This window comes from Monodelphis domestica, chromosome 3 (genome assembly GCF_027887165.1).
Source record: "Monodelphis domestica isolate mMonDom1 chromosome 3, mMonDom1.pri, whole genome shotgun sequence".
NCBI lineage: Eukaryota > Metazoa > Chordata > Mammalia > Didelphimorphia > Didelphidae > Monodelphis > Monodelphis domestica.
Genome location: NC_077229.1, coordinates 442148772 through 442382140, shown reverse-complemented (window position 1 = coordinate 442382140; position 233369 = coordinate 442148772). Strand labels below are relative to the sequence as shown.

General features: G+C 37.9%; 4 protein-coding genes across 10 annotated transcripts; 2 read left to right on the top strand and 2 right to left on the bottom strand.

Moving 5' to 3' along the window:
• Positions 1 to 9074: 9074 nt before the first annotated feature.
• SKP2 (S-phase kinase associated protein 2) lies at positions 9075 to 43330 on the bottom strand. 4 transcript variants are annotated; one of them, XR_008917857.1, is made up of 11 exons: positions 42957 to 43330; positions 42202 to 42461; positions 31569 to 31680; positions 29402 to 29545; positions 26570 to 26704; positions 24716 to 24814; positions 16310 to 16440; positions 15025 to 15076; positions 14785 to 14892; positions 9978 to 10994; positions 9077 to 9847 (listed from the first exon to the last, which is right to left on the bottom strand). XR_008917857.1 is itself a non-coding variant. In XM_001372891.4 (10 exons), exons 1-10 carry the CDS (start codon positions 42962 to 42964, stop codon positions 10775 to 10777), a joined length of 1269 nt encoding a protein of 422 aa, XP_001372928.1. In that variant the 5' UTR covers positions 42965 to 43330; the 3' UTR covers positions 9077 to 10774. The 4 variants fall into 4 exon arrangements, 3 of the variants coding, with proteins under 3 accessions (XP_056680527.1, XP_001372928.1, XP_007487516.1); XM_001372891.4 differs by having other exon boundaries at positions 9077 to 10994; XM_007487454.2 differs by lacking the exon at positions 42957 to 43330 and adding an exon at positions 38178 to 38279 and having other exon boundaries at positions 9077 to 10994; positions 42202 to 42341.
• A 100-nt stretch (positions 43331 to 43430) lies between these two features.
• LMBRD2 (LMBR1 domain containing 2) lies at positions 43431 to 102460 on the top strand. Of its 4 annotated transcripts, none has more exons than XM_056824547.1 (18): positions 43431 to 43568; positions 59599 to 59828; positions 60050 to 60144; positions 60982 to 61077; positions 62024 to 62191; positions 65267 to 65477; positions 73676 to 73750; positions 76571 to 76684; positions 76974 to 77157; positions 78622 to 78803; positions 80506 to 80639; positions 81804 to 81909; positions 82768 to 82865; positions 87737 to 87840; positions 89566 to 89612; positions 91608 to 91713; positions 93676 to 93802; positions 96537 to 102460. In XM_056824547.1, the coding sequence occupies exons 2-18, from the start codon at positions 59655 to 59657 to the stop codon at positions 96595 to 96597; spliced, it is 2082 nt and encodes a 693-aa protein (XP_056680525.1). In that variant the 5' UTR covers positions 43431 to 43568; positions 59599 to 59654; the 3' UTR covers positions 96598 to 102460. The 4 variants fall into 4 exon arrangements, with proteins under 4 accessions (XP_056680525.1, XP_001365261.1, XP_007487515.1 ...); XM_001365224.4 differs by having other exon boundaries at positions 93673 to 93802; XM_007487453.3 differs by having other exon boundaries at positions 43529 to 43667.
• A 9350-nt stretch (positions 102461 to 111810) lies between these two features.
• Positions 111811 to 157301, top strand: CAPSL (calcyphosine like). The gene is made up of 6 exons (XM_007487455.2): positions 111811 to 111989; positions 137449 to 137677; positions 145011 to 145188; positions 145460 to 145669; positions 149241 to 149344; positions 156902 to 157301. Exons 2-5 carry the CDS (start codon positions 137541 to 137543, stop codon positions 149340 to 149342), a joined length of 627 nt encoding a protein of 208 aa, XP_007487517.1. The 5' UTR covers positions 111811 to 111989; positions 137449 to 137540; the 3' UTR covers positions 149343 to 149344; positions 156902 to 157301.
• An 11698-nt stretch (positions 157302 to 168999) lies between these two features.
• On the bottom strand, positions 169000 to 202312 carry IL7R (interleukin 7 receptor). The gene is made up of 8 exons (XM_001372983.4): positions 202055 to 202312; positions 195365 to 195503; positions 188507 to 188667; positions 184491 to 184651; positions 181261 to 181429; positions 176253 to 176346; positions 174203 to 174278; positions 169000 to 173424 (listed from the first exon to the last, which is right to left on the bottom strand). Exons 1-8 carry the CDS (start codon positions 202134 to 202136, stop codon positions 172936 to 172938), a joined length of 1371 nt encoding a protein of 456 aa, XP_001373020.1. The 5' UTR covers positions 202137 to 202312; the 3' UTR covers positions 169000 to 172935.
• Positions 202313 to 233369: the final 31057 nt, after the last annotated feature.

The following is a 233369-nucleotide window of genomic DNA, read 5'->3' as shown; positions in this document are numbered from 1 at the left end:
AAATGTCAACTCCCACTCACTAAATCAAGGAAATATGAGCTGCTGAAAAATAGTTAAAAATGGTATTTATTAAAAATTGGTGAGATTATAGTCATTATTTTTTGTGGGGCATCAGGGAGTATCTTCTTAGGAATATTGTTCTCCTATCAATGCAGGACCTGGTGATTTTTGTTCAGAGTACTATATGTTAATATTGGGTTCCTTTTACTGATTTTACAAAAATTAACCAATAACTGAAAGAACAAAAAAAACAAGACATATATGTATATGTACACATATATATGTATATACACAGACACATATATTAAACCTAGAGTTCTATAAAGCGGGAAAACTTTTTTAAGGAAGGTAAGGCAAAACAGTTTTAAAAATCTTTACAAACTAGCTAAAAGATCGTATGGACATTTCTGACACTAATAAAAGGGAGAAAAATGAACATTTTCCTTAAAGATAAAGATATCTTGGAAATTTTATCATGGCTTAGCAAATGCTTAGTTCTAACTCCATACTTGAAAAATGAAACTTAGAAAATAAATCTTCTGACATATTTCTCTTATATATTGATATTTAGTGTAATAGATGATATTGGAGGGTATATTTGATGGATACTAGGTAGCTAATGGATCAGGTAGTTATCTTCCTTTGCTCCTCTATACCCTCCTCCCTCTATATCTACCCTCCTTCCCTCTTCCGATCTCCCTTCCCTCCCCTCCTTTTTCAGCCTCCTTCTAAGTCACTCAGGGTGAGCTATGATGTTTCAGAGGAAATACTCTTTCCTCTTCTTTATCTCAAGTAGAAGTTTATTGGGGAAAACAGGAAAGATGGAGGATAAGGTAAGAGGGGTGGGATTTCCCTCTTATCTACAATGAATGTTAGGTTGGAGGATATGGAGAGAAATGGCAATTCCGTCACTGGCATGAAACAGCCAGTCAGAGAGAGATATGGACTATTGTCCTTCTGCCCTCAAATCAGCTAGGCCACCTCCAACTTAAATTATCCCAAGTCCCAGAGATAAACCCAGCTTCTTCCTTGAGGGTCACTACCATCAGCCCCAAAGACCTCAAAAACAGTCCCCTTTGGCTTGGGTCCAAACTGCTTTTCCGGTAACATTCCAAATGGAATTTTCCTTTGATTGTCAGCTGACCCATCTCCAGCTTCTGTCCTTTGCATGCATTTTCTTGTAATTTCTCTCTTCTCCACATTAGAAAAGTAATGCCATTATTGAGGCCACTTTTTGATACCATTAGAATGTAAGCTCCTTAAAGGCAGGAAAATTATGTCCTTTTTTAATTCAACACGGGGAATCATCACATATTGCCACACATTTGCCAATGCAGAAACTCATTCTGGGCAATACAGTTTTCATGAATTGAAACTTGACATTCTTTGCTTTTATGGAAAAAAAAAGAGAAAAAAAACTGGTGTATTGGTAAGTAAGTATGTATTAAATACAAAATGATATAGTATTTAGCTAAGTATTATCATAATTTTTACATTTCAAATAGATTTCCCATCACTTTTTTAACATTTGATAGCTGCATTTGGATAAAAATAACAAGCATTTTCATTCTTGTTAGCCTTGTTATTTCATAAAATCTTTTACCCAACCCAGAGCATTTTGTTTGAAAAATAAATTCTTTATTTAAATTACTTTGATTTTCCTGATATTTAAGTAGTCCAACTTTCAAAATATGTATTAAACTCATCGGCACAAAGATTATCTACCATATCTCATTCTTTATTCATCTTGAATGGTGTGTGACCAAGGAATGAAAATTGTCATGAGAAACATACTGTAAGTTTTAATAATATTGGATCTATACCCTTTTTTCATGATAATTGACCATTTCCACTTGACTTTATTGACCAACTGTGATAGTTGATTTGCAAAATATAAAAGCAGTCAGTGATGTGCCTAAAGTGTAACTTTCATCTGGGGAAGATTATTTTCTTGTTTTTTAGTCAGAACTCACTGTAGGAATTTAGAATTAGGGCAACAAATTATATGTACAAGTGAATATAGTATAAGGTAGTAAGTGCTATAGGCATTCATAGTTGGGAGAGATAATTTCCAGCTGGAGTGATCAGGAAATTAGTCCGGCATTTATTAATTTCCTATGTGAGAGCACCTGGGGAGACATACATATCATATGAAAATTCTCATGCTCATGGAGCTGACATTCTAACAAGGAAAGGAAGAATAAATGAATAGGGAAAGCATATATTAAACAATATGTCCTTTAAAGCAGTGTGCTAATTCCTGAGGGTAAGGAGAAAACAGTTGTAGTCATCGTTCAAGGAGCTCACATTCTAATGGGGTGTAGACCACAAGAAATTTCATCTGCAGGTCTGATGGAAAATTCCCACTGTTAGAGGTGTGCTAAAGAGATGGCAACATATCATCAATGTTGTTTCTACTGATAAAGATCATATTGTTTCTGATTTGAACCATTTAACAGTGCCAAAGACTTTGGTGTCAACATTTTCTGGGTTTCCCCTAGATATTTATGTGTTAGTATACATATGAATGTACACAGAATTTAGAGATGTTAAATATGAAGGCAATCTGGGAGGAAGAACAGAAGGTGGTGCTAGAACTGCCTTAAAGGAAAAGAGTTTATGAGATGAAGTGAAGAGTACATTCCAGGTATGAGGAACAGCTAGTACAAAAAAAGAACAGGGACTAGGATATTGTCTGTGAGGCATGGGAAGTGCCCCAGGATGGCCAATTGTCCTGGAAAGGAAGGAAGGAAGGGACCAATTTGTGTGAGGGGCTTGAAAATTTCAAAGGAGTTTTTATTTTACCTGAGAATGAATAAAGAGCCACTGAAATGTATGAAATAAGGCAGTGACATAGCCACTTTGGCAGCTCTGTGGAGAATAGATTGGAGTGAAGAAAGTTGAAGCGGGGAAGAGAAATTTAGGAAATTATCAAAATTTAGGTGAGAAATGTGGAGGTCCTGAAGACCATGGCTGTATGTGACTAAAGGAGATATTTCAGAGATAGAGAATAACCATGAGGTTAAGAATTTGGTAGACTAGAAGAACGATGGTGCTTTTGGCAGAAATAGTCATGGAAGATTAGTGGGTTTTGGGGGAAAGATGAATGAGTTCCAGTATGGACGTATTGAATTTGAGATGTCTCTGAGACATCAAATAGGTATTTGGGACTAGATAGGCATGTAGGAACAAATAAGACAAAATTTTGGAGGACTTGGATTGGTTATATATATTTGAGTAATATAGATTAACCCATAGTAGCTGAAGAAGTCACTAAGAGGATCCAGGAGTCAGGAAATATTCATAAAAGGCATAATGGATGATAAATGAACACGGGAGACCTAGAAACGCTTAAGAGAAGAACCTGTTTCATGAATCTCAAAAACCTAGAAAAGAGCAAATATCTAGGAGAGTGGCAAACTGTTGAATGCAGCAGATACATTGGCTTGGGATAAGGATCATTAGGAAAGACAAAGAATTTAAAATGACCTTTGAAGTTAGGCATGATATACAAAGAATGAGCTGTCTTTTGCAGGTCCTGGGTTGCCCCCTCTGGAAGTTTTAAAGTAGATAAGAATGAGACCTCATTAACATCAGACAGGAATAAATTGGTCCCTGCTTCTGACTGGAATAGACGGTTTGCTGAAGGGGTATTTGAGACATGTAGGTCATGTCTTTTTTTTTTTTAAACCCTTACCTTCCGTCTTGGAGTCAATACTGTGTATTGGCTCCAAGGCAGAAGAGTGGTAAGGGCTAGGCAATGGGGGTCAAGTGACTTGCCCAGGGTCACACAGCTAGGAAGTGGCTGAGGCCGGATTTGAACCTAGGACCTCCCGTCTCTAGGCCTGACTCTCAATCCACTGAGCTACCTAGCTGCCCCCTTAGGTCATGTCTTAAATGCCTGAAAGAGGTGTTTGTAAAAGTCTTGGGAAATAGTGCAACCAACAAAGACTCTGAAGACATCTATATTGCTTACCTTATGAAAGCTGTATTTTAAGCTGTCTGGGAGCTATGGAGAGGCTGGGACTGACAGAGGCAGTGAGTCCAGTTGGAGTCATATGACAATATCCAAGTATTTCTTTGGGGAGGAACCTCAGTTTAATACAAAACAGGCCAAATAATGGTGAAAGACCCAACATCTTGAAACATATCTAATACAGACTTGGTAGTACAGAGGAGACTCCTTTATGGCAAGCTTTTACATTGTTTTTGCATTCTTGGGACTTAGTGCAACAGTTCTTGTACCTAGAAGGTTCTAACCAAATTGTTGGATTGAATTAAATTGGAAAAAGATTGCAGAAGAGAGAGAATATTTGATTTTGAGTAGCCAAGGAGGCCACACTTTTGTATGATCCACTACCACTACTCTTGTAATCCAGAAGTATTTCAGTAAGAATAGCCCCAAAATTCAGAGTAGAACCTTTGGTAGGAAATGTAACAAGGAAATCTAACAAGACAAGACTGAAATTAGAGGGGAGAGAAAGCAGAGGCGTCAGGCCCAGATGTTCATATTGTAGGGACCATGAAGTAAAAAAAATACAACTTCAGTATAATTTGTTTCCTTTCTATTTTGTTCTAGATACTTAAACATTTTAGAGATGCTCTGGCCACTGACACAAAAAAAGGTTAAGAACTCTTAAATCGTATTATACTTTGCCCATCACTCTAGCCTGAGGGGTTAAAAAAACCGCTTATCTCCTATCTTAACATGCATATGCATCCTGTGGTCCTGGAGTACTATATGTGGTGGCACCACAAAGTGTGGCGTTGCTCACGTACAGTACTAATTCTGGTGACATAAAACTTTGCGTGGTGCCTTCTTCTGAGAGTAACTGAACGAGAATGAGGCACTGCACAAAGGATGACATCAGCATGGTGTGCGGTGATCTGGCCTGCAACATCAGCGGTGGGCCTCTACTGTGAGCTCACCCTTGCCACTGGATGCTTTATAAGATATCCCCTGTTTTTTTGGGTCAAATTAATAAAGTGTCTTATTTTCGGGGAAATACAGCAATACAATGCCCCCCCCCATACTGCCCCAGATGCCCCTAAAATAGGGGCCATTATGTTGTGCATCTGGGGGAGTATGAGGGCCATTGTACTGTGTAGTAATGTGGGGAGAGACTTTTGGGCAAAGGGAGATTATAGGGGCCATTATGTTGTGCATCTGGAGGAGTATGGTTATCATTGTACTATGTGGGGGGGGGGGAAGTAAGGCATGTGTTTTTGGTATTACAATCTATAATTTCAGATCCGTAAATATGGACCACAAGAGGACACACACTAGTGTCGTGTCTTCTTTTTTCCTGCTATGGAATCTGATTGCATGGATCTTACCCATGCGATCAAATTACTGTGTGAATTCACAGATCACAGATCGCACAAGGTAGTGTGAACTGGAAAGGTGGTGGAGGAACCGGATTTTCGTGTTGGTTCTTGCACCGCACCAGTGTGAGCCTGAGGTAAAAGTGGAGTTCCACCAATATGGTCACTGGTCAAGCTGAAATGATGTGGACTGGGAAGGCTGCATTGATGGGCAGTGCAGTCTGTATGCCTCTGTGTGGGCAAAATTATTGTTGGTATATCGTTTTTGTAGGGATATATATACACATATATATACATAGATGATATAGATATTTTACTAATAGCAATTTGGAATCCCTAGGAAAGAATGACATCAAGAAAGAGAAAAATTGACTTGGAGTGTAGGATATTCAAAGAACAGTGGACTTATGATTAGTTTTTCATGCAGTACAAGGAAAGAGCTGTGTGTTTGATATGCCAGAATATAGTGTCTGTGTTCAAAAAATACAATTTGCGTCAACATTATCAAACTCAACATAAAGATAAGTGATTGTGAGAAAAGATAAAATATTAAAACTGAAAAATACATTGACAACTCAGCAAAATACTTTTGTGAAGCAGGAGCAGCTAAATATTTCATCATTGCGAGCAAGTTTTCAAGTTGCCAAGCTAATAGTGTGCACTGGCAGACCATTCGTGGAGGAAGAATTTGTTAAGAAGTGCCTTCTTTCTGTTGCCAGAGATGTGTCCAGAAAAGGCATACTTATTTAGTACAGTTAGTCTTTCAGGATCTATAATTACACAAAGGATTGAAGAAATGGGAGACAATTTGCATCAGCATTTGCAAAACTCCGCAAGAAAACTTTCCTATTTTTCCTTGGCACTCGATGAGAGCAATAATACAATTTTGAAGTCACAGAAGAGCTTACTGCACTGCAAAGCATCAAAGAACAACTACAGGAGGGGATATCTATGAAAAGGTTTCCCAGACTGTGAAGGATTTGGAGCTGGACTGGGCTAAACTAGCCAGTGTGACAACTGATGGTGCTCCCAGCATGGTGGAGTCTAAGAAAGGAGTAATTGCTTGCATTAACCAAGAGATGGACAAATGTAACCATTCTCATCCAATAGCCATACACTGCCTCATCCACCAACAAGCGCTGCTATGTAATAAATCACTGAAGTGGGACTCTGTTATGAAAATTGTGGTATCTTGTGTTAACTTCATTAGAGCTAATGCCCTAAACCACAATTTCAGGAATTTCTGAGCTAAATGTTGCCTATGAAGATGTTCTGTACCACACAGAAGTTTGTTGGCTGAGTTGAGGTAGAGTTTTGAGACATTTCTATGACTTACTTCCACAGATTACAGCTTTTATGCTTTCAAAAAACAAAGAAGTACCAGAGCTCAATGATGCAGAATGGAAATGGCACCTTGCCTTTCTGACAGCATTAACAGAGCTACTCAACAAGTTTCAATGTGCAACTTGAAGGAAAAGGGAAGTTCATCTGTGATATGCAATCACATGTGAAAGCATTTGAAGTAAAATTAGGCTTCCTTATGTAAAGATAATTTTAGGGTTGTGACTTAAATCTAAATTAATTGGTCACCAAGGAAAAAAACCCAAATAAAATACCCAAGTCAGTCTGTAAATTTATGATAATTTTAATTAATATAGAGGGAAGGATTTAAGGAGAAAGAGGGAAGAGGGTATAGGATTTCTCCCACCTGGCCTGTGCCAGGGGGAGTTCAAGATTTCTGCGGCTATGTCTCTGAAGGAGATTAGAGGCTTTTAAGAGGATAAGTTTGGAAAGTAAAGGAGAAAAAACTCAGCCAGAAACTCATCACTGAATCAGACAATAGCTTGTAGCCACGTCAAGATGCCGAAAGGCCTAGCATGCTGCCACCAGCCAAATCTCTGCTGCCAAAAGTTCTCGGAGAGACGAAGTGAGCCAAATATATATATATACACACACACACACCTTTTACTTGTGTCCCCTCCTCTAAATGCCCGTTCTTTAGTTCTCATCTTCTTTGATTAGTTACTTAACACTTCTTTGTTAAGTTCACCTTTTGTTAGTTACTTGACCTTTTCGTGATTAATTTACCCTTCATAGTTACTTAACACCTTTTTGTATTAAGATCTAAAATTAGGCTCAACTTAAAGTTCTAGCTTTACTATAAAGTAAGAACTAAGTACCTTCATTGTTCAATCAGGAGATTATAATTCTATCTCCACCATAATGTAAGATCTAAGTAGGGTGGAGTAATTTAAAGTTCACACTTATCAAACAAGTGAAGGAGGAAAATTTCTGCCAATCTTCCCTTAACTCAAAATCTGTTAATGGAAAAACTCATGATTGCCTTCTCAAAAGAAACATGTGGACTCACTGGAAAAGTTGCAGAGTTCCAATTCAGATTTAGAACTTCATCTTCACGAACAGGACATACAGCTTTTCCATAACCCATTTTCTGTTGACATTGAAAATGTGGATACAATTTTCCAAATGGAACTGGCTGAACTGCAGAATCATGACTCTCTGAAAGACGCATTCAAGCCAAGCAGCTTGTCTAATTTCTATGCATCTCCCCTCTGAGATATATCCTAACCTCAGGAACCATGCACTCAAAATGGCAACTATCTTTGGCAGCACTCATGTCTGTGAACAGACTTTCCAGAATGAAACATCTGAAATCTCCAACCAGATCTAGACTAACTGGTGCACATTTGCATCACTTGTTACGGCTAGCAGTGACAAATATGGAACTGGACATTGACCATCTCATCAGCCAAAAGCAGGTCCATAGGTCCCATTGAAATACCGGTCAGTTTGTTGATTTAAATTTACTTGTTCTTTATTTTAAATATTGTATTTGTTCCCAGTTTTGTTTCTTTACTTTATACAGAGTATTTTGGTTCCAAGATAGAAGAAAGGTAAGGATTAGGTGGTGGGGGTTAAGTGACTTGCCCAGGGTCACATATCCAGGAAGGATCCCCTTCTCTAGGCCTGGCTCTCAAACCACTGAACCACCTAGCTGCCCCTTAGCCCCAGGGTTTAAATTTAGCACTCTGGTGAAACGTATGGACTCCTCAGAATGTTTTTAAATGTATAAAATATATATAGGATTTAAAAATAAACTGATCATATGTAAGTAAAGATATTAGCCCATTTCCACCAGTTTCCAATCTATGAGGCAGCTAAGGTGGCACAAGGGATAGAGCTCTAGGTTCTAAGTCAGGAAGATCTGAGTTCAAATGTAGCCCCAGGAACTTCCTAGCTGTGTGACCCTGGATAAGTAAAAAACTGTCTGCCTCAGTTTCCCCAACTATAAGTGATCATACATTTACCTCACACACAGGATTGTTGTGAGGATCGGAAAATGCTCAGCAAAGTGCCCGGCATGTAGTACTGCTTAATAAATAAATATTCCATTCTTCCTTCTAGGCTCAAGGAAGATTGTTTTCCCCTAATGTTTGGTCTAGTTCCTAAATACCTGAGGGAAGGAACTACATCCTGTGTGCCAGTGCTATTCTCCAAATTAAATCTGTTGATTCAAAAGTGGGGATTCTAGACAGACTTTTGTGTAGTTAATAGCTAAAGTTTTGGGCAAGATGGTTAAGATGGAGTCCAACTACAAGAGCTGTATAAGTTCACTATGTTAATCTATTAGTATCATTTAAAAATGATAATACATTATTATTACTCACATGCTCTCCTTGTTGCTGTAGGCCACTTGTTGCTTTAAAAATGCATAAAGGATGACTCATTTGTGTAAAATATTTTTTATTTTTATTTTTTACAAAAAGAGTCAAAATAGACATTGTGAAGATAGAGATCATTAAAAACGTTGGCAAGATAGCTTATATCTGGACTTGAGTGTCAAAGGATGTGTGCCCAGAGGTCCAAGTCCAACCAGACTTACCCTTGGGTCTCTCTTACAGTTATTTTGTAAACAACATTTCAAGCAGAGCTACAGTTAAATCTCTGTATAACATCAGACCAAAGTGTTCTCCCCTGCAGGAAATGCAGGGCAAGCATAACATTGGTCCCAGATTGATTTCTTAAAAGTCAGTCACGGAAACAAAATGAAATTAGCCTTCTTTGATCAATGGGAAGAAATTCAAATGATTTTATTAACCAAGCTTTTAAAGGTAAAAATAATTGCTGGGGTTTTTTCCTGGGTGCTCCTCAGTTATAAAAAGTCAAAGCTGCTCCTTATCAGGTACAATCAATGCTTTTAAACTGAGGTTCCTGCGTCCCAAGTGCTCTGAGTAATATGTTGTTTCTCTTTCCCAAGACTGTAGGACTTTTATGGTGCTCCCTGGTTACTAAAACTGCAACTGGAAGGAGACCTCAGACCTTTTTCAAATGGGGCATTCCGAACAATAGGTCAGGAGATTTAAAAAAATTTCTTCTTGGTATTCAGTACTTGATTCTAGGGGGAAAAAATCAAACCAGCCCCTTTTAGACCTTCGTGACAAGGAAGAACCAGGAAAAAAAGAGGAATTGCTTTCTTGGAAAACCATCAGAAGAAAAGTACCTTCAATAAAAAGGAACGAACAAGACAAGGCTATTGCAAAGTGAAGATACTCAGTCATGATGTGAATTTTATAAAAACAAAAACCATAATCACATCCCCACAGCTTGTTTCAGAACCTCAGAAAAATTACCTTTGGAGTGATTGGAAGGAAGCCTTGAATAACTGTTCCAAGGAGACTGATCAGACAAAGGGATTGGCTGTCGTCGGCTGACTCTGCCTCCTGAGGCTCCCATGCACTTTTGGTATAAATTCTTTGCCAAGATGAAATGTTCTTTACTCTTTGCCCCAACCACACCACTTTTTTTCCAGGCTCTTAAAAGGCGTGTGTGAGGTTTTCCATTCCCATGATCCTTATTACCTTAAGGTTCAGTGATCAGCACCCAAATATAGGAGTTGGGATTTTTTCCTGCCAAGCAAAGGCAGCAAGTAACTGATGCTCCATTTGTGCTCATTTCAAAAACAGAATGACTTGGGGTTCATCCCTTCTGTTATATGTAAGGCAAGGCTGAAATGAAGTGGGAAAAGTATGTACATGTCTGCAACGGTCTCTAGAAAATGATTCACTTAATGAGCACCGGCTGCATTCTGAAGATTTTCAAAAAAACAACATCTAGGAGAGGCGGTTTGAATTCCCACCTCGAGTCACTATTAAGCACGCGTTTATTCCCTTAAACCATAAATACTTGAAGTGTCCCAGTTCTCCAGGCAGGCTTTCGAAGGGTGCTGACAAAAGTCGTGTACCCAGTGCAAAACACTTATTCCTAAATTGTTGAGTTAGTGACACGAAACGGCGAGCTTCAAGCCCAAACAGTTCTAAGGCAAAAGGTGTAACTCAACCCCAGAAAAATAGTCGCGGGGCGTCTAGCCACAAGGCCTCCTAGTCTGCTCCGTTGTTTCGTGAAGAGAAGTCGCTCTATAACGAGGACGTTAATGGTTGTTGGGACCCGGCATCATCAGGCGGCATCGGATGCCCCAGATCTCGGGGTTCTTCTTGTTGCCCGGTTCTTTTGTTGGCCTGGCGATGGTGGTGAAGTGAGAACAGTTGATTTTCAGATGTGGAAGCGCTTCCTTGAGCACGGGCAGGGAATTTTCGGTTACAATTCCAAAAACTTGCAATGTCTTCAGGGAGGGGATATCGCCAAGTTCACTGGAAAAGAAGATGCATGCAACGTTTGGACCAGCTCATGTGCAAGGCAGTTTCCTCACCAGATAATAGAATGAATTCCTACAGGATGCGTACCACCCCCCCCCCCCCCCAGGCTCCCAAGTTACACCTTGCCAACCCAAGAAATTAAAAAGAAAAGGAAGGAAGGAAGAAGACACTTCCCAGCTGTGTGACCCTGGAAAAGTCACTTCACCCTTACTGCTCTTCTGCCTTGAAACCAATATGTAATATTGACTCTTAAGACAGGAGGTAAGAGTTTCTAAAAAGCTATACGAGTCTCAGCTTAAAGCACTTCAAGTGTCTGTCTGGAGTCGTCCTTGGCAGCAGCAGATCACTAGTTTAGAAAAGAGGAATCTGATGTTCTATGTGTAATTAGAATTTGCTTCCCTGGATTCCAATTCCCAGCACCCTGCTTTCCTTCTCCTATTAGGTGCCGATGTAGGGAGGATATAAGTTTTGTGCAGTCCCCTTTCTCTCTCTCTCGTCCCCTAATCATGGCTGCTGAAGCCGGCTTTGTGGAGAGGCAGGAAAACTTACTCATGTGGGTTTACTTTTTGTTAGATAATTAGGTTTGAATTTCTATTTCTTTTAGTTTATTTTCTTTCTGTTTCAGGTTGATTATTAATTTTATAAAATAAGGCTTGGAGTTATTGATACTAATTTAAGTCTTACATGTATAATGCTACAGTGTATAATTATTCAGAATCTGGGCTTATTCAGTTCCCCTCACTTATCCACCTCTGTTGGGTAGTTGAAGAAAAGGGGCAATGCTTACTATTTGATAGCAAAAATATAGGGATTTTTTTTTTTTGCCACAGGTGGGAACTGGGAAACAACTGTAGCTTTACTGTCATAGGCAGGTAGGTGGTTCAACGGATGAGAGAGCCAGTCATGGAACAGGAAAGTCTTGGGTTCAAATATGAGCTCAGATACTTAATAGCTGTGTCAGTCATCCTAGGCAAGTCACTTAACCCGAATTGTCTAGCCCTCATTACCCTTTTGCCTTAGAATGGATACATAGAATTTATTCTAAGATGGAAGGTAAGAATTACAAAAACTAATAAATAAAATTGCATGACTCATACCAAGCATGTCTTGTGTTGGAGAACTTTGTGAACTGGGCTTCTATTTTCAAGAGGAAGTGGCACCTCAAAGAAAATCCAATTCAGTCAAACTGACAAAATAGCCTACCTTAAAACTGAATTCATCCCACAGTTAAAACACTGCATTGTAGTTAGGAATGAAGAGTGAACAAAAGGGTTTTTTTTTGATACTTACCAAATGCAGAAAAAGCCTTTGACAAAATACAACAGCCATTCCTATTTAAAACACTAGAAAGTATAGGAATAGATGGGCCTTTCCTAAAAACAATAAACAGTATCTATCTAAAACCATCAGCCAACATCATCTGCAATGGGGATAAACCCGAAGCCTTCCCAATAATATCAGGAGTGAAACAAGGATGCCCATTATCACCTCTATTATTTAACATTGTACTAGAAACACTAGCAGTAGCAATTAGAGAAGAAAAAGAAATTGAAGGTATTAAAATAGGCAAGGAGGAGACCAAGCTGTCACTCTTTGTGGATGATATGATGGCTTACTTAAGGGAATCCTAGAGAATCAACCAAAAAGTTAGTCGAAACAATCAACAACTTTAAGCAAAGTGGCAGGATATAAAATAAACCCGCATAAGTCATCAGCATTTCTACATATCTCCAACCCATTTCAGCAGCAAGAGTTAGAAAGAAACTCCATTCAAAATCACCCTAGACAATATAAAATACTTGGGAATCTCTCTGGTGAGACAAACACAGGAACCATATGAATAGAACGACAAAACACTCTCCACACAATTAAAACCAGATCTAAATATTTGGAAAAACATTAACTGCTCATGGGTGGGACAAGCTAACATAATAAAAATCACCATCCTACCCAAACTTGTTTACTCATTTAGTGCCATACCCATTGAACTACCGAGAAACTTTTTCACTGAATTAGAAAAAAAAACATAACAAAGTTCATTTGGAAGAACAAAAGATCAAGGATATCCAGGGAAATCACGAAAAAAAAATGCAAAGGAAGGAGGACTTGCAGTCCCGGATCTCAAACTATACTATAAAGCAGTGGTCATCAAAACAATTTGGTACTGGCTAAGAGACAGAAAGGAGGATCAGTGGAATAGATTTGGGGTAAGTGACCTCAGCAAGACAGTATATGACAAACCCAAAGGTCCCAGCTTATGAGACCAAGATCCACTATTTGATAAAAACTGCTGGGAAAACTGGAGGACAGTATGGAAGAGATTAGGCTTAGATCAATATCTTACACCCTACACCAAGATAAACTCAGAATGGGTGAATGACTTGAATATAAAGAAGGAAGTTATAAGTAAATTAGGTGAACACAGAATAGTATACTTGTCAGATCTTTGGTAAAGGAAAGATTTTAAAGACCAAGCAAGAGTTAGAAAAAATTTACAAAATGTAAAATAAATAATTTTGATTACATTAAATTCAAAAGGTTTTGTACAAACAAAATCAATGCAACCAAAATAAGGGAAGCAACAAATTGGGAAAGAATTCTCCATAACAAAAATCTCTGACAAAGGCTTTAATTATTCAAATTTATAAGGAGCTAAATCAGTTGTACAAAAAATGGGGGAGGTGAGGGAAAGAACATGATTCTTGTAACCAGTGAAAAATATTCTAAGTTGACTAATTAAATAAAATAAATTTAAAAAAAAAAGCTGCATTAGAGAAAGCATTCCCCACTCCCCCTTCCTTCCCCTAACTTATTCTCTCCATGGGGCAATCAACCCATCTCTTACTCCATTTAGATGACCTAAGGAAGGGCAAACAATGAACTTGATTTCAGTGAAATCCTGCCTCATAGAAAAGGGTGATTGCCAAATGTCAACAGTATTTCTGGAAAACATGGGCCTTCTCAACTTGGATCAATATGCCTACGAATTCATTACCTCCACTAGCTATTTATTTAGGCTTAAAACAAAGGGACAAGCACTGTCCAAGGTCTCAGAAAAGAAAACATTTGTTTTGGAATTTCAACAAGCCACCCCACTACTGATGAGTAACCAACAAAACTAAAAAGGCCAAGACAGTAAGTTCTCTTTAGTTTTTGGCTTTGACACAATTAAAAAAAAAAAGAAACCAAGTTATTGCAGGAAATATTGTTTCTAGGTCACTAGCCTAATTAGCATTCTTCCATCTCTAGGTTCTCTCCTCACAAACTATCAGATAAATGAATCATATGAGTTAACCTAATAAAGCAGAGATCTGACCTTATTACTCTGCTCAAAAAAAACCTTCCATGCCTCTACCATTTACCCCAAAATTCCAAGCTTCTTCAATAGCACTTAAAACCTTCTGTCTTGTGGCCCCCGATCTACTTTCTGACTCCAGTGTTCCATCTTATATTCTTTCTAGTCTTCCTATGAGTTAGGTATCTGCCACTCCAAATGGGGGGAAAAAACCATTGAGGTACAGCTATTTTATACCTTAATCCATTTAACTTGTTAATAATGTACTTCTGGTTTTTCTGGAGAAATTTTCAAAGTTCAACAGATAATCTCTATTCGGTCCTAAACTTTACCTGACTTTGGTCTGTCAGCTCTGGGTCACTTGTTCAGGTTTTATACCTGTTATTTATGACAATATCTTATGACATTAATTAATTATTATTTTAATTTAAAATCAAACAATGATTTATTAATCAAGTGATAAAAAAAGCTTCATAAGAAAGAACTTACAGTAAGGCTGCTGGAATCATTTCATAGCATCGGCTGAGCGCTAGGTGTTGGAGGTAGATGAGCTGGTGTAATTCCTGGAAACAGTCAGTTTTCAGCAGGACACTGTCACTGAAAAATGGAGAGACGGCATCCAAAAGAATCCTCTTCATCCCCAAGGAAAAACTTCTGATAGCCACCCTTCTCCTTTATCCCAAGGTAACTACAACTTTCTATAAGTCCATCCCTTCCACAAGTTCATACCTTAAGTCTAAGTGGACCAGATTGGGGCACCTTCTCACTAACGTCGCCACATCTAAGAAGAAAAAAATATAGATAGGCAATTTTATGGGAAATTTGGGAAATTGGTTAAAGATAAATCCGTAACAGCTGCCTTTGGATTCACAGGGAACTTTCTCAGAAAACAACAAACAAATGAACAAAAACTACAGAATGCTCAAAACAAGTTTTATTCAAAATGTGTTAAAAAAGGGTCATGCCTTGTGTTTTGAGATAAGGCGGCCCGGGCCCTTTTTGTACCCCCCCCCCCCATAAAATTACTCTCTTTTAAAGGGTTAGCTATTAAGAACAGAGGAACCCTGTTATATATTGTATTCTACCCAAACTCTCTTTGGTGCCTGTTTAGTAGCCATTCTGCAAGAAGTATAAAATGGAAAGTTAGTGCTTGGAAATCAGCTAATTCAGATGTCAGACTAGCAGACAGCATTAGCCTACAAAACTCCATAATGCTCTTGAACCTGATTAAAATCCAATTGGAAAACATTTAACAAAATAAATAAAAAATATTATACAACAAAATAATGTTAACTTTTGGTTTTCTAAATGCTGTTTCTCTGTAAGCCCCTCCCCAACTTAGACCCTACTGGCCTGTCTGGGGCTCACTCTCTTCTCTTCCTTGGCTGTCAGGACATCTGGGACCACTATCCCCAGCTACTCCTGCTGAAATGCACTATGTCTATGCATGTATCAGGTCAACATTTAAGACGTGGCTGGGAGAACTTTATCTGCCCAGTGTTTCTGAAACAATCCAGGGAGTTACTAACACAACCTTTAAATATTTTGCCCAAAATCATTTTTGGGGTCAGCTAATTTCCAAAAAGCTCTTTCCTAAAGCGAATGGGAGGGCTTGATAAGGGGCATTTTGTCTCCCTCTTTTATAAGGTGATAACGTGATGTGGGGACACCGATGGGATAAAGGTGGAACAGATGGGATGGGAATAATAAAACAGAGTTGGATAACTTTGGGAAAGGGGGGAAAAATCAAGAAATGACTTTTTCCTCTAAGCAGAAGAAACAAATTTTCATATATACTGATGAGGCACCTGAAAATAAATGTCAATAATCTCAGGATATGACTGGAGTTGATTCTGATTTGTGTTTGAGGGAAAGATGACCAACGGCTGTGGTGAGATATGGGGACCTCAGGGGAAGGTCTTCCCCAGTTACATTTGGCAATTTCACTTTGCCCCCTTATACACGGGGTGGTAGTGGTAGTGGTGGTGACGTGGTGGCGGCCCTTCCCAGTTACCTGATCTCTGCAGATTCTGCCTGTAGCCACTGAGATTCAGTTGTGTCACGTTTTCTGTTACAGAGCTGACAGCAATTTGTATGTGTTCTGCCGTGAAATCAGAGCACCAGGAAAGGTTCAGCTCATCTAATCTGTTAAAAAAAAAAATTCTTTACATATTTTTTTAATCATCTCTTGATAAAGATGTGATCCATTATTGCATTTTATTTGTGAAAGTCTTATCGATTACATATTTATACATAGGTTAGTGCTGTCTTTTGATTGGTATATAGATTACTCTCATAACAATCTTATATAAACAGAGGAGTAAATTCACAGTTGATCATAGTAAAAAAAAAATCAGTTGGGTCTGAGACAGTGACAGAGAACAGGTTCTACAGGAAAGTACTTGTTTGAATGGTGAGCCAGCCCTGAGATCAGGCCAAGTCACCTGACTCTAACTGAACAGAAGGGAGAGGTCCGTATTGCTCAAGGATTTACTTGAAATACTGAGAGGAAAAAACAAAACAAAACAAAACAAAATTTAAATCCAGGGAACTCACCTATATAGAAATCAATTGCTTTTACATAGTGGGAGAAGATTTTGTTATCCCTGCTCTCCACATTTGGTGTTTGAAAAGTGATGGAGGATTTTTGTCAAAGCCCCACTGAAAAATTCCTCCTTCCTTCTCTGATTCAGAAATGCGATTGAACAGGAAATAGGTAATTTGAGTAAGGAAGTAATATTTTCTCATAACCATTCTGCTCTGAGGGAAAAGACCTATTAATGGCAAATTATTAAAAAAGACCAGACTTCCGGTCAAGATGGCAGCTTAGAGAAAGCTAAAGTTCAGATCTCCAGAAACCCTTCCTTACTGATCTCAAACTGTATGCTCCTAGGGCACCGAAATTCAAAACGAACAACAGGATAGATCCCGGGAACCCTCCTCCTGGACCTGGACCAAAAGGTACGGCCCCCCAAAAGCCAGAACCCAAGATCACTCGGATCTAAGGGGTAGGCAGAAGGAAGGTCCCAGGACCCATCCCCCCAACCAGAGAGCTGAGTCTGAGGCAGCAGCTGGAACCTCAGAGCCAGCAAAAGGACCTCAGGGCCTGCTATTCTGAAGGCCGCATCCTAAAAACAACTTAAGCCAGACTTCGGGGGCACCCAACACAGACAGCAGGGAAAGAGAGAGAGATGGGGGGGGGGAGAGGGTAGAGCCTGTAGCCCCCTGGCTAGATCCTTCCATCTGAGTCTCACAAAAGATCCCTGCATCAGGACATACTCATTCCAACCCAGGTGAAATTAATCCTATCAGGAGCCCTCGGAGCTCCGGAAAGCCATGGACCCTCCCCCCTCAAAGTGCAGGCTCTTCTGGCCTGCAAAGGCACTAAGATACCTTGCGGACAGTGCCAAGCCAGGCTCAGAGCGTGGAAGTAAGGCAACGAAGAAGCATTGGGAGGGAAATGAGAGCAGTAACACCCCAAACCCCAGGCTTCCCCGGGAAGACAGAACAACAGCTGCATAGAAGGGACAATTTGCCTAGGGCTAAAGCCTTTGAACACTAGACAGAGATAAGAAAAGCTAGTCCTCCCCACTCAGATAGAGATGGCAAACAGCACAGAAAAGCCTCAAAACGCCAAGAAAAACAAGAAGAAGGGGGCGACTTTGGACACAATTTATGGAGCAAAAATACAAAATACAGAGGAGATTGGAAACTCTCCACAAATTCATAAAGAATTTGAATCAGAAATGATCAAAAAAGATGGAAGCCTTCTGGGAGGAAAAGTGGGAAATAATGCAAAAGAAATTAATGCATCTACAAAACTGGTTTGACCAAACTGAAAAGGAAAACCAGGCTATAAAGGTCAGAATCAGGCAACTGGAAGACAACGAGCAAGTAAAAGAGCAAGAATTAATAAAGCAAAGCCAAAAGACGAAGAAATTAGAAGAGAACATAAAATATCTCACTGACAAGGTCATAGACTTGGAAAATAGAGGGAGAAGAGAAAATTTAAGAATAATTGGACTACCAGAAAAGCCAGAAATAAATGGCAAACTCGACATCTTAATACAAGATATAATCAAAGAAAATTGCCCAGAGATCCTAGAACAAGAGGGCAATACAGGCACTTAAAGAGTTCACAGAACACCCTCTACACTAAATCCCCAAAAGACAACTCCCAGGAATGTAATTGCCAAATTCCAAAGATTTCAAGCAAAAGAAAAAAATCTTACAAGAAGCCAGAAAAAGACAATTTAGATATAAAGGAATGCCAATCAGGGTCACAAAAGACCTTTCAAGTGCCACTCTGAATGACCATAAGGCATGGAACATGATTTTCAGAAAGGCAAGAGAGCTGGGTCTTCAACCAAGAACCAGCTATCCAGCAAAACTGACTATATACTTCCAAGGGAAAGTATGGGCAGTCAACAAAATAGAAGATTTCCAACTTTTTGCAAAGAAAAGACCAGAGCTCTGTGGAAAGTTCGATATCAGAAAACAAAGAGCATGGAATACCTGTAAAGGTAAATATGAAGGAAAGGGAAAAGGAGAAAAATGTTATCTTTTTCTTTTATTCAAACTCTCTTCTATAAGGACTATATTTATATCAATCTATGTATATTAATATGTGGGGAAAATGTAATGTGTAAACAGGGGGAAAAGAAAAACCAAATGGAATAATCTTTCTCACACAAAGATTTACACGGGAAGGGGAGAGGAAGAAAACTCCTATAAGAAGGAGAGGAAGAGAGTTTTTACTTAAACCTTACTCTCAGGGAAATCAACTCTGAGAGGGAAGAACATCCAGATCCAGTGGGATCTTGAATTCTATCTTACCCAACAAGGGTAGGGAGAAGGGAAAACCAAGGGCGGTAGGGGGGAGGGAACACAAAAAAGGGAGGGAAGAAGAGGGGGAAGGTGGAGGGAACACAAAGAGAGGGGCTAGAAAGGGAAACATATCAAGGGAGGGGACAAGGGGGACTGATTTAAAGTAAATCACTGGATTAAAAGGTAGAGCTGAAGAAGAAAGGTTAGAATTAGGGAAGGATATCAAAATGCCAGGGAGTCCAGAAGTGATAATCATAACTTTGAATGTGAATGAGATGAACTCACCCATGAAACGAAGACGAATAGCAGAATGGATTAGAATCCAAAACCCTATCATATGTTGTCTTCAAGAAACACACATGAGGCGGGTAAACACCCACAAAGTCCGAATTAAAGGATAGAGTAAGACCTTCTGGGCCTCAACTGACAGAAAGAAGGCAGGAGTGGTAATCATGATATCTGATAAAGCCAAAGCAAAAATAGACCTGATCAAATGGGATAGGGAAGGTAATTATATTTTGTTAAAAGGGACTTTAGATAATGAGGAAATATCACTAATCAATATGTATGCACCAAATAATATAGCACCCAGATTTCTAATGGAGAAAACTAGGAGAATTGAAGGAAAAAATAGACAGTAAAACCATATTAGTGGGAGACTTGAACCAATCATTAGCAAATTTAGATAAATCAAATCAAAAAATAAATAAGAAAGAGGTAAAAGAAGTGAATGAAATCTTAGAAATATTAGAATTAATAGACATATGGAGAAAAATAAATAGGGACAAGGAATACACTTTCTTCTCAGCACTACATGGCACATTTACAAAGATTGACCATACACTAGGTCACAAAAACATAGCATACAAATACAGAAAAGCAGAAATAATAAATGCAGCCTTTTCAGATCACAAGGCAATAAAAATAACGATCAGTAATGGTATGTGGAAAACCAAATCAAAAATTTATTGGAAATTAAACAATATGATACTCCAAAATTGTTTAGTTAAAGAAGAAATCATAGAAACAATTAATAATTTCATCGAGGAAAATGACAATGGCGAGACATCCTTTCAAACCTTTTGGGATGCAGCCAAAGCGGTAATCAGAGGTAAATTCATATCCCTGAGTGCATATATTAACAAAGTAGGGAGAGCAGAGATCAATGAATTGGAAATGCAAATCAAAAAACTCAAAAGCAATGAAATTAAACCCCCCCAGAAGAAAACCAAACTAGAAATCCTAAAAATTAAGGGAGAAATTAATAAAATTGAAAGTGATAGAACTATTGATTTAATAAATAAGACAAGAAGCTGGTACTTTGAAAAAACAAACAAAATAGACAAAGTACTGGTTAATCTAATTAAAATAAGGAAAGAAGAAAAACAAATTAATAGCATCAAAGATGAAAAGGGGGACATCACCTCCAATGAAGAGGAAATTAAGGCAATCATTAAAAATTACTTTGCCCAATTATATGGCAATAAATACACCAATCTAGGTGATATGGATGAATACATACAAAAATACAAACTGCCGAGACTAACAGAAGAAGAAATAGAATTCTTAAATAATCTCATATCAGAAAATGAAATCCAACAAGCCATCAAAGAACTCCCTAAGAAAAAATCCCCAGGGCCTGATGGATTCAGCAGTGAATTCTATCAAACATTCAGAGAACAATTAACCCCAATACTATATAAACTATTTGATGTAATAAGCAAAGAGGGAGTTCTACCAAACTCCTTTTATGACACAAACATGGTACTGATTCCAAAACCAGGCAGGCCAAAAACAGAGAAAGAAAATTATAGACCAATCTCCTTAATGAATATAGATGCAAAAAATCTTAAATAGGATACCAGCAAAAAGACTCCAGCAAGTGATCAGAAGGGTCATCCACCATGATCAAGTAGGATTTATACCAGGGATGCAGGGCTGGTTCAATATTAGGAAAACCATCCACATAATTGACCACATCAACAAGCAAACCAACAAAAATCACATGATTATCTCAAAAGACACAGAAAAAGCCTTTGATAAAATACAACACCCATTCCTATTAAAAACACTAGAAAGCATAGGAATAGAAGGGTCGTTCCTAAAAATAATAAATAGCATATATCTAAAACCATCAGCTAATATTATTTGCAATGGGGATAAACTAGATGCATTCCCAATAAGATCAGAAGTGAAACAAGGATGCCCATTATCACCTCTACTATTTGACATTGTACTAGAAACACTAGCAGTAGTAATTAGAGAAGAAAAAGAAATTGAAGGCATCAAAATAGGCAAGGAGGAGACCAAGTTATCACTCTTTGCAGATGACATGATGGTCTACTTAAAGAATCCTAGAGATTCAGCCAAAAAGCTAATCAAAATAATCAACAACTTTAGCAAAGTTGCAGGATACAAAATAAACCTGCATAAGTCATCAGCATTTCTATATATCTCCAACACAGCTCAGCAGCAAAAACTAGAAAGAGAAATCCCATTCAAAATCGCCTTAGACAAAATAAAATACTTGGAATCTATCTCCCGAGACAAACACAGGAACTATATGAACACAACTACAAAACACTCTCCACACAACTAAAACTAGATTTGAGCAATTGGAAAAACATTAACTGCTCATGGATAGGAAGAGCCAATATAAGAAAAATGAACATCCTACCCACACTTATTTATCTATTTAGTGCCATACCCATTGAACTGCCAAAAAATTTCTTTACTGATTTAGAAATAACCATAACAAAGGATTAAGGATATCCAGGGGAAAAAAAACCACAAATGATGGGGGCCTTGCAGTCCCAGACCTTAAACAATATTACAAAGCAGCAGTCATCAAAACAATTTGGTACTGGCTAAGAGGCAGAAAGGAGGATCAGTGGAATAGACTTGGGGCAAGCGACCTCAGCAAGACAGTATACGATAAACCCAAAGATCCCAGCTTTTGGGACAAAAATCCACTATTTGATAAAAACTGCTGGGAAAATTGGAAGACAGTGTGGGAGAGATTAGGACTGGATCAACACCTCACACAGTACACCAAGGTAAATTCAAAATGGGTGAATGACTTGAACATAAAGAAGGAAACCATAAGTAAATTGGGTAAACACAGAATAGTATACATGTCAGACCTTTGGGAAGGGAAAGACTTTAAAACCAAGCAAGACATAGAAAGAGTCACAAAATGTAAAATAAATAATTTCGACTACATCAAATTAAAAAGCTTTTGTACAAACAAAACCAATATAACTAAAATCAGAAGGGAAGCAACAAATTGGGAAAAAATCTTCATAAAAACCTGACAAAGGTTTAATTACGCAAATTTATAAAGAGCTAAATCAATTATACAAAAAATCAAGCCATTCTCCAATTGATAAATCGGCAAGGGACATGAATAGGAAGTTTTCACAGAAAGAAATCAAAAGTATTAATAAGCACATGAAAAAGTGTTTTAAATAAAAGATTATCTCTGATAATCAGAGAGATGCAAATCAAAACAACCCTGAGGTATCACCTCACACGTAGCAGATTGGCTAACATGACAGCTATGCAAAGTAATGAATGCTGGAGGGGATGTGGCAAAGTCAGGACATTAATTCATTGCTGGTGGAGTTGTGAATTGATCCAACCATTCTGGAGGGCAATTTGGAACTATGCCCAAAGGGCGATAAAAGACTGTCTGCCCTTTGATCCAGCCATAGCACTGCTGGGTTTGTACCCCAAAGAGATAATGGACAAAAAGACTTGTACAAAAATATTCATAGCTGTGCTCTTTGTGGTGGCCAAAAATTGGAAAACGAGGGGATGCCCATCAATTGGGGAATGGCTGAACAAATTGTGGTATCTGTTGGTGATGGAATATTATTGTGCAAAAAGGAACAATAAAGTGGAGGAATTCCATGGAGACTGGAACAACTTCAGGAAGTGATGCAGAGCGAGAGGAGCAGATCCAGGAGAACATTGTACACAGAGACTAATACACTGTGGTATAATCGAACATAATGGACTTCTCCATTAGTGTCAATGCAATGTTCCTGAACAATCTGCAGGGATCTAGGAGAAAAACACTATCCACAAGCGGAGGAGAAACTGTGGGAGTGGAAACACCGAGGAAAAGCAACTGCTTGACTACAGGGGTTGAGGGGACATGACAGAGGACTCTAAACGAACACTCTGATGCAAATACTAACAACATGGCAATGGGTTCAAATCAAGAACACATGTGACACCCAGTGGAATCACGCATCGGCTATGGGGGTTGGGGGGAAGGAAAAGAAAATGATCTTTGTCTTTAATGAATAATGCTTGGAAATGATCAAATAAAATATTATCAAAAAACAAAAAACAAAAAAAATGGACCTAGAAAAAAAAAATAAGACCAAAAAAGTACATTCTGAAATAATCTAAATAAAAGTGACATGGACAGGAAACTAAACTTAATCATTTTAAGACCAGTTAGCCCCAGAATGACCAGGATGATTAAGAATGCCTCCCTCCCTTCAGTAGACAGGGTAGGAACAGCAGATGCACACTGCTGCACTCACTGTTAAGATGGATGAAGTCACAGTTTCAGTTTTATGAACAGATACAAGTGTGTGTGTAATCACAAAGGACGGTTCAATTATGGAGTGGTAGAACAGAATGAGAAAGGAAATAAAAAGAGAAGGCAGCAATAAAACTTTTTTTAATACATAAGAAATTATGTACATCTGTAGCATTAAAAGATAAAATATGCTGATATCATACAATACTATACATATATTTTATGCATTGCCAAGTTTCTAACCTTTTTCTGTGTTGTCCGCAGCTTCCACAAAACTACCCCCCAATCCCATTTAATTTCTTATGCCAACCTGCGATATACTGAAACCAAGATGGGGAAAGTTGTAATGTGGAAGGGATACCTGTAGTTTCTTATGTAAAGAAATGGTGATGAGGCAAAGGCTTAAAAAAAAATGCATGTTATAAATAATGTTGGAAAAAAATGTTTAGAAACAAATCTACCCTGGTCTAAGTTTCCCATTCCGGGAAAAGAAAGCCAGCAAAGGCAGGCTATTTGGTGTCACCAAGAAACAAAGGATTTTCTGGCGCTGTTTCTTAAATCCAGCACCTGAGGTCTAGGATGTTCTTCACGTGATGAATTACCTCACTCCCAAATAATCCATTTTGAATAGGCTTAGCCAGTTGCATTTTCTATCCTGAAGTCCCAGAAAACACTCACTGAGAGGCACATTAGAAATATACTATACCTGTGATTATGTAAGCTAGAGCCCCTCCTTCATTTCCATCCCTTTTCTCTGTAACATCTACCAAAATGCCACTGAGATCTGGTAAAGATTGGGAAAATAGACTTAAATGAAGGTTACTTTTGATACTCTTCTTTTGGGTGGTATTTCCCATGGCAAAGGCAATCAATTTCAGAGGAAAATTGTGGGAAAAGACTTAAATGTGAAATGTTGAGTTCTATGTTTCAAATCATGCTTTTTTCAACCACATAGGCTTGAAATGTCCGAACAAGTTTTCCTTCTTTAAAATAGGGATATGACCATTATAAGTTTAACCCAATGAAAGTAATTCCTACCGAGTACAGCTGCTCAGCAGTGTCCCCAGTGCAGAAGCTGAGAATCCCGTGCACCCACAGAGGTTTAATCGCACCAAGTCTGAATTCTGGGCCAGATTTCTGAAAGAAAAGGGAGAACAAATAGGAATATTCAGCATTTACTAAGTGTCTGTAGCCATTTGTCTGCTCTGTTTCTGTGTGTATACATGTACTTATGTGTGTATGTTATGGTTAAGAAGGCCAGTAAAGAAACTAAAAATTTTAAGATGATATAGTCCTAGAAAGGAAAAATGATCTAGTGGGTAAATAAAATCTGTACTGCCTAAAAAAAGAATTCTAAGGTAACTTAAGCATAAAGCAATATGATACAGACCCTATGCTTAAAGGATGAAGAAACTCAAAGAAAGGGGATTAGTTTGGATAAGAGTTTGTGAAAAAAGCCAGCATTAACCTGGGCCCCCAAAGTAGTAAAGAATTCAGATTAATGGGAAAAAAGAAGGGAGAAAGAGTATTAAAGGAGGAAAAAGGTCTAAAAAGTTTGAATTTCAAAACTACTCCACCCTATTCAGACCATTCTTTAGAAGATGGGATTTAGCTATTTCCTGATTAATAACAATAGAGATACTTGGAATAATAGAATCAGGTCTTGGAAACTTCAATCTCCACCCTACTCAGGGTAACAAGATTAGGAAGGACTGAAGCAAACTTGAGATTTAAGTATTTGAGAATATGGCCTTCAACAGACATGTGCAAAAAGGACAGACCTCTGGGTGGTCCTAGGTCAAGCTATAGCCACCATAGGCACATGTGAGACGCAGGAAGTGAGGTAGAGAACAGCCTCGGGAGTTCTTGGGACTTCCGGGGAGGAGGGGGGTCAGTTGGAGGCTGGTGCTTGGAGTTGGAGGATCCTGCAGACTGTTTTCCTCCAGTTTGGTCACGTGAGTGATAAGGACTGATCTCTTTCCTTGCCTTGGCTATCCAGGGCCTTAAGCCCGCTTTGGCTCAGCCTGAGCAGAGTGGGTATTTAAACCCTCTTTCCTTCTCTCTCTCTCTCTCTCTACCTCTAATACTTTCTTGCTCCTGTTTGTAATTAAAACACCATAAAAAAGTTGGCAGCTGATTTGAGTGTTTCATTTAGGAATTACATAGCTGAATTCCTTGGTGACCTTAAATTAATATATATCAGTTTTTAAAAGTGATTTCAATATCAAAAAAGGCAGAGCAGAAACATATCGGGATGTCTTAGGATCAGATGGCAGAGAAGCTCATGGTTCCAAAAAAAAAATCAACAACCAGAAATCCACAGAAAATCTAGGTGGTAGGGGGCAGTTAAGTGGCTCAATGGATTGAGAGCCAGGCCCAGAGATGGGAGGTCTTGGGTTCAAATTTGGTCTCAAGACACTTCTAAGCTGTGTGACCCTGGGCAAGTCACTTAACCTCCATTGTCTAGCCCTTACTGCTCTTCTGCTTTGGAACCAATACACAGTATTGATTCTAAGACAGAAGGTAAGGGTTTCAGAAAAAAACAAAAACAAAAACAAAACAAACAAACAAAAAAAGAAAGTAGTGTATAAGGCATGTCTACATGCAATGAATTGTTTTTTAAAGCTTTTATTTGCTGGAGGTAGCAACACAGGGATACACCAAAAGGGTACAAAAGGGCAGGTGAGAAATCCCATGGACCCTGGAGAAAGATTATCATCAGTGCCGGAGGTCCTTGGCTCTGGAAGCAATCTGTTTTCATTCATAACTGCCCAAGAAGAGAGGGATTTAAAACAAGTCCACTGAATGCCTTATTCTTGGCCCTGGGGTCACCCCTTTGCCATATCATCTAACAGACGTGTCCCTCAATCAGAGGCAATGACCGTGACTCACCGGACGATGACATCTGAAAGCATCAGTCCTTCCAGACTCAGGTTCTGCAGTTTGCAGCAGCGAGAAAGGATGTCCTGTAGTGCAGCCTCATCTATTATGCAGTTAGACAGGTCCATGTGCTGTACCCGAAGCGGTCTGTGGATAAACAAGGGGAGTCTTTGCTTACTCAATAACGGGGGCCCGGATGATCACACTTTGGGGTCACCCAGGGTTTTGACAGACATGATCTTACTTGATCCTCTGAAGAGCACCAGGAGGGAGGAAATAGAAGTATTACCATGTCATCATTTTACAGAGGAGGGAACTGAGGCTGGGAAAGGTTCCCCCCAGGGTCTGAGCAGTGATCTAGCCAGGTCTTGGGATTCCAAGTCCCTAAGTCCTCTGCTCTTTACATAATGACATCAGCTTGAAATGACTTCTTTAAACTTTAAAAAAATGGTTTCTTGAAACCAAGGCATTTCTGCTTAGATACCATTTTGGAGTGAACATACTGAGCTTCTGTGGATTTAATTTAGTAATAAAAATCGGTAAGGGCTCAAGAAATCTCATTATCCTGCAAGATGAAATCAGCCTTGGGCCCTTATCTGGACCCTTGACCCTGGGGAACTAGAGAATGGAGGAGGGAGAGCACTTGAGGAAGAACCCCCCCTCCCCCGCACCCAGAGTTGATCTATTTCAGAATTCTTCAGTATCTCCCCCCCTCCCCCAGTTTCTCCTTAGATTCCTTTGGTGTATTATCTTCCCCTACCAAGCCCTAAGCTCCCTTTCTTCTAAGTGTTTACTTTATCACAGTGGGGGGATATCTTAACTTGGGCAGGAACTGGATTTCAGAGAGGTAGTGAGTCATCAGCCTCATCACTAATTCTTCTAGCATCCTCTGAAGTCCAGTGGCAGGACAAGAGTCAGGGGAATGGGGAACGGCCTGGATGCCGTGGGCTGACCGTGGCCTCCTGACCAAGCTCAGGGCCCTCCACTGGGGCTGTTCCAGGTGCCTCTAAAGCCACTGGAAGAAACTCTTCTTATCCACTCCTTGCACCCAAGGGGAGTTAGGGCAGACACCAGCCGATCTCATCTGGCTAGTTACCCTCACCTCAACCTGGGCCAGGCCATCTGCTGAGATGCTTTTACTAGTGTGACCCTTGCACATGCTGCAGCTTCTGGGGGCCACAGGGAGGGGAGAGTTGGGTGAGAGGTGGGCACCAAAGGTGGGTGCGCAGCCCTGAAAAGGGCTCCTTTAAGAGAGAATGTTAACTAGAGAGGAAATGAACTCTGATAGCAAATGTAGGATTCCTGAAAAGGAAATACTAGTTCCTATTAGGGCCCAAGTCAATGTTTGGGCTCCTGTCTAAATGCCTGAGGGCCTCTAAAATGCTGTCCGTTAAGGCAATTCCATTTGATTTCTAGTAGAGCCACAGGTGAGAGTTAGGTGACAGGCAGCAGAGATGCTAGTCCTACACACACACACACACACACACAGTTTATAGTCTGAAAGACTAGTTGTGTTACCTTTAATACATATATACTTATCACTAAATCTTCCACTGTCTGGAGCAACTCTTCACTAAGACTAGAAATCACGGATGAATTGCCACTGGAAGACATTTCTATCCCAAGAGTTTCTGAAGATCCATAGATTTAGGGAAAATAAAAGGATACTCATTTGGGGTTTAATTTGCTTTTTCCTGCATACATGGAATTAGATAAGGAGCTAGGAGGGCAGAAAGGAGATCTTGATAATGCAAAGCAGGTGAAATGCGGTTTCCCGAAGTTCCTGAGATGTTAATCGGGTACTACTGTCCCTGGAAAGCATTCAACCTTTTCTGAAGTGGATTTTTGCTGAATATAAGAAACAGGCCTGTCCCAAAGCCCTCCTATGATGCCTAGTCTCATCCTGAAGTAAAGTGCCAGATTCTCCCGGGCTATGCCTGTGGAACAAAACCTAGGCTTAGTTCCCTGAGATGGAGCAAGCAGCTAGTGACCTGAGTACATACAATTTTGGATTATCCCTAGTGAAAAGATTTACCCAACAACATAGGAGATGCAAAAGATGTTAGCATCCAGGGGGAAGCTGTGCCACCCAAATAGATCACTTAATTTCTCCAGGAGGTTGGGACAAAACCTCCGACAGTTCATCACCCTGGAGCAAAGAATCCTTTTTAGTATGGGTGCAGTAAGGGTTATGTGTCTGTCATCTGAGGCACAGTCTAAGTCAAGACAGGCTCACTTTCAGGTTGATGACAAAGGATTGGGTATTTTTGCTACAACATCTCATGAACCAAATAGTGTACTAAAGGAGGCTTTGATCTGCCTCAGTGGAGGGAAAACCTACAACCAATAAAATCATCTAGAAAATTAACATTTTCCCCAATTGTTCAGAAGTGCAGAGGACAGCCACAAGAAGTATTGAGTGAGCTCTGTGCTACTTGCTGTACAATGACCACTTTCAGGTGATGGGTGTGTGTGTATAATTCATGTTTCAGGTGAGAGTCAGATTAGATGGTAGCCCAGGTCCTTTCCATCTCTAAGATCCTATCATTTACTTTTTTGGTCATATAACTCTTTTTTGTTATTCACTTTTTGTGACTCCATTGAGGGTTTTCTTGGTAAAGATACTAGAGTGCTTTGCCATTTTCTTCCCCAGATTATTTTACAGATGAGGAAACCAAGGCAAACAGGGTTAAGTGACTTGCCTAGGGTCACCTGGCTAAATAAATGGTCTGAGGCTGGCTATGAATTCAGGTCCTCCTGACTCCAAGCCCCACCTCTATCCACTGCACCACCTAGCTGCCCCACAAAATTAGTTTTTGCTTTCCTCTCCAGGGACAATCTTACCTTATATTTTTAAACAGTGGAGCATCAACATGTGATCTTGAGCAACGAAATGCCACCACACCTACAGAGAGCACCTGCCCAATTACCCCTGGTAGTAAATGTTTCCCTGTCAGGTCTAAGGTCTGCCACAGTGATTCATCAAACCTAGAAGAGAGGTGGAGTGTTTCAGAAAGATACACATTAGGAAATTTCAACTTTCAGCCAAAAAAATGATGATGGAGATCTGGAGATAGCCTGGGTGTTTTTCTGTCTGATTTGCATTAGTCTGTCAAGTATGATAGTTCCCCCAAAACCAAAAATAACAACCACTCAAATGTTTGCTGAGATTGATGATAATGACGAAGTACATGTTGAAACTTTTTACAGCATGAGATGGCTCTTGGGGAAGGGAAGGGATATTGTGGGATAAACATGGTGAAGTAAGAAACAGAAAATATCAATAAAAATGTGTTTTAAAAAATCACAAAAGGTTTCTTTAATATCAAATTCCAAGGGTCCATTACAATTTAGTAAATATTTTAAAAACACATCTTCTATAGAGAATATCAATAAAAATTTATTTAAAAAATAATCTCTTTTAACAGCAAATTCCAAGGGTCCATTCCAATTCATACTTAAAAAAAACTTACCTTCAGTCTTAGAATTGATACTAAGTATTGGTTCCACAGCATGAGAGTGGAAAGGGCTGGACGATTAGGGTTAAATGACTTATCCAGGGTCACACAGAGCTAAGAAGTGTCTGAGACCACACTTGAACCCAGGACATCACCTCCACTATCTCAGTATACTAAACTAGACATATTTTTCAAAATATGTAGTTTAGCAAATTATAGTGTTGGCAGATTTCTAATATTTGAAATACCTGGGCTAATTCATAAGGTGATAAAATCCTTTTGCTACATATTATATTTTTTCTATCTAATAAGATCTGAAAACTGTTGGGCTGGTCATAAAGGAATCTTAGATGCCAGAAGTGATCCTCTCCCTTTTCTTGTCTCAGAATCTGGGTGTTTGTGTTGAGAAGATGCAAGAGTTCTGGGGATCCATAATATCTCCTCTTGGCTTGTCCCAAGGAAATGAATTCGCTTTTTTAAAATTGTTTTCTGGTTTCCTTCTAAAAGGACCACATTTTGGGTCAGTATTCCAAATGAGGAAATAAAATTTCACAATGTAGTGACTAGTATTTGTTCCTCTTCCTACTTTTCTGATTTTAACCATCTTTCCACCAAATCATAAAATCAAAACAACAACAAAAAAACTCCACCTTTTTACCATTAGGTGGCAGGCAGAATTTAGGTACAACTCTAACTGGTGTATTCATGTCAACTGATTATGTCTTATTCACTAAGCCTGTGGAGAGAAAAAAAAATTCCAGCTGGCAAGTGACAGTGGAACTGAGTGGAAGGACACTTCGCTCCCAGATCTACAGGAAAACATGGAGTGCTGGCTAGAGACAAATGGACTGGGGGTAGGAGCACAACACCTCAGGAGCAAGAATACTACTTCTGGAAAATTGAGATAAAGAACATTCTAACGTTCCCAGTCCCACCCTTAGTTTTTATATGGATAAAGTAGCTACCATAGTCTTGAAAGGGTGCTTCTTTTAGAAGGAGCTTCTTTAGGAAAGAAGAGAGAACAAGAAGTGAAAATGCTAACTGAAATTTTTAGATGACCTTTAAAAGCTCTCCTGCAAAGCTGCAGTCCTGTGATCTGTGATTTTTGGAAACTATCTTGCTAATGAACTAAAGCAAGCTGGAGAACTCCCAAATCAAACCTAGGCTATCTCTAGAATCTCTGTCATCATTTTTTGGCTAAAAAACAAAAATAGCAGATGGCTACTTGAAGGCTCAGGGTATAAGGCAAGAAGAGCTCCATGAACATTTAAGACCTGTCAACAAAAAAGAAAGCTTACATGTGTCCTGGGAGTTACACTTTCTCTCTCTCTCTCAAAATAAATATGGAAGCCAAGTCCCATTCCCCACCTCAAGATATATCTCTTTCTCTCCCTCTCTCCCTCTTTCATGCAGAAGGCATCTATTATTTATAACTATTATTCATCAGGTTAAAAGGTCTGATAAACTGTCCTGTCCATTTTTTAAAACCAAGCAGCATTTCTTCTAAGAATACCCACCTAAAGTCAGGAAGCAAAAGACAATAAAATACTCACGAGAGGCGATGCCACCTCTTACAAATCCCAGAGGCTCTTACAAGGTCAGGCAGAGATAAATATGAGAAGATGCTGAGGAGCAATTCGTCCGGAAGCATATCCCAGGAAATTCCTTTAATAAAACAAAACCAGACCTGGTTTGTTTCCCCCAAATCCCTTTATTTGAGCACATAGGTAGTACAAACTATTACATTCTTTTTGTGTACTTTAAAAAATGGCCATAGGGATGTAGTTATCCAAACTTTCCTGGTGGGTCTGGGCTGTGCCTCAGAGATGATGGTATTTATCTTAGGTAAGCTGGTGGATAAGATGTGCCTTAGGCATGTATATAGAAACACACAAACATCTTCAGCACCGAAAATGATCTGTGACTTTTATCCACGTGGGTCTGGGAAGTTTTATGGGCTGTTGTCCTCTCTACAACAACAAAAATTCACCATTTACTGGATGAAAGCCTTAAGGTTTGGTGAGGCTGGTCTTTGGGTCAGTCTCTTTACTAGATATCTCATTATGAAGTTTCTCCAGCCTGATATGACATGCCAAGGACTTCGTGGATCAAAAGCTGCCTGAGGGTAGGGACCATCTCTTGCCTTTCTTTACTAGGAGCTTAATTAATGCTTGCTGACTGCTTGTTGACATTCCACTGGCACAGATTTCAAGAACCCAATAATAACACAACATGACAAAGTGGCTCAGTAGGGCTTCCCAGTGGAGGAACTGGAAGCTAACCTATAGAAACATTTTGTCTAGAAATTCCTCCAAATAATTCTAAGGCAAAGTACTCCCTCCACTGAGGCAGATCAAAACCTTCCTTCTACACATATTCTGTCCACAACCCCTTCAAGAATGTTTCTCTTGGGTGAATACTTTGATGGTGCCATGGTAGTCATTTTATGCCTCGTCACAGGAATAAAAAAATATTTGGAGGTAGGCTGGGGTTTGGGAGAGGGTAGCAAATGATACCTCCTTCTGGTTAAAGATCACACAATCTTGCTGGGGAGATTAGAAAGCAGACTGGGTAGGTAGGTGGTGAAGTGGATAGAGCACTGGGCCTAGAGTCAGGAAGACTCATCTTCCCGAGTTCAAATCTGGCCTCAGACATTTACTAGTTGGGTGACTCTGGGCAAGTTACTTAACCTTGTTTGCTTTGGTTTCCTCATCTGTAAAATGAGCTGGAAATGGCACACTATTGCAATATCTTTGCAAAGAAAACTCCATATGGAGTCATGAAGAGACAATAACTGAAATAACTAAACAAGAACATTCGGAGACTAGAGAATCTTTAAAATGAAAAATGACCAAACAAAAAAACCTTCTACAATACAATTTCAACGGCATTCAACTTTTTTTTTTTCAAAGATAAGTTCTTGTTTGTTGTGGAACTCTGATGAGAAATAAACTTGATTTTGTTAATACAACATAATCTATTTGGGGGTAGATTAAGTAGTTGTTTTTTTTTTTTGCAGTGATTTACACTGCAGACACAAACAACTGAAATATTCAGAGATAATACAGAGATTTATATAACATTTTATGGTTAAATGGGCATAACCTATGTATTTCTGTCTTGTACTCCCATTCTTTTCTCCCATGCTGCCTACCTCATGGGTTTAAACATACTGGTGCTGATCAGCAATGGTGATTCATGAGATACTTGGGTGTTGTGTATATGTGTATAAAATACATAAGATAAGCACTTTATAAGTCTTATAATTTACATAAATTGTTAGGTAAAAACTCTTTATGTGTGGGTGTTGGATGTTGATCTGACTGGCAAAGTAACTCCATGACATCAGTAATCAAAATACTCTTATTTCCATTTTATAGAGGAAATTAATGCTTTAGGAAGCCAAGGATCACATAGCCAGTGAGTGACCAGGCTGGAATTCATGCTCAGCCCGAGATTCAAATTCCAGTGTTCCTTCTTCTCCCCTATGCTGACTTCCAGTTATAGGGAGTAGATTTTAAGATGTTAAAATCTTAAACTTCCAAGGCTCCTCTGGAATGATGATATTAGGATGTTTCACAAAAATATGCTCCTTATAAGCAAATAGAAACATAAGACATTTTTCTGCTTTTATTGGTTCTTGCTCCCCAAAGTATCTGATAAACAGCTTCATTCTTGGGTATGTGATAAGGGATGGAAAGTTTTGCAAATTGCAAACTGTACTTCCTTTATCACAGGTAGAAGTTGCAAATTTCACTGTTACAGTCTTACTGGAATTTGTGTTTGCTGCTTAGAATATATGCATAGCGACAACCTCCAGTTTCAAATCTGCTGCAAAACTTTTTTGACCAGGCTCTCAAGAATTTTGATCTGGTGGCAAATTCTCTATTAAGTCAGAATACCTCTAGAATAACCGAGTTTTAAGAGTTGAAAAGGAATTCAGAATTTATCTAAGCCCTCCTATACCTAACTACAAATTCCAACCCTTTCCCCCCAAAACATCTCTGGAAAGTGGTCACTAGACCCAGTTTAAAGAGGGCAAAGGACAAAGAAGTCACTATCTCTAGAAGGAAGTCTGTTCCATTTGATTACACAGAAAGTTTCAACCTCCATGCTATATTTCCCTTTATCCTTCTACAAAGATAAGAAAGAATTGTTCTGGGTACATCATACTCCACCTGTGTCTGCACTGGCTGTTCTTTGGGCCTGGAAAGCTTTCTCCTCTCCACCTGCTAAAATACCTAGCTTCCTTCAAGAATCAGCTCAAACTCTAGCTTCTACAGGATGCATTTCTTGGTCCCTCCAACTACCAGAACCTTCTGCTCTAAGCTTGCCTTCCATCTTATTTTGTAGGCATTTTGTATGTGTCTTAATTATTCCCTTGCATTTAGGGCAAGGACTATTTATTCTTTGTCACCAGTCCTTACTTAGCACAGTATAAATACTTAATACCTGTTGACTGATTTATAGGAGGGAAAGAAGCATGTCTTAGAATGATGAAAAATTGCCTATGCTGATTAATATAAAAGGAAACTTAAATACTCATATTTACTTAAGAGGCAAAACTTAATTTCAAGTTTATGACCATCAACCCCTAGGCTTATAGATTACTTGTTGAGAAAAGGGCCATCAGCTATTTTTCTGTTCTACCTGAACCAGGTTTTTAAAGAGCATTCAGAAGTCTAGTTAATTTCCCAAGCATAAAGATTGACCCAGATTCAAATAAAAAAGGCACAAGACTATCAAGTGATGTGAGCATGGGGGAGGTCACCTTCTCTTCTCTGGGGCATCTTTAAAATGTTTGGTCTAAACAACCTTGCAAAACCTCTCCTGGCTTTCATTGTCTAGAAAGGAATAAAATGTTAAGGCCAATCAGAGATTTATGCTTTGGGGTTTTCTTCCTCAGGCAAAGCCAATTCTCTTTGCAGGTTAAGCAAAATAGTGTCTTTTCTTGATCTTATATCCCAGGGATATGAATCCTTAGGGTCTAGCAGTGGTAAGTGGGCACTGGTCCACATACCCCCATGTTTCTATTAAAAGATCCCTTGAAATGACCCAAGTCTGACATTAAGAATTGTGGGAGTAGAAACACAGAAGAAAAACATTTGCCTGATCACATGGTTTGATAGGGATATGATTGGGGATGTAGATTCTAAATGATCACTCTATTGCAAATATTAGTAATATGGATATCAATGACACATGTAAAATCCAGTGGAATTGCTTGTTGGCTACAGGAGGGGAAGTGGGAGGAAGGGAGGGAAAGAACATGAATCATGTGACCATGGAAAAATATTCTAAATTAATTAAATTTAAAAAAAGAAAGAAATGAAATGACCCAAGGCTGGATTCAGCATCAGCACTGCTTGGGTTGAAGTCCCAACTCTTACACTTGGCAAATCACTTCATTGCTTGAGATCTGTTTTCTCATCCGTAAAACGAGGGAATTAGATTGGTCCAAAATGTTTACTGGCTCCCTACCACACTCCTAGATGGGAATTTAATGCCCTCCACAATCTGGCTCCTCTCCACCTTTCCCACTTTCCCTCCCTTTCTGGTCAAACTGAACTGGAGGGAAGGGAACAGTCTGGAGAGAGCTCCATTCTACCAAAGGCCCAAATCCTGGGAAGTCTGAATAACCACAGCTCATGGGTCGGCCAACCTTACAGACAATTGGTGTCTATTACCTTGTGCTCATCCCTGTTTAAAAGAGCTGGGTGTATAATTAGGATTATGAACATCTGTAGATGAAATAAGCTCTTTCTCAAACATATATGACTCTACTTCTCTCCCTCACCCAAAGGGAACATCCCACACAACTCACTGAAGATCAGTGAGAGCTTGTCTTGGTAGGGGGCTTATCTTTTTCTGAACGTGTAGTTTTTTGCTTTTTGTTAAACCCATATAGGGCTGATACTAAGTATAGGTTCCAAGGCAGAAGAGCCATAAGGGCTAGGCAATTGGGGTTAAGTGTCTTGTCCAGGGTAGTGTCTATGAACCTTCCATGTCCAGGTCTGACTCTATCCACTGAGCCACCTTGCTGCCCTATAAAAGGAGTTTTTATTTCACTAAAATAGAGATGAGAAGCACGTTGGCTCAGGAGTGCTAGGATTTGGGTTCAAATGCCTCTTCTAATGCTGACAACTAGTGTGACATTGGGCAAGTCCCTTCATCTCTCTTGAGTCTTGGTTTCCTTAACTAATAAAATGGGGGAGTTAAACTAGATAATGCCTGAGGTTCCTTCTAGCACTAGGTTTTAAATCATTTCACATGGGACATCTGTGGAATTCCAAGTGACTTGGCTTCTTTAAACAAGGTAATGACTTGGCCCTGGGCTATTTTCAACAGGTAAAGAAACATATGGAGCAATTGGTAACACCTCCCTCTGCAGGGCCAACCTGTATGAGCTTCCTCATCATTAATGAGGAATAGAATGGAATGGAATGGAATGTGTTTCCTCTTATTCATCTATGAACTCATCCACAGAAAAACTACCTGTTATGATGACCCAGTAGTGCCTTTTTAAAAGGTTCCTTATGATGGAATACTACTGTGCAATAAGGAACAATAAACTGCTTGATTTCCATACGAGCTGGAAAGACCTCCATAAACTGATGCAGAGCAAAATGAGCAGAACCAGGAGAACATTCTACACAGAAACAGAAACATTGTGGGACAATCATATGTAATAGACTTTGCTACTGAGAGCAATGCAATGATCCAGTACAATTCTGAGGGACTCATGATAAAAAACGCTATCCACATCGAGACAAAGAACTGTGGGAGTAGAAACACAGAAGAAAACATTTGATTTTTTACTTTTTTATGTGGTTATGTATTGGATGTGGGGTTTTAAAAGATCATTACAAAAATGATTATTATGGAAATAGATATTGAGTGATATCACATGTAAAACCCAGTGGAACTGCTTGTTGGCTCTGGGAAGCGGGAGGGAAAGAATATGAATCATGAAACCATGGAAAAATACTTAGATAAAAATAAAATAATAAAAGATTTTTTAAAAATAGTGTTCCTTGGTAGTTCTTCTCAGGAGCCACTGAGTTCAGGAAAGGAAGGGAAGAAAGGAAAAGAAGAATGGAGGGAGGGAGGAAGCATTTTTTAAGTAGCTGTTATGTGCCAGGTGAGTTAGTTAGGTCATACACTGGATAGAGGGCTGGAGTCAGGAAGACCTGAGTAAGTATCTGGCCTCAGACACTTCCTAGCTGTGTGAACCTGGATAAATTGGTTTAAACTTGTTTGACTCGATTTTATCTGTAAAATGAGCTGAAAAAGGAACTTGCAAACAAGAAAACTCCAAATGGGGTCACAAAGAGTCGGTCAGGAGTGAACAACAAAGTAATGTCTTCGAGTATTTGAAAGATGGTCACATGGAAGAACTACTGTTTAATTCCAGTGTCTTCCCCCTCTTAATTTTTTCCACTTTATCCTGTATTTAGCTTGTTTGTACATTATTTGTTTGCTTATTATCTGCTCCATTCAATTGGGAGGTCCTTGAGGCAAGGGAATATCTTTTGTCTCTTGCATCCCTAGTCCTCCAGCACAGTGCCTGGCACGCAATAAGTGCTGAATGACTGTATCTTAAATGACAGTTTTATCTGGCTAGAGGCTAGTATTAGGGCAATGGATGAAAGATTTGGGCTTTGTAGATGAAGAAACTTCCTAAGGATTAGATTACTCAAAAGCAGATTGGGTTGCCTTCTTGGGTAAGGAGCTCTCCATCTCTTGAGCCCACAGGATAATATATTTAATGATATAAACAGTTTCTATTCAAACCTCCTCCTTTTACAGATGAGGAAACTGAGACACAAGAGAGCTGAGGGGATTCACTCCAAGTATTAAGTGGCAGAGCCTGAATTCTAAACCAGGTTGTCTTGACTCCAAATGCAGGTCTCTTTCAATGAACAATGTGCTATGGTAGCACAAGGCTAAAAGGTTAAATGTTGAGGATCCTCTTGAAAGAGGACCCATTTGAGCCCTTGGATCTCTTCCAATGAAAGAGATTCTAATTCTAAGATTTTTGTGACTCTTGGTTCTTGGAATGCTATGCTATCATCCCTATCACTCCCTCTTCCCTCATTCCACCATTTCTGTTCTCCTAAGGAAGTACCCACAGTGATGCCAGAGATCCTTGAAGTGCTTACAAAATGCTTCCCCATCCATCATGCATCATCCCTGCTCCTCATCTTTCCATATTAATTCTCTCATACATCATCTCTTTTGGTCCTTTTCCTCTTCCACCACCTCTGGAAAACAACCAAGGAAGAAGACAAAATGAGAAATTGTCACTTTTCAACTTTCCTGTTCTAATATTTTCACTTACCAGGACGTTCCTTCTTTGGGAAGCAGCTTAGCAAGGGAGTGCTAGACCTGGGTTTCCATTCCATCCCCAACACTACTACCTATCTGACCATTTATAAAACACTCAAAACACGCTGAGCCTCAGGTTCGTCATTTGCAAAATAAGGATAATAGTACCTATACAGTATCTCCCTCTTAAGGTTATTGAGAAATTCTTAGTGAAGTGTCTGATATTACTTATTATATGTAATCATTTTTTTTGGAAGGAAAATCATTAAAAATAATTTAATTAATACTCTAAATATAGGATTATTATTGTAGGCTTTCTCCTGAAGGAAAAAAAAAACAGACAAAACAATTCTCCAGACTTCCATTTTTGTTTAGAGGCTAGAGAGCAGATCACTAACAAACAAAAAGAGGTTCATAATCCAACTGGCCCGTAACACATGCCTTTGTAATACTGGCTGAGCTCTGACCTCAATTCTTCTCTGATATCCATCACCTATGAACGAACACAGAGCTCAAGGAGATTGCTCTGAACTAGAATCCTAGGCCTCTTGGGGTCTGCACCACTCATTCAGCACTTGTATTTTCACATATCTTGTTGCCCCCCAATTAGATTTGATACTTGAAGAGTATTCCATTCAACAATCTTCATTAAAGGCCTTACTTACCTTGATAAGCCCTGGGGGAACAAGGTTAAGAAAAGGGGATCAGGGAGTGGGAGTAGGAAAGATCAGCGAAGACCTCCAGGAAAAGGTAGCATTTGAGTTGCAAGGTAATAAAAACCAAAAAGTTGTGAGGAACAGATAAAAGGAGGATGTGAGAGCATACCAGTCTCAGGGAACATGGGCTATGTGTGTGGTGTATGTGCACACAAGGGGGAAATTTGACTGGAGCAAAGTGCAAGTTCCATTCTTGGAATAGGAGAGTGGGGTCTTCAATGCACGAGGAAGGAGTTTGTACTTTGATTCCTCATCTAGGGAAGATTCATTTGGAAATAATATGAAAGATAAGAGGATAAACTTTTCGGAAGCTACTTCGACAAACCACTGGGGGGGACAATTTCTTCTTTGATGTCTATGGGAACTGAGGGAAGGGATTAGATGACAGGGATAATTTGGGGACAGTACCTTGGAAACATACAACGATTTAATTGTCTAATTATTTTAGTCATGTTCGACTGTGACCCTATCTGGGGTTTTCTTGGCAAAGATACTGGAGTGTTTCCCATTTCCTTCTCCAGTTCATTTTATAGATCCCTGAGGCTCAGGGATAATATTAAGGGACTTGCACAGGGGTGAAATCTGAACCTAGCCCAAGACTCTTTACTGTACCATGTTGCCTCCTGTCCTCCTCGTTCCTGTTTTAATTATGCTGCTTTCCTTTCTTTAAATCTCAGCCCCCAAATAAAGGTGTGTATAAGACATTCCCATTTCTTAATTCTAGCAATCCATATAACCCTAATCCTTGCCTGGCTTCTGCTTCCTGCGCCTGATCTTACTTTCATTACTAGGATGAATACTAGCTAGTTAAAAAGCTCATACTTGTTGACTTATTAGCTATGTGGGCTAAGGAAGAGTAAAAAAAAAATGCAGACATTTTGAATGTGGGAGACAAAACAGAAATTGGCACCTTTGACAGAAATAACAAAGCCAGAGGTTTCAAAGTGAAAGGTTAAATTGAAAAGGTAGAGGAGGGAAAGCAGAACAGTTCCATGCAGGAACACAGCAGATGGGGGAACAGAATGGCTGGAGCAAGGGACAAATTGGATTTCCGGTGCTGGTAGAAGATCCAAGTAGAGATGTTCTCCAAAAAGCTGACATTCAAAAGGGAGGCCAGGGCTGGAGATTGTGATCTGGATGGGAGTCCTACAAGAAGTTCTAAGGGGAATAGATCACTAAGGGAGAGTATAGACGGGGCAGCTAGGCCCAGAATCCTGATTAATATCAACCAGAGGGGTTGAGGAAGCGCTTCCAGGAGTGAATTTGGGAAAAGTTAAAGTCATTGTTTTTGGTAATTAGGAGGTCAATGGGAACCTCTGAAAGTAGTTTCAAAAGAAAAGAGGAGAGACAGCAAGGAGAGGCCTGGTAAGAAATAGAATCCTTTGAGTGAGGATTACTTTTGGCAAGGGAAAGAAATGGAGCAAGAGGTTAAGGGAAAGCTTTTTTAGGGTTTTGTTTGGTTGTTGTTTAGTCATGTGAGCTTCTCCCTGAACCTGACCATGGTATTTGGACCAATATCAGTTGGGAGTTTACCTCAGTTTGCCTACCAATTATAGCTGGTTTAGAGTTAGAGAACACAATACCACCCAGTCCAACCAACTAGAAAAATTAAGTGGTTGCTTAGGTAGCACAGTTTGACCATGCATTTCAGACAGTGGTGGCTGAACAGCGTGCACCCCAAAACACTGGTAGAAATGAATAGAAAGGCAGACACCAAGAGAAGAATGCCCCAGAAAAGGTTATCTACAAGCCACCCCCCCCCCCACTTCCCTCTATTTCTGCTAGAATACATACTTAGCTTCTTGCACCAGGGGAGTAAATAAATAGGGGTCCTAGTTTATCTAGCACAAAGTAGTTCAGTAGTCCTTTTGTCTGACTCTTCAGTGACTCAATTTAGGGTTTTCTTGACCAAGAAAGATACTAGAGTGGATTGCCATTTCTTTCCCCAGCTCTTTTTACAGATGAGGAGCTGAGGCAAATAGAATTAAGTGACTTGCCCAGGGTCACAAAGCCAGGAAGTATGAGGGCTGTATTTGAACAGAAGAAAAGTGTCTGAGACATTAGGTGAGGCATTCAATAAACTGTCCCATTAAGAATTATAAAGCCTCATGTCCTAGGGGAGTAAGTATGTGGGATCCTAAATGGGCCATTTAGCTTGTAGCAATTCAGTCCTTTGGCCCCACACTTCAAGGAACTCACTTGGTGTTTTCTTGGCAAAGATTCTGGAGTGCTTTGTCACTTCCTTCTACAGCTCATTTTACAGATGAAGAAATGGAGGTCAAGAGGGTTAAAGTGACTCTAGGCTAGGCACTCATATCACCAGAGGAGAGGAGTAAATCCAGCTTCCATAATGGCCCAATCTAGCACACAGTGCCAATCTAATAATCAATAATTGTCTAATGACAAATGCCAACTATGAGAAAAGGTCTAGGTGTAGGTACAGGGCAGTAATATATATTATAAACCAAAGCATGAAACTCATCTTACAAGCCCTTTTCCATCATAATTTATGCATTCATTTCTGCCTGTCCAAAGTCCATAGTTTGATCTAGTGAAAAGGCAGGAATGTGAAATTACCAAATATATCCTCAAATAAATCATGACCAGAATACATATTTCATATGTTCCTGGACAAGACTATATGACACTAGTTAAAGCAATTTTTATTTTGTTTGGATTGTCAGTTTAGGAAACTAATAGTGAGGAACAACCTTCAACCAATAGAAGTTTTAAAGTACTGTGACTAGCCAGAGGTTATAAAGTATATGTTATAATGGAACCCAAACTCCTGGCTCTCTAACTCAGTTTCCACTATAACAAATAATTAAATGATTCTCAATATTAGGATCTGAAAATATATCTGGAAAGTGAGCTGAATTTAGAATCTGAAGACCTGGGTTCAAGCCCTGATTCTATTGCGTTGAGGCCTCATCTTGAATAAGGCTTCAGTTTCCTCATTTGTGAAAAGAAGCAGGGGAAGGGGGGGGCGGGGCGGAATGGACTTGATGTACTACTTCCATCTCTATGACTTGCTGCTTAGTAAGCAGCCCTAAAGTCTTTCCATTACCTCTTGGAACAATTTTGCAGTAAAAAGGGGACCTTTCAGTTATTTATGGACTTTTATCTCTGCCCCAGAACATACCTGAACCGTTCTCTCTGGACTGCCTCGGCCGCCGAGCAATGACAAAGTCCTTTTCCTTCGCTTTCACCTTCTGTTTTTTTGGAGCAGGGCCTTGGGTTAAGAGCAGCTCCTGGGGGATGTTTTCACTGTCCACTTTTTCCTTCTCCAGAACTGCAACCCCCATTCCCGAAAGCAAATCTGAAGTCTTGTTAAGATCCCATCCCCATGTGAAGGTGATATTAACATTGCGGCTCAAATCGGGAATTTCCTGGAGGTGTTTCCTGCAGGAAATAGACAAATTGCATCCTCACAGCCTTCATTAGCATCTCCCAATACGAAAGCATCCAAGCCAATCCATCCAAGCCAACCCCCCCCAAACAAACCTAAGGACTCTAAAGCCACTATTGTATGTAGATAATTCTGGTTATTTGGATCGAACAGGTGATTAGCTCTCCTAAGGGCGGGCGGGTGGGGGTGGGGCAATGGAGGGGGAAGGAGGCGAAAGCTGGCTACAAATGCATTTATCAAAAACGACTTTCCTCATTGCAGAAAAAGGGAACGGGTCATTCAGCTATTTCAAAACATTAATACCCATGCCCAGCCAGAGAGGCCAAATAAAATCTTCCAGCACCACGAGGCGATATATTCCTATCAACACACAATGACCCAAAGCAATTGAGAGGAGGTAGCTAAAAAGTAAAGATAATGAAATGCACGGCATTTACATTCTCCTCCTCCGTACATCCACCGTTCACATCGCTAAGGGTTTTGTTTACCTGGGCATGGTGAACTAGTCGGAGCAGAGTAAGGGTTAGTTTAAGTCCTTGCATTAATTGCTCAGCTTGCGATCTCCAGAATTCCCGCGTCCACGACTAGCAGCAGCAGCAGCAGCACCACCCCGCCCCGCAGTCCTATCCAGACCTAAGAGGGTAACGTTCCATTCAACCCGCGCGCGGAACCTTTTCTCTCTCCTGGTAGGCAGCCTCAGGGAAGGCGCGCTGCCTTCTGGGATTTGTAGTAACAGAACTACCAATCCCCTAGTCCTTTCTTCAGTAGAACCATCGGTCCGCATATGTCCCTTCTCTCCAGTTTTGCTATTTCTCGCGCGCTCCTACTTATCAATTCTCCTGCCCCCACCCCGCCTACAATAACCCAGAAGCCCTTGCGGGGCGGGACGCCGGCAGGGCTAGGGGAGAGCGGTGACGTATGCATGAGGAAGCGGAAGGGTAGGAAAGGGCCGGCCGAGAAATGTCACCGGCTTGAAGGCAGCCGGTGTTCCTCTGCTTCCTCGGCGCTACTGCTCCGTGTTCATCCCGAGACGGCGGGAGGCTCCGGCGCGTTCTCGTGGTCCTTCTGCCCGTTAGCCCGCGGAGCCCCAGGCGGGGACGGTGAGGCTGGGGCTCCGGGAAGGCGGAGAGGGCGACGACCGAGGCTGGGATGGCGAGCTCGGGGGCCCGCCGTGCCTGCTGAGGGGAACAGTCTCTCCGGTGAGTCGGAGGCAGCGGCTGACGGGGGCGCCTTGGCCCCGGGAGCTTCGCTGCCTCCCCCGGGGCGCTGGCCCGGACGTGGCCGCTGCGCGCCCCCGGGGGGGAATCTGGCTCGCGGGGAGGGGGCGGCTGTGGCTAAAGGTTCCCTCAGCATCGGGTGGGGGCGGGACCCAATTCCGGAGCGTGCCCCAAATAGCATCACGCCGCCGCCACCACCACGCTAGCTCCGGGGTTGGGGAGGCACCGGGCCCCAGAGCTCGCGGTCCAAGGGAGGGGATGGGAGAGAGGGGCATCAACCTTCTCTGCCAATTGCACTTGCCATCAAATTTGTCCCGGCCTCATCCGGCGGCCGCGACCCACAGAGCTGCGGGCTCCCGGGCCTAAGGCCGAGTCCTGGAGGGTGGTGAGGGGCCCGAAGCCGGCCTGCATTCCGCCGGGATGACTGTGCGCCGTCCTAGCCCTGGACAGTCCAAGTACCTGCGGCTTTGGGCGGATGCGCCCTGGAAATGGGTCGGGGAGGACGCTTTTTCAGCTCCCGTGTTAATGGAAAAGGTCTATAAAGGCGCTCCTTTCCCTCCCCCTACCTCTATGGGCGGACCTCTTTCTTGTAGTATTTACTGCCTGAGCTGTGGGTCTGTCTTCTGGTCCTTCGGAAAAATGGAAAGCTGAAAGAAATATCTGTTCGTAGAATTAAACTTCCTCGTTCCCAGATATTTGTTTGTTATTTATTTTATGTTTAGCCCTGCTCTTTATGGATGCATGGACTGATTGATGGATAACTAGATGGATGAATTTATGGATGGATGGTGGGGTGGGACTTACCTGATCCTTAAGGTTATAATGCTTGTTAACTGTGAAAATTGTTGTTGTTGTGGTAGGGAAACAGAAGGAGCTTGAACGATTTGTCAATCATAAGCAACAATATATATTTGTTGAATTTTGGCTTTTTTATTTTAAACTAGATAAAGAACACCAGATTCAGTCTACATCTGTATAGTTCACTAAATTATTACATTAAGCACATATTATATATGACTTAAGTGCATGTTAAGTAGAATACCTTTATTCTCTCTAGCAATTAACTTTGTTATGGAGAAACATTTTCTTCTGCTCCTTTTTTTAATGTGGTTTTGGGGAGCCAACAAAAGATTGACTTCTCTTTCTACACCCCATTCAGGAAAAACCATTTCAGGGAACAATTAAACATTAAAAATTCTTCAGGAAAAGTAAACTGGGGTCCAAGAAAACATATAGCCATATAAATGCAAATCGTTTTTTCTTTCTCCATTTCCTTTTCATTTTACAAATCATTGATTATTAAATAATTTATGTGTTCAGAAAATATGAAGATAAGGGAAGCTATCTGTAAAGGTTCGTTGCTGATCTATGTTATTATCCATCTTGATCCTGGTTTTCTTTTTACTACATGTAAACTAGTATTTTTTAAATCGAATTTATGTTTAGTGTAAGGTATAAAATTCTAAATTTATAAACTAGAAACAACTTTTACTCATCCAGTCCCATGTTTAGATTGTGAAACTTCTTTCGTTTAAGAGATATGCAGATATTCTGATTAGTAGATTATTCCCATTAGAAAACTTTTGGTTTAAAGATTTTGAATGACAGCCCTAAAGAACAGTCTGGAAATAGCAGAACAGGTGTTTTGCAATCAGCATTATTAGCATTTATTACACTGATATACCAGAATGCCTAATCTTGCTTAATGTGGGGTAATTTATTATTCATTATAATTAGTCCTGAACCATTTAAAAAATTTTTTTTCAATTTAAATTGTTGAAAGTGTTAAGGGGGCAGTTAGGTGACTCAGTGGATTGGTAGCCAGGTCTAGAGACAGGAGGTCCTAGGCTCAAATATGGCCGCAGACTCTTCCTATCTGTGTGACCCTGGGTAAGTCACTTACCCCTCATTGCCTAGCTCTTAATACTCTTTTGCCTTGCAACCAACATTGCCTTGGAACCAACAATTTTTTTTCTAAAATAGGAAGTAAGAATTTTAAGAAAAAGAAAGTGTTACTCAAAACCTTAATAACTTTTATCCATTCTAAACTTGGAGCCACCAGCCCATCTTCTGGTCTCCTCAAGTTTTAATTACTACTAACTTAGACTTAGCATTTTCTGAGTAATAAAGTTCCTTGATAAATTTTAGGGTTTAAAAAAAAATTCTCACTTCCATAAAACCTAATTTTTCATTTAGGCAGAGATATGAATCTTATTTCTATGACCAGGATTATTTAAAGATATTAATCATCTGGATGAGTAAGTTAATCATATGTTTTTTATATTTGATGCCATTTGAGCAGGGGTTTGCTGACCTCTTGGAAGCTTGAAATAGAATTCAATGTGATGGTAAATGAAACAAATATCTCAGTTGGACTTCATCCTACTGGAATATGTATAGTATAGGGTATTTTAGGGACAAAAATAAATAGTTACAGGGATACAATTGGCAGAGCACAGACATGATAGACTAAGAACTAGGGATAACCACAAATGAAATGAGTTATGGGAATATAGGTATTATAATAGTACAAAGAAAATCAAGTCTGATGAGAATTTATTTTAATAGAATTTAACACTGCTGCCAAGCCAAGATTGTGAAGTTAGTGGATAGAGAGAGCTGACCTTAGTCAGGCAAACCTGAGTTGGAATCCAACTGTCCAAATGCTGACAAATACTGATTGACCCTGGACAAGTCAACTTTACCTTTGAGTGCCCTAGGCATTTTCGTTTTTAGTGAAAGTTCTCTATAACAGTGAAATCACAGGTCCCAACCACTTCCCCTTCCCCCTATAAGCCAAGAACAAGGATACCATTCTATTATATTCTTTATAGTTTCTTACACTGAGGTAAAGTTAATTGATGTTCTTTGATTAGCATGTAGATAAATGCTAAGGTCAGTGACATATAGCCAGAAATTTTGGGTGCTTTAGCAAAAGTATGTATTCCAGAAAGAATTAATGGGTAGGACCTCCTTGGTTGATATTTATAACTAACTGAAGATTAATGTGCCTTATAGAGAACATGTTTAATTAAAATTGGCTTGCCTTGCCACTCTACTTTACCTACACATGGTGTCCATTTTATAATAGCCACATAAGCAGTTAATCCTCAATCAACTCAGGAACTTTTAATATTTCCTGAAAGTTTAGTAGTGTTCTTAGGCAATCTAAATTCTACTAATCTGTAGAACATTCTAGCTTCTATATAACTACTTTATCTTTTTTTGTAATCATTTTGGTTTGGCCTCTTGAGATGTCTTTAGCTTTTAGGCCCCAGCTAATGTGCTTTTTAAATGAGTTTTTTTTTTCATTCATTTTTAAAATGAGTTGCTCAGTTGATAGATTAAACAAAAGTGGATTATTTAATGTTTATCTTGAAGTATATGAAGAGTTTTCAGGCAAAGGTTACTGATCAATTTGTTTTAGTTTTTTATCCTAGAAGATTGAACAAGAGAAATGGATTTAAATGGAAAAATTCTTTAGATCATTTTTGTTATAAAATGCTGTAGTTTTTTTCTTTATTAATCTTTCTCATTTCCCTTCTCTATTCCCATTGATCAAATTAAGGAAAGAAAAACCTAATAAAATAAAGCCTTCATTACAACAGCTGGAGTCCTTTAAAACAAATTCTTACTTTGTCTGAAACTGTATGTCTTTAATATTTTATTTATTCTGTCAGGAAGTAATGTTTAATTTTTTTTTTTGGACTTGCTTATCATTGTACCCATCAGATTTCTAAAAGCTTTCCAAAGTTGTTTTATTCTATTATTTTTATGTTGGGGAAAATTGTTTTCCTAATTCTTTTCTCTTTGTTCTGCATCATTTCATAGAGGTCTTAACAGTTTCTTCTAGAACTGTCCCATTTTAAAATTTCATCAAAATAATATTCTGTTACTTTCATATTCCACAATTTATTAAGCCATTGCAGAATGGTAGGACAGTTTTCAGTTTTTGGCTCCCAGAAATAGAGCTGCTATCAATATTTCTGTTCATTGACGTCCTTTTCCTCTTGCATTCCTTTGGAGCATAGGCTTAGTAATGATGTAGCTAGGTCAATAGGAATGCACATTTTCATAATTCGGGAACATAGTTTAAAATTACTTTACATAATGGCTGGACCAATTCACAGTTTCACTGACAGTGAACTAGTATACCTGATTTCCCATATCCCTTCCAGTGTTTTATTATTTTCCTCTTTTGTCATCTGCCAGGCTGATGGGCCAGCTTGAAACTTGTAGTTACATTAATTTGCATTTCTCTATTATTGATATAGAGCTTTTCCAAACCCCATGTAATCAGTGATAGGTTGGATTTCTTCTTTTGAAAACTACCTATTTGTATCCTTTGACTATTTACCTATTGAAGAATAGCTCTTAGTCTTATAAATTTGAATTCTAAATTATTATTATTATAGTTATTTATTTGGGACTTTAATATTAATGAGATAAGTAATATCATCTACCAATACAGAGCAACGGCTGTTCTGCTATTTGTAACAGTAGTTTCTTTGGAAAAAGAGATTTGCTCACAGTTGTATAGTCACTGTGTCAGAAGATAGACTTAAACCTTAGTCTTCCTAACTCTAAGGCCACATGCTTCTCCACATAGGAAATTTTTGAATCTCTGTGTATGTAGAGATCAATAATCTGTACTTAGTTTTAAAATATGTTATCTGTTTTATTATATTTTTATTTATTTTGTCAAACATCTTAGTTACATTTTAATCTGATTTAGTAGGAGTATTACTGGTGATTGGGTAGGTTTAATCTAATCTAAATGACCTGTTAAGTGACTTCAAACTTATAAAGTAATTTATTTCCCTTAGTCTCTAATTTCCCTCACAAATCATCATATGATTGTAGATATTCATTTGAACTGACCTGTCTCCCAAGAATGACTTCTTTCTCCGTGATTTCATTAGTTCTCTTTGAAAAATGGAGGAATAGCCATTTAAACATGTTGCTTAGGATGCTTTCCCTCTTCCCTCTGCCTTTGAATCATGCACAAGTGTCTTTGTGCACACTCATCTATCATAGATGAAAGCGCACAAAGACAATCGTCATCCTCGGTTACCAAGAGACTACTACTACACCTCAGCTCAAGAGTAACCTCTATATTGAAGCCTTTACCAAACCCAGGATACCAATATACATATTTTAAAAAATCTGTTATTTACTATAGTATGAACATGTTAACATCCTCCAGGAGCTTTTCTTACTTTTATATTTGTGTACCAACACCTAACACATGGCAACTGATGGTGCAGTGGAGAAAGCGTTGGGCCTAGAGTTAGGAAGACCTGAGTTTAAATGTGACTCCAAATACTAGCCCCGTGACCTTGGGGAGGTTACAGTTTTTTCATTTATAAAATAGGGATAATTATATAATTTGTCTCCCGTGGCTGTGTGAGGATTAAATGGGGCAATGCACATTGTGAAGCACTTAGCACTGTGTCTGGCATAAGGCTTTCTGGTTATGGAAACATATCTGCCAAATTATTATATATTTTGATTGAGAGTTAAAGTCACTTTACAGGGCTCTCTGCTTACTGTGGCTTTCCAAGTATGGTACATAATTTCATGGGGCAAATGATTGATTTTTTTTAAAAATTTTTAAATTATCTTTTGGTTTACTAAATTGCTTTTTAAGTAAAATATCAGAATTAATGATTGAAAAATGGGAAATATTCATTTGGGTTTACATGATATCTCGAAGACTCAAAAGATAGCTACCACTTTGGATGATAGAATCATGATATCAAAAGATTCAACATGCTGTGATTTATAAAATGAAGCTTAACATGGACAAATGTCAGTTTTTAATTGCTCCAAAGAAGTTTTGAGAAGATCATCCTATCCATCTCATTTGCAGAGGTGGAAGGAACATAACTGGGGTGTACTATATACATATATACATATATACATATAATATACACATATATATGAAGTCCAGTGACTCTTCATCTCCAGAAGCCTTTCCCAGTATATCTCACCCTCTTTCTGAGGATCAAACTTCAATTTAGGAGCTTAGGAGACTGATGAACTGCCTTTAGCACCAAAGGAGTCACTGGATTTGGGCTTAGCTCCCACCTGAAGTGGACTGTCATTTCCCTGAGGGTCTCCCACTCAGTCTGAAACTGCTAGCCTGGGATTCCCTTCAGCGTAGATTCCCATGGGAACAGGGAACAAGTACAAACTTTGGGGTCTCCAACCTATAAGCTAGTCCTGAAACTTGGGGTTCATTAGATCCCACTAGTCCACAAGTTTGCGATTCCTAGATTCCATGTTGACAATACTTTCACAATTTCTTAAGTGTATTCAAAAGAATTTTTTTGTTTGTTTTTTTTTCCCCTTAAAAAGTATTATTTGTTGTGGGGATGGCTCCCTAGGAAAGGAATACTGAAAGAAATTATGGCCATGTGAAACAAATCAATATTTTAATTAAGAATATAAGAACTTACAGTTATGATTTTCTTTTTCTTTTTTTTTAAGCCCTTATCGTCTGTTTTAGCATTGATACTAAATTTTGTTTCCATGGCAGAAGAGCAATAGGAGCTAGGGAATTGGGGTTAAGTGACTTGCACAGTCACATAGCTAGGTAATATCTGAGGCCAAATATGAACTCAAGATCTCATGTCTCTAGGCCTGGCTATCCATCAACTGAGCCACCTATCTGTCCAAGGGCTTACATTTAGATTAAAAAATAAAAATAAACTTGACAAGTGCTGAGACTATCCTTACAGATTTTCCTAATCAAATGACAAATATTTGAAATACAAGAAAATGGAAATAATGTAATAATCCAGATTATTTCCAATAGTATTATTTTGGCATATTAGACAAACTTTTCCAGAATTCCTTAGCTTCAATTTAATGGAAAAAATTAAGATTAAATTTAGATATAATTGAAATTGTATTTCTGTATAAACAAATTTATATATACATGTCTTTTGTCTCAGTGTCACCTTTTACACAAGACCATAGGGCATTGAATTCAAATTGGCCTAAGATTTGCAAAGGTAGAAGAAGCATAAGTGGGGTCTACTGCATATACTTTCAGACTTTCATAATATTATTGAATAATTTTTCAAATATAAAATGAGAATAATTGTGACTACTTTTTGCCAGGCAGTATGCTAGGTACTGTCAGTATAGTTAAAATATCTAATACGTATATGATCCTTTAAGGTTTGTAAAACACTTTACATATTATCCTCTTTGGTTCTCACAATACCTTTTTTGGTAGGTGCTATTATTACTTCCATTTTTTCCAGGTGAAGAGGCTGAACAGATTTTAAGGACTTGTTCTGGCCTCTGCCCTATAAAACATGTCTAAAGGACATTCAAGCAGAGTCTAGATGACCATGTTTTGGGATTGTTGCAGAAGTATATGGGGCCAGACTAAATGAACCTTAAGGCCCTTTTCACCCCCTAAGATGTTAGTAATATTTGTGTTGAGGCCAGCTTGAATTGCTTTTAAGACATTTGGAAGAGGGGTTACCACAGTGAGGAAGCTCCTTTCACCAGTGCAGATTGGCTCTTACCCTGCAGTTTATTTAGAGAACTGCTCTGAGCCCTTGAGAAGTAAAGCTGCTTCCTGATTTTAACTGAGCCTGGAAGAGACCTAGACAGGTCTGTGTGGGCCAGTCTTTCTAATCTTAATATCAAAGCTACCTCTCTTCTAATGTATATCTACTTAATTAGCATTCATAAAGCGCTTTAGATATTTTAAGCTCTTTGTTGGGGACTGATCATACAAAATAAAAATGACCCTCTCTGACTTTATGGAGTTGATTTACTTTCTGTTGAGCTCTGGGGAGTGGGAACCACTTAAAAACAAATAAATAAATACTGTTCTAAGTAATTTCTGGGATGAGGTTAGGTACTTATAAACTTGAGAAATCTGGTAAGACCTTCTCTTGCAGGTAGTCCTGGAGTTGAGCTCTTGAAGGGAGCTTTGGGTTCTGAGGTAGAAATGAATAGGGACTTTATTCTGGGGATGAGTGGGAGCAATCTGGGCAACAGCATGGAGTTAGGAGATAGGCCAGATAGGCCAAAATGAAGAATGTCCTTAGCTTCGAAAGATAGGATGGAACTGGATTAAGAAAGACTTTAAATTTTAAATCTGGGAGTTTGTATTTTAGCTTAAAGTCAAAAAGAGAAGCCATTGAAGATCCTGTAGCCCAGCAGTAGCACGATTCAGAACTGTGCTTTAGGAATCTCACTTTAGCAGTGAGTGTGAAGAAATATTTCAGATGTTGAAGAAAGGTATATTGATTAAGATTTTGTCATCTTCCACCAAATATTGTTATAATCAATCTGTTTAATATTTCAAGAGAAAGGTAATGCATCTTGCAGTGCAATAATCCACTGCCTCTTTTAAGATTTGAGCCAAATATTCTGGCATAAAATTAAGACTTCTATTCAATAAACCCATCTGGCTAATAAAATCTCTGTGTACCTGTGAAATGTACCAAATATTCTTATCTTTCATTTTATTATATTTGTCATGCCTAAAGGACTAACTTGGGCTAATGTATCTGAAAAGAAAATTGCTATTGACATTAAGATCTAATTTGGATCAAACATCAAGGTTTAGTTTGTAATTTAAAAACACATATAAAAAACCTTTTAATTGATTAGCCACTAATTAAGTTTTCAGTTTTTTATGATTATGTTTGAAATGCTTGGGGTAGTGGAAAGAGACCTTGCTTTTGGGAGATGGGAACATTTGGATTCAATTCTCCTTTCCTCTTTCCTCCTTCCATCCTCCCCCCCCCCCCCCCCCACTGGCTCTGTGACTCTCTAGGCCAGTGATGGCAAATCTTTTAGAGACCTCATGCCCTGCCCTGCCTCCCCCTTTACCCCACATGGGAGGGAGAAAGCTCTGGGCTTTCTGAATGGAGGGGTGGGTAAAGTGAGGAATGTCCTCAGTGTAGGTGAAGAGGGAAAGAGGAGTGGCCTGAGCACTCTGCTCCCCTCCAGCTCTGCCATTGGGCTGCTGGGCAGAGGGGCAGGTGATGTGAAAAAATGTCTTCAGGCATGGAAAGGGGGGAAAGGGAACAGTTGTGCCTGAGTCCCTCTGCCTTTCTAGTAATGACCACTGGTGGTGGGAAGAGGTGGCACATGCCAACAGAGAGCACTCTGTGACATTTTGGGCATGCATGCCATAGGTTCACCATCAAGGCCCTAGGCATACCACTTAACCTCTCTCAGTTCCTTGCAGAGCAGTTCCATCCTCCCTTCCTCCCTTCTTTCCTTCCTCCCTTCCTCCCTTCTTTCCTTCCTCCCTCCCTCCCTTCCTTCCTTCCTCCCTTCCTTCCTTCCTTCCTTCCTTCCTTCCTTCCTTCCTTCCTTCCTTCCTTCCTTCCTTCCTTCCTTCCTTCCTTCCTTCCTTCCTTCCTTCCTTCCTTCCTTCCTTCCTTCCTTCCTTCCTTCCTTCCTCCCTTCCTCCCTTCCTTCCTTCCTCCCTTCCTTCCTCCCTCCCTTCCTCCCTCCCTCCCTCCCTCCCTCCCTCCCTCCCTCCCTCCCTCCCTCCCTCCCTCCCTCCCTTCCTTCCTTCCTTCCTTCCTTCCTTCCTTCCTTCCTTCCTTCCTTCCTTCCTTCCTTCCTTCCTTCCTTCCTTCCTTCCTTCCTTCCTTCCTTCCTTCCTTCCTTCCTTCCTTCCTTCCTTCCTCCCTCCCTCCCTCCCTCCCTCCCTTCCCTCCCTTCCCTCCCTTCCCTCCTTCCCTCCCTCTCAGTTGATTTAAATTTCGATGAACTGCTTTTTGGTTTTTGTTCCTTTTTATTATTTGCTACAAAATATGACCTTCTGGGTAGGGGACGGAGTATGGATATAGTTGGAAAGTAAGGTAACATAAAAGAAGATATCAATAAAAAATTTTTTAAAGCAGTACTTTTGCATTTGACTTATTAAGGAGCCTAGGGTAATTATCATTGAAAAAATTCAGTGACTCAAAGGTAGGCACTAGATATGATATGTTAGAACTGTCATCTTTACATTAAAGAGACAAGAAGAAAACCTGTTTCCCTCTTCTATTTTCCCCTAAAAGATGACAGGCCTTTGATTTTTGGGACCTGGGTAAAATAACCAAAAACTGGCTTTTATCAGTGGGGAAAATATAGGAACTAGGAATACCAAGAACTTTTAGACTTGGGACAGGTGACCCTTTTACTTGATATTTTAATGCAATAAAGGCAAACTCAAAGAGAAACAGATCCCTGTGGGCCCCATATTGACCTAGAAAACCACAAATTCACTTCTATTTTGTATTATGTATATTTTTGCTAAACATTTCTCAATTTCCTTTTATTCTGGTTAGGATTCATCTTGAGAGTTGCTTGCTGTGAGTTTGATGCCTCTGCTTTAGTACTTTATGGTAAAAAAGGATAACCAATCATGTGGACATACTTTTTCTTTAGCCTTTTCTTCATTTTCTGGGCTAAAACTCATGAAATGTTTCTTATTTAATACTGAAAACCAAAAATTTAATAATTTAGTCACTACAATTTTTAATTCCAAATTAACTGTCATCCTCTTAGTTTAGATTGAATATCAGAAAGAAAATATTGTACTCTAGGTCAGCATAATTGATACTGAGAGAAAATTTTAAAAAAGGGAACTTATGCTAATTATAGACAAGAAGTCATTCTACATTTTTTACTTTTCAAGTGATTTTTTTTCCTTTATCTTAGAATTTGATACAGTTTGGGGTAATAGTCTTAGTAGTAGTCTCTTGGTAACCGAGGATGACAATTGTCTTTGTGCACTTTCATCTATGATGTAGATGAGTGTGCACAAAAACACTTGTGCGTGAAAGAGATTTAAGTGGAAAAGTCAATGCACAGAGACAGCCCCACATTCTTGGCGTTGGAAGCCTGAGTCCAGTGGTACGAAAAGTCTTTACACCTGGAGACTTCCTCAGCTGCATTGGATGGCCTTGTTGTTTTTTGTGCTCCAACACGCCCTGAGCACTCCACAATGCTTTGCTGCGTCACCCTCCACCCTTTCAGTCGTTGAACCTTCTTATTGGTTTCTTCCGTCTGTTCCGCCGAAGCAGTCTTCACATGCTGGGTGAGCAAAGCCCTGGTTCACCAGGGGTCTACGACCCGATGGCTACCCTCACAACGTTTAGCCGGCCTGTCAAAGCCGTTGCCCGGGTAATGGTCTTAAAAGATCATAATCTTCTAAGGAAAACTTATTTATAAAGAATGATATTTCCTTTTATGTGGCAAACAGCTAGGTCCTGAGAATGTATCAAAAATAGTTATTACATGATTAGCAGTGTTTAAGACCATAAAAGGATTGTATGGCCTTATCATGCACATGTCCATTTAAGTAGTTTAGACCTGAAAGAGGTTTTAGGGGATATTAATTGTATGCATCATGGTCTTAACCTCTAATTAACTATTTTCCTATAAATTTTGGCCCGCTCAGCATTCCATGTCTGAATAAAGTTTACATACACAAATTAAAGATTTTGGAAGGCTTGAATTTTAAGACAAATTAGGAAGACCCTTTCATATGATTTTCCTTCAAAACAAAAATATAATTAGGGGATATGAACTATCCTTCATCATAAAACACATTTTTCTGGATGGTATCCCCTTTCTGGGCGTATTTCCTTTCTCTATCCATAGGTTTGTAGAATGCTAAAAGAGGAAGGAATCTTAAGGATCACAGTCAAACAATTTTCTCTTCTTATCCTCTTGAGTGTTGTGAGTTACCCCCAGATTCTGGTGGTAGCACTTACCTAATCAAGTTTCTTTCCCTCAGTTATTATTTTTCCTTTACCATTTTAGGAGTATTTATTGTAACATTCCTGTTCTTGGAGATAATTAATTTGTCAGAGAGGGAAAAAGATACAGGGTCCTTCTTTTCTACTTTTTTCATTGTTCAGATTGCAATGATGAAAGTTTACCAAATCTTGGAGAAATTGCCGGATTTTGTCAGGAATATGGGTTTGTATAGAAAACTCATGGAATTAGTTTGCCCAAAGGAGAAATTCACATTCTCTGGTGTTTTGGGCTCTACAAAATACAGAATACTCTCTTTAAAATGACTGCCATTTCCACTATCTGAGGATTCTGTCCATGTCCAGGAGGAAAGTGGAGAGATGGAAGGGAATGGATTGTCCTGAGGAAATGGTATCTGTAACCCTAAGAGGAACCAAGCCCTTGGAAAAAATTTCAAAGAAGCATAAGGTCACAGCTCCTTAGGAGAGAGGGCAGCACACCTGCCCCACCTACAATCTTTCACCAGGGTGATGGAGAGAGATGGAATAGTGAAGTTGTGGGCCAGCTGGAATCAGAGACTTCTTCACTTAGATTTCCTAAATATCTTTGCCAGCTATTCAACTATGGAAGGAACACCTACTCAACTTTCCCATGAGATGGAAACTGACTAGTACCTTCCTTTTCCTCCTTCCCAAATAATGCAGGAGAGAAGGGCCCCAAGTTACTGAGGAGAGAAGAATGACCCTCATCTTTGCAGCTACTGCTGCTGCCGCCTTAGCTGTCAAGGACAGCTGTGGTGTGGGACAGAGTAAAGAGACTGGCTCTCTCACAGAATTAGGGGCCTCTTTCACACCATGCACGCTGACAGCTGTTACTGTGACAAGGAAATCATTTTAAAAGACTGATATATATTAATTTAAGGTCGCCAAGGAATTCAGCTATGTAATTCCTTAATGAAAACTTAAGTCAGCAGTCAACCTTTATGGAGTTTAATTACAAACAGGAGGAAGAAAAGTATGAGAGAGAGAGAGAGAGAGGGAGAGGGAGAGGGAGAGGGAGAGGGAGAGGGAGAGGGAGAGGGAGAGGGAGAGGGGGAGGGGGAGGGAGAGGGAGAGGGGGAGGGGGAGGGGGAGGGGGAGGGGGAGGGGGAGGGGGAGAAGGGAATAGGGCTAAATACCCCCTCTGTTTAGGCTGGGCCAAAAGGCCCAAGCCCTTAGATAGCTGAGGCAAGGAAAGAGATCAGTCCCTATCACTCACGTGACCAAAATGGAGAAACAGTCTCAGGGGCCTCCAACTCCAGCTTCCTTCAGAGCAAGCTTCTCAGAGCACAACCTCTCAGAGCAAAAACTCTCCAACCACCCCCCAGTCCTCAGACCCTGCTATCTTTAAGGAAACCATCTAAGTTCCCTCCCCTCAGTTCTCACTCTCACATCTACCAATCACTGTCCATGTCTTCCCTGTGCCAATGGTGGCTCTACCTTAACCCAGGACCGCCCAGAGGTCTGTGGCTTTGCACATGTCTGTTGAAGGTCATATTCTTAAATAATTAAATCTTGATCCTTTGCTGCAGCCCTTCCTAAATCCTGTTACCCTGAGTAGGGTGGAGATTGGAATAATTAAATGTTTATCTATGCTGCAGCCCTTTCCATTGTTCAGCAAAAGGTTTCTGTCCTAAAGTAATCTTAAGAAGGGAGGAGGAGGAACCTCCCTTGCCAATGGGGTTCACATTCCAATAGAGTTCCCACTATCAGTAGGAAATTCCCTACAAGCATGAAACCTTCCAATAGTGAAATTTCCAACATTCACAAGTCTAAGAAATTTTAAGGTTTACATTACCAGTGATCCTCACAACTTCCTGCTAGGCCCTTACATGGATTATGACTGAGAGGGATAGACAAGTAATTATTGCCATCTTTTTAGTACTTGACCCTCCCAGCTACCAACCTATCAGTCAAATACTCTGATCCATTTACTCTGATCTATGAATAGCTCACATTTCTATTTCTGGGTCCCAGTCCATCTAATTCAGATTGTTGGCAGTAGAGTTCTTTGACCTACTACTTTTCATCCTTGTCTACTTTGTTCTCCTTTTCTACTTTCCCTTTAGAATCTCAGAATTTGACCCTGGGCAAGTCACTTGACCCCCATTGCCTAGCCTTTACCACTCTTCTGCCTTGGAGCCAATACACAGTATTGACTCCAAGACGGAAGGTAAGGGTTTAAAAAAAAAAAAAGAATCTCAGAATTTATTCCCCTTTATCAATTCCCCATCATCCTAGATCTCTTTATCTCTCACTTTCCATTTTTTGTTATTCACAGAAAACTGGTATTAGGAAGATATTATCCTTTGCCACCCTCTCCGGTGCCACCCACTCCCCAGCACAATGAGCCAACAACAATCATCATTATTCTTGTTCTCTATGGGTACTTTTAAGACACTGTTTGGCTAATAATCAACATCTCATTCTTATATCCCTCTTATCTATTACCTTATTCCATAACCTACTTGATGTTGTATACCACCCTCTGGGCCATAAGTCATTTGTTTTTACTCTAGGAATTTAGTACCTGGATGATCTTCAACCCAGACATGAAGTCACAGATACATTTTGCCAGGTGGTAAAATTAAAGAGGAGAGATTAACTTTGTATGTTTTTAACAGTAATAGAACCAAAGGAAAATATTAACTTTTAAGTTAAGAAAACCTGAAGCTTGCATCATTCAGTAGAAAGTGCTTATGTTACCCATTTTGAAAAATATTTTCTTTCCTCATGTCAAAATCAGATGTTATTTATAAACTGAGTTTTTAATGCATATTTAAGGTTTTTAAATTCAAATTTTAGTCATGCCTTTTGTCTTTACTTTAGTCACTTCTAAGTTCAATTGCTGGTGCCCCACCCCAGGGTCCCTAGACCTCAAATGTCTCCTCTTAGGAGGTGCATTTCCTCATCCATTTTTCTAGTCTTGATTAATCATTATGGTTAAGCAGCCTTATGTAAGTGCTGCTATAAAACATTTCTATGAATATGGAATGTTTTTTCATTGAATTTTTAGGGTATATTTTCAGCAGTGGGATCTTTGGGTTAAATGGACATTCTAGCCACTTTCTTAGCATCTTTCTAATTTGGTTTTCAGAATGACTGAATCAATGCACAGCTCCTCCAAAAGTATATTAGTCATCCTGTCTTTCTGTAACTCTTCTCCTAAGTTATTCCCATCCTTTATCATCTTTGCTCATTTGCTAAGTATGAACTGAAATTTCAGATTTTTTGGGTGGAGGGTGATCCAGAACAACCTTTCATATGATTGTTAATAATTTGCAGTTCTTTTGGAAAGTGATACTGCCCTTTACCCATGTAAAGGTAGAAGCTCTTGATTTTATATTGTTGTGTCATTTTTAATATCTGATTTTACATAGTATTTTATGATGCTTTACATGCTTTTTCTCATGTTTCTCATTTTCTCACAACAACCCTATAATGATATACTACTGATGTTATTAGTAAAACCCTATTTTACTGGTGAGAAAACTGAAGTTCAGAGCTTAAGGGATTTGCCTAAGGTCATATGATAAGTTATTGAAACAGGATTCAAACCCAGGGTTCTCTTGACCTCCTAAATCCCAGCATTCTTTCCACTGTACCATGCTGCCTCCAAAAAAGTAAGATTAGTTACTCCCTACCAGTCCAAGACTTCCTGTGAGTATCAAATGAGATCATGGCTGAGATCCATAAGATCAAGTACAAGCTCATTGTACTTTACCAGATCTTTAATGCAGGTATTATTTTTAGTATTTTTTAAATAATCCAACAAAATTATACAGAGAAAAAGCTAAATAATTAAGGATTCTGATGAGAATGTAATAGGTGAGAGTAAAAAATAATAATCATATATTGAGTATAATTGCATAAGACACTTTGCATTTTATTTAAGATTTTTAATTCATCATTGGATGGAGTTTAGATAGAATTGGTTTATTGAAATGATCTTTATGATACTCCCCTGAATTTTCATGAGCAAGCAAACATTGAAGCTAATTTTAAGTCTTAAAATGGTAAAGGTCTTCAATCAGGAGGGGTGCTGAGCTCAGTTTTGGATCAAAATTTTTAAATTTGATAACTTTTTTTGAGTAATGTTTTACATGCTGATATTGCTCTCTTTTCTCTCTTTTTTACAGTTATGGTGATTATCTTCAGATGAATAGCCTTTGCTGGCTGGAGTGAGCCTACAATAATGAGTGGTGCAGCTTTGGGACTTGAAATTGTTTTTGTCTTTTTTCTGGCTTTGTTAATACTTCATCGATATGGAGACTTTAAGAAGCAGCATAGACTTGTTATTGTAGCAACACTACTTGCTTGGTATCTCTGCTTTCTCATAGTCTTCATCCTGCCATTGGATGTTAGTACGGTAAGAGTTCACATTTTCCTTCGTGTCAGAGGAATGGTGCAATTTCACAATCTATTCAAGATATACCTATCAAAAATCAGCGAACTTATGTAATATTTATATAAACTTAAAATTTTAATGAGATATTCTGAATTTAATTACTTTCAAAAGTATAACTTTTTTCATCTACTTTATAACACTTTTTGTCTTCAATTTTTACAAATATATTTTCGACATTTTAGACAATATACAACCGATGCAAACAAGCTGCCAACTCTAGCCCTTCAGAAAACAACAGCATAACTGGATCTTACTCTGCAGTTGTCCCTGACAGAGGGTAATACTTTTGATTTTTAAATCTAAAATTGGCGTACCATTTTTTAACTCATAGATTTCATTCATGCATTTTTTTGTCTTAAGAGTTATTTTCCTCCTGAGAGATAGGTATGTACTCTTTAGTTATCTTTGTCTTTTATTTTTAAGCATATGGCTAATATAAGCAAAAAATTTTTGAGTGTGCAAGACACTTTTATATAGGCAGGCATTAAACCAGGAATTTGTGAAAGCAAGATTAATAGATTCAGAAGCAGTGGAATGAAAACAAAATTTTGGAGTGAACTATAAAATTATACTGTAATTTTAGCAAATTAATTGTATTTCTAGAAAACTTCCAAATGAAAACTAATGTACATTGATTTTTACTTCAGTAATTTAAAGATGTATCTGGACATGTATGTTTATTTTTTGTGTAATTTTATTTATTAAAAAGTGCCTGATACTTGATATTTTAAAGCTATGGTGCTATTTCCCTTGGTTTTCTGATTCCATGAAGCTCTTTTTAAAAGTTTGTAGGTAATTTCAAAAGTATCACTCCAAAAGTTAATATTAAACTAAAATATGCACTTTGAGTTGAAACTATTCTTTGTTAGAACAAAGTGCTTTGTTGATGTGTTATTTTTAGTCAGTATGCAGCCACTATCATTTCGAATTAAGTTTTAAGTAAAATTGATGTTTTATAATAATGGCTTAAAACAAGACAATTATTACTGCAACATGATCTACACATAGTAGAAAATTCAAATTTTTATTAACATAAAATAAATTGTTAAGTTGCAAACAGTTTTTAACTTTTTTGTTTGGGTGGGGTGGGGGTATGGTGGTGCTATTAAAACAGAAAACACCCGTGTTTCAAGCCATGGAGCTATATCCCTGATGGAATCATGCCAATTTTCTGGCGTGTTGTATATTGGACATCACAGTTTTTAACATGGTAGGTGAAAAAATATTTCTGTTTTGTCTTCTTCCTTCCCCAATATTCAATAAGATTTTACTTTTTAGGATTTAATCAAGTATTAATGTAGTTATTTTCTTTAATTTGTGGCTAGTTTATTATTTTTATTTGATTATAATGATAATAACTGTATTAAAGAAGTGTTATCTTCTTTAGGATCTCAGTGTGTCTAGATCTATGACTTGCCTGGTATGGGGAACTCCCACTGTGTAAACTACTTCTGCTAATGCAGTTATGCAATTAGTTCTCTACTTTTAGAATTTTAGAGGAGTTTGAGGGTATTGGAAGTGGAGTCACTTGCCTATGGGCACAAAACCAGAACTGGAATCTAGGCATCCCATCTCCAATGTTGGCCCATTAGGCCCTATTGTTTAATTGCCTCTTACCTCTGATGTAGGGAGTTTATTATTAAAAAGCCCTCTGTGAGAGAGATTATACTACTTCTGAGACACTAAATGGATTGAATAAAAGGATTAGTATACAAGCATAAGGAAAATTATGTATCTGCTATTAAAAATACTCATAAAAATGAGATTTTGAATATATTTAGCTATGTTTTTCCCCAAAACAATATCCCATTAGTCAGTAGTCCCAATATTTTTGCTCTCGTTCATATTTGAGTACCTTACATTTTCATGATACTTTGTCGTTATCAGTCTGTCACATTATTTAATCTTATTTAGTCCTCAAATTTGAGCTTTGAGATAGGTAGACAGGACAGTTAGTTTACATTTAAAAAAGAGGAATCCAGATGACTGTTTTGTCCAAGGTCATGGAGCTAAAATCCGGGGAGGCAAGGGTACAAACCTATCCAGATGCGCTCTTAAATTCCATGATGCTTATTAGAGTAACTAGTAAACAGAAATATTAAGTAGATGAAATTAAGCAATTTTATGCTCTTTGCTTTTCTCTCCTCTTACATTAGGATCCTATTACCTTTTATGCAGTCATATGCAAGATCTGGAGGATTTTCCATCACTGGAAAGATCAAAACAGCACTAATTGAGAATGCAATCTATTATGGCACCTATTTGCTGATTTTTGGAGCATTTTTAATTTATGTGGCAGTAAATCCAAATTTGCACTTAGAATGGTAAGAAAATCACTATTAAGAAAAGAAACAAATTTTATTCTTTAGTTTGAGTTACTTTTTTCAAAACTTCTTTGTGTTTTGTGAATTGTCTAAAATAGAAATGTCCATTCTTTTAATTTAACAATAAGTATTAAATGTTCTTTAAGCACTAAAAGTTGAGTTGAATATATTTTAAATTCACTTATCTATTATGTTACTAGTAAAATCATTCAATACAGAAATTATCTCTAAATATTTATGTAAATGCCACTTAGGGATGGGTACAGAAATGCATCCTTCCCAAGTATATATTGAACATTACTGATAAGGATAGAAATTGATTCAGGTTGGCTGAAGTAATTAATGTAGCAATACTACTAATGAATTACCTTTTGTGAAACAGATAAACAACTGTAATTAAGTTAAAATGAACATGTTTTGTAAAATTAAATGAGTACCATAATCAGTTATCTTTTTTCAAATCCTTACCTCCTGTTCTAGAATCAATACTGTGTATTGGTTTTAAGGCAGAAACATGGTAAGGGCTAGGCAGTGGGGGGTTAAGTCATTTGCCCAGAGTCACACAGCTAGGAAGCATCTGAGACCAGATTTAAAACTAGGACCTCCTTTCTCTCGGCCTGGCTCTCAATTCACTGAGTCACCTAGCTGGTCCCCCATAACTAGTTTTTAAAGAAGAGAATCTTTTATTTTTGAAATAGTATTTCTATTGAGAGTGTGATGTATTTTCTATATTGTTTTTGTACTTTGGAGTGCCTGGACACTGATACTTTGAAATATAAATCTTTACAGCTCATAAGATCATTTATTCCCATCAAATAAGTGGATGAATGAGTTAGTCAAATCAAAAAGGCATTTCTTAAGCTCTAGATAATGTAAGATAACGTAAGAACTAACAAAGGTAAAAAATAGTACCTGTTGTCAAGGAGCTCACATTCTAATGAGAGGCAACACGTAAGTAATTAGGGACATATAAGATAGATACCAAGTTGATAAGTAATCTTGAATGGAAGGCACTTGCAGCTAGAGTAGTGAACCAGGCCTGCTGCAAAAGACAGGAAACTTTATCTGAATCTTGAAAAGAGCTGTGGGAATAGAAGAGGCATGGAGGCAAGTGAATGAGTATCGTGTATGAGTAATAGCAATTAGATCATTATGGCTAGAATGTAGAGTGTGTACAGGTAAGTAACTTAAGAAGATTGGAAAGATAGGAAGGGGCTCAGTTATGAAGAACTTTGAATGCTAACTATAGGGGCTTCTGTTTGATTCTGGATGTAATAGCCACTGGGGCTTACTAAGGGGATGGCAAAGGCAGATAGAAGATTTAAGAAAATCAGTTTGGCAGCTGATTGGAAGGTGGTTTGGAAGGAAGAGACCCTTGAGAGAGAACAGCCAACTATGAAAAACAAAACAAAACAAAACTCATAATAGGCAGGGGCAGAGAGTGTCTATGGACTTAACTAGGATTGTAGCCGTGTGAACAGAGGGACAAAGATAGACATTAGAAATGCCATTAAAAACAATAGTAAGATTTGGTAATAGGCAATTTAGTGCGGAAGCCTGGAGATATAGATCTACTAATCATTTTCAGAGAGATGATAATTGAACCCATGAATATGAGAACACTAACTGAGAAAGTTTGGAGGGAAAACAGGAGAGAGTTTAGAACAGATTTTTGAGTGATGTCCACTGTTATGGGGCAACACAAATGAAGATTAAGCAGAGGAGATTAAGTAGGGAAAAAACCAAGGGAGAAGGGTATTGTGAAAACACAGAGGGGAAAGCATATTCAGGAGGAGATAGTCAACTGAGGCAAATGCTGCAGAGAAGTAAACAAATCTGAGGGTTTAGAAAAGGCCATCAGATTCAGCAATTAAGACTTTACTCATAACTTCAGAGGGAGCAGTTTCATTTGATGTTGATGTTGGGAACCACAGTGCAAAAGATTTAGCAGAGATTGAGAGCAAGGGAAGTAGAGCCACCTAAAAATAGATGACTTTCTCAAGGAATTCAATTAACCAAGAAGGGGGGAGGAGAGAGATGGAGTAATAACTTGAGATGGCAAGATTAAGTGAGTGTTTTTTTGAGGATGGATGAGACATCATTGTATTTATAGGCAGCAGTAAAGGAGCCAAGAGACAAGGAGAGATTGAAGATAAGAGAAAGAGTGGGGAACATAATAGAGACCTGCTTCAAAAGAAGTGAGGAAGTTTGATTAGGGATGCATGTAGAGCTCTTGGTTTTAAGAAATATAAGGATATCTTCTATCTGAGAGTGAAGAAAAGACCACAGTGGGGGAAAATTTCTGAGCAATGGATGATGAGAAGGGGAGAAGTGAATGCTCATGGAAAATCTTTTTTTTTCCCCCAGTGAAGCATGAGGAGAGATCCTCAGTAGACAGAAATAAACAGTAATAAATAAATAATAAAAGTAGTAAAAAAAAGTAATAAATAAATAAATAAATAAATAGAGGCATAACTGTTAAGGAGGTCTCAATTAGTGACAGGATTTGAAAAACAGCAGTATAGAAAATGGAATAATGAATGGATTATGGAGGAGTAGAATGATTACTTCCTACACTAAGGGCCCAGCTGAGATTGGATGACAGAAATTTATTAGTTTGGAATTGCCTTTTTTTTCTTAAAAAAATTAACATTCAACTTTAAATTTTGAGTTCAAAATTAATTGCTTTCCTTCAGCACCTCCCTTTCCATTGAGATATGATATGAGTAATTTGATGTCCATCATACAAGGTGAAGCTATATAAAACATAGCCTTGTTGCTGCTCCCCCTCTCCCCAATAAAAAAAGACAAGAAAAATAAAATTAAAAAAATGTTGTGTTTAACCTCAGAGGTAGATCTAGGACAAATGGTGTATATAAGTTAGAGCCATAGACATTTGCTTCAGTGTTTAAAATTATTTTTAATAATTAGAGCAGTCTGAAAAGAGAAAGACCTTCCTTGAAGGGAGCTAGTTTTGTCATGAGTGGTATTCAAATGTAGATTCATTCCTTCATCTGTCAGAGTTGAGTAGTGAATTTTATAAATAATCCTTTTATCATGATTTCTTCTCCTTAGGAACCAGCTTCAGACAATTGGGATAGCTGCTGCCAACACATGGGGCTTGTTCCTCCTTGTTTTATTGTTGGGGTATGGCTTGGTGGAAATTCCTCGATCCCATTGGAATGGAGCTAAGAGGGGTTACCTACTCATGAAGACATATTTCAAGGCTGCCAAACTGATGACAGAGAAAGCAGATGCAGAAGAGAATTTAGAGGATATAATGGAAGTAAGTAGATATTCTCAAATTATAATATTTTTATCTGTGAAAACATTGAGAAGAGTGCATACAGTATATCCATTTTTTAACTAAAATGCTGGTGGGCCTGGAATTCTGAAAATTAGTCACTGGGAAATCCTTCAAGATACTTTATCCCTAAACCTCTAGCTTTGTGTTCCTATTGTTCACTAAATTAGATATCACCCAATAAATTCTCTCTATTGGAAACTTCATCTTTATAGTTAAAGAAAGCTCAGAGGTTAAGGAAAAGAAGTTCATCTCAAAAATATTTTAAAGATGATTTGCCTAGTGCTATATTAGTAGGTATGAAAATAGTAACATTTATGTAGTACTTTAAAGTTTACAAAGCACTTTCCATATTTGCTCCTTACAGAACTCCAAAAAACATTAAATAACTTAAGTTGTTGACAGTGTTTGAGCCCAGATGTTTCGTGAACTTTTTTTATCTTTTATCTTAGCTAGCATTTATTTGTATCCTTCCCACCTTCCCCTCCCAATGATGGGAGAGGGGGAAGAGTACAGGCATACATAGTTTAGCAAAACAAATTCCTACATTTATCATGTCCCAAATTATATATATCTCATTTTACTTCTTGAGTCCACCTTGTTCTCAAGAGAGCATGTTTCCTCATTAGTTCTTTGGTCAGAGTTCTAAAGTCTTTCTGCAGTGTTAATATAAAACTATTTTGGTTCTGATCACTTTACTCCATCAATTTTTATAATCTCAGATTTTTTTGAAACAATTTCACTCATTTGCCACTCCCCAAATGCTACTCCTTCCTTAATTTCCTGTCCTTTGCTACTCCTGAAGGAGTCATTATTAATATTTCTATATGTATAGAGTCTTTTTCTCTTTCTCTGATTTTCCCCTTTCTCTGAAGTACAGGCATAGTAATATTACTCTTTGGGCCAAACAGTGTGCACAGTTTAGTGGCTTTGGAGGCAGAATTCCATATTGATTTCAAGAATGACTTGAAATTTACAGTTTACACTTTAAATTTAAAATTTACAGTTCCAACAACAGTACATTGACATGCCTATTTTTCCTAAAGCCCCACCAACATTTTCCCTTTTGGTTATGTTTGCCAAGAATTGCTTTCATTTCTCTGATTACTAGTAATCTGGAGCATTTTTCCTTTGAAAACTGCTTATTTTTATCTTGGACCTTTTGTCAATTGACAAATGGATTTGGTTCTTATAATTTAAATCAATTTCTCATATATATCTTGGAAGTTAGAACTTTTTTTCAGCAATGTAGTATAGAATTTTTACCCTAGGTAACTAACTCCCTTAGAATCAATACTGTATATTGGCTCTGGGCAGAATTGGGGTAAGGGCTATGCCGTGGGAGTTAAGTGACTTGCCCAGGGTCACATAGCTAGGGAGTATCTGAGGTTGGATTTGAACCCAGGATCTCTTATCTCCAGGCTTGATTGGCTCTATCCACTGAACTACCTAGCTGTTGCCACTCATTACCCTTTAATTTTAACTATGTTTGTTTTGTATGTGCAAAATGATGCTATAATTCATATTTTGTCCAAGTCATAGATAGTAATATGCTGAAGCTTATTTGTATCCAGTATGCATTTTGGGGGGAATTTTTTCACCTGCAATTTTGAATGTTTTGAAATAGGGATATCACATGGTTTGCAATCATATAAAATCACTGGAAGAATATTGGTGTTAAGCAATAATTCACGTTTCCATAGTAACAAAAGGACTTATGAAGCCCTTTCTTTGCATTACGCACTTCACAAAGCTATGATATATCAAAAGATATGGGCTCTTTGGCTTTGAACCACTTGGGATAGGGTGTTTTAGTGGACTTTATACTCAAGGGGTTAGCAATATAATCTATGACTGAGGATAGTTTCATTGAGTTCAAAGATTCACAGAACATCAGTTGAAAGGAAAGTCACAGGCCTTTGACCAACCCACATATGAAACATACCCAAGAAGTTCAGTCATCCAGCTTTTGTTTGATGAGGCCATAGTCTCATATAGTCAGTAAGATAATCAGTAAGAACTCATTGCCTCCCAACTCAGCCCATTTCATTTTTAGACAATCTGATTATTGGGGAGTTTTTCCTTATGGGAAGCCTAAATTTACTTTATTTTCAACCTTTGTTTTTAATTCTGTGTTTCGGGATCAAGCAGAAACAAATCTATTTTCTCATCCCTAAAAATAGCTTTTCAAGTAGTTGAAGACAGCCATGATGTCTTCCCTGGTAACCTCACTTTTTTTGTGGGGCTTACCATATCCTCATATGGCTTATTTTATGGCCTTCACATTTCTATAGTGTAAAGGATTAGTATTCTTGGATGCTCTGCTGCTTAGCAACATCATTCTCAAAATGTGGCTACTAGAGGCAAACATAGTACTTCAAATATCTTCTTAACATGTCTTTATTTAAAGATCTTTTTTATTTTTTTAATTTTATAATATTTTATTTGATCACTTCCAAGCATTATTCATTAAAGACAAAGATCATTTTCTTTTCTTCCCCCCATTCCCCATAGCCAACGCGTGATTCCACTGGGTATCACATGTGTTCTTGATTCGAAACCATTGCCATGTTGTTAGTATTTGCATTAGAGTGTTCCTTTAGTCTCTCCTCTGTCATGTCCCCTCAACCGCTGTGGTCAGGCAGTTGCTTTTCCTCATTGTTTCTACTCCCACAGTTTGTCCTCTGTTTATGTATAGTGTTTTTTCTCCTAGATCCCTGCAGATTGTTCAGGGACATTACACCGCTACTAATGGAGAAGTCCATTACGTTCGATTACACCACAGTGTATTAGTCTCTGTGTACAATGTTCTCCTGGTTCTGCTCCTTTCACTCTGAATCACTTCCTGAAGGTCGTTCCAGTCTCCATGGAATTCCTCCACTTTATCATTCCTTTTTGCACAATAGTATTCCATCACCAACATATACCACAATTTGTTCAGCCATTCCCCAATTGATGGGCATCCCCTCATTTTCCAATTTTTTGCCACAAAGAGCGCAGCTATGAATATTCTTGTACATGTCTTTTTCTCCATTATCTCTTTGGGGTACAGACTCAGCAGTGCTATGGCTGGATCAAAGGGTAGACATTCTTTTATAGTCCTTTGGGCATAGTTCCAAATTGCCCTCCAGAATGGTTGGATCAGTTCACAACTCCACCAGCAATGAATTAATGTCCCTACTTTGCCACATCCCCTCCAGCATTCATTACTTTCCTTTGCTATCATGTTAGCCAATCTGCTAGGTGTGAGGTGTGCATCTCTCTGATTATAAGAGATTTAGAACACTTTTTCATGTGCTTATTAATAGTTTTGATTTCTTTATCTGAAAACTGCCTATCCATGTCCCTTGTCCATTTATCAATTGGAGAATGGCTTGGATTTTTGTACAATTGATTTAGCTCTTTATAAATTTGAGTAATTAAACCTTTGTCAGAGGTTTCTATGAAGATTTTTTCCCAATTTGTTTTTTCCCTTCTGATTTTAGTTGCATTGGTTTTGTTTGTACAAAACCTTTTTAATTTGATGTAGTTGAAATTATTTATTTTACATTTTGTGACTCTTTCTATGTCTTGCTTGGTTTTAAAGCCTTTCCCCTCCCAAAGGTCTGGCATGTATACTATTCTGTGTTTACCCAATTTACTTATGGTTTCCTTCTTTATGTTTAAGTCATTCACCCATTTTGAATTTATCTTGGTATAGGGTGTGAGGTGTTGATCCAGTCCTAATTCTATATCAAGTCCATATTCTATCTGTTTGTATGAGTTTCTGCAGGGGAACCCACTACACTACTTCTAATCACTCTACTGTCTTGGTTCTTCCTCCTTCATGGTCTTAGAGTTCATTGACAGTAAGTCATCAGTATTATCTACCTATTCTTTCAGTACCTTGGAATGTAGTTCATTTAGTCCTTGTGACTTAATTTATTAAAGACAGCTTTGGTGTGGGCTTTTATCTTGAGTATCAACTCTTTACTTGTTTGTTTTTCCTTTCTAGTCCAAAGGTCTCCTTGACAGAGCTAAAGCAAAATAAGAACTCATAGCAATGTTTTTTCTCTAATCATTTACTTGTGTACTTTGATCCTCTGTTTTTCCCTAATTTGACTTAACAAATGCTTTTTTGTTGTCTTTAACTTAACAACCTTGACTTTTTAGAAACTAAGGCACTCTTGACATTCTTGCTACAGAACTTTGGTACACTTGGGTAACCATCTTCCCTTCATGACTTTTCTCTGTTTTCATCTTCTGTACATGTCTTTTCAAAATTCAAGTTGTTCAGATCCTAATGCAACAAAATTTTAATGATGTGGAGAAGAGATATGTGTTGGTTAGTTTTGCTGAGCCATTTTTATACCTTTTTTATTGATTGTTATAAGCAATAGCTCTAATAGAAATTAAAAGGAGACAGAAACATTGCAAAATATAGGTGATGGCTTAGCAAGGTAAAACATCTATAATTCCAGCTACTGGGGAATCTTGAGACCAGTGGAGTTCTGAAAGAGCTGAGTAGGAAATATATTTCAGGCTTTGGGATAGATTGAGCTTATGTATTTAGGATGGTAATTGAATCTCAAATGTAGGAAAAAGCAAGTATGCCAGTTTCTCTAGAACATAGTATATGTGGAGGGTACTAATATTGAAAGAATTGGGACTAGAAAACTCATTTTATAGATGATGAAACCAAGGTAAATTATCTCAAGATTATATATGAAGCATAACTTAGGGTTGGATTCAGTACTCTTTCTCTGTCTCCACTTCAAAAAAGCTTACTGAGAACTTAAACTCCTTTTGATTTGCTATTAAAATTTTCTTCTCTATTATTTATGCAGTTGAATTTTTTGACCCTAAGAACAAAATAAAAGATTTTTGATTGGTCCTTTTAAAAAAATTCATGAGAAAACATCAATAGGAATGTGGAATTGTCCAGCTATAATAGTGATAATATAAATAAAAAGTTCTGAGTAAAGTTAAAGAGTCCAGTATTTTCTTTTAAGATATATCTTGTTTAAGATCTGACCCATTCAAATTGAGGTCAGTAGAGAATTTGAGGTTAAGATAAGTAGATTTTAGAATCATCAGAAGAGATGATAATTAAATCTATGGGAGCTGATGAGAGATCACCAAGTAAAGTAGTATAGAGGGAGAAGAAATGAGGGTCCAAGATACATATACAGAAACAAAGACTTTTCAAAAGATAAAAGTGGGGTAAGGAGATTATTTCCAATGGAAAGTATTGAAAATTTTACAAAATTATATAGCACAAAAATTTTTGATTTTTAAAAATTTGAATTACCGCTTTTTCAGGACTTCCTCAAAAAAAAATAAAGACCAAGCCCATTGTTTCAAATGATTAAGATTCTTTTGGAATCTAATTCTTTCATCCAATGTATTCACTGCCTCTTCCATCTTCAGCACGTGGGCCTGAGTTATGGTGGCTGTAGAATCAACAGGACTTGTTAATTGGTCAGATGTGTGAAGCAAAGGTAAAAGAAGGACCAGAAATAACTTTGAGGTAATGTCAGGTGTGGTGAGAACACCAGCAGAAGTATAAAAGTTCATGTGGAAGAGTGGGTTTGCAAGATGAATTCAGTTAGGACAAGATGGGTTTTGAGGTTCCAACAGGATTCCAAAGTAAAACTATCCAGCATACAATTGAAAATGTAAATTTGGTGCTCTGGAAAAAGGTTGGGATAGAGATACAGATTTGAGTAAGCTCAGCTTAGAAGTAATACTTAAAGCATGAGAGTCAATAGATAGCTGAGGAAGAGGAAGAAATGAAAGATAAGGACAGAACTTTTGTAGATAATAACACTTGAAATAATGGAGAAAAGATGAAGAGTCAGCAAAAGAGGAAAAAAGGAATAGTGAGGGCTAAAAGAAGAGAACCAGAAGGTAAATTGACAAGGAAATTAAGGGAGAGAATGATATTAAGAAGAGAAAGGTTAGTGCTTGGTGCTATTTGTAGTGAGCCCAAGGAAAATAAACACACAAAAAAAGGCCATTGGGTTTAATGATAAGGGGGTCATTAGGGATGTTGGACATTACTATTTCTGCTGGGATTTAATGCCTAGATAATAAAGGTTTTGAGGTAGAATAAGTTGCCAGTGTAGACTGTTCTTCCTTTAAATTTTAGTTTTTAAAATTATCAAACTATTCTCTCCTGCTATTCCACCCCCCAAAAAACCCCAAACCCCACAAACAAAAACCTTTTAACAAATTAAGAGTAAAGCAAAGCAAATTCTCACATGGCCATGTCCCTAAATGTGTCCTATTCTGCATATTTTAGCCTAATATTTCTATCAGGAGGTGGGTAATATAAAATATATTAATACAAATATATTAATGTAAATAATATAAAAATAGACTATTTTTTATAAAATCAAGGAGAGAGATTAAGAGGATGGGTGGATTAGGGGAATACTTTTTTTTTTTTTTAAGAGAGACCTATTTATAATTTGGAACAAAACCAATAAAGAAGATAAGATGATGGGGAAGAGGGATGATTAATCAAGGTTATGGATAAGACAGGTAACGGAAACAAGAGTTTTCATTTGGAGATAATTGTTGCATGGTAAGAATGAATTGCGAGAGTTCAGGTTTGATACTTTCCATATTCTTAGTAAAATAGGAGGTGAGCTCTACTGCTGAGAGTGAAAAGATATGGGGTGAAATTGATAGGCATGAGCGAAAATTTATCCGGAATAACTGGTTTAGGGAGTTTGATAGTATCATTACAGGTAATTAAGAGTGTTGTCATGCATTAGTAAGGGTCTGCTTGTGAAGTTAGATAACATACATTTTTCATGGTCCAAGTTAGCTTAGTTTGATGATATCTTCTAGGAGAGTGGGTGCTATAAATTATATTAGCTTGAGAATTGGAAGGAATGTTGTGAGAGTAAGTAGGCAAGAGATTAACGAGTAAAAGTTAGGACTTTTTTGAAGTTGATGATTGTAGAATCAAGGCACTATAGGAAGAAAGTGAGGGGCAGAACAGAGTTGTATACAGATGTGTATAAAAGTGAACAAACTGGTGACTGAAGTCACCCTAAAGAGAAAGAAGAATTTTCAGAGGAGAAGTAGATGGACCAGAAATTGAAGTTCCCCTAATAGTGCAGGCTTTTCGAGCTAGTGAAATTTCAAATGATATCATGATACAGGATGGTAGGTGAATGAATTAGAATGGATGGTAGAGCTTATTGAAGTTGAGGGTGTTAGGAAGTTATGCCTTCTGAAATATACCACTTAATTGCTTTTACTCATCTTCCATTTCTGAAAACAGACTTTAAAGCATAAATGATGTTTAGGAGACAGTTGAATATTTGTCTTGTGGCTTGTGAGATTAAACCTTATGTAGGTCTGTGGGCGAGAAACATAGTTATGGGGCACTAGATGGGATCACAAATTTTTTTTAGATTGTTTAGTAGAAGTAGTTCATACTATTTATCAAGCAATATAACCAATTATCCATTAATATGCTAAAACACAACAATATTTGGTTTCCTATGAACAAAACTTGGATCTTTCAAAACTTCTAGATTAGTTTTCTCTTATTAGTTAGATGTATGCAATTTAGGAAATGGACTTTGATATGTGTTTTTATTGCTCAGATTTAAAAAAAATCACTTGAAATATTCTTAGATGGTCTGGATATTTGAAGTTATTTAATAATTGATCATGTAGGTAATTGGGATGATTTTACCGCATTAGGAAACATAGTTCCACATTGTGAATAGAGGCTATTCAAAGGTTCCTTGAAAATATTGTGCAATGTAACTTCTTTATTGTATTTTTATCTTTTTGTGTTAGTTCTGGCAAATGCAAGCTTTTCTGAGCTCATGTTTGATCATATGAAAGGCAATGAATTTAAAATATAAAGGTGCAATAAGAGACTTGCATATTAAAATTCTTAATGGGTTTTCATTTTTGGTCTATGTTTTTCAAGCAGTAATGACACTCAGCAAAAATAATTTTTTCTTTTGTATTATAAAAAGCTGATGGAAACTAAGGTTTCAAAGCATAGAGTCTGAAACAAGTATGGTAATAGAAAAAATAATAAATTGACATGAGAAATAAATGCATGTATATCATCCACCAGTTTGCATAAATATCCCTCTGTACTCTGCCTTTAGTTTAACCTAGTATTCTAAAGAAATGGAAACATTTGTATTTTTCTTATTTTACAGGAAGTTCGAAAAGTGAATGAAAGCATAAAGTATAACCACCCTTTGAGAAAATGTGTTGATACAATATTAAAAAAGGTAATTAGACAGTTATATCTTTGATACTATCTGTTTTATGTACTTTCTTCATATGTATTTTAAGATTTTTCATAACTAACTTTTCTAAAAATTTTTTCAAAAACTTGTTTTTATTGCCCTGATTGTGATTTTAGATAGCCAACCTTAACCACAGGTACTAGAGAACAAAAGAAGTATATCCTTTTCCTCTTCTTTTAATAAATTCTGAAAGAATGCAGCTTAGTTGAATTTCTTTTTAGTTGTTTCCACATGAAAATTTTCCTTTTGTTATAATATGCTTTACAAAAAATATTTTCTCATTACTGTAAGCTAAGTAGTAGAATTGTGCCACAAAGAGATAGTGAGTATGCCCCTTATAATGCCCTTATACTTGCTTACTAAAAATATATCTCTCTTTTTAAAAAATCATCTCTTTGATTTAATTCTAAAAGTGTTTGATTACTCAGTTACTCCTCTGTTAGCTCCCAGTGCACATAAAATATATAGCATGGAATGAATGAAAGAGTGAAAGGGTAGCAAGAAATACTTTGCTTCAGTATTGAGCAAGTGTATTTGGATAGTTCTAAAAATTTACCAAATATATCTTCAATATACCTATTTAGTGGCATGCTCTTTTCTCTCTCCCATATCCTAAGCTCACTGTCTTATAACTTGTACAGTTATGTTGGCTTTGGTAAAGATGAAAGATGGTCACATGACTTAACTAGCTATTTCTTTTCTTATAAATATCCTAAGTCTCCATTGTTTCTATCTGTTGAACACATCTCCATGGTCACTTAACTTGATGAATTAGTTGATTTATTAAGTACCTTCTAAATTACTCTTATTATTGTTGGAAACGAACCATTCAGAGGTAATATACCTGGATACTCATGATTAAATAATCAATATGTTTGATTCTCCACATACTTACATTTTCAAGTTTTTGACCTTGCTAGCTAGCTTTGTAATTAATCTTTAAATCTCCAAACTTAGAAACATACATATGAAGATCATGATTAATCTTTCTTTTGTGTCACTTTCTGTACCTTCCCCTAATTTTATGTCTGCCAATCACAGTTGAAGCTTTGCTTTAGGACTGCCCAGGGGACAGTCAGTTTGATTCTGATTTGTCACCCACTATCTCACTCATGGGTCACAGACCTCTCCATTTGACTGTGAATGTAGTGTTTAAACCTTTGGTGATTAAATTTAAAAATGGGCAGATCTCCCCACTTAACTTTAAGTGTAGGGTGTTTACACTTTTGGTGATTAAATCTAAAAATGGACAGAAGAGTTAATTTCATTTTCATAATCAGTGGAGAATTAATGAATTTCATTTTCACAGTCAGGGGAGAGTTAAATTTAATCTTCACACCAATTATCTTCTGCTTTGTTTCTGCCATAGAAGGAAAGTTGACCTTTGTCCCAGTCAAGATTAATACCTCTCTTTGAACTCTGGAATCTAAGCTCTTTTTTTCCTTCAGGCACTTGCCCATCATTTCCCCTCATTCCTTTCCATCTTCATTCACTACTTACTTCTTTGTTACTTCTCTAATGCCTATTGCTTATTTCTGTGGTCCCTTAAATAGTCCTCCATAATCCACTCTTTTTCCATGTCTTCATTATTAATATTGAATTTATAATAATTACTTCAATATTTTTTATATTGGAATCATAGAAGCTGGGTTTGAATCTGCTTAGCCTTTGTGCCTTTGGACTTATTTTTTTAACCCCTTTGGGCCTCTACTTTCCTTAATTGTAAAATGAGAGCAATTGGCCTGGATGACCTCAGTGGTCCCTCCTAACCATAAATCTATGATCCTATGATCCTAGACAAGAGTCCTTCATTTTGTCATTGCTTCCACTTTCATACTTATTCACTCTAATGTTCTGACTTATGGGACTCTTTTCAGAGGTCAGAAATAATAGCTTCTTGATTACTAAATTGGATGGCCTTTTCTTAGTCCTCATCTGCCTTGATTTTTTTGGTTTTCTGTAGAATTTGAATAACCATTTCTTCTTATCTAACTTCTCCCTTGACTTCATTGTCTCTTGGTTGTTCTACTTAACACATTACTACTATTCTTGGATCTTCTTTTCTAGTTCATTGTCCTTTTCCAAGATCATGTCTATTCCCATGAATTGTTATTTACTTCTATACAGATAATTCTCATAACTGTATCTGTCCTAATTTGTCTCCTGAATTCCAGCCTTGCGTTTCTAACTGCCTATTGCTCATCTCTTCCTTGGTGACCTGCTGACACTTTGAATTCAACATTCCCCTAAAGTATCAGTCATTTTAGATCAGTGATGGTGAACTTTTTAGAGATAAAGTGCCCAAACTACAACCCTCATGCTGCATATGAGTGGAGGGAAGCCTGCCTGGAAAGGGGGGCAGAGCAGTCCCCCTCCAGCATACATGCCATACTTTTGCCAACATAGTCTTAGACCCTCCCTGATACTCCCCTGTCCCTCAGCAGCTAAAAGTATTATTCATCTTTCAAAATTTTCTTTGACTTGAATATTTCTCCATCCTCATTCTCTCAGTCTTGCCTTCATTTAGTTACCTACCTATCAAATTCTTCAACGTTACAATGAATGAGAAACTTGAGAACAGAAGCTGATACTTTTCCCCATATACCCTCCATGCTTAGTTTTGCATAATAAAAGTTTATTGAATTGAATGGAATCCAAAATAGAAATCAGGAAGCAAAAGTTTTGAGAAAGTTAGCTATGATGAAAAATTGGAGATTTTTTCATTAAATTGAAAAACTTGTATTCTGTATATGCAAAAGTGCTCATTATTTTAAAATATATATGCATATATATTCCTAATAGTGTCCTACAGAATACCAGGAAAAAATGGGTAGGAACATGGATGACTATGAAGACTTTGATGAAAAACATAATACTTACCCAAGTGAGAAAAGTTTGGTTAAATTGCATAAACAGGTAAAATTTTTTTTAACTATTTCTTTTATTAAAGATTTTAGCTATTGCCCACAAATGGATTTTTAGTTAAGTGTGATTCATAAGTTTGATTTTATTTTGCCCTTGTCTTTTGTCCATGTCACTGGTTAAACATTTATGTGTTCTACAAGATTTGCTTAAATGCCATCTCCACTCTTATCTTCACATACCATTTTAAAAAATAATCTTCCCAACAATTTTTGAGTTAGACATTCCTTATAATTATTAAAGTTCATTAAGTTTAACTGTTACTCCATATTTTCTCATCTAGGTCATTTATTCAGTTCAGAGACACCGTCGTACACAAGTACAGTGGCGAATTCTTTTGGAACAAGCATTTTATCTTGAAGATGTGGCAAAAAATGAAACCAGTGCTACTCGTCAGTTTGTTCATACTTTTCAACCACAAGAGCCAGAAAACAGATTTATCCAGTATTTTTATAGTCCAACAGTTGGTATGGGTTAAATTGTAAATTTCAAAGTTAATTTTAACTTCCTTTTTTTTGTGCTCTTAATGCATATATTTTTCTCAATGATGTATGTAGTTTAATTACTCCTATTTGACAATTATTTCCATTCATATTATGCTATAAGTCATCATCAGTGCTAAACCCAATACCCTCACAACTGACACATTATTCTTCATTTATTCATCCTAATCTGCATTACATTTCTAGCTCTGTGTATGGAAATATTCCCAAATATTCCAAACGTCTTCTTTGTAACATATTAGCTATAATGCCAATAATTAAGATTTGATGCAGGGGCAGCTAGTTGGCTCAATGCATAAAGAGCCTTGCCTAGATTTGGGAGGTGCTGGGGTCGGATCCTTGGCCTCAGGCTTTCTAGCCATATGACTATGGGCAAATCACTTAACCCTAATTGCCTAGCCCTTGCCACTCTCCTCCCTGGAACAGATACTTAGTATTAAATTCTAAGATAGAAGGTAAGTGTTTATTTAAAAAAAAAGATACTTGATGCAATTGATTCAATTGTTTGGGATTTTTTTTTCTTCTCCTAGCCTATAAAGTAGAGTGATATAATTTTAGGACCTGCAGTGATACAGCTTGCCTATTTATCATTTTTTACCACATGCTCCAATTCTTGCCACTGTACACAGTGCTACTCCCCTCTAATGCCCACACTCCCTCTGCAACCCTACTCTCACTCCCACATGTAAATAAATATTATCATTTCTGGTCGAGAAATGAACTTTTGCATTAACTGATTAAAAACAAATTTTTTAGAGTGTTCTCAGTTTGGAGAATGGAAATCTATGTTGTTTGACCAGAAAATAATTTTTTCTTGACTGTAGTTTCTTCTTTAGCTATTTAGCTAAATGGTGTAAACTTATATGGATTTTTCTTTGTCATGCACATCATAAGATTTACAGAATTAACATCCAAAACAAACTCAGATCTTTCTGTCTTTGTTTTTTATAATGGCATTCTAGGCAGTCATCTGTCTATTGAATATTTGAATAATATTTTCAATTAATGTGCTATATTATTTCCTTTGTATAAACTGTCACGTCAAAACTTTATAAATCCTTAAGACCACATGAACACAGAATTGTTAAAATCTAGGCCATCTCACTTTTGAATTTGGGGGAGGGAAAGAGAAGATTTCCTCAAAAATTGAGTTGCTACTCATCCTTTTTTTTTCTACCACAGTTAATCCCTCACCAGGGAAGTGTTCTTGGAATCTTTAGTTATCATCCTCAATGCTAAGTTGAGGTGTGTCTGTTTCTCCATAGCCTCTTTGGCAAGTGAGAGGGTTGTGCCTTCTTGTTCTTTCTTTCTATGATCTTTGTGACCTATGTGGTACACTTTGTTCGAGCTCAGAAAACTAAGTGAAATTATGGCATTTTTTTCTTTTTATAGGCTCTTCTAACTGTTTAATTTTCTTTTGTCTTTCAGAGTGGTACTGGGAATGTCTCTTGAGGCCCTGGTTTTACAGGATACTTGCTGTTGTTTTGGCCATCTTCTCTGTGATTGTCGTGTGGTCAGAATGTACATTCTTTAGCACTAAACCTGTCTTATCCCTATTTGCAGTCTTCATACAACTGGCAGAAAAAACATACAATTATATATATATCGAGGTCAGTTTGTCATCTATCATATACCAGTGTATATCAGTATATAATAGTAACTCACTTATATAGCACTTTTAAGGTTTGCAAAGCACTTTCTTCACAATAACTGTGCTATCCCTTAAATAACATTTGTTTTCTCTTTCATCAAATAATAGTGAAATGGAAGAAGGCTGCTAATATGTTATTTGAGAATAAGTTATGAGTAATTCACAGTGTTCCTAGATAGTATGCAGAGCATCAAAAACATTTAAGCTAAAATTTACTTAATAGTTTTTCCACACTTTGACCTTCTAGTATTTCTATGAGGAGTCACCAAAGAAATAAGAACCTCTATTTATTTTGATAGCTAAATACAAAGCTTTATTATTATGAATAGATTTTTTCCTGATTGAATTAACTTTAATTTCTTAGTTAAAGATGTATACTGGTTTAAAAATCTATAATAATGCTACTTTGATTGTTGAAAACTGTAAATGCCAAAACTGTAAAGGTTTTGGCCAAACTGTAAAGATAATTTTAGTGTTTTGACTTAAAATGTAAATAAGTGGTCACCATGGGAAATTCCAAAATATGAAAAATACCCAAGTCAGCTGGGGATTTATGGTGATTTTAATTAATATAAATAAAGGAATTAAGGGAAGGAGAGAGAGAGAGAGAGAGAGAGAGAGAGAGAGAGAGAGAGAGAGAGAGAGAGAGAGAGAGAGTGAGTCAGTCCTCACTTCAACTAACTTCAAACTAAAATCAGTTCCCCAACTGACTTCTCCTCTTAAAGAAATTTTCTCTTAGGTCACCTCCCCTAAATTTTCACATCTACCAATCACAGTACAGACTTTTCCCCAGGACTGCCCATTCTTAGTTCTTATCTTCTTTTGTTCTCACCTTCTTTTGTTAAATAAAATCCTGTTAGTACTTCACACATCTTTTGTTAAGCTTGCCTTTTGTAAGTTGCTTGACCTTTTAGTGATTAATTTAACCTTTATAGGTACTTAGCACCTTTTTTTGTATTAGATCTAAAAATAAACCTAGCTTAAGGTTCTAGCTTTACTATAAGTATGAGTTAGGGACTTTTCATTGTTCAATAAGGAGTTTGCAACTTTATCTTCCCCTAAGGCACTGTCTGAGTAGTGTGGAGTAATTTTAAAAGTTTCTACTACATAGAAGACTTTTTATCTAATTTGTGGGTGATATGTGTGTGTGTGTGTGTGTGTGTGTGTGTGTGTGTGTGTGTTTTGTATATGATATATATATATTTATATACACACACATATATATATAAACACACACATAACCTTACATATAAAATGGAAGTTAGGGGGCAATTGAGTGATTTAGATTTAGATTTAGTGATTAAGAATCAGGCTTAGAGATAGGAGTTCTTGGTTCAAATCTGTCCTCAGACACTTCTTAGCTATGAGACCCTGGGCAAGTCACTTAACCCCCATTGTCTAGCCTTTACCACTCTTCTACCTTAGAACCTATAATATTGATTCTAAGATAGAAGGTAAGGGTTTAAAAAATTTTTTTTAAGTTAAATTCATGTTTTGTTTTGTTTTGTTTTTTTTTATTGGTACAGTTTGAGTTTTCCCAGCTAAAATTATTGTGAAACCTCTTACAGAGTACATTTCCTGAAGGCAATTAAGCAAAACTTAATATTGTGATTATGTAATTTAAATCAATTTTATAAATTCAATTTTTCCTTTGCTTTCAGATTGCATGTTTTCTTTCCATCTTCTTCTTAAGTATCTGTGTTTATTCTACTGTCTTCAGGATCCGTGTATTTAACTATTATTATTTAGCATCACATCACCAGACTGATGCTTACAGTCTTCTCTTTAGTGGCATGTAAGTACCTGGTGATTAAAATTTTCCACAAAAATCCCTCCCTTTTATACATACCTTCCTTATTTATTATTGTCTGCAAATAACTGAGTTAGTCTGAGGAAGGATCATTTGGTAGGGAAAACTCCTATTGAGGAATTTGTGATGGTAACTGCTCTAGAAGATGGAGATAAGTTTGAACATTCATTACAAAAATATCATATCTCTGCCGGAGGTATAATTTGGTCTGAATTGAGGTTCTATTTAGAATGACTTGGTTTCTCAGGAAACCGAAAATCAGTTTTGGTAGTGCTTTATAATTGTTTACTGTATTAAGTTGAGGATTGAAAGGTTCTTACCTTAAACTATGCCTACAAATAGAACCAAGACAATAATCTCCAAATGGAATGATCTGCTTTGGGACTTGGAAAATTTCTTCTCACTTAACAGTGTTCAAGGAAAGACCAGGTGATAACTTGTCAGCTATGACAAACTTCCTTCATAGGCTAGGAAATCAAACTCGATGAACTTTAAGATCTTTGCTGCCATTACCTTTATATTAGCTTAGATTTCTTTGATACATGAAGAAGGGGATTAGGAAAGATTTAGAAAAAAAGACTACTCAGATCTGAGAATCTGATAAAGTGCAACTTAATCTGCACATAACTGGATGTTGGAGCAACTCTTTTTACCTATAATTGCCAACCTTCTATACCTTGTTCCTTGATTTAAACTACCATAACTACCAAGGTCATTTTTGTGCAGCACTCAACAAGAAGTAGCCTGTAAGTAATATTTCCTCTGGTGCTTTGCTGTTAAGAAGTGTAGACAGGACAATCAGATATTACAAGTTTACATTCCTGAAGCTTCTCTTCCTTCTCTGCACCTCCCCCCATCTTAGCAGGCCTTGGATTACAATAGAACTGATAGCAAAAGCAGTTAGCTTTTAGAAGTTTTGACTACCAACTTTTTTGAAGATGATTCCCAGATAAATAAGGGTGGCTTATGTTCAAAATCCAAAATACATAGAATCTAAAAAGAACGTTAAAGTGACATCTTAGTAATAGAAAATTTTGTCAGTAAAGTGTTTTCAAGTTATTAAAATTTTGTATGTTTGCCTAATATTGTAGTTTTATTTTAAAGAATTTATTATTTATATAGTTTGCTTAATGCCTCTCTCATTTGCAGGCTATTCTGTCGTTTAACTCCCCCTTTGTGTCTAAATTTTTTGGGCTTGACACACATGGATTCAACAATTTCTCACCAGAATACTCAGCCAACTGCTTATACATCAGTAAGTAAATGGAATATATGCTGCTACAGATTTAATAAAATATTTAGAAGGGTATACTTGGCTGATAGCTTACATGAGAAGATACACTAAAATATATTTCTTTTGCCATTAGTGATATAGAAGCTTATCTTTGGTTTCTTGGTTCTGATGTTTTCATATTGGCTGCGACACTTTTAAAAATAGTTTATGGAATTGCTAATTCTGAGCAAGTGATTAATATTTTAAATTCTAAAATAGTTATTACAAAATTTAATTTAATTTTTAATTTAATTGCTTGACGTCCAAAGCAAGTGGTGAAGCATTATTTTTGTAGTTTTAATTGTTTTTGTTACTTCCAGAGTTCACTCCATTGAGGATGAAAAGGAGTCTTAGCATACTTTCTCAGACTAGGAAACCTTTCACTGCATTTGAATTGCAACCTCATAATAGGCCTATAAATCTGATATAAATAAGATACTAGGGCTAATAGGAAGCTTAGTCACAGTATGTAAGACAAGCCATATTTGATAAGGCATTGTAAGTCTATACATTCAAACTAATAAATAAGATTGAAACTTAATGTAGTGAAAAGAATCTGGATTTGGAAACAAAGTACTTGAATTCAAATCCTAGTTCTACCACTTAAGTAGCTATGTAGTGATGGGTAAGTCACCTATCTTCTTGGTATTTCATAGAAGTTGTATTTAGATTACCTCCAACTTCCTTCCTATTCTAAATCTGTGATCCTAATGATTTGTTTCTTCTTATTTAAAAGGCATATTTATGGATATATTTTGGTTGATGATCAACATAGACTTTTTAATATGAACAAGGGGAAAAGTCTTATAAATTTAAATTTATTATTTTCTTCTGTTTCAGATTATGGGTTCCATGAAAGTACTATCTTTTATTGCCGATGGATTCTATATTTATTATCCTATGCTGGTTGTTATTCTCTGTATTGCTACTTATTTTAGGTAAGAAAAGTAGAACATGAACATTATTTTTCTTCCTTGTATCCTTTACTCTAATTTGGATGCCTCACTTTTCTTGGTAAGTAAGATATTCACTAGTTTTTCTGTTGAAAAGAATCTGACTGACCCAACAAGGAGAGCCCTCTTTCTATGTGGTTGTAGTCTTACTAGCAACAGGTCTATTTTTTAAAAATTAAGTTTTTCTCAACTCTTTCTTGCCTCCTACCCCTACTTCTTCACTAGTGGTATGCAGATTATGAGAGCCTTAATCAATTAAGGATTAATTAAAGAGAGTTGTATTCTAACTCTTTGCATTACATTCTACTGAGGGTGGTTTCTTTATGTAGGAAGTGAAACTCCCTTGTGTTAAATTTTTTTGATATGTTATGCAAATGCTAATCTTGAAACCAGATTTCTAAAATAGTCCTTGATTTCTGTTTTTGGTAATACAAATCACAGTGTTAAAGTGATATAGAGAAAGGTGACAGAGTTTCTCAAGTGAGTTCAAACATATCTTAGGGGTATCTAGCAAGATTTGTTACTCTGCCGTTTTGGAACTGGAGTTTGGGGTAAGTAGTATTTTTCTTTTAATTTTTTTCATCACTTGTATATAAAAATTATTTTGGTGTTCATTTTTTAAGTTTTTGAGTTTTAAATTTTCTCCCTCCTCCCCGTTCCTTGAGAAGCAAATGATTCTTTAGAGATTATGCATGTGCAGGATTGAAAGCATGTCCATTTTAGCCAGATTGTAAAACAAACAAGCAAACAAAGTATGCTTTAATCTGCATTCAAACTCTCATTTCTTTCTCTGGAGGTGGATAGCATTTTTTATCATAAGTCCTTTGTTTTTGTCTTGGATCTTTGTGCTACTGAGAATAATAAAGTCATTTCAGTTGATCATTATATAGTACTGTTAATACTATGTAGTATATTACTATATACTATTGTGAGATTTAAAATGGTTGAGGTCTTAAACTGTAGTGATTAAAATAGTGGAAGATATAAATTGTGATAGATATAAGAGAGGGTGAGCAAATTTGACAGCAGAAATATGTTTCACTACAGTGTCTTGGGTTTTAAATCAAATATAAGGTGGTCACCAGGGAAATATTCCAAATTATTCAAATACCCAAGTCAATTGGGTTTTATAGAGATTTTTAATTAACAATACAATGAGTAATCAAAGAAGGAGAGAGAGAGTAAGAAAGGAATAAGTATGATGGGCCTCAAGCCAATATGGCTTAGACCTGAGTCTTAAAAGAGAAATCAGTCAGTTTTTTAACACTCACCACAAGATCTGTCTAAGTAAGGATTTCTACTGACACCAGGCCAGCATCATCTCAGCTGCTTTCACCAGCTCCCTCCTCCATCTGAATGTTTCAGAATCAGTCTCCTCAGAATGAGTCTCTCCAATCTGAATGTTTCAGAATGACTTCCCAACTCTTCCCTGAGCTCTTATTTTTAAGGGCAAAATCTTCTCTGTCACCTCCCCTAAGTCCTTACATCTACCAATCACTATAGATGTTTCTAAAGGACCGCCCATTGTGGATTTTTGAGTAATTCACACCAGGAAAGCTCTGAGTATGTTTTCCAGTTCTAACTTTGTTCCTTGTAAATTCACAAATTGCTTGACCTTTATAGGTACTTAGCTTAAGAAAAGTATGGGTTTAAGTACTTTTCATTGTTCAGAAAAGAGTTTACAACTTTATCTTCCCTTAGGGCAGACCCAAGTAGGTAAAGTAGAATTCTCACATTCCTACTTAAGTAGAGTTCACTGCCCAAATGGGGAATGGTCTTAATCCAATCTTATAAAGTAGGGTCTGGGAAATTTTAAGGTTTACACTATACAGTACTAGTACAGTGTTCTCCTTGTTCTTTTCACTTCACTTTACAACAGTTCATGGAAATATTTCTAGATTTTTCTGAAAGCATCATCCTTGTCATTTCTTATAGAATAGTAATGTTCCTTCCCATTTGTGCTATAACTTATTCAGCCATTTCCCAGTTGATGGGCTTTCCCTCAATTTCCAGTTCTTTGCTACCACAAAAAGAGCTGATTTATATATATATATATGGTACATATAGGTCCTTTTCCTTTTTTTTTTTAATCTCTTTGAGATAAAGACCTTGTAGTGGTCTTTGCTGGGCTGAAGGATATATGCATAATTTTATAGTCCTTTAGGCTCCTAATCTCTAATGATCTATTTTCCTTCTAACCTTTTTTTATTGTGGGATCATTAATATTAAGGTTGCTTATACTTTTTTTCACCAGGCAGATTACTAAAGGAATACTTCACAGAACTTTATAAAATAATAATAAAATCCATACTTAAAAAATAGAAAATTACTACTAAGAGAAATTCAAATCAAAGCGGTGCTCAGGTTTTAACTCATGCCCTGCATATTGGTAAACAAATTGGAAAAACAAAAAATATCAAATATCAAAAAAATTTTTTTTTTAATTTTTAGAAAGGGTTGTGTGGGGATAGAACTCCATATTTAAACTATATTATAAAGCAGCAGTCCTCAAAACTACCTGATATTTGTTAAAGAGTAGAGAGAGATCAATGCAACAAACTAGATGAGATTCAGAAACAATAGAATTCAATAATCCAACATTTGATAAAGTGCAAAATGTAAATTGCCTTCTTTCTTAAAAATTGAAAACTTCTGGGAAATCTGGAATATGGTCTGGTACAAATTAGGCTTGGATCATCATCTTACATCATATTCCACAATAAATTCTAAATGTACACATAATCTTAATATTAATGATTTTACTATAACAAGAATTAAATTAGAAACATCATTAGAAGTTAGAAATTAGAAGTCATAAAAACAGACATTAAAAGAAAACTTTTCAGTTATAGATAGAAGTTGTATTCTTTACCCAAGAAAAGATAAAGGTAGTTATAAAAGATAAAACAGATAGTTTAGATTATTTGAACCTGAAAAGCTTCAGCACAGATAACATTAATTCATCTACAATAAAAGAAGTGGTCAGATAAGTAATAATTCTTGTATCCATTTTACTCTGATGAAGGTTTGGTATCTAAGGTATAGCAACAATATATAGAAATATATGTGTGTGTGTGTGTGTGTCTGTGTATAAACAGAATCTCCATTCCATGATAGATTGTAGCCAAAGGATATAAGCAAATGGTTCTCAAAAGAAATGCAAAGTATTCACAATCATGCGAAAAAATGTTCCAAATCACTAACAAGAAGAGAAATGCAAATCAAAATAATGCTTAGGTTTTACTTCACAACTTGAAAATTGGCAAAAATGACCCCAAAATGGTAAGAGTCGATGTTGTAGGCATTGTGGATATCACAAGTGTATGGAAGATATAGAAATGTTGTCTTCAGCTCTTAAAAGGATTAGATAAACTGTATAAATATTTACATACTTAAAATATTTTTGTTTTCTGGGCTAGTATATTCTCTGAATGAATTATTGATTTTATGTTTAGGTTTTTTAGAATTAAACAAATTGCATGTATTTAGTGAATGATGGCTCTTACTCCTTTTGGAACCATTGACTTAACATATTTAGAGTTGGAAGGGACCCTAGTTACCAATTTTACATCTCAAAAAAGTGACTCAGTATTCACAGGTAGTAAGTGACAGAATCTGTATTTGAACACAGGTAATTTGACTCCAGAGTTAGTACTTTTTATGTCTGTATATAGGGTATATAGAACCTCAAGAGAGGGCTTATTGAGGGCAGCTGGGTGGTGCAGTGTATTGAAAGCCAGATCTAGAGACAGGAGGTCATAGGTTCAAATGTGACCTCAGACACTTCCTAGTTGTGTGACCCTGGACAAGTCTCTTAACCCCCATTACCCAGCCTGTACTGTTTTTCTGCCTTAGAACTAATACACAGGATTGACAAGGTGAGGGCTTAAAAAGGGGGGGGGGGCATTATTGAAAGATTTAGGTAAGAATCACATAGGATGAAAAGGTGTAGAAGGTTGTGGTTGTTGTCAGAAGAAACTTTTATGAGTAGGACTACTCCTATTGACATCAAAGACAAGAAAAGAAGCTCAAGTATTTTATCCTGTCATAAAACTTTGCTAAAAAAAATAGTAAAACTACTTTATATGGTCACTCTAGAGTGACCAAATTTTGAATTCAAATTAATCTGCATAAATAATTTTTAGTGGAGTTGCATTATCTGCAGATGTATAGCAATTTAGTTGTAGGAGTTCAGTAAAAAAAGAAGTAAATGGGGATGCTACCCAGTGCTATTCTTTGAGCTCAGTGTGGTAGGATGGGAGATGGGAAACTGGAATCTGCTCTCCTTTATTCCCTGTGGTTTTAATTTTCCTTGCCTCTCAGTAGGAATATCATTCATAATCAGTGATTCTAGGATTTTATTCTCATTATACCTACATTAATTCTGTTTATTCTGGTTTGGCCAAAGAAGAGGGATGCCTTCCAGCATTTTTACCTCAGAAGACCTTTGCTGTATTCCCTTTGACTTCCTTGTTTCTGTTCTTGCCTCATGGTGAAACATGAAGAATAAATACTATAATCACATTTATGTATGAAGCTCTTCCAGGAGCTTAACTGAATATAATAACATTTGCATTCAGTTATTTAAATATAAATCTTACCTCATCTAGCCATTTCAGATCCTTCTGCTTTCTGAGACAGATTGTCTCCTTAGTCCCTTTACAACTCCAAACTTTTAGGGACTGTATTTTATGGATGATTTAAAATTTTTGCAAGGGTAATTTTGATCGTATGAGAGTTTCCATTTTGCTCTTCTTGATGACTAAAGCCTACCTTTATGATATGATTATACTATAGTAAAAATTTAATCTGTGTTTTATTTCCTTCCTCTTAACCCCCCCCTTTTTTTTTTTCAGTTTAGGAACACGTTGTCTAAATCTGCTAGGTTTTCAACAATTCATGGGAGATAATGATATGACATCTGATTTAGTTGATGAAGGAAAAGAGTTAATTAGGCGAGGTAAGATTTATACTTAAAATAAGCTAAAGAAAAAAATACTGTGACAAGTCAAAAATTAAAATTTCACACATATAAGTGGATGAGAAACTTTTAGAATCTTATTCAAGGTTTCATATTACATATGAAATTATTTGTTGTCTTTACTAAAAGCTGCATGTAAACTTTACATATAGAGAATATAACATATCCCAAGCATTGAATTCTACACATTAAAAAAAAACATATAATAATGCTATTTTATAGATTTACCTTTAAGCAGTACTATAGCACAAGTTATCATGAACATTCATTTGTTTGGAGTTAGATATATTTTTCTTAAAATAAGATTCACTTTTCAGAGATGTGAGATTAATCAGACCCTAACATTTAGGGGGTAATCTTTTCATTTTAATTTATTTAATAAATCTTCTTTTGATAGAATGTTTTGTTTCAATATCTTATCATCTTTAACAGATATTTACTAATTACATTACAAACATTAATTAAAGTAATGATAATTCGCTTAAAAAAACCAAACCTTACCTTGTCTTAGTATCAATTCCAAGACAAAAGAATGGCAAGGACTAGGCATAGGAATTAAATGATTTGACCAGCTAGGAAGTATCTGAAGTCAACTTTGAAACCAGATTCTCCTGACTCTAGACCTGAAATGATAATTCACATTAATATAGGACATTATTGTTTATATAGTTCTTTAATGTATGCAGATCACACCATGGCATGCAGCTCAAAATTTTACTTAGACTTTCAGGACATCTCATATATACACATACATGCACATGTACACATGCATGTACGCATATATGCATAGTCACATTCAGGGATAAAAATTAAGTGCTTACTATGTAGAAAGCACTGTCCTAAGTGTTAATATAATATCAAGTAGAAATGCAAAACAGCCCTTGTTTTTAAGGAGCTCAAATTCTAATACGTGGCTACAACATCAAAGTTTAGGCTACAAATCAGACAGAAAGGTCCTGTCCTAGTTGTGGTTCAACGTTTGTGGAAATGAATCATGGAGAACCTAATGATTCAGATAATTAATACCTTTAATTAACAATATATACTAATGCTTATGCTCAAGTAAAAGTGTTCTGCAAGGAGATTAAAAATCTATTCTCCTAACTAAAGGCTGCAAGCAAGGAAAAGAAATCAGGAAATTCCCTAGGGTCTTGGGGACATTCTACCAAAATCCATTTCTTGCTTTTTGTGTTCCCTGTGGGAATGCTACTAGAGAATAGCAGAAAAACCTCCCATCTGTGTCAGTACAAGGCAACTTCCTTCACCTGATCTCCCGGCCAGAGTATGGGATCCTCTGGTGTAAAGAGGAACAACTTTTCCTTTGACGTCAAGCCTTCCATCTCCTGTTTTTCCTGTGCCTTAAGGGAAGAGTAAAGTCACTGGGGACTAGGACTTCCATTTCTGCTGTTTGGATTAAGCATTTAGGTCCCCTGAGTATTTTCTAACCTAATCTTCAACCTTCAGAAGGAAGAGTAGTGAAATAGCATCTAGCATCTGCCCCTTCATTTGTCTCTAGGCTGATCTCTGTCCTTTGCAAAGAGGAGTGGCACCTTCCACTCAGTAATGAATATTCTCATTCTGGTAATACCTGTGATTCTGAACCCCTGTAGGTCATCTGTCAAACATCATTCCCCATCTGCTCATTTGATTGATTAGTCCTAACTGAACTGTATTATTCTAACATTGGTACTTTTCTTTCTCTAGAGAAGAGAAAAAGGCAAAGGCAAGAAGAAGGTGAAAATCGAAGAAGAGTAAGTATAATATTTCAAACTGTTATAGTTTTCATTTTTTAAATGAAAAGCAGAATAAGAGGCCAAATGGGAAGGATAATACAAATAAATAAAAATGATTTGTTTTAAATATGTGTGTGTGTGTGTGTGTGTGTGTGTGTATTAAATGTATTTTTTAAAATTACATTCCCACTATACGTGACTATCACAGGTAACAAAAATTTTCATGTAGTGGTCCTTTTGAACCTCCATTAAAATACTTAAAATAAACTTAATTATGTATATATTCATAGATCCAGGAGTAGCTTAGCCCATTCTAAAAAACTGATGCTTTCTTACACACTAAATATATTGGAAATTTTTTTACAATATCTATTTACTTTACTAAGCTTTTTTATCTTAAAATAAAAAAGTCATCAGTATTCCCTAATCACAATTACTGCTTCTTGGAAGTATCACATTTAGTCTAGAGAAGACTTAGAGAAGAATGATACTTGTCTCTATATGCTGAAAGCATTGTTTAGGGACAACTAAGACATACTAGTACAAAATAGAAGCAAATTTCAGTTCTCTGTGTGACACAAGTCTGTCCAGCAATGACATGAGCTATCTCCATAGATAATAAAGCTTCTTGTCAGACAACCAAAGACTTATTGACAAATTCTCTAGAAATCCATGGAAATGATCTTTGAACTGATTTGCAAGTTGATTTAGATGACCTCCAAGCCTCCTTTCACTTAAATTCTATGTTTCTTAATTAGAAACATTTAATTTAATTTAAACATTTAATTAGAATGTACTCTAGTAAATTTATTATGTATTTATTATTGTTCTCATTAATGCCGTGTGTTTGTTTCTAGAGCACTTCTGTTTTTCTAGGGAAGATAGTTTTAATATGTTTGATATTTACATAATGGCTATTATTTTGCTTTCATTACCTTATCAGTCTAAGTTATATCTCAACATATATAATAAGTAGTATATGTAGTATTTTCTCAATGGGGGTGGTGTTGAGAGGAACCTAAAAGAGTTAATATGATTTTATAATGACTAGCTAGAAAATAAAAACTACCTTATTTTGTAAATATATACTATGTTAATTTACTGAAACAAATTCAAATGATTTTTAGAGTAACTGTTGTGCTCACACTGTCTTGGTTTAGAGGGGTGGACCAGGGAGGAGCAGTGTGATTTCATGGTTTAGAGAATTCCTGGTAGCTCTCCTGCTTAATATTCTCTTCTTTCTAGCTTTTCATGGTACTGTTTGCTCCTGATTCTCTTCCTCTTTTGCTGGATTTTCCATTGGTGTGCAAGCTCTGGTTATAGTGGGTGTCCCCAAGGGTTCTATCCTGGGTCCACTTCCCTTCTCTTTCTATACTGTTTAAGTTGGTAATTTTATCAGTGGCCATGAGTTCCATTTTCATCTATCTCTGCTGATGACTTCCTTCCCTATGAATGCTGAATGTAATTTACAAGCTCATTGCCATTCTTGACTCTTTCTCATTTTTGATATCCAGTCAGTTATAAAGTTTTGTTGTTTCTGCCTTCCTAGCCTCTCATATCATTCCTCTCTCTCTACTCACAAAGCCACCACCTTAGTTCAAGTGTTAATATTTTCACCATTTATTGTTCAATCATTTTCAGTTGTGTCTGACTCATGTCCACTTTGGTGATTTTCTTGGCAGAGGTAAAGAATGGTTTGCTGTTTCTTTCTCTAGCTCATTTTACAAATGAGAAAATGGGAGCAAACAGGGTTAAGTGACTTGTTCAGGGTCATACAGCTATCTTCTCTGTATGCATCTTGTATTTATTTGTTGTTTCTCCCTTCAGAATGTAAGTTGCTTGAGGGCAAACACTGTTTTTGCCTTTGTATCCCCAGTGCTTGACACATAGTAAGTATTTAATAAAGTTCAGTGTACTGACTCAATGTATTTCCTACTAGGATTGTATATTTTTATTATACTTCTAATGAAACATTGAGAGTTTTTTTGCGATAGTTTTATATTTCTTTTCAAGGAATGGAAGGAGCGTTATGGAAACAATCGAGAAGATTCCACCAGGAATAGAAATATTCATACTGACCCAAAAGAGTCAAATTATGGAGAAACCAATACCAATAGACGTAAGTGGTCATTGCATTTGGTTTAGGGAAGTAAATTATATTACTTGCCAAACTTCAGCATAAGAATCCACATTGGACAGATTCTTGGAAGTAGCATGTTAGAACTCTTATACAGACCAATTCAAGGTGCTTGGCTAAATTTATGGACTAAGGGTAGGCAAAGGATTGGGAGGAGTGGTCAGAAACCAGAGAATATCAGTGTACTGGCTTGTCTGGACCTAAGAAACCAGAGAATATCAGTGTACTGGCTTGTCTGGACCTAAAGTTCGCACCTGTTCTAAGCTTTCAGATGACTTTATTTTCATGATTAATCTGTTAGAATTTTGATTCATTTTATTCTATCCAGATAATTTTAAAAATACTAATTGATACTGTTTTTTCAGGAAAAATAATCTTGACTAGCTAATTCTGATTCACATTACTGACTTAACTGTTAGAAAATTTTTTCCCTTTGCTTAGATGACCTGTTAATCATCCGAAATTATTTTCTTTGTGTTGTATTTTTTTTTCACTTAAATCTTACTCTATTGTCTTATCATGGTTTCTTTAAGGCCAAGTCAAAAAAAGCCCAAGCTTAGGCAGATTGTACCTTATTAGCCCAAATATAGTGTGACTTTTTTCCTCAATATGTACCTTTGAAAGCAGATGGGAACTGCTGACCAAACACCTGTTTGTTTTGATATTCCATCAAATGTCACTGTTAATACTAAAGGTGCCAAATCATTGTTGATTAAAACTACCTGAAATGAGAAAATTAGAATGACCATGATGCAGTCACAGCTGATGGGCAAAAAAACTGACTCCTTATGTAATTTTAAGATGTTAAACATTATCTGAGGAAAAGTTACCATCAGGAGTGATCTTTTGTGTGCAGGAAAAGGGATGGATGAGTGAAGAACTTGTGTGGTCTGGGATAGTTGTCAAGGTGCATTAATGTATCTGAGAGGAATGCTCTTACTCCACACATTCAAGGGTCACCTGACTGAAAATGTGAAGAAGAGAGTTACTGAAACTCTCACAGACCTAGTTGTTATTCTGGGAGGAATGACATCGCAATTTAGATAGATGTAGTAGATGTAGTAATAATAATAAGCCATTCAAAGATCATTTGAGGAAAGAATATTATGAGTGGATGTTGACCATATATCATGAATTTAATCCATCAGGGAAAATAAAGAAACCATTAGTCACTGTATTAGGGAACTGGATCAAAACTGTTTGGGACAAAATCTCCACGGAGACCATTGTGCTTGGATTTAAAAAAATGTTTTATTTCAAACAGTATGGGTGGTAGTGAAGATAAGTGTTTTGTGGGAAGAAGAGTGTGATGGCAATGACTCAAATGATGTTTCCACTTTGGGAGATGAGGAAATAGAAAAGGAAGGAGAATGTGATTAAATATTGGAAGGTAGTTTCTCAGGAGTATCTATAAAAGTAATGCACATTTAATAAAAGTGTTGGCATTAAAACTTCTTTAGCCTGTTTCAGGACCTTGAAAAAACTTTGAATATAAAGTGCCTGCATTATTCATGAGATAAGAGAAACTTGTAATTTAAAAGGACAAAATAAAAAGGATGTTTCCTCTTTCTGACTTACCCTTCAAAATACTTGAGATCTCACTATATTCTGGGTCTTAATTATATTCAGGCTAATATGGTACCAAGGTGGAAAGTTGACTGAGTAGGAGCCAGGTGGCAGAATATCTTTGGCAAATGAACTTACTAAGTCTTGGGCCCTAAAATTATTGAATTATGTTATTTATAGACTTATTCTGGTTTTAAGGTGCTATGCTGTTGTACTTTTTTTTCCCCCTGTTACTCTTTTAGCTTTGGATTCAAAATTTAAGCCCATTACAACTTTGTCTTCACCCTGTCATCATGCTAAGGAGACTTTTGTCCACAAATGAAAAGTCATTGCTGTAAAAGAAATAATAATATGAATCTTTTCCCCCCTTCACAGCAGTATCTAAGTATACAAGATCTAATAATCGAACTGAAAGAGATAGAATTGAATTACTCCAAGATGCAGAGCCTCTGGATTTTAATGCAGAAACATTCACTGATGATCCTCTTGAATGTGAATCAGGAAGGTGAGTTTGCTCCTGTTCTTTGAGTATTTTAGTCGTCCAATTCAAAGGATTTTACTGACCTTCTGACTTAGTTGGATTTTCTACAACATTCTAAAAATAGTTATATTTTGAGAATGATCAAGGAACCATAGAGTATCAATACTTAATAACTATTACGTTTAATATTCCTTAATATTTAATGTTTTTGAAATGCTACCTATGAATTTAACAGAAATGAATAGGTTTTGTATTCAGATAAACTTAAGTTGCTTTATAAATGTGACCCAAGTTTTACTGTTTTATAAATAAAAATATTTTGAAGTTTTTGTATCTATATTTTACCCTTGCCAGGAAAGTTTGTTTTGTGTAGATTTAATAGTTAAAATAAAAATGAATTTGTTTCCTTTTTAAAATGAAATATTTGGTAATGGAATTAGGTAAAAAGGGTAAGGGAGTCTTTTTTTTTTCTACTTTAGCTAGTAACTTTTTTTTTAATCTAATAATCTATAAAATGGAAAAGGCACTAACTGAGAGTCACTATTGAAATCTAGATTCATTCCACCTTTTATTCATTCAAGAAACATACTCTGAACTTTTCTTTCTGAAATGTATTATGTATATGGATACCTTGTAGCTGTCATTTCAGGGATTCAGCATTCTCACAATGAAGTAAGTCATGTACACCTCAGTATAAAATTAGGCAGAAAAATTGAGTGAATTTTAGATGAGTTAATGTAGGCTGAAGTAGCATTTTCCTTACCTATCAGAAAATGGGCACCTTCACTGCATCTTGCTTCTGATTTGTCAGCACCATTAAGCTGATGTCTTCTAGGATAAAAGTATAAGAGCAGCTTGTGTTTGTGAGCCCCTGCCATACTTTCTTCCACTCCTGTTATCTCTTTCTCTCTCTCTTTTTTAATACTCTTAACCTTCTGTCTTATCAGTACTATATTCTGAAATATTAGGATGTGTCTGAGGCCAGATTTAAACCCAGGGCCTTCCATTTGTACACCTGATTCTCAATCCACTGAGCCACCTAGCTCCCCTCTCCTGTTACCTTGAAGTGTGATATCTACCTGCCCCTTGAGGTATACACAAGTAGCCCGTGCTATCCAGGAATAAATGAGGTAGTAGAATATAAATGCTTGGGAGTCTGTTGTATTAGAGCTTAATTTTAAGCCCATATCTTAATTTTATTCTAAATGGTACCTTTTGGATAAACTTTCCTTTTTAGTGAGCCTGTGATATCATTAATGTGGGGAGTGTCCAGTGTGGAAACTCCTTCAGCCAATGTAGATCTGACTTTCTCTTCAATTTATATAGTCTTAGAACATTTCCTATATATATGATATGGATTATCCAGGGGGATAGATATGTCATGAGTTAAACTTGAACACGTGTTCTTGAGTTCAGTGTACCGACTTATCTCATATATGATCTGTTTTCATAAACATATTTAAATTCCCTCGTTAAGAATCTTAATGTGTAATTATTTTTCCATTTCACTGGAGATCTTTCATCAGGGACTAGATGATAACACATCAGTGATGTTATAGAGCAGTGGTATCAAACCCTAAAAAGAGGCCACTAACCCATATGTAAAGATCTCTGTGAGTTGTATGTTAACATTTTCTCTGTTATATTGCTGTGATATATATCCTTTTGTTACATATTTCCCAATTACCTTTTTACATGGTTAAGGCTGAACTTAGGAGAGTTATGGGCTGCCTTAGAGCACATTTTTGATGCCTTTGTTTTAGAGGAAACTACTGCCTAGGTTGAGGTTGTCTTAGATCAGCTTCAGAGGGTAATGTAGTTACCTCAACTTTAAAGATGAGCCAACTAAGTTTTGAGAAGTGAAAGGGCTTGCCCAACATTGCATAGTCAGTGGGGTAGTCAGAATCTGCCCCTTGGTCTCTTTACTCTTGGGCTTATGTCCATTCCACTGTTCATTTCCACCTCACTGCTTTCCGTTCCTCACATTGCATTTCCATTTTCTGACTGATCACGTATTCCCTCATAGAATTTCTTGTGAAATTGTCTTTTATTGTTATTTAGCTTTTCTGTGTCTGTTGCCTGACCTTTCAAGTAGATTGTAAACTCTTTGAAGGCAGAGACTGTATTTTATACTCCTTTATATCTATCGTGGTGCCTTAGAGTGAGTGCTAACTAAATATTTGTTAACTGATGGATCATTTTATCAGGTAGGCCCTATGTCAGTCCTATGGAGGTATGTCAGTCAATCAGCTTACATTTATAAAGGGCTTACTATGTATCAGGTACTGGGTTAAGGACAAAGGAAGGAAGGAAGGCAAAATACAGTCTAATAGTGAAAGCAACATGTAAACAAGCCTCTACAAAAAGGCTCTATATAGGATACATTGGAGGTAACCTTAAGGGGAAGGCACTCAGGCCAAGGAAGATTTGGAAAGGCTTAGTGCCTTTCCAAAAGCCATAAGACTTTATGTGAGACTTAAAGGGAAGACAGGAGAGCTAGGAGGCAGAAATCAAGAGGGAACACATCCCAGGCTTAGAGAAGAAGCCAGTGAAAATGCATACTCTGGAGACATTGTCATCTGTGAGGAACAATGAAGACAGTTTCACCAATTTCCAGAAGCAAATTATTTGCTTAATATAATGGGATATTAAATTATACCACTGCTTCCTACTTATATCTTCTTGATTTGTTTTTTTTCAAACTTGACTTCATGAAACCTTTCAGAAATGAACTGTTTTTTGTTCTTTTTTTTTTTAGGTATCAATCTGGTGGAAGGTATCTGTCAATGTCTCGAAGCCAAATATTTGATGATGTCTAAAGTTTGAAAATATTTAGGGGACAATTAACTCTTTGAAGCCTGCAAATCCAAGTCATTTCTCATGTTGTACATTATTGTAACATCAGTGTACCCTCAGAAGTTGCTTTCTATTTGGAAGAAGAAAAGTCAAGTTAGGGTAAAAAAATGACACTGAGAATTTACAACTTGTATAATAATTTATTTCTCATCAAGTAGTAGAGAACCATATGCTTGTGGGATTTATTGCATATGATGCAGCTTTTTGTGTGTTCTCTCAGTGGATAATGGGAATGTCAGTTTAATTCATATTAAAAAGTAGTCCATGCAAAAACATTTGTGTGTTTCAGATTGGTTGAAATGAATCTTTTCTTCTGAAAATTAGTTTAAAAATAGTAAATTATCTGTAACCTCTATCATACACTACAGTATTCTGTCATTTGTGGATATATTTTGTTCTTTTAAAAAGAAGATATTTTGTCAGCATTTTTCAAGGATATGTAATTGAATGGAGAAATCAAATGATCATATTCACAGAACTCATATCTTAGAACATAAGACTTATACATGATTCACAGAATACAGTAATCCTTCTGCTTCAACTTTATATACAAATAATTAAATGTGTTTTGCATGTGTAACTAAGATATTTCAATTGGCAACACTAGCATTTTTTTTTAGCATGTGTATAATTAAGTGGTTTTTCCTTTTAAGGCTTTAATAGAAGCTAAAAATCTTTGTAGTTCCTTGTATCGTTTTAAATTGATGGAGATGAGTTTAAAATTTCCCAATTCATTGCTTTTTTGTATTCTTAATTAACTCCTGATCTTTCTGTTGAAGGGAAAATATATGCATTATTACAAATATTTTTGATATCCAAAGAACATGAAAAAAGAGATCTGAGATTTTTCAAGGTGCCTGTATATGATGGTAAAGCTTTTACAAAAGACATATACTTATTCCATTCAAAACAAAAGAATACTAATTCAGAGGATGTTATAGATTAGTACTTACATTGTGGTTTATGGAACGTGTCAAACAAAAGTAGATTGTATATAATTATTATTGGATAAATATGCTTACTTAAAATTTTTTTGGTTTGGTTTCATGTTTAAGCCAAAGTTTAAAAACAGCGTCTTTATTTTGCAGAGTGAACACGAACAAGTGAAATCCTTGAAATATTTTCCACTTCTTACACAATTTAATAGGTTCTATATTTCTAGAAAAATGGTGTTTCCCTGAGTTTTGAAAAAGCTTAATTTTTTAAAATTAGTATTATGTAATTTTATAAACAATATAATGCAAATACTCAAAGGATTATGGTTAACCCTATTACCTAGAATTTTTTAGTCAGTTTCTATAAACAATGAAACAAAATACATTCAAACTAAATATCAATGGGAAGGTTTGCCACACTACATTGAAAGTTTTAGGGGGGTATTCTTATTTGAATCACATTCTTGTCTTGTAAAGTGTGGCTGGTCATAGAACAAGCAGTAAGCAGGAAATGATGCTTTGGCACTGAAAGTGGCATGCACCACCATGGATTTCCTTTGGCAAGTTATAACCTCACAGTGCCTATTTTTCTTCATTTGCATAATGAAGATAATCCTATCTACCTCCCTCACAGGGATATTGTGAGGGTATTAGATTAACGTTCACAATACTTCAAAGAACTGTAGCTGTCATTTTATCATCAACTTCATCTTCATTACAAATGATACTTAAAAGTATTGGATGGAAAAAATATTCTTCACAAAATGGACTCTGGACCTCTAGATAATAACTTTTTCCCTCTAATTTAGGAATATAACTTGGTTGTTACTGCTACTGTTTTATTTCATATGACTTTACTTCGGAAATTTTCCAAAAAGTGTATTGTTTTTTTTTCCCCAGGCTTTATCATAAACTCCAAATGGCAGCATAGACAGAGAGGAAAGAAATAGAGAAGGCTTCCCAATTAATTAGGCTATAATCAGACTATATCATCCCTTGAAATGAGCTTAGAAATATGTGGAGGGGTGGAAGGAAGTATGCCCTTCACTACATTGCAGATGTAGGAGGAAAGTATAGAGAAACTTCTGTATACATATACATAAATACCAGGGAAAAGATGACCTATGAGCCTGAGGTTATTTTTAGGCATTTGGGTTATCTCTAAACTAATTATATTAATCAGTGTTGTTGCTTTTAAAACAGTTTGTCTTAATGAGTTTTCGTTAAGTACTGTATAGGAAACTTACCTTGTTGGCTAAGTATCCTGCTGGTTGACCCTTGAACTTGAGGTAACATTACAAAGTGGGTAGAGCACTGGATTTCAGGTGTGGAAGATGAGGATTTAATATAGCCTCTGACTCTAGCAGTGTGACTATAGTTAAATCACTTAACTTGTATGAACTTTTTTCCTCAAGTGTAAAATTGCTATGAGGTTTAAGCAAGATTATATATATATAATGCTGTGAAAACTTTAAAGTACTATATGTGTTGATTATTATTGTCTTCCTATAGTAGAGTCTGCTGGTGATATTTTGGTCACTTCCCAAAGATTCCTAGTTTAGAGATCAGGGGTTAGTTACTCAATGAACCAAGTTCAGATCATGGTACTGGATAATTTGAAGATTTACAAATGAAGTAAACTCTGTCTTGAGGAGTTTATGGTCTAATGGTATGTTCTTCAGAACATTATTCTTATAGTTATGCTTTTTATATGCAGGGCAAAGATTTCAAAGCATGACTTACTCATAGTGATACCCCCTATGTAAAATGGATTAGATATGACACTCTCCCAAAATAACCATTGGGTGGTGATACCATATGAATAATTTATAACACCCTTACTTTTATTGTTTTCAAAAATAGCATGTAAGTTACTAGATGCCACTTTGCTAAAAAAAAAAAAAATTTGTTTTCTCCCCCCCACCCCAACCCCCACATTGCATTTTCTTATATCTTATGATCAATGGGGCATCACTGTGAAAACCTTAAAATAGGTAATAAACTAGGGAGACAGTGAGGTGTAGCTAAAAGAACACTGGGCAGGCTGCTAGGTACCAGACTTAGTTTCAGTTCTCCTGCTTAACTAGCTGTATTGACACTGAGCAAGTCATTTGTTTACTGACTTAACATTCCCATATATTTGTTTCATTATTTTTATCTTTAAAACAGAATGGTGGGACTAGATGATCTTTATTTCCAATTCTTGTTCTAACATACTATGAAAATGTCTTCACTATTACATGGAATTCCATACCACATAAATACCTCCTCTTAGATTACTTAATCATACAAAAAGACACTTAAACAAAAGTGATCAGAGTGAAATTAAACTTTTTAAGGACTGCCTTTGACAAAGAATTTCCCATTTATTTAGGAAAAATAGAAAAATACAGAGCATTGAACTAAATACTAATTAATAAATAATTGGATTATATGTAATTTACTATATTTGGTCAAATTGTTGGTACCAAAATCTGAGTTGTATATGCTAATTAAATTGATTAAAAGTGGTTCAATTATTTTATCTTCCTCAATTTATTGTACTGTTTTTGAAAATTTTATATATTGACAAAAATTTTTAAACACTCTTCTATAATGTAATTCTAACTTAAATTTAAATAGTTTATAAAATTTTTATTTGTTTATGCTAAGATTCAGAAAGTACTCATAATCTCAATAATTGGCAAAAACTCTTCTTAAACTTACCTTTCAGAGTATAAGAGATCTTCATGAACTTGAATCCCATAGTTCTAGTTAAATGATAATCATAGTAATGGATTATTTTTTATTAAACTTCAAATGTTAAGAGATCGGTTTTCTAAGGCTTTCCTTGCAACATCAGTTTAAAAAACTGTACTGCCAATATTTTTTTAAAATACTCATATTATCTTTATCTCGCTTACTTATGAATAATCATTTAGAAATTATGTTCAGAACATTGAAGATTGTAGAAAGAACTGGTATCTGACTTCCAATTCCACTATTGAGAGACATTGTGTTAGATGACTAAACTGAATGTTATTTAGGCACTTTAATATGCATTTCTTCAGGTCATAGGTTAGTACCATAAAATCTTATTGTTGAACTTCATTATTTGAACAAAAATTCTTGGCTTCTGAATAAAGAAATAACTGGTAATATTTGAATATTTTTAAGCCTTTTAATTATAGTAATAATGAATAACTTCATTACCAAAAGTAAAAACATCAGTGATTTAAAAGAATGTATTTCATGGCTCAGATTCCTTGTTCACAACAGGTCACTCTTGCCAGAATAAGGAGTAATTCTGCCTCTGTTAAAATTGTCTCTTGCCAAGTGATAGACCATAATATAGCAAAGGTAGGGAGGCTCCACCATGCTCCCTTGATTAGGCATTGTGAGTCCTGGAACCTGACCCTCTTCAGAAAAGGTCTACTTTGGGCACTAGGCTGTCCTTGAGTATTTGGCACCTGAGATTATTCTGGTGCCCCTCTAGAGCCAGTGCTGAGGAGATTTGAACTTCCCTCCTAAATCATTCCAAGCTTGCAAGGCTTTACTTTCAGAGAATGTTAATTTAAATATCACTATGATTTTTATTTTCAAGACAGGGCTAGTTTATTGATAAAAAGGAAATGACAAGCACTCGGTATCTGATCTATAAGAATACACTTTATTTTCCATAAAAATTTTAGGTTATATTGCTAATATAATCTTTGAAAAACTCACTTTTTTACAATGACCTGATAACCATAACCCATTCTGTTATAATTTGATCGTCCTTTTTACATGTGGTTAGAAGTGTCTTACTTTCACAGGACTGACATGTGCAATGGAAAACAGCACTTGTAGAAGTTGCACAGCATGAGTTAATTGTGGTATTGTTCTTGTCACTGTGACCACCTAAAGTGCTATATATTTATCAACATGATACTAGCCAATATCTTTGCTCTTTAGCGGATTAGGTTTTAGGTTTTTATGGTGATTGTTTCTTGGTAAAATTTGCTTCTGACTACATTGAAAAGTGTAGTGGAATTTTCTAGTTTGAAAATTACAGACAAAATGCTGCCCATTTGAAGGCAGGGGATACGTAGAGTTGCCTTTTCATTTCCTGCAGTCAAATCTACAAAAGTGCTGTCACGTTGATGCTCTTATTCCTGGCATTTTTTCTCTTCCATCTTTGTAAATAAGTTTTTTTGTTGCTTTCAAATGAAATGTTGATGTTATTGAACTTCTTCCCTATAGCAGTGTTCTGCCATTGTTAGTTGTACCTCTAGCTTCTTAATTGTCTGAAATTGAAACACTCCCCTGTTTCTTTAGCCCCTTTTAGGCTTACCAAAATATGCTGGGAATCTAATGTGTTGAATGAACTACATTGGTGTTACTGTTTCCATTTTAAAGTGATCATATGAAAATCAAGTAAAGTATTAGTTTATTCATCCTAATGTGTAAATCAGCTAGTGTGCGTCTGAGCACATAATTTGTCAGTGGGTTAGCTATGATTTGTGTGCACAATGCCAATGTTTTCTCCAGTCAGCCAATAATTACTACATGAAATTCAGTGACAGACTTTCTCCCACCTGAAACTCCTTCTGTTTGACTAGTTTGATCTGATCTAAAATTTTGTTGTTTGGAAGTTTTAATTATTGTGCAATTTTTGTGCTGTAAAATTTTAGTGTATTTTCAATTGTGTATTTTAAAAGACTGTAGAAGTGCTGTTTATTAGCAAACTAGTAATCTTTTGCCTTATCTCTGCATAATAGCCTTCCATTTTGGTTATGGCATACAATAAAAAATTTTTTCTGTACTATGTTAAATTATTGATGATGTAAATTTTTCAAAGAATGTATATTTGATCAGCTGTTTAAATATAGGTGATTGTAGATTTGCACGAAATAAAATCTTTCTAAAATTAGTAAGTGCTTGTGCAACTTGGATCTCTCAACAAATTTTGCTGAATATTAAATGTGTTTTTGAATTTGTGCTATCTTTTAAGGTCAGTGCCTTATGCATACACGAGTTGTACTTTTATCCCAGCAAAGAGTAGATTTTTTTAAAAGACGGCACCTAATTTTCTACATTTCTCTTATGATTTTTTTTTGTGGAATATACAAATATTCCCCCTCCCCCCAAATTACAAGAAGACTAAAATCCAAATCAGGTGTTTAGGCAGGGGAAACCACTAACTTGCACATCTATCCTGTTTTCTGGGCTTTCAGAGAACAAAATATATTAGAAATTAGAGCTGCTAAAGAGACCCCACAGTTTTTCAGAGAGAAATAATATTTAAAGCAGATGTCTTTTCAGACTGGTTTTGAAGCCTCAAGTCCCTATGAATACAAGTGAATCTGGTAGCTATATTTTTATGTACTTCCACCAATCTTTTGAAGTAACAGTTCTTGGGGAAGTATTTCAAGTATAGATGAAAATTCTTTTCAACTCAACAACCATTAGGAAGCGGATATGTTCAGAGGAGAGATTTCAGCACATATAAAGCTTAATTGTTGAAGCATGACTTTGGGAACCAAAGTATGAAAGAGCAACATGGTATCTGATAGAAGTAACTTGGTCTCAGGAGGTCTTATTTCCAAATCCAGCTTTACCACTTAATAGCTCTTGAGTTTCTAGGCAAACTTTTTAGTTTCCTCATTCTGAAATGGAAGCATTGTATAAGATGACCTCTAAAGTTCCTTCCTGGTCTAACAGTGACATTCTGCCTCTTTCTAGAGAACAGTATTTCTTGGAACAAAATGGAAAGGAGTTCCTAAAGAAATCTTGAGGTGGCTACATCCTGCCAATAAAGCTCTCATTTAAAGAGCCATGCAGTGAAAATGCCAAAAGCAATTACTTTTTTTTTTCCTGTCCCTACATGTTTGAAAACTGCCATAGCACTGTATTTTTCTCAGGGAAAGAGTAGGAAAAATGTTGTCCCATGGTGTGCCCCTACTAAGTTCGTAATATATTGAACTATAGGCTCCAAGCATTTAGAATGCTGCAAGGACCACATATAGTATAGAAGGGAAGTTCTTGGTATTTAGGGGATAGAGTGACAAACTTCGAGACTGAAAATTGTATTTGAATCCTGCATCACACACTTTCTAGCTTTATGACCCTGAGTAAGTCATTTCATCTTAGCCTCTATTTTTTCATCTATAAAACAGGGAAATAATAGCATCTTGCAGTTATGAGGATCAAATGAGAAAATACAGAAAGCGCTTTGCAAATTTAAAAGTACCATGTAAGTGTTAGCTATAATTATTGTTAGTAAGACACTCCTCAGTGTGGTTCATTTCAGGTTCACTAAACTTCAGTGAAAGCTGAACTGGCTGGAAATATGAAGTGGCAGTCCAAGGACCACTACACCATCTCTAACGCTGATTGGTATACATTATATGTTTCTTCTTTCACTCAGAAGGAGAAAAAAGGAATAACAACTTGTATTTTCAACATTAAAAAAAGAATTACATACCTGGAATGTAGTTTCTCCATACATTTCTGTATAATCTTGACCCATTCTTTTAGTAAGTGTTCAGGAGGAAACCAAAGTGATCTTTTGATAAGGTTTCCCTATCCCTAAAATCTAAACAAAGTCAACACCTCCCCCAATTAAATAAGTTCTTTGAATATGCTACACATTTAAATTACTGGGAATAATATTACCCTACAAGTATTTTCCACGTCTTTTAAAAAAGATTCTCCAAAGTCAATAAATTGTGATGTTAAGGAAGGAAAGAATACTGAACTTGGAGTCAGAGGTCCTGACTGAATTAATTGTAGCTCTGCCACTTTATGTCTGTGATTTTGAGAGTTGTCATCTTGCTGAGTCTTTGTTTCCTCAGTTGTGCTTACTAAATTATGCTTTCTAAGGCAGAAAAATGAACCAAAATGTGTTGCAATGATTTTCTTAGAGTTGAAACCAAAAGAGTTTTCTAGTTAACCTTCAATCAGCTACAAAAGTGAATTTATTTGAAGTCCCTTGGTCCCTGAGCATTTTGTTAATTAGGATTTTTTTTCTAGGTTACATTTGTCTTTTTTTAGTTTGGGGGCTTTCAATTCAATATCTCTTTTCTGCCTGGCAGCTGTGTGTGTTGGCAAATTGACTGTATTTCCATTTGGATTTCAGTTCTCAATAACAATAACTGATTATCTTTTGAGTTCTTTAAGACTTTGAGACCCCAAAGAATTAGGTTCATAGAACCTAAAAAGTTAAATCAATTTAGTTTCTTCAAGTCATCTTGAATGAAATGTTTCCTTTTTTTTTTTTAATCATGGTTTCTTGCTTTTCAAACTTAAAGGCACCAATAGACGATTTTTTTTTCCGGTGAATGTATGAAGACAAAATTAAATGTTTCTGTCCGATTCACAAACCACTGTCTTTTCAGCAAATCCTGTTAATTAATAAATGGTAAATAAAAGCATAGAGTGAAAAATACTACCAAATGTTTAAGAGTTGATTTAGGTTTTTAATGATTTAATTTATTTTGATAATTAATCATAATTAATTTATTAACTCCTTAACAGGGCTGAGCAGGGTATCAATACCAGTGAGCTAATTATAGATCTTTTGACAAAGGTTTAAAATGATTAAATTCCTCTCAGGGTGTCTTTAAAAATCATAGAATTTCAGAATTGAGAGAGCTTGTGACTTAAAATGGGAAAGATTCATTGCTGAACAAGGATTTCCTTTACCTAACTTTTCCTTTCTGTACATTCTGCCTGTTGTTCTTGGTCTGCTCTCTGGTGCCAAGTACAAGTCTTTACTCTTCCACATGACAGTGTTTCAGATACCCAAAGGCAGCTATCAGGTCTTCCTAAAGTGTTCCTCCTCCATCAAAACATTATTTCCTTCAACCAGTCCTCATACAGTATGATCATGGGGTGTATGGAGTAGTCAGAATACTAGCATTTCTAGTGTACTGGTTTGCTAATCCCTGCCCAGAGATGATCATCTACCTTTGGCCTTCACCTTTCATCCAACTCTCACCTGAGGCTCCAAAAAACTACACTGTGGGAAAACCATGTTGGCCAACAGTCTAAACCAAATTAAGGGTAACCACCACAGAGCTCAAACTCATCAGGTGAGTTAGGGTATGTCTACCCTAAGCAGGTGACCTCCCCTGGTGGAATAGGCAGATGAGAACAATTAGTTCCAATGGCCAGCAAGGCAGCAAAAGTAGGCTCTGTGAAGTTGCTCAGAGCTTGGTCAAACATTGAAGAAAGCAAGGTCATCCACTGTAACCTGGGCCACGGCCAGTTGTCTTGACTTTTGTCCTGCCACTGGACTTCAGTGACTGTGGAAGAGAGAGTGAAACTGCTAACTCAACTCTGCCTCATTTCAATCCAATTTATACTCAAGTTAAAACATCACCCAGAAGGGGCAGCTGGGTGGCTCAGTGGATGGAGAGCCAGGCTTAGAGATGGGAGGTCCTGGATTCAAATCTGTACTCAGGCACTTCCTAGCTGTGTGGCCCTTCCAGTGCCTACCCTTTACTGCTCTTCTGCGTTAGAACCAATACACTGTATTCTAAGATGGAAGGTAAGGATCAAAAAAATAAAAAATCACCCTGAGATGTCATTGTTTTTCCTTGAAATGAAGGACAAACAAAAACAATGATAACCAGCCTCTTTTTGATTTTTTCTAGTGATTAAATGCCCTTCCCAATATATGATACCCAGAATAGAATATAGTAGGTATTTCAGATATTTGCCCCTTCTATTGCCACTTTTCTCTTGCCAAACCTCAAGCAGGGATTACACCTACCCGTCACCTCCACTCCTTTTCATAAGCCATTGAACTGGAGGATGTCTCACAACTTTGCCATTTGAATATATTATAAAATTGTTATCTATCCAACCATAACTAGACTCATTACAGCAATGCAGTCCTTTGATTCCTCCCTAGCTGATTCTCTATGTTACTTTTCACAGAAGCTATTCCAGACTTTTTCTTTGAACATCCATCCCTCATCTTCTCCCCAATCTTTCTAGACTAAGACTTTTGCCTCTTATTTTACTGAGGAAATTGAGTCCATTTGGCATCAGCTCCTCTCAATTCTCTTCATCTCAAAACTCCTTGTCAGCATTTCCTACTCTCTCCTCTTTCTGCTTAGACTCTGAAAAGCAGTGGTCTTTCTTTGTGCCTCTACGTACTAAGACAGAAGGTTAGAGTTTTTGGTTTTGTTTTGTTTTGTTATTAAACTTGTACTTTAATGTCATTAAAACATTGTAGGGATGTCATGTGGAATGCTAAATAAACTCCTGGTTTCTTTCAGAAACCCAGTACAGCCAACATGCTGAGGTGAGAACTGCTACAGAGTGGGTTATTGGGTTTGTTCACTCCTCGTTATAGTAATTTTGGATTGGGAATATGCATTTTACTTACATGTACATTTGATCCAATTTGAGCAGATTACTTCTTAAATAATCTTTTTTCCTTCTCTCTCTCTCTCTCTCTCTCCCTCCCTTCCTCCCCCTCTCTCTCTCCCCCCCCCACCTCCCCCACTTGAATCTTCAACCTCACTCTATCAACTGGCTATCAATTGGTTACCTTCCCTGTTGCCTTCAAAATGCCCAAATCTCCCTTCTTAAAAAATCTTGACTGGACTGTTATTTCTTCATACGATTGCTCTATATTTATACTCCCTTTATCAAACTCTGAAAAGTTGTCTACACTTGTTAAATTTACTTCCTTTCCTCATACTCACTCCTCACCCCTTGTAATCTGTCCTCTTACCTCATGACTCAACTCAAATCTTAAAAAACAACAATCCAAGCTCTTACCTTCTGTCTTAAAATTAATGCTATGTATTGGTTCTAAAGAAGAAGAGCAATAAGGGCTGGGCAGTAGGGGTGAAGTGACTTGCTCAGGGTCACACAGCTAGGAGATGTCTGAGGCCATATTTAAACCTAGGTCCTCCTGACTCCAAACTTGGCTTCTCTATCCTCTGAGTCATCTAGCTGCTCTGAAATGATCTCTCTTAATCACTAAATCCTATGATCTTTTCAGCCCTTCCTTGGTCCTATTTGACAGTTGACCATTCTCCTCTCCTGAATGCTCTCTCTTCTCAGGATTTTCATGACACTTCCCTCTTCTGATTCTCCTGTTTTTCTGACCAGCAAACCCCTTGGATACAGATGAAGATAAAAGGAGGGGATGGGACTTTATTATAATGCATCCACCCAAAGAAGACCTCTCTCTATCCCCTAAAGTTGTCCTGTGAACTTCATGCTACAACTAGGAGGATAGATAAAAGTCACATCAGAGATCACAACTGATTAAGGAGGGTCAGGCAAACAGCCTGAACCCTCAGGATTTGGGGGAGGGGGTCAGTTGTTAGTCTTAGGGATCTTCCACTTCCTGCTTCCTTTAACCCTATTTTCCCTGTCTTGTGTGTCCCTTTAGAATAAAAGAATTATTCCCTTTACATTAAGTTTCCTGCCTCATAATATCCAGGAAGAGATCTGAAGCTTGGGGAAGAAAGCTATACTTTTCCCTCAAGGAGGGAGAGTCAACTTTGGTCATTGATTTTATATTTAACTCAGTCTCTGAAGGGACATATTCTGTCCCTCCAAAAGACAACTTAAGCTGACTTCACTAAGGGAAGAGAGGGAAGGATCAATCTATTCCCCCTCTCCATCTTCTGGCTCCATCCTACCTCTCTCACTCTTTGGTCTCAAAGTAAACGTAGTGGATGACTCCATTTTCTCATCCATTACACCTACAAACTTCTTCCAAACTTCCCTTTTTCTGTCAAAGAAAAAATCATTCTTCATATTTCCCAAGTTCATAATCTTGTCATTGCTTTTGATTATTTGTTCTTCTAATCCCACATATCCAGTCAATTGTTTAATCTTGTCATTTCTTCTACCTTTATAACAGCTCTCCCATATTACTCCTCTCCCTTACACAGATACCCCCTTAGTTTAAGCCCTCATCACTTCTCACTTAAAATTATTCCAAGATGATACTTATTTGGCTCCTTGTCTCGTTTCCCCCATTCCATTTCATCTTTCCCATAAATTGCCAGGGACATTTTCCTTAAGTGAATATCTGACCATGTAACTCTTCTACTCAAACAATTCAGGTGACTTCCTACTCTCTCTAGGATAAAAGCTACTATCCCTGGTAGCTAGGTGGTACAATAGATAAGTGCTGGGCTTGAAGTCAGGAAGACTGAGTTCAAATTTGACCTCAGACACTTACTAGCTTTGTGACTCTAGATAAGTCACTTAATGCTGTTGGCCTCTGTAAAATGAGTTGGCCATTCCAGTATCTTTACCAAGAAAACCCCAAATGGGCCACAAAGGGTCAGCAATTACTGGTTAACTAGATAGAGTCAGAAAGTCCCAAGTTCAAATTTTACTTCAGACCTTAATAGCAATGTGACCTTGCACAAATCACTTAACTTCTGTCTGCTGCAGTTTCCTCAGTTGTAAAATGTAGATAATAGCAATTACTTCACAGGGCTCTTTTGAGGATCAGATCAGATAATATCAATAAGGAGCTCAGCACACAATGCTTAGCACATAGGAGGTACTTAAACATTTGATTGAAATAAAGTCTGATCAAGTCAGAGTACAGTGGAACTATGACTTTTGTACTTGAATCCTAACATTGCATTTACTTTTTACCCTCTGTCTTATCAGTTCTAAGAGTGAAGAACTGCAAGGACTAGGCAATCAGTTAAGTGACTTGCCCAGGGTCATAAGCTAGGAAGTATCTGAGGCCAGCTCCCAACTCTAGGCACACTTTGGTGCTGGCAGACCACTAAAACCCCTTAGCCTTATCCAGAGGACACATAATATCGCCAGGGAGGAAAAGGACAAATGTATGTTCCACAAGATCAATAAAAGTTCTGATGCCAATAATTACTATTATTAGAACATCTTGTACTGTTATTGTGCTTTATAGTTTGCAAACCAGTATAGTTTACTCTTTTGTCCTTCTGTTGTTTTGTTAAATATTTCCCAATTATACTTTAATCTGATTCTGTAGCACTTGTGAATGTTATGGGCTCCCTATGTTCTAGATTTCTAAGAGAGACATTTTTTGGAATAAGTGGTCCCATCTGAGTAGTGATTGCTTTCTCTTCTTAATTGAAGAGGACCAAAATGATGTCGAGTCAATGTACAGTGTCCAACTTTTGCTGGTGAAACAGTGCATAAATAACATGTATAAACATTTGGGATAGAGATCATTTGAAATTTGTCCATCTCATGTTTCTTTTGAGCTACTGCAATTCTGCTTTGCTCATAGGAGCACCATGTTTTCTTTGATGTAGACATGCCGTGTTGGATGGTCCTGGTCCAGTGTGTCCCATGTCTCACAAGTGATACTGAAGTTCTTCAGAGAGACCTTGAGAGTGTTGTGAGAGTTTTCCTTAAAATAGTCTTTTAGGCAAACATACATTGACATTTGAACAATGTGGCCATCCCATTGGAGCTGTACTCTGTAGCAGAGTCTGAAGCTTGGCAGTTCCATTTGATAAAGTATCTCAGCGTCTAGTACCTTATCTTGCTGGATGAACTTCAGAATCTTCGGATATGGGTAACTATTGATTCCAAACTAAGTCAAAGAGCAGCTCTAATTGGAAACAAAAAGAAAGTGGGTTGTTGAAAAGGAAGAAACATGATCTGAGCATTTTTCTCTCATTAGGGACACCAGACAGTTTTCCCAGGAGTGATTACATTTTCAGAGGGTAATTCATGTTTCAAATTATTTTATAGAAGCCTTCTCTGCTGTCTATCATTATATAACATATTACCTATGAACAACAAGACTGTATATGTAACATACTGTTGCTGTACCTTTAACAGCCAACATTAAATGTTGAGACAAATAATTTGTGCTGGCAATTTCAAAGTGACAATTGAAAAATGGATCATTAAAGAGAACGCTTTATGGAATGAGGGACAAGGTGTGTGATTTATCTGTGGGTAGTTTTAAAGAATATGGAGAAAACAGGTGGAGAAGTTGACAAAACTTTTTTCCTTGCAAGAATTGTCATAAATAATATAAATAAAACTTGCAATTAAAAAAAACATTATAAGGAGCTGGTAAGCAATGGATACTTGGAAAGACCGCTTTGTGATTGCTGAAAAAGAAACGAAAGAACTAATCAAACTGTTTCCCTTCCTTCCTTCCTTCCTTCCTTCCTTCCTTCCTTCCTTCCTTCCTTCCTTCCTTCCTTCCTTCCTTCCTTCCTTCCTTCCTTCCTTCTTCCCTCCTTTCTTTCTTTCTTTCTTTCTTTCTTTCTTTCTTTCTTTCTTTCTTTCTTTCTTTCTTTCTTTCTTTCTTTCTTTCTTTCTTTCTTTCTTTCTTTCTTTCTTTCTTTCTTTCTTTCTTTCTTTCTTTCTTTCTTTCTTTCTTTCTTTCTTTCTTTCTTTCTTTCTTTCTTTCTTTCTTTCTTTCTGAAAAGAGATGTTAGGTGACTTGACCAAGGTCACATAGGTAGTAAATGTTGTCTGAGGCAAGATTTGAGCAGAGGTCTATCTGTACAGTTTATGGTGACTGCTTGTGAACTTCCACATAATCAAAAAGTAAATATTTGTTCCTGATTTCTTGTTGACTTTGTTAACAAATTATACATATTCACTAATTCTCATATTTATATAATTATAGGGAAATAAGAGTGGTGACTATTGGGAAAGAAAGTTTCTCTAATGGGAGCTTGAGTTAATCAATTGTGGAGGAGATTGCAGTAAGGGATTGAGTAAGGGAATCTCCAGACATACCCCTGCATCACCTGAGTCTGCCCCACCTAGATACTACAGGGCAAACCTGTTGCTTTTTTACTTTGTACAAGCTGAACAAGTGGGGCCAATTATCCAGTCAGGTGACTCCATAGTATGCGTCAGGGGGAAGGGGAAATCGAAAATGCATCGCCTGTAACGTTGCCAGGCTGCTCAGTGGTGGTGTCACACACCGTAACCGTTAAATCACGCACAGTAATAAGAAACAAGAAGTCAGAAGGCGAGAAAGAGGTGCTTGGAAGGAAAGAACCCATCTGGAGACCTGCCGTTACTGGCCTATAAAAATCGTGTCGGCAAGAGAGCAGTGGATATAGTACCGCCCTTCTCAAAGCCACATTTCAGAGGGTTCAGACAGAAGAGTTTCTAGCTAGCCTCTCTAATAAGGCACAGGGAAGAGGATTGCCTAGACAACAGGTTTGTAAACTTCACGCTTCAGGAGTGGGGGTGGAGACAGGGATTGCCTGACGGGGCATGCTTCCAATCAGTCTTCAGTATTACCTGTGGGCCTGAACCAGGGAGCACCAGCCATCCAATTGAAACTGAGAGTGCCGAGGGGTAGGTGGGGCAGAAGGAAATTGGGCAGGTATGTCAGGCGCAAAGGGGATGGGAAAGAGATGGGTTTTCCCACTTGAAAGAGACAGCGTCCATAGTTTCAGTTTGAAGCAACTGCTTGCAACAAATTAATATTTAAGGTAAATTAATTGCCTGATGTGTTATGCTATTGTGATCCAGTTTTTTTTTCTTCCATTTTAAAAAAAGTGATAGATGTTACAGCTCCTTCTAAAGGGGATGTTTTAAACGGTGAAAGTACCCATGTATGTTATTGTTGCCACAAGGATGTCATCCTTAAAGGTAAACAGATGGGTTCTGGGGGCGGCTCTTGCGAGATTTGCAGAATGTGCTAATGGCAAGAAGGCACCACAGATGTAAGGATTTTGCATTAAAGAGTTAAATTGCAAAATTAAATCACATTCAATTGAGACAACATACTTAACAAGACAGCAGGATACACTAGAAAGAGTGCTGATCAGTAGTCACAGGACTTAGTGCAAAACCCTAACTCTTTTGATTACTTTCAGTGTGACTTTTGACAACTTCGTTGGACCTCTGTTTCCTCAACTGTAAAAGAGCTTTTGACTTTTGTCCCTTCTGAATTTATGATCTTATTAGGAATTCATTTTGCTAAAGGAAGTGATGGCTAACTATTTGATAAATTCATAGTAAAGGGAATTCCTGCTTTTAGATTCAGGTAGGAATAGGTAGTTCATGAGTTCTAGAATTTTTATGTCATCATTTTTGATTCAACCAAAGAATCACAGAAATGAATGGAACTCTGAGAGGTCTTCTAATCTGTCAATTGTCTGTCTGTCAGGGGCACTGACATCTATTTTTAAACATCTTCCTTTCTCGTTTTCAACTTTATTGTTGTCAATTGTGGTTACTGTGCCTCCATATCTGACATTTTGTATCAGATGTAACATGTGTATAATTGTTGAGGAAATAGAGTAGGCTACATAATATGTAAACACCAACTGTGTAGTAGAGAAAGAGAGAAAAGGAGAGTGGGAGAGAGAGAACTAGTGGCCAGTATGAATGGGCCATTCATTTGACTCTGGCGCAGGTTGTTTTTTCTAAAGTTTTAGAATCTTTGAGCATGTTTCTGCATAAGACCATACTTTATAGCAACAATCTTTCTTTTTTTGTTTTGGAAATTTTTATTTAATTGGTTAATTTAGAATATTTTCCCATGGTTACAAGAATCATGTTCTTTCCCTCCCTTGCCCCCCACCCCCTGTAGCTGACATGCAATTCCACTGGGTTTTACATGTGTCATTGATAAAGACCCATTTCCCTATTATTGATATTTGCACTCGGGTGATCATTTAGAGTCTACATCCCCAACCATATCCCCATTAACCCATGTGATCAAGCAGTTGTTTTTCTTCTGTGTTTCTACTCCCACAGTTCTTTCTCTAGATGTGCATAATGTTCTTTCTCACAAGTCCCTCAGAATTGTTCTGGATTATTGCATTGCTGCTAGTAGAGAAGTCCATTACATCCGATTGTACCACAGTATATCAGTCTCTGTGTACAATGTTCTCCTGGTTCTGCTCCTCTCGCTCTGCATCACTTCCTGGAGGTTGTTCCAGTCTCCATGGAATTCCTCCACTTTATTATTCCTTTGAGCACAATAGTATCCCATCACCAGCAGATACCACAATGTGTTCAGCCCCTCATTTTCCAATTTTTTGCCACCACAAAGAGCATGGCTGCAATAACCTTTCTCTGAAAAACAATGCTACTTACTCTAGACAGAGTTTGTAATGGAAAATAACTGCTTAGGCTAGAATATAATAATAGCATCAACAATAATAGTTACTTACATTTATATAGCACTCATTATGTGCCAGGCTCTGTGCTAAGCACTTTACAAATATTATATATGATAACACTGTTTGTGAAGAGGGTTCTGATCCTATTTGCAAAGTTGCACAAGAGGGCCACATTTGAGTCAAGAAAGTTATTAACACCTACTATACACCAGGCCCTGTGTTAATCACTGGGGATACAAAGGCCAAAAACTAAGTGTAACTTGTCTTCCAAGAGGTTACATTCTACTGGGGGAAATAACTTGTATAAATACAAATGAGTCAAGCCAAAAAAATAAACAAAATTATTAAAGGATTAAGAAGAGTATAAACAATAGAAGAAATCACTTCCTATAGGAGGTGGCACTTAAAGGAAGACTTGAAGGGACATAGGGATTCCAAGAGGTAAAGTGAGGAGGCAGAATACGCTTTGACTGGGTTTTGCTCTTTTTTTGCAGTTCTTTCCTTGTTTATAACCCTCATATAGACATATTTGCAAAAAGGATTTCCATGGCAGCCTGAATGGAAAATTTTCCCAGACCTATTTCAGGTCAATATCAAGTCTTTTAGCTACTCCCTAGCTTTCCTTGCTTTCCAGATTGGGAATGTTCTTATACAGATATTCCTAATTTCCAATATAAAGCTTCTAGGGCACAAAGAGAACTTTCTCAAGTGTCACCAGCTGAAAGGTGTATTTGGGGAAGACAAAATGATTGATTCTGTACTGATTAGGAATGTAAAGGTCTAAAAATAAGTTGTCTTGCTGCCTTTTATTTTACCATCACAACCATTTTTTTTAATACAGATCCATTTCCTTAGTACTGAGCTCTTTCTTAACCGTTAACAAATAAAAACAACTAACACAATGACTGCATCTGACTGACACACATATGTGTGTTTATGTATATATCTAGATCTATACATATATATGTATAATTCTGTTCTCTGCTGAGAGTAGGAAAATATGTTTTATTATCTATTCTCAAGGATCAATACTGGTTACTATAATTACTCCAAGTTGTTTTTTTTATAACATTTTAAGAAATTATCATTGTCATTGTGTATATTGTTTTCTTGATCCGGCCTTCTTTGCTCATAAGTTCATAGACTCCCCCTGATGTTTTTCTGAATTTCCCATATTTCTCCTTTCTTTGCAATACTCTTCCATTGTATCACAGACCATGGCTTATCCAGCTATTATATATACTAATCTGATTTTAAACATCCACTTTAGTGACATCCCCCTCAGTTGAGGTCCCTCTAACTTTTAAGGAAGCTCCACTCACATAAAAGATATATGGACACCCTAAATCATCTCTTTTAAGCACCAGAGCTATGTTTGCACTGGGGACATTCTTTTTTTTTTTATGAAAGGAGCTTTATTTTACGGTTTGCCATCACAGGATAACAATAACAGGCATTAATATGGCATTTGAAATGGACAGAACACAGATTTGATTCATTACATCACAGAAAATCTCATTAGGTGTGTATTTTTGCTGTTATCCTTATTTCACAGAAAATAACACTAGGACACAGAAAGGTTCTGATGTTATGATGATCACACAGCTCTTAAGGTCAGAGAAATGATTTGAACTCAGGTCTTCCTGAATCCAAGACCAGCATCCTTTACCTACAATTTTTTTTTGGTATTGTGATTAAATGTCTCTCTTTCTTGGTGAAGCCTTCTAGAACTGAAATTCCTTCCCCCCCCCCCATTGTAAGTTATTTATTTAGTCAATTTAGAACATTATTCCTTGGTTACAAGAATCATATTCTTTTCCTCTCCTCCCCCCTCCCCTTCCAGTAGCCCACACACAATTCCACTGGGTATTACATGTGTCCTTGATCAGAACCTATTTACATGTTGATGTTTGCACTAGGATGTTCATTTAGAGTCTATATCCCCAATCATATCCCCTTGAGCCATGTATTCAAGCAGTTGTTTTTCTTCTGTGTTTCTACTCCCACAGTTTTTCTTCTGAATGTGGATAGTGTTCTTTCTCATAAATCCCTCTGAGTTGTTTGGATCACTGAATTGCCACTAATGGAGAAGTCCATTACATTCAATTGTACCACAGTGTATCAGTCTCTGTGTATAATGTTTTCCTCATTCTGCTCCTCTCACTCTGCATCAATTCCTGGAGGTTGTTCTAGTCCCCCTGGAATTCCTCCACTTTTTTATTCCTTTGAGCACAATAGTATTCCATCACCAACATATACCACAGTTTGTTCAGCCATTCCCCAATTGAAGGGCATCCCCTCATTTTCCAATTTTTTTTTTGCCACCACAAAGAGCGCAGCTATGAATATTCTCGAACATGTCTTTTTCCTTATGATCTCTTTGTGGTACAAACCCAGCAGTGCTATGGCTGGATCAAAGGACAGACATTCTTTTATCGCCCTTTGGGCATAGTTCCAAATTGCCCTCCAGAATGGTTGGATCAATTCACAACTCCACCAGCAATGAATTAGTGTCCCTACTTAGCCACATCCCCTCCAGCATTCATTACTTTCCATAGCTGTCATGTTAGCCAATCTGCTAGGTGTGAGGTGGTACCTCAGAGTTGTTTTGATTTGCATCTCTCTGATTTGCACTGGGGTCATTATTGACAACATTGGTGGCACCTTTTATATGTGGAGAGCTACAAAGTCACCCCAGTGATGCCTCCTTTTATGTAATAAATTTCTGAAAAGTTGTCACTTTACCTAGACTCCTAGAGATTTCAAACAGGAAGACTTTAGAGATAATCTCTGGCAATATTTTAATATTAAAGATAATGAAATAGAGGCTTAAAGAAGATGAAACTTTGTTTCCAGGCCCCATGAGATCTTGTCAGTGCTACAAGTTTTTCTTTTTGTTGTTGGAAACTATGACTTCATTCAGTTTCATTCAGCAAATTAGCAGCATAGCTGGGTCTTAAAACTCCAGTTTTTGACTTTTAGGTCAGAATTCTTTCTATCAAGCTGGATATAAATGGAGTTAGATTTTTTTTTAAACACTTACCTTCTGTCTTGGAATCAATACTGTATATTGGTTCCAAGGCAGAAGAGTGGTAAGGGCTAGGCAATGGGGGTTGAGTGACTTGCCCAGGGTCACACAGCCCAGAAGTGTCAGAGGCTAGATTTGAACCTAGGACCTCCCATCTCTAAACTTGGCTGTTAATCCACTGAGCTACCCAGCTGCCCTCTGGAATCAGATTTTTAAGGCAGTTTGAGATCTATGACTGCCAGTTTCTGATATCCATGTATGATATCATGGGTACGTTTGGCTAATATGCAGGGATAAGTTAGTAAGGGTGGTTGTAGGTAGTGGTGATCTAATCTACTTTAGAATCGATCTGTAGCAAATGTTAGACCAGTGGAGGATAGGGAGAAGGTTCTGCTTACTCACATTTATAACCTTACTGCTAGCATTATCACTGGCATTAAATATTGGGTTTGTGATATTGACTTTTGTCGGTTAACTGTTATGGCTTCCTTGGGAAGTGTCACTTGTGGCATTTTAGGGTCACAGGTTACAGGTGGAATATCTAAGTGAGTATAAGGTAAAGTTTAACAGAATGACTGATTACATTGATTATTAGCTGTAAAATAGCAACCATTTGTGCAGATGTACTGCTTTACCAGACCTGATGTCAGGAGATCAAAGGAAGGAATTTCAGCTTGAGTGGGACTAACATAGCCCATGGAATGGGTTTGAAAATTTGGGGCTGCAGCTACCCCTAGGAATGTCAGTTGATTTGTTTCAATGACCATTTATTAAACATATATAATATGTCAGGCGCTTTGCTGGGTCCAGAGTTCCAAGGAGAAAAATGCGAAGGTCCTTGCTTTTTCAGGAAGTTATGTTCTATAGAAGACTTAACAGTCATGATAGTGAGTATGTGAGGCGGTACTTTCTGTCCTCAAAGCAGTGTTGTCACTCACACAGGTTAATTCAGGAAAAATGGATTCCCCCCCTTCCCCCAACTTGTTTACACTAATATATACCTGCCAAATTTTTTGCTTTCCTTTGTGTGGTGGAGCTATCTCTTTAGTTTGCTAACTTACTATCTCTTTAGGATCAAGATCTGGCAGATTGCCCTGGTTGGGAACAAACTGTGTTTTCCTGGCAAATGCCTTTGGGACCCAGGCCAGAAGAGAAGAGGAACACAGGGCTTAGGGAGAGCTATAGCTGCTTGAAATAGGTTGAACCTGCTGTGATCCCCAAAAGACGCCTAATCTAATGAGAACTCTTTATCCCACAAGACTAAGCATTTTTAAACCTAGGAATATTTTGTTATAGCTTCTCTACTTCAGACAACAAACTCCTAGGACACATGTCCAATAAAATAGCTTTCTAAAGCATTATACACTAAAACTTTTAATGTGAGGGATCAGAATGGTCCTGAATAGATTTGGCCTTAGTGTTATAAAGGGAATATTAATCTTATTTGAATTTTTACCTCATCCTACCACCTTCTACTGAAATCTAAGCAGATTCTGAAACACAGGTCAGTGAGTTTGAAATCACTTCCAAGTCCCGGGAGGAATTTGATACAGCTTACTTTCTCACATGTGAAAGGGAAGAGCTAATGTCAGTGCTGGATGAAGAGCCTGAGCATTTCTCTTGGTTTTGGTCAGAAACTATGATTTCATTTGTTAGTCAATAGAACAGGGATCCCCAAACTATGGCCCACAGGCCACATGTGGCCCCCTGAGGCCATTTATCCAGTCCCCACCGCACTTCCGGAAGGGGCACCTCTTTCATTGGTGGTCAGTGAGAGGAGCACTGCATGTGGTGGCATCACTCACATACAGCACTCCTTCTGGTGATGTAATCCTTTGCATGGAGCCTTGTTCTGAGAGTAACTGAATGAGAACGAGGCGCTGCTCAAATGATTATGGGGCTGCACAATGGAAGCATGGTGAGTGGTGATCTGGGGGAGGGGATTCCGCACTATGTATACTGCTGCTGGGTATAGTGGTGGCGGTGATGGACTTGTGCAAGGTGTGACAGGCCCATCACAGCCAGTGCTTCAGCCTCTGCTATACCAGACAGTGGTATACAGATTTGTTCATAGGTTTTTTTGTTATTGTTTTTTTTTAGTCTGGCCCTCCAATGGTCTGAGGGACAGTGAACTGGCCCCCTGTGTAAAAAGTTTGGGGACCCCTGCAATAGACATTATTTATAAGTGCTGGGGATCCAATGAAAGGCAAAATATAGCTTTTGCTTGCAAGAAGTACAGTTTAGTGAGAGAGAGAACAGATTAACAAGTCTATACAAATAAGCTATCCAGGGAAATATTAAATAGAGAGAAGGCACTAGAAATAAGGGGAATTAGGAAAATCTTGTAGAAGGTAAGATTTTGGCTGGAACTTGAAGGAAGCCAGAAGATGGGGATGAGAAAGAAATATCCAGGAATGAGGGATAGCCAGAAAAAATGCCTGGAGCTAAGAGATGGGATGTCTTATTTGAGGAATAGCAAAAGAGTCCAGTGCCGCCGAGTCCCTAAGTATGTGGAAGCTAAGAAGACTAGAAATTGGGGAAGCAGATTTTGAAGATCTTTTAAAGCTCAACAGAGGATTTAAAGTTTGATCTGAGGTAATAGGGAACAACTCGAGTTTATTGAATGAGGAGGGATAATATGGTCAGATCTCTGCCTTAGGAAGATCACTTTCACAGCTACATGAAGAATGTGTTCGAGTGTGGGGGAGACTTGTGGCAGGGAGACCAATCAGCAGGCCATTGCTGTAGTCCAGGTGTGGGATTATGAGAGTCTGCCACAGGATGGTGGCAGTGTCAGAGGAGAGAAGGTGGGATATGTGTGAGAGATGCTACAAAGGATTTATCAATAGATTAGATGTGGGGTGACAGGCAGAGTGAGAAATTAAGCATGACATGTAAGTTATGAGTCCAGGGGATTGAAAAGATAGATAGTGATGCCCTTGACAATATGGAGGTTTGGACAGGAAAAGAGTTAAGAAAATATAATTAGAGGGACTTCTAGGTGGCTCAGTGGATAGAAAGCCAGACCTGGAGATGGGAGGTCCTGGGTTTAAATGTGGCCTTAGATACTTCCTAACTGGGTGACCCTGGACAAGTCACTTAGCCTTCATTGCCTAGCTCTTGCCACTTTTCTGCCTTGGAATGGATTCTTAGTGTTGATTCTAAAATAGAAGGTAAGAGTTTAAAAAATGCAATAAAATTAGTCCAATTTTGGACATATTGAGTTTATGAAGTCTCTGGGACAGCCAGTTAAGATGTCTAGCAGGTTGTTGCAGATATGAGACTGGTCTTCAATGGCGAGGTTAGAGCTGGATATATAGATTTGAGAATCATCAGCATGAGATGATAATTGAGTGCAGGAGAGCAGATGAGATCACCAAGTGAAACAGAATAGAGGAAGAAGAGCAGAAGGCCCAGGGCAGAGCCCTGAGGAAAACCATAGAGTTACAGGTGAATGACTTGGATGTGAGTCCAGGAAAGGAAACTGAGGAGTGATCAGATTGGAAAAAGGAGCACTAGGGGGAAAAGTGTCATGAAAACCAAAAGAGAAGAGAATACCACGGAAAAGAGATGATTGATAGTGTCAAACGCTTCAGAGAAGTAAAAAATGATGAGGTCTGTGGAAAAGACAGATTAAATAATTAAAAGACTAATGATAACTTTGGGGAGAGCAGTTTTGCTTGAATATTGAAGTCAGAAGCTAGACTGCAGAGAGTTATGAAGAGAGTGAGAAGAAAGGAAGTAGAGGTATCCGTTGTAGATCATCTTCTCAAGGAGTTTAGGAAAAGAAGGAAAGGGACAGGAATAAAGCAGGAATGGAAGGATCATATGAGGGCTTTTTTAGGATAGGCATGTTTTCAAGCGTTAGAGAAGCAGCCAACAGACAGGGAGAGATAAGTGAGAGGGTGAGGATAATAGAGGGAGCAATCTGTTGGAGAAGATGTGATAGGACAACACTTATGCACATAAAGGGCATTTCCCTTTGCCTTGGCAAGAAGAGAGGGCAACCTCTTTATGTGAGACAAGGTAAGGGTAAAGAAAGTGGTAGAGGGTATCAGGCAGATATGAAGTGAAAAGGAAGTTCTTAGTGAATGTCACTATTTTTTTTTTCAGTGAATTACATATAAAGTGAGGTCCTCAGCTGAGAGGATGGGGGAAAGGTGAGGCATGTGAGATCTGAGGAGATCTGAATAAGTTTGTAAAAGTTACTGTGGTGAGTGAGATAGTGAATTAAGTAAAGAGGCGTAAAAAAATTGACTGGCAGCAATGAGGACCCTGTTGAGATTATTTAACATAAATTGATGATGAAGTCAGCATGGTTTGGGGATTTTCTTCTTTTTCTCTTTTAATAATAGAATTTATTCCCTTCCCTCTCTTCCCCATACAATAGAAAGCATCACCCAATAAAAAGATTTGCATATATAAATTATGTCTTTTGTGTTTCTTTTTTTCCCAACGTTTCATTTTTTAAATTCCAAATTTCACAAAACCAAATTAAACAAGCATTTCCATATACAAAGAAAAAGTTTGTACATAAATGAAATCACAAATCCTACATGTTTGGCTTACTTTTCTTCATATCTACATAAAAAGTCCCCTATGAAACTTTCAAAACTTTCCTGTTTGTTCCCTTCTGGATATCCTATTCCAGCTTTTGTGAAACTTTTAGTGACCACATGCCCAAATTGTACCTTCAAGCTGCATGTGAGTCCTGTGCAATTACTCCAGACAGCAGAGGGAGGACATGCTTGATCTAAACTTAATCTCTCCCATAATTGTTTTCCAATTTTCCCAGCAGAGAACATTCTTGCATGTCCTCTTGTGTGCTACTGCTCCTCCTCACCCTGAGATTATGCCCCCCCCCCACAATGAGACCTGGTTCTGTGTATGGGCAATATGAGACAAGTTTTGCACCCATAGCCAGTAAAAGGACCCTTGTAATCTCCTTCTTAGCAATTGATTGACACCCCCACCTTACCGTTTGTGGCTGAGAACTCCAAAAGCCTTGGCTCCTGCTTCAGCTGAGCCCAAGTTCTGTTGCTGTGATGGAGCCTGCCCTGGTGTGCTGCTTTTCGTCTCCACCCTAGTGCATTAGATTCATTATGCTGGCTTTCTAAGTTGTTTAGTACTAGAAAATTACTTCACCTTATGTTTTTGTGGATTCTTTGGCTCAAGAATTTGTTCTAGGGCATTTTATCATGGTTTTTAGAGGATAATTTGGTAGAGATGAGATGAGGATGGATGCCTTCTCCACCATCTTGACTCTGCTCCTTGGCAGTGATCTTGTACTTTGAGTCTTGAAAAGTACTTTAATCTCATTTGATCCTTGCAACAACTTTATGAAGTAAGTCCTGGAGCTATTATCTCCATTCCTTATATGTAGAAACAGGTGGCTTTCCCAAAGTTGCACAGCAAGTAACGATATAGAGTGATGTGATGAGAGCTATGCCATAGGAAGGATGATTCATAGGGAAACTGCGTTATCAGGATGATTGCAATAATTCAGTCAAGAATGAATGAATGCCATAAGTAGGTTAGTCATAAGGACAATGAAAAAATATAAGAAATATGGAAATTGCTGTTCCTGTAAGCATTATTCATAATACAAAAAAGATTTGAAACCCCCCCTATGTATCCAGAGATCAAGGAATTACACAACAATTTGTGGTAATGAACCATGGGAAATGGGGAGAGAGAGAGAGAGAGAGAGAGAGAGAGAGAGAGAGAGAGAGAGAGAGAGAGAGAGGGGGGGGGGGAAGAAAAAGAAGAGAAGGTGGCAAAGGAGTCCTTCCAAGATGAACCAACTCCATGAATTATAATTCACATTTCTTTCTAAACTTTTCTCTTCAGACCAGTCTAATTGTTCTTGCCCATGCTTAACTCATCCTCTCTTGTTTCTGTATCTATAAGCAGGATAGCAGGATTGTCCTGGCTGGAATATCTTCTAATGATCTCTATTGAGCTCCTTTCTTATGCTTATGTGGAGACTGACTTTCTCTCTGTCTGTCTCTCTGTCTCTGTCTCTCTCTGACCCTCTAATTTAATGGATGAAGACCTAGCTTAGGGAGGTTGTGTGACTAGCTCAGGGTCACAAAGGAAATAAGTATAATAAGCATTGAACCCAGGTCCATTGAATCCAGAGCTAATTATTTGCTTTTGTTCCAGTTATTCCCTCCCCTCACCATTTTCATTATTGTATACTGAAGTCAGTTGTGCATATGTGTATATAAGCACTTCCATTTTTTTCATTGTCTCTTCTCGACCACAAGAATGTAGAACTGGGCAGATATTGTGGTTTGAAAGCAGGAAGTAAATCTTAAACTTGGGTTACTGTGGGCTGAGTTAGTGTCTAGAACTGACTAACTGACCAGCTGACAGAGTGGACCTTGGAAGGCAAATACAAAGCTTCAATGATAACAGTGGAATGGAGTGGTGGGGCCCCACCAGAGGGACATAATTTCCTGTACTAATGAATGTTCTGCCATGTTTTTCTATTTCTACCTCTTCCCAATCCCCAATGACATTGATCGGGCTTTTGTTCTCTTGTGGCCTAGTAAGATGATTAACCTTCTGCCTAGGGTACTCTTTCTGACCAAGGATGAAGAACTATGAATAGTCTTGGAGCACAGTAGGGACTGTTTTCCTTTCTTTGCATGCTCAGGACTTAGCACAGTGACTGGCATAATAAACACTTAATTGTTGATTGGCTGACTGACATGATGGGGGTGAAAGAACCCAGTGCCAACTATGAGTGACTCCTTTTCCATCTGGATCCAGTAGCTAAGACTCAGAAGTCCTACCAGAACTCTGTAGGTGGACTTTGGGCACAACTGCCTAATTGTCTTTTGTGTATTTTATTAAAGCGTCACCAGGAGGCGCCCAAAGACAACTTAATATGGAGTAGGTCTAGCTTTTCCCAAGTCCTCATTGAATGTCTTTACTTTAAAGTCAATTTGATTCTTTCCTTTGAGCACTAATAGACACCACCCTGACCATCTCTCTCTCTCTCTCTCTCTCTCTCTCTCTCTCTCTCTCTCTCTCTCTCTCTCTCTGTCTTGATCTCTGTCTCTCTGTCTCTGCCTCTGTCTCTGTCTCTTTCTGTCTCTGTCTCTGTCTGTCTCTCTGTCTCTCTGTCTCTCTGTCTCTCTGTCTCTCTCTCTCTCTGTCTTTCTGTCTCTGTCTCTCTGTCTCTCTCTCTGTCTCTGTCTTTCTCTCTTCCTGACCATTTATTTCTAAGAATGAAGAGGAGACAACCTTCTAATCTCCTTCAGTTCCTCATTCTTGGTTGGATCCTGGCATTCTCTGACCCATCCAGGAACAGTAGAGAGTACTAGAAGAGGGGCAGTCAGCTGGGTTCCAGTAGTCCATCAGTTATCATGCTTTTGTTAACCACCTAGTACATGCCAGGCACTGTGCTGGATGGTATTGCTACCTCTACAGTGATTTAATCTCTCCTGGCAAGCAGGTCACATTCGAATGGCAAAGATGACATGTCTACACATACAGAGTTATACAGAGTACACAAAATGATTGAGCAACTTTCAAGGGAGATGGATGGTAGCTCCCAAGTTAACTGGTCCTGAGTGCACAGCACAACAGTCTCTTGTGGTCAGCATCTGCAGCTCTTGTCTGCCCTGCCCACTCTCACAGAGTTGTGCCCCATTTCTTTTCTGCCTGGCCTGGGAAATTTACAGACACCATCCCGACACACAGTGGCACGGTACTCAGGAGTAGGAGAAAGGTCCATTTTATTAGGGTCTGTGCCTAAAGATTCTAGCCCATAGTTGTTCTACCTGCCAGGTGAGTTCTATTCGTAGGTAGGCTCTGTGAGGTCTAGTAAAGGTTTCCATAACCACAGAGAGTCATTGTAAGAGGGCAGAATCGCTGGAGGCAAAACTGTAAGGTATCCACATTGTGTGTGTGTGTGTGTGTGTGTGTGTGTGTGTTGCACCTCCTTGTGGAATGGCTTCCTCCTATTTTTGATCTTTATCATGGCAACAGCATGCTATAGTGGCTTTGGCACTGTACTTAAGAGTCAGAAAGACTTGGTTAGGTTCAGCTCCCTCTTCATCTATTTACACACTGTTTGATTCTGATCAAGAAAGCCTCTCTGAATCTTAGTTTTCTCATTTGTAAAATGAAGGTGATTATCTAAATGACTTATTTTTTTAAACCCTTACCTTTTGTCTTAGAATCAATATTGTGTATTGGTTCCAAGGCAGAAGAGTGGTAAGGCTTGGGCAGTGGAAGTGACTTGCCTAGGGTTACACAACAAGGAAGTGTCTGAGGCCAGGTTTGAACCCAGGTACATAAGCAAATAATTAGCATTGAATTCAAAGAGGTAGAAATGGAAAAGCATGGGAGGACCGCAGAGTCTAGACCTATAGCTTTCTCTACTGGGCTACCTGGCAGTCCCCTTTTCTCCAATTTTTATAGAGGAATTGAGGTCCAGAGATTGAAGAGGAAGGAGCTCAGGAGTTTGACAGCACCTAGGTTCAAGTTGTAGCTCTAATATAGGATCTTAGATGGAGAGCTAAGAAGTACCTTGGAGGTTTGGGTTCCTCATCTCTCAAATGAGCTGGAAAAAAATGGCAAACCACTTCAGGATCTTTGCCAAGAAAACCCCAAATGGGGGCATGAAGAGTCAGATATGATTGGAAAGTGACCCAACAACAACAACAACAACAAAAGTCCAACCTGAACCTATATAGGAAACCTCTCCAGAATTGTGGAGTGGTATCCTTTCTTCCCTTTAGTTGAAGATCTCTAGCAAAGGGACGCCCTCTAATCCCGTAGGGAGTCCATGCCACTTTTGGATCACACTTGCCGTAAGGACATTTTTCCTTACACCTAACTGAAATGATATTTTTTCTCATACCAGTCTGAAATGTACCTTCCTGAAACACTGATCCAGCGCTTTCAGTTCTTCTTACTCTCAGTGCCCATGTGGAAAAGTGCCATTCTCCTTCCAGGTGCCACCCCTTAAATACTTGAAGAAAGCTATCATAGCCTAATCCAATTCCAACCCATTCAACAAACAAGCATTTGTTCGAAGCCTGGGACAGGTACTAAGGATACAAAGACAAAGCAAAAAAGCCAACAAACAAAAAACCACTCTTTGCCCTTAAGTAACTTATGTTCCACTGGGTAGAAACCACATGTAAACAGACAAGTCTATACCTACCATTTGAAGAAAGAACCCTAACGACCAAAGGGGTGAGGAAAAATTTCCTGTAGGAGACAGCACGTGAGTCGACCCTTGAAGGAAACTAGAGATTACTAGAGATTTCAGGAAGCCAAAGTGAGGAGGTAGTATGTTCCAGACAAGAAGGACAGTTCGTGCAAAGATTTGGAGGTAAGACATTGAGTGCAGAATATGGGAAACAGCCAGTGGCTAGTTTGTCTGGAGCATACAGTACGTGAATGGAGGTAAGGGCCATAAACTTGGAAAGGTAGGCTGGAATCATTTTGGTGAAGGGCTGAAGAGTTTATATTTTATCTTATAGGTAAGAGAGCCTTCCCGAGGATTCCTGAATAGGAGAAAAGCACAGACATCTTGTAGGAAGACAATTTTGTCAGTTTTGTGGACAATTGCTTGGAGAGGAGTGAAATTGAAAGTTGGGCATTCGGTCAGGAGCCTATTACAGGGGTCTGGGTGAGAGATGATGAAGGACTGGCTTAATACGAATACATGCTAATATTCACATATTGCTCTATGGCATACAAAGTTCTTTCTATATTTGACCTCATTTGATCTTCCCAACAATCCTGTGATTATTAGTGCTATTATTATCACCATTCTGCAGAAGAGGAAAATGAATTGGAGACAGGTTAAGTGACTTGATCAGGATCACAGAACTAATGAGTATTTGAGATAGGATTTGAACTTGGGTCTTTCTGACTCCAAGTTCTGCACTCTAGCCCATTATGTTACTTCTTGGGATGGTTGTGCCAGTGAAGAGAAGGGAACAAATGTGATATCATTGAGATAGAACTGACGTGAGTTGGTAACAGACTAAATAGAGGAAGAGGAGGGGAGTAATAGTAGAGATTTTAATTACAGCCAATTCCAAAGAACTGGAATTAGGACTCTAGGCATAAGATAGAACATCAGGTCTTAAATCAGGAGGACTTGGGTTCAAGTCTGACCTAGGACTCTTCCTAACTATGTGATCCTGGATAAGTCACTTAACCCCATTTGACTTAGAGTTGTTACTAAGATTGAAAGTGAAGGTTAAAAAAAAAAACCCTAAAAATTAAAAAGAAATGGAGATGTGATCAGTTCATGCCTTTCAGTTGGTGGCATGTGCCTTTCTTTCCTAAATGAGGGATTATGCATTGGAGTTAGTAGCTGGGGGAAGGGTGGGAACCGGAATCTGTCCCCTGGGCTCGAGTCCCTAATATCTTTCTTCAAGGATCCTTTTTTTATTTATTTATTTAATTTTTTTATATGCAGGGAGAGGATCCTGTTGGCCTTCAAATTGTTATCCACATTGGGTTGATGATGAGGCAGTTGCTCAGTGTGGGGCTGGGTGGCAGCTCAGGAAATGACTCTTCAGCTTTCTCTTTTTCTGAAGGAAAAGTCTCCAATCTTATGCATGTCAGTGATGGCTTGCCTCTTCCAGGCAGACTTCGGGATGTTGTATGCTACCTTCATGTGTTTCATTTCTGACCATAGTGATTGGTTGAGGGGATTAAGATAGAATGTTTCTTGGTTTAATTTGAAACTAGTTAGCAAGAGGATGTGGAGGACCCTATGTACAATGTCAGGCACGATGCAGCCATTTGAGCCAAAGTGGATATTTTATCTTTGCCATTATTATTGGGAGAAGAATAGAAACATTGGGTTTTTTTTGTTTTGTTTTTGGACTGGTTTGAAGTATTAAAGAAAGAAAGCAAGAAATAATTAACACAGGGGGCAACTAGGTAGCTTGGTACATTGAAAATCAGGACCAGAGATGAGGAGATTCAAATCTGGTCTCAGACACTTCCCAGCTGTGTGACCCTGGGCAAGTCACTTAACCCCCACTGCCTAGCTCTTACCATTTTTCTGCCTTGTAACCAATACATAGTATTGGTTCTATGAGGGAAGATAAGGGTTAAAAAAAAAGAAATCATTAGCACATACTTGATATAGGCATGGATCTTTCCAGGGCTTCTGCCACTAAATCATCTGGCAAATATCAGGAGGCTGGCCTTGGGTTGGTCTCTCAAAGGGAATTAAGGGCCGTATGGAGCTGTTTATGCTCCCTGCCCCTTACTCCTACCTTGGATTCTATAAAAGGACTGGTGACAGATTCTGTCGGGGAGGGAGGATACATTTCCAATACACAAAGATCCTTGAAAGTCCTTACTTTTGAATATAAGTCTATATAAATATATACTAGATAATAAAACTATCAATAATAAATGTGGGTGTATGGAAATGTATATGTGTTTATATTTTTATAGCAAGCAGGGAGGAGATGCAGTGGATAGAGCCCTGGATCCAGAGTCAGGAAGGCCTGAGTTCAGATCTGACCTCAGATACCTTGACCCTTAACTCCTGTCTGCCACAGTTTCCTCATCCGTAAGACGAGTTAATATTACCACTCCCCAGGTTATTGTGAGGATCAAATGAGACACGATTTCCAAAATGCTTTGCAAACCTAAAAGTGCTATTTCAATGCTAGCTATTTATTTAGATTTCCCAGAGAGAAGAGGATCCTTGAAGTGATACCATTTTAAGAGGTAAACCTTATCCTTATATATTGTTCTTATTCATCTTTTTGAGTCTCATCCAACTCTTTGTGACCCCATTTGGGATTCTCTTGGCAAAGATACTGGAGAGATTTATCATTTCCTTTTCTTAAAGATGTTATCTTAAAGATGAGAAAATTGAGCAAACAGGGTTAAAAGCGGCTTGCCAAGGGCAGCTAGGTGGCTCAGTGGATTGAGAACTAGGCCTAGAAATGGAAGGTCCTGGATTCAAATCTGGTCTCAGGGACTTCTTGGCTATGTGACCCTGGGTAAGTCACTTAACTCCCATTGCCTAGCCCTTACCACTCTTCTTCATTGGAACCAATACACAGTATTGATTACAAGATGGACTATAAGGGCTATTGGGTATTCAGCTGGAGATATCCGAAAGCCACTTGATGAAAAAGAACTGAAGCCCTGCCTGGGTATATGGATTTGAGAGTCATCTGTAGAGAGATGCTGATGGAACCCATAGAGAGAGAGAAAGGGGACCAAGGACAAAGCTGTGGGGGTAGCTCCACCTCAGCTAGGAGGAAAGATTGGAATGATATTCTGTCCAAGGAACCGGAGGAATTATCAAACAGGAAAGAGGAGAATCAGGAGGAAGCATCATATCCCACAGGGAAAAAACAGTATAAAGTAGAAGGAGGATGGTCCTCAAAGGCAAATGCTCCATAAAGCTCCAGAAGGAAGGGACTGAGAAAAGGCCATTGGAGGTGAGCAACTAAGAGACTCTGGGTGACATCAGAGAACAGTTTCAGTAGAATGATGAGGTTAGAAGCCAGACTACAAGGTGTTGAGAAATGAGTGGGAGGAGAGGAAATGAAGGCAATGTGGGCAGATTTCTTCTTCAGGATACCACTCTTCTCTTCCCCATCTCCCCCAGTTCCTTCAAGTATTTTTTTGGTGTGATCTTCTTTCCACCTATGTTGAAGCACCTCCCTGTGGACATACAATAGTTCGTCATTGTCCTTCTTAAAATGTGGCATCTGCTATGAATACAGCACTCCAGGTGAGGTCAGAGGATCACTAGTCAGACATTATCCTCACCATCATTCTGTGCAAGACTGAATTGGCTTTGGAAGCTGCTCTGTCACACGTTGAGTCACATCAACCTTGCAGACCACTAACATTCTTAGATCCTTTTCTGATGAATTGCCATCTGAAGACTACTCCCCCACCTCCTGCTTGCAAAGTTGGCTTTTTTAAAACTCAAGCCCCAAAAGCAAAATGTATACATAGGTAAGACTTGCCATGCAAATCTGGCAGCAGTTTACTATGTTATCATGCCTCTCTCCTGGGACCTGGAGGCACTGTCCAAATTATCCCAATGGCCGGCCACAGTACCCACAATCGGCTTTTTAAAGTACCTGCTATGCTCCAGAAGTTGTTGGTTGTCTCTCGAATCGAGGATGACAATTGTCTTTGTGCATTTTTGTGCACAAAGACACCTGTGCATGAAGATTTAAGTGGAAAAGTCGATGCACAGAGACAGTCCCAATCTCTTGGCGTTGGAAGCCTGGGTCCATTGGCATGAAAAGTCGTTACCCCTGGAGACTTCCTCAGCTGCATTGGGTGGCCGTGTTGTCTTTTGTGCTCCATCACGCCCTAAGCACTCCACAGTGCCTTGCTGCATCGCCATCTCAGCCGTTGAACCTTCTTGTTGGTTTCTTCCGCCTGTTCTGCCAAAGCAGTCTTCACATGCTGGGTGAGCAAAGCCCTAGTTCACCAGGGGTCGACGTCGACCTGATGGCTACCCTCACAAGGTTTAGCCGGCCTGTTGAAGCCGTTGCCCGGGGTGTGGCTGCTGCCGCATGCTAGCAGCTACTAGGAGCCACAAGTGAGAGCTGGCTGTCAGGTGAGGGTCAGTGGCTGGAGAGCTGCCCTAGAAGGGCATGACAAGCCCTCCATACCAGAGATATTACCCCTCCCTGAGCACCCCATACACCCCTTGCAGATGCTTCAGATAATGAAGGGGGAAAAGGCAAATCTTCATCCTCAAAGAAGCTTATTGGGGAAACAATTTGTGTACATAATCATATATGCAAAATAGATAAAAGGGAAATAGAAGGTAATTTTAGGTGGGAGGTCTGAACTATAGGAGAAGGAAATGGTAAAGCACTCCAGTATCTTTGCCAAGAAAACTCCAAATGGGGCCACAAAAAGTCTGAACTACAATGAGCTACAGGATAAGATCAGGAAAGGTCTCATGAATGAGGTGTGATTGGAGCTGAGCTTTGAAGAAAGTTAGGGATGCTAGAAGGTGATGGCAAAGAGGGAGGACATCCCCCTTCCATGAGGAATGACCTATGCAGAGGCAGAGGGAATTTTAAATGTTTCAAAACAGATAGATGCCAGCTGCTATTGTTATTCCATTTTAAAATTGTGAACACTGAAGGAATTGATGTATGTAGAAACTTATGAGACTGGCTAATGGATTCTGGCTCTAAGCACTGCTTTAAACATTTTCTTTAAATTTAAATTTCATTTCTCCCAAACTATATGTAAAAACATTCTTTTAAGAAAAAAATTTGAGTCCCCAATTCTTTTCCTCCTTTCCTCTCTTCTCCCTTCACTGAGATGGTAAGTAATCTGATATAGATTTTGCATGAGCTTTTATGTAAACCATTTTTCCATACTTGTTTTTTTGTAGGAGAAAACTTGAACAAAAAAAAATGAAGAAAGATACAAAATGAGACACAGTATGCTTTAGTCTAGATTCAGACTCCATAAGTTCTTTCAGGGGAAGCAGATGGCATTTTTCATCATGAGTCCTTTGGGATTGTCTTGGATCATTGTATTATTGAGAATAGCAAAGTCATTCACAGTTTTACATTGTATAATATTTCTGTTATTGTGTACAATATTTTCTTTGTTCTGCTCACTTCACTTTGCATCAGTTCATGTAAATCTTCCCAGGTTTTTCTGGAATTATACTGCTTATGATTTCTTATAGTACAATAGTATTCTGTCATAATCATATACACAACTTTCATTTCCCAAATATTCCCAATCATTCATTCCCCAATTAATGGTCATTCCCTGAATTTCCAATTTTTTGCCACCACAAAAAGATTTGCTATAATTATTTTTGAATATATGTGTGTGTGTGTGTGTGTGTGTGTGTGTGCATGTGTGTATGTATGTGTGTGTCCTCTTCTTTTCTGTTTTTTATTTCTTTGGATCCAGACCTAGTAATGGTATTGCTGAGTCAAAGGATATGTAGCCCTTTGGTCATAGTTCAAAATTGTTCTCCAGAATGTATGAATCAGTTCACAACTCCCCCATTAGTGCATTAGTGTCTCACTTTTTGCACATCCCTTCTAATCGTTGTAATTTTCTTTTTCTGTCATATTAGCCAATCTGATAGGTGTGAGATAGTACCTCAGAGCAGTTTTAATATGCATTTTCTAATTCATAGTGATTTATAGCACTTTCCCACAAAATATGAATTTTTCTAATTCATAATGATTTAGAGCACTTTCCCACAAAACTATAGATGATTTTGTTTACTTCATCTGTAAATTATTTATATCCTTTGATTATGTATCAATGGGGGAAATAACATATTCTTATAATTTGACTCATTAAGAAATGGGGCCTTATTAGAGAAACATTTTTTCACTGTATTAATTACTGTGTATTGCCTTCCACCCTATTTCCCCCTTGTTTATCCCACTCTCTCTCTCCTTCTACCTTATCCTTCCTCAAAAGTGTTTTATTTCTGACCACTGTCTCTCTCATTTTTCCCTCCCTTCTATCACCCCACCCATCTTCTCCTATCCTTTCACCTTCTTTTCTGGAGGGTAAGAATGATTTCAATACTGTGGTGTCCCAGGTATGTTCTAATCTTGAAAGTATTATTGATGTATTAATATTGGAACCTATGTACTTTTATACCAGACTCATGGGCATAGTATTTCTTGATCATTATATTTAATTGATACTCTATTAATTCTGACCATTCTCTAAACCTATAGTCCAAAGGTCAAGAAAATTCCTGAGCAGGACATTAGCTGACACAAGGTCCTAGCTCCTACCTTGCCAGATTCCTTACCACAAGTCACATGTTTGATTAAGCTCTTTGATCTTGTGGTTGTCAATTGAGTCAATGTTAAATCTTATGCCATGTCACATGTTCATTAGCTACCTCCCATTCCCCATTCCTTGATTTTCCAATAAAAGATTGGGGACACATGTAGCTTAATCTCTTTTCCATCATCAGAGGAGTACACACACTGGAGCCCATGTTGTTGAACTCTTTGTCTCTGAGTCTTTTTTCCTTTGTTTTGTTCTCTCTCTCTCTCTCTCTCTCTCTCTCTCTCTCTCTCTCTCTCTCTCTCTTTCTCTCTCTCTCTCACTCACTCTTTCTCTCTCTATCCCCTTCACCCATTTTCCCTCAATTTCTAACTTTCCTTCTCAGATGTTCACCCATGAAGTTACTGATTTGTGCCTGTAGGCAGTTACATATACTCAACTGAGTGTATATGCCCTTCCCTTGTTAAGCCAATGAGAGTAAGGGACTTCGCACTCCTCCATATCCTGCTCCACTATAAAATCTCTTTCATATCTTTTTTGTCTGAGATAATTCACCCAATTCTATCTCTCCCTTAACCCTTCTCCAAGAGTATTCCTCTTTCTCACCCCTTTAGTTTTGTTTTTAGATATCATCTCATATTCAACTCCTACTCTTGTCCTCTATTTATACTCCTTCTAATTGCCCTAATAATGATTAAGTTCTTAGGGATTATAAATATCTTATTCCTATGTAGGGATGCAAACAGTTTAACCTTATTGAATCCCTTATGATTATTTCCTATTTACCTTTTCATGCTTCTTTTGAATCTTGTATTTTGGAGTCAACTTTTTATTCAGCTCTGGTCTTTTCATTACAAATGCTTGAAAGTCCTCTATTTCACTGAACACTTGTTTTACTCCCTGAAGGATTATACTTAGTTTTTTGGGGTTTTTTTATTTCATTCCTAGTTCTTTTGCTCTCTTGAATATCATATTTCAGACTCTTTGTTCTTTTAATGCAGAAGCTGCTAGATCTCATATTAGCCCAACTGTGGCTTCACATTATTTTTGAATTCTTTCTTTTTGCTTGCATGCAATATTTCCCTTGACTTGAGAGTTCTGGAATTAGGCTATACTATTCCTGGGAGTTTTCATTTTGGAGGTGATGGTATATTCTTTCAATTTCTATTTTGTCTTCTGGTTCTAGAATATCAGGGACGTTTTCCTTGATAATTTTTTGAAATATTCTTTCTAAGCTTCTGATCATGGCCTTTAAGTTCAGTAATTTAAAAATTCTCTTTCATGGATCTATTTTTGATGTCACTTGTTTTGCCAATGAAAAAGTATACATTTCCCCCCCTAATTTTCATTCTTTTGACTTATTTTGTTGTTTCTTGATGTCTCATGGAGTCATTAGCTTTCACTTGCCCAATTCAAATTTTTATGAAATTACTTTCGCCAGTGAGTTTTCCATCTCATTTTTCCATGTGGCCAATTCTATTTTTTAAAGGAGTTCTTTTCAGGGAAATTTTGCATATCCTTTCCCATTTGGCTAATTCCATTCTTTAAAGGAATTCTCCTTTTCAGTGGATTTTTGTGCCTCTTTTACCAATTGGCTGAATCTGCTTTTTAAGGTATTTTTTCCTTCAATTTGTTTTTTGTGTTTACTAAGCTGTTGACTTTTTTCATAATTTTCTGGTATCACGCTTGTTTCTTTCCAAATTTTTCCTACTTCTCTTATTTGATTTTAAAAAATCTTTTTTGAACTCCTCAGGGAATTATTTTGGGGCTTGAAACAAAATCACAATTTTCTTTGAGGCTTTGGATGCATTTTCTTCCAAGTATGTGTTTTGCTCTTCCCTGACATAAAAATAACTTTCTATTTTCTTTTTATCTTGCTTGTGCATTTCCCCAAATGTTTTCTTGACTTTTAACTTAAAAATGGTTAAAGTTGGACTCTGTTCCTGTGATGAAAGGGTCATAGTCCCAAGCTTCAGGTACTTTGTACAGCTATTTTCAGAGCTAGCTCCTAAATTTTCAGTTCTTCTGGGTTCTTCTCTAAAGTTCTTCTCTAAAGAGAAGTGTTTAATTCTCTTCTGGAATGTGTACTCTTTTTTTGAGGGACCACAAACACTCTTTTCCACATTGGAACTGTTCACTGTTTGCCTGTGGCCCCAAGTGCTGGTGTGCTAGTGCTCCTACTTTCTCTGGAATGGTGATTTGGCACTGCTGGATCTGCATATGGACAATGCCACAAAGTTCTGCACCCCAAAGCCAGGAAAGGGACCCATATAATCTCCTTCTGACTAGTTGTCCAACCCTTTTGCTTTCCATGGGCTAAAAGCTCTGGAAACTGTTGCTATTGATTCAGGCACTCCCAAGGCCTGTGCTGTCTTGGTGAGATAGAGTCTGCCTTGGCATTCTGGTTCTACCCCGACCCTGATGTATGTCATCTTAGATTGTAAAATTATTTCACCCCATCTTTTTGTGGGTTCTGATAGTCCAGAATTCATTTTGAAGTGCTATATCAAAGTTATGTGAAGAATAATTTGGGAGAGATCAGGAGAGGCCCTATTCCTTCTCTGTCATCCTCATTCTACCCAATGCTGCTTTGAAGAAAAAAAAAAGAAAAGTAAATTGTTGATAAAAGAAAGAGAATACATTAGAGTAAGGAAGAAGAAAGGAAAAGTGTAAATAAAGGCTATACTAGTTATTTACATAAGTAAATTGGTTCCATAAGCAAATCAGTGATTCTGTAGGGACAAAATTAGGACTGAACATATTGAACAAATATTTCTGAGAATAAATAGACATGAAGCCAGGCAGGGAGGTTGGAAACAATTTGTAAGAGAAATTGGAAAGCACATTAAGAAACCAATGAGAAGCAAAACAAGAATTTTCTTGAAGCTCTGATTCTAGGGAGAGTTTTCAATAGACTAAGTAGTTTATAGTTTATGACTTTTAAATAGCTCTGGTTTAAAAAAAGAGATGAAATGAGTTCATTAATAATTTCTTCCTTGCCAAAATCATCCTTAGAATAGTCATGTCAACCTCAAAAAGAAATGGGAGCAAATAAACCAAGACTCACTGCATTGCATGTAGACTTCGAAAACCACAATTAACATTGTGTTTTATTGTATTTTCATTTGTTTTGTTAAATATTTCCCAATTATATTTTAATCTTGTGTTTGATACCTTTGCTTTAGACTTTTCCTCTCCTCCTACAAAACCATTTCACATTAGTCAAACAACCCTGGGTATTTCCTTCACATCTCGCACTTATATCTCTATTTCTGTTTGGGAAAAATGGTTTTCCTAAGGTAGCCCCTGTCCAAAAGCCCATTGGTATGTGACTCTCTCCTTAGTGATGGAGCAGACTGCTAGAGTTGGTGAGAATGGGAGAAAGGAGATCTCTTTCATCTTTTTGGAGTCTTCTTTGAGTTTCTTCGAGTAGCTGAGTAAGAGCAGGCTCTCCACTCTTTGAAGTTGGGATTACATCAAAGTGCAAGCCTTTTCTTGGAGACCTCCAGTGAAGGAGAACCTCTCTACTACCCCCCTCATTATCCCAATGCATTATGGGATATTTAACATTGCTTGGATGTAAGCCCACAGTAAGCCTAAACTTGCCTCTACAATTTCTATTCACAAATGCTAAATTAGCCTGGTCTTCAGGGGCCAAGATGAACTAGTCTAAATCCTCTTCTAACCAGCATCGTTGAGGACAATTGCAGGTTCTATTGAGGTCTTCTCCTCTTAAGGCTATACAGCTCCATTTGCTTTACCTGATCCTCATAAGGCATGAGCTTGCCATCCTTCACCATCCTGTTATTCTTCTTGGGACACTTTCCAGCTCATCACTGTCCTTCCTTTAAATGAGAGATCTGAACTGAACACAGTATTCTAGATGTAGTCTGACTGGAGCAAAATTGTCGTTTTTCAGTTCTGTCTGACTCTTTGAAAATCCATTTGGGGTTTTCTTGGCAAAGATTTTGTAGATGAGCAAACTCATTTTATCCTCACAACAACCTTGGTGGAACGGTGCTATCATCCTCATTTTACACAGGAGGGAATTGAAGCAGAGAGAAGTGAAGTGACTTGCTCAGGATCACACAGCTAGTAAGTGTCTCAGGACAGATTTGACCTGAGGAAGATGAGTCTCCCTGACTTCTCTGTTCACTGTGCCATTTAGCAGAGCAGAATACAGAGTAGCCATCACCTGTCTAATCTTAGACACTACTATTTTTAAAAATAATAGATTCTATTGATAGCTTTGCTTTTTATTTCACCTGGATTCCCCTTTGTATGAATTGTCTTTTCCCTACCAAAGAGCCATTCATTTTAATCAAGGTCCTACAGCCAATTTGTCATTGATGGGATTCAAATCTAGGCCTTTCTGACTCCAGAAGAATAGGCTGTCTTCTTCTACACAAGTCCCCTCTCTGTTCATTATTAAGGCTTAACAAATACTAACCAATCAATAAGGGAAGACATAACAGGGAGAGGTAGGTTGAGTCAAGACCAAAGAGCTAATTTCAGCTAAGACAAAATCAATAGGGAGCCAATGCCTTTGGGTCTTGTTTATATCATCAGGCATGGCAGAAGAATGCCAAATGCTCTGGTCTCGGAAGAGCAAGAATTATTCAGGGAGGCAGGTGGTCGGTACAGAGAAATTCTAGAGGCTTTTATTCCTTGAGTAAGAAAGTTAGAACTTTAAAAATATGGGACCCAAACGAACCTAGTGGAAATTGGCTGAAGATTTTGAAACTAGTGAGTGTTGTTCAGCTCTGAAGTCAGCTAGACCTGGGGATGGATAAATAAGTGATACGGATTCCAGACACACTGTCCAGGCTCTATAAATATTCATTGGACAGAATAAAATTGAATGTGGGAAATTCAGGGAAGTGAGCCAGTTCTTGTGAAGGTATGACAAAGCAAGCAGTGAATAAGGGGGGAGTTATCCTTCAAGTTAGCCTGCTGTAAATTCTGTGCAGAAAGAGGACAGACTGCATAACTGATTTCTTCTTACTTGCACAGCGCAGTGACTGGGGTTCTAGTCCCAACTACTTCTTCCTGCAAGGCCAAACTACTCCATAAAGATTTCCTGAAGCTTGAAATTTCCCCTCCACATGTCTGGGACAGCGAGGCATGACCGGGAAATGGCGATTCAGGCCAAGAAGAGGCTTGTTACAGCCACAGACCCCATTGAAAGACTCCGGCTCCAGTGCTTAGCCAGGGGGTCGGCTGGCATCAAAGGCTTGGGCAGGTAAGATGGAAGGAACCAATGACAGAGCGGTATGTTGACTAGAGCACTAGCCTAGCACAGGAGCAAATCCAGACTTGTGACCTTGCACCAGTTATTTTTTCTTTAACCCTTTTCTAACATACCAGCAATGCTAAGATAGAATGTCAAGGGCTAGGCAAGTGGGAGTTAAATGACTTTCCCAGGATCACACAGCTAGGAAATGTCTGAGGCCAAATTTGAACCCACATCCTCCCAAGTCCAGTTCTGGTTCTCTATCCATTGAGTCACCTAGCTGCCTCACAGCTAGGAAAGGAGCAGTATATACCACAATGTCCTGGACTTTGGATTAGATGTTGGAGTTGCAAAAAGAAATCCTAAGAAGTCCTTGCCCTCAGGGAACTTGTTTTCTCTCTCTGTTGGTTGTTGGGGGAAAAAAAGTACTTTGTGATAGTAGTTAGTGTGGTATAATGGAAAAAAGATTGGCTTTGTATCCAGAAAACTTAAATTAAAAAAAAACAACAACAATATTTGCTGCTCACTACCTACTTGTGACATTTGGCAAGTTGCTGACTCATTGGGCTTTGATTTCCTCAGCTGCAAAAAAAGGTGATTTGGTTCGATGACCTCTATAATCCTTTCTACCTCTAAATCTATGATTCCATGAAATACTTTTTTTGTTGTTCAGTCGTTTCAGTCATGTTGGACTCTCAGTGACCCCAACTGGGGTTTTCTTGGCAAAGATCCTAGAATGGTTTGCCATTTCCTTCTCCAGCTCATTTTATGGATGAGGAAACTGAAGCAAACAGGGTTAAGTGACTTGCCCAGGGTCACCCAGCTAGTAAGTGTCTGAGGCCACATTTAACCTCAGGAAGATGAGTCTTCCTGTCTATCCATTGTACCACCAAACTGTGCCTATGAAACCTAAAACTTTCATCAGTAAAATAAGGGCATTGGGCTAGGTATTTCAGAAGCCATTTTCAATGCTATGAATTTTAGTGGCTCTCCAAAAGAGACTCAATGCCATACCAAGAAGGACTGGATGGATAGCCCAATCTCCCTAAGATATTGTCTATTCCTTTCATTCCTCCCCTTTCTTCTATTCTTAAATAAAGCAAAAAAATTTTAAGGGCCTAAGATTCCACATTGACTCTTAATTTATCTCATTTTGACTCTGAAAGACTGTGGGACATTGAAGGGACAATGGTCCATTTCCCCCCATTTGGGTATAATCCTATCATCTTGTAGCTCCTTCAAATTGCTAAAAAAATGCTTGTCTTTCATCCAGTTAACCAATCAGCAATAAGCATGAGTTTATTAAGCATCTTCCAAGTGCCTTGTACTATGCTAGGTGCTGGGGAAACCAAAACCAAAACCAAAACCAAAACCAAAACCAACACCAACCAACCAACCAACCAAACAAACAACAAAAAAAACAGAACAAACAAATAAAACCCCAGAACAGTCTTTTCTCTCAAGCAGCTCACATGAAGGGCTTTTTAAAAGTCCTTCATTTCCTTGGCAACTGCAAAACTTTGACACCAAGAACAGGCTCACCCAGTCATCTGAGAAACTTCTTGGAACAATGAGATTCTCCCTTCTGGGTCTGACAGCTTCCATGCTTGAAGGGACCTGGGCTTGCTTTAGAAGGATTTAGGGCATCTGTTGTGCTATGGGCAGTTGGCACTGTCCATAGAATGCCCCCCTGTACAGAGTGGGGAAACCAGGAGAGGTGTTTAAAAATTAAAAACAGTCAAGGGACCCAGAGAGAAATAAGGAATAGATTGAAAAAATTAAAAGGAAAAAATTAAGCCCTTACCTTCTGTCTTAGAATCAATAAATACTGTATATTGATTCCAAGAAAGAAGAGCAGTAAGGATGCGGCAATGGGAGGAAATGACTTGCCCAGGGTCACACAGCTAGGAAGTGTCTGAGGCCAGAATTGAATCTAAGACCTCATGTCATTTTTTATGCCCACTGTGGTGCCTCAAATAACTCAACATTTATAAGATATTTTCTGGTTTGCAAGATGTTTTAAAAGCTATCTCATCTGAACTTCCCTCAATTGCTGTGAAATAAATGCTATTTTATAAATGAAGATACTAAAGCTCAGAGACATTGAGATTTGCCCAGAGTCACAGAGCTAGTAAATTCTGTAGGCAAGTGGCCCAGTGGATAGTGTTGGGTTTAGAGTCAAAAAAATCTGAATTCAAATACAGCTTTGGACATGTATTAGTTGTGTGACCCTGGGTAAATCATTTAACCCTGTTGGCCTCAGTTTATCTATCTGTAAAATAAGCCAGAGAATAAAACAGCAAACCACTCCAGTATCTTTGCCAAGAAAACTCCAAAGGGGGTCATAAAGAGTTGGACCTGAATGAAAAATGATGGAACAACAAATCCTGACTCTGAATGTGGCACACTCTGCTGCCTGGTATGCGGTAAACAAGATTCACAGTATGTTCTTAATAAATATCTGTTGACTTGACTAGATATACCTTAATTCTCTGTTCTTGGAGGAAACTGGTAGGTTCAGTCTCTGTTGGTTGCTCCATCTAAACCTTTCTCTTAGAATTTCCTACTAATGTAACCTTCACGGTCCCTTCTGGCTCTAAATCTTATGATTCTATGAAATACAAAAGGTCTGGAATGTTTATTTTTAGTAACTGAAAAAAATTGCATCTCTTAGGGATCCTTAAATAAAGAGTCACATAGCAGAGTGCCAACGGTCCAGCCTTGGAGTGGAGAAGACCTGCCTTCAAGCCCTGCTTTCTGAGACACAATTACTCTAGGATCCTTCAAAGTCACTGAACTTTTCAGTACCCCCAAATGACCCTCTTAGCCCGACTTGCAGATGTGTTGCTGGTCTCAGTTGGGGAACAGATTTCCACACTGGGAGTATCCCCACATTGTAGGAAGAAGGAGTGAACTATTTTTTGGGAGTCAGAAAATTTTGGATCTGTTATTTCTTCTTTGAAGCTGATTGACCTAGGTAGATAAAATTTAGCAAAAGACAGTACTTATCAGGAAGCAATCAATCCTTCTCAATTCCAGAAGTGTTTATTAGTCTTGAGTAACACTTTCAAACTAAAATTAATTGAGCAAGAAGGAAAGAGTACAAAAGTCTCTCCCAATACAAATCAGGAATGTGTTATTAGTCAGTAGGTTGGTCATTATAAAGAATATTACAGAGCTGGAAAGGACTCGAGATGATCTAGGCGATTTTGTACCAGAAGAGAAATCTACAGAATCAATGATAAGTGGTCAGCCAGGCTTCACTTGAAAGCTTCAAATACGTGGGGTGGGGAAGCCATTCACTACTTTTGTTGTCGTTCAGTCGTTTCAGTTGTGTCTGATTCTTCTTGACCCCATTTGGGGTTTTCTTGCAAAAGTACTGGCGTGGTTTGCCATTTCCTTCTCCAGCTCATTTAATAATGATGAATCTGAGCAAATAGGGTTAAGTGACTTGCCAGAGTCACACAGCTAAGTGGTTGAGGCTGGATTTGAACTCAGGAAGATGAATCTTATTAATTCCAATCCCAGGATTCTACCCATGTGCCACCTTTACAACATCCTGGGGCAAACTCATTCCACTTTTTGAAACATTTAGTTGCTTAGAAAACTGTTCATACCTCAAGTCTAAATCTGACTCTTTGCCATTGCTTCTAGGTCAGTGTTTTGCGGACAGGCAGAACAAATCCAGTCATGCTGGCCTACTTGTTATTCCTCACACTTGACATCTCCCATCTCCATAGCTTTGCACAGGTTGCTCACCACACTTCCTCATCACCCATCTCTTAAAATCTCTAGTTTCCTCCAAAGTTCATCTTAGTCTCCACTTTCTACTGTACACAGTCCTCCCCCATCCCTAGATTCAGGCGCCTCTCCCTTGAAAGTTACTTCCTATTCACTTTTCCATCTCTTGTATTTCAGTATCTATGTATATGTTGTTTGACTACAAAATAGAAGCTTCTGGAGAACAGGGGATGCTTTTGTTTTGGTATCTCTGACACCTGGCAGAGTTCCTGAGATAGAGTAGGCATTTAATAAATCCATTCCCGGATTGATTGGCTAAAAGAAGTCTTTTCCTTTCTTTTCTATAACAGCTCTTGGAACACTTGAAGACAGTTATCATATGCCCTTAAGTTTTCTCATTCTCTAATTTTTTTTGACAGACTAGTTTGGCCATGATAACTCAGAAGGCTACCAAACCCTCACAGACTTATGCCAACAGTCAGAACTGTGGGTTTAAAAATTAATATTCAATAACTAAGTATTTTATTTTAAATGTTTAATTAATAATAACTAAAGCAAAAGAAATGCCTGAACTCAGTCCAGTTGTAGGTTAAAGAGAGCATGGGAGGAATTACAGCCCACTTAAATACCATCATGCAAAACAGGAGGATGCAGGAAAAGGGAAATGGATTGTAGGTAATACAGACAGGAACTTTGGGTAATGTAGTTTTTGGGGTTCAAGAATTTCTAACTTTACAGGACTATATGTCATGGCACATTTTTATGCATTGATCAATTCAAGCCAATTTCCTTTCTTCTCTCCTCTCCTCTCCTCTCCTCTCCTCTCCTCTCCTCTCCTCTCCTCTCCTCTCCTCTCCTCTCCTCTCCTCTCCTCTCCTCTCCTCTCCTCTCCTCTCCTCTCCTCTCCTCTCCTCTCCTCTCCTCTCCTCTCCTCTTTTTTTCCTTTCCTTTCCTTTCCTTTTCTTTTCTAAAATGGAACTCTTCATTTGGGAATTGACTTACCCATTTTGAAGGGGGAAAATTGTTCTTGCTACTTCATATTTGCAAGATTGGAAGATGAACCTCAACAGGGAGATATTATGAGACAGTGGGGAATTTCCTAGATGGGAAGCCAGAGTACTTGGGTTTGACTCTTGGTTTATAAACTCAAGTGTAACCTCAGACAAATTACTTAATGTCTCTTCACCTCAGTTCCCTCCTCCTTAAATGACAAGGCTGGACTAGATGATCTCTAATGCCCTTTCCAACTCTAAACCTTGAATTCTAGAATCTTCAAAGACCTAATTTCTGCATGGTTTCATTTTCTGCCCATGGATGGTGGGTATTGCTTCATTTTTCCCACATGGAAGTTCTATTTCCCCCTTTGAAAAAGTTGGATCAAATAAGAGAGAACAGCAGGATAATACTAATTGCTCATATTTATATAGTAACTCAATTTTTTTCATTTGAATTAGTTTATTTAGTCAATTTAGACCATTATTCCTTGGTTAAAATATTCACATTATTTCCCTTCATCCCCTCCACCCACTCTTCCCACAACCAACACACAATTTCATTGGGTATTACTTGTGTCCTTGAACAGAACCTATTTTCATGTTGTTGTTTACACTAGGATGTTCATTCAGAATCTACATCCCCAACCATATCTGTTCAACCCACGTATTCAAGCAGTTGTTTTTCTTTGGTGTTTTTACTCCCACAGTGTTTCCTCTGGATGTGGATAGTGGTTTTTCTCGTAGGTTCCTCTGAGTTGTTCAGGGTCATTGTATTGCCACTAATGGAGAAGTCCATTACATTTGATTGTACCACAGTGTATCAGTCTCTGTGTATAATGTTTTCCTCATTCTGCTCCTCTCACTGCATCAATTCCTGGAGGTTGTTCCAGTCCCCATGGAATTCCTCCACTTTGTTATTCCTTTGAGCACAATAGTATTCCATCACCAACATATACCACAGTTTGTTCAGCCATTCCCCAATTGAAGGGCATCCCCTCATTTTCCAATTTTTTTTGCCACCACAAAGAGCGCAGCTATGAATATTCTCGAACATGTCTTTTTCCTTATGATCTCTTTATGGTACAAACCCAGCAGTGCTTTGGCTGGATCAAAGGGCAGGCAGTCTTTTATCGCCCTTTGGGCATAGTTCCAAATTGCCCTCCAGAATGGTTGGATCAATTCACAACTCCACCAACAATGCATTAATGTCCCAACTTTGCCACATCCCCTCCAGCATTCATTACTTTCCATAGCTGTCATGTTAGCCAATCTGCTAGGTGTGAGGTGATACCTCAGAGTTGTTTTGATTTGCATTTCTCTGATTATAAGAGATTTAGAACACTTTTTCATGTGCTTATTAATAGCTTTGATTTCTTTACCTGAAAATTGCCTATTCATGTTCCTTGCCCATTTATCAATTTTTTACAATCTTTACAAATTTGAGTAATTAGACCTTTGTCAGAGGTTTTTGTAATGAAGATTGTTTCCCAATTTGTTGCTTCCCTTCTAATTTTGGATGCATTATGTTTTTTTGTACAAAACCTTTTTAATTTGATGTAATCAAAACTATTGATTTTACATTTTGCTATTTTTTTCTAGTTCTTCCTTGGTTTTAAAGTCTTTCCTTTCCCAAAGATCTGACAAGTATACTATTCTGTGTTTGTCTAATTTTCTTATAGTTTCCTTCTTTATATTCAGGTCATTCACCCATTCTGAGTTTGTCTTGGTGAAGGGTGTGAGATGTTGATCCAAACCTAATCTCTCCCATACTCTCTTCCAGTTTGCCCAGCAGTTTTTTTTTTTTTTTTATCAAATAGTGGGTTTTGGTCCCAAAAGCTGGGATCTTTGGGCTTATCCTAGACTGTCTTGCTGAGGTCATTTACCCCAAGTCTATTCCACTGATCCTCCTTTCTGTCTCTTAGCCAGTACCAAATTGTTTTGATGACCACTGCTTTATAGTATAGTTTGAGATCCGGGACTGCAAGTCCTCCTTCCTTTGCATTTTTTTTTCATGATTCCCCTGGATATCCTTGATCTTTTGTTCTTCCAAATGAACTTTGTTATGTTTTTTTTTTTCTAATTCAGTAAAAAAGTTTTTTGGTAGTTCAAAGGGTTTGGCACTAAATAAGTAAATTAATTTGGGAAGGATTGTCATTTTTGTTATGTTAGCTCATCCCACCCATGAGCAATCAATGTTTTTCCAATTGTTTAGATCTAGTTTTAATTGTGTGGAGAGTGTTTTGTAGTTGCGTTTATATAGTTCTTGTATTTGTCTCAGCAGATAGATTCCTAAGTATCTTATATTGTCTAGGGTGAGTTTAAATGGAATTTCTCTTTCTAATTCTTGCTGCTGAAATGGGTTGGAGATATATAGAAATGCTGATGACTTATGTGGGTTTATTTTGTATCCTGCAACTTTACTTGTTACTCATTTTTTGCAGAGTACTTTACAGGAATATGTTATCTCCTCTTGAGGTATCTGTCTTTTTATGATGAAAAATCTTGACATTGGTTTGCCTTTTTTTTTAACACATCTGTTTTGCTCTACATGACTGATTTATATGTATGTATATATATATATATATTTGTGTGTGTGTTTTCTTCAGAGTATTTCGGATCATGGATGATGATAACAGCCGAACCATCGACTTCAAAGAGTTCATGAAAGGGTTAAATGATTATGCTGTGGTGATGGAAAAAGAAGAAGCCCAAGAGCTTTTCAGTCGATTTGATAAAGATAGAAATGGGAAAATCGATTTCGATGAATTTCTTCTCACATTAAGAGTAAGAATCAAAACACTACTACATCTGTACTTGATTTTCCAATTGTTTGTGCTATAGCTTAGTTTTCTTTGGTATTGATTAAAACATAATGATGGACATCAGAGGAGAAGGAGAAAGCATTCTTCCTCGGAACTTCTAAGACTTACCATCACTTGGACCATTGGTAGATATGCAAATTCATTTTGAGATCTTTTGACAGTGAATGAGCTCATCATACCCATTATAGCAGCACTTTTCTATTAGGTTTACAATTTTTTTTCTCTTCCTCTAGCCCCCAATGTCAAGAGCCAGAAAAGAGGTCATTATGCAGGCCTTCAGGAAGTTAGACAAGACAGGTGATGGTGTGATAACAATTGAGGATTTACGTGGGGTGTACAATGTAAAACACCATCCCAAGTATCAGAATGGAGAATGGTCAGAAGAACAAGTTTTCAGAAAATTTCTGGATAACTTTGATTCACCCTATGACAAGGATGGATTGGTAAGTAAAGGGACATTAGCCAAGTGGAGGGTGGTTAACTCAATTTCAATTGTTAAATATGAAAAGTGAATTCAAAACCAAGCCAATTTTCCATTATATCTGGAAGAAAGAAAGGAAGTTTTTTTTTTCTGAAGTCTTAAGATGTTAACAAATAGTCAAATACTAAAAATCATCAAAGCAGCCATAGTAACCAAAGTAACCATAGAGAGAAAACTCTATTATCTGATATCCCATCCCATACATGGTGGGAGGATGGGCTGCTTTGGTTAATTCTACATCATTCTGGTTGACAAAGAGTTACTATCAGTACTATCCATGAATGATCAGTTTCTCAAGAATTTTGTTCAGTCATTTTCAGACATACTTGACTCTTCATGACCATATTTAGAGTTTTCTTGGCAAAGATACTAGAGTGGTTTGCCATTTCCTTCTCCGGCTCATTTTATAGATGAGGAAACTGAGGCAAACAGGGTTAAATGACTTGCCTAGGGTCATCCAGCTAGTAAGCATCTGAGACCAGATTTGAACTCAGATTTTCCTGACTCAAGACCCAGCACTCTTTCTATGGACCACCTAGTGGTCCTAATTCAAGAATTAGAATGCAATAAAATGTACTCAACCGTGAAGACACATACTATGCTAAGTCATTCTTACCAGTATCAGCTATTGACTGCATAGTGGAAAGAGGAAAGTAGTATCTCCTGGACTGGTCCAATAATGAAAGTATTTACTCTTATTTTTTTCCTAACTCAAATTTGGAATTAGTTTCTGTTCTCATTTCCCACTCATAATAGACATTTGACAGGCTTGGTTTCCTGGAAAAACATAGCATTAGCATTTGACAGTATGCCTAGTTTATAACAAAGAGTGGGCCAAAAAAAGAGCAAATAGTTTCATCTCCCACAACTTATTTCCAGATGGAGAAAACTGGGTCTACCTTAGTCAAAGATCTTTTTGTGCTGTTTACCTTCTTACTGATAATAGCAGCTAGGAAGTTTTTTTTTTTTTCCTAGAAGACTGTTGGGACACTAGGTACCTTCCTGGAATGCACCATTGGGGTCATTTACTACAATCCCATCATTTTACATATGAGAAAATGGAGACCCTGATACTCATAGAACTGTTAAAGGTTGTTAAATTAGCCTCTCTTTAACTGGGGAAGAGGTGTGTGTTAAAGGAATAGTGGGACAAGAAGGAAAATTGGAGGTGGCGAAAAGAAAAAAATATCTTATTCTCAAAGGGTTTTCATGAGTTTTTCCCAGAATGTAGAGAGTCTTTATTACCAGACTAGCAGCCTCCAGCATTATGGAAAAAAAAAGAGGCAGTAGAAGCTTTTAGGTAAACAATATTCTTTTTTAGTTCAGAAAAATGCTTCAAAATAATATAAAATGCTCTAGTCTAGGAGTCAGGAGACCTGAGTTCTCATCCGCACTCTGCCACTAGCCACTCATCTTATCTAAAATTGATGTCATTTAAAAATATCTGGCCTCAGTTTCTTTATCTTTAAAACAAGGGAGATTGATTAGATGATCTTGAAGGTTCCTTCTGACTCTAAACTTATTTAGCCAGAAACTATTTTCCTCATTGGTCCAGCCAATATCATGTTGACAACTCGGTTTAACTTTTGAAGATTAGTGGTAAAAACGTAGGATGGCGTATCCTTCACATGAAAGAACTCTTTCCTTTTGTGGTGGTGAGCAGTGCCAGGAGTAAACACTTTACTGCCCAAGTTTAATCTACCAGCACACCTTTCTCTAAATATTAGAAATGTTCCTGAAAAGTTTCATGCAAATCAAACTTTTTTTTTTTATTTGAACCAGGTTTTGTAGGTATTGGGGAAACTTCCCACATGGAGGACTCCTCTAATGACTCCTTTTGTAAAGTGAGTTTTCAGCCCCAGATTTTTTTTTTTACATTGGCCACTTTTAGAGTGAGGCCTTTCTTTGGGGAATAGCCACCAACCTATTTTGAAGTTCAAGAAATAGCAATACAAAGGCAGAAAAAGAGTTAGATAGGGGATTAGAAAGTAAAGACTGGGAAACCTAAAAGAAAAAATAATGGAGGACAACTGAACAAAGATATATAGAAAATATAGAGAGTGCTGAGAACAATAATTAAACCTATTGGCAAAGAGGAGTCTGGGAAGATGTTAACATTTTAGGGAGGAGTGTGCAAACTGGCTATTATACAAAGGAGCCATCAGTGAAACTAAGAGAATAGTGCTTTCACATGTTGCTGGCTCCTTTCCATGTCCTTTGAAGATAACAAAGTCACTGACAAATGCTGAATTTGGAGTTATCTAACCACCTTTGTCTCTTTCTATTTCTCTAGCTAACCGCTGCATTCCTTGGAGGATGTACTCTGTGGATTATTCAGCTTCATTTTTGGGTCCTCTTCTTTCCTGCATTAGGTGTTCTCTCTCTTCTTTTCTCTCCTTGCCTTTGTTAACACTTTCATTAGGAAGAAATTCAAATCAGCTCTTATTCCTCTTAGCACTTGTAGATATTTTAAGCATAATAAAAATGACACTGAAGAGCGGATTGCAGCATAGGCTGCTGAGGGGTTTTTAAAAATCCCTCCCTGAATTTTAGGCATTTTGCCATCCTTATTTCTGCAGAACTTGCTGGTAATTAGAGATTGACTGGAAATGGGAATTTCTAAGATAACCTCTCTTTGGAGACATATAAATGGTGGTATTTTTTGAATTGAATTCATGATGAAATGAGCCAAAAAGTAAAAAAAAAAATCAGTTGGACAATTGGTTGGAAGAGGATAACTGTCTTCCTGCTCTCCCAACAATTAACTGCTTGGCTAGTTAAACTAGTTATGTCTGCCTTAAAGAGCTTATGAGATAAGATAGACAAAAAGAAATTTCCTTCAAAGAGTAAAGTAGCCTAAACTCCAAACTTAAATGAAAGACCTCATTGGTGTAATAAAACTGGGCAAAAGCACCCATAAAATTTGAAGAAACAACAGCAAAAAACCAGAAGCCCATTTTGTCTCCTACTATTCATACAGTGCAACATTTGCTTCTTCTGAAAACAGATAATAGAGGATCATTAAAGTGGAATTCTGTTTCAGCACTTAGAACCAAATTCTAATCTTTCAAAGGCAGAAAATCACTTTTGCCACGCTTAGCCTGCCATAGCAACAACAAATTCAATTTCAGTTATGTCAATAAATGACAATCTGAATCATAGTTAGGAAAACAGATTAGTTGTGTTTTGAGCATGTCTTACATATCTTCAACAGGCATGCTCTTTATCTTAAAGCAAGATGACATTGATGGGGCGCCATTAAGAAAAATCTAAATTGGCCTAGAAACTGTCAAGCCTTCCTTCTTCATGCTTTGTAACTTTTCCTACCCTTTTTTCCCCTTCAAAAGGCACATTCCTTCGAAAAGTGTTTCCCAACATCTTCTCTTTCCTTTCCTAGGTTCTTTTATTCCAGGTCCATTCCTCAGCTGCTTTAACTTAAACGCCTTTTAGACTTCAATTCTTCTTTTAGATCTAGGCAATGCAACAACGACATGTGAAGATCTCCCTTTCTGTTTGAAATTTTGCCACTACAGGTTACACCGGAGGAATTCATGAACTACTATTCAGGAGTGAGTGCATCGATAGACACTGATATCTATTTCATCATCATGATGAGAACCGCGTGGAAACTCTAAATGTATGATCTGGGGAACCAGGGTTTCTTTCCAACTATCTGCTTCCAAATGACTACCATGTGCTGATCAATGTGATCACATTTAAATTCATTTTCATTCCTGTGCCACCAAGCAGTGCATTGTTATGGCAAGAGAAAAGGATAAAAAATAGAAACCCAGGAACTAGGACTTTTAGGTTGGAAAGTCTTTTTGCTTATCAGGGATCCTTTCCCTATTCTTCCCAGATATTCTCATTCTAGATGGAAAAGTTGATCAGTTTTAGTTGCTATAAATCTTCAAAATTGTTTTGTTCTAACAAGTTGTGTTTTTCCTTTGCAACAGAAGAGAAAAATGCAGCTTAGTTTTACAGTAAAATCTTTAGTTTTTTGTTATCATATTCTATAATTTGAGTGGATCTCTTTAGGATGTAAACTCTTTTAGGACAGGAACTGGCATTTCTATCCCCCCCTCCCACCCCTTTCTGTCTTAGAATCAATACTATGTTGGTTCCAAGGTGGAAGAGTGGTAAGGGCTAAGCAATTGGGATTAAGTGACTTGCCTAGGGTCACACAGCTAGGAAGTATTTGAGGTCACATTTGAACCCTGGACTTCCTGTCTCCAGGCCTGGTACTCCATCCCCTGAACCACTTAGCTGACCCAACTGGTATTCCTTTTTAACCTTTCTTTATGTATTTAGCATTATGCCTGACATAGAGTAGGTATTTAATTAATGCTTGTCAACTGATTGTATTTGAGACTTCAAATACCATCAGACAGATTTTAGGGGAGGGAGTAGGTATACAATAAAGAGAATCCTGGTTCTGGTGATGAAGACCCTGAGTTAAAATCTCATTTCTGTTGCTGATTTTGCCTTCATGACCAAGGATAAATCACTTAATTCCTCCCAGAGTCTATTTCTTCATAAAATGAAGAAGTTGGACAAGATGTTTCCCAAGGATCCTTCCAACTCTAGATCTATGAGAGTGAATAACACTTCTTGGCAAGAGAAATGATTATAGGAGCATGTTTTCTATGGATTACTGAAATTCACTTGCATGGGGAAGGGGACGTGAGACAGCTTGCCTTTTGCAAAGAAAAGAAGTTGAACAGAAACTCTACATTTTCTCTGACCTGCAGCCTAGAGATGGAGGTCCTCATTATCCCTTAGTTTCCTTGGTTCTAGATATTGAGTTTCCTGATGCTGAATGGGCCTGGTTCCTCTATTCTGCTGGTATCTGTCTAGCCAGAGAGGGACTTATCACTAGGACTAGGTCGTGGAGATGATCTTTGTCTTGCCCTGTTGTGTTTTGCTTCCTGTTTTACAGGGCCATGGTGAGTTGCTATCAGATCACAGTTAACCAATGTTGGTGGTGCTGGGAGGTATATCACATCAGATTCAATAACCTTCTTTCTTGCAGTTTAAATTCTGGGCTCCATGAGTTAAAAATTCAGAGTAGGTCACCTTGCCATCTGTTCCCCTGAGAAGAATCCTTTCCTTCAAATGACAATTTTTAAACATGTTTTGCAAACTAGAAGGCTAACATGGAAATGTCAGCTAGTATCATTATTAGTGGTGGAAGCTGGTGGTCCTTACTCCTGGAATACAAAGGCAGCATCACATTTACCTCCAGTACTCCCAACAAGGTCTGGAATCCATTATGCGTTTAGCATTTTATACAGGTACAGGTAGAAGGAAGGGGAAAAATAAATGAGCCATCTTTTTCAGACCTGGGATTCCAGCACTCCCCCCTAAATATTTTCTGTTTTTTGAATGCTCACACTTAAAAAATCGCTTTCATTAAAAATCACATCTTTTGTCTTAAGGTACCAGTTTGAAAAAGAAAATATCTTGCAATTTACCAGGCATGCTGGGTATATGGCATGGAAACTGATCAGCTAGATAAGCAATTAAATGTAAAATAATTAAGACATTAGCACCTCAGCTGTCTTCCTGTATAATCATGGTGCCAGGCTGCCTGAAGTGGATAAGACCAAGAATAAAATCCTTCCCTAGCTAATGACTGACATCTCATTCTTCAAAGTCTCTCTCTGGGGCCAGTTGGCAGGACTGACCTTAGGTATTCTTAGGCAGGAGGGGTAGAGACAGACAACCTCTGAGACACACAGCACCTGCCTCGGTGGATTGAGGAGCTGGAGGAATCATAATGCCAGTATTAACCAACTCACATGATTGCTGTAGAAACCAAGAAAATAATGCCAAAAAAGGATTTGGAGTGGAGTGCTGCCGGTGACGTAGGCTGCGCTAAGCCAAATTAATGTCAGCCAATAAAGAATTAATTTCAGGAGATTCTTTTTTGGGTATTCCTAGTCATGTCAAAGCCAACCGATTTTTAATTGTTGTTTGGCTGCAGATCCTGGGATCATAGATAGTATGATCATAGATTTAGAACTGGAAGAAATCTCAGAGACCATCTACTCCCTCCACACATTTACCTGGGGTATAGCTGCTGACGATTGGCAGAGGAAGATCCAGTCTCACATAGCTTCTTCTTTTAACTGGTTTTGTTAGTTGGGTGCTGAGTTCAGTTGTTTCCTTGTCGATGAAAGACTTCAAGTGCTATCTATACCCCTCTTAATTTTAGTAACCTGAGGCAAAGCCCTGACCCCAAGCTCTAGTTAAGGTCTGCCTAGAAGGAGAGCCTGATGCCCTGTGCTCAGGCCAGAAGATTATTTTGCCCATGTTTTGGACTTTGGATGCCAAAGAAGAGAAAGAGCGAATGCAAAACAAACCATTAGGGCATTCCACAAGAAGCAGGGAAGAAGTGGGGGAAACAGGAACCCTTTCTTCCTGAGCACTGCTGGAGCTCTGATCTTCAGGTCAATGGAAACACTAAGGTGTATCTGCACCAAGAAAGTCCAAGTTTCAGAAATCAGATTGTGAACCTGATGGAGGGAGACAAGGTGGCATACATCAGAGAGCCTTGCTTTTCCCCAGAGCTGCTAATTGTCTCCTTCCTTTTCCTTCTCTTGCCTTGTGTAGATGGAAAAGTGGAAAATGACTGATCCCCCCCCCCCCCCCACCTGAGGACTCTAGGTTAGCACTTTAACCAAGTGCTAAGATCATGCTAACCACTGTATTTCCAGAGGCAGGCATGGGATTCCAATCACACCTTCAGAAAATGCTACTAACATGTTTCTGACTAACGAGCCTTTTCTTTTTTTTTTTTTTAAAAACATTATTTTATTTGGTCATTTTCAAACATTATTCATTAGAAACAAAGATCATTTTCTTTTTCTCCCCCCTCTCCTACCTCCCCTCCCAATGGCGATGCATGATTCCTCTGGGTATCACACGTATCCTCAGTCGGAACCCATTTCCATGTTGTTGGTATTTTCATGAAGGTGTCCATTTAGAGTCTCTCCTCAATCATATCCCCTCCACTCCTGACGAGCCTTTTCTGAGACAAATCTTTCTTTGGAATTGCTCCCCGCCCCCTTTTTTCAGTCCAATCCTGGATCTTCATTTGTACAGGGTACTCCTGGTAAGGAATTTTGTTCTGCCAACACTGGGCTACAAATGTACAATTTATAGCATTGAAGAGTTGGCTGGGCCACGGAGAAGTTAAGTGGCTTTAATCTTAGTTACACAACCAGAGTGATAATATTAAATGTGGAAGTATCCCCGTCTTAAGCTTGAAATTACTTCAGCAGCTTCTCTCTTATAAACTCTTAGTCTGTAATGCAAGCTATAGACACTGATGTTTCTACATGAAATGGATGTTTCAAAGTATGCTCCAAGACAGAATTCAGACCCACAGCCAAGCATAAGCCCTAATAGGTGCCCCTTTTAAATCTAAAAATAAAAATAACGACTAGTGTTTGTATAGCACTGTAAGGCTAGCAGAGCACTTTACAAATGTCTTATTTTATCCACACAACTAACTTTTGAGGTAGATACCATTATTACACCCATTTTACAGATGAAGAAACTAAGACAGAGTGAGGTTAAGTTGTTTACCTAGGGTCACAGGGCTAATAAGTGTCAGTGGCTGGATTTGAACTCAGGTCTTCCCGTCTCCAGATCCAGAAGTCTATTCACTCTCCTACTTACCTAGCTGCCTAAAAAGAAATGAAAAACAACACATAAAATAGACATCAATAACTGAAATTTACATAGTAGTCATTTTGTGGTTTTCCAAATACTTTATATGCATTATCTCCTTGGTTCCCACATCAATCTTGTGAGGCAGTTAATGCAGGCATTATGATTCTTCCACTTTCCTCAGTCTAAAGATTCTGTTCCTGCTTCAGCTGTAAATTAGAATGGATACACCTCATCTCAAGGAATTGTACCCACTTTAAGACATACACCCTGGAAATTCTGCTTCCTGATTATAACTCTTATTCTTTGAACTCACCTTCTCTCTCATTCTCTTTTTATAGGTTTTGGCTTCATTGTGACTTCTGGTCCTTTGATCAGTCCATCTTCTTTTAGTTTAACTGCCTCATTTTATCTGCATTTCGCTTCCCACCCATCTTGAACTCCCAATCAATTACTTAAAGAGTAGTTAACTGACTTCACTAGTCATCCTGGAAGGCTTTAGCCCCATAACGTTTGCTTTTCTCAATGAACAAATTCCCATTTCTCAGAATTCCCACCAATCCAATTTCTCTTGAACTGCTAAATACTGCTAGGAAGAAAGCCATCAAGTCTAACTATTTTTACCTACTAGAAATCTGAGGGCATTTCTGTAATCTCCAGCCTTGATGAAGGTAGCAAGGCCTGTATTATCTCCAGGTTCAGTTAGTGTGAGCAGATGAAGGAGTGTAGGAGGAAAAGGGAAGGGTCTAGAGTGACCTGGGAGTTCAAAAGGGCACATGGGAAAAGAGAGAAGGGAACAGTGACTGAGGTGGACAGGGAAGAAGTCCCAGGGGAAAAGGATCAAGGGTAAGAGAGATGGGAGCATGTGCCTGTGTAAACACATTCTACAACATCCTCCCCTCAGCGGCTCCCTAGATGAGTCAACCCCTCCTAGGTGGTTTCCTTCTCTGTAAAATAGGAATAATAACTGCACCAACTTCATTGATAGCAAGGTAGTTGTTAGGACCAAATGAGATCATAATATGAAGTGTTTTGTAAGTGCATATAAAATGAGTGAGAATTGGCATGTTTCAATAATTGAATTGCATGTTATTTCATTCACTTCTGAGGGCAAAATTTAAGTTTTTTTTTTAACTTTTCAAACTTGATGACTCCCCTTTAACTAAGAATATATTTTTTAAACCCTTACTTTCTTTCTTAGTATCATTTCTAAGACAGAAGAGTAGAAAGGGCTAGGTAAATGGGGTTAAGTGACTTGCCTAGATTCACACAGCTAGGTAGTATCTGAGGTTAGATTTGAACCCAGCTCCTCTTGACTCCAGGTCTGGTGCTCTAACCATTTTTCCACCTAGCTGCCCCCAAGACAAGTCTTGAAAATTTGATGTAATATTCCTTTTCTTGTAAGGTTAGATGGCTTCCATTCCATAAGCCATGAAAGTTCCTAAGAATGTCACTGTATGGAAATTTTAGGACTGCTAAGGATTAGTGACAATCTTTTTTGATATTGCTAAGTGAGTGGGATTGAGATGGGAAGAGTAGCAGAACTCACTTCATGTCCCATTCTGAATGGCACAAATTAATCTACTGACAGCTCCCTCTCCTGCCCTTTCCAGTATTCAAAAGGCTAGTTGTGGGAAAAACACATCTGAGTTTATATTATATTTGTATCAGGGTCTTGCCCCAAGAATGGGGTGCTCAAAAACTCTGTTCTTCAGAGGAATGAAAGTCTTTATTTGAAGAAGAGGTTTAGGGTGAAGAATGGCCTAGGGTCTGATAGAATAGCCCTCTGGAGTAGCCCAAGGGGTGGACCAGAGTTTGCATATTTAGTAGTCTACCCCGGAGAATTCTGGGACATTCCAGGAAGAAAACCCCAGTATAGCAGAATCCTCACTATCTTCCTGGAATGTCATTATCTCGGTGGGGAATGTGAGGAGGGTACAGTATGGTATAAGACCAGTATAAGCAATTAATAATACAGGACAGTACAATGTTGACATCAGTACAGAACGGGACAGTATGAATATTATAACTGATCAATAATACACAACAGTTGAGTGCTTAGTGAAGTATTGAGATTATCTGTGATGCTGTGGTAAGATACCTTGATGTTGTTCACAAACATTATCTTTCGATTCTCCCCTCAGAAGGAAAGCTAGGAGTGACTTCCCTTCACCAGGCCAGTATATACTTTACTTGGAGACTACAAATTCATAAAAAACTATTTATTTATAGTTAAAAGATATAGGTATGAGGATTAATAACAAGGAAAGCCTTAACACTAACAGGGAACTATATCCAACCACTTCCCACTACATTTGCCTCCTGACAAATTCTGTTCTTTTGGCTACACTAAAACTGCCTAGCACTTGCTAAAAAAACCCCGAAATGCTATCTGACTATAATCTAACTAAAATCCTTATTCAGTTAACTTAATTTGATAAAGATATCTCCAAGTCCATATAGATTCAGTCAGCCAAGATGGCGGCTGCCAACTGACAATAAGGCAACCCTGGTATCCAAACTGTTCTCCAGCAAAAGAGATCTACCAGCTTCTTCTTAGAGATGACTTCTCAGTCAGGAAAGTAGAAAACCTCGTCAGATGGGTTTCAGAGTTCTCTTTCCCCTCTCACCAGCACAGAGCAAGATCTCAGATGTCTGCCTCCACCAGCAGCCAGAGAGAAAAGTCAGTCAGTCAGTGAGAGGACCTCACCAACTGCCAGAACCTTTTCCTGTGTTCCTCCTTCCAAGTTCTGATCTCACACCCAACACTCTGCCTTGACGGCACCCTCAGAGATCTCTTTATCAGATATCTTATTTTAACCAATACTTAATCAATATCCTAAATTCCTTACTACATTAGTAATACAGATTTTGCGATTTATGCTTAACTAGTGCTAACTGGTGAAAAATATGACTTCAGTAAGGAGGTTCCTACTTCTATCACTGACATCTCCATCAGGCTTTGCTAGTCAGATTGCGAAGTAAGAATAGGTAGTTTTCTAGCATCTCCCTTTTGGGTAGCCCTTCCTTCTCTGCACTTCATGCCACCAGTTATCAAGTTTCCTCCTGTTCCCTTTGGCTGGTCCTGGGAGTTCCCATTTCAAAGTCCCATTGAGCCTTCCCTCTCTGAACAACATCATGTGTTTGGTTTCCATATGGATGTCTTCCCAAGATGTATTTGTCAAGGTTCCCTTTCCTTAAAAGCCCCTGTTGTCTGCAAACTCAGATATTAGCATGTGCTAATGGGTTAGAATATTACCTTTTCAAGTTTGTTCAAGTACTCTTTAACGCGTATTTCCCAGAAACAACATCTTAATCCACAGGGTTCTAACATAGATATAATATATGTGGCATGGGTGGTGTGTTACCCTATTAGTGAACATCTTCAGATTTCCCCTTTGAGGCTAGGCTGTCCAGACCAGCATCTCCAACCTGCCTTGAACTCAGAATGCTCTTTGGTGGCACCTTTCTCTGACTTTACTTCCCCTTCCCCTTTTCTCTTCCCTTCCATATCCAGGTTTCCAAAGATGAATTTTTTGACTATTATGCTGGGGTTAGTGCTTCTATCGACAGTGATGTCTACTTCATTCTCACGATGCGAAAAGCCTGGAGATTGTGACTTTTTGGCTCTTGCTTCTTTCTGGAATAAAAAAAAAAAACTGTCCCTGGGATCACATTGGCAAGGACTTCAGCGTAATTAATTATGACAATGATCGTATATATATAAACTTCCAAAAAATGTGCTTTTTCCTCTCCTAACAGCCATGGTCACTCCATTTTCCTTCAGGCAGTTTTACTTGTGCTATTGATTCTTCACAAATAACCAAAAATCTCATTCTGAACATCAAGAGAGGAAGAACAGAGATTATGGACTTGGCCCATGTTCAAATAAACTGCATTTAAAGCACTTAAAAAAATAAGCGTATATCTGTTCCTCTATATTTGTCCTCTTTTACCGTCTCTTAGAATCTAGGCTGAGGGAAATCAGCATGAGGATTAGGGAGAATAGATATTTCTGTTTCAGAAATTACTTTGAAATTACTGTGGATTTCTCAGTGTATTCCTTGACAATAGTTTCCAAATGACATAAGGAAATACTTCATCCTTGGATTATTAAATTACAAAACCAAAACCCCAAAACTATATTCAGGCTTTTATTCTGGGTCTTAAAAGCACATACAAGGGCTTTACCACAGGGACTTATCCACAAACACAAGCACTTGTATGGACCAGTAAGGAAGTGTGGCTCACCAGAATAGTGACAGGAGATGCTAACTCCTTTGGGTGAATTTCCCCAATTTCATCTAGCAAGAGATCAAAACCATGTGTTGTATCAGCTTGTTAAAGGCTACAAAGAACACAAACAAGTGAAGTATGTGAGAACCTAGACCAGTGATGGTGAACCTTTGGAGGGGGGTGATGTGAGAACTATCCTCAGGCTTTAGTGAAGAGTGGGAGAGGACCAGCTTTGGCCCCATGTCCCTTTGGCTTTCTAATAATGAACTCTGTGCTGGGATGACAGCATGTGTGCCCACAGAGAGGGCTCTGAGTGCCCCCTCTGACACATGTGCCATAGGTTTACCACCTATATTTTTGGTGTTGCCTCTAGGCAATTAATCTCTGGGACCCATAGGTATTTTTTTAGATTTTCCTGAGGCAGTAAAAGGTCAACCTTCTCCATTCCCTCCTTTTACAGATGAGAAAACTGAGATATGGGAAAATTATGTGACTTGTCCAAGGTCATTCAGGTAGTGTCAGGGGAGGAACACTGAATCTACAGTCTGAACTCTTGGTCCTTTGCACCCCAAAACCATCTATATATTTTAGGGGATTAGTATTAGTATTAGGGGGTAGAATAGAGAGATATTTATTTTGCTAGATGAAAACTTTTTAAAACCTTGATTTAGGAATGATACTCTAACTTCTGACTATAGTAAACTAATGATTTACTTGGATATTTTTTCAGCTAGAAAAAGAGACTTAAGGGGAAAAATCTTGGTGCAACTATAATTAGTATTAACTGTACTAGCCTATAGGTTTAGCCTTCAGCTTAACTCTTACAATTGCTTATTTCTTGTGGATTTGAGAAGCTTTTCTTTGTCTCAACTTGAGAAGGGGGAAAAGGAGAAGGGACAAATGGGCAGAGATGGTGAAAGAAGAGAAGAAGAGAGGGCATAGGTAGGACAGGACTAAATCTCATCCCAAGGGGTTTCTAGATTTTCAATATTCATCATTTTCATAATCCTTCAAATCTGGCCACAACAGATGATGACAGAACTAAGGGAACTGCAATGAAAATGCATTTTCTGAAGAAAAAAAAGGAGAAATTTAACTTGAGAATTTCATGGGAAAAAAATTTCCCTTACTTTAAATACTAGAAATTCAAGTATAATTTGCTTGCTTTTTACTCATGAATTAGGCTACAAAGAATCCCCGCAGGTATCTAGTCATTTTTTAAACTGACTCTCACTCTCAGATGTTTTCTTTTGCCAGAGACACTTTTCTATTAAAATGTTACTATGTATAAATGGGATATTACTCTCCCTGCACTCATGCCCGCTAGCTTCATCCTTGAGTGCACAGCATAGCAATAGTGTGTCTTGAATTATCTTAGCTTGTCTAGGGATCTATTTATCTGTAAAGTTAGCATTTCTGCCTCTCAAGGTACAGTGGTATTAATTAATATTATTTCTAAGTGGGGAATATTTAACTCTTTGTGTACAAGGATGAGCAAGCACACTGATCATTTTGCTGCAAGGTGTTTGTCTAGGTAACAATGGAAGTGCCATTGTTTCCTGCCTTCTTCTGTGAAGTGTAGTTTATAGTCTCACATGTCCATTTGGGTTGTACTGTGTGGTCCTTCATAATGTAGCAATTAAAATTTAACTTTTCTTCAAACCATTGGAGATCTGGATGTTCTCTTTATAGGTGTCACAGTGAATGTTAATATATTTCCCAGAACCCACCATAGCTTGTATACTCATTGTCCAAACCAGTGGAGTAGCCCTGTTCTGCTACTCGTGTAGGTAAGTCACTGACCTTTCTGGGTTCACCTCTAGAATCCATTGTTTCCTTCAAAATTCTGCTCACATGCTGTCTTCTTCAGGAAGCTTTTTCTGTTAGTGCTTCATTCTCAAATTACCCTGCAGATGGTTTTTATTTTTTGTATACACATATTTCTGTACATGTTTCTACCAATAGAATATAGACTTGTCAAGGGCAGGGATGGTTTCCATCTAATCTTTGTATTTCTAATGCATGGCTACATGCTTGGTAAAGCCCTTAATCAATTTCTGTTGTCGTTCACCTGTTTTTCAGTCATGTTGGACTCTTTATGACTCATTTGGGGTTTTCCTAGCAAAGATAGTAGACTGGTTTGCCACTTACTTCTCCAACTTGACAAATGCTTACTGATTAATCTGTAAAATGAGGGGCTGGGCTTTACAGCTTTCTCTAAGACACCTTCAAGCGTTAAAACTCTATATTCTATTATTTTTTTTAAAAAACAAAATCTTTTAATGAATATATAGGCACAGAATCTGTTATCCAGTACAATGGTATAGTTTCATTGTCATAGGGAACTTCCAGGGGAAACTCCCTTTGCCTCTGCATGTCAACATCATTTCTAAGTGGTATGGTAGCTTTTGAAGCTCTGATTATCTGACACATGCCCATACATAGTTAAATAGAATATTAATAAATATGTTTATTTTTATTATATATAATATAATTATTATTTGTGAGGGTAACATTTGAATTTGTGATTTCATTGGTGAGGAATCTTATTTCACACCTTCTCTGTAATCTTTACTCACATTTTGTTTCCTGTTCATAAAGTCCTCTCCGCTCTTGTTTCTCTAAGTCTCACTGATTCTCTCAGCTATATTAGAATGATCCATTCAGAGTCTTAGGGCATTGTTGGAGCACTTTGAGTTTAAGTGGCTTTGTCAAGGTCATGCCCCTGGCATGTGTCAGAGGTAGGACTTGAACCTACATTGTCATGGCTTCAAGGCCATCTCTTTAACTTTTATGCCATATTGGCAGGTGGCCCATTGGATAGAGTGTTGGTCCTGAAGACAGAAAGACTCCTCTTCCTGAGTTAAAATCTGGTCTCAGATACTTCCTAGCTCTGTGACTGTGGGCATGTCACTTAACCCTATTTGCCTCAGTTTCTTCAACTATAAATGAGCTGAAGAAACAAATGGCAGACCAGTCTAGTATCTTTGTCAAGAAGACTTCAAATGGGGTCTCAGAGAGTTGGACACAACTGAAACGATTCAATGAAAACAAATAATATAAATTACAATTAATATTTAGAGCTTTTGGGTTTGTAAAGCACTTTATACTCATTATTTCATTTTAGGCAAAAGACATGAGGATTATTTTTCCCTTTTTATAAATGAGAAAACTAAGATTAAGAGAAGTTACTTGCCCAGAGTAACACATCTAGTGGGTAGCTAGGTAGTGGTGCAGTGGATAGAGTATTTGGTCTGGAGCTAGGAAGACCTAAGTTCAAATCCAGTCAGAGACACTTCTTAGCTGTCTGGCCCTGGGCAAGTCCTTTAACACTATTTACCTTAGTTTCTTCATCTGTAAAATTCATTACTGAAGGAAAGGCTAAATCCACTCCACTCAAGAAAACCCCAAATGGGATCACAGAGAGTCAGACATGACTGAGAAAATGAATGAACAACACAGTTAGTGGGTGTCTGAGGCAGTATTTGAACCAGTTTTCTTAACTGAAAGCTCAGCACTCAATCCGTTTGGCAAACAAATGCAGAAATTTAGTAAAGTTGGGCCTTAGGGAACTCCCTTCCTTCTTTTTCAGCTTTGTGGCTTCAGTGGTTAGCAGTTCAGTTGGAGAGGTGACTGTGAATTAGGAAGTTGGCTGATTATGTGAATGTCTCCCAGCACAGATGTGCTAACTTTCTCAGGGCTGAAGTTTCAATTCAGTTTCTGGAGGCTGAGCTTCTGGCTTGGTCTTCAGGGAGAATGTCATTAAGTTTATTACTAATGTGGCACCAAGGCAGAAGAATCATAGCAGGTCAGGGCCAGCCAAAGGCAAAATTATGCCGTAGACCTTTGTCCACATTTTGTTTCCTTTTCATAAAGTCCTCCCCGCCTCTTATTTCTCTAAGTCTTATTGATTCTTGGAGCTATATTAGAATGATGCATTCAGAAGTGATTATCTGTCTCCTTAGGTCTCCTACAGGGTGTATTATCTGTAAAATGTGGAGTTGGACTATATAGCCTCTATGGAATCTTCCAGGTTTTAAAATATTATATCTATTTTTATTGAAAAAATATTTTAACAAATAGATCAGGATTGGATCTGTGTTTTCATCAGGATAGGGAGTTCTCAGGTGAGGAAATTCCCTTTACCAAATATAGACCATCAACTTCTCTTCTGTTGATTTTAAGATGCTTATGAGACATGCGGTTCGAGAAACCCAGGAGGCAGTTGGAGAAGAGACTGAAGATTAGGGCTGGATAAATAGATCTAAAAGTCATCTCTATAGGGCTTAACCCATGGGAGCTGATAAGATGACTTAGTGAAGAAGAGAGACCTAGAGGAAGAAGTGAGAAGGGCCCAGGACGCCCATGGTTAGCAGGAATAATCTGGATGAAGATCCAGTGAAGGAAGAAGGGTGATTAGTAGTGTCAAATGTCACAAAGAGTTAAAAAAGGATGAAAATTGAGAAAGTCATTAGGTTTACCAATGAAGAGATCCTTATAATTTTGGATAGAGCAGTTCAGTTGGTTGATGAGGTGAGAAGCCAGATTTCAAAGAGTTAAGAAAAGAGTGAGAGGAAAGAAAATGGTGGCACCAATTACAGAAAATTTTCCTAAGACTTTAGAAATAAAAGAGATTAGAGACATAGGATGATAGCTAGCTGGGATGGGAAGTCTTTTAGAGAATGGGGGATGTGGTAATGTTTGTAGGCAGCAGGGATGTAGCTAGTAGACAGGGAGAAATTGGAGATGAGTAGGGATGATAAAGGGAACAGCTGGCTGGAGAAGATAAGTAGGAAAGGGGTCATTTGAGCTTATAGAGACATTTGGGTTGGCAAGGAGGAAGGCCACCTCTTGAAGTGAGACAGGAAAGGAGAAATACTGGCAGAAGGCATTTGAGTGAAGTGAGATGAGGAGAGAAGGAGGAACTTTCAGCTAATGGTTTCAGTATTTCTCATTGAATTATGAGAGGCAAGATTCTCATCTGAGAGGATTGGGGAAGGGAGAGCTATGGCAGGCTTGAGGATGGATAAAAAGATTTGAAGTATCTTGCATGGGGAGTGGAGTAGTAAATTAATTAAGGTGTTATAAAATGTTATAAAAATTAGTTTACTTCTGGAGGGACAAGTTAATATCATGTACCATAAATCCATGGTATGCTCAGCAAGTAGGGTTTTATGACTTTCTATACCTCCATTCAGTGGCATGAAGAATAAGATAGCAAATGGTTAGAATAATGCAAGGTTGGGGCTTGACACGAATAGCAATAGGATAAAGAGGTAAGCATCTGCAGAGTAGAAGAGAATGTAGAAATAAGCTGGATCACCAGGAAATCAGCATGGGGAAAGAGAGGAAAGAGGAAAGAAAATAAAAGCAGGGCTAATGGTTTAGAAAAGGACTGAGAGGGAGGAATTAGAAATAGCCGCGAGGATAAAGAAAAGGAATTATAAGGCAGAGAGACAAAAGGAATAATAAATTATTATGATCAGTTTGAGGAATTTCTGGGGTCGTGAACATGGAAGTGGAACTTTGGTGGTTGGTAGCAAGATCAAAGGTATTAACACCTCTCTTTGGAGGCAAGATAGTATAGAGAAGTAAGTTATGGGAAATAAACAAATTGAAGAATTTAGAAGTTAGGGTGTATGAGGGAGAATCAACAGAGAAAAACCATGAATCAGGCCCTGAACTCACTGAAGAAGAAAGGAGAGTGTCCTAAATTGTTAGATTAAAGCTACTTGGTTGAAGTATAGATGTGGATTGAATGAACCTCAAAGAAGAAGTTATTGTAGCAGTAGAAGGAGAACCTAGGAGTGATGACTGGAAGCAGGGAGTATTCTGACTCCCCCACCATGACCAGTGAGTTGGGGAATATGAGTGAAAGTGTAACCAAAAAGGTGGCTCAGATAAAGCACCATGAGGAGGGAGCCAGCTCTCAGGGAGTATAAGAAAGTGAAAAGAAAAGCTAAAAGCAAGTTTATGTCTTATAGAACTGTCATTCTAGAGATCATAGCAGAAGATGGTGGGTTGATCTGGAGTATGATGTTGGACCCAGTGTTGAGAGAGAATTGGAGTAAGGGAGAGGGCCTGGGAGTCAGTAGTGGACCAAGAGTAGGACTTGTGTAATGACATCTTAGGGTTTAGAAACATTGGATGGGGAATGTATGATTGGGTTCTCACCTGATCACAATTATAAATACTGAGGGATGTATTCATTCAGATTATCAATGACTGGAGAGAAGTCCATTGAGGGAGAGAGATGACTCTTCAAGGTCCTCTCTTAATGTCCAGCTTTGTGAGAGATGCTGCTGCTGAGTTCTATAAGGCTTAGGAGGCCCACCTCACAATAGGCATGGGAAGGAAAAGGTATAACTCAGAGGTAGGGGTCAACAACTCAAGGTAGGTCTGGTCTAGGAAAGTCATCTAAAGCACTGTAGAAAGTCCTGAGGGATAGAAGGGAGTGGAGAAGCAGAAGTCAGAGGCCTGAGACCTGGATGGGACTGACACAGGGCACTTTGGGAAGCCCATGAAGAAAGACACCACAGGAAGATAGGTTGGGTCTGATACCAGAGTGAAGGCAGAGGTCCTAGGCATGTTAGCTGAATATGGGGCTACCCAAGAATTTTCAGGGGCAAAGGCAGAAACCATAAATAGGGCGGGATCACATTGGGGGAAGAAGCATTCATAGGACAGCCCCAAAAGCAAAGACATAAGTCATAGGAGAGATGTGTGTGTCTTTGTCTCAATAATGTATATGGTCTATCAGTGTGCCTATAATCAAAACCTCCCAGCTTAGTAAAGACTTGCCCTTCTGTGGCTCCTAATGAAAGATTCTTGACACTTCCATTCTGCATTCACCTCGCCTTCAAAAACCCAGAATCAGGGGGCAGCTGGGTAGCTCAGTGGATTGAGAGCCAGGTCTAGAGATGGGAGGTCCTAGGTTCAAATCTGACCTCAGATACCTCAGCTGTGTGACCCTGAGCAAGTCACTTGACCCCTATTGCCTATCCCTTACCACTCTTCTGCCTTGGAGCCAATACACAGTATTGATTCCAAGATGGAAGGTGAGGGTTAAAAAAAGCAACAACAAACAAACAAACCCAGAATCATCTACATACCTTAATGAGACATGAAACAAAACTTCAGTAATTGTTAGTAAATGGTGAAGCTAATATTTAGAAATGCTATTGAGCAATTCATTTATTCTAGGAAAATAAAAGTGCTCAGTCAATTGCCAGAATCCTTTCTTTTCTTTGTTATTCACTCATGAGAAACATTTAGGAGAGCATTATGGGAAGATGGTAGAGTAGGGCATGAAATTTTCTTGCTGTCATAATATCCCTCACAAATTACCAAAAATGCTGCACAGAATCAATGTTGAAAGTAGCAAAACTGAATAGGAGAAGGAGTGAAATTGAACAACTAGGGATAACTAGGGAAGAAGGTTTCTGACATTCCTAGAACAGAGCAAACAGAGTATAATTAACAAGGTAGCCCCTAGGAGCAGGAGGCAACCTCACCTGGTTTGCTAAGCCCCAGAGCTCACATCCCCAAGGAAACCACTAGTATTCATAGGCAGAAGGCCCTGCAAGCAGCTGGGTCTGCTGTGGCTTTGGCTCTGGAGACCCCTGCTGGCCCACTTCTGAAGATTAAAGAAGTGGCCATACAGAGTCTATTGGTGCCAGGGTCTAAGGGCAGAAACTCAAGTCTCATTGCTAACAAATGAGGGACTTTGGATGCCTGAGAAATGTTCACTTGACACTTGATATTTCTAGGACTGAGGCAGTAGGAGATAAGGAGTGAGGAAGGAGCACACACTGGTGTGTGCTTTGTGAGGAACTAGGATCCTATCAGCTGTGGTCACTCCCAAGAAAGTAGAGTCTCTGGCTGGTTCCACAGAGGAAGATAGATTATCTGCTTGCAATTGTAATGGCAAAAATACTTGTGTGTTTTGGTCAGAACACCTAAGGTCAATCACAGACTGAGACTTGAGATGGGGTTTGGGAGTACATCAGACCCTGGATTATAAAAACTAGAATAAATAAATAGGACCCAGGAAAAAATAGATACAAAAAATAAATCCTAAAACCTGAGGTAATATACTCCAACAATTTAGGAACACTGGGATTCCAGCAAAAAACAATAATTAAGTCTATTGACTTGACCATTAAAATTATGAAAAAAATGAGGAAGCAAAGGAGAAAGAACTCAACTATTGATAACTATTATGAGGACAGAGAAGATCTCCACTTAAGGTCAGGGGACAGTGAAGAATAAAACACCTACTTCACAAACAGCAAAGAAATATAATAATTAGTCACAAGGTCAAAAAGAACTTTTGAAAGAGCTTTTAAAAAGACCCCAAAAACCAAATGAAGAGGTTGAGGAAAAATTAGAAAAAAATGAGCCATGTAAGAAAATAAAGAAAATTATGAAAAAAGGTACCCCAATGGAAAAAAAGATACAGAAACTCTTGGGAGTTTCTGAAAGAAAATAATTTATTAAGAACTAGAATGGACAAAGGGAAACTAACAACTTCCTAAGACAACAAGAAATAATAAAGCAAAAGGAAAAGAATGCAATAATAGAAGACAATATAAAACATCTTATCACAAAAACAACTGACCCAGAAAATTGATCAAGGAGAGACAATGTAAGAATAGTTGGACTCTTGGAAAGTTATGATCAAAAAGAGTTTAGACATTATACTCCAAGAAATCATCAGGGAAAACTGGTTGGAAATCCTAGAATGGAGGGCAAAAAGAGAAATCAGAAGAATTCATTGATCACCACCTCAAACAGAACAAAAGATGAAAATGCACAGGAACATCATTGCTAAATTCCAAAGCTCCCAGATTAAGGAGAATATACTACAAGCACTGAGAAAAAAGCAACTTAAGTATCATGGAGCTATAGTTAGAATAACACAAGATTTAGCAGTCTCAACATTAAAAGAATGCAAGACATGAACATAACATTTCATAGAACAAGAGAACTGGGCTTATAACTGACAGTAACATACCCAACAAAGATGAACATAATTTTAAAGGTAAAAAATGGATATTTGTTTAACTAAAGAAGTTTTAATTACTTCTTGGGGAAAATCCAGAACTCAGTAGAAAATTTGATCTATAAGAGATATACATAATGAAACATACATACATAATGAAAGACTAATCATAAGCAACCCAAAACGTCAAATTGATTCTAGTATAGGAAAATGCCATCTATGGACCCATATTATACATCATTGCTTGGGTTTTTTAAGGGGTATCTATGGATGGAAGACTCAAGGTCAAGGTAAATTTAATGGAATGAGCCAAAATGATAGTGATTAGATCAGGAGGAGGTAGTGTAAAATGGCCATCTCATATGGAAGAGGATTGAGTGGAAGAACTGTTATGGAGAGAGGAGAGGATGAAGGGCTGTAGTACTAGAACCCTACTCTCATCAGACCTAGGATAAAGAGAGAACAACATACCCAATTAGAAGGGCAAAAATCTTTTTAATGTACAGAATAACAGGAGAGAAGGAGGATGGGATAAGAGAAGGACCAGGAATTATCTTGGGGGACTGAGGAAATAAGAGAAGGAAGGGTGGATTAGAAGAAAGGGGAGAGAGGGGATAAGAAAATGGAGGGAATGGAGGGATACCTACAGATACCTACAGTGGAACACATATCAAGAGGTGGAGGTGGGGTAAGGTGAGGGGATAAAGGAGGACTCTTCAGATAAGATAAAGGAGGGATTTATAGAATCAAACTCATATCAAGATGTAGGAGGGTACAGTTGGAGGTGGGATAAAGAAAGGATTTTTGGAAAAGTGAATAAATAAATAAGAATTAAATGGTGAGGGGGAAGGTCCAAGGGAAAGACCTTTGGAAAGGTGGGCCAATTTGAAAGTAAGAGGGCAAAAAGTGAAGATAAGGGGAAAAGTTCAGGAAGAGTTGTGAATTGGAGAGGCCCTGTTCAAAGGAAATTATATATCTCAGAAGGGATATGATAGAAAGAAATGAAGAGGACAAATAGTGAAGCGGAATGGAGTAGATGGAAATGCACAGTTAGTGACTATGACATTGAGTGTAAATAGGATAAATTTACCTAGGAGAAGAAAATGGATAGCAGAAAACCAGGACCCCAATGTCTTACTAGAAACACACTAAAAATGGGAGACACACAGAGTGAAGGTAAAGGGCTCGAGCAGATGCCTTAGCTGATATAGAGAAGCCAGATATAGTAGTCATGATCTTCGACAGAGCTGGAACTAAAATGCATATGATTGGAGGGTAACTATATTGTGTGTGTGTGTGTGTGTGTGTGTGTGTGTGTGTGTGTGTGTGTGTGTGTGTGTGTACTATGGATGATTAAACATTATCAGCATTGGATCTGTATGCATTGTGTTATAATATCCATATTTTTAAAGGAGAAACTACCCAAGAAACAGATGGAAGTAGATAACAGAATAATAATAGTGAGGGACTTTAATTTTTTCCTCTCAGAATTGGATAAATCTAATAACAACAACAAAAAAGGAATGTATGGAGATGAATAGAACTTTAGATACGTTAAATGTAATAGTTATCTGGAGAGCCCCTTTACACATACATGAAGCTAGTAGTAGATCTAAGACTGAGCATACACATAATACAAACATAGTTTATATTTGAACAACAATGGTTCAGAGAGCATAAATATTCTGTAAAAGTCTTACTTTAACACTTATCATATTATGTAGGTAATCCTGCATCCCTGAGGGGTTGTGGCATTGGAACAAAAGTTCCACTGGGTCTGGTCAAGCTGAAAAGACTTGGTTTTGGAAAGAGTATGGTCCTGGCAACATATTGGGTCTCCTGTCAAAGGACCAATCTAGTTACATAAAGTCCTGGAAATGTATGTTAACTGAGAACTAGATAGGTTAATTTAATCAAATTAATGCTAATAGGAACATGGACAAATAGGTCTAATATTACATCGCTAGAGCTGTTGAGAATTGTTTCTTAGGAAACAAGTTGGAAATATACATTATGAATTGTAAAGCTATTAATGTTCATTGACCTAGAGATCCCATTACCAGTAATTATGCCCTAAGGGAATTATTGAGAGGGCCAAAAGCTGTGTATGTATGAAAATATTCATGGAAGCTTTGTTTGTAATGACAAACTGGAACTAACACAAATGGAATGATTGGGAGAAATGGCTGAATTGATTGTGGTATTTGAATGTAATTAATTATATTATTTATTTTAAATGACAAATTTTAGACATATAAAGAAAATAAGGGAAATATATGAAGAGATGAAAAGAGAATAAAAGAGAGTAAGAGTAATACCTACTATGATTGCATTTAACAAAAGTCACAAAGTCAAGAGAAAAAAAGCAGAGGATGTTTGGATTAGCATACATATATTATTACACATTTTAAAACAAACTGTAAACAATGTAGAGTTTATGATTTGCACATAATTTTTATGTATTTGTTTATATAAATGTTTTTGTAGGTGGTGGTAGCTACTAAGTATGTAATTTTAAAAACTGAAAAATAAAGAAGCGTTCAGATGATTTAGTCAAACCTCAGGCATAACTGCTCCCCTTGTGTTAGCAATTCAAATTCTGGGCACATATTTATGGTGAAAGAAGGGTATATGAGTTAGTCCTGAAAACCTAAATTCATAAAGGAATGATAGTTTTCAGAATAGGCTGGTGACTGAGCATGCCTAATATAAATAGTTCATCCCAAGGAAGTCTTCATTACTGATGCACATAGAGGACACATAGAATAACAATTGAATTTTGTACCATTTCATTTATTAAACCATGGTAACATACATCGGTTATTTATTTGGGCTCTAAGCAGCTCTGCAAAATGTATTTCATGCATATGGAAAACATGAGCCCAAGCGACGACCTTTAGAGTAGTGAACTACAGCTTAAAAAAAAACCCATAGTAAATAAATGTTTATAAATTCATTGGGTTTGAAGCAGTTTCATTTGATATGTAATATTTTCAGTACCTCTTCTGATACTGACACTTACCATTGTCTTGACTAGCCGCCCCAAGTCACCCTGCCTCTTGCAATATTGATTTTAGATACAGAAATATTCCATACTTATGTTATATCAAGCTCATGGTTCATTTGTCTATTGATGATGATTCCAACACAGAAACCAAATAGAAACAAGAGGCAAAGAATCACAGTTCAGTCAAAATGAATAATTTGGCCCCTTTCCACAGAAAGCCACACCAATTATGGGCTCATTTCCCTCCTTTCATATTATATAGTTCAACCATTCAAAATCAGACCAGTCTGACATTTATAAATCTCTCGAGTATTCATGCTCAGTGTAGCTCCATCCAGTAAAAGAAGTTGACAATACACATCTTTGTTTCAAATGCAACCTGAAGTCTTTCCTGCCTTCAAAAGTCTGTAAAAGATTGGGTAGACTTTCTATCTCAACAGGGAAAGAGACTGTTTATATTTAAACACAGTATGGTGCAAGTCAGTAAGTGCATCAAGCATTAGCAGCAATTATACATGTAATTATCATGTTCTTCATAATAATGAATAATAAATGTGGCTTCTTTGTTCTTTTCTCCCTTCCCTTCCCTCCCTCCCTTCTTCCTTCCTTCCTTCCTTCCTTCCTTCCTTCCTTCCTTCCTTCCTTCCTTCCTTCCTTCCTTCCTTCCTTCCTTCCTTCCTTCCTTCCTACCTTCCTTTCTCCCTCACTCCCTCACTCCCTCTTCTCTCTCCCTCTCCCTTTCTCTCTTTCTTTCTTTCCTTCCTTCCTTCTTGATTTCTTCCCTTCTTCCTATCCATAGAAACATTGTCCCACTCCATTTCCAACCTTGGCCCATACATCCCTCCTTAGGTAGCCTGATGGCCCTTCCCTCATGGAGAGCCCACCACATTGGTTGCAGACAGTGCAGATGCCCAGTTGTTTTTTAGTCCTAATGTAGCTTGGAATTCAGAAATACAAATCATCCACCAGTTTCACCCTTCCAAACAGTAAGGAGTATGGGTCTTATCTGATTTCAAACATGTCTATTTTCACTTATGCTCAATGTTTCAAATGATAGCATATTGTATCAAATTGTAGAATTATAGAAAGGATGAAGGAAAGAAGATGTCTTAGAGGTCCTGTACTCCAGTATTTGGGTTCAGTCCAGAAAACAATCCATTTCTTCTTTGCTCCAGTTTACTACGTAGACATCCTTACACCTGGGTTCTTGTACCTACTCTACTACCATCTTGATGTTTGGTCTTGGGCCAATTACTTGACATGTCTGTGTCTTGTTTTCTGCATCTCTCAAATGGGAATAACAATACCAACCTAAACAGAGTTGTTTAGAGGTTCAACAGAAAAAATAGATGCTACAGACAGTTGTACAAAATGTAACAGCAATGTAAAATAGTAATATTATCATCACCATGGCACTGAACTATCTAGAAGAGAGGATGACCTAGATTTATTAATTCCCCAGTTTCACCTTTCTCCCATTAGTCTCTTAGCCTTATATCGAGGGATATAAGGCTCTAAAAGGAGAGGGAATGGGGACAGCAGCAAATGGAGAATCCCAATGGCTAGCTGCTCTAATCTCAGTCTCTGAAATCTGGATGAATTCTTATATCTGCATATTCCTTATTTACTTGTAGTTTGCTACATGTGCTTACATTTCCACCAAATTGAGCTAGATAAGAGATTAAAGCAAACTTTCTAAAGTGTCCACACCTTGCAACTTCCAAGGATATCCAGTGAAGATCCCTAACATGGCCAGAACTTCTAAACTACCAATAAGCACATCATACTTCTTAAGATTATGGCCATTTTCTAAGTTTGTGGAAGGTCAGGATAATTTGTAGATAATTGCAGGTTGTTGACTCACTAGTGCAAACACAAAGGTTTATTCATCTACTCTGTGTACTGAAATGTCCTGACATCCAGGCTTTAGCAATGAGATTTCTTCTGAGAATCAGTAATGGTTACCAACTTTGATAATAACAGGTTACAGTGAACCCCATACTCTTGGTAATTCAGAAATCATTACTGTTTTTTTCCTGCCAATATTCAATTTCAACTTGAAGACTATTATAGAAAAATGGAAGAGGCTTGTTTTGCCCCCAGATGGAACAGGTTGCCAATGAGCGAGTGGTTTCCTCAAACTGTAGAGAATTGAGTGAAAGTTTGACCTAGATGATTGCTAAGGTGCTTTTCAATACTGAGATTTGGTGATTCAATGTTTCAGTCTTGAAGGTCCTTTCCATTTTGTATTTTCAGACTCTACAGACATGGCTTCTTCCAGAAAATCAAACAAACAAGCAAACAACTTATGTTCCTTCTTTCTTAGAACTCAAGGATATTCTAGCAGCAGTGCAATGACCCAGGACAATCCAGAGGAACTTAGGAGAAAGAATACTGTCCATAACCAGAGAAAGAACTGTGGAACCAAAAATGCATTAGAAAAATATGTGATCAGTCGTGTAGTTCAATAGGGATTTGATTGGGGTTTTGATGTTAAAGGATCACTCTAGTGCAGATGTGAATAACATGGAAATAGGTTTTGAAAAAATGACACGTGTATAGCCCAGTGGATTGCTCGTTGGATTCAGGAGGGGGGAGGAAAGAGTGGGGCAAGAGGAGGGGGCAAATCATGAATCATGTAACCATGGAAAAATATTCTAAATAAAAAAAGGGAAAAAAGAATTATAGTATATCCCCAAGATGTGACAGGCCTGGTTTGAGGGTGGTATTTCCACTGCCAGAAACTGTCTGTGGTTAAATGGTAAACTACAAAACTGTGTACAACAGGTGGCTCAGAGCAGCTGGGAGAAAAGCCAGAATGGTCTAGTATCTTTGATATTCTCAATTTCTGTACCTGCTGGTTTCCAATTATGAGAGTGCATCACAGGTTTATACTTGTGAGTCTCATCCATGACTTGTGCCTCATTTTTTTTATTACTTTCCTCTTTTTTTCTCCTCCTTCCCATTCTCTTTTTTGTCTTTTCCTTTCCCCTTCCTCCTTTTCTCTTCCTCTTCCTTTTCAAAGAATAGAATAGCTTGATAATTTGTTTCTGAAATCATTCACCATAGGAGCAAGGGTACTCTAATCTTGCTAGATGAAAGTGTCACTTGACTAGAGTATGGCCAACGAGGTGTTCCCAAATTTGGTATATTTAGATGCATGAGAAATAGAAAAATTTCTTTTTCCTTTTTATGTTGTGTCTTTTTATCAGAGACTTGATTCAGGCTGGGAAATAGGGGTTTTATACAGCCCCTTTTGTCATCTCTATTGGCTGTGATGCTCAAATCAAAGACTTTTTAAGGTTCACTTGTTTTGGTAGAAGCTGGACATGGTGACATATGCTTCCTCTTGACTTAACCTCAGGTCGGCATTGATGGGTTGTCCTGGGGCAGTTGGATTTGGAGACAAGACTCCTAGTTTGAGTGGAAAAGGGAATACCAGGGCACTATTTCTGGAATCAGAGCTAAGGAGCAGGCCTCCACAGGAATGAGCTTCATTTTTGCTATTCTCCTGCTGATTGGGTGACTTAGAAGCCATGAGCACAGAAAGGTCACATGTATTGAAGTTCCCGTCCAGACAAGTTGGGGGCGAGTTTCCTCCAAAAGCCACTGGTGGGATGATGTTATTCTCAGATGGCCAGTCAGGGCTGAGCCCAAACTTCTCTGCTGCATTGATATCTTGGGGGAGTGAGACTTGCAGAAAGCCTTCCACCTCTTCTTTGGATTGAATGCCATCTACTTTATGAATCTTATCATCCAGAAAACATTCTGGATTGAAGCTATTACTGAAATTCTGGAAGAGAAAAGTGGCAATGAGTTCAGACATTAAACTAGAAGGATATGGTAGCAAAGGTTCCTGAAAATCATTATTTCTGACTGGTTAAATTTCCACAGAATATAAAAAGTGCAACTCAGTAGACTATTGAGAGAACAGTAGATAGCAAAGCATGGTGTTACTAGGAGGTAAGCTTCTAGAAAGAATTATAAACTATGGGAAATGATTTTTTTCCCTTAAAAACAAACAAACAAACAAAATCACCTTTACCTTCTTAGAATTAATATTGTATATTGGTTCCAAGGCAGAAGAGTGATAAGGGGTTAAATGACTTGCCCAGGATCATATAGCTAGGAAGTGTCTGAGGCCAAATTTGAATCCAGGACTACCTATCTATTGCTCAATCCACTGAGTTACCTTGCTACCCCCAGCAATAATTTTCTGGTCTTTTTTTCTAGATTAACTCCCTGGGATGCCCAATGTTTCCTGAGTCCTTTTCACTTTCTGTAAATAAGGTCTTTGGAATTATTGTCATTCTTTTAGATCCTGGATTCAGTGGTGCTGTGGTCATGCTCTACCCACCTGGTAAATCCAGGGATAAGAGAATAAGGTTAGTATCTTATTCCCACCCCCCCAAAAAAGACACACTTGCTCAGAGCATCTTCCTTGTCATCAGAACATGTCTCAGAAAAGAGCCAAGACCTCATGTGCCATTACCTCTCATCCTGTAATCCCTCCCCTGGGATGATCTGATCTACTGGCCCAAAGATCTGAAAGTTTCAGAAAAAAATCCAACCTTTTGTGGTTTCCTACACAGCTGTTCCAGAGTCGTCTTGTGGTCAGGGAGGTTGGGCCACAAAACAGGTTTAATTCTGAAATAATAAAATGTTTGTAGTAAAATAGGCAGCAGATGCAATGTGGATAACAACTCTATATCCTACTGGATCAAAATTCCTAAGAAGTGTAGGGGTTAGAAGGCCAAGTCTAGAATCAAGGAAAACCTGGTTTTAAGCTTTGCTCTGATGCAGACTACCTTTGTGATATATATATGTATATTTTTATTATTATTATTAATATTTACAGCGCCTTAAGGCTTACAGAGTACTTTGCAGAGATATCTCATTTTATCCTCACAACAATTCTGGGAGGTAGGTATTATTAACCCCACATTTCAGATGAGGAAATTGAGGCAATCAAAAGTAAAGTGACTTGCCCAGGATCACACAACTAAGAAGTTTTGCAGGCTGGAGTTGGACTCAGGGCTTCCTGACTCTAGACCCAGTGCTTTCACCAAACTGGCTCCTAGACAACCATCTATGATAAAATCAGAACTGGAACTAGTATTGGAAGAAGCCTCCTCATTGGAATTTTCCTACGTTGATGAAATAATAGATTTGGACCAGATTAATAAAAGTAATATGAGATTTGGGGTCTGTAATTAACTAATTGTGGGATTATGTGTGAATCTTCACTTCCCTTGGCCTCAGTTTTACCTTCTGTAAAATAAGGAGATCACATTATATAATCTGTAGGTTCTCCTTTTTGGTTTTTTAAACCCTTACCTTTTATCTTAGTATGAATTTTGAGACAGAAGAGTGGCAAGGTCTAGGCAGTTGAGGTTAAATGATTTACCCAGGATCACACAGCTAAGAAGTGTCTGAGGCCAGATTTAAACCCTAATCCTCCTTTCCAAGTCTGGCGCTCTATCCACTGAGCTACCTAGCTGCCTCTTGGGCACTACTCCAGATATAACACTTCTAACATGCCAAAGAAACCTCTTTAACTCTTCCTATAGACTTAACTCCTCACATGGAAGTGGACTTTACCCCATGTAGCCTCCTCCTCCCAGAACCTTCAACTGAAGAAAACTATCTAGGCCAGTCCTATCTCTTCAGGATCCATCCCTGATTTTCTGTAACTTCTCTAACACATCCCCACAGGGTTATCTCCTCCTCTACCCTCTTTGCCTTTTCATCTTCTTATGTGCTATTGGCCCGATTAGTTCTAGGAAGATAGGGAGTGTCTTTCCGCTTGTTTTTGTATTTCTAGCACTTAGCACATTACTTGGCACATAGTAAGTGGTTACTAAATGTTTATTGACTTAATGACCTCTAAGGCTTCTTCTAGCTTTATCATCCTATGGTGCTAGGTAATCAAGTGAGAAAAGTGTATGCCTGGGCACTAAATTCACTAGACAGAAATATGCAGAAAGGCAGTGGTAAACTCTGGACCATCATGAAAAAAATTCTCAGTGAAGGAGCAAAGATGAACATCAACACAAGTTGTTTTTGATTCAGACATGTCCTACTCAGAAATAACTGTTTATTCAGGTTATTTAAGGAGATAACTTGAAAGTGTTCCTCTTTCTTAGCATTCATTCTATTTCTTTTTTTAAATTAAATTTTTATTTTTTGAGGAAAATGGGGTTAAATGACTTGCACAGAGTCACATAGCTAGGAAATGTCTGAGGCTGGATTTGAACTCAGATCTTCTTGACTCTTGGTTTGGTGCTCTATGCAGTGTCTCTTAGCCTTCCTTAACCCATGTCTTTTTTTTTTTTGATTCCTAAGAAATTACTGAGGAGGATCAGCCTAGTATCATAGGTAGCATACTCAATTTGGAATGAGATTTAGCTTCAAGTCTAATTCTGTGACCCTCTTCATTTGGTCTCTTAATTCTTCCTCTGTAAAATGAGGGATTTTGACTAAATGATCTCTAAATTGTTTATAACACTTGCTCCATTATCCACAAAAATATTACTGGTGCTGGAAAATGAGCTGGCATTGAGCAGAGACAGTGGCTTTTTAACTTCTATGCAATCTGTACAAATTAGAAGAGAATCTTACCTTTTTTCCCAAAGCAAACAGATCACAACAATCCCCAGGATCCCAGAGGAGAAGCTCAGAGTGATGATGAAGAGCATGACAAAATCCAGCTCCTCTGGAAATCAAGGGCAAGGTTATTATTATTTATACCTCAATTGGTATCCACAGCAGACTATGGCTCTGAGGTAACCTACATTTACTTAGCTACTTGGGTCCATTTTATTTTTTAAAGTGTTTTAAAGTGTTTTTAAAAGTTTTAAAAGTGTTTAAAAGTGTTTCTGTGGCCTGTCCTTTTCCTCTCCCAAACTTCCCACTTATGAAGATTCTTCGCAATACTTAATATTATAGAGAAAAACTTAACTAAAAAATTTTATGACTGACTAATGAAATGATAAACCATGAATTTAGGATACTGAAGATGAAACAAATCTATTACCTCCTGCCTTAAAGGGGAAATGGATTTAAAATGAGGGAGGGAGAAGGAAGGAGGAGACAGAAAGGGAGAGAGAGAGGGAAAGGGAGATGGGGAGAGAGAGAGAGAGAGAGAGAGAGAGAGAGAGAGAGAGAGAGAGAGAGAGAGAGAGAGAGAGAGAGATTGAGTTTTGGAGATGATCAGTGTGGAAATTTGTTTCATCAGGTTATGTAATCATGTATTATAGATAATTTATACCTTGTTCATGGTTTTTCATTTAACAATTAGTGAGAGATTAATAAAATAGGTGGACGTTAATAAAATAAAAAGTAATTCAATAAGAATTATGAGTAGCAGGATAGGAGTATTCTCAAAGACACCATGTTTGGGAAACTGCACCAAAAAATAAATCTACCCAACACATCATCACCACCAACTTTACCACTATCATCTTCATCATCAATCACCATTATTATTACTATCATAAATATTTATGTATGTTACATTATTTTATTTTTGGAATTGGTTAATATATTAATACAACTGTAATACTTTTAAAATGGCTCTGTAGCCACAAGCCCAAGATAAAGTGATTTTTCTGAATGTTTTGAGGGATTGTTGCTCCTTCAAATAGTACTAATTTGGGTGATGGAGCTATCATTTGTAGGATTGAATATGATCAATCATCAAAGATGGCCCCTGTCTTACCTACAACAGGCAGATAGTTACTGAGCAAAGAACCTTTCTGGGGGTAAGGACAAATTGTGCACTGATAGTAAGCATTCATATAATTTGAGCAATCCAATTTAATTCAACAAGTTTTTATCAGCGTCCACTACATACGAGGCACTGTGCTAGCCACTGGGGATATGAAGACAAAACGAACAATCGTCTTTGCCCTCAACAAACTTACATTCTACTGGACTGGTCTAATATGCAACATGATAAGTCCATACTGTTTCTCTGAGTAGGGATTTTTTTTTCCTTTTGCTTTGTATCTCTAGTGCTTATCACAGTGTGATACAAAGTGAGTGCTTAATAAATAAATGTTTGTTGATTGATTTATAAATACATTCATAGAAGATTGTAGAGAGAAAGGAGAGAATGCTGATATGGGGGTGGTGGGATATCAGGAAAGGTTACTCCTAGGAGGAAGTACTTGAACTTGAAGGAAGCTGAGTCCAAGAGGTGGCTACGAAGAAGTCTAATAAAGCCACTGAGATTATTAGTGAATTGAGGAAACCTAGAATGGACAAGCTGTAAGCATGGTAGCTGGAAAGTAGGAAAATGAAGGTCAGAATCAGAGATATTGATAATTCCTACTCTCTTCAGGGCAACAGAGTCACTTTCCATTTTTACCCTGCACTTGGGCTCCATTCATTTTAGGATTCTGTGAAATTGACTAATTCTCCTTTTTATAAATATTAGGTGAATTGTAGGAGTTTAGAACCTTTTAGGAGTTGGCAAACTATAGTTTGCAGGCTGAAATTTGTTGAAGCTTGCTATTAGATGAAATCTACTTCTTTCTCACTTTCCCTAAAAAAGACAAAAGAAGAGCAGGTAGTCTTATATGGTATCTGAAAAATGTTGGAATATCCTTGGGATTAGTCCAGGCATGCAGAGTAGTCACCTGTCCCTCTTCCTCAGTTCTCCTCCTCCTCTAATTCCATGCCCCATTCATCATTCATCTATTTATCATTTACCTATCTATGTATCCATCCATTCATCCATCCATCCATCCATCCCTCTGATTATCTATCTACCTAATAATAGTTAGCATTTATGTGGTGCTTTGTGGATTACCTTATTTGATTCTTACAACAACCCTGTAAGTTGATGCTATTATCACCCTCATTTTACAGATGAGGAAGCTGAGGTAGATTAAGTGATTTGCCCAGGGTCACACAATAGCAACTGTCTGGTGCAGAATTTGAACTTGTATCTTTCTTACCTTAAGTCTAGTGCTCTTAGCCACTATGCCACCAATATGTGATTACTGAGCATTTGTGTAAGTTGCTGTGGGTGCCTAGTGTGCAGAACATAGTAGATGTTATGTAATTGCTTGCTATTATTATACTGAGAGTTAGGTAGCATAATGGAGAGAGCACTGGACTTGGAGTCAGGAAGAACTGAGTTCAAATGTGGTCCCAGATACTAACGGTATGATCCTGGGCAAGTTACTTAGCCTCTGATTGCCTTGATTTCCTCAACTATAAAATGAGGCAGATAAGAGCATCACTTCCCAGAGTTGTTGTGAGGATCAAATAACGTTTTTAAAAATTTCCCTAATTACATGTAAAAACGATTTTTAGCATTTAATAATTTTTTAATTCCACATTCTCCCCCTTCCTCCCCAGATGGTAATCAATCATATATACATATATATATTCCATATGCAATCATATGAAACATTTTTCCATATTAGTCTTTTTGTAGAAGAGATGTCAAACAAACAAAAAAGAATGTGAAATATAGTATAGTTTGGTCTGCATTCAGACTTTATCAGTTCTTTCTCTAGAAATGGATAACATTTTTCATAATACAAACCTTTTAAAGATGGAGTGCCAGGTTATGCACTGACTCCCCCCAGACAGAATGCCATGTATGCCCCCTATAGAGATTGCATGCCATATTCCTTCCCTCCACTGAGTGCTGGGCATGTTCCCTCCATTACCCCTGGGGGGGGGCAGAGAGAAAGCATTCCCTTTGGGTTGCTGGATGAAGTGGAAAATATCCTCAGTGAGTGTATAGAGGGGGTGGGGTGACTAGAGTGCTTGGCACCCCTCCAGTTCTGCTGTCTGTGAGCTGCCTACCTTACCCACTGTGCACTCCCATGGGCAAAGGGGCAGTTGTTGTGAAAAAATGTCCTCATGCACGGTGGAGAGGGGGAAGGCAGCAGTTTTTCCTCAGTCCCTCTACTTTTCTAGTAACGAACTGGGGATGGGGGTGGCGGGGGAGGATGGGAGTGACTATGTGCCCACAGAGGGCACTCTGCATGCCATCTTTGGCATCCATGCCATAGTTTGCCATCACTGATCCAGATCACTGTATTGCTGAGAATAGCTAGGCCATCCACACCTTGTTCATCAAATGATTTTGCTGTTACTGTGTATAATGTTCTTTTGGTCCTATTCACATCAGGTTGCAACAATACATTTAAGTCTCTCTAGGTTTTTCTGAATACATCCTTTTCATCATTTCTTTTTAAAAAATATTTATTTCCCTCAAATACATGAAAAAAATAATTTTTTATTCTTCATTTTAAAAAAGTGAGCCTAAGTCTCACCCTCTCTTTCCCTCCTTCCTTGAGATGGCAAGCAATCTGATAGATTTTATATGTTTAATAGTGAAAAGCGTCTTTCCATATTACTCATTTTGTGAAAGAGAACTTGAAAAAAACAAAAGAAAAATGAAGAAATAAATTGAAATACATTATGACTTGGTCTGCATTCAGACTCAATCAGTTCTTTCTCTGGAGGCAAATGGCATTTTTCATCATGTGCTCTTGAGGATTCTCTTGGATCATTGTACTGTTAAGAATAGCTAAAGCCATTCATAAATGTCCATCATATAATAATGCTGTTACTATTCTCCTGGTTATGCTCACTTCATTTTGCATCAATTCATATAAGTCTTTCCATAAGTCCAAAATCCCAAATCATATATCCATATAAAAAGTGATAAATCATGTTTTCTTCTGTATTTCTACTCCCACAGTTCTTTCTCTATTTGTGGAAAGCATTCTTTCTCAGAAGTCCCTCAGAATTGTTTTGGATCTTTGCATTGCTATTAGTAGCAAAGTCAATTACATTTGGTTGTCCCATAATGTTTCAGTTACTGTGGATAATGTTCTCCTGGTTCTGCTTATTTCACTCTGCATCAGTTCATGTAGGTATTTCCAGTTCTTATAGAAATGCATCAATTAATCATTCCTTATAGCACAATAGTATTCCACCACCACCATATACCACAATTTGTCATTCCCCAATTGAGGGACATCCCCTCATTTCCCAATTCTTTACCACCACAAAAACTGCAGCTATAAATATTTTTGCACAAACAGATCCTTTCCCATTTTTTTTTTCATCTCTTTGGGATACAAACCAAGTTGTGGCATTGCTAGATCAAAGGGCATTCATTCTTTTAAAGACCTTTGGGCATAATTCCAAATTGCCTTCCAGAATGTTTGAATCAATTCACAACTCCACTAGGATTGTATTAGTTTTCCAATTTTACCACATTCTCTTTAATATCTATTATTTTCCTTTACTGTCAGATTGGCTACTCTGCTTGGCTACTCTGCTAGGTGTAAGGTGGGTACCTACATAGCTTCAGATTGCTCTCCAGAATGGTTGGATCATGTCCAATTCCACCAATGTTGCCAAATGAGATATCATTTTAACAGTGCTTAGACTAGTGCTTGGCACATAGTAGGTGCTTAACAAATATTTTCTTCTTCCCTTCCCTTTTCCCTCTCCCTTTCCTTCCTTTCTTCCCCCCTTTTTCCTTTTCCTTCTTTCCTTCCCTCTTTCCTCTTCCTTCCTCCTTTCCTTCCTTTCTTCCTTCCTTCTGAAAAATGGGCCACAGATATAAACATAGAACATAATCATTGCATACCTGCTTTGGGTCTCAATGGTGTTCTGAAGTATACAGTGGGGCTCCAATCACTCCAGTATCCTGAAAAATACTCTCCACCAGGAAATGATCGTATTTTAACCTCATATGTTGAATTTGGTTGTAGCTTTCTCTCCAGAAGTGTTATATGAGGATAGGATGACCTTATATGCTAAAGAGTGAAACAAGAAATTTTTGTTATTCTTGTTCATAATGAAGAAATAGGTTACATGCACTAAATGTGAACATATGAATGTTATGAGTCAAATTTAATTCAGTAATGTTGAGTTTTTGTGGGTTTATTATTTGAATATCAAATTTCCTTAGAGGTTCTCTAATAGGTTTTTAAGCAAGCCAACAGAAGTTATACTTGACAGGTGTACCCAACCCCTCACATCACATTATATAGGTGGTCATCTACTTTGTTTGTGGTCACCCTTAGCCAGAGGAAAAGGAAACATGGATTAGGTGAGCCAGACTTTGAAAAGGGTCCATTTCATCTATTGCTTTACTTCCTATCTATACTGAAGAAGAGAAAGCTGAGTAAGGTGGAGGCAATGCTAAGGTTGGTGTACTACATGTAAAAACATGAAGAAAATGCCTTTCTGAAAACCAAGAAACTGTCTGCAAATGATGGAGATGATCTCCAACATATGAGGATGTAAAAGGGAACTGAGGGATGCTCTTGGCTGTGAAAGGAGAAGCAATATCACTATGCCCATGATAAAGATACTTAGATTGTTGCTTTCATTAGCCCCAAAATGGATATGACAGGCATTCAGGAACATTTTTATGTCCACTATAGTGATATGGTCCACCCTGCTTATCTTATGTGTGGATATACTTTATATTATTTATATTTCCTTAGTCTTTCTCTGAAATAATTGTACAATGAGGAATCTCAAAAGTGATTTCCTCAGGAGAGGGCCTGAGGTTGAAGGTTGAGGGTTGGGCCACTTCTGGGAAGGAGAGGGCAGAGGAAAGGTGCCCACTATTGATTGGGTCCAAGAAATGTGGGCTACTACAGTTCAACCTATGAGTTGGTTACATTGAAGTCCAGAATGAGGAATATGGTGGGAAGGCCACAGGAGAATACAAACAAAAATTTTAAGACATTAAAACAAATTCTGAACCAAAATACAAAGAACATTTTTTTAAAAATTTATTTTGTAAAACCCTTATCTTCTATCTTGGAGCCAATACTGTGTATTGGCTCCAAGGCAGAAGAGTGGTAAGGGCTAGGCAATGGGGGTCAAGTGACTTGCCCAGGGTCACACAGCTGAGAAGTGTCTGAGGCCAGATTTGAACCTAGGACCTTCCATCTCTAGGCCTGGCTCTCAATCCACTGAGCTACCCAGCTGCCCCCAGAATATTTCTTTATACATAATAAAACAGAAGAAGAGGATTTTGCAAGGAATAAGATCATCAATTTCAATGAAGAGAATAGTCAGAAGGAGAATTTCATCTTAATTCCAAAATGGATGTCAGGCTTTAGGTGATGGGATTAGGATAGGTTAACTTGAAGTACTTGGCTGGGAAGGGAGAGCTGGGGCCAGGGAAAAAATATAGATAGCCTAAAATCAGAAAAGGAGAATTTTTTTGGTAGTTGGAGACAGAACTGGCTTCCTTATGTAAGGACCCAAGGGACAAAGATAAGGATGGGGCCAGGAAGTAGAGAACTGGTTGGGTGGTGGGTCAGGAAATGTTATGAGAATGTGCTTGTTCAAGTCGGTGTTTCTGGACATAAAACCTTCCTAAAATTGATTGCTGTAGAGTCTGGAAGGGTCAAAACACAGCTTTGCTAAAGCTAATACGCACATGAGCATGGAGAAGTATGTCCTGTTGGCTGGAAGCCTGGGGGAGACACAATCAAGGCCAAGGTGGAAGATAGCAGGGAATATATCTCTAAGAACAACTAGGCAGGCAGTGATGCTGCTTTCTTTGCTTGGGTGGCTTGATATGGCTAAGGAAGCTTCTACCCCTCCTGGGTAGTGGCCCTTGCCCCAAATCCAGTCTTAATCTCTTCCCCTTTATGGAGGGGGCATGTATGAGAGGGTAAGAAGGGACTTGAGTCTAAAAAATTCTCTGAGAAAATTAAAAAATATGTATTGGAATCCCTAAAGTAACACAACATTTAGCTCATGTGGCAGAATCGCTAATTTTTGGACAAAAACTAAAAGGAAAGCTGTGTGACCCTTTGACAAATCACTTAACCTTATTTGCATCAGTTTCTTCATCTGCAAAATGAGATGTAGTAGGAAATGGCAAACCATACTCCAGCATCTTTAAGAAAACTACAGATGGCTTTAGTTGGACATGAATGAAATGACTATATAATAAGAAAACTTCTCCCCTTTGAACCCTGGCAATGTTTATTTTTCCATTGTAATTGGAATAATGTGAGCCCTGTAAGATGCCCTTTTTTTTTTTTAAATTTAAAAAACCCTTACCTTCCATCTTGGAGTCATGGAAGAGTGGTAAAGGCTAGGCAATGGGGGGGGGTGTGAAGTGACTTTCCCAGGGTCACACAGCTGGGAAGTGTCTGAGGTCAGATTTGAACCTAGGACCTCCCATCTCTAGACCTGGTTCTCAATCCACTGAGCTACCCAACTGCCCCCTAAGATGCCCTTTAAAAGGGTGATGAATAATTTTCAGGGGGTAGGAGGAGGAAAATATTTATTGCTACTAGTGATTCAGTGTTTCATTGTTTCAAACACTAACAGTATTTCAATCTCCAGTCTAGGGGTGTCAGCTACAGACTAGCAGAGGGAGAGGACCTGAAAAGAAAGCTTTGTTGTTTGCTGGGAGGAGAGGTGTGGTGCTATTAAGCATCCCTCCTGTGGTCCATCCAGCATTTGGCCTGGTTTAAAAGGAGTCATTATGAACCATGACTACATATCCTTGAAGACACACAGGAGAAGAGAATTTACAGATAGAGCCTCACAAATCTCAGACTTGGAAGGCCATCTAGTCCAACTTCTTTCTACCCGACTCTAGATTTGTTTCTGTAACTTGTTGAAAATCTTACTTTGACTCCATAGATGACAGAAGGAAACATGGACTTTAAGGAACTCAGAAATGTGAAGACTAACTGGCCCTGACCACCTCCTCACAGCCAGACTCCCTACATATGCTACAGGGATCAAAGAAGTAGAAGAAATAGGGTATTTTCCTTAATTTGCCATACATCTCGGACATTCAGAAGTCTTTGGAAAAGCTGCTTATTTACTCACCGTCCAGTCACTTTGGCTTTTTTCTTGATGATAGGCTATATCATGGATTAATTCTTTTACATAGTGGTCATTCCACGAGTGCGTTGTACTGAATGTTAGCACAAAGTCATTTGCTGCCTTGCGGTAGGTGATATTTAAGTCAAAAGGAGCTTCAGGTTTAACTAGAAATTATAACAGAAAAGAGATCTGTATATAAGGCAGTCAGGAGAAATCAATGAAAAACCAACCAACCTTCTCTAGCCTTCCCTTTCTCTGAATCTTGCTCTTAATTCCCTGGCCTACCTCTTGCACATGCTTATCTATGAAGCTTGTGGGAACCAAATGAGATCAGTGGCACACATGGGTGGACAAGAAATGTTTGTTAACTTCCTCCCTTCCCCTGCCTGGCTCCAAATCAATTCAGTTTCAATTACATTAATACATTCAGTGGCAGCTGGAGTCAGGTTCTTTAAAGTTTAAGCACCCTCAGTGTCCCAGCTGAGCATCACAGTGGTGTGGCACAGGAGGCGGTCTTGTGGTATGGAGAAATCCAGAGGTCTGGGTTCTAGTTCTCATTCTAACACTGTGGGACCCTGGTCAGGTCAGTTATATCTGCTATGTTTCATGCCCTCCAAGAGCTGTAGCTAGGGCAGGGTTGCCAGGTCATAGACCCTGGACTCTGCACTTAGAGAATACCAAAGAGACTTGCAATTTTTGAAAAGAAAAGAAAAACAGAACAACCAAGCTTCTTATTTTGTTAGTACGGACAATTGGTTAGAATAGGAAGCTACCAGGGACCTTACTTCTTTCCTCCTGGGTGGGTGCCTACCTGGTCAACAGGTCTCTGTTTTCTCTCTCCCTAAGTATCTTCCCATAAGCAAATAGAACATGGGGGCGGAGTGTCCTTCCTCCTTAGAGGACACCTTCCATGTCATTCACCCATTCATGGTTTGGAAGGCTCCAGATTGCCAGTATTTGCTTTGTAGCCACTTAAGCACAGGCACTAAAATTGCTACTTAAGTTCCTAGTGCCTTGCCTGAGAATGATATTCTAAATAATTTGAATAAATAATTTAGTGACTGAATGAATACCTGCTCTATTTGAGTCAGTGGGGATGCCATGATGGAAAAACATAGGTTTCAGCCTCTAAGGAACTTAGAATGCAGTTATTAGGGGAATAGGATGATACGTGTCCAATTTCTCATTTGTGTCTAATGCTTTGAAAAGCCCATTTGGGCTTTTCTTGACAAAGATACTAGAGTGCTTTGTCATTTCCTCCTACAGCTCATTTTACAGATGAAGAAACTAAGGCAAACAGGGTTAAGTGACTTGCCCAGGATCATGCAGCTAGTAAAAGCTGGAGGCCAAATTTGAACTGAGGAAAATAAGTCTTCCTGACTTTAGGCTGGATCTCAATGCACTCTGTCACTTGCTGCCCTGGAGATGACTATCCAAATAATTATAATATATAATATGATTTAGACATTAGTAAGTGCAAAAAAGAGGTCCAAATAGAGTCAATGAGGAAGACATCATTTTTAGCTGAAAGGCTCATGGAAGGGTTCAGCTTGGTGCCAGTGGCAGATAAGAGCATCCAACCAAATGCCCCCAAAAGGGAAGTAACACCTGAACTGAGCCTGAAAGAAAGGGAAGGGTAAAGAGGGGTTGGGGCTCCATCATGACCATAAGAGAGAGCTGTGGAGAAGCACTAAGGGTTCCAGCGGTTGTTAGGATAGCAAGCGTCTCTAAGAGTCTTTGGAGCTTGGTAGCTGAGCTGGAGGGACGAGGCTTCCTGCCCACCTCTTGCATGGTTCCCAGTTCTGTGCCAGCCCGGAGGTCACCCACTCACTCTAGTTTAAGGTGTGGTTGCTGCTGAGTGGGTGGCCTGCTTGTTTACAGGGCTGATCTGAAACAGAGATAGGGCCCATGGCAGGTTTGGCATCTAACCAAACCTAGAGGTAGGGAGAAAAGAGATCAAGTGCAAACTTATCTCCTGTGGTGACTGGGTCTGCTTCTCTCCTGTCTTGCAGGTTCAATAGAATCAGTTTTACCTGACTGTGGGAGGAAAGCTATTAAAACATATGCAAACAACTGCTGGAGCCCCTGGGACAATTCATCTCTACAAAAACACCATTCGCATGGGAAAACACAGTAATGGGCCAAAAAGCAAAGGAAAGAGGGAGATGGGGACAAAAACAGAGACCAAAGGGCAAGTAACAGTTCTTTCTCCCAACTCCCTTGCTGGCGGACCATTCCTTTCCTCCATCCAAATCCTCCTTTTCCTTTAAGCCCCAGCTGGAGGCTGCGTTCCCATTCAGGACCTAAACCAGTCCCTCAATGACTTTCCTCTTTCCCATTCCTTCTCCTTTTTCCTCCTGCCCCTTTTGGAATTCTTTCCAGTCAATGGCTCCCCATTGCCCACAGAATCAAGCCCAGTATTCAGAATCCTCCTGCTGTCTGGTCCCAAATAATTCAATGAATTCAGTTCAACTAAATTCAACAAACAAGATTTGCTTAACTGAGCTGGGCTGATGAGGACCCAAAGCCCATCCTGGATCTCAAGGCATTCTAGTGGGAGGAACATAAAATGTCCACATACAAATATAAGTATAGAAGGAGTGAAAAGGAGTAAGCCAAAGTGTCTAAGAATATTTGAGGAGAGATCACTCTCAGCTGAGGGGATCAGGGAAGATTTCAGGAGAGGAAGTTGCTTTCCCATAATAGAATACTTGCTCCTTGAGAGCAGGGCTTTTTAGATTTTTGTCTTCCCTGCCCCCCTCCTCCCCCTCAGGCCTAGAATACTGCTTTGCATTCATTGACAGATGCTTGTTCAAAAGAATCTCTAGATAATAAGTAGCAAGGTCAAGATTTGAACCTAGGACTCCTGACTCTATTTTGCTTTCTGCTGTGCCAAATTAAAGTGTTAGCTAAATTTCAGTTATCATTTGGCTCTAGTGTGCACTGATAACCAACTGTTTGCCAGAGTTGCTTATCAAGTAGTCACCACTATATATTAGTTAAAAGTGAATAATGATTATCTAATAACCAGCCAGATCAATCAGAATGGTTAACCCAGAGGTGCATAAAAGCATAGACTTGGAAGAATCAGTTCCTAGTAGGACATTAAAATTTACCAAGTACTTTTAGAAATTATCTCACTTGAATCACATTATAATCCCATTAGATAAGTACTAAAGGCTCAGAGAGGTTGTGTCACTTGTCCAAAATCACACAGTAAGTACCAAAGTTAAGGCTTAAATCTTATGGGTCTCCTTGCGGCATGTCCCTTGCTAAGTAACAAAGTGGAAAATACTCTGAGAGAAAAAAAGGAAAATGAGGAAAGAGTCAGGAAAGGAAGAACTGTAGTTGGTTGGTGGTAGAAGGAACAATGCCCACGCTTTTAAAAAATTAATATTGATTTTTAACATTCTTTTTAAATTTTGAGTTCTAAATTCTCTCCCTGAGAAGGCAAGCAGTATATCAATTATTCATGTGAAATCATGAAAAACATATTTCCATATTAGGCATATTTCAAAATAAAAGCAAGAAAAAATACAGAAGAGTAAGAAAATTATATTTCAAATTGAGCAAGGACCATTCTAAAGATCACAAAATTTTTCTTCTCCTGCCAGGTCCCTCTTTTTCTTCTCTTCTATGATCACCTGCTCAGGGTTCAAGTGTTTTTCCTAGTCTTTTGATAAAAATCTGAACTCTTCTTCATGTAAACTGTTTTCACAATTAGTCAACTGAGCACATTTTATTTTATTTTAACACTCACCTTCTGTCTTAGAATTGCTACTAATAATTAGTTCTCAAACAGGAGCATGGTAAGGGCTAGGCAACTGTGGTTAAGTGATTTTTTCAGGTCATTCAGCTTAGAAGTGTCTGAAGCCAGATCTGAATGCAGGATCTCTCAGCTCCTGTTCTGGTGCTTTCTCCACTGAACCACCCAGCTGCCCCAACTTAGTATGCCAGAGAGTATCTCAAGAAAGGTAAACAATAGCAACCTTATCCCTTCCCATTCCATAAAGTCTTACCTATTTTGGTAATCTTAAATGATTTGTAATTCACCTTGCTTCTTCCAAGAATCACGTTGATCTCACATGTGTTAATCAATGAAAATGATCTTGATTTCATAAAATAATCATTTTCCCTTTTTATCATCATCTCGCATTGTGGTTCAGACATAAATGCACCGCTGTGGAATGAGATCCAGAGACAACATGAACCCAGAAATTCTTACTAACGATAGTAATCAATAGATCTGATCCTGTCCCCTCATGGCATCCACCCCTCTGCCAGGATCTTGCTGTCAGAGAAAGGAAACAGGATGTCCTCTGCCCCTCAAATACCTATGTTTGTTTATAACCCCAATCAAATAGCCTAAGCAGGCCATCTGACTAGATCCAACCAACGGCAGGGATGGTGCCCACAAATGACTCAGTACCATTTTTTAATAGACGGTGATCACTCCTGGTAGAATGCTAAGTTTGAATCTTTTTTTTTTGTCATTAAAATGTTTTATTCATGACTTTTATACAGCTAATTTTTTTGATAAAATGCCAATCCTTATAGGATCCTCCTTTATAAATAAAGAAAAGAAATAAGGACAACCAAATAACAGTAACTCTGTCTAACAGTGTATGCCTTATTCTGCACCAATGGTTCCCACCCACCCCAAGAGGAGAGAAGGGTAGCATTATTTTTAAAAGAAAATTATTTTCTCTTGTGAATAGAGATAAAGATAGGGGTGGAGCAAAGTGGAGACGACACCAAGGATGATTTCCCTCCTACTTTAGAGAAAAGTATGTCTTTAATTGTTGAATTTGGGTTCTGGGTAGGACTGAATGATTTTACATATACTCTTCTCACTTGCTTGGTATTATCAAGTTAAGAAGGTTCTTGGAACTTCTTATGAAGGTCTACCTGAGAGGAAATGAGGGCAGAGAGTTAAATCCTGAGGCAAATCTGCCACATTCATACGCAAAATCTCCCACTATCAAACTGCTGTGGTACCTGCTTATAAATGATTTAAAAATATTTTCTCCTGGGAATTACTTTAAATTACCCCAATGTTTTTTAATTTTTTAAAAAATTTAAATAAAAAATAAAATTTAAAGATTTTAATTAAAAATATAATTTTAAAAAGATATCACTGTGTGTAGTTTATTAATTATTATTATAAATAGGACAAAAATGGTTGAATCCTATATAATTTTAATGTAGAAATAATTTACTAAGTATTTTGTTGATTTTGTTGATGGTCTGCCTCAGGACCTTGAAAGACAAAGGCATACTCTACATAGAGTTATCTTGACTTAGGTAATTTTGAAAGGTACTACCCAAAGTACTTTATAGTTGGGAGTTCTCATTTTTATCTTCCCTTATTAATCCCTTTGTTTTGGAATGGTCACCCTTTGGGGAGATTGAGTCTTAAATTTTCACTCTTGATGCTAAAAATCCCCATACCTTCCATCTTAGAATCAATAAAGTATATTGGTTCTAAGGCAGAAGAGTGGTAAGGGCTGGGCATTGGGGGTTAAGCGACTCACTTAGGATCACACATCTAGGAAGTGTTTGAGACCAGATTTGAATTCAGGACTTCTTGTCTCTGGGCCTGGCTATCAATCTACTGAGTCATCTAGCTGTCCCATTTAAAGTATACATTTAATTTGGAGCCTGGCAGCCTATGAGTTCTAGAGGAAGTATAGTTTGAAGAAGGCAAAATTGTCTTCCTTTTACTCTGGAAGTAGTGCCTGGAGACAGAATGGGAAATCTGAGGTCAGCTCTTTCTAGGCAGTAAGAAGAGGAAGGGGCAACCTTACTCTGAAGGAGGTTACTGTGGGAGAAAGGAGCACCAGATGCCTAGTGCCTTCATCCATCAAGGAAGATGGGCTAGGTGTGATCAGGGTGGGGAACATTGGTAAATTTCTTCCTGGCCAGGAATCCAGGCAGTCAGCCAGTGGGGAAGGTATTCATTTTACCCTTTCATGGTTTGTCAAGCTGATGAAACTCCCTGAAGCCTTTGGAGTTCTTCTTATGATGCCACCATATTAGCTTATTCAAGAAACTTCACTGAGGGGGTTCAACCAGCACAAGCCAACCTAGCCCTAGACATTCCCCATGATATTCTCTCATCATCACAAGTTCTGAAAAGATAGTTTTTAAGCTTTTATAGGATAAATTTTGACTGTTCGGAAACTTGGAAAATCTCACATTTTATAGTGCTGCTGTCCTAGAACTAATCATCCTTCCTCCAACTTCTCTCATGTTTCATTTGAATTCATGTCTTCACAGAACCAATCAATGTCCTTTGTTGAGTTATATCAGCAATATTTTTAGTCCAAAGGGATGAATGTGGATCAATGCTATTATTTGCTGTGGGGTGGGTCAGTCTCCCACAGGGGGTGGGGGCTTGGAGGTGGGACAGTTTTGGCTGAATGATGAATGGGGCACAGCTTTCTATTCAACTTGCAGCATAGGTTTCACAGGATGAATTGCTTCACATTGGCTGAGGCTTGACTTTATTTTATACCCTCATGATCACATATCTACTTGGCATAGAGTTTCATTCTCAACATACATGTTTCCATAGAACCTAACAACAGACATGAAGCCTAAAGAGATAGTCAACAAAACATTGTTGCTAAGTGCAGGGTCAGAGGGTAGAATCAAAATGACCCAGATATAGGTTGGGGAATTCAGGGCACAGATTTGTCAGAAGTTTTTATGCCTTATGCCACTTTTCGTAGGTCCTATATAAGTGGGTATATAAGAATCCTTAGGTTTAATTTTGTACGTGGGATCTCCTGGTAATATTCTGGGTGGATAGAGTGGGACATCTGTATTAACCCTGCAAGCATGTTGCTCTCATCTATTTTTCCTGGGGCTAAGTAAGAATAATAATCATAGCAATTCCAATAATATGGGGATGTTAATAAGGAAAGTCACTTAGTAGGGTTTCAGTGGGTGTTTCCATCCTTCCTGGGGGCTGCTTTGCAGTCCCCAGTTTCCACATGTGACCTTATCAAATAGCATGGTCTTTGATGGCTCCTGGCAATTATTTATCCCTTTAATTCACTTATATGTTGGCCTAGTTTAATACACTAAGAACGGTGCTGTTTTAAGATATTTATTTGACAGGTTGTGTTGGTAATTGAAATAGACTCCAATGAGGTGTAAAAATTTTGAAGTCTAGGATGTATTATGTATTTGAAGAAAGCATCCATACTGTAATAGCCCTCTGCCTCTTGAGTGGTTTTGATTGCACATACTCTAAGTACACTTAAGTGATATATGGATCTTCCCACCAAAATGACTTTTTAAAAATCCCTACCTTCTGTCTTAGAATCAATACACAGTATTGATTCTAAGGCAGAAGAGTGGTGAAGGCTAGGCAATGGGGGTTAAATGACTTACCCAGAGTCACACAGCTAGGAAGTTTCTGAGGTCAAATTTGAACCCAGAACTCCCAACTCTGGGCCTGGCTCTCAATCCACTGAGCTACCCACCTGCTCCCTAAAATGGCTTCTTTTTAAAGCATCTTAATCCACCTGCTGGTTAATGCTATCTACTAGAGAGTCCAGTTTTCACATCAGTTCCTAGAACCACTGGGATCTAGTGTCTTTATAGGCAACTAAGTATGTTAATGCTAGAACTCTGGACTTAGAATCAAGAAGATCTGAATTCAAATCCAGCCTCACATACTTATCAGCTGAGGGACCCTGGGCAAATTATTTAACCTCTGCCTGCTTTAATTTCCTTATCTGAAAAATAGGAATAATAATAGCACCTGTCTCCCATGGTTATTGTGAGATTAAAATGAGATAGTTGTAAAGCATTGTAGAAACCTTAAAGCATGGAAATAACTACTACTTCTACTTCTACAACAACAACTACTACTACTACTACCACCACCACCACCATCACCTACTACTACTATTTATCCATTTCTACTAAAAAATCCTGATGAAATAACAGATATGGTACAGATGCTCACTTTGATCCTGTGAAGGATCTCACTAGCATGAATGATGTCTCCACAACCGAACACAATCCATCCATTTTTGCCAGGAGAGCTTTAGCTAGAGATGCCATGAAATGTAACCATCTTCCCTTTCTGTGCCTCAGGACACCCAGAGTCCACCTTGACCTTCCTGCCAATGCTTCTTTTCTTTTTCTTCTCCAGAACAAATACTGACGCCATCCCCATTTCTACTTTTCAGGAGAGAATAGAATTCCTTCTCCATTCTGACTCATAGGTTCACTGACTCCCTGCTTCCCCATGGTGGTCTGCTAGTCCCTTCCAAGTTCCCCTCACTATGGCACAGAGACTTTCCTGCTCCGTAAAGGGTCCTGGAGTTTGCCATCAGTTCTGCTGTTGTATCCTTAGGAACTGAATGCCTTTCTACCTGCCCTGCAGCCTAACATCTTCTTTGTGTTGTCTCTTCTAGTTAGAATGCCATTTCCTTGAGAGCAGAATTATCTTCTTTTTCTACCTATATTCCTGGCAATCAGCACAGTGCTTGACACATAGTGGTTTTTTTTTAAACCCTTACCTTCCATCTTGGAGTCAATACTGTGTATTAATTCCAAGGCAGAAGAGTGGTAAGGGCTAGGCAATGGGGGTCAAGTGACTTGCCCAGGGTCACACAGCTGGGAAGTGTCTGAGGCCAGATTTGAACCTAGGACCTCCCGTCTCTATGCCTGGCTCTCAATCCACTGAGCTACCCAGCTGCCCCCTACACATAGTGTTTTTTATCTATTCCTTCATTAGACCCATAAAACAGCTGCTATAGAAAATACTGGAAATTTGCTGTGTGATAAAGTCCAACACTGGACAGAGAATGAGTGCTCTAGCATGGCCAAATGCCATGGGAGTAAAAGCATAAAAGTAATGGTTCATCACACATGCCCACAATGTGGTGCTAAAGTAGCTGGGTAAAGAAGTTTTTAAAAAGCAACTTGAACCAACCCATCACTTCTTTCATAGGTTTATTTCTGTGATGATGACTATATTACGTGCATTACAATTTGAATTTGCGATGAATTATTTTTGCATTGTTTACTCATAGTCTATAATATACTGTGACACATGACCTCCCCCTTTATTTTACGCCATCTTCCTGGAAGTATACTATAAGAAAGATCATTATGAAATTGACTCTGCATTCATCCGTGTGCCATTGAATTTGTTTGAATATATTCTATATATGAATATATGACCAGCATAAATTGATGTAATAGCAATTATAATTGCTCATGTTATATTATATTAATTTATTTTAAGTACTTACCTTCCATCACAGAATCTATAATATTGTGTATCAGTTCCAAGGGAGAAGAAGTAAGGGCTAAGCAATGGGGATTAAGTTTAAGTGACTTGCCCAGGGTCACACAGTTAGGAAATGTCTGAGGTTAGATTTGAACCTAGGACCTCCTGTCTCTAGGCCTGGCTCTCAATCCACTGAGCCACTCACCTGCTCCCTCACATGATATTTATTATATGATGTGAGCCAATGAGGTCCACAGTTGATGCTAAGGAATGTGGCTAGAGAATCTGACTCAATTTTCCCCCTGAAATTGTTTTTATATAGTTTTCCTTGCATTCATTTTAGCTAGGGCTTGGGATTGAGGTTCTATAATTTACACTCTCCTTATCATGGAAATCTATTTTTCATTCTCTACTTATGGATGGGTAAGTGGAGAGAAATTGGCATTTCTTGCTTGGCGAAAGAAAGGGTTTTATAAGGATTTCATAAAGATGTTCAAGGCATTTTTATATATTGTGAAGGAAACAAGTAAAGAGTGTCCCTTTCCTCTTGTGGCCAAGTGTGAAAGCCTGGACTTCATTCATACCTGGGCCACCTAAATATACAACATGGATGAGGTTTGGCATCAGTGGGATTCTGCAGCTGGTTTGCTAACAAAAGTGAGCTAGATGCAGCCTGTTGTACAATGGATATAACACTGGCTTGTAACTGGGAAAACCTGAGTCCAAATCAAGCCTCAGACACACATTAGCTTTGTGGTTCTGAGCAAGCCACTCAACATTTTCCTCAATTTCCTTGTCTGAAAGAAGGGGTAACAATAGTGCCTACCTTTTAGGATTATTGTGAGCATAAACCTAGATAAAATTTGTTAAGTGCCTTGCAGATCCTTAAAGCACCATATAAATACTAGCAGTCATTATACCTAGAGGTCTTTCTGGCTTGTTTCAATCGGTCTCATGATGCATGATGGGCAAATCACTTCCTTTCCAGATTTTTGGTTTCCTCATCTAAGAAATGATGGAGTCAAGTTAGCTGATCTCAAACATTTCAACCCTAATGTCATATGAGTCTATGTGTCCTCCAAGAGAAAAATATCTGTTAAACTCAATGGAGTGATTCTCCAGGTGATGGTTATGGGGATGTTTCAGAGGGGTTTGAAGCTGTGATGATCTGCATGGCAGTAACTGGGGCAGCAAACTCAGTTAAATGAATTTGAACTCCCATCTTTCATTTCCTGTACTGCTCCTTTATACATTCCTTTTCTCATTGTTTCTTAGCATCTAGAATCTAATTGTAAGCTAAGAAGGAATTAGGATTCCTTAGAGCTATCAACGAGATCATGATGATGGACTAAAGGATCTGTGTGTACATGACCATATCATCTGTGTATGTGCATGCATGAATTCATGTGAGTGTGAGTGTGAGTGTGTCTAGTAATAGTCATTCTAAGGGAATTTAGGGCTTTCATAATATGGCAAAGTTGCTTAATTCTGGCATCAGTATGAGGAGTCTCCTTTTTTCTTAGAGGGATTATGACACATACACAGGTACTAATAAAGGCTTCTTAGCTTCTACCTTCCCCTTCCCACAAAAAGCCAAAAACAAACCACAATAATTTCTCACCATAGCTTGAGCTCCAAATCATTGCTGTGGAGTGTCAAATTATTGAAATAACAGGTCAGAGTGTGTTCCTGGCCATGGCCTTGCAGTTGACTGTAGCAAGTGAATTCGTAGTCATCTTGTTCCTCATCTTCAAATCCATCTGGAGAGCAATGCACAGGTTATTAGTCAAGCAAGATTACATTAATTTGAAATGTGGGATATCCAGTGGGGGCCAGACTTTTTGTTTCAGTGGGTACCAACTAGTAAAATCAGATTTTGTTTACAAAGCAATAAAAATCATGATAAATTGGGTGGGGTAGGGGAAAGAAAAATAAGATTAAAGAGAGATCTAAATGTCACATGATTTAAAAGACTGTCACACTATGCTCTCTTGCACTTATTGAATCTAATTTATATTATATTTATTTATGAAAATGGCATCAATTACTTCTGATAGGCCTTAGAGGGAAGAGATTTTTTAATCGATCGTTGCATATCCAAGCGTTCTTAGCCTAGTATCTCATACATAGTATTTATTTTGCATCACTGGGTTAGAGCTATAAGGGAACTTAGAGGTCATCTTGTCTACCCTCCTATATTTCATAGAGGAAGTACTAGGTCTCAGATATGTGAGGTGAATTGCCTATGGTTACAGAGGTACCCTAAGGCACAGCATAGATTCAAACCCATATTGTCTGATGCCACATCCAGCATTCTTTGTCCATGTTGTCTTTGCTCATTTAGACACTGGGCAAAGATTGAATGAGTTCTGTAGTTAGACTGAGTTCAGCTTTGCCATTCGAATGAATTAAAAGTAATTTCTTAAATACTTTCTATGTGCCAAACATCTTGCTAAGTGTTATGGATACAAATGGAAAAACCAAGACAGTCTCTGCTCTCAGTGGGCTCATGCTATAACTGAAGATAAAGGTAAATAAAATAAAGTTCAGCTTTCCCCTTTGGGACTCATTTTCCTCATCTGTAAAATGAAAATGTTAGACAAATGTATTTTAGATTCCTTGCTCATTGCAGAATCCTCTGTGATTCTTTTATTTATCTATCTGATTGATTAATTTTAAGTCAGAGATAATTTATAACACTGCTTTGGATCTCATTCTAGAATTTGAATTTATTACTTATAAATTTTCTTTTTTCTCCTTCACTACAGGAAAAGAGCTAGTTAGCCTAATAATGGAATAGGGATAAAATGGAATGAGTATTTATTAAGTCAACTATGTGAGCTGTGCTCTTTGTGTTCATCGATTGGAGAATGGCTCAATCAATTGTGTTATCTGTTGGTGATGGAATATTATTAACTGGAGGAATTCCATGTGAACTGGAAAGACCTCATGGGATTGATGCAGAGTGAAAGGAGCAGAACCAGGAGAACATTAACACAGAGACTGATACACTGTGGTACAATTGAATGTAATGGACTTCTCTACTAGTAGCAATGCAATGAACCAGAACTATTCAGAAGGACTTATGAGAAAGAATGCTATCCGCATCCAGAGAAAGAACTGTGGAAATGGAAATGCATTAGAAAAATATATGATCAATCACATAGTGCAATAGGGATAGAATTGGGGTTTTGATGATAAAGGATCGCTCTACTGCAGATATGAATAACATGGAAATAGATTTTGAACAATGATAACATGTATAACCCAGTGGAAAGGCTTGTTGGATTCAGGAGTGGGGAGGAAAGAGCAGGGTGGGGTGGGGTGGGGGGATCATAAATCGTGTAACCATGGAAAAATATTCTAAAGAAAAAAAGAAAAAAAAGAGTCAATTATGTGTCAAGTACTGTACTAAGCATTTTACAAACATCATCTCATTTTTCCCCCACAACACCTCTATGAAATGGTTGATATTATTGGCCCCAAATTTGAGCTCAGGTTTTCTCAACTCTTGGCCCAGTGTTTTTTATTCACTGTGCCACCTACTTGCCACTAATAATAACAATGGATATTTATGTAATAATAATAAACAGTGATAACTAACATTATATAGTGTTTACTATGTGTAAGGCTTTACAATTATTATCTCATCTTATCTTCACAAAAACACTGTGAGATAGGTGCTATTATTATCTCTATTTTACAGATGAGGAAACTGAGACAGAAATTAAGTGATTTGTCCTCATCTAATATATCTAATAAGTATCCAAGGCTGTATTTGAACTTTAGGCTTTCCTGACTTCAGGACCAGTGGGAGCCATCCACTGTACCACTTAGCTGCCTCTAATAATAATTGACTTTTAGGTAGTGCTTTAAAAGTTGGCAAATTGCTTCCATACATTATTTAATTCTAGTCTCATAACAATTCTATAAGTGTAACAAATCTCTATTTTACAGATAAGAAAACTGAGGTTGGAAGATTAAATGTGCCCAGGGCATAGAATTAATAAGTTTATAGTGTGGTATTTAAACCCACATCTTCTTGATTCTAACACAATGCATCATGTAATGTTTGTCATCAAAGATCCAGAACCCTCTCGCCTCAGTGGGTCACTTTTCCTACTCATTTATTATGGAATCTTATCTGGAACTAAGATATATAATCCAACTGACAGAGTGTAACATGACAATTTGTTTCAGGGGGCAACTGGGATGGTGAAAATATCTTAGATTTAGAATGTGAAGGCTGTGGATCTGTACCATATGAGAATAAGTCGAAGAAACAGATTTAGCCTAGAGATGAGAAAGATCTGGGGAGACACTGAAGCTATCTTTAAGTATCTGAAAGACTGTTCCACTGAAGAAGGATAAGACTTATTTTGTTTGGCCTCAACAAGCAGAACCAAGGACAAGAGATGAAAGCTACAAAGAGGTAAATTTAAATTTGATGTCAGGAAAAACTTTTAATGATTTAGAGCTGTCCAGAAATGAAATTAACATGCTTCCTCCTTAGAAGTCTTTAAGTATAATATGGATGCCCATTCATTGCATATATTAGAGAATCTAGTAGAGGTTCCTATTTGAATATAGGTTATATAGGTTGGAATAGGCGATTTTTCAGGTCCCTTTCAAATTTAAAATTCTGTTTCATGAAGGCATAACTTCTATGTTAGGTATTTTCTAGGAAGTTAGGAATTATCACACTGCATGGAATCCACAAGCCATTCAGCCTAGGGCTATAATTTCCAGCAGAGAGCCCAGGGACATGTATCATTCTTTTTCCTGATGCAAGCATTACTAAGTAGACATTCAAGTCTCTATTAATTATGATGGTTCATAAATTTGTCATAGCTATTTGATTCTACTTCTGTTGGCTGTTTGCACTCTTAGGAGGAATTAAAAAAAAAAACTACTTCTCACCTACTGTGTGAAGCATTTTTTCTTCTTATTTGTCTTCCTTTACCTTTTTCAGGTTTCACAGGGTATAAGTGTTAGCTGACTTGAACCCCACTTTAAGGATTTATAGAATCAATCATCTCCCTCCTTTTATTTTGCTTTCTCAGACATGTCTTTCTCTCTGTCTTTGTCTTTGTCTCTCTGTCTCTCTCTGTCTCTCCCTCTGTCTCTCTGTCTCTTTCTGTCTCTCTGTCTCTCCCTCTGTCTCTGTCTGTCTCTCTGTCTCTGTGTATCTCTGTCTCTGTGTCTCTCTGTCTCTCTGGTTCTCTCTGTCTGTCTGTCTCTTTCTCTTTCTCTCTCTCTCTTTCTCCCTTTCCTTATTTTTGGGCCTAGCATGTCCTTTTCCATTATTCCAATAACTCCTTTTTGAACCTTCTATAGTTTTATCATACATAGTCATTATAACATGTCATGTTAATCCAAAAAGGAAGCTATACTATGGGCTAAGTTTAGTAAGATTTGAGGCTCACAGGTTGGCCTAGGCCTGTGATTTCTTTGACATGGAGGAACTCCTGGCATGGAGATTCCTCCCTCATTTTACTAATGTAGATCAGTGACTTGCCTGTATTTTATGATCTTGGATTGTTGCTTGGAACATTAAACAAGATTGGTTTTGGCTACTTAGCTCCATCATTGGCAGAATTTCCACGACCTGCCCTCTATCATTCTGCCCCTCTGGATTAAATTAGGTCCCTCTAAATGTGTCAGACCCAGAGTAACATAACATAAAATTAGTCTATCATCTGATCAGCTCTGTCATTATAAAGGTGCCACATGGACCTGTTTGCCTATGCATATTAGCTCTACTCTACGTGGAGTATATCTTCCTTTTATAAGTGCCTGTTTTTAGGAGCAATTTCTTGAGTGTTATCATCTTACATCCTGGTTCTGATACATACTAACGTTGTAACCATGCTTGTGTTTCTCTGCCACACTAAACCTTAGATTACTCATCTGGAAACGGGAAATAGTACTGGATACTAACTACCAAGCATGGTTATTGTGTGGAAGAAACTTTGTAAGCCTAGAACACTATAATTGCGAGTGGGTGATAAAGCTGAAACAGCTTATGGATGCTTCTTGGGAACCATCATTCCTGAATTAGTTCACAGGGGTTTTTCCTCTCCAAACAGCACCTGGAAAATTGCTAGAATTCTCAGAGACCAATCGAGGCTCAAAAGTCCTTTGATGGCTTAGTGGATAATTTAAATAAAATCCTCAGATTTCTGGCCTTGCTGACACTGGAATGCTTGGCTCCCTTTCAATCTCAGCTCAAGTATCATCTCTTTCAAGAAAGCTTTTCTGAGGGGCAGCTAGGTAGCACAATGAAAAGAGAGAGCCAAGCTTGGAATCATGAGGTCTTAGGTTCAAATCTGGCCTCAGACCCGTCCTAGCAGTGTAAGTAGAGTGCAAGTCACTTAACACCAATTGCCTAGCCCTTGCTGCTCTTCTACTAAGACTGAAGGTAAAGATTTTTAAAAAGAGAAGAAAGAAAAGGAAACTTTTCCTGAATCTGCTAGTTTTTAGTGTCTCCCAACTAACTGTTGTTGTTTTGTTATATCTGACTCTTTGTGAGCCCATGGACCAGATAATGACACTGGAGTGCTTTGCCATTTCCTTTTCCTGTGGATTAAGGCCAACAAAGGGTGTGACTTACCTAGGGTCACACAACTAACAAGTCTCAGACTAGATTTGAGTTCAGGTCTTTCTGACTTCAGGTCCAGTGTTCCATTCACTGAGCCACCTGACTGTCTTCCCAACCAATTACTGTATATTTATTTTGCAATTGTTCTATATTTATTCATCCATGATCATGTATATTGCCTCCTCCTCGTAGAAATAACCTTTATAGCTCCAGCACTTAACATTGCCTAAGACATATATATATATATATATTAGGTGCTAAATAAATGCTTTTGAAGAACTGATTAATATATTGACTTGTATCTAATCACTTCAAAATTAAAATGTTTCAGAGTTGTGGTGATCACTCTTCAAAAGTATATGTAGTTCTTTGCTCTTTTTCACATAAAGTTAAAGCACATTCCAAATAAAAACCAAATTTTCTTTTTGAATCACAATCCAGGGTTTAGAGAGCGATCATTTTGAAAGATCACAATTATGTGTTAGCATGCTTTTACTATGTTCAATAGTCATCCTTTGCTCAAAGCACAAGACGGAATTTACTATGAACATTAGCATCTCTGTGAAATGATTCATAGCATAGTAAAATGTATACCTATATGACTTCTGTCCTGTGATGAGAAAATGTCAGTGATTTCCCTAATTAGTAGTTATGTTATAAAAATTATCTAACCTGAGTCATTAGAGCCAAACAGTATGATACCATCTCTTGGGAAATGTTTTAAATCACTGAAGTAAGAAAAATAAAACAACACAAACCCAACTGAATTTACAGAAATGAGTTGATATAAATAAGTTCCCCAAAGTGATGCAATTTCCTCCCTTATTGCCAAATATTTGCTGGAATTCTTAAGGAGTGGTGCTATCTCTCCAAATCCCTGTTTCCCAGCATTAGGATTATCATAGCATTGGTTTGTCTCTTCATTCAGACTGATTAATGGTGTTTCATTAAAGAAACTTAACCTATTCAGAATCTCTGGTAAACCAATTTCAAGGAAATTGTTCAATTTTTTTATTAACATCTTTTAGGGAATCTAAAATCTTTCCCTAGCGATGGTAGAAAAACCAATCATATGGGAAACAGGAGAACTGGATTCTCATTCTGTGTTGGACTTTATATAGTAGGGCAAATTGCATGGCAACTCTTAGCTGGGAGGCCATGAAGTCCAGCCTCTTTAGATCTTCTGCTAATTGTAGAATGAAAGGGTTGGAGTATATGACCTCTAATGTATTAATATTCTTTGATCTCTTCTATTAAAAACCTCAACCATTAGTGGGGTCCTTTTCTCAAGCACTGTGGTTGTCCACACTTTGGGGTTTGTTTCCCTAAAGCCTTATTTAATAAATTCACAAGACATAAATGGCATAGAATTTTCTGCTTGAGGTTAATTCTTAAATGTATTGATTATGGAGGTTACAGATTTCTATCCATTCTTTAGGAGAAAAGGTATCCAGCCAAATTTAAAGTCTAGTTCTCAGAAAGGCTGGTCTTCCTTCTGGACATTTAGGAGTTCATTGTCAAGTAGGAGCCTCTATGAGTACCCATTCTCTAGTATCCTGAATTCTCCAAATGGTATCACTTTCAAATGATCATCTAAATTCTCAGCCCTGGTCAGAAGCACATGCCCAATCCTGATTGTCATGCCTTTGAATAACTCCAAAGAAGGTATCAGAGTCCCATAATCCTAGAGAAATATTTGAAATGACTCACCATCTTTTCCGCAGCCACTTTCTCCAGAAGAAGAGTGAAGTAAAAAGAATATGATACCAATAGTTGTACTGAGGACTGTCATTCTGAGAGAGAGAGAGAGAGAGAGAGAGAGAGAGAGAGAGAGAGAGAGAGAGAGAGAGAGAGAGAGAGAGAGAGAGAGAGAGATGCAGAAAGACAGAGAGAGACAAAGAGACAGAGAAACCAGGGCCAGTAAGAACTTGTGCCTGTGTGAGAGAAAAAGTTGGGGATGTAGCTTTATAAAGCAACTCTAAGCAACTGTCTTGCTTAACCACAGCCAGGGGGAAATATAAATACATGACGAATGAAGACAAGTGTCAGCAACAGGAAGCTTGAGTACTCATTGAATTGTAGTAAGTAGAGAGAGTAGCTGACTTCTACTGGAAATCAGGGCTTATGAGCCTTTGCTTGCTATAGCTCATGGGGGTCCTTGGGGTCTCCCCTGACCCCTAGACTTTTTGCACCCCAAGGCTGTGGTCCCAAATCAAGTTCCTAGGTGGCTCATTTTCTCACTGATGAGAAATAACCATGCAGTTGGGCTCCATTCAGGAAACGGAGACTCTACTGTTAAAACTGGGGGAAAAAAATGAGGGAAGGACACAGGTCCCTTCCAGCTCTCTAGCAAAAATGATTCCTTTGCTTAATAGGGAGATTATGTGTCCTCCAAAAGGCTTTATCACAGGTTTCTTTTAAATGACTAGTTCTTCAGTGCCCATTAAGAGCCAGCTCAATGATCGTTTAATCAAATGTAAGCCTCTTGAGGGCAGAGACTATCTTTTGCCTCTTTTGTATTCCTTACACTTAACATTGTGCCTAGCACAAAGTAAGAGCTTAGGAAATATCTGTTGAGTTGAATTTACAAAATGTGATTTAACCATAACCTTTTAGAAACCTTTTGCATGAGAAGAACTGATTGCTCCCTTATTTGGGGCAGATGTTTTATAATACCTCTCTAAGGTCAAATCACTAAATAAATAAATGTATTACTATATGAAGTGAGGCTTAGTGGATAGAACTGGTCTTGGAGTCAGAAGTCTGGGGTTCAAGCTCCACCTTTGACATACAGTGACAATGTGAGTCTGGCCAAGTCAGTTAAACTTAAATGTTCTACAATTATAAAGTTGGAGAGTAGGCGATACCTGCTTGAGAGGAGTCTCTTTATACACCTATACCAACAAAATCAGAGATCCTGTCCCTATCTTGATAAATGTACGTGAGTATTTAATACATTTCTGTCTATGGAGAGTTTAGAAATCTATACCTATAACTAGATATATGCCATAAATACTATAGTACCTACTAGTACTGTCTATATGCTATATGCCATGTATAGATATCCATAGTATACATTTTTGTATATAAATATATTTATACATATCTGTATAGGATAGATACTATCCTGTACAGTTACTATAATACTATAGTTACTATAGTATACATATCTATATATCATATATATATAGTATATCTACATGTCAAATATATGTTTTATATAATTTTCTATATCCATATTTATATTTGACTACCACTTAGCTATCTATCATTTATCAGTCTCTCTACCTGTAATAATGAGATTTGAAAAAATGGAGGTGGGGATGAATCATAAAAAACAACAACAACTGGGAAATGAGTGTTTCTGCTTACCTGAACCATGATCATCGGCATATCTTCTATGTTTAAGTAAGCTGGAGTCAAGAGAAGACTCTCAGAAATCATCCCAAAATAGTAGTTTAGAGGTCTGATAGAGGTCAAGAGCTTTGAAATACATTTGCAAAAATTCAGTCACAAAAACAGAGTGAAAAGGGACCCTAAAGGTCATCTACTCCAAATCTAATTTTCCTGGTGTAGAAACTGAGATCTAGAGATGGAATAGAGCAACTTTTCAAACTCATGTCTTCTGATCCTAAGTTCTAGACTTGCCCCACTATACTGATTATCTGTGGGTGGTATTTGCCTTAAGGAAATCTTGTTTTAAAAGATAATGGTCTAGACATTTGTATTACTTACTGAATTCATGACTTTAAAGAGGAATTAAGACTAGATACTGTCCTAGGACAAGAGGTAAGGAAGCCAAGCTTCACCCAAGGTTTCAGATGAGCTTTATTTATTGGCCAATGAATTTACTTCAGGCAAATTGGTGTGAAAATAGAAGTCAAATGTGAGTTAGGAGTTTTGGAGAAGGGAACAACAGAAACCTCTAGGGAGGGTTAAGGAAGCCACTACAAGTTTAATCCAAGTCAGTCTCAGACTGATGAAGATGTCTCCTGGTCAAACAGAGAAATGCCTTCAATCAGCCCAAAGTTCTGTATCCCAATATAAGAATGGAATCAGGTTCTAGGAAGAGTGAGAGCTAACACTCTTGCCATATCATACCTCATCCATGAAACTAATCTTGGTCTAGAAACCTATGGGTATGATCCAACTGAGATCAGATTAGAGCCAGATTAGGGGGAGGAGGTCAGTCATGGATTTAGGGGGACCTAAGAGAGATCTAGACAGTACTCTCATTATTTGCATAGGAGATCAAGGTTAGCCTTTCAGATTTTTATTTTTTGAATTGAAAACTGTTATTTATTTAATTAATTTAGAATATTTTTCCATGGTTACATGATTCACGTTCTGTCCCTCCCATTCCCCCAACCCCCACCCCATAGTCAAGGAGCAATTCCACTGGGTTTTACGTGTGTCATTGATCAAGACCTATTTCCCTATTATTGATAATTGCACCAGCATGATCATTTAGAGTCTATATTCCCAATCATTTCCCAATCGATCCATGTGATCAAGCAGCTGTTTTTCTTCTGTGTTTCTACTCCCACAGTTCTTCCTCTGAATGCAGATAGTGTTCTTTCTCATAGATCACTCCGAATTATCCTGGATCATTGCATTGCTGCTAGTAGAGAGAAGTCCATTACATTCGATTGTACCACCATGTTTAAGTCTCTGTGTACAATGTTCTCCTGGTTCCGCTCCTTTCACTTTGCATCAATTCCTGGAGGTTGTTCCAGTCCCCATGGAATTCCTCCACTTTATTATTCCTTTGAGCACAATAGTATCCCTTCACCAACAGATACCACAATTTGTTCAGCCATTCCCCAATGGAAGGGCATCCCCTCATTTTCCAAATTTTTTTCCCATCACAAAAAGTGCAGCTATGAATATTCTTGAACATGTCTTTTTCCTTATTGTCTCTTTGGGGTATAAACCCAGCAGTGCTATAGCTGGGTCAAAAGACAGACAGTCTTTTAAAGCCTTTTAGGCATAGTTCCAAATTGCCCTCCAGAATGGTTGGATCAATTCATAACTCCACCAGCAATGCATTAATGTCTCTACTTTGCCACATCCCCTCCAGCATTCATTACTTTCCGTTGCTGTCATGTTAGCCAATCTGCTAGGTGTGAGGTGATACCTCAGAGTTGTTTTGATTTGCATCTCTCTGATTATAAGAGATTTAGAACATTTTTTCATGTGCTTATTGATAGTTTTGGTTACTTTCAGACTTTTATATGTTTGTCATGTTTCTGCTTTGGCATCTTATTTTTGACCTTTGTTTGAGCAATAGTAGCTAGAATAGCTACTAAATAGAAGCAGAATAATGACTACCTCCAAGAATTGTTGGGGTGATTATTGGGATGTAATATGTGTTATTTATAGATTTATTTTTGTTTTTTGTTTAAAAATTTTTTAAATTACTTAATTCAGGATATTTTTCCATGGTTACATGATTCATATTCTTTCCCTCCCCTCCTCCCAATCCCTCCCAAAATCAATGTGCAATTCCACTGGATTTTACATGTGTCATTGATCAAGACCTATTTCCATGTAATATGTGTTTTTTCAATTAAAATGCTACATAAAGGTTAGCTTCTATTATTATTGCTACTGTATATTATTGCACAGTAGTTTCATTATCTGTCAAATGAGAAGGTCAGACTAGATAAAGAGAGCATTGGATCTGAAGTCAGGACTAAGGTTCAAATCTTAATTCTTTCATTCTTTGGCTACCTTTGTGACTTATGGCTCCAAGAAGCTATAGCATGAGTAGTGGTCACACCTAGGCAAAACTGTTTTGGCTGATGAGCTAAACCAGGTTGAGGGTAACCAACAGGTCTCAAACCCATTGGTGAATTAAGAGGATGTCTACCCTAGGCATGTGTAGACTTATTCTGGCAGAATACATGGAAGAGAGTAATTTGTTTCAATAGCCATGAAGATGGCTGAAGCAGGTATTTTAGAACACTTAGAGCTTGGTTAGAACTTGAAGAAGCCAAGATCATGTATTGCATCCAAGGCCATCACCAGCCATCCTGACTTTTGTTTTGCCACTGGACTTCCATGATTCTGGAAGAGAATAAAGCTGACTACTGCATACAATACTGCCATCCATAAATCCAATTCACATGCAAGTCAAGACATCACCCACAATTTCATTGATATTCTTTGAAAACTAAGGATGAACAACAATGACCTTGGTGACCTTGTGATAATCACTTAACTCTGTTCTTCATAGTCTTCATCTATAAAGTAGGGGAATTGTATTACATGACCTGTATTGCCTCCTTTTCCTCTAAATCTGTGCTCCTCTGATCCTACAAGACCAGAGGTCCCTACCACAATTGAACATATGATCCTATGATTTTGTTATAGTCAGAGAAGTACAAAGCTTTAGGATGAGAAAGTTGACATCTTCCTTACTATACCATATTGCACCAAGACCTGTCATTACACATACTTGGAACCTGGGTCTCTAAAAACCATTAAGATTTTTTCAATAATCCTTAATCTAAAGTCTCTGTGTTACATGAGCTAGGCTATCTCTTTCTTTCTCATCCTTATATATGCAGAAAGGTCTGAGTGAGGAGGACTGTGGGATATTCTGAAACCTTTTCAATGAGAGGCTTACGGTTAATTTCAGCCATTGAAGCTCTTCTTCAGCTGAGAGAGAACCACTCAACAAGAGGGAGGAATGATGGTGGAGAAAGAAATTGGGATGGCCTCTGCCTTTGAAAGATTTTCCACAAGGATTAGGAAGGACCAAACTCTAAATGATCCTTTCAGCATCTTTGTGCTTTCTGGGAAGAGCTGCTCTCCTCCTTTGAATACTGTTTAAAAAATTGCTTTAAAAAATTTTTGCTTTTAAAATATTTTTCCATGTTTACATGATTCATTTTTCTTCTCTTCGCCTTTCCCAGAGCCGACAAGCAATTCTACTGGGTTGTATAAATGTTATCACTTGATAGCTATTTTCCTTTTTGTTTTATTTTTATTTTAATACTGTTAATTTAAGAACTTAGTTAGGAAAAATAAGAAACCAGATGATAAAAATCAGGAGAGTGAGTTCTTCATGAAACCACACTCTATTGAGTTTACCAGCATTGAATCCACTCCCAAAATTATATTTACACCTCCCTCTATTGAGTTTGATCATGAATTGGGAGCCGAATTGGGTAATGTCTCTTTAAATTCTCTTGTTTATCACTTAAATGGACTATCATTTTGATTTTATCTCTTTCCTTCAGATGTGAAGCAAAAGAACAAAAAAGGGCACAATATTTTGGTTCGGCTTGTGATCTTCAGCTCAGGGGATTTCCACTGGTATGTTCTCTTCGGGTGGGGACAGGGGATGCTCTCTGAGGAACCAGAGAGGAGCCCAAAGAGAGCTGCCACAAGAGATGAGACACATAAGTTTCTTTTCATGAGGTTGGTTTCCAAAGGCTGCCTGCTGGAGAATAATGTGACTTTCTTTAAGAGAAGGACAAGGAGGGGAAAGGAGAGAAAGGCAGGACCAGTCCTTTGGTTCTCTGGGCCCCAGTGAGGAATGTTACTACCCATGAGACAGCACTGGGGCGGTGGGAATGGGGAGGGGAAGGTTTCCTTCCTCCTGTCTCCTTCCCTCCTTTCCTCTCTTCTTCGCTTTTTTGCTTCTCTTTCTTTCTCTTCCCCCAGGGGGAAATAATAAATGCACAGAGAAGTAAATACAAAATATATTGAACGTATGGAAATATACAAATGAATACACAATACATTGTAGTGGGGGAGGGGGCTGGCGCACCAGTAACCGGAAGGATGAGGATTGGAATCAGGAAAGGCTTCTCTTAGGAGGTGGTACAACCTGCTTCTGCATCTGTGAGGGAGCTGAGCTTTTCATGAAGCAGAGAGGAGGAGGGAAAGCATTCCAGTGCAGAGGGCATGGAGATGAGAACTAGATGTTCTTAAGCAAAGGAGCATTAAATAGGACAGTTGGGTTGAATTATAAGGTGTAGGAGGGTGAATATCATGAAGGAGGAATCCAGTTGGTATAGTGGATCAAAAGGTGGAATCATGAAGACCTGGCTTTGAATTCCCCCTCAGGCACTTAATAGCTATGTAGCCCTGGGCAAATCACTTGACTAGTCTCAGTTTTCTCACCTATAAAATGGGGATAAGAATAATAACTACCTCCAAGAGATATTGAGATGATAAAAAATAATGCCTGTAATATGTGTTTTATAAATTAAAATATTACATAAATGTTAGCTACTTTTATTATTTCTACCACTTATTATAGTCTTTATTAGGTATTTTCTTGAAAAGATAGACTTAGATTGGAAGGCTCCTTAGATGTCATTTGATCAAATTCCCTCATTTTTTTTTCCTTTCCTTCCACTAGTGGGAAACGATGAATACCTAAGTATATGAAAATCTGACCTTAGACACCAATAATTGCATGTATCCCTCAAAAAGACACTTACCCTCCTTCTGCCTCAGTTTCCTTATCTATAAAATAGGGACAATAAGCATACCTACATTTCAAAGTTGTGAGGAGACAACAAAAGAGCATACAAAAAGTACTTTACAGACTTTAAAGTGATCTATATACATATACATACAAGTGATTATATTAGGCAGCTAATATAATAAGATGGCAAAGCAAATACTTTTCTGGGCCTGGAGTCAGGAAGGCCTGAGTTCAAATCCAGCCTCAGATATGTCCCAGTTGTGTAACTGTGGGCAAGACACTTAGCCTCTGTTTGCCTCAGTTTCCTCATCTGTTAAATGAGGACAGAGCACCTCTTAAGGCTGTTGTGAGGAAAGAACAAGATAATAATTATAAAACATTTAGCACAGTGCTTAAAACAGAGTAAACACTAAATACATTTTAATTGTTATTCTTATTTATTTTAAAGCAGAATGGTAGACTGACCCGGTTTCAGAAGCAGAGAATTTCAATATGATTTTAAACAGACAGTAAAAAGTCATCTCTTCTCAGAGTCACACAGAAAGACATTCCAGGCCAGGAAGCATTCTGGCATCATTTTGACTCCCAAGTAGTAAGTTCAGTTCTCAGTGAACAAATATGTTTGCAAATCTTATTAGTTACTTGTAAAGTCAAATCTTGGCTGGTGTTATATCACAAGATCATATCTCTAGAGCTATAAGGGAACTGAAAAATCATTGAGCCCAACCTCTTCACTTTCTGGATGAGGAAATCGAGGCCTCACAGAGGACAGGCTCACCCAAGTTGACACAGCGAGGCACTGCTGAGACAACCCCATATCCTCTGATTTCCTATCCAGGCCACCATATTTCTTTCTGAACCTAAAAGCCTTTCTTTTCTGTCCTTGTCAGAAGGTAAAAAAATTGGGAGTAATGAACAGCACATTTTTTTTTCCTTTCTGTCTCCATAGGGACAGGATGGGGATGAGAGACTCACTATGACCACAACACATATTTTCCAGTTAGATTTAAGATAAATCTCAGAAAATAGAACCTAGAACTCAGGACTTGCTTAAATACCTCCAGGGTATTTGAGTGTGGGTACTTCTATTGATGTAGGGCAAAGAAGCCCTTCTAAAGTGGAGCTGATCTTGGAATTGTGACCAAAAGAGCATCACTTTAGTGATGACTCTGAGCTTTTCCAAGCCCGGTCTTGGATGATATTATCCATCTCTAGGCTGCCTTCAGTCTTGCCAGCATTTGTATAGCCCTTGTGCATCCATGTCTAGATCCAGGCTACCATGCTGCTTTAAAGTAGGACTTTGGTGAAGATGACATTGTAAAGAGAAAAGGGCAAAGGGTTCAAATTTGCTCAATTATTGAGAATGTGACAATGAAACTATTAGAGAAAAAACTAAACAAAAATAATTATGAAGCTCTGGGAAATTGGAAATGCAGATGACAAGTAGCAGCAAGAAAAGCTCGCACATATATATCCCAGTGATCTCTTGCCCAGAGCTTTAAAAAGTAATTTTTTTACATGGGGCAAAACATAGTGTTAGGTGGCACAGAGGACAATCTGGCTACAGGCACAATCATCCTAGGGAAAGGGACAGTTTGATTCTTCCTGCCCTAGGAGGGAAGTGATAGGTGCTTGGACTTTGTTAGGGGAGGAGTCCCTTAGAAGGGATTACATTATACAAAAGCCAGCAGAAGACCTTGAGGAGGAAGTACAGGGCTCCATGTGGGTGTCCTTGGGCAAAGCCCTATTTGCTTTGTCCTAGTTACATTTCTGGCTTTCTTTGCCTTCATGGTTAAGAATTTGAACTTCTTTTCCTCATGCTAAAGACCAAATCATGGAAATAATCTTCCCCCTGAAAAAGCTGATCCTTGCTCAGTGGGAAAATGATCCTGTAGAGTCAGAAACAGTAAAAAGAAGAGAACTGAGATCTAGAAGGGTAAAGCAGATTGACAGAACTAGAAGGAAACCAGATTTTTGTTCCAGGGTAAAATGAGTTAGCCTCATCAGCTTATCATTCTGTGCTGACTCAGTCTCTAGGGTAATTTGGGGGAGTCCCATCATTTTGAAGTCTCATTTCCAGAAGTAAAACATTTTCCTTTTTTGTGGCTCTTCTTTCATCTCCCTTTCCTCCCTACCCCATATCTTCTGCTTTTGTACCTCTCTGTCTTGCATTCAGGGCAGTGTTTGAAATGTCAGAGAGGCCAGGGTATCCTGCCCTAGTGCATTTCAATACTCTGTTTCCAGCTGTTGTAAAAACTAGTGTATGAGTCACTTTTCTACTGAACATGTTTTTGGCAGGCAGCAAGCATTTATTCTTCATAAAAGGCCAGTTTCAAAATCTGGACAACTGGGAAAATGCCTTTCAACAAGATGTCTTGTCAATATCCATCCGGATGGGTTGGTTTGTTTATGGGGACCTCTCTTAGGCAGAAAATGTGTGAATTCGGATACCTGTGACCGCTTGGCTCCATTAGACCAAATAAGACCTTATAAGGTCTTCCAGAAATGAAACTAGAACTCCAAGATGAAGTCACAGTATATCACCACAGGATTTCCAACTTCTTAGTTTGACATTTAAGCTTCTTCACAACCTGGATCCTCCCCTTTCTTTTAATAACTTTTATCTGTTACTTCCCTTTCCATACTCGATAGTTAGACCATACTGATTTTCTTGCTATTTCTCATGTCACGCTCCATTTCTTATCTGCCTTTCTACTGGTTGCCCCTGTTCTCCCTCTTTACTATCTTCTCTCATAATCTCCAGATTACTTCAGATCTTCACAGGAGATTCTTTTGCTGCTAATACCTTTCCCTCTATTCAGTATGGATCTCACGTAGAACTATGAGCATATTAACTCCAAAATCAGAACATCAGCTCCCTGCAATCAGCGACTGGTTCTGGTTTTTTCTTTGTGTTATCAGCTCCTGAAACATAGTAAGCTTGTGGATTGATAGGACCCACTCTGGTCAACTGGAGGAGGGTCAAATAGATAACTTGGTGGGAGGAAATCCAGAGGAAGCAGCAAGCAGAAAAAAGCAAGGAGGCTACTTATGAATCAGCTAAAAATCTTTCCTTGTCTCTTGAAATTGTTTAGTTGGATTAATATAGCTAGGAGAACCTCCACTGGATTTGAGATGACAAAACCTAAGGTTGGAATCCTACTCTTGCTCATAACTAACTTTGGGATCATGGCCAACCCTTAACTGCTAAGTACCTCTGTTTCTTCATCTATAAAATGTGGCTAATAATACCTTCAATGATACCTTACAGAGGACAGTCTGACCACAGATACAATCATCCTGGGTGAAAGAGTCTGATTCTTCCTCCCTTAGGGGTTAGAAGAGAAATTGACCCCGGAAAGAGACATGGTGTGGTGCTTGGACCTTGTTAGGGGAGGAATCCCTTAGAGTAAGTTAGAGTCGGGATGATCCAATGAGATAATGTATGTAAAGTATTTGGGAAACAGTAAAAGGCTATGTAAGTAAATGTCAGCTCTCCTCATCCCTTGGGTGTGACTAAGCATTAATTGGGCATGATTTGCTCTTTCTAGAAGGAGATTGCAAACTTTCAGAATTGACAGTGACCTTAGAGATAATCTAGTATACTCTGTGTCTGTAATAGGAATCCCTTCTAAATGACCCTAACCAGATATTTTCTAAGCTTTGCTTGAAGATAGAGAGTGTACAAAAACACATCATCAGTCTGCTTAAAGTAGGGACTGTTTTTCAATTTGTTTTGTATTCTCTGAACCGAGAAAAGTTCACGGCAGATACTGGATGCTTAATAAATACTTGTCAAATTAATAAGCAAGTAGATGAAAGAAAGGAAGAAAAGAAAAGGAAAGAATGAATGAAAAAACAAAAAGAAATAATCTACTACTTCCTGAAGTTCAATCAGGCAGAGATCAGGGTTGATAAAATACCATTTAAAATTATTTTTATTTTTTGAAAAAACAAAAATCCATTTTTTTCTCTCTGATAATAGCATCTACCTTGTAAGGTTGCTATGAGGAATAAATAAGATAATATTGACAAAACACTTGACACAGTGCCTGGCACAGAGGAGGTCCCTAGCATGTTCCCTCCCCTTCTTCAAACTTCCTCCCTCCCTTTCACCTCTCCTCCACTGAAGAAGAAAACAAAAAGGAAATCCTTCTAGCAAATCTGCATAGTGAAGCAAAACAACTCCCATATTGGCTGGGTCCCCAAAATATAGGTCTTGATCTGTCCCCCTGGTTCATCACCTCCCTGTCAGGAAATGAGGAACATTCTTTATCAACAACCCTTTAGAATCCTGGTTGGTCATTGCATTGATCAGAGTTCTTAAGTCTTTCAAGGTTATTTTTCTTTGCAATTTTACAACAGGGTTACAATTGAAATAGTATTTTCAACCCTCATCAAATTTGTTTGGGTTTTTAAACTCCCAAACTGTCATAAGACAGAATTAGAAGCTACTATTTGTGACGAAGGCTCAATAAAGCATGTTGTTTCCAGGCATGATGATGCATACCTGTAGTCCCTGCTGCTGGGAAGGCTGGAATTCTGAGCTACGTAGCTGACTTGCTTCTACCCTAAATGCAATAACCAGGCTGCCTAAGGAGGAGGTGAATAGACTCAGGTCAGAAATATAGCTGGATAAAGATTCTGTATTGAGCAGCAATGCAATCTGACTGACTACCTGCTGTGCTACTAGTCTGGTTGAGATAGAAATAGAAGGAGCAGGAAGAGAAGGTGGAAGAGAAGGAAGAGGAGGAGGAAGAGGAGGAGAAGAAAAAGGACAGGAAGCAAAACAAGAATAAGGACAAGGAATAGGATGAGAAGGGAGAGGAGGAGGAGGAGAAGAGGAAAAGGAAGAAGAGGAAGAAAAAAGAGGAGACTGGCTGAGGGTTGAAGATATAGCTATTTAAAACATTTTTATATTGAATTTTTAATTTTTATTTTACCAATTAAATATAATAATAAATTTCCATCCAAGTTTTCCCAAGCTATATGATCAAACCTATCTCCTTCCCTTCCTTCCCTTCCCCCCTCCTCATGCTGGCAGATGATTTGAGTTAAAAATGTAGAATCATGCAAAACATATTTCCATATTATTCATTTTTGTAAGTGAATAATCTTATCAAACCAAAACCCCCAAACTTAAACCCAAAAAATAATTTGAAAAATCATATATTTTCTTCCACAATCTGATCCCAACAGTTCTTCCTTTGGAGGTGGATACCATTCTTTGTCATAAATCCCTCAGAATTGTCCTGGATTACTGTATTGCTGTCAGTAGCAAAGCCTATCACAGATGATCATTCCACAGTATTGCTGTTACTGTTTACAATATTCGCCTGGTCCTACTTATGAAGATATGACTACTTTAAGGAATTGCATTGTCAAGGAAATAGTTTGGCATCTTCCATTGGTCCCTTAACCGGTGCATGGTCACATTCACATTGCTTTTCCTAGAATAAAGAGATTCCTAATTCAGAGTTGTGGAGATTTTGGTGTGGTCATCAGAACTTTGCAGTCAAAGGTTTAAGGAACAGCAGTGGTTGGGTTCTGAGAAAGTACTGACGAGTGGGGTACTCTAAGGTTGGAGATGGGTAAGCCATTGTGTGGACACAGGTCATGATTGAGTAAGGACTCACTTTTTGCCAAATAGGGGAATCTTTTTTCTTTTGAAAGTGAGATTTTTTTTAAAATCCTAGACTTCATTAGGCTTTACCTTTATAGTGAAGGCTGTGGTTTTCATTCCAAAATTCAAGGACAGAAAACTCTGAGGAACCATTGGCAGTGTTTTGTGAACAAGGAAAACACATGTTGATCTGACCCCAAAGGTGTTCAAAGATGGGAGAAGAAAGGCATGATATCAGTAGACATTGAACCAGATGAATCTTCCATCTAGTTGTGACTTTAATTTCTGTTAAAAGGGGAGAAGAGCTGGGTCTGGTGGCACATACCTGTAATTCTTCCTACTGGCGAGATTAAAGCTGGTGGATCACTTGAACTTGGTAGTTTTGAGTGACAGGACTAAAGTGAATTTGGTGTCTATAGTGAGGATGGTAAAAAGAAAATGGGAAAGGAGGGCTGGAAAGAATAAGGATTATATCATTTTTTGCCTTCATATATCTAGTACTTATACAGTGCCTGGTGCTTAGTAGGCACTTGATAAATTGATTTAATTACCAACATCTCACCTTCATGAATATTATTATCATTAATCATTACCTTGTCTTTGCCATTACATCAGAGGAGCAAGATGCTGATGCCAGATAGTCCTGTGAAAACCCTATGTGGAAATCTCATAATTATTCAGATGGCTAATGGAATTGCATCTATCAGAAACCGATTGTTCTAGTAAATTGACCTTTATGACTTTCTACCAGTCAATTAAAAGGGAATAAATAAAGTCCACTGCCCCACATAAATATAAGAAAAATGATTCAGCAAGGGAAGGTAGAATTTGAGTTGAATTGGTCAATTGATACATGATCAATCAATTTGCTAAGGAAGCTAAAAATACTTATACAGCGCTGCTAACTCTGGTGTTTATTACCTTTCTGTTGTTGGGCAAATCACCTAACCTCCTTGGTCTCAGTTTCCTCATCTATAAAATTCAGGACTGGACTAAATGGTTTCTGAATCCATTCCAGTTCTAGATCTAATGGATTTTCTGAGAATGTTGTTGCTGAATGTAATACTAAAACCCAAGATTAACTAGTTTAAACCTTTTCCCAGAACTAATCAATATTATTGTATTATTTTACCAAATATAGCTTGTATTGAAGAGTAAGATATATGTGTTTTTTTAACTAGCCCTAACTTTGACCTTATACTCATGGCTCTTGGGTGATTTATTGGGGGGAAAGGAGAGGAAGTATTGCGGCAGATAGACAAGTACAGCTACTTTACAATAATTTGTTTATTAAGGGATAACCAAGGTTTCAGGGAAATATATGTAAACACTCAATTATAGTTCCTGAGCCACCACCAGTATGTTTCTTATTTATTCAAGTCAGTTAATACAATAGTATTGTAATGTGGAAGAATCCTAGAGGAATATAAAATATTTTAACTCACCTAGGAACATCACAGGGACAATTAAGGACCAAACCCTTTGGTTATGGAACAAAGTTTATTTTAACAAAAAGGGATAAGTGGAACTGGTAGATATGTCCCTGATACTCTTCAAACTACCTCCACCCCTCTCCTAAATCTCCTGCTTAAGGAGAGCCTTCTGATCTTCTTTAGGCCTTTACCTGTACTTTCTTATGCTATCTAAACCCTTTCCCAGGCTATCTGACTTATCCCTAATCTTCCCACCATTAATTAATAAAGAAAGAAAGGAAAAAACCTCTGGGTTTGGCTGCTATACTAAGTAACTCAAAGTTATAGGTGGAAAGCTTTGAATTACCTTGGCCAATAGGAATTCTAGTAGATGGACCACTGCCAGATGATAACTGGTTACAGGGAAATTAGTTTCCTCCAAGTAAACCCTCTACCTGGATGCCAAAGATTTTCTCCACAAAAATCCCGACTGTCCAGGGAGAATCTCTTAGAGCAAAATTCCTCCTTCAGCTTGGAATTGTAGGCACAGACAAAATCCACTTCCAGTTCAGCTGAAATCCAAGAAGAAAGTGAAGTTCAATTATTTTTCATTTTTAGACTCCCATAATTCCTTGCTACACAGAATTCTTTCCCAGGGCTTATCTTAAAATTCCTTTCTTTCCACTCATCCTAGAAAACCAGACCATCCCTAACCATGTTTCTATAGTATAATGATACAATGATATCATTAACTTTTTTTTTTTTAAACTCGTACCATCTGTCTTGGAATCAATACTATGTATTGGTTCCAAGGCAGAGGAGTGGTAAGGGTTAGGCAATAGGGATTAATTTGCATAGGGTTACACAGCTAGGAAGTGTCCAAAGCCAATTTTGAGCCCAGGACCTCTTAACTCTAGGCTTGGCTCTCAATTCACTTGAGACATCCAGCTGCCCACACCATTAAATCTTTTTATTTTTTATTTTTAAATTTTAAAATATTTTTGCATGTTTAAATGATTCATTTTCTCCCCTTCCCTACTTCCCTCCTCCCTCCCAGAACCGACAAGCAATTCCACTGGGTTGTACAAATGTTATCACTTGATATCTATTTCCATATTATTCATTTTTGCTATAGAGCAATCTTAAAAGCTAAACTCCAAATCACATACCCATATATACATGTGAGAGGTGATGTCATTTATTTTGCTTTTGCATTTCTAGTCTTATCGTTCTTCATCTCTTTGTCGATAGCATTTTGTCTACATTGTTAACTCTTAAAAATAAACCTTTGGATTCAAAATTAGTAAAGTCAGATTCTCTAGTTTAATCTCTTCTTTGATTTTTAAACAATATTTTATTTTCATATATACCTTCTCTCCCTCTCACTTTTTGCCTCCATCTCAATTGAGAAAGTAAAAAAAAAAACCAACAAAATTTTTGTTGTAAACATGTATAATTAAGGAAAATAAATTTCTTCATTAGCCATGTTAATTTTTTAAAACTAAGAGTCTTTTGTCAGGAGGAGAGTAACATAGTTCATCTTCAATTCTCTCTAATTGTTGTTTATTATTGTATTGATCAGTTTCTAAACCCTTCAAAGTTGTTTGTATTTACAATATTATTGTTATTGTATAAGTTGTTCTCTTGGCTCTGCTTATCTCACTCAGCAGCAGTCCATAAAAATTATCCAGTTTCTCTGACAATATGAATACTACCTCCTCTATAATTTTCTTATAGAAAAGCAGTATTTCTTACATACATATATAGCACAAACTGACCAATCATTTTCTAATTGATAGTCATCCTCTTAGTTTCCACTTCTTTTCACCACAAAAAGAACTCCTATAAATATTTTGCACATATGTCTCCTTTTTCTCTTTGATTTCTGGGGAAAAGATTTAATGGTAGTATTGCTAAGTCAAAGGATGTGCCAGTCAGATGATGTCTGAATAATTCTGGTAAATTAATTTCTGAAAAAAACTCACACAGAAAAGAATTCATTTTTATTACCTTTGACATTTTATACTAATCATATATAACACATGTATATTTAGTAAATTAAAGAAATAATAATAATAATAATATAATAATAGTCCACATTATATAGTGCTTACCATATGCCAGGCACTTATCAAACACTTTACAACCACTACATCATTTTAACTCTTCCAACAACTCTGAGAGGTAAATATCATTATTATTTACCTTTTCACAGTTCAGGAACCTGAGCTAAACAGAGAAAAAGTAACTAGGAGTGGGGTAAGCAGTTCCTCCTCACAGACCTCTCTTTGTTTACATCACCCTTTCTATTCCTTTATTAAATTATACTCATTTTTAGGTGATTCCCTGATTTAAGCTAGCTTTTCTCTTTTTTATCAACTAGAAAGGGTTAATAAGAGAAAAACTGCAAACCAAATACCTATTTTCCCTCTCCTCATTATGGGGTTGCTTTCAAACTAGCTGCCTTCTTTCATTACACTAAAACAGTGAATCTATCCATCTTTGAGGAAAATGTGATTTAAATGTTTTTTTTAACCCCTAAAACTTTTAAAGAATCTAATTCTTATTTTTCCTTAAAAGCAACTCTACATAGTGGTACCTCAAAACTCACTATGAGATTTCAGCATATGTTAAATTTCTGCCAAGTGATTAAATAGGACAAAGAGAAGTGGGTAAGTTTCTGGAACTACTTAAAGTTCCAGGAATTCTCCCCTGCAATCTGAAAATGATCTTCAAGCTACTTAATGATTAATCTCCAAACCCTGTAACTTCCAAATCTTCTGTATTTACTAAAATATTTTTAGCAGTTACCATAATTTGGAATTTCTAATTCACTTATAATGGCACAAATTCCTACAAACCAGAAAAAAGTTTTCCTTTCTTTGATTATCTGACTTTATTTATTCTGAGTTGACACAGAGAAAGTTTTTGCAGGTTTTAATTTTTTAACCTAATCCATCAAAGCTTAAAACGGGAGTTAGTTCCTGCTTACTGTGACAAGAGTATTTAGCATCAGATTACAGAAAGCTAGAAGTACTTCAAGTATGAAAGTTCATTAATCTTCCTCAGCATATTAAACGCTTTGACTAGGTTTTTAGTAATTTTTCTTGCTAGTTACATTTTTCCCTCAGAAATTCTGAGCTAGGAGAATCTACAAACTCAACAAAAGATAAAGATTTTTTTCTGAACATTTACAAAGAAACAAAAATACAGGCAAAATGATAAGACACGCTTGCTTGTGAGATTTAAAATGGTTGAGGTCTTAAACTGTAGTGATTAAAATAGTGGAAGATATAAATTGTGATAGATATAAGAGAGGGTGAGTAAATTTGACCGCAGAAATATGTTTCACTACAGTGTCTTGGGTTTTAAAATCAAATATAAGGTGGTTGCCAGGGAAATATTCCCAATTATTCAAATACCCAAGTCAATTGGGTTTTATAGAGATTTTAATTAACAATACAATGAGTAATCAAAGAAAGAGAGAGAGAGTAAAAAAGGAATAAGTATGAAGGGCCTCAAAGCCAATATGGCCTAGACCTGAGTCTTAAAAGAGAAATCAGTCAGTTTTTTATAACTCACCATAAGATGTGTCTAAGTAAGGATTTCTAATGACACCAGGCCAGCAGCATCTCAGCTGCTTTCACCAGCTCCCTCCTCCATCTGAATGTTTCAGAATCAGTCTCCTCAGAATGAGTCTCTCCAATCTGAATGTTTCAGAATGACTTCCCAGCTCTTCCCTGAGCTCTTATTTTTAAGGGCAAAATCTTCTCTGTCACCTTCCCTAAGTCCTTACATATACCAATCACTGTAGATGTTTCTAAAGGACCGCCCATTTTGAATTCACAGCTGAGTAGTTTTAATCTCTTTAGTAAGTCAGGAAAAAAATGCTGCTGTGTCGACAAATTTCATTAGAAAAAACCTCTGAATAAGTTATCACCCTTTTAGGTTTAAGTAGTTTACAAGTTGCCCCACCTTTATAGGTACTTAGTATCCCATTGTATCAATTCTAAAACAGTCATGACTCAAAGAACTTCCTGTCCTTTCCATAAGCATGGGTCAAAGCACTTTTCATTGTTCTCAAGGAGCTCTCTGTCCTAAAGCAGTCCTAAGTAGGGTGGAGTAGGGATATTCCCAAGGCAAGGAGCCCTCACATTCAAGTAGAATTCTCACTATCTGCTAGGGAATTTTTTTAAGTAGAAGATTCCCCAATGGGGGAAACCCCTAACATTCATAAGTCTGAGAAATTTTGAGGTTTACGTGCTAGCCTCTTTATTATCCTACTAAAAATCTATTTTTGAAGACTTTAATTTACCATAATTAAAAGTCCCTTCTTCAAGTTGATTTTGGGATCCATTTGTATTTTTATATATTTTAGCATAATTTGAGAGCTCTGTCTTTTAGTCCTTTGTGGGAACTTTCAGGCGAATAAAAATTTCCCTTCGGGCATTTAAGAGCATGCACTCCTTCTTAGTTATATGCCATGAGAAATGTTTAAAAGGGAGAATTTCTTACTTTGGTATTTTACTATTATCAGAAACCCACCATTCCCTTAAAGAGAGCATTTCTTCTTCAGCAAGGTGGGGGTAAACCTTACCTTATTAGCTTGGCTTGGAATAACTTGAAATTAATGGGGCATTACCACCTATGGGGCATTGTGTGTGTGTGTGTGTGTGTGTGTGTGTGTGTGTGAAAAGATGTTTGTGAAAGATTAACCAGAGTATACTCTAGTGAACTGTTCTGAAAGGTTGTCCTAATAATGGCTGGAGTCTGGTCTCTTGACTCATCTGGTTAAGCCAAAAAACTGTAATGAGTGAAATTTGAAATAATAGAGTAAATGAAGGTTTGAGCCTCCAGACATATTGAGAACTCTGCATCAATCTTTGGATCTGAGTGGTTAAATGGTCAGCATGATCTAGGTCCTTAGGTCTCAAAGCAACAAATAGAGGTGATTCAATTTCATATAGTGCTAGGTTCAAACAATGCAATAAAGTTTCCTTATAATTCTCATAATTGAATAAAATTTTCTCACTAGACAGAATAATTAGATTCATAATTGAATATAAAGGGAACTGAGCTAAATCCAGAACTGAGTCATGAGATGGCGTTAGTGTGACTTACTTAATTCCCACAATTCCCACAGTTCTAGGATCTCAAGGACAATTTATGCTGGTGTCCTACAAACTTTCAGTGCTCCCAAAGGTTTCTGATTGGTCTGAGCTCCACTAGTTCCTGATTTGGGTTTGTGTCTGACCAACATTATTGTGAGCTTGTCCCTTTTTGGAGTTCCAGTAATTGCTGCTGGGGAATGATCAGTCTAGGATGCTCTGAAGCCTCTGAGAGACAAAACTATGTCAGTTATTTCACTGCAAACTTTAGTCAGGACCAGAGATGTAGATTGTGTGATTTCCCCCTCTTGAGCCATAGAGGGCAATAAAGGGGAATGTGGTCAAGCTTTTGAAGGGTATCTCCTCTCTTAAACTATAGATGGTGCTGGAGAGCAGAGGAGCCTTTTCCCTAGCCTGCTCTTCCCCAGCATCAGAGGATTCTCCTTTTTACAAATGAACTCTTTCAAAAACAAGTTTCCTCCAATCAGATCAGCTCCCTACATCAAAAGCACAAACTCAAATTAGTTGAATTCAGTTTAGCCTCTAATCACTAGAAGCTTCTTAACTCCATTGACTTTTAAGTCTTCTGGTCTAGTTTCTGGTTTTCATTGTCTTTGCTTTTGTAAAAAGCCTTCTGATTGGTCTCTCTCATTTCCCTTCTGGACCAGCTTTTTCATTTGATGAATCCTAATATGACTTTCATTGCCTCAAATCAAGACTTCTTCGTGTGTGATAAGCTATTTCTAACTTAGGCCAAGAAACTCAAAATCCACATTTCCATTAGCTATAACATAAATAGTCCATAAACAATAGTCCCATCGTCCCAAAACACTTCTTTGATTTTGTTTCCTAGCAATAAGTTTCAAAGTTCTGAAAACAGTCATAATCAAATTAGCTGCTGGGAAACAATACACTTAGTCATCTCTACTATAAGTTGACACTTTTCTTTCTTAGGTTCTCAGAACTTTTTTGTGAAGCTACTTTTCTTTTAGGTTCTCTCAGCAGCATGCTTCTTCTCAAGTGCTTTTCTTTGTTTTCAAAAAAGACGTGTTTTCCAGCCTCTCAGTAAATAAAATGCTCAAATCAGAAATGAACAGTATTTTACACATGAATTTTTAAATTGCTAGCATGTCCATTAGGATTTATAGATCATGTACAGTGGATTCCTCTCAAATCAGATAATATTTGTAAAAAGGGGTTAGCACAATAGCTGGCACATAGTAGATATACGAATACTTCTTTTCTATCCCCTTCCCAACTTTTCCTTCCCCCTTTCCTTGAATTGAATGCCCCCAAATCCTTGAAATCCCAATCAATACCTGTTTTAAAAAAGAGGGTTCAGACTTTCAAATCTAATTTTTTCTAGATGGATAAAGGCAGGCATGCTCTAAAAGCTACAAAAAGAGTACTGGAAATATCAATTTAAGGTAGGAATATAAATAGTTGTGAATGGGTAGTATCATAAGCAAATTTGTCATAAGATGGAAAGGGCAAAGGAGACTGGAGACTTTGGTTGCAGTTTTGCACTGCCATTATCTTTTCATTTTTAGGTAAGTCATTTTTAATTTAAGACTCCCCTATACATATTTAAAATTTATTTTGACTGGTCTTTTTTATCACCTGCATTTCCCATTAAATAACTTCCTTCTTCCTCTCTCAATGTGCCATTCTTTATAATAAAAAAATTTTTAAAAGAAGAAAAAATAATTTCATTAAGGCTGACCAATGCTTCAATTAACTCCAACATTGTGTACATAGATACATGATCATCTGAAGAGGGGAGATTGAGCACTAAAAATATCAGTGGCTGATTTACTTCTTGCCTAAAACATTGCAAGCAACTCTTGTGTAATCCTCCTGTCTCAAGTCTTTTTCTCCATGACAATCCATTCTCCTTCCTGTGGCCAAAGTGATTTTCTTTAAGTGCAGATTGGACTGCAGTGGCTTTTTAATTCTTCCAGGACATAATACAAACTCTCCAGTTTAATTTTTACTGCCTTCCACAGTGAAACCACATTTTATCCTTCTAGTTTCATTTTACATTATGTTCCCTCCCATAAGTCTGCAATTTAGTCAAATTGGCCCCTTTGTTTCTCATTCATGCTTCATCTCTCATCTCCACATCTTTGCTCTGGCTGATTCCATGCCAAGAATGTCTTCCTTTACTTCCATCTCCTGGCATTTATGTCTTTGGACTTCCTTTTAATATTTCTTATTTCCTCGGATTCCTTATTTCTTCAGGGAATCATTGAATTTTCTTTGTTTTATTTTTTTATTTTTAAGGGAGTCCACTACTTGGGTATGATTTTCCATCTTTTATTCTGAACTATTCATTGTTCTTTGAATTATTTTTCCCACTCTCATTTAATTTCTAATTTATTTATTTTTAATCTTTAATTTTATTTCTTCTACTCACTTGTATAGTCCTGGAACCCAAACTATTTTTCTAAGACTCTATTTATATTTGTTATTGGGCTAATCTATTCTAGATTTACCTCTTGGGCTTCTCTTAACCCATAATATTTCTTCAAAGTGTTCATTGTTTTTCTCTATTAATTATATTGTCTGTCAGTTCTTGGGATGGGATTGTCCTTAGGCCAGTTCTCTGAAGGCCTCTTGGATGAGTTGACTGGTCTCTTATTACTTCTATTCCCGCTACAGTCTGCTGCTGATTGAAAAGGATAACTTAATTAAGCAACTCCAATGGGTTTCTATTCAATGTTTTATGGCTTTTTTGGTGCTTTATGTCCTCCATATATAATCCCATTACATATTCAGCATTTTTGTGGTAAATTATAACTACAGCTTTAACATAATCCCAATTATAAATTGATGGAATAACTGTGTATGAGAATCACAAATTAGTAATCAATCATAATGTACATAAAAATAATAAAAATTCCCTGTAGTACCTTGCAAAACATCCTAGCCAAAGGAAATTTATGCATGCCTTTAGCATACTAGAATATATCCAGATGTTCCTTAGCCTATGGGTTTATGATATCTCATTTGGCTACAGGATGACACTGATTTATATTATAAATATATATATATATATATATATATATATATATTACATCACCATATATGGGATAGGTGGCTGTGTTATCTGTCTAACAGAAAGGATAGGATGCTCTACTTCAAAGAGAAGATAGATCAATGCCCAACCTCCAGGGGAAGGAAGAAACCATATGGCCAACCCTCTATAAAGTGAATTTGTGTAATCTAGCTCTTTTGAATAAAGTATAAATACATGTCAACTGATAATCTCATACTGCAGTGTTCGCAATAAAGGAAGATTTCCTTGGAAGATCATTCCTGTAGAGCTGAAAGAAAATGATCTCACTTTCATGTCTAAAAACTTTATTTAAAGAAAAAAACACCATAGTTTCCCTAGCCTGAAATTGACTATTCCTGCTAAACCCTGAATCTTAGTCAAATTCAAAAGTCCCTCCTTGGCACAGGATTGGTCCTTATATAGACCAATCCCGTGCCTGGAAGTAGGGGCGTGGCCCCTCCCTAGCACATGAGTGGTCCAATTTAAGACCAATCCCATGCCAGGAAATAGTGTGTGTGTGTGTGTGTGTGTGTGTGTGTGTGTGTGTGTGTGTGTGTGTGTGTGTGTGTGCACAGGATTGGTCCATTCAAGACCAGTCCCACTCTAGGAAGTAAGGTGGGGGGACCCCTGGGGCACTGGCTACAATATTTTAAAACCCACATTCCTACTATTTTTCTTTAATATGATTCACATAGAGTGATTGGAATTTGTTTCCATCTTTTTGTGGGAATCCTTAATTTCTATATTGGTGACTCACCGATAATCCTGTCTTCAGCCAGACTGTTCTTACACCATCTGTGATCAGGAGTTGTTCTCTTCCCTGCTGTAGTCCTGAGAAGCCCCTTTGGAATGGTGGAGATCACACTGACTCAGCTCCCCAGAAAGGACGTCCATGTGCTGAACTGTCCCTGCCTCATACTGTGGCTCCTGGGGCTCAAAGGAATGCCTAGTCACACCTTATCTCTACACATAATTATCTAAGGGGGTCAGTTTTTTCTTAGCTGTTTTGACAGTTCATATTGGAAATCCAGTTAAAACCTCTGATCACCGGGGCATCTGAAGGCTTCTGACTCACTGCGCAGAATGCTGGCAGGCTGTTTTCAGGGCTATTTGTGGGGCCGACTGGCTTCTCTGGAAGTGGTCCTCTTTCTATCTCTACTTGTATCTCACCCACTTACCCAATCTTGTGCTTTCTCAGATGGAAAATGTTAAGGACAAAAATGACTAACAACTCAAGCTATCGTATGGGAAATAGCATGGCATATTGGACAGAACAACCTTTGAAGCCAGGAAGATCCCGCCTCTGACACACACTGGCTTTAGACTCATGGCTATTTGAATAGTCTCTCAGTGTTTTAGGAGACTTTCAAAGACAAAAATTTGTGGTTACTTCTAGACCTTCTCCACCGAAGTGAGAAGAGACCCTCAGGATTTGGCTCTCTACCCTTTTAGGGGTAGGACAGCACAGATGCAATTTTTTAAGAAGTTTAATCAATTGCTTTTTTTTTTCTGATTCTTGCTGGGATTCCCAGAACCTCTCCAGATCATGCTAATAGGTCTCTCATTGCTGGTCCAGCTCCTCTTTATTTTGGTTCTGCCATTCCCTAAACTGCTGGGATCAATTTTTCCTCTCTTGGAGCCAATCTTCAGTGCATCCCATCAAGGCTCCAGAGGTTGCCGTTCCTACTTGAGCTGGTTCTGAAGTTTCTGTCCATTTCTTCTGTCCATCTCTGTTTCTTAAAGTGACGTTTCTCTTATTCTTTTTTTTTTAAACACTTACTTTCCATCTTAGAATCAATACTGTGTATTGGTTCTAACACAAAAGAGCAGTAAGGACCAGGCAATGAGGGTTAAGTGAAGGGACTAGGAAGTGCGTGAGGCCAAATTTCTCCTATTCTAGTAGGAAGTTTCCCTATATTGACTGATTTTATGTTCTTTTTTTTTAATTCAGTCTAGAATCATGTTGTTCAGTCATTAATTTCTTGACCCTTTGGACAATACTGTGCATGGGTTTTCTTGGTAAAGATACAGGAATAGTTTGTCATTTCCTTCTCTATCTCATTTTACATATGAGGAAACTGAGGCAGACAGGGTTAAATGGCTTGACTGGGATGATACAGCTAGTAAATGTCAGAGGCCAGATTTGAACTTATGTCTTCCTGACCATAGGTCCAACACTCTATCCATTGAGTCATCTAGCTGTCTTCAGGATCATGGTTCTTTGCTTTTCATCTACCTGTCCTGCTGAGTAATCACTGTCTGGAGACTGAGAAGCACTTCTGATAGCATCTGTATTTTCTGTATAAATTCAGATTCCGTGATGCCTGGCAAATTGTGGTTATGGTCTTCTCAGGTTATCTCAAATGTCAGATCTCAGGTTATCTAAAAAATTCAGAATCTACTGAAAGGTTACCAAGCTATGAGTCTGAGATGATAAAAAAGACTTCTCTGGTCTTTGAACCAGTTACCATGACTGCATACTTTTCCCCCTAATATTGGTATCTTAAATATTGACCCCCAAAAGAGTTTTTTATTTGGCTTTGTATTGCTGACATAGTATCCAAAGATATCTGCTTTCCTGAGTAATAAGCCATCATCTTCATCTCCAACATGTTTACCTCCTCAGCTGATGCTGCCCAGATGTTTATTGATCAAGTTCTGGATATTCATAGTTTTGGACACTGTTGACTTCAGAATCATCTCAATTTGTAGGTACTTTGAGAGTTTCCTTTCTTTGAAAAAGAACTTAGGCTATGAATCTGGAGGAAGATCTTCAAAGCTGTTTATCTCAGACTTTCCAAATTAATTGGCCATTTCTCATTGAGGCTTTGAGTAATTAGCTCATTTTTCTTGATTAAAAGTTCATGGAATTCTTCTAATTTTATGGCTTGGGCCTCATTTTTTCTATCTTCTTTGGCCTCACTGAATTGCTCTTTATTCCTACCAAGATGATTTTCCATAGCTCTGGGGATCTGAACTATTCACAAATTTCTCTCTTCAGAGCAAGTATATATTCAAATTTATTTTTCAAATATATAATTTTATATATTTACATATCCTTTTCAATATAAATATGTAATTTTCAAATTAAATTTCAAATATATACCTGCTTGCATTTCTGATCTTTTCAGGGAGGCACTAATCAGAAACATTGTTTTTTCTTCATTTGCAACTTCTCTTACAATTGATTTTTGTAATGAAATGGGTAGCTTTGAGTATATAAATACGAAGACAAATTTTTGATTCTCCTTCTAGAAAGTCAACACACTTTTGACCTTGCTAGAGGTTCATTTTGCCAAAAAATCTCTTTGAGATATTACTCCTACTCAAATTTTTTCACTTTAACATTAATCTGCATGATGATGTATTTTATTAGGCCAAGAGTCTTGGTCAATTCTTCATCATCTTTAGTACCAGCTTCAGTATTTTGAATAATGTCCCCCACCAGCACAAAGTACTTGGTAATTAACATTGGTTCGTGATGGTACTCACTACTCTTAGAGGACCAAAATGATATCATTGGATGAGATCTTTTAACTTGAACATAACTTTGATTTAAGTGAGGCAGAGTTACCCTAAGCCATTGCATTGGCCTTTCTCTCTCTTCCAGAGTCATCCAAGTCCAGTGGCAAGACTAAAATCAAGATGACTATTGATGGCTCAGGATGCAGTGGAGGACTATGGATTCTTCAATGTTTAACAAAGTGCCAAGTACTCCACAGAACCTGCTTAAACTGCCTTCATGACTGCTGGAACAAATTGTCCTTCTGCTGGGAGAAGGAAGGGAAAGCCTTCATTTGCTTGGTATATATACTCCCCTTAGACACTCATTCATGAGTATGAGGTCTGGCAGTTATCATCAACTTGGTTTAGCTTATCTGTTGAGACAGTTCTCTGGTGTGTGGCCATTATGCAAACTACAGCTTCTTGGAGCAACAGGTGAGAGGTGGCGGGCAGGTGGACACCAAAGGTGTATGAGCAATTCTGAGAATGACTTGGCAAGCCCCTATGTCAGAGGTACTAATTCCCTGATCATGTTGTGTACCCAAACTGAGACTGGAGATTTGAGTAAACAGAATAAAACAGGTAATTCAATAAAAGGGTAATTCTTCATCCTTCATTTTTTGAAGAGGACTAATGGCATCAAGGTTGACTCACCTGTGAATTGGATTTAAGTGAGGCAGAGTTGCACAAAGCCATTAGCCTTACTTTCTCTTCTAGAGTCATCAAGTCCTGAAGCAAGACATATCAAGATGGTCCAGGTAACGATCCAGAATGACCTTGGCATCTTTGATGACTGACCAAATTCAACGTGCTTCCAGATTTTGCTTTATGGCTATTGGAACAAATTGTTCTGCATCCACTGCAGGAAATCTTTATCTGCTTCGGAAAGACATTCCTCTAACTCATTGATGGGTCTGAGAACTGTTGGTTACCCTCAACCTGGTTTAGCCAGTCTGCTGAGACATTTAGCCATTGTACATGCTAGAGCTTCCTGAAACCACAGGTGAAAGTTATGGGCATCAAAAGGGGATAAGCAGCCCTGAATTTTTTTGGGCTTTGTGGCAAGCCCTCATGCCAGAGGTGCTATTCTTAAAAGGATATATTGTAGATTAAGAGAAACTCAAGGAGTTAACTGAGTAGAGAGTAATCTCATAGTAAATATAAGGGAGTACTTGTAGGGGAAAATGGCTTAGCTACAAGTTCTATTAAGAGGAGGTAGAAGAAATGAAATATCAAGGTTATACTCTTTCTTTTTTTTTTTAATTTTAATATTATTTTATTTGGTCGTTTTCATACATTATTCACTGGAAACAAAGATTGTTTTCTTTTCCTCCCCTCCCCTCCCCCCCCCCCAGCCTTTCCCTCTCCCATAGCCGACGCATGATTCCACTGATTATCACATGTGTTCTTGACTCGAACCCTTTTCCCTGTTGTTGGAGTTTGCATTATAGTGTTCATTTAGAGTCTCTCCTCAGTCTTATCTCCTCCAACCCTGTAGTCAAGCAGTTGCTTTTCAGCGGTGTTTTTACTCCCACAGTTTATCCTCTGCTTGTGGGTAGTATTTTTTTTTTTAGATCCCTGCAGATTGTTCAGGGATTGCATTGATACTAATGGAGAAGTCCATCACCTTCGATTGTACCACAATGTATCAGTCTCTGTGTACAATGTTTTCCTGGTTCTGCTCCTCTCGCTCTGCATTACTTCCTGGAGGTTGTTCCAGTCTCCATGGAACTTCTCCACTTTATTATTCCTTTTAGCACAATAGTATTCCATCACCAACATATACCACAATTTGTTCAGCCATTCCCCAATTGAAGGGCATCCCCTCATTTTCCAATTTTTGGCCACCACAAAGAGCGCAGCTATGAATATTTTTGTACAAGTCTTTTTGTCCATTATCTCTTTGGGGTACAAGCCCAGCAGTGCTATGGCTGGATCAAAGGGCAGACAGTCTTTTATCGCCCTTTGGACATAGTGGTTATACTCTTTCTAATGACTTTGTGCTATTTAGAATTGCCTTTGTTTCTAGATCTTGATGAGGAACACCAGGATTAACCTGATAAAATAATGACACATGCCCAGGAAGTAATCTTGCAAATGTTCCCAAACAAGAACAGTCCAGACCTGCCCTAAACAGTTTGAGTCCCTGCAGATAACCCCAAGACTATCTTCTATGTTTTCAGTTATGTCCTGTTGACAAATATCTCCTGTTGCTAGGCAGAACTCTATTCCTTGTTGCACAATCTTCCTACCCTCTTTCTTAGAAAAATATAAAACCTACGCTGCCTCCTCCTCCACAGGCTTGGTTCTATCCCAACCTTGACATATATTTCTTTTCTCTATTTTAAGGAAATAAATAAAGTTGCTGAGCACCCCGTGGCTTTCTGGTGTTTCAGGGGGAAAGGATAACTTCTCTGGTTTTTAAGGGTTAACAGAAATAAGAGATAAAAAACAAAGTTAGACTGCTTAATGAAAAAATTCAATGAGATGGAATAGAAGATGGAAATAGAATAGAAGGTGGAAAATATGACTCAGGTAGTAAATTCCTTGAAAAATGGAAGGAAATAAAAGCCTGAATAATTTAGTTAAGTACAAGCTTTCCATGAGTCAGCTCTGTAGTGTTGTGGCCAAAAAAACAAATATAATATTAAGCTGACAAGTGAAGTATAGCACCCAGATGTATGGAAAAGATAGTTCCCCTGTCTTTTGCCCTGATCATACTATATCGGGAATATAGTTTTTAGATCAGAACCAAAAAACATCCTTTGTAACCAACCATTAGTATAATCCCTGAACAGGAATGAGTTGTTCCAAGAAATTGTGAGTTCCCATTACTGAAACATTTATTAGGGTTATTTTAATGGGGATTCCAGTTTAGATAATTAGTTGGACTGGATGACTTCCCATGTTCCTTCTGATGCTGAGATTCTGTGATATTATGACTTCTACACTATAAATGCCATTATTTTCCTCTAACCAAAGCCACAAACACACTGAAGGACCAAAGTTGGTATTCACAAAGACCTTTATGTACAGAGTACAGGGTCATAAATTAAAAGCTAAAAGGAATCAGAGGTTATTCCATAACCATAAGGTTGAGGAAAAACTAAGGTAAAGAGAGAAAGTCCCTTGCTCCAGATTAAAGAACTATTAATTATGTGAGGTGGGATTTGAATCCATGTCTTCTTGACTTTTAGTTCTGTGAACTCATAAAATCAACTTCACACTCAAGTACAAGATGGGGAGATATGGTTAAGGAGCAATTCTTCTGAAAAAGACTTTAGGTCATTTTGTGGACTAAAAGATCTATATGAGTCAACAGTGTGAAATGGTAATTAAGAAAACAATGCTATCAATCTTATGGTGTATTTAAGGAAGTAAAACAGTTTAAGTGGAAGGGAGGGAGAGAATTGGGAGCTGAAGTTCAAAAAAATTGGATGCTAAAAATTGTTTTTACTTGTAATTGGAGAAAAAAAATGATATGAAAAAATAGTATCACCCGTGAGTGCCCTGAAAGACTTCACATATTTTCAAAGAGCAAGTTTTCACTTTTCCCTATGATAAGGACCAGCACACACACACACACACACACACACACACACACACACACAATTTTATTCTGACACTATATCATAGAAGTGACCCTTGATTTTTGAAGGCTATACATGTTTGTATATTTTCTAGCAGCTTCTATTATTCTGGACAGTCCCAATGACAAAATTTTGGTTTCTAAGGATCAACTTAGCTAAAGATGGAGAGGCTATATATATAGTCTTTGGCAACCCATTAAACAAAGAAAAGTACAAAATAATCCCCAGTCCTATAGTCAACTCTTCAAAACCAGAAAGAAGACCCTAAGCAAGTCACTTGACCCCCATTGCCTAGCCCTTACAAGACTGAAGGTAGGGTTTAAAAAAAAAGACCCAGAGAGGAACAATTATCCTGCTCCTCATGAACACCAAAGAGCCAAAGATATATTCATGAGCCCTGAATGATATTATACTCATGAGCCTTGAATATTTGAACACAATCCCTTTCCTGATTAAAGACTTGGTTTTTCTGACTATTTAATAGTTCTATGTTGTCCCCCCCACCCCCCACAATTTAACACATGAAACTTTAGGTTTGTGTCTTGGGTCTCAATAATCGGTTTGGGTAGCTGCCATTATAGGAATTACCATCTCAAAGATGGTCTCCTACCTTTCCCTTTTTATGTGTGAAATATCTTATTTCCAAAATATGCCAGTAATGTTTCAGTAGTTTCCCCTGCTTCAGGGGCTCCAGGGTAGTGATTGGTGTGAAAGCAAGATGTCAACTATTTCCTTCTCTTCTAGATTTTTTTTTGGAGGAGACAGAGGGAGATTTTTTTTTTGAGATTTTTGAGCAATATGTTTGAAGTATTGAAGGACAGAGAAATGGAATAAGTCATAGCAGGACTCATATTTATGGATGACTTTACATACTTTACATTGGACTTGTTATCATAGCCTTGGCTACACTCTTTGAAACCCTTATGCATAAACTTCCCTGAATTCAGGGCTTACCTATCTCCCCCACCCCAAATGTATAGCTTATTAGATCCAAGGTTCAACCAATGTTAGGAAAAAAGAATAAGATACCATATTTAAAGCCTAAATGTTTGGATGAACTCAACTCTCCAGTGCTAGTCTTTGAATTCTAAAGCTCAATCAGGGGCAGTAAACAGGTCAACATTCACTCAGAGCTTTTTGTTCAGATAGCCAAATGAAAGGGTGCCTTGCATCTGTGATGTGGATTAATAGGTAAATATGATGGAAGCTACAAAGTGAACTTGGAGAAAGAACTTATAGCTAGTAGAGGACCTGACATGAAAACAAATAACAATTATACAAAACAGAACATGATAATAACATCAAAAAAGGTCAAAGAAGAAGAAGTCACTCTCAGCTGGGAGAATCAGGGAAGGTGTAAAATGAAGTTTTGGGATGAATTAACTTTTGAGGTCATTACCAGATTTAACTCTTTGATATTATCATCTAATTTCTGTGCAGATTAAATAAACTGAAGGATGGTTCCATTCTTCATTTCATTGTGCTTTGCCCCATCTAAAATATAAGCCTGATCTTCATTCCATCATAACCTTTTATTGAATAATCAGTTGAAATGATCATCTGTAGTCACAACAGTCAATAAATCAAAATTTTCACTTTTCAGTCCATTATTTCAGCAATAGGAAACATAATCTTTGGATTTTTACTTCTAAATTTAGGAGATCTTGAGATAAGTAGATTATATTTTCTGAAATCAAAACCAGGGCACGTGGTTGGACAAAGTCTATTATTTTGTCAAAACCTTACTAAAAAATTACACATTGTTTTCTTGAAACTGGAACTGGTTTAGAGGGAGAACTATGTCTGGGACTATGCAAATTGTGAAGTGGACAGTGAAGTAAAATAAACTGGGTGAGAAGCCTGAGGACTTTTTCTGCTGTGGTTTGCAGGTCAGGAGTGAGAGTGTGAAAGACATCCTAGATTCAATAATAGACCAATAAACATTCTCTAGGCTTCTTAATTTCACTTTTATTTTCTTACATTATTTCACTTTCTTTTGACATAAGATTCTTTTGTTTCCTTTGCTGATTTTCACCAAGCTCTATTTTTTTTGATGTTCATTCCTACCCATTATGATATGCATTATTATTCATAGCTGTCCAAAGTTTTGTTTACTTCAGACAATAATTTATGATTGAAAACCCTTATTCTCTTTTATCTGGATTATTGCAAGAGCCTTTTATTGGTCCTTGACTTATTTCTCCTTAATCCAATATATTTTTTATTTAGCTAACAAAGTAACTTCCCTAAAGTGAAGGCCTGACCATGTCATTCCTCTATTTCA

What these genes read in the sequence shown, in the direction of transcription:
- SKP2 (XM_001372891.4), bottom strand. An exon ending in GTCCAGAGAGAACGGTTCAG is followed by an intron (nt 31,681 to 42,201) that starts GTATGTTCTGGG and finishes GTTTTATTAAAG; the next exon opens with GAATTTCCTGGGATATGCTT. An exon ending in CTTTCAGATGTCATCGTCCG is followed by an intron (nt 24,815 to 26,569) that starts GTGAGTCACGGT and finishes CTTTTCTTTCAG; the next exon opens with AAATCTGGCCCAGAATTCAG.
- CAPSL (XM_007487455.2), top strand. Translation starts at nt 137,541, where the DNA reads ATGTCTGGGACAGCGAGGCATGACCGGGAAATGGCGATTCAGGCCAAG. An exon ending in GGCATCAAAGGCTTGGGCAG is followed by an intron (nt 137,678 to 145,010) that starts GTAAGATGGAAG and finishes TGTTTTCTTCAG; the next exon opens with AGTATTTCGGATCATGGATG. An exon ending in CCTATGACAAGGATGGATTG is followed by an intron (nt 145,670 to 149,240) that starts GTAAGTAAAGGG and finishes TTGCCACTACAG; the next exon opens with GTTACACCGGAGGAATTCAT.
- LMBRD2 (XM_001365224.4), top strand. Translation starts at nt 59,655, where the DNA reads ATGAGTGGTGCAGCTTTGGGACTTGAAATTGTTTTTGTCTTTTTTCTG. An exon ending in TGGTTAAATTGCATAAACAG is followed by an intron (nt 76,685 to 76,973) that starts GTAAAATTTTTT and finishes TTTCTCATCTAG; the next exon opens with GTCATTTATTCAGTTCAGAG. An exon ending in TGTATTGCTACTTATTTTAG is followed by an intron (nt 82,866 to 87,736) that starts GTAAGAAAAGTA and finishes TTTTTTTTTCAG; the next exon opens with TTTAGGAACACGTTGTCTAA.
- IL7R (XM_001372983.4), bottom strand. Translation starts at nt 202,136, where the DNA reads ATGACAGTCCTCAGTACAACTATTGGTATCATATTCTTTTTACTTCAC. An exon ending in AAAGCCAAAGTGACTGGACG is followed by an intron (nt 181,430 to 184,490) that starts GTGAGTAAATAA and finishes TTCACTCTTTAG; the next exon opens with CATATAAGGTCATCCTATCC. An exon ending in TGTTTGCTTTGGGAAAAAAG is followed by an intron (nt 174,279 to 176,252) that starts GTAAGATTCTCT and finishes TTATTATTTCAG; the next exon opens with AATTAAACCTGTTTTGTGGC.